This window comes from Amphiura filiformis, chromosome 3, assembly GCF_039555335.1.
Source record: "Amphiura filiformis chromosome 3, Afil_fr2py, whole genome shotgun sequence".
Classification (NCBI taxonomy): domain Eukaryota; kingdom Metazoa; phylum Echinodermata; class Ophiuroidea; order Amphilepidida; family Amphiuridae; genus Amphiura; species Amphiura filiformis.
This window is the reverse complement of record NC_092630.1, coordinates 79,356,695-79,645,052: the sequence shown is the minus strand read 5'-3', so window position 1 is coordinate 79,645,052 and position 288,358 is coordinate 79,356,695. Positions and strand designations below refer to the sequence as shown.

At 36.8% G+C, this 288,358-nt stretch overlaps 7 protein-coding genes across 9 annotated transcripts; 3 read left to right on the top strand and 4 right to left on the bottom strand.

Moving 5' to 3' along the window:
- Window positions 1–6,293: 6,293 nt before the first annotated feature.
- LOC140149218 (integrin beta-1-binding protein 1-like) lies at window positions 6,294–12,937 on the bottom strand. 2 transcript variants are annotated; one of them, XM_072171437.1, is made up of 7 exons: window positions 12,882–12,937; window positions 10,696–11,080; window positions 9,587–9,659; window positions 8,807–8,937; window positions 7,619–7,723; window positions 6,873–7,016; window positions 6,294–6,470 (listed from the first exon to the last, which is right to left on the bottom strand). In XM_072171437.1, exons 2-7 carry the CDS (start codon window positions 10,840–10,842, stop codon window positions 6,393–6,395), a joined length of 678 nt encoding a protein of 225 aa, XP_072027538.1. In that variant the 5' UTR covers window positions 10,843–11,080; window positions 12,882–12,937; the 3' UTR covers window positions 6,294–6,392. The 2 variants fall into 2 exon arrangements, with proteins under 2 accessions (XP_072027538.1, XP_072027540.1); XM_072171439.1 differs by having other exon boundaries at window positions 12,875–12,923.
- Window positions 12,938–15,262: 2,325 nt separating this feature from the next.
- LOC140149217 (alpha-aminoadipic semialdehyde synthase, mitochondrial-like) lies at window positions 15,263–34,089 on the bottom strand. The gene is made up of 10 exons (XM_072171436.1): window positions 33,658–34,089; window positions 27,524–27,700; window positions 26,967–27,122; window positions 25,774–25,920; window positions 24,635–24,713; window positions 23,713–23,843; window positions 18,657–18,985; window positions 18,015–18,126; window positions 17,246–17,305; window positions 15,263–16,625 (listed from the first exon to the last, which is right to left on the bottom strand). The coding sequence occupies exons 1-10, from the start codon at window positions 33,802–33,804 to the stop codon at window positions 16,548–16,550; spliced, it is 1,416 nt and encodes a 471-aa protein (XP_072027537.1). The 5' UTR covers window positions 33,805–34,089; the 3' UTR covers window positions 15,263–16,547.
- An 18,242-nt stretch (window positions 34,090–52,331) lies between these two features.
- Window positions 52,332–81,777, top strand: LOC140149216 (DNA mismatch repair protein Msh6-like). The gene is made up of 28 exons (XM_072171435.1): window positions 52,332–52,474; window positions 59,838–60,011; window positions 60,164–60,468; window positions 61,030–61,118; window positions 61,318–61,405; window positions 61,701–61,760; window positions 62,330–62,404; window positions 62,673–62,808; window positions 63,099–63,164; window positions 63,932–64,083; window positions 64,518–64,589; window positions 65,287–65,512; window positions 66,172–66,241; window positions 66,517–66,652; window positions 66,988–67,160; window positions 67,532–67,630; window positions 68,165–68,245; window positions 68,990–69,085; window positions 69,567–69,666; window positions 70,136–70,291; window positions 70,752–70,984; window positions 71,693–71,825; window positions 72,139–72,237; window positions 77,088–77,295; window positions 77,839–77,928; window positions 78,672–78,826; window positions 79,340–79,474; window positions 79,926–81,777. The coding sequence occupies exons 1-28, from the start codon at window positions 52,462–52,464 to the stop codon at window positions 80,055–80,057; spliced, it is 3,552 nt and encodes a 1,183-aa protein (XP_072027536.1). The 5' UTR covers window positions 52,332–52,461; the 3' UTR covers window positions 80,058–81,777.
- A 1,296-nt stretch (window positions 81,778–83,073) lies between these two features.
- LOC140149215 (hydroxymethylglutaryl-CoA lyase, mitochondrial-like) lies at window positions 83,074–97,825 on the bottom strand. The gene is made up of 8 exons (XM_072171434.1): window positions 97,639–97,825; window positions 91,337–91,405; window positions 90,156–90,263; window positions 89,683–89,837; window positions 88,282–88,435; window positions 87,504–87,692; window positions 86,990–87,115; window positions 83,074–86,514 (listed from the first exon to the last, which is right to left on the bottom strand). Exons 1-8 carry the CDS (start codon window positions 97,714–97,716, stop codon window positions 86,410–86,412), a joined length of 984 nt encoding a protein of 327 aa, XP_072027535.1. The 5' UTR covers window positions 97,717–97,825; the 3' UTR covers window positions 83,074–86,409.
- A 60-nt stretch (window positions 97,826–97,885) lies between these two features.
- Window positions 97,886–211,110, top strand: LOC140149214 (rho GTPase-activating protein 18-like). Of its 2 annotated transcripts, XM_072171432.1 has the most exons (19): window positions 97,886–98,050; window positions 113,627–113,788; window positions 115,137–115,517; window positions 127,490–127,555; window positions 128,772–129,007; window positions 151,149–151,305; window positions 170,183–170,286; window positions 173,707–173,778; window positions 183,693–183,861; window positions 184,471–184,562; window positions 188,487–188,564; window positions 195,127–195,286; window positions 196,024–196,106; window positions 196,616–196,828; window positions 201,219–201,290; window positions 203,784–203,840; window positions 204,379–204,593; window positions 205,199–205,287; window positions 206,493–211,110. In XM_072171432.1, exons 3-19 carry the CDS (start codon window positions 115,295–115,297, stop codon window positions 206,582–206,584), a joined length of 2,178 nt encoding a protein of 725 aa, XP_072027533.1. In that variant the 5' UTR covers window positions 97,886–98,050; window positions 113,627–113,788; window positions 115,137–115,294; the 3' UTR covers window positions 206,585–211,110. The 2 variants fall into 2 exon arrangements, with proteins under 2 accessions (XP_072027533.1, XP_072027534.1); XM_072171433.1 differs by lacking the exons at window positions 97,886–98,050; window positions 113,627–113,788 and adding an exon at window positions 113,871–113,948.
- Window positions 211,111–231,360: 20,250 nt separating this feature from the next.
- Window positions 231,361–241,592, bottom strand: LOC140149213 (uncharacterized). The gene is made up of 6 exons (XM_072171431.1): window positions 241,196–241,592; window positions 239,597–239,715; window positions 238,390–238,541; window positions 237,814–237,946; window positions 236,883–236,983; window positions 231,361–235,679 (listed from the first exon to the last, which is right to left on the bottom strand). The coding sequence occupies exons 1-6, from the start codon at window positions 241,555–241,557 to the stop codon at window positions 235,581–235,583; spliced, it is 966 nt and encodes a 321-aa protein (XP_072027532.1). The 5' UTR covers window positions 241,558–241,592; the 3' UTR covers window positions 231,361–235,580.
- A 2,757-nt stretch (window positions 241,593–244,349) lies between these two features.
- Window positions 244,350–287,361, top strand: LOC140149212 (E3 ubiquitin-protein ligase RNF19A-like). The gene is given in 11 exon segments (XM_072171429.1): window positions 244,350–244,442; window positions 253,176–253,976; window positions 253,979–254,252; window positions 254,621–254,811; window positions 260,861–261,005; window positions 262,437–262,599; window positions 263,211–263,319; window positions 275,899–276,060; window positions 277,316–277,529; window positions 279,135–279,262; window positions 280,526–287,361. Coding segments are annotated over 10 exon segments (2,418 nt in total). The 5' UTR covers window positions 244,350–244,442; window positions 253,176–253,618; the 3' UTR covers window positions 281,200–287,361.
- Window positions 287,362–288,358: the final 997 nt, after the last annotated feature.

Here is a 288,358-nt window from a genome sequence, read left to right as displayed (position 1 = left end):
TGACAACATTATCAAAGCTAAATTCATCACAAACATACAATAAAGTAAAGAACTAGGCAATTGACATGAGACTAATATCAATCATACGGTTACACAAAGTTTTGCTTTTTTGAATTTTTCCAAAAATACACCTTGAGAGTTGCCACTGCACATTTAATGATAATAAGCTACATATTTTTATGTAGTTTGACAAATATATAGAATAAGAAACATTATAACCAATGAATAAACAAAAAAACTAATGGTACTGATAGAACACCATTCAGTAAAGACTTAAGTACAAGACATATTTTTAAAACCTGGCCATGACATAACACAAGTATACCTTCTGTAAATAAGAGCAGTGATAATGGGTAGAGACAAGAGTCAAAGAGAGGCAAAATGAGATAGAGAACAGAGAAAGAGAGGAGAGAAAGGGTTAGTGCAGCATACACATACTGACATTGAGATACTGGGAAAAAGAAAAAGAAAATGAACAAAAAAGATGCATTAATAATCAAAGTAATTTACCATGTTAAATAACTACTATAATACACTACACAAAAGCATTACAAAAATTGAAAATATCTTCAATAACTTCACATTTTAAAACAATCACTACACTTGGTTAGAAGTATTAATCGCACACATACCAATATTCTGATCAATATTAATAACTATATAAATTAAGCAATCTGATAAGAAAAATATAATTCTATACAATAAATAATTAAAGCTATTAGTTCTTTAATGAGCACATCACTATAAATAATAATAAAAAGTAAACTGACGTTGCATTCACACTGAGTATTTACATATATGGCAATATTCACACATCACATAATCAATATAACTGCTATTCAATGATCAATACTACATGTTTTTGAAACAATTCAGCATTTTTTGTAAGCAAACAACCATAGGAATTTATCAATAAAGAACTATGGATGGAATCATTATATGTGACACGATCAAGGGGAATGAGTCGGATGTCGCTAATATTGAATTTGAGATATTGGCAAAGAAAGTGTTAAAATTCTTTTGTTTTATATTGTTTTCAGCGATTGATAAATTGACCTAACTTCGCAAAGAAAAGTCGTATCAACATGTGGTTTTCAGTTTCTCAAAGCTCAAAATGTCCTCTTTTTAGAAACAAATGTAAAACTCATTTTCGACCAAGGTCGACATGTGACTCATTCCCCTTGATCATGTCACATATGCACTGTATAGTTAGAGAACCACAAATTTAAAAGCAGCAAATTTATCTTTGACCCAAAGGCTTTTATGAGCAGTGGTTTGAAACCTTGCATAAAAGAAACCATAATCTGTTAGAATGGTTCAAATTGTGAAAAATTAACACCGCCAAAATATCCTACTATACAGTATAATGTAAAACAAAACTGATAAATAAACTATCCATGTGTAAATGTAAATATCAGTAAAAATCTAAGCTCAAAAGGTGAAACAAAAACAACCTATCCACAGGAATAATGAACTTGGCTTTAGTTGACACCTTTACCAATCATGAAGACAAAGGTTAAGGGGGTACTACACCCCTGACCAATTTTTTGCCTATTTTTGCATTTTTCTCAAAAATTATAGCGCATTGGTGACAAGTAAGATATGTATATTACAGGGGCAAGGACTACAACTACTGCACTGAAAATTCAGCAACTCAAGGCAAGCAGTTATTGATTTATTGATCAAATATTGGTTTTCCCTCATTTTTGACTGTAACTCCACAACGGTTGTCTGTGTTGAAATAACATTTCTAGTGCAGTAGTAGTAGTCCTTGCCCCTATAATATACATATCTTACTTGTCACCAATGTGCTATAATTTTTGAGAAAAATGCAAAAATGGGCACAAAATTGGGCAGGGGTGTAGTACCCCCTTAACACAATAATTAATCACACTAATTCCTTCACTTTTCCTGAATAATTTTAGTGATATGATTGGATCTAAAATATCTACTGGCCAAGTATACAACTATTAATAATAGAGAGTTTGCGGAAAGAAGTTACTTTAACTGGAACGGCAACTTCAGAAATATCGATTGGATTTCTTGCTCAAATTTACTCCAACGCTAACGTATGGTTGGTTACTGCAACAACAGCGTCTTGTCGCTAAACTCGGGACATGTGTATCAATGTGCGTTTAAAAGAAGGGCATGTGTAAGAGCTTGTAACCGAATACATCCAAATGTCTCTCTTTTGTTTAGTCAAGTGGTTATTAGTCCCACTTCAAGACAAAAGACTCTACCTTAAGAGCTTCGCTTGAGTAAACATGAATGAACTCGCGATACCACTCAACATGGATTATGTCGGGACCCAGCGTTAATCTCCTTATCATATTATTTTGAAACTAGCTAGGCCCTATGCGTTTCAATTAATATTCTTACGATAGTTATAGGCCTATATATATAATATTATTTAATAAAGGCTCGTCAGCTTTGTCAATTTCATATTCCAATTTACTTCGCAAAGCCTAATGAAATACATATTCTTTATTTCTTTCCCCTCCTTCTGAATCTCTCTCCCCCTTCCCCTCCTGCTTCCCCTTCCCTACATTCTCCTTATTTTCCCCTCCTTCTCCCCTCTATCTGTACTCGCTCTCTCAAACTTGACCCCCCTATAATTACCCACTCGCCCCCCTGTTTCCCCCTCCACAGTGATTTTGTCAGGGTTTTTCTGTTAGGGGCGTGGGCCGATTCTCAAAGGGAAACGTTTTTACAAAAATGGGCTTAAAATGGCAGAAAAGGACCTAAAAGCGTAAAATATCACGGCGGTCAGCATCCAAAAGGAAGGGTCAAGAAGGAAGACAAGGTGTCCCACGGGGGAGCCCCCCCCCCTTGGCTACCAGCAAAGCACTTCCCTGTCCACTTCCAATGCCCTCACTCTCCTCCTCCCTACCCCCTCTCTTACCAGGCACAACCTATGACATGTTATATATAAAAATGTTATGCACCTGCTTTACTCTTCCAGAAGTATCGTATACTGCTGGCTCAAGTAAAACCAGACCATTTTACGGAACTTAATCCCCTTGGCGTTGAAGTCAAGCTAAAAACTTGGTTCCATAAGCTGATTTGGTGTACGCCATGAGCACACACAAAATTATATATCAAGTGTGAAGTTTAGAACAAAAATTATTTTGATCTAATTCAATCAATAATTTTCAGCAACATGTCGCATGTTTTTTACCCAACCAAATTAGATTTCCAATAATTGGTCTATTAACTGGATAATACATAAGTGGTAATTATGTAGTCTATGGGGAAATAGACAAACTATTGTTCTAAATTATGACGTATTTCATCATAATTTACCGCACACTATAGATTCTCGCGTTAACTTTAACTTCAAGCGGCTTTAATGGCAGAGTGGTTTTGAATACATAATCCTCTATAATCCTCTAGACGTTAAAGTTAAAGTTAAAGTAACTTCATTCCGCAAGGTCTCTAATATGACATAAATGGTTAACTTCTTTCGCCATGCCAGCACATTCCCTTGCTTTTTTTTTAAGTATGGTTGTGTGCTGGTCAGGATTGTGTTTAAATGTCTTCTGTGTGTGTCTTGTATAATTGTAACACTTAGGGTTCTTTCACATAAGTATACACATTAAAGAGTTTTATTTTGAATCTGGAAAGTAAATCTTCTAAAAATTTATTTTTCTGAACAGGTTGTTTTTAACATTCCAAATGACTGTATCTAAGGTATGTTTACATCTCTAGTCTATACACAATTCAATGAATAAATCATATTAATTCTTAAAGTAATTCTTAAAATACAAACACAACATCATGAGATACAACACAACCAAATATGCTTGTTTCAAACATTTTGAACAACTCAAACTTTTATCTGACCAGATTTTTAACATGAGTAATGAAGAAAACTGACAACATATAAACATGACAATGACCATACAATCTACATATAACATGCTGCAGGAATTATTTCTACAGCTCTGGAAGACCCTAAATAAAACATTACTGTTCTCTGTTTGAACAGATAATATTAATAATTTCTTGTCGGTGAGAATACAATCAAATTATGATACAATTTTAAGTATTGAATACTATTGCGATTAAGGGTTACTAATATCCCTTTTTCATTTATCAACTACCACTCTTTATATTGTCATTGTCAGCAATCAGTCATAATGGATCAATTTTCTTACCTTAATATTACAATAAATTACTTTCATTTGGGGTACATGCTCATACTGTATCAGCCCATGTTACATACAACTTCAGAAAGCAAAATTAAAATTGCTAATTTAATGATAAAGAGAATCTAAACTTGTAAACAATCATCCCAATAATTTTGAACAAAATTGCTGAACTTTGAGGCATAGAAGTGAATGTTTATAACAATCCAACAGACTTAAGTACTTCATAATAATGTAAAGTAAGAAGAGAATATTATTTACATACAATGTACATATATATCTATTTAAATACAAATATTTTCTATACAAATTCTAGCTGAATAAGACAAATTTATTGTACAAACAATAACATTTTTTTCAGAATTGATTATCTTAGAGATAATCCAGAAGGTGAAGTGATGCTTACAAGGTGTTTACAATTTATAGTACTACATTGTATTGGGTTGTCTAACTTTTACATTCAAAGGAATTAGACTTAAACAAGTTCGGAATTGGAGTTATCCTGTGCATTACACTATGGTAAATATACCACATTGGTGCATCACACATGGACACCAAAATTCTGTACCTCCGATGTTTATCAGCAAAGCCTGAAATAGAGTGTCAACTTCCATCTTTAAGCTTGAGCATTAAAAAGGTTTGCGCAAGAAGTGCCGAGTGCATTTAATTGGCACAATGCATTACACAGAAAGCAAACAAGCTCGTACTATAAATCCAACTTTGCTAAGTGCATGGCAAAATTAGTGGAGGTACATTATTTCAATCTCCATGAGCAAGTTGCAAATGTGGTGGATTCCTCACTCTGTAATTTTGATCTCTTTTGTTCCATCACATTTCAATAAATCAAATCACTAGAATGATTTTGGTATCAAAGCTACCAATTTTGAAAATCTGAAACAAAAGTTAATTTGTGAGTTGAAATACAAACCTGCTACTAATATCAATGGCACATTTCTATGCACAACTTCAATAACGTTTGGGGAGTAATTTTCTTATATATTTTTCTTCTGATCGTGACCTGATTTCTCTGAAATGCTACACACTCGAAGTGCCCAATACAAATCCCAAAACTCACACAATGTTATGAGATCACGGATGTGTGATGGGTACTTAAGATAGGTTCAGATCTTTTCACAAATCAGCCAAAGGTATCTACATGCATACACTAGGCATTAAAAAAATTGTTTGATGGCGCAACCCAACCAGCCCTACTTTTTGCAAAAAAATCTGAAAGCTAGGCTCGTGAAAAAACACACAACTTTTTTTCTAAAATGTGCGCTTTAAAAAACTATTTCAGGAAAAAGCACCCAATATTAAACAAAATTGAGTGTTTTTCCTACAGTTGATTTTAAGTTGAAATAAGTCGTAATAGTGACAATTCACCCTTTGCATGGATCCGCCATCTTGCTACCACAACGAGGTTCTCCCTACAAACGCATGCACAAAATGTGCATTTTTGTTTCTTGCGCTTTTCTAGCAACGCTGAACGCGCCAGAAGGCTTTTTCAAAGCGTATGTGGCAATTAAAGCATGCATTTGACAGGGGTATGTGTGTACACTACGTAAGTACACACCTCAAGCACTTTACAGGTAGAGCCTCGTTTTGAGATGACCATGCGATCCGCAAATAAGTTGACTATATATTGTGTCCTAAAAAGGCATCAGAAGTGTGGAAGATTTTCTTTGTTTTTGTCTTAAACGGGAAAGGAACCTTGTTTAATTTTAACAAAAAAAATATTATATCAAGAATTAATACTGCCCTACCAAACACAACTTTTTGGTCCATTACACCAATCAAACAATTATTTATTTGCCTACAGGAAGACTAATACAGGATAATACGTAATTGTATTACGATGGGATATACGTTCACAGGATTCCTGTGTTATGAATAGTTGAATACACACATCACTAGGATAATTAGTACCTTGCTAACCTGTTATAAAAGCCACACTAAGTTATAAAAGCACTTGTGACAATTATAAGGCATCTAATGGGTTACTTACTATCCACACCTGCCAACATACTTTGATACTCATAGCTCCTCTACACCCTCCCCCACACACACCCATCCCATACACACACACCCTCCCCCCCACACACCCATCCCATACACACACCCCTACCCCCTCCCCACACTCCCCCATCCCACACACACACACACTTGTGTTAGATTTGTTCCATCTACTCTTGGATAGTCTAGTACTGCACTGATAATATGATGACATCTTCTCATCTCTGTTGATCACCCTGTCAATATTTCACTTTGACAAACTGCCATGAACATGGTCTCCAAAAATGAGCAGATATCTGTAGCTTGGTTCTAAAAAGAAAAAAAGATAAATTACTAATTACATTACTAATTACACCAGGTTCAATCATCGCACATACATTTTTAACACCCTATTGACATTTATCAACATATCTATCTGGATCAGGAAGGACCTAAATCTAAAATCCAGGATCTTTTCCTGCAGGGGGCTCAGAGGGGCTTTCAGAGTTATGTGGAGGGGGGGGGGGGGAGCCTTAATGGCTAAAATCGCCAAAATGACTGATATTACATGATTTTTAATGAAGTGCAGGGGGCTTCAGCACCCAAAGCCCCCACCCCCCTGGACACGCCACTGGGTTCACACTAGCCATAACAACAAAGCCAATGGTTCACTGACTAAACTGTCAGAAAAATTAAGTTTTTGCTTGGTTTTGACTGTATATATCTCCTTACCTTGTGTTCACATTGGAAGACCATACAATCATAGATATCTTCTCCTTCCTTTCCTAACTTGATTGCAACCAGAGAGCTGCCAGAACGATCTTCATAATGTATCAATCTCACTACCTCCACCAAACCATGCCGCCAACGAACAAGCTAAAAATGCCAATTGTGACAGAATTTTAAGCATGGTAATTTGTCATTTTTACATTCACTACAATATCAATGAATAAGAAAGTGAGAGAAAGTGCTGGTTTCTAAGATGCATGTAACTAGAAACACATAAATTATATCTATAATTCGGTTCACCTTAAATTCGGTAGTGACGTCAATGCCTTTTCGCGGTTGCACCGCAAGTGTGCCGACAAGCCGTCCCAGGGCCGTCGCTAGAGGGGGAGTATGGGGGGTGTGACACCCCCCAATACACAATTTTGTCGGCAAAACTTGACTGCTGTCGGCAAAACCATGTGACTGTCGGCAAATGTAGTCAAAGGTATGTGTGATTGTCGGCAAATTGTGAGAGCCATATAAAAGATTAATGTGTTACGAAATTGTGTTGTTGTAACGTAATAGACCTATTGTTAATGGTACACGTATAGTAGTTACTAGTTTAAAAAAATTATTTGAAAAAAATTTTGAAAAAATACGCACCTACGTCACTACCAAACTTGAGGTGAACCAAATTATATCAAGCCTTAAGATCATCATTGAGGTTAGGACACCATAATTTACTTGTTGATTTATTTCTTATAACCTACCCTAGAGTTGTCCGGTTCTATCTCTATTACTTTCACTCCACATTTAGACAAATTAAGAATCACAACATCTCTCTCCTTCTCTGCTTGACGAAACTTTCCCTTTGCCTGCGACAAAAAATAAGAGCACATTATGTAGATTCAAAATAGATGTAAAATAACGAATGCTTATATCATTTTAAAATCAGGGGCATACTGGAGCCACCACTCAGGCCAGGGAGTGCAACATTTCACAATCATCCTGCTTACCCGCTACTAAAATCCCTTTACTGGGACAAATGCCGGTGAAAATTTGTAATGTTAATGCTAACACGGGCCAAAATGAGGATAATTGTGGGCTAGGCCTAAACCCGGGGCCAAAGGAAGATGCATATTACAACTTTTAATCAACTTTGTCCAGCTATTTTGATCTAAGTGAGGCAAGTTGTTTTTAACCAAACATCTTGCTCCAACAGTATATTTATCTGAGACCATAATACCATAATAGATATTATGGTCTCAGATATTTATACTACTTTTTTGTTTTTTCCCGTAGTTAGTCTGATTATAGGAGACTCACTTGAAAGTGGTTTGTGTCCCTAGATGGGAACCTTCCAGGGACCAGACTGGCTATTTTGGTTTGTGTCACTAGATGGGAACCTTCCAGGGACCAGGCTGGCTATTTTGGTTTGTGTCACTAGATGGGAACCTTCCAGGGACCAGGCTGGCTATTTTGGTTTGTGTCACTAGATGGGAACCTTCCAGGGACCAGACTGGCTATTTTGGTTTGTGTCACTAGATGGGAACCTTCCAGGGACCAGGCTGGCTATTTTGGTTTGTGTCACTAGATGGGAACCTTCCAGGGACCAGACTGGCTATTTTGGTTTGTGTCACTAGATGGGAACCTTCCAGGGACCAGGCTGGCTATTTTGGTTTGTGTCACTAGATGGGAACCTTCCAGGGACCAGACTGGGTTTTGTGTCACTATGGGAATCCCCCAGAGACCAGGCTGGCTATTTTTTTCTGAGTAATTGTAGTTTGCTTGTTTTTACACTGTTATTTGCCTGGATTATCAATAAATCAAATTAAACGTCCTCTCCCTCCGTCAGTACACATCTGTTAAATATTAACATAATTATCACTTTAGTTTTATTTAAAGTTAAAAATCTGCTTTAAAGTTCCCTACGTTTTGTTCAAAGTTGTGTGACTTACCTGTGCATGGTCCAGGGCCTTCATCAAATCCAGATGGTTCTCTTGGAAGTGCTGAAGTCCCTGAGCCTTTTCCAGTATACCTACAAAGCGTACATAATAATCTGCTGCATGCTCCAGTGGAGATCGAATGGCTGAAATTGCAATTAAAAATAAATTTATTTGCCGCTCACTACTGTCTACTTAGTGATCAAATTTAATGATCAAATCTGATTACCATAGATTTACTCAGATAGTAGCCAAATGTTATAAAACTATGTGAATTGTTTTCTTTCCATCCATCTTGTTAAAAAAGCCAAATATTTCAGATCAGGATTGATACTATACCTCCTCTTTTAATCACTTGGATCCCAAAACCTGTCTTTTTGGAAAATTACCTTCATTAATTCTTTGCAAATTGACCAAATCCTGAATGGCATTATTATTATTATGATAACAATTATTTCCTTTAAGGCAGGTTCCCCCTTCTGATCTCTGGGGTCAAGAAGTAAATGTACATATTGTAGAGGCCATGGGATTTAAGTGTATCAAGTATTATATAGGGGTTATGATGAGGCTACTTTAGTTTTAAAGCTAGCTCTGTCACTTTCATGTTGGAGACAAAAAAACAAATCACATAAAGTTATTGTATGCAAGATCTGCATGCCAGTAAACAAATATTTTTGTGTGAATGTTTGGAAAGTTATTCAAAAATGAAAAAAAGTAAAAAGTGAGTGCATGTGTTGGCAGTTATTAAGGTCACCCAGATTGTGGGAAACACACACATTTGTTGCCCGGCCTTACCATGTTGCCTGAGATGTTCTTCATTCACCATTGCAGCAGAGGTACTTGCTGGGTTATCCAACCCTCTCTCGGTCTGAAAGTCACCATAAAAATAGTGAATATGCATGAATGTTATAATTTATTAGCATTAGCGTTGAAAAATGGAAAATTGAAGGTTGAAAATGATTTACGTGTTACACGTTTACCACAATTGCTAAATGTTTACCAGATCATGCGTGCGTTTAACGGTACATGCGTTTAACATTCCCATGCCTACTAAGCATTTGGCTTTATGGCACTGCTTTAACACAAATTAATGAAAATTTGATGCACAAAAATTTGACAAGCAAAAATGTAAAACCCCTTTTTTGCCTCAATTGTACCAAGTCATTGTTGCTCTACATGTACATACTCTTTTTGCCTTTTGATTTGCGTTGATTATTTTTTTTTTTATTTGAATCAAATTTTTTGATCTTTTTTTTATTCCAAGAACTGCTATACGGTACCCATGATAAAGTCAAAAGCGCCAGTTGAATTGCTAGACATATGGGCAATCCTATCAGGTAATTTGCGAAAAATCGTATCTACGTGGTGATTAAATCATAAAGTGGGCAGACAAATACTTGGCCATTTGCAGACTCACTCCTAACTTTTGGATCTAGATCTGTCCATGATTTGACTTACTCCATTGTATTTCCAATAAATAATATGCGGTACCTATAATTTCAGAACCGTTAATCAGAATTTGAATACTTGCATGTTTTGAGTACATGCTGGAATAAATCTGCCTTTCATTAAACAATTCAATTCAATTTTATTCTGGAGTTATCAACATATTACATATATGTTTTTATTATAATATTGTACAGAGAAATTCACATATTACACTTGCAATAATAAATATATGAATAATAATTACATGCATAGGAATAATAAGATTGCACATTGGTCAATGTGCATTGAAACTATACAACTCTTGTGAACGTACAGCACAAATAGCGGGAAAAATATTTAATGGCTAAATATTTTCACGGAACTCAAACCTGATTTGACAAAATTGCGAATTTAAAAAGTCTAATACGGTATTAAAAACGACTTATTTCCATTAGGGTCATACATGTAAGACTTACCCGGCTCTGACGATTTGAAGCGTTTCTAACTAGTGCCACAGATTCTGGACTCAGGGTTTCGCTGGTTGGTTGATTTGTCCGCCTCTTATCCTCGTCAGATTGACGAGTCTTCTTCTTGCGGAACATACGACAGCAACAACCACTCATTCAGTCTGCTGTCATGTGGTCTGGGATTCCTTACCAAACCAACACTGAATTCAGTACCAAGGTCACTATGTGTCCCAACATTAGAAGTTCAATATTAAGTTGAAGACTCTTCATGAGAGACATTGTCAACTTGCCAGTTAGCACTAAACACCTCATCCACTAATGGCTTACATCTTAATGACCAAATTTGACAATCATGATGTTCATATGTTCATGCAGCTTTTTGATGTTCCGGTACCTGGGTATAAAATAAATATTTTCAAAATTGTATGCATTACATATCATGTACATGATAGATGAGAAACAAAGACTGGAGCAATGTACTGTACACGGTCCGACTCAGCTCTGCATCTGTAAGTTTTATTGATTATATTTTAATAATATATCAATATTTCATTTACATTAGCTTGCACGAGTCACAAAATGGTGTCTTATCTCGCATGTTCTGCATGACATTTGTAACTGTCCTCAAACTAGCGCTGGTGTGTCTACGGCCTGGTAACGACACTAAGTAATTTTATGCTACTCTAATGCGGAAAGTGGTCTTGCGAACAGCTGGAGGTTACAATTAAACAATGGACACAACTTGTTTACGTACATGCATGGGGTGGATTGTACATGTTTTTGACATGTTCTGGCGTGAATAGTGTCCCTTTTCTTCATGAAAGATACTACCGATGATCAGTTCAGCTCATAATGAGTTCAGATGAAGTGACCAAGAGAATATAGGACTGGGAGCAAGTCTGCACTCTCTTGCTTGAACGTACGGTACGGTACACTAGTTCACCATGTACATTGTAAAATTGTGGCTCAAAATTCGGACTGCTCGTCATTAAGTTTACTGACTTCGGCATTTTGAAATTTGTTGACGTTTTAATGATCCCCGATTTTAGATCGATTGTTTTAGCTGTGTACGTGTATGATGCTTGTTGTGGGGACCAGCCAGAACCAGAAAAAAAACAATCGCTGATACTAGCGATGTGATGTGGGACTTACATATATAATAAAAGACAGCCTAAAGTAATTATATGTGCAACGCTTTTGGTGTTTTGGGAGACTGTGAAGGATCCCAAACAACGCGGCAGATCCTATTCTTGCTGTGTAACATTCCTTCAAAAATTCCCCAACCGGTAACGGTCACGTTGTCCAGAGACAACATATAAGTTCCTTGTACTAAACATACACAGTACCACGTACACCAATGAATGAATTTGTGCGTAATGTGTATGGTTGAAAAATTAAAGTAAACATTAAAATACATAAATATTAACAATCAACATAAGGCTAATGAAAGTCAATGTTATGTTTAGCGTCACCCGCCCGCGTTTGGATTTTCTGGCCGCGTTTGTGACGCCAAAATCCCAAAACAGTTCATTATTTTGTATTTTGTACACAATTAGTTTCCAGTGGGGACACAAGCACAAATGCCAATGATAAATCAACCTATTCCAACATAAAAAAGAACTAAAAACAAGATTCTGTTATCAAATTGAACTATAATTGGCCATTACCCCAAGGAGGGCTGGTTTGGGACCAATAATGTGGACAGTCATTTAACAATTTATGGCCTTTTAACTGGTAAGAAAGCTGGTATAAATACCTGGATGGTGAAAAATATTTTTAATACAAATGTGTTGGTTCATATGCCTTCAAAAAAGGCCTACTGTTGATTAGAGTTGTTTTAATAGAATATTGGAGGATATACATGTATATAGTGCGACAAGTGTTGATGAAGTGGCTGCTATTTTGTAATTAATGAAACGTTGCAAAATAATGAATAATGAATAATGAAAAAGTTGCCTCATTGTGGTTTGAAAAAAATGTTACGCTAAACATAACATTGACTTTCATTAGCCTAATAAGCTTATCAATATCATGCTTGCCTTATCGTAAGAAAATTGACTTGAATTTTCAGCCATTAGCCAACATGAACCACACAGTGTGTACAGTGTCAAATGAAGTACACTTTTTACCAGCACAGAGCACAATAAAAGTCTTCATACGCTATAAAATAGCATTAAAAAATGCTTACCACCTACCGAGTGATCCATGTAAACGCCCATACAAAATATTGTGACTACGAGCTACATGTACCAATCAATTATTTTGCGTAGCACGTCTCCCACTGGTCGGGCCCACCGAATAGCGCCCTCGAAAAACACCCAACAGTTAAAAGAAAAAGCTTCTTTTTTTTTTAAAGATGGGGGTACGGTGTGAAGCCCTGGTGATGTGGTAATTGGCGCTTAATATCACCCAGGCTTATACCCGGGGGCTTATAACACCGCCCGGTAACACCGCAAGAACCGGGGCAAGAACAGTCACAGTAGGTAGGTCAAACTATGCCTTTCTGAATGCTTTCTTGGATTGGGATAATTTGCCTTCTTACATTTATAGCCCAGGCGGCGGCGGTTGGTCAAGAGACGAATCTATTTCTGCTCAATGTAGGCCTACTTTTAAGTCTACCATGATCTGAAGAAGCACCTTGCTAGAAATGCCAGGGTGATCCTAGTTCGCAAGGCAAACTTAAAAAAACGGGCAAACAGACACATCATTTTAGGTCCTATCGGTATGACATTTTCGTTATTGGTGCAGAGCTACTACGGTATGGGTTCCCTGTAGGCCTACGGTGATCCATGAGTCTGCACCTGCTGATATTGTTTAACTACGGTCCCTCTTGTTTTTTGTTGTTTTGTTCGTTTCCTCGTTCTGGGCACCTGTTTGTTTTGTTTGTGGGACCCCCATTGAAATTAAGCCTTTGCGGGTCATCCTGACATCTCGACATTTATGTGCAATGTTGTTTCCTTGCTTGATTGATCTTGTTTTCTATTGTATCTTGTGATGACAGTCAATTTGTAAAACATGAAATGAAATCCTTGAGACAAGAATAGAATGGTTTTTCACAACTTTGAATTTTGATCAAGCAGCCTCGGCAAGAGTCAAGTTTGCTCATTTTCAAAGTTTAGCAATTGTCAGGTGTAGTGAGCATTACTATTAGTACGACTAAGTAAGATACTGTATAGGTGTATAGTTTCATATTTTGCAGTGACATATTAGGGGGGTATAATTTTCTTCGGAAGGGGGTCCCAAATATGTCAGTGACCGGAGTCAATTTTTTAATGACATCCATAGGCCTAAATAGTGGGCTAATTTTTTTTATGGAAAAGAAAAAAAACCCGATGCCCCCCCCCCCCCCTTCCACCTACATAGACTCAAGGCAAGTTATTCATTGCTGGAGCAAAGGTGTGGAGTGCACCAAAACTTAAGAGCGAAGAAAGTGTGTGGAGTGCATTCAAATTTCAACCATAAGAGTAGGCTAAAGAACTTCGCGCAGAGCGTACAAAAAATTGCATTACGAAAGCATTTTGATTAATTTTGAGTCAACAGCCTTTAATAATTCTATAACCCCCCTATTTCGGGTGTTAAAATTATACCCCCCATTTTTTGGTCTAAAATTCTCTGCCACCCACGTTTGGGACCCACCCTTTCCGAAGAAAAATGATAGCCCCTTAGTTTCATATTATTTGAAGTGAAAGTATATGTGCATTGGGATGGGTTCATTTGGCGAGAAACGCACAGAAATTTGCAATCTTACACCATTTTATACCAAAATAATACATAATAGGCCTATGCATAATTAAAACAGTAGGCCTACTAAGAACAAGAGACCTGATCAGTTTTAGTTTATATTTTCCTTTAAAAAATTAAAAAGGCCATTTTTTTTTCTTTTGATCAAGATTATTTTGGGTTTCTGGAAAACAAGTTTTGTGGACAAGAGGCCGTTTTCCATTGACCCCTGATATCATGTTCTGGTGTAAAACCAAGTTAAGTCTGTTTTTTTTTTCTTTTCCATTTTGTCCGTGAACATTTTTCTGGCATACTCCCCCCCACCTCCCCCCACTCCCATCCCATCCTGGCTATACTGATATCCGGTGTGATTGTTGTGATGGGCTATCTTCAGAAGATAACAAACCAGTACATAACTTGCTTGTGGAGGCAGGGTCAGCAGTACGGGCTCTGCTGTAAGCTCGCAAGCAGAGGATTGTAAGTTTGAGCCCTGGTGGTGCCATCATGTTGTGTTCTTGGGCAAATGTGCTTTACCTCACTTGTCTCTCTCCAGGGTAAAATGGGGAGCTGTTCTTTACCCAAGGTGAATTATGGAGCTATTATTGCCCATTGAACGCCACCCATAAAAGCTCATAAAGGCATGAGCATGCCTTGGGCATCAGTGGTGGCAGAAGCAATAACATGTATAGAGGTTCCGGCCGGGGGTTCAGGGGACGAGCATATTTCATTCCAGTTTTACTGGGACTTTATTTATATAGGGCCTAATTGAAGATCATAAAAATGCTTCTTTGTATTAAGAATAATTATATGCTGGAAGAGGCTTGCTTTTATTAGTTTTAATAGTGCCATTGATAGCACACTTATAATGTGCATCTTTATGATGCTATCTCCAGTACATATTTCAGAAATAGCTGTTATTTCATTTGCTATTTTGCAGTAGACACAAGACTTAAAACATGGAAACTACAATTTGATAGAAAAGTATTTTAATGACTGTGATTTTCAATACATAGGCCTAGGTACATAATCGTGAATAGCTGAATATATATTACACAGGAAACACATCTAGCCTACACATAATACTAGCTGAAGTTAATCTAAAAGTGAATATCTATACAGTGCATTGAAAGTAAAATAGAGGGAAATCTGTTAGATGTCCCTGGCAAATAAAAAAATAAAATGACATGCTGTGGACAATTTATTGATACATTATGTGAATATTAAGAAGAAATTGATTTGATTTGAAATTACTTGGTTGGTACTCTAGGTCGGTAAACATGAGGAAGATTTAATCTTTCCCTACATAAGTCCTTTTCAGAGGGCTGAGCTTTTGGAACTCTAGTGAGTGCTATCTTCAAAACTCTAGTGAGTGTCATCTTCACAACTCCCGAAAGCTCAGCCCTCTGAACTACTTCTCTAGGTAAAGATTAAATTTAGCTCAAGAAAATGATTTGTTGTGCAGCAGTGAGTCTCTTAATGATCACAAATCATGTGTTTGACCACATAACACGAGAGCGTTTAATCACAATAACCATCCCTTTCCTTATACAGGGTAGCCTATGAAGTTGTTGATAGTTTATAGTTTCATCATTTGAGAGAAACAATGGCATAGTGTAAGAGGCAAAGGGACAGCCACCCCCTGTAAGACGTTTATGCCTATTTTGTCCTTTTTCCTCTTTAAAACCCCCTCCGAAAAAAGTCCTGATGCAAATATAAACCATTAAGTGTTGTGATGCTGCCTCCTAATAGAATTTCATGCAAGTGATATCATAATTATATTTACTCAGCTCAATCACACAGCCTTATGACATAACTGAGATTTTCTCCACAAATTGACCCCATCAGATAAACCATAGATTTTCATTTATACATATTGCGGTTTAAAAAATTATCCTAAATTATCTATAGATTTTTATCATTTTTTACCCAGAGATGTGCATCTTTCAAATTGATCTCATCACAAAAGCTGCATATTTTCATTACACATTTTCATTATACATTGTAAAATTTTGCTAATAAAAACATGAAGATAAAAATATATTTTCATTATACATTGTGCTTTAAACATTTCTTTTAAATGTCCTATAGATGTTTCACACAAAGATGTGCAACTTTGAGATTTCAACCATTTTCTTGACGCTTTAGACTCCATTATCTGCCCGTAACTTGTGGATATACTCAAAGTCTGGTGTCAGCTTGCCATTGGATGCTATGATAGACTGTATGTAAAGAAAGTATTCAAAAATAAGAATATATTAAGTCTATAATAATATATTAATTACATTTTTTTACTTTGAGGAAACATGAGAACCAACGACAGACACATTTATGATGATCTTTCTGACCATAATTTGAAAACCCTTCAGAATGGCTAATGTATGGATAGTTAGCTGTGTGAGGCCAACCAGGTGTGTAGCAAGGTGAAAGAAATTGGGGTGGCCAAAGTTACGATCCCGGAAAGTGAAGTGAGCGATGCTGCTGCAAAAAAGTGAGGCTACCCACCCATGGGCATCTGGGGCCAACAGATTGTTTTGCCTGATATGTAAACTTGTATAAACACATGACAGTGGTAGCTCAATTCACTTATGTTACATGAAAGTTGCTGGTATGATATTATTAAATAAACACAATTTTCACCTTACAAAAAGTTGAAAAAGAGTTTGAAACTAGTCACAGGTGGGGGGGGGGGGCAAAATTACAGAAAATCCACTATTTTGGCCAATTTAGGAACATTTTCCCCCCATCCCCACAAAATAGTCACTTTCCCCCTTGCCCCAGAAAATATTCTGATGCCACCTGTACTGGTCACAACCCTCTATACTGAGAGAACATAACTTACCTTTTGCAAGCCTGGTTTGAACTGCCCTTCAACTAATGGGGTAGTTGCATCAGAAGTAGCCTGCAATGATGTAATCAAGGATAAAGTTATTTTCAGAATTATCCATTCACTGTTAGAATGGATGGGTATAGCTTTACCTAACCCTGGGTGCCATCATTTATGATGAACCCTTTTGGATAAAATATCACTCTTTCGTTGGGTGATACTATATGTTAGCTTATGCTTTGTAAACTTTACCCAACAATAAGGTATATTCAATGTTACCAAAGAAGAGTGATACTTACCCAAACTAAAGATTGTTCATGACACCCAGGATTGAGTTGGGTAAAGTGAAGTTTTACCCAACCATTCTAACTAACACTTGCTGATCATCATGTACCACTGTGAAGTAGGGTTCAGATTAACATGTTCATAAGTCAGCTAGTCAGGATATTAGTGTGAGGGAAAAGCCAAATTTTTGTCCCAGTTTGTCAAGTTTGTTTGTCCCATTTTTAGCCATTTTAAAGACACTTGACTCTTTGCCATCCCCATTTCCGATTTGCCTGTTATTATAGGTTGAACAAATAGTCTAGTACGAGGCGGGGTCTCCATGCAACCCTTTGATATAATTTTATAGTACTTGTTAATAAACTTCAATTCATGCACACAAACTTTATGCACTAGATGGCATAATTTGATATGTTTTTAACTGAAATTGAAGCATAACTCTATGGGTTATTTTGTGAGTCATCATACATAAGCAACATTAATAACCAAGCATACAACTTACCATTTCTGGAATCAATGGTGCTAATAGCTCTCCAAACAGATCAGTGGCTTCTGTTGGCAGCTGAGATGGCATATTGGCAACAGAACATACAAGGATTCCGTCACCATTGAATCTATAGCAAGAAAAAAAGTGGTATCAATTTAAAATTTAAAAAATGTGCAAGAATCTATAATGTCTTCATTCCATTCTGTGATGGTTCAAATAATAATAGCATTTCTCATAAACAATAATGATGACAGCTATGGTGATGGTAATAACAACAATAATGGAGACAAAATTGATGATATTCATGATGGAGATAACAGCACTGACGCTGAAAATTAAAACTAAGAGATCTTTACCCCCGGGGTTTACCATTCAGACAATACATATTCAGTATTGTCAAATAGGTCCACTTTTTGGGACAAAATGGTCACTGTTTTATTTGCATGATATAGCTCCGCATCTTTTACTTTACACAGTAATATTATTCATTGATTTGCATTCAGTGTATTGATACAGACACAGAAAACAATTACTTGGAAAATGATAGGCTTGTGAATAACTATATACAATGTACATTATACATATTGCATCATAGCATCAGAAATTTTTCATGAACACAAATGACAATTAGCTCATTTTCATAATATGCAAACTTACGTCATAGGGCTGAATTTGCCTGTATCCACATTATACAGATCAAATGGCTTCTCAATACTGGTGCTATCAGCTGATAATTCTATGGAACCACCTGGATCAGCTGTAATATCACTGATGGCAATCAGACGATGCTTTAGGCCTGTCGATGAATAATCTGGACGTTGACGCTTTGAAGCTGGCCCATCTGTTCCATTGGTTCCATTAGTGCCATTGGTTCCATTGTGATAATGAGAGCCAAAAAGTCGTTTGGTATCAGCCAAGGAAAGAGTGCGAGGCTGATCATATGTCCAGAGCACAGCATTTACAATGCAAGAAGTCCATGGGGCAAACTGTAAAATGAACATGGAAAGCCAAATGTTTGTATGCTTTCATTGCATGCAAGAGAAATTGTTTACTTATTACACATTACTTTATCGATGAGTATCTACCTGAGATGACTTCATCAATGAGTGCTATCTACCAAAGACGACTTCATCAATGAGTGTATCTACCTAAGCTGACTTCATCAATGAGTGCTATTTACTTAAAACAACTTCATCAATGAGTGCTATCTACCTAAGAGGACTTCATCAATGAGTGTTATCTACCTAAGACGAATTCATCAATGAGTGCTATTTATCTAAGCTGACTTCATCAATGAGTGTTATCTACCTAAGCTGACTTCATCAATGAGTTTTATCTACCTAAGACGACTTCATCGACAAGTGCTATCTACATAAGACGACTTCATCAACGAGTGCTATCTACCAAAGACGACTTCATCAATGAGTGTATCTACATAAGCTGACTTCATCATTGAGTGTTATCTACCAAAGACGACTTCATCAATGAGTGTTATCTACCTAAGACGACTTCATCAACAAGTGCTATCTACATAAGACGACTTCATCAACGAGTGCTATTTACCTAAGATGACTTCATCAATGAGTGTTATCTACTTAAGACGACTTCATCAGCAAGTGCTATTTACCTAAGATGACTTCATCAATGAGGGTTATCTACCTAAGCTGACTTCATCAATGAGTGTATCTACCTAAGACGAATTCATCAATGAGTGCTATTTATCTAAGATGACTTCATCAATGAGTGTTATCTACCTAAGCTGACTTCATCAATGAGTGTTATCTACCTAAGACGACTTCATCAACAAGTGCTATCTACATAAAGCGACTTCATCAACAGTGCTATTTACCTAAGATGACTTCATCAACGAGTGCTATTTACTTAAGACGACTTCATCAATGAGTGCTATCTACCTAAGATGACTTCATCAATGAGTGTTATCTACCCAAGACGAATTCATCAATGAGTGTTATCTACCTAAGACGACTTCATCAATGAGTGATATCTGCCTAAGACAACTTCATCAACAACTGCTATCTACATAAGACGACTTCATCAACAAGTGCTCTTTACCTAAGATGACTTCATCAATGAGTGTTATCTACCTAAGACGAATTCATCAACGAGTGCTATTTACCTAAGATGACTTCATCAATGAGTGTTATCTACCTAGGCTGACTTCATCAATGATTGTTATCTACCAAAGATGACTTCATCAATGAGTGCTATCTACCTAAGACGGCTTCATCAACGAGTGCTATCTACCTAAGACGACTTCATCAACGAGTGCTATTTACCTAAGATGACTTCGAATATGAGTGTTATCTAACAAAGCTGACTTCATCAATGAGCGTTATCTGCCAAAGACGACTTCATCAATGAGTGCTATTTACCTAAGATGACTTCATCAATGAGTGTTATCTACCAAAGACGACTTCATCAATGAGTGCTATTTACCTAAGATGACTTCATCAATGAGTGTTATCTACATAAGATGACTTCATCAATGAGTGCTATTTACCTAAGACGACTTCATCAACGAAGTGCTATCTACCTAAGACAACTTCATCAACGAGTGCAATTTACCTAAGATGACTTCATCAATGAGTGTTATCTACCTAAGCTGACTTCAACAATGAGTGCTATCTAACAAAGACGACTTCATCAATGAGAGCTATTTACCTATGATGAGGGTTCTCAGGTTTTTGCTGTTGGTGGAAAAAGCCGTGGTTTTAACAGCGGTTTTAACCACTTGGCAAAAACAGTTTTTGCCAGCAAAATGGCAAAAACTAAAAAAGTGATCAATAGTTCACTATATTCATATCAAAACAAATTATTAAAGTTACAATAATACTTTCCTGAGTGTAACAAGGCCAGATTTTGTTATAATAAGTAACATATTAAGAAATAAAATTCATGGGTTTTCATTGCTCACTAGACTGCAGTGAACTGAAATATGGCTTATCAAATTCAAAACTTTTTCATTTTAAAGACATGATGAGGCAACAAACATGTTGGATGATTCATGGAAAGCTTTCATCAATGAGTGCTTTTTATCAACGACTTCATCAATGAGTGCTATCTACCTAAGCTGACATTATCAATGAGTGCTATTTACTTAAGATGACTTCATCAATGAGTGTATCTACCTAAGCTGACTTCATCAATGAGTGCTATTTACATAAGATGACTTCATCAATTAGTGTTATCTACATAAATGACTTCAACAATAAGTGTTATCTAACAAAGAAGACTTCATCAACGAGTGCTATCTACCTAAGATGACTTCATCAATGAGTGCTATCTACCAAAGTCGACTTCATCAATGAGTGTATCTACCTAAGCTGACTTTATCAATGAGTGCTATCTACCAAAGACGACTTCATCAATGAGTGCTATCTACCTAAGATGACTTCATCAATTAGTGTTATCTACATAAGATGACTTCATCAATGAGTGCTATTTACCTAAGATGACTTCATCAATGAGTGTTATCTAACAAAGATGACTTCATCAATGAGTGCTATCTACCTAAGATGAATTCACCAATGAGTGCTATTTACCTAAGATGATTTCATCAATGAGTGTTATCTACCTAAGACAACTTCATCAATGAGTGCTATCTACCTAAGCTGACTTCATCAATGAGTGTTATCTACCTAAGATGACTTCATCAATGAGTTTTATCTACCTAAGACAGCTTCATCAACGAGTGATATCTACCTAAGATGACTTCATCAATGAGTGCTATCTACCAAAGACGACTTCATCAATGAGTGTATCTACATAAGCTGACTTCATCATTGAGTGTTATCTACCAAAGACGACTTCATCAATGAGTGCTATCTACCTAAGATGACTTCATTAATTAGTGTTATCTACATAAGATGACTTCATCAATGAGTGCTATTTACCTAAGATGAGTTCATCAATGAGTGTTATCTAACAAAGAAGACTTCATCAATGAGTGCTATATACCTAAGATGAATTCATCAATGAGTGCCATTTACCTAAGATGACTTCATCAATGAGTGTTATCTACCTAAGACAACTTCATCAACGAGTGCTATCTACCTAAGATGACTTCATCAATGAGTGCTATCTACCTAAGATGACTTCATCAATGAGTGCTATCTACCTAAGATGACTTCATCAATGACTCTTATCTACCTAAGCTGACTTCATCAATGAGTGTTATCTACCTACGATGACTTCATCAATGAGTTTTATCTACCTAAGACAGCTTCATCAACGAGTGATATCTACCTAAGATGACTTCATCAATGAGTGCTATCTACCAAAGACGACTTCATCAATGAGTGTATCTACATAAGCTGACTTCATCATTGAGTGTTATCTACCAAAGACGACTTCATCAATGAGTGCTATCTACCTAAGATGACTTCATTAATTAGTGTTATCTACATAAGATGACTTCATCAATGAGTGCTATTTACCTAAGATGAGTTCATCAATGAGTGTTATCTAACAAAGAAGACTTCATCAATGAGTGCTATATGCCTAAGATGAATTCATCAATGAGTGTTATCTACCTAAGACAACTTCATCAACGAGTGCTATCTACCTAAGATGACTTCATCAATGAGTGCTATATCTACCTAAGATGACTTCATCAATGAGTGTTATCTACATAAGCTGACTTCATCAATGAGTTTTATCTACCTAAGACAGCTTCAACAACGAGTGCTATCTACCTAAGATGACGTCATCAATGAGTGCTATCTACCAAAGACAACTTCATCAATGAGTGTATCTACCTAAGCTGACTTCATCAGTGAGTGTTATCTACCAAAGATGACTTCATCAATGAGTGTATCTACCTAAGCTGACTTCATCATTGAGTGTTATCTACCAAAGACGACTTCATCAATGAGTGCTTGCTATCTACCCCAGATGACTTCATCAATTAGTGTTATCTACATAAGATGATGACTTCATCAATGAGTGCTATTAACCTAAGATGACTTCATCAATGAGTGTTATCTAACAAAGATGACTTCATCAATGAGTGCTATCTACCTAAGATGAATTCTTCAATGAGTGCTATTTACCTAATATGACTTCATTAATGAGCGCTATCTACCTAAGACAACTTCATCAACGAGTGCTATTTACTACCTAAGATGACTTCATCAACGGGTGCTATCTACCTAAGACGACTTCATCAACGAGTGCTATTTACCTAAGATGACTTCATCAACGAGTGCTATTTACCTAAGATGACTTCATCAATGAGTGTTATCTACCTAAGACGACTTCATCAACAAGTACTATTTACCTAAGAAGACCTTATCAATGAGTGCTATCTACCTAAGATGACTTCATCAATGAGTACTATCTACCTAAGATGACTTCATCAATGAGTGTTATCTACCTAAGATGACTTCATCAATGAGTGCTATCTACCTAAGATGACTTCATCAATGAGTACTATCTACCTAAGATGACTTCATCAATGAGTACTATCTACCTAAGATGACTTCATTAATAAGTGCTATTAACCTAGGATAGACCTGAACATGTCCGTATAAGTGGACCATTTGTAAATTTGTCCTTCATTTTATTGTAAAAAATTTGACCTATTTTGTAATTTTTGCTTCAAAACAGGCTGACTTTTTTCAAACTAAAAGTGGACTTCTTTCTGGATTTTTGAAAAGGACAAAAACACTACTAAAGCAATGTCACATTTTACCTCCTCTGCAAATATAGAACGATATCTGTCTGGATGTGTACCGTATTCCTCCCTGCTGAAGCCTGGTTCACCTGATTTGCGAACCATGTGGTGCTGTCTGCGTAGAACAGTGGCATACACCTTACGCCTATCTGCAATGACAAGACAGAAAACAATTAATGGTTGCACTTTAGGTAGCTTTGAGCTATTTGACATAAGCTAAAATACACACAGATAGCTGGCAATATGTGAGCTAACATTCTTGATTGTACAACTTAATTTGGGTTTTAATTTCCAGTACTGTATCGTCATTCCAATAAGCACCCAGGGTGCTTTACAAAGCTATATCATTTTGGGTGGGCGCTTATTTTTTACCCGATTTACCTAATTTTTTTCGTAAGGGCTGTTTATTAGAGACAAATTTACCTACGATATAATAGGGTCCAGAGATGTTTAACTTTTCTTATTTCTCACAAACTTGAAATTGCTTACCGAGAGGAAGCTTTCATTCAGTTTTCTCTTGGACGTCTTCAGCCCCAATATTTGGCACATGGGGGCGCTGTTGGCTATTCTGAGCCACCGACACCAGAAGGGTCCAGAGATGTTCTAGTAGCTTTTTTGATACATTACAAGTTTACATAGGTCTTCAAATCCTCAAGTATTTCACTGTATTAATGTCTATCAGTCACCTCAACATTAATGGTACCCTTTAGCAAATTGAAATAGGCCTACCCTGGGTAGGTGCTTATTGGGATATGGGTTCTTATTGGAACAAATACAGTAATTGCAACTTAGGCCTATTTCTTAACGTTGTGAAATCCTCCACTTTGAAGACCCAATTAATGTCATAATTAACCATAAACTGCATATTTTTAGCTTATGACCTGTGTTGACCCCATCACCATGGCAACACTGAGACATATACATGTACAAACCACCATACCTCCATTCTGAGCAACAGCTTTAAACTTTGACGGCTCCACAAATTCAACAGGAAGATGGGACAGCACATATTGGGCACCCTGCATGGAGAAACATTCAAAACTTATTCTATTAGTAAAATAATGAATAAAAACTTGAAGTTAATAAGCAAAGTCTTGGTACTGTATATATTCACTTAGAAAGTATTAGTATCCCCACTTATATTGGTAAAATAGTCATCTTTATAACGTTTCTATAATACATCGGTATAATACCAGTGTTTTCATTGTTTTTTTAATTTGGATTGTGCTATTCTAGTTTAAATCTATACACCCCTATGGAAGACATGACCTTAATCTTTCACACAGGGGATGAAGGTTTCAAATTGAATCATACATTCAGGTAACTCCATTTGAAATTCACTCCCTGTGTGGAAGATTGAGGTGATGTCTTTTATAAGGGGTGTGTGGATTTCAACTGGAATAAGCCATTCTTTGTAAGTGAATATTGGATAACTTTGCGCTGCCTCACTCCTGCGTCTCTCTCTATCTCTATGGTGCTACTTGATTTGAGAATGAGAAATAGATGAGGCCAGGCAGATAATCTTCAATGCTATGTGGCTACATCTGCAAAATGCAAAAATACTGAAATTATTTGAGTGTAAGACTGTTTTAATATATCAAAATATATCAGACTTCAGTGACTTTTCCTTTTTTACACAAAATAAACAAGCTCTGGACAAAATGACACACAATACAGGTTGAATCAAAATGTCTTAGTACCCATCAGGCATGCAGTTGCATTATGGACAACATAGGATCCATCTCATTTGTAGGTTAATCTATCAATATTGGTCATGCCTCGTATGTTCTTCATCAAAACAAAGGGGTTGGTTTCAAAGCTGCGTAAAAAAGACCATTTATGCATATTTAAATAGATTTCTCTTTTCTGTTCAAACACTTTATGAAGTCTTGATTCAACTATGGAAAACACAGTTAGAAGTATAAGCCTACAGCTTTATTTCATAAGCTGCGTAATTCCTCAAAGGAATCTTTACACTAATCTAACTCATGAATATCTTACACCAAGGTATATCAAAAGATGTGAGTGACATTCTGAAGTTATATATGTAATGCAAAACTGCAATAAGATCCACTGTACCTTTGATACAGCTCCATCTCCAAGGAATACAAAAGTGATTGGTCCAAGCTGTTCATGAATCAATCCACTTGTAATCTCCTCACCAGCAGACTTGACAGCAGCGCAGGCTGATGCCAAAGTGGGGTAGCTGTGAGGTGCAGCTATGTGCTGAAACAAAATTGATCATGGAATAAATTCATTTAATTCTTTGAGATGCTATGAGGGAAAACCAGTCACAAATAATATCTGCTAATGATGTGTGCTAAGCTCCAGTGCTAAGCTGAGTCAATTTTGAAGTTATGAACTAACTTTACACATTTGTTTTACATTCCAAAGACACTTTTTTAAGGGATCGGATAGCAACATTTGCACCTTATTTGTTTGTGCATGGGACATGAGAGCACATCAGATAAAAATTGTAGGCCTTTTGGGGAAAAATGTATATCTTCAATACGAAAGGTCAAAATTTTCAAATGATGGATGACTTTTCCTCCCAGCTACATACCGTACACTTTAATTACATATCATTAGATTTATGTTTACTTCGAGGATTGTTAAATATCAAAAATATCAAAATATCAATTTTTGATAATTTGCCATAAAATATCATGAATTAAAAAAAAAATTATATCAACAGGACATTCCTCGTGTTGGCCATTGGTTAATTGCACACCAGACAGCTGACAAAAAATCCTTAAACTCAGGGTCTGTGGGAAAGATAGAATCTTTTGTTGACCAATCACCCATGCATAATAGCTGTAAGATTTGTTATGCCTGGTATAATTATTTGTAATAATTTTGAGCAATGGCTAATAGATAATTGGTCCCAAACCAATGCAGGTCTTTAACCTTTACAAGAATGTTATTTGCCACACAGCATGCAGCACTCACTAGTAACACTACATGTATTACTCTCCATGTACAACTAACTTTTTTCTTGAAGTATGGTGAATCCTGCACCTTTTGGCGATAAAATAGGTCTATGGTACAAATGTTTTTTGACATGAGGGGATGGGGTTGGAAAACATTTCTTATGCTTTTACATTTAAATCATGATGAATATCTAGCTGAACTCATTTCAGAATTAGACTGATCAAAAGGCTGAGAATGGTTCTGCCAAAATTGTCAAGGTATTAATTCCCAAAATGAACCTGATAAATGTAGATTTGAATATCGGTGCAAAATGTTGTTGTGGCATTTTTGTAAGAACTTACCATGAAAGGTGAATTGAAGCCAAGACCCAATAAGCGCAAACCCATTCCATGTAGGATATCAAGCATACCAGACAGCCCTGCAAATCGACCAAACACGGAATCCATTCTAGTGCCTTGGTAGTTACACATTGTCTCCCAATCCATTAGGCGAATGTTCTGTAATCAAAAAGCAAATAAAAGAGCAACTGTTCAGTAGGGCATTCAACTCAGGATCACAAGGTTATGGGTTCGAACCCTGTCAGGGCCAATGTGTTGCGTCATCGGGCAAGACACTTTATCTCGTTTGACCCACTCCACCTAGGTGTTAAATGAGGAGCTGTTAGTGGGTAGTCATATACTTGTGCAGTGCGACTGTTATTGTTGGCAATGTGATTGCTGTTATGCAAATGGCTATAATAATTTATTATAACGAACAAGCAGCTATATAATCATATAAAGTCCTGCAATTATTTATTTATTTATTTATTTTTATTTAAAGATGCTCACAGTGATAAAAATGAAGGTCTTTCAAACCCAGGTCTAAGATACAAATATCACAGCTGCCATTTTATACATACCCTTTTTAATATTGCATCCAGCATATCCATGTTATCTGGTTGTGCTTTGATAACATGAGCAAAGAATGAGTATGTCTTGTATGGGATGAGATCTTGAATGGGCACCTGCTTGATGCCAATGATGAGGGAAGCTTCTGACATATCATCCTCAAGTATGGCTCCTACTTTCTTGTATTCCTGTAAAAGTGTTATACAAACAATATAAAAAATAAGACCTTGTTTAGATTAGGGTAAATTGTAGAAAAATAAAAGTATCTATAGGCCTACCCTGCTTCATATTATCAGCGAAAATCCCATATGACAAAACTGTTTTCTTCATTAAAAAAAAAGCGCGGTGATACATAGTGAACAACGCCTAGACTTTGATCCACAAGCCTCAGCCCGAACCTCATCACACTTTACAGGTTTATTCCATAAACCATTAAACAACAATTCAGGGACTTTGCTGCTTCAAGAGCGCACACCTTAGACAATCCACAAATAACCGTCGCAACCAGGATCAGCTCCCCGAATTTCATACGGGTAACAACGAGACAAATTAGCAGCTAGTTCCTTTCAAGCTAAATCAAATTTTAGGCACCGCCAGAGTTCGAACCCGCAACCTCTCGCACCATAGTCGAACCCCTTATCAATTGAGCTAACTTGACAGTTCATTTGGCTATACCCAGCAAACACATAACCTTTGACAGAAATGTGTTTTACCAAAACGTTTTAATAACATGTCAGAAAACATTTTTGTTAACTTTCTGCAAACATTCTAACATAATGTTATTTATTGTGCTGACAGGATATTAAAAAAAATATTTGCCAACAAATATTTTACAATAACCTCTTGACAACGTTTTTAAAATGTACTTGTATTGTTTGGTCATATAAAATGTTTTATAAATATTTTGAACAAAAGCAAAAAACGTGTTTATAACACGTTTATAACATTTTAAACTTATCACATTTGTATTTGCTGGGTATTGGAATGAGATCTGCTTTAGATTTGATACCCACAAACCTTAGGGATACGTGACTCCGAGAACAGTGGTACCACATTCTCCAAGTGGTACACATAGACATTACTTTATTGTTGTCGTCAGTTGCTTATCTTTGAGTTTCGAGTCAAATTTTTGAGTCTCGAGTTTCGAGTCTCACATTTCGAGTTTTGAGTCTTAATATATCGAGTTTCGAGTCTCAGGTTTCGTGTGTCATATATCGAGTTTCAAGTGTCATATATCGAGTTTTGAGTCTATAAATTCAAGTTTCAAGTCTCAAATTTTGAGTTTCAAGTATCGAGTGTCAAATTTCGAGTCTCGAGTCTGAAGTTTCGAGTTTATAATATCGAGTTTCGAGTGAGTAAAACAAAAAAGAAGTATTTAAAAAAAGAAACTGACTCAAATAAAACGGCTTAAATGATAATAATAATATATAGGCCTTCTCTCTTGGATTTCATATGTCAACCACATTACTTCTTGCTCTTTGCCCAAAAATAGTACAAAATAGGGCATAAATTGCCAAGATTGGGCAATATTTTAGCAACAGTTATTAAACTAATTAAGAATAACAATATAGGCCTACGTCATTTTAAAGACAACGGACCTTTCATAATGGTCAATTGACATTCAAAACGCATTCATATTATTTTTGTGGCCAAAATACGTTTAAGTGAGCAAGAAAATAACTAATCATATTTTGCCCCCTTAGAGAGTTGTAATCAAAATTTAGACCCAATTTCGAGTTTCGTCATTACCATGATTACGGACCTTTTGTAAACATGGTAAAAGACATTATTAAAGATATCCCAAAGCCACTCATATTATTTCTTGGCCAATGCTATTGAAGTGACAGAGAGTTACAAAAATCGAGGCTAGAAATTTACACCCAATTTCGAGTCTCGTCACTTTTTAGAAAACGGACCTTTTGTAAAAGTTAAATGACATTCAAAAGTCACTCACTCATATTATTTCTTGGCCAAAATACTATTAAAAGTGGAGAGAAAAACGAAATAAATTTGCCCCCTACAGAGTTATAATCGAGACTCGAAATTTAGACCTATAAGTTCGAGTCTCGTCATTTTAAAGAAAACAGACCTTTTCTAATGGACAAATGACATTCAAAAGCCACTCATTATTTCTAGGCCAAAATACGATTAAACATGATTAAAGTGGGAGAGAAAAAGCTAAATAAATTTGCCCCCTAGAGAGTTATAATCGAGACTCAAAATTTATATGCTTTTAGCATAGATTCTATGCTTTTAGGCATCATCATTAAGTTTTAAACTAAAAGAAATAATTGTGAAAAAGTAATCAATATAATAATGACGCCAGGATGTCGTTTACATAAAAAGAAAAGTAATCCATGTAACAAATAACAGAAATATCCGTGTTTAAAGTTGAAATTAGTTCCATGGTTTAAATATCGCTATGCCTTTGATTTTGTACATGCAGATCGTTTTTAAACGCAAAAGCAAGAACTGAAATCGTTAATCATGTTGAAATTTAATTTGAAAAGATCTTCACATTTTTTACGTGCTTAGTGTTTATAAATTATCACCCCTATACCTTCACTGTACAAACCTTGGCCATTAAAGTTTTCAAGGGTTTATGTTGCTTGTGCTGGTTTTGCAGTGAGCTTGGAAAAACAGTGGCATAATCGACGAGAATTTAATCTGAGGTCCTGGGTTCGATTCCCGGGCGGGATCAATTTTAAATTTTTCTGCTTGTCTCCATTATTCTTTGCGACGGCGAACCAGGTGAAAAAAGTGTGTTTTAAATCAATGTTTGCACAGTATTTTTTTGTGCGGCATGAGAGCACATCAGACATATCGAATTGCATTCTGAATAGGCCCTACGAGGAATGTCCTGATATCAAATAATTTTGTGCAAATTTCATGTAAAATTATTAAAAATTGATATTTTTGATATTCAACAGTCCTCGAAGTAAACTTTATAAATCTAAAGATATGTACTTTTAACAAGTCTATACCTTAGCTGGAATGAAAAGCCGACCATCAGTTGAAAATTTTGACCTTTCGTATTGAAGATACTAATATACATAAAGTTTCCCAAAAGATCTAACATTTGTAAGTATTTTTGGGAAAATATATATCTTCAATACGAAAGGTCAAAATTTTCAAAATACGGACTTTTCATCAACTACATACACTAAGTAGGCCTTTACATATCATTAGATTTATAAAGGATTCTTAAATGTCAAAAAATCAATTTTGAATAATTTGCCATAAAATTTGTATTATATTGCGAATTTCAAAAAAATCAAAATGATTCAGAAAGGACATTCCTCGTATTCAGAATGCAATTCGATATATCTGATGTGCTCTCATGTCCCACAAAATATACAAACGTTGATATCCGATCCCTTTACAGCATGTATATTATTTTATAAACTTAGGTCTATCAGAATCATGGGCGTCAATCTTGGGCGGGGGGCGTGTCCCCCTCCGACTAATTTTGTGTTGCTTTTCAACCATTTTTGACCATTCAGGCCAAATCCACCTCCCACTTTTCACGATGGATTGATCAGCATATTGGGCTAAACTATATTGATCAGTAGTATACCACGCCGGATCTATAATGCAAAACCCAATACCGAAAAACGAAACGAGTGGGGACACGGGCCAGAGAGGGACAAAAGTTTGAAAGCGTTTTCTGGAGCTCAATATCTAAAACACTTTATTGTACCGGCCAGGAACTGGAACTGGCCGGTACTTATTAATTGGCTCAAGTTTGTTGTTGTTTCTAACTTTCTATAGATAGTGTATGAACAAAACAGAAAATATTGTCAAAAAATGATCGAGTTGTCAAGGCAAATAGAAATACCAAAATTGGTGTGTGAAGACAACAGATGTTTTGTGTTGATTTTGCAATATTAAGGTAAAATCAGTATAATATTTTAGGAACTTTCTTTCTAAATTGAAAATTTGGCAAATTCGCTGGTCCTCTTACCATGCACATTGACCTTATTAGAGTATAAAGCACAGGGGACAATATAATACTCAGTACAAGTTCCAATATCTGTGGTGTCAGTGTGTGGTCAATGGTCATAGTGCTTTTCAAGCAGGGTCGAGGTTATCTAGCAGCAATCTTGCTATAAGTTTATGAAACTGTTTTGATGTCATTACACATCTATTCCAGAAAACTTACACATGAAAATTAATTGGCAATTGGTGGGAGAGAATAATTGGCAGGACAATTGGTTCTACATTTAGGAGTTTCACAGGATAATAATTAGATGTTAGGATAGAAGAGGGTGTAATGTTATGCCCTTAATCAAAAGTCTGCTGCAAAAGCTATTTGCACTCACACATGATAAACAATTATCTTCTTTTGGATAAGTTGATTAACTTCATATATTTTGGTATAATAATGATGACATAAATCAGAAAAATGGAGCTCTAGTGCAGATGTAACGAATTATGTTCCTACGTATATCACTAGTCTTTACTTTAACCATGCTAACAAAATTAATACAATAGCTTTGGGTTTCAGTATGTGTAGGCCTATAATATATTTGTTGTTTATATAGTCCCAAAAAATTATTCTTGATATAGTGTTTAATATTCTGTGTGTTTAAATTTTCAAAACCAGATTGTTATGAATTAATCTATACTAAAAGATGCGAATGTTGTTTGCTTTTACAAATTTCATTTGTGCAATCACAATTATACTCATAGACAGTTTTGACGTAAGTGTGAAAGAAGAATACAAAACAGGGTGTAACATAAACTATTGGGAAAATTGCTAATGAATTAGCTTCCGAAATTCATAAGGATGTAGAAGGGATCACATCACATTTGGTACCAAATGATCACATTTGTGATGCGATCAAGCAAAATCAGTCGGAACTCGGAAATATTGATTTTGAGATGTAGCCATACAAAGGAAATATTTCCTTTTGTTTTCTTTTGTTTTGGAAACTCTTTAATTGCTCATATCTTTGGAACTGGTTGTTCAATTTCAATGGGGATTTCTGCAAAATGCAGCTCTGTAAATGCTTTTTACTATACGATAAGAAACTGAAAATTTTATATTTCCGAGTTCCGACTGATTTTGCTTGATCGCATCACATTTGGTGCCAAATGTTTGGAATTTATTTCATCTTATTTCAAATGTATCTAACAACGTAAAGACTGATTTTGAGAGAATAGCAACAAATGGAATTTGGCTCAAAATACAACCATAATCTTTACACTTAAAAATTATTTTTACTATATATTTATATTTTAAAACGAAATCTTATGTTACTCATTGTAATTCATCCTTTTGCCGGTACATCCCTTTTTAAAGGGATTTTTATTGTTCATAAGTTGGAAAAGCAAACCATTAAACCGAGGTGAAAAACCTCAAACCATTGTCCCTATTCATCATACCATGCACCCTGGGCATGCACCCCCTGACCCCATTCACTCCCGTTTTCCGTACCATGGCAAATTTGGATTGAACTGATACATTACTGTTTATATATTATAAGTCTTAAATAATAATAGGTTATTGTTATTTTTAGTAATTAAGTGTGTAATGAAGTTAACCTTATGTAAAAATGAAACAACTTAGCCTCAAATAATTTGCAAGTAGGCCTACGTGTACATCCGATGCGGACATCACCGTCCAATTTTAGGCCCGGTCGGATTTTTGGCGACTGAATAAATGCAATTGATTATGAGTCGCGGTCGGGCTTTGTTTTTGCTAATTGTCCTCATCAATTTATTTTGTTTCTCCTTTTTCTTCTCCTCCTTTTCCTTTCTTCATTTTCTTCAGCTGCAGCGAATATTGTTCGTATTGACGCAACTTCAGAAAAAATTATTGGCTTCTTACTCAAATTAATATCGTAAATGTGTAATGTGTAATTATGGAAATATACTGACTAGCCCCGGTCCCGGGACTAGCCCTATACACTGCGTTTTCTTGATCATCAAGATTAGATTCCTATAGTTAAAGAGCCCGGTAAAAAGCGAGAAATAAATAAATAAATAGCCTCAAAGTGTTTTAGTAAAATTGCTGAGCTTTTGATTCTAAAGGCGAAGAAAGGCTAGAAAATTGGTTTCAGAGTGATTTTCCCAACCACGACCATTTTGAAGCAGCATAAAATTTGATGGACAGACACACCTTATTTCTATTGGGACCTACCTTATCAGGATATGCTCGTCTTGCACTTGGTTGTACTATAACTTGAATACCAACATCCACCAGTCCTTTCACTTGTGTAGGATTTAATGGAGCTCGTCTCTCCCAAAGTGTTCCGTAATTCTCACGACGAATAGCTATCACCTTCATTTTCGATGTTTTCTCAGATCAGGGAAGTAAAACTAAATTGAAATGCAATCGCAATTAGGTAATAGCAGATACCTCTTCACTGTCAAGTTCCTCGGTAATTTTGAACGTGTATATGCCAAAAAGGACTACGCCAACTTATATTTCAATGGTCGTATTATGTATAGAGTTGAATTCATTCATTCGTCAAATACTTGGATGAAGTTCAATATAATATGCATGGTTGATTGTACAGGTCCACTCAGCATGCTCAGACAAAATAAAAGAGACGACGCGAATTTGCATTGATCATGCATCGATTTAGCTCTCGATGGCAGATAGCTTCAAACCATAGACTGTTCAAACTAAGAATTTAGCGATCTGAAAAAATATTGATTAAGGGATCTGGAATGAGCGTTTTGAGCGTTTCGACAGTATGATTTTTTTTTGGGACATGAGAGCACACAGACATATCGAATTGCATTCTGAATACGAAGAATGTCTTTCTGATATCAAATAATTTTCATTTTTAAATTCACGATATAATACAAATTTTATGACAAATTATTAAAATTTGACATTTTCACATTTTGATATATAACAGTCCTCGAAGTATTAAAATTTTATAAATCTATATTCTTAAAGTGTATATAGCTGGGAGGAAAAGCCGACGATCAATTGAAAATTATGACCTTTCATATTGAAGATATGGATTTTCCCCCAAAAGACCTATTTTTTTGTTTAGGGGAAAAAAAATCCATATTTTCAATACGAAAGGTCAAAATTGGCAATAGATCGTCGGCTTTTCATACATAAGCTCTTACATACACTTTAAGTACGGTACATATCATCAGATTTATAAAGTACTGTAAATATCACTAAATATCCATTTCTAATCATTTGCCACAAAATGTGTATTAATACATTGCGAATTTCAACAAATCTAAATTATTTGATATCAGAAGGACATTCTTCGTATTCAGAATGCAATTCGATATGTCTGATGTGCTCTATATGTCCCACAATAAATACTGTCCAAACGTTCATACCCCATCCCTTAAGTATTTTAACAATTGACCGTACATGTTGTACGCGTAAGTTCAGAATGCTTTTAGGCTTAACTTTGTCAGAATTCGATTTAGCATTGTTTCACGGTCATTGGTTTTGGTTCATTTGTCCTTGCTTCACGGTCATGGGTTTAGGACATGTAGGAACAATACACGGAATTTAGACATTTAATGATCCAGTGACCCGTGCGATATAGCTGAGTAAGCTGACCATCATACATGACCTTAACCTTTATTAATTTTTGTACAAATTAAAGGAGTAGGCCTATTTCATGATCCTAGCATCCTCCTTTTATGACACTTTTTCAGTAGATATGCACGAAAAAAGCTTATTCCCAACATTTCAGTTGATTCCGATTTTGCGCGGTTTTCGAGTTGTGCATGATGTGTATTACAGTGTTCCATCATGTCCATAGACAATGTGTTGTAATTTCGTTCTGGTATATGGGATTTCACGATATCTTTGCTGAACGAATTAATCTGCAAGAATTTTTTTTACATAAACATTAGCAAGAGGTTTCCAGTGATATCAAAATCTCAACCTTTTTTGAGAAAAATGGGTGGGATGAGGCTGTGGATCACGAAATGCCCTTTTAATATATGTATGGAATGGGATCACGAAATGCCCTTTTAATATATGTATGGAATGATTTAGATTTGTTAGGAATTTTCCAATGACACCATAACTGAAAAATTAAGAATTTAAAACCACAGAAAATTTCCATCATGTACTTTGTATTTGTATTGATTTGATATCGCCTATGAAAATAGTATCAAACTGTAAAAAACAAAACACAAACACGTGCTTAAAATGCCGTAGGCCTATACTATTCCATGCTGAAGTTAGCCTTTTTGGTCAAAATAGAAATAGAGCGTCTACTATATATATATACCCGGGTCCTTCAACTGGCACTGACCTATAGCAACAAGACGTTAATCGCCAAATCGTATACGTGCCTGTTTATAGAGATGCATGGTTGTTTTGGGGCCCCGTTTTTTCAGTCCCATGCATCCCGGGCCCCATGATGGAAATCATAAAAAACGACTGAGGACCCCCGGAAACGAGAACCTCAAGGCAACCATAATTCCTTACGGGGAATTTTGGCCTAACCCAGCCCCCCAAAAATAATAGTAAATCCGGCCCTGCAGATCATCATGTGGATTATCATCATGATCCGGCCCTGTGCGGGGTCATCAGCATAATCCAGCCTTGTGGATCATCATCATGATCCGGCCCTGTGGATCATCATCATGATCCGGCCCTGTGGATTATCATCACGATCCGGCCCTGTGGATCATCATCATCATGATCCGGCCCTGTGCGGGGTCATCAGCATAATCCAGCCTTGTGGATCATCATCATGATCCGGCCCTGTGGATCATCATCATGATCCGGCCCTGTGGATTATCATCACGATCCGGCCCTGTGGATCATCATCATCATGATCCAGCCATGTGCGGGGTCATCAGCATAATCCGGCCTTGTGGATCATCATCATGATCCGACCCTGTGAATCATCATCATAATCCGGCCCTGTGGATCATCATCATCATTATGATCCGACCCTGTGAATCCAAGGCCGGATTTACCATTGGGCCAGATGGGCCCGGGCCCAGGGCCCCCAAAATAGCTATGTGCATGTTCCGTTTTAGCTCTAAAACACCATATTGCAAAAATATTGCACCAGCCCATTATACCAAAATTCACCTTCATCTTGGACTAAAATGGTCTGAAATAGAAATTTTTCGCGCGCTTCGCGCGTAAAAATCCTGGGAAAATGAAACAAAATATGATTGTCACCATCTAAACCAAAACTTGGCCACTACACTGCAAAAATTGTGTCTTACTTGAGGACCCTATTTTAAGACGCGACTTTGAAGCCACTTTTTAGCCATGTCCTTATGCAAGTCATGTCTTGCATGAAGACATGGTTTGTGGAAAGACAGGACTTTGAGCTATGTCCTTATCCAAGACATGAGTAGCTACAAGACATCAACAAAGTATGTAGCTAGCCTTAAGTCGTGTCTTTATTATAGGAGCAGAATTGGACATCTTACTTCATGTCCTAGTTAAAGACACATTATTGAATAAGTGACTTCTAACAAGTCACAAATGCTTCGAGTCGTGACTTATCGCAATTTCCTATAAACTAGACATGACTCATATGCATAAAGTCATGACTAACCACAAGACATGTAGTTAATGGTTATGACATGGGACTTGCACAAAGACGCTAAATTAAGACATGTCTACTGAAGACATGTCTCCATGATAGACACAATTTTTGCAGTGTAGAGTACACATGCCTTCCTCACAATGTGTACTTTTCATTCTATGCTTGTCACTTTCTTTTGCTGTCTTTCTCATTTAATCTCTTGCAGTGCTAGTTACTAGTGCTTTACCTTGTAAAAGGGATGTTTTTATGCTCCCGAAACGTTGGTTGGTCAGTTGGTACTGTTTTAGTTTGCTTTTTTGCATTTATCTTTTGATCTGGTATAAATATTATAATATCAATAATTTATCAATATACAATTGACAGACTTTGGACTTGACTTGTATTTGCACCTGTTCCTTATCTGTATGATATGTTGGATAAATTCACTGTTTGGTTGCGGCGGGAGTTGCTGTGTGTTGAACAGAACTGTGGTAATATTGTCGGTTTTCAATTGTATATGAACATAATTATGATGAACTTGTGAAAATGTGTTGTAATCTTTAAATCGGTGACATATAAATACTAAAAATCAAGTGACAAAAGTAGTGACATTGAAATAAACACTTAAATAACCGAACGATGGCTCACCGCTCAGGAAACAAAAGGGGGAAACGTAATCAGAAGAAGAACCGCAAGAGCCATGGAAGTCACAGCATATCAGTAGATTATGATGAAGAGTTGGAAGAAGCTGCGTTTAGATTTTGTGAATGTTGCGAGTCGCATGCAGATCTGACAGCATTTTGTGGAACTTGTGAAGGGTTCATATGCGATGAATGTTTGGGGAAACATCAAGCCGAGAAGCGATACGAAAATCATCGTTGTAATGCTGTTGATAGTGTGACTGATGCAGCAAATATGGAAGGGAAAGGTTTGGCGATATGTCCTAAACACTACTTGGAACGACTCAATTTCTATTGTACTGACTGTTCACAGTTGGCATGTTATTACTGCACGATAACAGATCACGAGCCATCTCAGCATAATCTTCGCAATCTATCTGATGTTGCTGACGCCAAGAAGAGTGATTACTCTGAAAAGATGACGCAGATCACATCTCCGGTTCAGACGTTTCATACTGTTAACGATCGTATCAAGAGAGTCGAGTCTGATTTCCTCAAAGGAACTGGTGAAGTTAAAGACACGCTTGCAATCAAGAAGAACAGAATGACTGCCACACTCCGGGCCAAATGTCGCAATTTAGAATTGCGAATAGTCGCCTTAAAGAAAGCCCGTAGCAAAGCACTGATTCCGGCTGATGACGTCGAGGAAGACAGTGACAACTTACGCACTCATAGAGCCAAAATATTTCCAAGACTTATGATTCAAGTCAATGAGATGGAGTTTTGTTCTTTAAGAGTTGGCGTTACACATGGTCTAGAGAACATTTGCCTATCAACCAAACAGGAGACTAATATGGAAAAGAGACTCGAACAAATGTGCAGCAATAAACAAATATCTCAAGACGAATCTCGAAAGAAGCAAAAAGGCAAACGTTCCAAACGAAATAAGAACAAGAATACCAGCAGAAATGATTCACTTGCATTGTCAAGATACCCCAATCCCGCAGATTATATAACGTCAATACTACAGACTCATTGGCAAGATCATTTAACGATGGGAGAGCTCGGAGATGAAGAGGAAGGTCAGCTTCAGTATGCCAGATGTGTGACAATAACTCACAATGGTGACATTGTTGTCGCGGATGATATGAGACGACGAGTGTACATCTATGACACCACGGGTAAATACAAGACCATGTTTCATCCAGAACAAACTTTTGAGGGTCGACCAGCTTATGCTTGTAGTTTGGCGGTCACTGCTAATAACGAAGTCGTTGTGGCAGACTTGACTATTTATGTCAAGGTCTATACTTACCAAGGAGTTTTTCTGCACCATGTAAGTCTCTCAATGAAAAGATCCATGAACGTAAACATCTAAGGGATTCATAATAACTATGATGAGTACACCGCCCTGGTAATGTATGGTAAAAATGGGCTCTCCTTGGCTTCCCAAAAGTTCTTACTATTTATGCCTCCCCTCTTGACATATAACAAATGTTTGCCTTTTTGAATAGGGACAATTTGGGATGCTCATATTCTAAACCCATTTAAATGCGGGCACAACAATAATCACAATAAGTAAACATTAACTGCTTTGTACTTTTTTCCACACCTTTATTAAAAGCAATCCAAAGATAACTTGCCCTAAAAGTTCTCCTGGTGAAACATGATGTGGTGTATAAGAACCAAAATATAGACGAGTACTAATACTTAGACGCAACATGGTAAACTATCTAATAGTTTAATTAAATCATTGTTACCATTTTCAGATAATCCCATTTTCCAATCTGTATGAAGATAATACAAGCGGCATGCCAAGTTGTGTTGCGGTTGACCGGGATGACAACATCATAGTGGGTGACTTCAAACAACAAGTTGTCGTCATTGTGCAACAAGACCCTAGACCAGACGGAACGGTCCTTGCAATTATAGACACCTCGATTAGACCATGTTGCGTCGCCTTCAATCCCATCAAGAACCACATATTGGTGACCCAAGCATGCTCACATGACGGGAAAGTTGTGATCATCGATCGAAATCATGGAGGCAAGGAGAGTACGTTTGTTGATGGTAAGCATCTTCACACCTGAACACTCCCGAACAGAAAGAATGTCAGTTGAAGTCCCTGCTGTTGTGAGGAAAATAATGGCTAGACTATAGACTAGACTTCGTTAAAAGATAGCGTTAGTGTGATCGCTGGGTACCTGCCACAGGGCATGCTTTTCCACATAATAGGCCTACTCGACAAGTTGAAGTTGAACGCTTTAAACATTAAGTAAAAGCGTTATCCTATCCAGGGGTGGAAGTCGAGACGTTGGAATTAACTTGGCATCAAAAATATCAGATGATAAAGTTATGTTATTTTCTGCCAGTATAATCCTAGAGGCTAGATTTATCCCGTTAACATTTCACTTTTGACCTACTTTCAGGAAAGACGTTCGGCACACACAGTGTTTGCTGCAGCAACAACGGGGAAGTATTCGTAATGTTTGAGTGTCGTTCCAAACCTAGAACGGAATATTCAGTACACCAATATGACGTCAAAGGTCAACATGTAGGAGCCGTTGTCAAAGGTCTAGAGTATCCCGGTGGCATGCACATAACATCAGATGACACTCTAGCTATAGCTCATGGGAAGAATGTCAAATTGTATCGTCCAAATGGAGCACCTGAACTGAAGAGTTTGGAAAGTCCTGCAAATGATGCAGTAGATTCAACGACCAGAGAGGAGTCTCCAAACATTACTAATGAAGAAGTGGAATATCCTGTAGAGAATACAAGAGCTGTTACGGCGATCATCGAGGACGAGTCTTCAAAGGTCACGGGTGACAAGAAAACATCTGCAGGTAGCGACCAACAGGAAGTATCTGACCATGAAACTACTCGCAATAAGGACATTGCTATACATGGCGTGTTAACAGACAGCACTGATGGCGATGATAAAGATGTCTTCCTTCAAGGAACAAAAACATCAGGTGAAGGAAATAGACACCCCAAAGACACGGCAGTAAATCACAGTGATCACGCCGTTGAAGTACAAGGTCCCTCTTCTGATCCCAAAGCCGTTATCAGTGAAAATGGCGAAGGAGGAGGAGACAAAACAGGCAATAACGTCACGTTGACAAAAGAGGAAGTAAATGGTGGCCATTCCTCAACTACAATATCAAAGGACATGACAGACACGGACGACGCGGACAAAGAATCTCAGCCTGCCAACGATCTTGTCAACAATGAACACATGAAAGAACTCGTTCCTGATCCTGAAGAGATTGATAGCAGTGAACCCAATGGAACTGAAGCCAAAACAGACATCAGCGAAAATGACGAAGGAGTTGACAAACCAGGGGACAAGACCCTCACAGGTAACGACCGTGAAAATCCCGAAGATTTCTCCATTACTATATCAAAATCGAATGAAACCAACGAAGTTGAGGTGAACAAAGAATATCAGTCTTTCAATGATTCTGGCAGCAAGAACATTGCCTCTAAATCGGCAGAGATTAGTGATAATCAAGCCACGACAAATGAAGTAAATAACGTCAAGCGACCCTACGCAGACAATCTGAAAGCCGATGTTGGTGAAAACAGTAAGGACGTTGACAAAACAAACAACAATGACACAGCAACAACGGAGAGAGCAAGCAAGGACGCTAAACAAACTTCTATCGTTCCAAAAGATTTCTCATCCATTATATCAAAAGTAAATAAGATTGAGACAGACGAGGAAGAAAAATTCGAGCTTACCAATGACGTTGTCAATAATGATGAACAAATGAAGAACACCTCTCTTGAATCTGAACAAACTGGTGGCTATCAAACCAATGACACTCTAGAATCAACGAATACAGACAAAGATGAGTTGGGCAAGGACAAGTCTGCCAGTAACCTTATCAACGATACATCAGGTAGGATCATCATTCCTAATGCTGGAGAGGTCACTAATTATCACGCCGCTAGCACTGAAGTGAATAACGTTGAAGTTGTCTCTGAACAATTGGACTCTGCATGTAGGGACGTTGGTGCCAATTTCAAACGAGATGATAGTGAAATAAACGAAACAAATAACAACGGCACGACAACAGCGGAAGCAGGTGTTTATATCAGCAAAGAAAGCGCTACTTCGGAGTTAAGAGAGGAGGCATGTGCAGATAGATCACAAAACGATGATGAAATCCATCCTACACAACATGGTCTTTATCCGAACAAAGGTGTCACTTCTGAAGATGATGGTGGTCATCAAAATATTGCCGACATTGATAATGAGAAGATTACTGACTCTTGTGCATCAGATCTAAGCAGCAATGGCATTGGTGATCGGAACGAAGAAATAGTTCAAGAGATAATTATCACAGATACGGAGCCAGTTGAAGACACCGAGGACTCGCTAATACCGACGCCGATTTATCCAGTACATGATGGTTTTACTCTAACAGCAGCAGAGCCGTACGTTGCCAATCAAAAGCAATGTAAATCGCGCGATTTGCCGCTCAACGAAGAAAGCATTTTGAACGAAAGTTGCCATGGCTCGAAACTAGACTCCTGTGAATCAGTTAATTACTCAGATCACGATGCATCCGCACAAACAATAAGAGGCGAAGATAGCATGTCAACCGTTGCCGAAAATGGCGCAAGTACAGATGGATATAACAGCGATACTGCGGAGTCTAGTGACGACATCAACGACATTGTGAAGTTTAATGAAAATGACAACCCCAATGTAGTTGCACGCAAGCAAGATACTCCATCTGAATATGTCAAAGATCTACTGCAGAACGGCACGTGGGGTCCTATTGTCATTGCAGTATACGAGGAAGCACAGAATCAACTTAAAAAGCTACGTAACAGACCCGACACCGGTGCAGATGAAGATGGTACCCAAGGCGAGCTACCAAACGATGACACAGATGACTTTGAGCCAGGTAGTACAGGTGCATTTGTTGAGAGAATATACAGAGACCTACAGAATGCAAAGAAATAAGTGCAGGAACCCACGTTGGGGATGGTAGGCCTACTTTAAAAAAACAACAGTTTAGTTACGTCATCAGAAGTTATTGTGCAAAAATTAAGTTGAAAGTCCCGTGTCGTGCCTATAAAGAAATTTTGTGCAGAGATTTGAATTTGCACATGATTATCGAGATTAAAAATCTAAATTGTTATTTTCTTGTAGCTATAGCTATTGGGCGCACTTTTATAACATTCTAATAATGTGCGCTTGTCATTTCCTGGGTACACCTTTATTACAATCTATAGTAATTCGCGCTTTCCACTTCCTGTGTGTACTTTTATTACAAGATAGTAATGCCCGCTTTCCACTTCCTGTGTGTACTTTTATTACAAGATAGTAATGCGCGCTTTCCACTTCAGGGGAGTACTTTTATTACAAGATAGTAATGCGCGCTTTCCACTTCAGGGGAGTACTTTTATTACAAGATAGTAATGCGCGCTTTCCACTTTCTAGGTGTACTTTAATTACAAGATAGTAATGCGCGCTTTCCACTTCCTGTGTGTACTTTTATTACAAGATAGTAATTCGCGCTTTCCACTTCAGGGGAGTACTTTTATTACAAGATAGTAATGCGCGCTTTCCACTTCCTGGGTGTACTTTTATTACAAGATAGTAGGCCTAATGCGCGCTTTCCACTTCCTGGGTGTACTTTTATTACAAGATAGTAATGCGCGCTTTCCACTTCAGGGGAGTACTGTTATTACAAGATAGTAATTCGCGCTTTCCACTTCCTGGGTGTACTTTTATTACAAGACAGTAATTCGAGCTTTCCACTTCAGGGGAGTACTTTTATTACAAGATAGTAATTCGCGCTTTCCACTTCCTGGGTGTACTTTTATTACAAGATAGTAATACGCGCTTTCCACTTCAGGGGAGTACTTTTATTACAAGATAGTAATGCTCGCTTTCCACTTCCTGTGTGTACTTTTATTACAAGAGAGTAATGCGCGCTTTCCACTTCAGGGGAGTACTTTTATTACAAGATAGTAATGCGCGCTTTCCACTTCAGGGGAGTACTTTTATTACAAGATAGTAATGCGCGCTTTAATGCGCGCTTTCCACTTCAGGGGAGTACTTTTATTACAAGATAGTAATGCGCGCTTTCCACTTCCTGGGTGTACTTTTATTACAAGATAGTAGGCCTAATGCGCGCTTTCCACTTCCTGGGTGTACTTTTATTACAAGATAGTAATGCGCGCTTTCCACTTCAGGGGAGTACTGTTATTACAAGATAGTAATTCGCGCTTTCCACTTCCTGGGTGTACTTTTATTACAAGACAGTAATTCGAGCTTTCCACTTCAGGGAGTACTTTTATTACAAGATAGTAATTCGCGCTTTCCACTTCCTGGGTGTACTTTTATTACAAGATAGTAATACGCGCTTTCCACTTCAGGGGAGTACTTTTATTACAAGATAGTAATGCTCGCTTTCCACTTCCTGTGTGTACTTTTATTACAAGAGAGTAATGCGCGCTTTCCACTTCAGGGGAGTACTTTTATTACAAGATGGTAATGCGAGCTTTCCACTAGACTTGATCCACCAGTCCTTCAACTGCTTACGCACGGTCATCGGGTTGTGCTGTGAGTTTGTAAGTGCAGGTTTATTATACAATCTAGTAACTTGCGCTTTCCACCTCCTGGGTACACTTTTATTACGATCTTTTAATGTGCGCTTTCCACCTCCTGGGTGCACTTTTATTACAATATGGTAATGTGTGCTTTCCACCTCCCGGATACACTTTTGTTACAATCTTGTAATGTGCACTTTCCACCTCCTGGGTGCACTTTTATTACAATCTTGTAATGTGCGCTTTCCACCTCCTGGGTGCACTTTTATTACAATCTAGTAATGTGTGCTTTCCACCTCCTGGGTGCAGTTTTATTACAATCTAGTAACGTGCGCTTACCACCACCTGGGTGCACTTTTAATACAATCTAGTACGGTAAATAAATGTTGGTATTAAAATAAATGTTGGTATTTATACAGCGCCTTTCACATGTGAACATGTACCAAAGCGCTTTACATTTATTCCGCCGTCATTAGAATATGTCAGCTGCCATACAATGCCCAAGGCATGCTCATACCTTTGGGCGGCGCTCAATGGACAGTATTCATAACAGCTCCCCATTTCACACCTGGGTGGAGAGGAGTAATCGAGATAAAGTGCCTTACTCAAGGGCACAACACGATGGCGTCGCCGGGGCTCGAACCCGCAACCTTCCGATTATGAGTCCTAGCCCGTTCCGCTCGGCCAACGTGCTCCGTTAACGTGCGCAACCTGCTACGGTAACGTGCGCTTTCCACCTCCTGGATACACTTTTATTGCAATCTAGTAATGCGCGCTTTCCACCACCTGGGTGCACTTTTATTACAATCTTGTAATGTGCGCTTTCCACTTCCTGAGTGCACTTTTATTACAATCTAGTAACGTGCGCTTTCCACCACCTGGGTGCACTTTTATTACAATCTAGTACGGTAACGTGCGATTTCCACTTCCTGGATACACTTTTATTGCAATCTAGTAATGCGTGCTTTCCACTTCCTGGGTGCACTTTTATTACTAATCTTGTAATGTGCGCTTTCCACCTCCTGGTAAGCGATATCCACCTCCTGGTGCATTTTTATTACAATCTAGTAGTAGGCTCTAATGAGCGCTTTTAGGAGTGCTATTATATGAAGATTTATGCAATTCTTATGTTGTTAATTTTCATAGACTTCTACGATTTGGATAAAACAGGAATAACTTTTGATCCATTAAGACCAATTGAATATATGGACAAAATGATAAACATGGGAAGCAATTATGCTGATGGTACATTCGTACGTTGATTAAATACGATACGATCGCGTATTAAAAAACCTGGTGGATCATCTCTAAAAATGTTTTTGTGTATCGTTGTACACACACAGCCATATTATCATCTTTTATATAGGCCCTATATAGCTTTAATTTTCATTTATGTTATTATTGTAAAGATCTGTAACAGGATTAATTACCACAGCGATAGGTGAAAACAATTTTTGAATTTATTGCCCTGCATTAGACGCAACATAATATATATAAACTGCTACATATATCTAAATGAAACATTACATAATCTTATAAGGCCGGATTTATACCATTGGGCCAGATGGGCCCGGGCCCCACCATGTGGGAGGGGGGGGGGCAAAATTACCCACGCAGTGCATGTTCCTTTTCAGAAAAACACAATGTTTTGAACCAAAATATATGGCATCTTAGCTTTGCAGACCGACGTGCAAAATTCACAAAATATAAATATGCTCGTCTACCTCTATAATTTGTAATGCTTCTGTCACCACTGTCGATCCTCGACGGTGAGTTTGGGGGCCTCAAACTTTTGGCTGGCCCAAATGGTCCCCAAAAAGGTAAATCCGTCCCTGTATAGGCCTATATATATATATTTATGGGCCTCTACTCCTTGAAACAAATCAGTGAAGTTGAAGAGGCTACCCTCTTAAATAAATACGGACGCCTATTTATCATCGTCAACCAGCCTATCAAATTTAATAAGAAAACTGCTGTTTGAGTGCTATGATTGTGGTGATTGAGAATTGAAAATAAAATATTGTATGATACTGTTTGCAACTGCGTCTTTATTGTTTTAAAGTTGTCATGTCATTTTTGATAATAATATAATAATGAATAAAATAATATAAACCTAAAACGCAAACGATAATTCAAATCTACGGAAATTAAGAGCCTATTAATTAATAGCAACCGGGTATTAGATGTTTCTCTTTCCTCAACTTAAACAAACAAACAAACGAAATTAATGACCAATCGACCGACCACATGCACAGCAAGTGGTCGCACCTAGATTATATTGGGGGGGGGCATGGGGAATCAACAAATTTTGCACAGTGCCGCAAAAAGTGGAATTTTTTTGTAATTTGATGTTTGTGTGTCTTTTTGTCTTTTCGCCCCCCCCCCCCATAGTGCCGCCACTGTCACAGCTCAGCTTCAGAGCCAGACCGAGAAATGTGAATTACCCCAGGAATTACCCCCTCCCCAAATCCTCCATACGTCAATCCGTATTTGAACCCTCCGAGATCTGGTCACACCAAACTGATGATGCCAAAGAAATGTTACAATTAGCCTATGCTGTTTCCGTATGGCTTCCTGGCACTGGGGGTGAAAGGAGGTGAGGTTCACTGTCAAAAATTTGGTAATGCCTACGTGTTTCCAAATGAAGGCACTATCCTTGCATAAGAAATCGAACTTTTGGAATTGTTAAGAAAACTGTAGGCCCTATACCGTACAAGAACGCGTAAATAGGCCCTATGCAAATTTTCCCGGTCGCAACACGTACCGGTAGGGTAACTTGGGGCAAATTGGGACACAGGGTAATTTGGGACAGTGATTTCAGAAATACTTTTATGGTCACATTTTGCCCATTTTGCACCAAAAGAACTTTGACAATAATGTCTATTTATATTTCCAACCATTTAAAAGTACCATTGTTCATTAAACAGGAACTTCTGAGGGCCGTAAGCTTGACACATCAAAATAAATATTCCATTTTTTTGTCATGTCTAAGCAGAGGTCACGACTTGAGGCTAAATATCTGAATCGATGGCCCGAATTAGTGTTTCTCAAATTAAAAAATAACTTCTAAGCCACCTTTTTCAATTAAATAAGACAAAAATTGTTACTCTTTTCTTCGAAAATTATATGAAAAGATTTCTTTTAGAAATGTGCCAAATTGGGGTAAAATGGGACGCCATTGATTTACTGTGTGCTAACTCGCACTGTCCCATTTTGCCCCAACAAAAGAAATCGTTTAGTAAATCAATGGCGTCCCATTTTACCCCAGCTGTCCCATTTTACCCCAGCCTCTTTACAGCAACAATTTCGCAGTGGGGTAAAATGGGACGCCTTAAAGACTCCTTAATAAAATAATGAAGCCGGAGGCCGACGGGCACCATTTTTTGTGAAACGTTAGTCTACTAGACTCTTGGTGATGTACATTTTGTTTTGTAGTGGTCACTTGTCGCAAGTTGTCAGGTATTAGTATTATAGCCGAGTAAAATCTGGTGGGGCAAAATGAGACATTAGGTGGACCAATTTGCCCCACTTCCCCCTACGGTATCTAGCCCATAAAAAAGGTTGGCAAATTAGGATCCCAAAAATTTAGCATGTGCAAAAAGGACGGGGAGGGGGACAAAGGTTTTGGGCAGGCCGAGAGGGAGGGGAGCGATTTGGGGGGGGCTAGAGGGGGAGTTCTGGCGAGTCGTTTGAAATTTACCCCCCAGCCCCTTATGAAGTTTATGATGTTTTCAATATGTTTTAACGTAAGAAGCTCATGACACACACGTTTTGTGTTAACAGTTTTATAATTATGACCTTATTGTTGCCAAAAAAGGTGCGCACCTGCACCCCCGATCATCAGCGCTTTTATAGTCCCGGTCAGCGATCATTGCTTTTTAAACGGAATTTTTGTTTAAACCGGAAGTTGTTAAAAAGACGAAAACCCCGCGAAAGTTTGTGGCCGTGAGGCAAATCAACGAAACGAAAATGCCGAAACCAAACACGTTGTTTGCATATTTTGGGAAGCCCACACCTTCGAAAAAAGAAACAACATCACCAAAAGCAGCAGATGATGTCGGGAAAACAAAATCGGGCTCGCCAAAAGAAACTGCAAAGGAAAATGTGTCACCAAAAACCGAAGACGGTAAGCTTACAATTACATGTCACTCACGTCATGTGTGCGGAATTCGGCACGTCTCAAGTCGATAGTTGCAATGCCTTGATTGCTACCATTGCCTCTGCTGATTGACATTTGGATTATGGGAATGACTCCACCAGATGGAATTTCAGCTCACCATGATTATCTTGACTTTGTTCAATCATGTATTCATGAAATGAAATGTAAAATTGTTATTTTCAGGGGGGGAAGGGCAGTGCCCCCCCACTCAGCCCCAGTGGCAATGAACTGAATCCTGGTCTACCCCCCTAAACCCTCAAATTGCTCCGCTATCCGACCTAAAATGATAGCAAAGCACTCTAGCATCATGAGCATCGAAAGCGTATTCTATCTTACATAAAGTGAAATTCGAAGCTAGATAGGGAGAGTTCTCGAGTAAGGGGATGTCATTTTCTTCGGCAGGGGGGTCATGAATATGTCGGTGACCACAGTAAATTTTTTTATGACTCCCCTATTGCGGGCAAAATTTTGTTACGACCCCCATCTTTTGACCCCCCCTTCCGCCTACACAGACTCAAGACAAATTATTCATTGCCAGAACAAAGGCGAAGAGCACATCAAAACTTTAGAGTGAAGGAAGTGTGCGGAGTACATTAAAATTTGATCGTGCGCGTAAAGAAAGCGCGCAAAAATTGTGCATTATATAACGAAAGATTGTGCAGACATTATTGATTCAAATTTAAGGAATGGCACATGCAGCGCGCGAAAATTTTGAGTACCAGCCCTTAATAATTCTATAACCCTTAACCCCCTATTTTGGGTGTTAAAAAATTAAAAACAACAACTTATATTTGGTCTAAAATTCTATGACCCCCCAGTATATTCATGACCCCCCCTTCCGAAGTAAATGACAGCCCCCTAAAGAACAAAATGAGCAGCAACTCGAGTGTACATGAATAGATGCTTGCAGCTCTTAGTTAGTCTTGCTTTAGGTGTGCTTGCACAGCTGCTTTGAGTCTTAATTGAGCTGGTTGAGTCTTGATACATTGAATAATTGAATGGGGTTGGTGATTCCAGTTTATTGGGAAAGTAGGAATATTTGTAGGCAATCCTTAGCACAGGTGATGATTTGGTATGAATCAGGATGAGAGTGCCAAGATTGATGAAGGCTTGGTTTAACTTCATCAAAGGTGTTCCACCGGCAGGGTCAGGAGGTCCTGTCTGGCTTTGTGGAGAATACATAAAAGTCTATTGACGGTTCTTCTGTCTTGAAGCGTGTTTCCCGGGGGCACTCCCTATCTAAAGTGGCAGGGATGTGCCTCGGCCATGTTAAAAGTAGGGGGCATTCAGGTCAAATGTACAATTACAAAAATATGGGGTCATTCAGTATACAACCTGAATAAAAATGGGGTCATTCAGTATGACACTTTGAAAAAAGGATGGTCATTGCTAACAAATTGTAAAATGCAAGTCATTGGGTGGGCACACAAGATTCCCAAAAGAGTATCATTAAGTACACATTAATAAGCGCCAAACTGTGAAAAAACAACTTGGCCACCTTGGAAATGTGAGAAATCGCATTTTTATGGAGGAGAATACAAGTACAACTGTACCACCTAAATTTAGGAATTAAAAAGGGGGTCATTGATACTCAGGGTCTCAGATTCAACGAGAATCACTGAATCGATTCTTGTAATGATTCTCATAAAAAATTTGCGAGAATCAATTTATTTCATTGAATCATGCAGTAAGTGAAGCGACTCTGATGGTTTTTGATTCCTGCAAACTGGCACGAAATCTAAGCCCTGATACTAGCTGTTTTGTCATGTGTTCGTAGTGAAATGTGCAGCCCGTTTTTGGATCATTTCGATTTTGTTTAGATCTTTCTGATGAGGGTCCCATACCGAGCTTGAGTACTCATGATGTTTGTTTGATGGGTTTGGGACATGTGTACAGGTTTTTGCTTATGAAACCCAGAGATCTGCAGATGAGGTAATATTGTTTGTGTGAGTAGACATCAGGGTTGTAGCTACGCTGGGCGGTGGCGGGCGGACCCGCCCGGCACTCTTAATTTCCACCCGGCACTCAAGTTAGTTTTGAGCCCAAATACCCGGCACTCCAGTCTCAAAAGTTTCAAAATCAATGAACAATCATAATAAAAATTAGCAATTCTTATCAAAATTTCAGTTTTTTTACCATTTCATATAAATTTCACCCGGCACTAAAATTTGCCTAGCTATAACCCAGGTAGACATGATAAATTATTTGAAATGTTTACACCAAGGTATGGGTAGTTTTTACTTACTCCAGTATGTGTCCTCCAAGATTGTAATTAAATATTTCAGGATTTCTGACATGGGTGATGCTCATTGTGATACATTTTTTCACATTAAAATACAGCGGCCAATCCTCCTGCCACTGCAATAAGGAATCAAGATCCCTTTGAGCAGAGTCTTAGCCAGAAATCAGAAACCATCCGTCCAATCTATACAAAAAATATAAAACAACTTGTCTATACCCTTGGAAGGGTCACTGGGTTCAAATATGTCCAATTTTGGCCTTTACATGTCACTTTGAATCAGTCCCCAAGTTCATATAACCTTAAAATCATCTGTTTTAGAGCTATCACATCTGTAAAATCCATTAAATTTACCCGTCTAAAATTAGATTAGCCCGTCTTAAAGACAGGCAGACGTTTGGCTGGCTAAGACCTTGCTTTTGAGTGGTCAATGTTGTTGACGATTTGATGATACACGGCACAGTCATCAGCAAATAATCTGACATGGGAATTGATGTTAAGGGGCAGGTTGTTTATTAGGTCAAAAAGAGCAGGGGGCCAAGCACCGTGCCTTGAAGGATGCCAGATACTACTTCTGTCAAAGTTGAGTGTTCTCCACCGAAAACGACCCTCTGTTTTAGGAAATCAGAAATCCAAGTGAGGAGGTTATTTCTTATACCATAATTTTCAAGTTTCAAGAGGAGACGGTTGTGGTGGACGGTGTTGAAGGCTTTTGAAAAGTCCATGATTATCATGTCAGTTATTACAACAACAACAAGCTTCAAAAAAGCAGTGGTTCACTAACAAAACTGTCAATGAAAAAGGAAAGTTTCTTCTATCTTCTGAAGGTTTCTTCTTGACATATCAAAAACTCTTTAATTAGGATCATTCTTGGTTGATATAAAAAATGTGTTCATGTCATACTCTGTTAATGATTTAAAAATGGATACAAATTCAATGCATTTTGAAATCATTAATAGAGTATGACATGAACACAAATTATAACTTTGCAGTTTCTTTATTACATAAAATGATCCTAGCAATTAGCTCTTGGTTCAGTGACACTCCAAAACAAAAACTAAATAACTTTTATCAATTTTTTTTGGTTAAAGTATGTGCATCCGACGGATAAGATGCAGTGAATTTCTGTGCATCAGACGGCAAATCTGGGCATCACTGTTACTAACTCTTGATATTATTTGAATGTTGTCATTTTACAGTTGCATCTCAACAAGTAGGTGATATAGTGTGGGCCAAGCTTGAGGGCTATCCATGGTGGCCAAGTCTTGTATGTAATCATCCAGCAGAGAAAACTCATCTCAAGAAAACAGGAACCAGCAAAGCACAGACTCATGTGCAATTCTTTGATGACCCACCAAGTAGAGCTTGGGTTATGACAAAGTAAGCAAACAAGATTACTTTTGTGTGGATTTGATATAAGAGATTGAAGTAGTGGCCTAGTGCAAAATTATTACCTAACAGGCTGAACGAAGTAGATTGGCCAAGATTTGTTTATTTAAATAAAATTCTACTCTGCCATTGTATATTTTGAATTCATGATGTCAAAAAATGGGTTGGTCGAATATTTTATTTTGTAGGTTTAAATTATTTTGAATTCTTGCTGCATGGAATTTGAGTCTTCAGTCAGTAGACAATCTGTGATAGTGACATCTAGAGTCTTTATTTTTTTATCATTGAACAGAAATGTAGAGAAATACGCAGGAAAGGAGTCCAAAGACTTTCAACCAGGTGGACGTTTCTTCAGTCAGAAATCGGACATCAAAGCAGCAGTTGACAAGGCAGAAAACGCCTCTCACTGTCAGTGAAGGAGAGGTTGGGACTGGTCGTGTGCATAGCATCTGACAATGAAGAAGAGGATGAGGAAGACATGGATGTGCAAAGTAAGTTTGGTTAGATTCTATTGCTTGTTGGCTACTGCATTTAGATATGTGACCATCCACCACAAATAAGAGGCACATTCACCTCAAAATAAGCTTTACAATGATACATTACATACTCATGGATTGATTGAAAATGAGTAAAAAATAACAATTAATGCAAAACTGGGGAAATTGTTTGGACTCAGTACACGGTCGATCTTACCGTTTCGATGTTGATTAAGATACTTCTTGCATCGATCCCGAGATGCTGAAAAACCAATAGTCATTTTGTCCCACATAAATGAATAAATAACAAAAAAAAAAACCCGATCCCCCGGTGGACTCACCCAAAAGGTGACGTCACACCATCTGATCGTCCCTTATCCTCCTTGGTCTCCGACTGACACAGACGTGCCTATCGATTGTTCATAGCACTGTGTATCAATTTCTCGACCAAAGGCGAGATATACTGGTTGTAGTTTCACACCTTAGGTAAAACCAAACCGGTATTGTTCGGCTGAGGATAGTTTTGACGGCATTTTCTGGCGAAAAAGTGACAAAAACGATCCAAAACTTAGCTACATATCGTGCCTCCGTTTTATCACGGGACACACGAGCAATTCAAAATGGCCGCTTTCGTTGACGCCATTCATTTTGTTTCCCACGTAAAACAACCATTGCAGCCTGTAAGTTACAATAGATGTTTGTACATACACATTGTATTTCATGTACGGTAGGTTATTGTTGCTATGTTAGGGTGATTACTCTATCGTTATGTCTTCATTACCGTCCAATAAAGACGAGTTAATCAGATATTCATACGGTGGGGATTGGTAGGGACCCGTCTGACATTTTAGTAATAAAGTTAGCCAGTCCTTACTTTACCACTAACGTTAGCGACCAGCCTCCGTGCTCAGGTTTGCTTACTGGGCTTGAGTCGCGTGTTGGGGGGGTAGTGCCCCTCCCTTTCTCCTCGCTTCGCCTCGGCCCTGTCGGGCTTGCCCTTCCCTGGTGACGGAGCGGGACCCACACCCGCTCTGTTTCACCACAGGGAGTGCTCACGATCTTCTAGATGTCTTTCTTTTGCTTAGGACTCTCCGAGTTCCAGCTTGACGATTGGGATAGGCTCCGCCATCGCCATAAGACGAAGAAGAAATCTACCAAGGGCACTGGTAAGGTCGACACGGTGGATTCTGCTGTGACAGCCCCTATGGGTCATGGCAGGTCTGCTTAAGGGGCTCCGGTCCCCGGACAAGCAGGCGGTTCCTTCGGGACTGCTAAGGCCCAAAGGCTCAGCAGCCAGCGAAAAGCACTGACTATACGTCGGAGCAAAGTAGCAGGCAGCAGAGCGGTAACCACCAGCTTAAAACCCCAGCGGGTTTTGCAGCAGGAGGATACCAGTCGACACGGTAGATTCTGCTGTGACAGCCCCTATGGGTCATGGCAGGTCTGCTTAAGGGGCTCCGGTCCCGGACAAGCAGGCGGTTCCTTCGGGACTGCTAAGCGCGTCCAAAGGCTCAGCAGCCAGCGAAAGCACTGACTATACGCCGGAGCAAAGTAGCAGGCAGCAGAGCGGTAATCACCAGCGAAAACCCTAGCGGGTTTTGTAGCAGGAGGATACCAGTCCTCTAGCGAAAATCCTCACGGGTTTTTAGCAGGAGGACACCCGTCTGTTGCAGGCATATATACGGGCTCAAACAGCAACAGTAGTAGCCAGCGACGGGCAGCATGCAAGGGTACCCGGGCTTGCCTGGGTTGAACCCTAGCATGCATGGGTTCAGCAGAGACGATACGCTGCTAACGCTGTGGGTGTAGTCTTAGCAGAACCAACTGGGGTTGTCACTGCGGCAGCGTTCCATGGCGGGACCGCCGAGTGATACCCTGGGCCCTAGAATAGCTGCTGGCTGTCCACAGGGACTGGCTGGCGATTATTCAGGGGTTGGGCTCGCAGTCTCTCACGGGACAGCGACCCAGGTGCATTCGGTGGCAGCTACAAAGACGAGCCACGGCTTGACTTCAGTGGTAGCCGCTATGCACCCGCCCATAGCTGCCGTGAGTGGTCCGCCACACAGCGACCTTGGGCGAAGCTCTAGAGGGTACAGTAAGTAGCTTGAACAGCCTAGCTGATCAACAACCCACTTATGTCCTCGAGAGCCAGCGGAGCGTGGGTGATCCATTACCGTCAATGGGTCAATTACCCTCTCTTGATCGATCACTGTCAAATCAACAGGGCATAGCTCCATTGATTGACGCTGCCTATTCAGGTGGCGAGGTGATTGATCGGGGTTATGCACGCTCAGCTACCCGTGGTACTAGGCAAGCTCCCTCTAGCCAAGGGACAGCGGTATAGCGGGTACCCATACACGGCTTGATCCCCTTGCGGGGAACGCAGTGCGGCGTGGGTACAGTGGGACACAGCCGGGTGCCCTCACGGGCACCTACGCTGGAACCACGCATACAGCGGTACACAACCGGAACCCTCACGGGTACCCATGCTAGTACCAGCGCGGTACCACGCCAGCACACAGCTTGATCCCCAAACAGGGAACGCAGTGTGGCGAGGGTACAGCGGTCCACAGTTGGGAACCCTCACGGTACCCACGCTGATACCGCACCGGTACCGCAGCACCCGCCTTCGCCGCCACAGTCTCTGTGGCAACAAGGGGAGGCGGTGCTGGTACTGCAGTACCATGGGGTTACCCTGGTGGCGGATCCTTTCAGGGTCAGCTGCCGGCTGGGTATGCCCCGTGGTACCCGCCGCAGGGTGTTTCTTCCACGGCCTAGCACCGTGGCAAGTGTCGCCTAGCGATGGCCACGCAGTACCAACATCAGCTGTTGACCAGGCCAGCCGGCATGGGGCTAACCCAGATCTTGATCAGGGTAGGCCCGATGCTGCTAGCGCTTAGGACGACGGCTGCGAGAGCATGCGGACCCAGTGGTGCCATGGCGGATACCTCAGGGTCTTGCGGAGTACTCCCTCTTCTGCTGGCAGGTAGTCGGCGAGCCACACAGTGGTTATGCCTTCTTACCCGCTTTCAGATGCCCGTCCTCAGTTACCGTCATCATCGGAGCATGATACGGATACTGTGGGCGAGGAAAGGAGTCGGAAGCTGAGTCCGGTAGTGACATCACTACAATCTCCTTCCCCGCTGCCCCGCGAGGGAGCAACAGCACTGATCTTCCTCCGGACACCCCTAAGGGGGAGTCCATGGAGGAGGACCAGGGATCCTTTCAGTAGGATGCTCAGCTGCTGCTTCCTCACAGGGGACGCCTGCACTCTCATTCCCGCAAACCTCACGGGTAGATATCGTGAGGGCTGTCGAGCTCAGTAGAGCTATGACGCCGCGTGCTTGCACGCTTCCTCTGCGTGTAACGCGGAGGACCACGGACCTACCTGAGGGGATCCGAGAGGGACCCAGATGTCGTCAAGCGTATCACGCCAGACAACATCTGAGCTCTTCCATGAGGTGAGCCTATTAGCGGTGCTAACAGCTAGCCTCAACGAGAGCTCCATGGGCCTAGCCCATAGGGTGTCCACTCAGCGCCGGGGGGGAGGGGCCTGCCACTCCAATCGCTCAACGCGATGGAAAGGCAGGGTCCTTTTTCTCTTTGGATGCTTCTGCGCCACGGTGGAGGACCGTGCAAAGAAGCTACCAACGGGAGCACTCTGAAGAGGTCGGAAACTGCCCTTACCATGGGTAGGAGCTCCGACTTCAGCAGGCCGTGCACCACCAACAGTACCCGAGCCCACTACCTCTGCAGCACCCATTTCTGGGAGGCGCAAGGGTAGCACAGGAACAGCTGGCAAGCCCCGAAGAAGAGCAAGCGCTCTTCCAGGGAAGCTAGGCAGAGCATTCCTGGGGGCTCAGCGGTTTTTCCACAGGGGATCTCCCAGTGGACTCCACCGCTTATGGCTTTCACCCAGAGGTGGGAAACCATCTCTTTGAGCGCCTGGGTATGGTCAGTGGTGAGTGGGGGTTACAGACTGGCAACCCAGTCTCCCCACATTCGCCTGCACATTTCAGAGGTCCACAGTAGTGCCGCCAGACGGCCCCCAGCGTCGGGCACTACTGACAGGGATCACACAGCTTCTCACGAAGCGGGCGATTGTCCCGGTCTACCCCCCGTTCTACGGGTGATCTTGGAGCCATTGGCTCCAAGGAAGATCGGCGACGGAGCCCCATCCGGAACCGCAGGCTGTTGAACACGTTCTTCAGGCCCAAGAGGTACAGAATGGGGACTCTCGCCTCGGTGCTAGCCTGCCCCATCAGGGGCATGGGAACAGCATCGCTAGATCTCTCGGACGCCTATCTGCATATGCCAATCGCCTCTCAAGATCGGAGGCATCTGCGCTTCTAGGTACAGGATCAAAATTACCAGTTTTGATACCGGCCATCCGGCCTGTCCATCTCTCCCAGGGTGTTTAACACTCTTGGTCAGAGCGGTGGCAGCGTCCCTGAAGCACAGGGGTGTCAACATCAGTTGCTACCTGGACGTTTGGCTCATATACGGACGCACTCCACTGAAGACTACGGGTCTCATGGGGTTGATAGTCCGAGGGTGCGGACCCTGGATTTTTTTATCAGCTCAAAAAGTCCAGCGTGGTCCCGACGCAGACACCACTATTTGTAGGGGCCCAGATCACCCTCACGGAGGGGTTCGCGGTGCTCTCACCCGAGCGGGTGACGAACATGGTGCGGTGTGCCTGACTCTTGGCCGAGTCTCGGGCAAAACCCGCTGTGGCATGGATGAAGGTGGTAGGCCTAATGGCCAGTATGGTAGACCTCGTACTGTACTGCCGTTTCTACGTTAGGGCTTACCCAACTACACCTTCTAGCCTGCTTGCAGGCCCAGTCGTCACCCAATATCCTCGCGGTTCCGTTGTCGGAGATCGCGCGAGAGGAACTCTGGTGGTGGACCCATCAGCCCAATTTGACCCAGGGTGTCAGGTTTCCTGCACCCCGGTATGTCACGTAGTGACGACCATAGCGCCAAAACGGGGCTGGGGGTCCACATCCACGGAGACTCCGCCTCGGGCCTATGGGGGCCATAGAGACAGAGTTTCACGTCAGCCGCCCTCGCTTACGAGATAACACAACCGTGGTAGCCTACCCCAACAGACAAGGGGACTCCGGGCCACCACGATTGAGCCTGCATGCACGACACCTGATAGGGTGGTGCAAGTTCAGGCAGATTACGATGAGAGCGATACACATCGCGGGCGTCACCAGCATCCTCGCGCACAATCTGTCACGAGGAAGGGTGTCGGGACCAGCAGAATGGTCCCTTGCTCGCAGGTCGCTCAGACGATCTTCAAGGGATGTACCACCCCTCGAAAGATCTGTTCGCATCTCATCGCAATCATCCACTGCCGTGTACTGCTCAAGGGTCGCGGACCCCAAGCATTCACCGTGGACGCTCTGTCCATAGACTGGGGAGGGATGACAGCTTATGCAGTCCCTCCGATCTCACTACTCATGAGGGTGGTGGCCAAGATCGGGTGGAAAGACTGCATTGTCATTCTGCTAGCGGCAAGGCCGCTGGCACTCCCCGAGGTACCAGATCTACTCCGGATGCCCGGAGCGGAGGTACCCAGTCTATCACTAGAGCACCTGCAGTTAGCTGCATGGCCCTTACCAGGGAACACGCAGCGGAGGGATACTTTTCATCAGAAGCTGTTTTTCTCATCGCCGGGGCTAGACGGAAGTCTACCTCCGTACGTATAGCCAGAGTCTGGCTCCATACTACGCTTGGTGCAATGAGACAAATAGCTCTCCGCTAGAGCCTCTGTGCTGCTAGTTCCGGAGTTTCTGACAGAAAAGTTCCAAGCAAGACTTCAGCGGGCCACTGGGGCCAGCTATAAGTCAGCTGTCCTCTCCATTCACCGAGGTTTCGAGACGGGTCGACTATCATAGCCGATGGTTACCTTATTAGTCTACGCCCGACGGTATGTTCAACAGTGTCTACTAAAAAGGAAAGTGATCCTCCTAAGGGATCCCAACACAGTCTTAGATTACTTTAAGGGTCACCTTTTGACCTTCCGTCAAAAGCGACGCTTAAATACGTAACTCTCAAGATGGCTTTCCGGTTTGGCGTTGGCTTCGGGAAGGCGGTGCTGAGTTGCACACGGTCTCGAGGTTAGCTTCCGTGTTCACAAACACTGGAGCGACACTGTTTCGGGCGCTCTGTTCTCGTGACTCACTGAACGGCGCGGTGCATACCGACATTCGTCCCTCTCCAATCCCCAGGGTTGGGCAAGGTTCGGCTGAAGCCAAAGATAGGCTGGGGTGTCCGATAAGGCGCTGCAGCACTATTTCTTCCGAACACAAGCCTTGCGAGGACTCACGACCGCATTCATCACCCTTACAGAGCCTTTCGGTCCAGCCGCTGTCGCAATGGCTGGTCCAGGTGTTGGTGGGGTCCGGGATCGCGAAGGTTTCGCGCCCCACGACCCACTCGACACAAGCTATCTCATCATCTTGGGTATACCGCTCGGTTGTCCCTTGAGGAGATCTAGGCGGTGTCCCGAAGCCACCTTCGCCCTTCTCTCACGATACTTCCGTTTACGTTAGTAATCAGAGACGGGCGGAGGTTTACCGGGACATTGTTCGGGCGATCATAATACGGTGGTGTACGGGTACCAGGTTTTCAGACTATACAGAATACTCAGCATGGTAAGAACCAGTGTCGCTATTCTTAACCACCAAACTTATTAAGTAAGGAGGTTTATGTCTGTGATCGCTGGTTCTTACCATGGGGAAAATATTTTCTGACCTCGCGAAAACCATCGTTACCCGCTCCCGATCCCTGATCAGATGCTGACCAATCTTGTACCTCCATCCGTCGGTTACTTGCTAGATCGATCTTTCAGATGTTGATGCAAGAAGTATCTTAATCAACATCGAAACGGTAAGATCGACCGGTGTACTGAGTCTAGTCCCAAACAGAAATGTTTGGTAGACTCATAACCGTGCGATCTTACCTTTCCGATGTTGATTATCCCGACCCCGCCATCCCCTACAAGTTTGGTCCGAGTAGGGGATCCCAAGTCGGATAAGGGCGATCATATGGTGTGACGTCACCTTTTGGGTGAGTCCATTGTTGTTTGGGTTTTTTTTTTGTTATTTATTCATTTATGTGGGACAAAATGACTATTGGTTTTTCCGCATCTCGGGATCGATGCAAGAAGTATCTTAATCAACATCGGAAAGGTAAGATCGCACCGGTTATGAGTCTACCAAACATTTCTGTTTGGGACTATTTTCTATTGTTTTCTAAGATATTCAATTGACCATATCTCAGAACTAGTTCTTTCACATGTATATATCCATTGTGAAAGTGATATCCAATGAATTGTGTGCTGATGATGTGTTTATCTATGCAGATGGTGATGTTGGTAAATCAACCGAGAGCAAAGAAGATGATGAGGACAGTGATGATGATGTTGGAAGAAAAGCTGCGACACGAAAACCTCGTGCAGCATCTAGCAAAGCAGCTAGGATACAGCAAAAACGGAAAAAGAGGAAAATGACGCTAGACTCGGAAGGAGAAAGCTCAGGTAAGCAGATCATATTTGATGTTATTTACCTGTGTGTAGGATTGAAAGCTAGGGAGTCAGATGTTCCAAATTGTGACAAAAACACCAAAAAATTTGATTGCAATAATTCTGAATAAATTGGAATTATATCCTTATTACATTTCTATCTACAGAAGATGACTTCAAACCAGGGAGTGATGAATCTGATGATGCTGCAAGTAGTGGAGTGGATGAAGATGAAATATCAGAATCCTGCTCAGAATCAGACCCTGAAACACCTGTCAAGAACCGTAAGCGCAAACGACCTGCAGCTGCTAAGAACAATAACAATGATTCCAACAAGTCTGTGCGTAAGGTTCTACAACCTAGTCCTACCAATGATGATGATGTTCCAACCACGCCTGTAGTGAAGAAAGCATTCACGCCATCTGTTAGCTCCAATACTAAATCCAGACTTGCTGCTTTCTCAGCAGTTGAGGTATGATTAAGTACAAGTACATGTAGATGCCAGATGAATAATAAGAAATGTCATTTGCTAGCTTTAGATAAAAGATGTCACAACAATAGTAGAGAATTGTCTTCCTTCTTCAGCCTATTTCGCTGTACTGCAGGAGGAAGGCCCAGGGCGAGGTGTCTTCACCAATTTTCCACTTAACTCAGCTCAGCTCTTTGCCAAGCAATGAGCTGTTAGCTCTTCCTTCTATCCCCTGTTCTGTCTACCTTCTGATTAGGTTTCCTGGGGTCCAATCTGTTATTTGTGTGTCCACCTGTTATCATACCTCCTGGTTAGGTGTCCTCCATTTCTGTGATTTTATGGTCATTATAATATCCTGTACTGCCGATTTTGTTCTCAGATCAGTATTTGTTACTCTGCCATTCTTTGTAATTCCTATCATTATCTTTTCCGTCACTCTCTCTGTCACCCAGAGTATGTGTAGAAGTTGTGAAATAGAAAGTTTATTGTGTTAGCTAGGAAAATAGTGATTTCAAAAGATTTTCTTGATTAAAATTTTAATGAAACATATTTTACTTTTTCCAGTCCAGTCCAGTTCCAAGTGCTCCTACAGATCCGGAACAAGCCAGATTTCCCCATCAGAGGCTGGAATGGTTGCAAGATGGCAAACGAAAGTAAGTCAAATATGTCAGCTTGAAAAATCTTTGATAGGTGATTGTAGAATGTGTTTCTTCCATTATTGCTTTGGCATTTATTTTGGTGGGCATAGCTGTGATGTTTTGAAATGGGTTACAAGTTTCACCTTTTTCATAAAAAGTAATTTTGTGTTTGTATTATTTATTTATTTATATTTATATTTTCCTTTTCATATAGAGACAGAAAAGGTCGTCCACAAGATCACCCAGAGTATGATTGTCATACGCTGTATGTTCCCAAGTCATTCCTGGATAAATGTACTCCTGTAAGTATGATATTTGTTGGGCATATAACTACTTTGCTGATGTAGTATTTTGGAAATTGCCAATATGAAGTATTTAAGCTATTTCAGATCAAAATAAAGTGCATACAGTTGTTCATAGCCTTATGTCAGCCAATGTCAGCCTTATGTCAGCCAATGTCAAGCCAGGCAGTGTAGAAATGATGTAATGGGTTGGTAGAATGGAATTCAAGTGACTAGTCAATTGTTGTAGATTTGCTGTTTTTACGATGTTGTTATTATGAATAAAAGTAAATATTCTGCATAATTCTTATTACAGGCAAGTAGACAATGGTGGGAAATGAAGTCACAATATTTTGATTCAGTTCTATTCTTCAAGGTATGTACACCAGAGTGATATGTGTCTATAGTCAGTCAACTCAAAAGTACAAAGTAAATAGACCTCAGAAACTGGAGGTATGAGAATAATTATTTCAGTGCAATGTGTGTGTAAATGCTTCTTTGGTGTGCCAACTGCTGCACGATCTGTAATTGCCGAACGCACCACGCTCTTTATGCATTGCATTTTTAACACGCAGTGCATGTGACGCAAATCATCGACCCCCGATGCCACAGATTTACTTTGTACTTCTGAGTTGACGGACTATATTAACAATGCACAGAAAAGGGTTTTCACACAATGGTGCTGATTGGTTGAGGAATAATCAGAGTCCTAATGAGTGCTCTACTTAATTCATCATACATGAAGAGCAATCAATTACCAAGAATTCATAATTATTCACAATTCAGATTACAATCACTCCCATGACAGCTCTCTCCCTCAACGTGTAATGTATGTACATGTATAATTTTCCTGTAATGACCTGATATGTAGACAATGATTATAAGCATTTTTCTTATATTTGTAGCTAATTTTGTTGTATGTTTACATAATTTACATTTGATTAGATGGGCAAGTTCTATGAGTTGTACCACATGGATGCAGAAATTGCTGTTAAGGAGCTGGGTCTCATCTTTATGAAAGTAAGTTATCAAGTAAAACTGATAATGCATATTTAAAATAGAATTACTGTAGGTTTTTTCAGAGTTTTTATTATTTGCATAATTTTGTGGTTGTCATCCACCACTTTTGGTTTTGAAAAAAGATAGCATATTTGAAAGTGAGCAGATGAATATAATTATTTAAACGTGCATGTTCTTAAAATGTTCTATGTAAATTAAATACCTACTAATTAAGGGGATGAAGCAAGTTACTTGCATAAATTGAATACTGTTTTGTTCATGTGAACAGGGGGAAGTTGCACATTCTGGTTTCCCAGAAATCGCCTATGGTCGCTATAGCGATACATTGATCCAGAAAGGTTACAAGGTTGGCAGAATAGAGCAGACAGAAACCCCAGATATGATGCAAGATAGAGTCAGGAAAAGTGAGTAGCTAGGATAACTTTTTTTGTGAGTTATTCAAATAAATATTATATTATTATTATTGTCAGCAAGGTTAAAACATTTCTGAAACAATGAGACTTTCAGCATGCTAATATCAAATGGACAAAAACACCGAAAATGAAACAGCAGCGTTACTGGATGAGCTGGCTTCAAACATACGATAGAGCAGCTTGGTTTCAAATGGTTGCACACACATTGATTTCCTCTTACGGTGATATTCTGTTGATGATGTATAAGATAAATTCAAAATCTTGTTTGTATTTTGTTACAGTGGGAAGAAGCTCAACTAAATTTGACAAAGTTGTGAAGAGAGAAATGTGTCGCATATCAACCAAAGGTAACTACATTCATATTCATAATAGTTAATACAAGTGCTGTATTCATACATTAATGGTCTGGTTTACCTGTATCATTGATGACAAAAATTTGAGATCCCATGTAACACTGCATAATGAGCAAGAAGTGACTTTTAGAATTAGACCTTGTTCTAATCTATTTATATATGTTATCAATCACACATATTGGTGGTAAATATCCTGTTTTCAGTAATGATATGGATTACTTGTTTTATTGATTAAAACATAAGTGATATCATTTGACAACTAATGTTCATGAAGTAGGGGAAGAATTGACAGTAAATGTGTATGTTAAGAAGCTAGGTCTGGCTGTGGCGATTCACATTAATATAGGCTGACCAGTGTACTCTACCTCATGATTTATTTACTGCTGCATCTGTGAGTGAATGAATGAATGAACAAATGAATGAATGAAGGAAGGAAGGAATGAATGAATGATGGCAAATATATATGTGATGCGATCAAGCAAAATCAGTCGGCACTCGGAAATATCGATTTTGAGATATAGCCAAACAAAGGATATATTTTCTTTTGTTTTTTGTTTTGGAAACTCTTTAATTGCTCATATCTTTGGAACAGGTTGTTCAATTTTAATGGGGTTTTCTGCAAAATGCAGCTTTGTAAATGCCTCTTACTATCTTATAAGAAACTGACAATTTAATATTTCCAAGTTCCGACTGATTTTGCTTGATTGCATCACATATATAGGGCTTGTTTATACTTTGTTTGTCATGTTTATTTGTATCAGGTACAAGGACATACAGTTTTATTGATGGTGATACCTGTGAAGCACAAAGCAGTTATCTATTAGCCATAGCAGAGAGACCTTGTACAGATGGCTTACATGGGGATAGTATATATGGTGTGTGCTTTGTAGATACATCCATTGGCAAGTTTCATGTGAGTAAACATTCTCCATACTTTGAAGGAATGCTTGTATTTTGCTCGATAAGATTTTCTACATCGTGTAAATAGGAAATACATTTGTGTAAAATATTATTATGTTGCATGCAATAGTCACATTCAAAATGGCATGGTGCCTTAAATTCAAGTATAGGATGTCACATGTTTGCAATACAAGAAGGAGAGAAAACATCAGGAGCTTTACACTTCTGCCTAACATATGGCATTTTAAAGTGTGATCAGACTGGGAGAGGTTATCCTTACTCCTTACTGCTGAATATGCTGACCGTAAATGTAAAGGGCAATCAAATTTTATTCATCTAATATGATGCTTTCACAATCAGAAATACTTTTGAATGAATAATTAATAGACTCAACTGAAACAGATCAAAAACAGCTGTATAATCAAGAACCATATGTTTTGTCTGCAGCTAGGACAATTCCAAGATGACCGCCATTGTTCCAGATTCCGTACACTGATAGCTCACTACACACCAGCACAGGTAAGTCAGAAATATATTCACTCTTTAAATCTGTCAGTTATTGCTTGCTTCCAATATTTCCAAACAACAGATACAAATGTCATTTCATTGTCAAAATTCTTTAGGTTTTTTGTTGTAATATTTTAGTGAATGATAATCATATGATTGGACATGAGATTTGTCTAAGCTTTATGATAAACTAAATGGATTTAGGACATCAGCATGATCAGGCTTCAGTGCAAGAGGTCTTGAGGCCTGGTATGGTTGAGTTTAACTTAACCTGGTGTGGTTGGAAAACATTCTTGTGAAAATAATAGTGCAAACTTGAAATTCCCCTGGACAAGGAACTAGCAGCCTAGTTGTCTTGGTTTATACCTGTTTATTACTTGGCGAGCTGATCTTGGTTGCGATGGTTTCTAGGAGACTGAGCTGCGTTCCGGAATGTTGTTTATTGACCAGTGTGTCTTGGGCCACAGTGGTCAGTTTAAGTCTTGTGAAGTGTGTAGAAGCCTGTGGGTTGGCATTCTGCACTATAAATCAACAAATTTAAATTAATTTTAATTGCTTGACAATTCAACAGATGAAATTAATGATATTCAGTTATATTGTACAGTCAGCTAATGTGTGCATTAAAAAAACCCAAGTTGTGTGAACTTTGGATATATACTGTTATTTTTTTTATTAGACTTATTAGTCATCTAACATTTTCTTCATTTAGGTATTGTATGAGAAAGGCAAAATACTTGCCAAAACCCAGCAGATTCTCAATAACAGTCTACTCTCAGTCATCAAAGAGTCTCTTGCATCGGGATCAGAGTTCTGGGATGCAGGCAAGACTCTCAAGACTCTTGCAGAAAGCAGATACTTTGAGGATGAGGATGGAGAGACATCAGATGAGAACAGAGGACAATGGCCAGATGTTATCAAAGGAATGATCTCAGAAAGTAAGCTTCTTTTTTGTGTGGATATTCACCAAATGACACTTTCTTGTTAATTGGCTTGAAAAGTAGATCTTTGAACTACGATATCTGTATTGTCAAATCGAAGATGTCGGTTTTGATCTTAAAATTGTCTTTTGTCAAGTTGTGAAATAATTTTTTCTGAATTGAGTGAAACTGAAAGTATACCGTGTGTCATAAGTCTGTTCCTCCCCCCATAAGAAAACCATTTTAACATGCTTTAAATTAAACTTACACAATTAATTTGATGTTAATTTGTTACTGGTTATTGTTTTAGATTAATTAAAATGTCACTCAGCAATTTATTTGAAGTTGTTGTCTCGTTATGGTCGATAACCTCCGAAGGTATGCAAACCTCGATTATTGTTGTTTTTCTATTGAAATCAGAGGTTTGCAGACCTTTGAATCTGTCAATACATACAAAATTAGCTCTAAAAATCTAGAACAACGGCCGACATATTTTTTTCTTTGCAATGCGCCTTTGGATTCATTGCCGCTAGTAGCCCAAAGGCAAATAAACAGAGGGGGTACTTCCATATTGATGCTACGCTCCATGGGAAGTCGGAATATAGGCGGAACGGACTTTCGACACACGGTATAGAAGGCGACTCTTTTTTATGCATTTTTCTACAATTTCCTTACAGTGGATTCCCTTGGTTTGACAGCTAAAGATGGATGTGAGTTGGCTATTAGTGCTCTAGGTGCATGCACATGGTAAGCTTGTTTTCCTTTAAATCACTTAACAGTTCATACTCTTCATGCAATTTTGGTGTTTTTGAAGTGCAAGAAATCGTGTCCTGTTTAGATATGGAGGAACACTCTGGAACACAACCTGTGAGACAGTCAGCCAGTCACCAGTGTAGTTCCTAAACATTGCTTTGTTGCAAACAGGATAGTATTTTGACATCTACCAGCAAATATCCATCAACTCTATTTGGCTTCAATGTTTGGTTATTCTTTAAAATGTGTTTTATTTAATTATTTTGAAGGTATTTAAAGAAATGCTGTTTGGAACAAGAACTGCTATCCATGTGTAACTTTGAGGCCTACACACCAATTGACTCGATACTTGGCGCTGAAGTGAAGCCAACTGTTGCTGAATTTACATCAGGAAGACAACATATGGTAAGAGTGATTTTGTTGTTATGTACTTCCTGGTAATATTGAAGCTAGTATAGAATTTGTTTTAACAGCATTCACTGGAGATGTTTTTGGGCATCATAGTGAAGGGATGCACAAAATGAAATCATATGGGGATGGATGTCTTTGAACTGCTACAATTTGTGGGGTATGTTAAAAAATAGTGTAATAGGAAAAGATAGTCATTGTGCATCGTAAACTTACAGAACTACTCCATGAAAGAAGCTTGTTCTTGTCTAATAGTGTTCATTAAGCTTGTATAATTCAGCTTGATTTAATAATTAATAAACATCCTTGTTTGTTATTGCTATTGTTGTCAGGTCCTCGATGGAGTAACATTATTCAACTTGGATGTCCTTGAAAATAGCTCATCAGGAACTCTAGAGGGCACTCTACTAGAGCGACTAGATCAGTGTAGTACGCCATTTGGTAAACGGCTGTTTAAGCAATGGCTTTGTGCCCCTCTGTGTAATCCAAAGTCAATCAATGACAGGTATGTAAAAAAGTTATATGTAGGAATATTTTGTATTAACTTTGGTACTAAAACTCTCTTGTACTAGTGTCTAAATCTAACCCTGAAACAAAAAATACAAAGGGTATATATGCCAATCATTGGATAACAAGGTTTTGATTAAAGTCATTGGAGATTACAGGAAGTGATCTCTTGCACTAGCTCTCATAAATCATCTCCTAGATGTTATCTTAGTAGACTGTAAAACTGTCATTTATTTAAAGCTGATTTGAGTTCGGTAAATGTTAGTACTTGTGCATGCAGTTTGTATCCTGAGAATGGGAATGCAATTATCAGAAAACTATCATTAACATGTAAAAAAAAAAAATTAACATGTAAATGTCTGTTTACAGATTGGATGCTATTGAAGATTTGCTGGGTGTGCCCGACAAAATGTCAGAGGTCACAGAAATCTTGAAATCCTTGCCAGACCTGGAAAGATTGCTGAGCAAGTAAGATATTATTTAAGTAATGACTTCATTGTGAATTGTAGAAAGAAAGAAAATTGCAACTTCGGCAAAGAGAAGTGGCAAGACAGCACAAACAGACAGGGCAGTTACTTGTAAGCCATGACATAATGACTTGGTGCCAGTGAAGGCTTTCAATTTTAAATTATTGTATATAGGATGTAAAGTGAGGTATTTGCACAAACTTGAGTGATATCACATTTAAAATGTTTGTATATTTCCTTTCTATCAGCTTCCGGATTCACAATGCAATTTGTTACTGCATATCTGACGTAATATAATCAGATTCACTTAGGCCAAAGTTTGAATTTGAGAATGTCAAAATAATTTCTACATTACATTTAGATGTTAAAATAAATAGGATCAAAAACAACAAAAATTAAGAAAGGGAGTGTTTCTAAAACATAACTTCACAACTTTTTAACAATCACAGAATTTGGTATGAGTGGATTAGATCATGTCACATAATATTTTGTCATTTTGACAATCATAATTATTATGTAATGTTTTTTGTTACAGAATTCACACACTTGGTTCAGCCAGACGAAGTAAGGATCATCCAGATAGCAGAGCCATATTCTTTGAAGACACCACATACAGGTATGGAGTAACTAAAGAATAGATCTTTAGATCAAAATGTTACACAAGTGTAATGAAATGTTATACCTACCTACCTGCCCGCCCACCTGCCTGCCCTCCCGCCCGCCCTCCATCCCTCTTAGGGTCCTGTGGCCCATAAGGCTGCAAGTCTACTCCTCCAGCTGTCCCTGTCTCTAGCTATTGGCTTGGTTTTGTTCCATGACCTCTCCCTAGTTTCTCCTTTCTTTTTCCACTGTCCGCCTGCACGTTGTTTTAGGGCAACCAACTTTCTTTCTGTCTTCTGGAGCCTAGGAAATAAAATAAAAAAGGCATAAAATGTTCAAATGACCCAATTGAGGTAATCATGGACTCTTTTTCACCCGTTCTTATAGTACCGTATTTCGTGAAATAGTCGCCCTCCCTCAAATAAACGCCCCCACCACTTTTTTCAACCAAGATGTTTCAAAAATGCTGATATTTCCATGCTATCTTGTGTAGTAAGCTTACCAAGTTGCGCACATGGTCGATAATAGCGTCAATAATTGGCGAAAATCTGGATCAGAAACCCGGAAGTGAGCCAGAAGTCAGTGTTTCTAGTTCATAGTTCGTCATTTTAGCGTGTGTTTTCCTTTACCTAGTGATTTTAACGGGAATTATCATTCTAAAATTGACCTTGAATAAACGCCCCCCTTGGGAAAATGTAACGCCCCCGGGGGCGTTTATTTGACGAAATACGGTAGTTATTTTATTTGCATTGTATCACAGCAAGAGGAAGATAGTGGATTTCATCACAGCTTTGGATGGATTCAAGAGTGCTATGCTTATAACAGACCAACTCAAAGATGCAGCCCCACAATTCAAGTAAGTACTTACAATTTTGAATACATTATAAAGAAATTGAGACATTTTAACAGCTGCATTGCACACAATGAATGAATACTGCAACACTTGTGCAACTGTAACCTGGTTTCAGCCTTTGTCTAACATTTGCTCTGCTTTTATCAGATTTACATGTTGTAAGAATGAACCTGAGCAGTGAACTTTGCCAGTGAACTTTTGACAAGGATGATATGTAAAATCAAATCAGCAAATCAAAAGCATTCATTAGCATCACTGATACAAATTGAAAGCTGAGCGGTAAAAAGACGTATCTCCATTAGCTGCTGTGTGGATGTCCGGCTGTGATATCTATGAGGTCTCTTAATGGACAGTGCTACTGGGTACATATACTTAGATTTGTGCATGAGAGAACTTGTGTAATATCACAGGCAATCATACTCAAAACAGCTAATGGAGATGGGTCTTTCTGCCACTGAGCAATCAATGTTTTGTTATGTAACAGATCCAAGCTTCTTCGTCAATCAACCAGCCTCGCAAAGGAGGATGATAAGTCATCAAATGGCATGTTTCCTGACCTCCGTGAACCACTCAGATTCTTCAAAGTAAGTTTATCCATCACCACCTAAAAGAACAATGATACTCAAGAATTTCATTCATAGGAAGAATTGCAACACCAATGTTTGAACTGATTTTAATAATTAGCAGTATTGAATGTATTGAATTTCTCTTGATAATGCATATAATTTGTTACACATTTGTTTGCTATATTTTCAAGATTGGTACTTCAGAGTGGCAAACTCTTGTGTTCACCAATAATGTTTTACATTTCTTTGATTGAATCAATGAAGGATATTATTTACTTCCAATATCTCATCCTTGCCATTGTATACTACATCTGGAAATTGAATTAAGAATTTTTTCACATATTGTCCAAATTGACTAATTGTAATACAGAATTGCAATTTCTTGTTCGCCAAATCTAATTTTTGCTGGGCCAAAATCGCAACATATGGCCTCTTAGTATACATGGATCCTCTCTTAATTTTGTTCACTTTATTTTTTGTTTGACAGAGAGCGTTCAACCATGACAAAGCTCGCCAGATGGGAGCCATTATTCCAAGTCTAGGAGTCATCCCTGAATATGACAAAGCTCTGATTAGTATGAATGCAATCAATTCTCAGCTGGATAGGTTTCTGGAAAAACAACGTCAGCGATTAGGATGCCGGGTAAGGTCATTGCACTATTGAGATTCAATTTCATTCCCAATTTGGTTAACATATATTAACTGTTATGAGCAAGGAAGAATTAAATAGTCTTGACAATTCTTTTTTATGTTTATTGTTAATATTTTCAAATATATAGTAAAATTCAAATTTGGTTAATGGCCATAGCTTTTAGATCTTTGGGGAGTAAAAGCCCCAAAGGTGTACTCGCTGCTAGTGAATAAATCCATGTATCTTAGATGCTGCCAACATGCTTTTATAGTGTCTTTGGGTTTCTTCGACAATTTTGTGTCAATCTACTCATGTTTTAAAAAAACCTTAATTTGCATTTTAAACACAAATTATATGTGTGTGTGGATATGTTATGGCTAATTTATTCTTCAACTTGAACCTTTGTACAAAGGTTCTGACATGTGACTGGAAAGGGTAATAAACTATCCTATTTACATAATTATCTTTGTAGCGGATCAACTACTGGGGAACAGCCAAGAATCGATACCAATTGGAGATTCCAGAGGACGCTCTTAAAAACAAATCCCTGGATGACTATGAAGTGCAATCATCCAAGAAAGGCTTCAAGCGATTCTGGACGGCAGAGATCAAAGAGTATCTGGCAGACATGATTAGTGCTGAGGAAAGGCGAGATGCAGCTCTCAAAGACTCCATGAGGAGGGTGTTCCATGCATTTGATGAGTAGTAAGTGTTGAGAAGAAAATTTGTAAACACAAATTTCTAATCTGAAGAATGGCATTAACATACTGCATTCTCTCTAAATAACGCTCCGGGGGCATTGTTTCCCAAAGGGGGCGTTAATTAGAGGTCTTTTTTACAATGATAATTCTATTAAAAACATGGCTAGTTCTGTCTGGCAGTGCTTTGGTGCTCCACAAACAATAAGGAATTTCTACAAATACTTTCAACACTGTCGATAACAATGGCTGCACCCATGGATATCTTGAAATCGGTGATGGATGTTTGAAAAAAACAGGTACTGTATGGTATTTTGTCAGCATTAATGGAACAGTTTCTTTTCATTTATTTGAGGGGGCTTTAATTAGAGAGAATATGGTAATTTCAAAATTACATTTTATTTTTTAAAGAAATTTGTTCTTGAATTTTGATGATAAATATCTTTATGGCAAATATGTGTGTGCATTATGGTCATTATGGTTCATTTGTGGCTGGAGTTGGTTGGTGTCATAAATGATGGGTGCAAAGGATAGGGAGATGCACTCAACATATAATATAGTTGCATATATTTTCCATGTTTTAGGTTTTTAAAAGGAAACCTATAGCAAATTTGCTTATATAGAATCTCATAATATTGCAGTGAATCTAAAAGTTCCCAGCTGAACATTGCAGTGGAAAAATCTAAAATGTAGCTTATTTTATGACATGTTTCAGCTACAAAGAATGGGATGAAGCTATCCAGTGCTTATCTGTTCTAGATGTACTACTCAATCTAGCTCAATACAGTCAATGTGGAGAAGGAGATATGTGTAGGCCACAGATCATTACACCAACAGCAGGTGCCAAAGTAAGTTGCAAAGATTCATTTCACTCTAAAATTCCCTAAATAAGAGTAAACATTTTCAGCAAGACTATCGTAAGCTGAAATTAAAGTTTTCCATTGAAGGTAAATGTCAGATTTTGTTGTACAAGACCAGACAACAAAACATGACATATAATTTAATTATATCTGCCGTAATGAAATTATTCAAAGGGGAAAATTTTTCCATATTTTGATATGTGATTGTTTGATGAATGTAAGATTCAGAATAGCAGTAACATCATGTTGCCTTGTGCAATACATTTTGAATATAACAAGTTTTATTTGGTATCTTTTACAGCCTTTGATTGCCATTCAAAATGGCCGCCATCCATGTATTGCTAGAACATTTGCAGGAGGTGATTTCATTCCAAATGACACCTATGTAGGAACTGCTGAGGTAAGCAGAAATTCAAAAGAACATTACTTTTGACATTTGATTATAATTGTGTATTTAAACTTTTCTGTTTCTATTTTTGTTTCCTGTACCATTTTGGGTTCTTATTTTGTAAAAAAACTAGTATTGATAAAGAATTGAAAAACTTATCAGATATTAAACTCATGAGTGAGCTGCCTTTTCGTATATCTCTAGGATGCTTCTTACTTCCGATTTGACATCTTAAACAGTGATGTAAAGTTCAATTACAAAAGGTAGCCATATATACATATCAAGGATCTTAGCACTAGCATGACAACATGTCTACAGAAGAAAAAAAAACATTCTGGAACTCTTGCTTAATTTGGAAGGACTTATTAACATTTAAGAGGGACCCCACCTAACTATCATACATGGTTGGCCAAGGTCAAAAAATGTTTATGGTGTTGGTCGAAAGGGCTTTGGGTGTAGATTGTAAAAATCCACTTTGCTCGCTCATATGTTACCCGTTGCCATGGTAACGACCCGAAATGTATTTTAGGTGATTTTAGCTCATTTCAGGCTGAAAATGCTGAAATTTGCCTAATAAAGAATGGGCCATAGCTCCATTATTCGAGAAGATAGACAAAATTTGATTAGATCCTTACAATGGACCATCTTTCTACTTTCCAACAAAAAATAAAAATTATTCATGTGGTGTTCGGTTGTATCTTTTTTTGACCTGGCAACACTTAAAGTTTTGCCATTTTGAAAAAGTGACAATTTTGACCTATTTTTGAGGTGCAAAAAAACTATTGGCCATGACTCCCAGAATATTGTAATTGTGGTTGTGAACAAACCAGACCATGCCCCATTCAAAATTGATATAAATTGCTTGGGGTTTATATCAGTAAAGCGTAGTGTTGCCAGAAAATAACACATTTGTTGAAAAGGGCTAAATTTGACTGGGAGTGTTTTTCCCCAGTATTTAAGTAATACTGAACATATTTATTATGTTTGTGCATCATGTTATCTCACAATTGAATGTTTTGGATTTAGATATTAAATATTAAACAAACTCAATTTCTATTTTGATATTTAAAGTGTTGCCAGTATTCAAAAACTGCATTTTAAGGTATTTTAGTCAAATGACTAGTAATTGGCACATATTTAAAAGTCTAAAAACAAATGATAAAAGTATAATCACTTGGATTATACTTCTGAATATTGATGTAGCAGGCCTTTCAACTCATTCAACAATAAGCTATGGCAACTGCAGGTGTTGCCATAAAATAAGCAAATTTAGTACTTTCTTTCTACAGACTACATTGTTATACCCTGATTTTTGGGAATTTGAGAATTCAATTCTAAACAAAGTGTATTATGTTTTAATGTACTATATACACGACCTGTGTTAACAGAAAAAAGACACACTTCTGAGCTCTTCTGCATTGCAAACATTACAAATAATATGAATTTGTCTGCCCTATTTCTCCTAACAAGAGTTATTTAACATGCTCATGATCGGGGTGAATTTTGGTGGAAAACACCTGTGAAAACGTGCTCCTTGCGCCGTTTCTTTTCTTTTCTTTCTTTTTCCTTTTCTTTCTTGCTCTCTCACTTCTCTTTAATTTTTTTTCTTTCATTTTTGTCAGGGGGGCACTCTTCTCCCTGTCCCCACCCTTAGCTACGCTACTGCAAACAGAACAAAATGTTGACCCCGTTTTTTAGTCGGTGCATAACCACATAGCTTTATTTTTGATGCCTCTATTGAACAAAGAATTGTCCAAAGGTGAAAAGCATCAAAATTGCCCAATCATGGATTTGCATCATTCGACTTTACGCTGTATTTTATTGGCTCTCTATATATTTATGTTTAAATAATGTGAGTATATTTGGTTGAAACACAGCACATGCTATATAAACATTTCCCAATAAATTTTAAACACTTCTTTTAAACACTTCTTTTCTCTTAAATGAAAAACAAAACGGTAGAAACATTTCAACTTTGAAGAAAAACAAGTTCAAATGAACATTAGGAAACATACATTGTATATTAAAAGGAATAAACCAATAATCTGAAAACATCAAAACACCGTAGTGCGGATGGCGCTGGCATGCATATATATTGAGAAAATATTGAAGATAAAATAAGCAAGAAACTGCAGCCTAAAATTAATGCTAAATCGAACCATTGAAATATAGGCCTATTGAAAATCTAACTGGCAAAATCATGCAACAAAGAAGAAAACAAAGGAATTAAATTGCGAATATCATGAACATAAGAGAAAATAAGAGTAACATGATTATCAATGTATCATTGCCCTCTATCCCACCTTTGTCCAGCTGATACAGTAGCGTAACCAGGATATGTTCAGAGGGAGGGGAGCATATTGGGGGGGAGCATATGGGGAAAATAATATTAATTTCTTCAAAAGAGTCACAACCGTTTCCAGTAATCAGGGACTTAAATTAATTATAGCAGTCACTTAATACTCCTAATTAGTCCGAGCATGGAAGAAGCTATGCGGTTAATGCATTTCTTCAATGTAGCGTATGTTTGAAGTAATAAAACTGGAATAAAAATAGTGTAATTTAAAAATGAAAAAATAATTCTCTGTAATTCTTACAATTATCCTAGAATATATAAAAGTGTACTTGACATGCTTTGTACCAGGGACGTAGCAAGCGGGGGGACATGGTGGACGAAATCCATAGGCCCCGGGGGTTCAAGGGCCCCAAGCAAAAGATAAAATGAAATAAGCACAGATTAAGTAGCTGCTAAAAGGCAGGGCCGAATTTACCTTGGTCTGGCTAAAATTTGGAGTCCCCAAACACACCGTGAGGAAGGCATGTGCTGCACGCAAGAGGTCAGTTTGGGTTACAAATTGGGTGCCTTCTATAAAATCGACGCGACAGTAGTGGCAGAAGCATTGCAAATTAGAGGAAGATAAGCATATTTTGTTCCGATCTTACTAGAACATTTCTTGCTGTGAAATTAATTTTTTAATTTCGGACCATTTTAGACCAAAATGAAGGTGAAATTTGCTATGTGAAGCTATTATGATATGCGCGAAGTGGGCAAAATGTTGCCATATTTTGGTCCCAAACATGCTGTTGTGGGCTAAGGAGAAGAAACACAGGGCAATTTTTGGGACCCCTCTGGCCCAATGGTAAATATGGCCCTGCTAACATGTCGTCCCTAACATGCATGCTATATTTAGTTAGTAAAATAATTTTGACACGCCCTATATGTTCTATTCATTTGTAATACACATGAAATCTATGGAATTGACTTGAATACAATAAACAATGCAATAATAAGATTTCAAGTGGTAGATTTAACTGTCACTATTTCTGCTGGGAATTTGGCCACTCAAGAATAGCATTTCACTCAGTCTACGGTAAAATTTGGCACACCCTGTAAAATAAGCAATCATTTTAGTAGTTTCATGTCATATGAAATCATTCTGTTTTCAGACTAGTATACCGTATGCAGCTTATGTTCGCTTTTTACACACCCTGTAATATAGTGATTGTACAGATAAGTAATTGACATAAATGTTGTAGTTTTAGAAAGGGCAAACTGTGTACTTTCTTTTAAAAAAACCAACGAATTATAGTTACTAGCAAATGATGAGATTGGCATAATACTATTCAACTTCTTGTGTGAAATTACTTTGTTACAACCTATATTACCTATCGATCACCCTGTATAATTATTCAAATGCTAACTAATGTAATGGCCATCTTTGAAGCATAAGATGTCCAGAAATGTATGGGTTTGCATACTTTTCTTGAACTACATTTGAGATATAACCAAAAAGGTGCAAAAGGAGGTGATTTCAACCAAATTTTCAAATGTGCTCCAATGGGGTACCAACTTAAAAATGTGACCAAATTTGATTATTTTATGGCAACACTGCAGTTGCCATAGCTTATTGTTGAATGACGTAAGGCCTGCTACGTCAATATTCAAACGTATAGTCCAAGTGCTTATACTTTATCATTTGGTTTTAGACTTTTAAATATGTGCCAATTACTACATGTAGTTATTTGACTAAAATACCTCTAAACACAGTTTTTGAATACTGGCAACACTTTAAATATCAAAATAGAAATTGAATTTGTTTAATATTTAACATCTTGATCAAAACCATTAAATTGATAGATAACATGATGCACAAGCATAAAAAATATGTTTAGTATTACTTAAATACAGGGGAAAAACACTCCATGTCAAATTTAGCATTTTTTAATAAATGTGTTATTTTCTGGCAACACTCCGCTTTACTAATATATTCCCCCAAGCCATTTATATCAATTTTGAATGGGGCATGGTCTGGTTTGTTCACAACCACAATTACAATATTCTGGGAGTCATGGCCAATAGTTTTTTTGCACCTCAAAAAATAGGTCAAAATTGCCACTTTTTCAAAATGGCAAAACTTTAAGTGTTGCCAGGTCAAAAAGAGATACAATCGAACACCTCATGAATAATTTTTATTTTTTGTTGGAAAGTAGAAAGATGGTCCATTGTAAGGATCTAATCAAATTTTTTCTATCTTCTCGAATAATGGAGCTATGGCCCGTTCTTTATTAGGCAAATTTCAGCATTTTCAGCCTGAAATGAGCTAAAATCACCTAAAATACATCTCGGGTCGTTACCATGGCAACGGGTAACATATGAGCGAGCAAAGTGGATTTTACAATCTACACCCAAAGCCCTTTCGACCAACACCATAAAAAAATTTTGACCTTGGCCAACCATGTATGATAGTTAGGTGGGGTCCCTCTTAACTACTTATGGGCCATGAAAAATGCATAATGAAACTTTAATCCAAATCCTATTGTATTGGTTTTAACTGAGGTTTATTTGCCATCTTATCTTACAGGAAGACAGTGATAGTGAACATAACAGCGATGGTTCATGCGTGCTAGTAACAGGTCCCAATATGGGTGGTAAATCTACCTTGATGAGACAAGTAGGTCTCATCGTTGTCATGGCACAGCTTGGTTGCTATGTACCAGCTGAGATGTGTAAACTAACACCTGTTGATAGAGTATTCACAAGGCTGGGTGCAAGGGATAACATACTCTCAGGTAAGATTGGTATCAACTTTTTATTTATTAGAAGTTAAACAACAACAACAAAAATAAAGGATTCTGCTAGATACATCAGATTTGTTTTCTGTCATGAAGGCTCACAACTGTTGACACAATGTGACACAAATCTCTTGTCGACATCAACAGCCACTTTATAAGTATCATAGCTCAGTTTGAATTTGCAATCTTGATATGACCAAAACCTGGCGTCCTACACTACTAAGGCTGTATACATATAGCTCAAGAAGTGAACTGTATATTGTTGTTATTTCAAACTTGTATGCACTTTTTTCCCACCAAATACATATCAATTTCAACTTTATTCAGCCTGTAACAGGCAAGCAGATAACATTATCGCTTGATTATAGAATGGTGTACTTGCCTTTGCGTAATGCTTGACTGACATGCGCTTTTGTGAATTTACACAAATATAAAATGTGACTTTATTGATGTGCGCAATTATGAAAACTGCTTAATTTTTGTCACTTAAGGTAATGTTACCAGTGAATATTTCTATTTGTATTATTTTCATTACCTCAGGAGAGAGTACATTTTATGTGGAGCTGAGTGAGACATCCAGTATCCTTCAACATGCAACTCAACATTCTCTGGTACTCATGGATGAACTAGGTAAGCATAATGATAGCTTGATTTTCTTGAGTATCTATGCAGAACAGGGTTGCAAGATCATGCATTCAAATAATTGATGTGACAGTTTGAGCTGAGAGTACTAAATTAGAGAGGTGCTACTTCGATCACAAAAGTGAGGACAGTGTGAGCTCGGGACCTTGTGTAAAAGCAGAGACAGTCTGTCGTGCGCAGACTTGTCTCGACCCAAGGGGGAGTTGCAAAAGGTGACTATTAGCCATATATGTTGATGATATGACCATAGTTAGAGAATGCACCAATGATTGGCAGCGATGTATGTGGGTCATTGGGTGGAGCCATTATGCCCATATTAGGCTGTTGTTATGCAGACGTCATGCTCTGCGAACAGTACAAAAAGGTGACCGTAGAAAGTTTATTACGTGAAGGGCAGTGCACAGAGTGCAACTGTCTAACGACCCTGACTGACCTGCACTGTTTGTCACATAGACAGACCGTGACCAGGGTCGACGCGTACAAAGCAGGGGATGCAACTGTTACACAGATCTTGTCCTCAGAAGCGGTATAGGCAATTTGTACAGATACCGCTAGCCTAGTTTGAGGTGGGGTCTGGTAATGGTTGACTTATTTATTGTTCTTTGTCTAAAAGGTGTAAAAGATTTCAGAAATGAACAATTTGGGAGAGTACTGTTTGCTTCCTTGAAAATGGCAAGCTTTTAAAGTAATGAATGCATTGCTAAGTAACTTGTCCCATTGCTTTATTACAGGAAGAGGTACAGCCACCTATGATGGCACAGCCATAGCCAGTGCCGTTGTCAAGGAGCTATCTGAGACCATCCAGTGTAGAACCTTGTTCTCAACTCACTATCATTCACTAGTGGAGGAGTTTAGCCATGATAACAATGTCAGACTGGGTCACATGGTAAGAGAAACCGTTAGGGGTTTTCTTTCTACTTTTAATTTAAATACAAATATTTTTGACTAACAGAACAAAAATCAAATGTAATAGTTCAGATCCGAGAAGCACCTGAAGGTCATAGAAGTGCCTCAAAGTCACTACTTCATTGACTCAATTTAGGTGTGCAACTTCATGCGCTTGAGTTATTAAATATCTTTATCTGTTTGAAGAGAAAAAATATTAAGATTATGTATGTAGCTCAGGTATAATAAAGTGAAAGACATAAGTAGGAGAAGTGTTGCCCATAATTTCTGGACTTGTTGAGCTTTCTGGACCATCACCACAACTACTGGCCCAAGTCAAAAAATTGTTAGTGAGGGAATTTTGTGATTCTGGCCATACTGCATTCTGCTGCAAATGCAAATAAATACTGATCTGTTAATAGCTATATTGAATAGTACCAAACTGAAATTTGATTCTGTAATTTTAAATTTTATCCATTTTTACTTTCTTGCTGCTACTCTTATTACTTTGTAGGCCTGTATGGTAGAGAATGAGAATGAAGAAGACCCAAGCCAGGAGACTATTACATTCCTCTATAAGTTTGTAGGAGGAGCATGTCCTAAGAGCTATGGCTTCAATGCTGCCAGACTAGCTGATATACCAGATGATGTAAGATGGGTTTTATATTCTTTTAATGTTAAGAAGGTTGATACTATTTATTCTCTCTTCACCATGTTAAGATGATATAATTTTTGGATTTGGTAGTTAAAGACAGATCAAATTGTGAATACTCTCAATCATCTGGGAATCGTAAACGAGAGATTAAATTCAATCCAGTCAACCAGAATATGAACATACCTTGGAGCAAGTAATGTTACAGTCAGTACCACTGACCTTCAGCTGGGTTGTGATGTTAAACACCTTGATTCCTCGTAACATTCGGTTGGTGTATGAAGATAGGTCAAGGTCCTGATTGCATATTTAGAATATAAATAATATTTAATTTTCAACTAATCTTTAAAGTACCTAAAAACTAGTTTTTGAAAATTTAGTCCATCAATCATAGACTTATCGAATTATACCATAGTAACAAGCTTCCTCATTGATTTGCATATACCAGGTGATTGTGGTTGCAAGGAAGAAGGCACGTCAGTTTGAAGAGAGTGCTGATAGACTCAAGATGTTTAAGATGCTTCACAGGATGACCAAAGATACTGCAATAGAGCAACTGAGAAAGACACTGAAATTGTAACAGCTATGGCTATGTCCCTGACACCATCAGAGGCTGACTAGGGGAATATTACATTTCACTCTGATCAGAGATATAATCTTAGCTGGCATTTGACAAGTGCCTGTCATTTTCAGCAAAACTGCGTATCCAAAATTTGAACGTGAATACATGAACCAGACCTCTGTACCTGCTTGGGGTTCGGTCAGTACAAATAGCTATTGCTTGCTTGATTGGTCTTGTTTAGAGTTTACAGGTCTTGGACAAGCATTATTTTTGGAATTTAGCATCTGTCAGAGGAGCAAACTGCCCGTCTAAAATGATGGGCAGACAGTTGGCTGGCTAAGACCTGAGATTATAACATCAATCTATGACAACAATGCAGGTTCTTCCATGATATATCACTGTATACCATGTGTCAATTCATCAATCATCATGTGTAAAAATCATAACAAGAGTTAAATTTCATGGTGATTTTATAAAATATCAAAAATTGTATGAGTCCTTGGTTGTGTGTTCACTCCTTCATGTATAAGTGCATTTCCAAAACAGCACAAAAATTTAATCCACACTAGTTTGAGTGGGCATACTTCTTTACAGGTTTGATTAAGAACATTGAAGAACATTGACATTCATATGAGAGTGCTAAGAATTGTGTTAGTCTGAGTTTTAAACCTCATTTTTGTAAAACAAATTTCAAATTGTCCAGATTTAAATGATTTTGTGAAAGTGGGTGTGATTTGGGAAGTTGCAGATTCAGTAATATGCGGTGCCGATTTGATGTGAAAGTTTTACTCGCCCAAAGTGAGTGGTTATCAACTTGTGCAATGTTGATGTAGCAACTTCTCAAACTAATTTTCATCACAAATTATTTAAATTTCAGTGTTATTAATCAGGTAAAGAATTCTAACCACTCAAACAAGTTTGTGGAGCTTTTGGAATAGCACCTATTGTAAATATTTTCTACATTTCAACAGTATTCATATATTTTTGTATAAGCAGCTACTGCCTTTTAGTATTTAGCAATATAACTGCATTCAAACATGGACATTTCTGCACCAGTACTTAGATTTTTTGATAGAGCATGTCCTTTTTGGCATTTTCAACTCATTATGTGGTTGTTTAATGCGAGTTAACAAAACTTATCCAAGAAGCATATTTTTAGCAACTAAGATGTCCTTCACAAGACTGATTTATGCCACAATTCACAATGTAACTTCTATTCTGTAAACAGGAAGAAAATCATTCTCTTAATTTTGAAGAATGCAAATGTGCATCATCTAAAGAATCCAAATTTGTTTCTCAAATCAGTTTGGACAACTTTTTACTGGATTCATCATAATTAAGTGCTTAAAAACAAGTTGAATAAATAGTGAATCTGGAACAGTTTCAATACTTGTATAAATACAGGGAAATGTGATGCCTTGGGTAAGGATTTAAATGTGCAGGATAAAGCAATTAGCATTCATGAATATGTAAGGAGATGGCTACAAAGAAAGCAGAGACTTATTTGTGAGTGTATGTGGGCTATTTGTGGTACCATAATTAATAAATGCCTCATGCCCCTGGGGAGATTGTCACTACTAAATAGATATGTCAATTACATTGACTGTTTGTAAGGAATTTTGAAATACCTTTTAGTCTTCTTAAACAGGTTCTGCCAAATAGATATTCTGGGGTTAAACTGTTTAAGTACAGTATCTGAGAAGCAATGCAGTTTGCAATTCTCGCTATTCGCAATAAGGGCGCCGCCAGCGGTTTGCGATGTAATCGTGATGTATCGTGATGTATCATGGGAAAAGTCGACATCAAGTCCAGCGCATAATCTGAATATTACCATGCTATTACATAGGAACACGTGACAATATTTTTTAGTTTGTCAAAATAAAGGTGTTACACGCGAATCGATACTCAATAATACTTAATAATGTGATTTGAAATGTGCACAATTTTTTTTTTTTTTTTTTCGTGTAATAGCGTTATATTGACAAACTAAAAAATATTGTCACGTGTTCCTATGTAATAGCATGGTAATATTCAGACATGCGCGGACTTGATGTCGACCTTTTCCCATGATACATCACGATACATCACGATTACATCGCAAACCGCTGGCGGCGCCCTTATTGCGAATAGCGAGAATTAGATAAGTTATGTTAAAATAACTTCCCCTGATTTGACCTCTGATACATGTTCATTAACTACATCAACTTTTAAAACACAACAGTGTGTCTGACAAGAGTAACAGTGCCATATGTTGGAATTGTGTACCGTAATAGATTATTAACTTCATTCATAACCATCAATTTAATACATAGGCCTATCTATCAAATATACCGATGGGTACATAACAACAAAGACTGATGGATTGTATCATCTTAAAATTAACTTGTATGAAACTTGTTTAAAAATCAATTCCTGTTGAATAACTGGATGATGGAGAAATGGCAGAACAAATTCATACTTCAAATTGTGCCACCAAATATGGGTACAATTATTCCAATTTGTAAAAATTGTATTACTTATTCAGCCCAGCCCTTATGTTGAAAGCATATACGCTTATTGGTGGTGGGATCATGTATGTAGAATAGTTGAACATATATATGAAAATGTACTATAACAGCTTTGTTAGTTTCCCAAAATGTAAAAACAAAGTGGTTTGTCAGTAAATATGGTTTATTAAGGGCAAAATATTTACTCAGTACAGAATTCATGTTCAAATAAAAGAAACCACAATTTGTAAATGTTCCAACAACTTGTATTCAGATAAACTTATCATGTATCTTATCAGTCATTGTAAGAGTAAAAACAACTCTTCATTTCTCAGTGCCAAATAAAGTTTATCAACGAATGATAAATTGCAAGACTAGTTGAGTGATTTATGAAGTTGGTTTGTTTAAAAGTTCATCTGCTTTAGTCAAGTTTTTAATTTTTTCTACACATTTACTGGAAAACTGGAAACTAACATGTTAGCTTTAACTTGCATATATACATGGTTTTATTTCTTAAAGAAAGCCTTCAGCAATCACAACATTATGGCTCATATTACGAGAGATTTATTTTAAACAAAACCAAACTAAAACTCGCTATTGGTTTCGCTCATCATGGTCGGTAGGCATCATCAGAATGATAGTTGCACTTCCGGTTGGATGTATCCTGACTGAAAAGGGTGTATTATCAGCCAGGAGAGGATCATAATGTGTCTAAGGAAGTGGGCCCCTCGTCTCTGTTCATGACATCTCCTTATCCAAATGGATTCTTTGATTCTTGTGTTTGCATCGTACTACCTACAAAGGATTTTAGCATTGTCCCAGTTGATAACATGATTTTGCTGGACCGCATGGTCTACATTTGCCGACTCTGCTCACTCGCCGATTGCTTGTGGGTTTGATGTGTTTTGGTCTTAGAGACCCTGGCAGTTTCTTTTTGCTGTTCACTAAGTTTTGTTTCAAATTTGCAGCCCGTTTCACTGAGTATTTACAGTTAGTGCATGGGATCTCATATACACAATCAGTGGTGCTGAGAGGATCAATTTTATCTTTAGGATAGACTAGCATTTTACGGAGAGTGGTATTCGGTTTAATAGCTGAAGCTATGCCGTGTGTTTGGAAGATTCTGTTGGCTTTCTCTGTAAGTCCCTCTATGTAGGGGATCACAACAAGTCCCTTAGTCTGATTTTTACTGTCTTTCTTGGTGTTATGCTTGCTCTGTTTTTTCACCATTTTTGCTTTAACTTGCTTGAAAGTCTAACCTGGGTAACCACTTCCTTAGTCACATGTATGATCCTCTCCTGTTACACCCTCTTCTGTTGGGATACGTCTAACCAGAGTAAGGATCTACAACCATCATTCTGATTATGCCTACTGATCATGATGGCAAAAGCGTCAATAGTGAGTGTGATTTGGTTTAAAAGAAATGTTTCGTAACATTTACCAACAAACCTGATGAATCTTATTTAGTGATTATGCCAAGGAGACACTTTTGGGCAGGTTATCTATTTTGACAGATCTTAAAAATAGAGATATTTTGCTCCACAATGCCGTTTTCCGCAATGAAATCGGACATTCCTGAGCGAAGATATTAAGTTCTTAAGTTGTGGTATTATAAAATTGAGATATCGGCCTTAAAAATATTATTGACAATGTTGAGATTAGGAATTACCTAGAAAAATGTCTCCCAAAATATAAGATGCCTGTTATATTCCGGTCTGAAACTATCAGATAATATTTTAAACATTAATAACATCACAAATTCGCAACAAACCCAAATTGTGAAAATATCTCCCCCGGGCAGATTTTTGCCTATTTCTCCATTTACGATCCTGCCCAAAAGTGTCTCCTTTTAACATGACACGTCACATATGTTAGTAAAATAATTATCAAGCACAAATATGGTTTTATTTAAAACTCACACATTGACCATAAAAACACAACATTTAAAATTCCTGCGCCAATATTATCTAGGGCAATGATGTCATGGTTATGTGCTCAACTGTCGCCAGCCTTCATTGAATTACTGGGACGTCATTGCACCAGACAATTTTGGCACCCGGGAATTTTGAATATCGTGTGTTGATACACGGACGTTTTACTTAAAACCATGTGATTCGTGCTTGATAATAATTTTCTTACCATATAAGGCATGTTGCGATTGCCGGAGACCTCCTTTAATTTTCCAAGGGACAGTTGGCAGTCATTGGCTGGGGGGGGGGGGAGGCAAACAAATAAACATGCCAGTAAATCTCTGAGGACCACGATTAAAGCTATCTGGAATGGTTTTGACCCGAAATATACCACTTTAAATATTTGAGGGGAACAAGTTTCAAATGGTGGTACAAACTCTGAGCCAGAAACCGATGTGAGCGACTTATTTGGGTACGGGCACCATAATACTGACATCTAAAATGAGCAAACCAAATATTTACAATACTGTAATACTTTTCACATTTACTTGTGGTCTGAGAACTACTTCTAAGTCACAAATTACAAAACTTACTGGAGGATTATATATGGCAATTTTTAACATTAAAAACATCTTCAATAATACTAATTTGTTTAACCAAAGCTACTAAGCCAAGCTGATATAACCTGCTGCCACAGACAATGGTGCCAACTGACTCTTGACAAACTGGGTTCATACAAAATAATAAAACAGGTTCATTCCACTCAATTTTTCTGTCTATTACAAGTTTACCTGTACATCTGCAATCCATATAATGAACAGAATGTTGGGTTAAGAAATTTAAGTATTCTTTTACCAGTTCACATGATTAATCATTTTGAATGAGTTTTGGAAGTACCAAAAGAGTTATACATGACATTTTGTCATGAAATAGAATTTCCTCATAATTTTTACCACACATGCATATTGGTACATAATTATTTGATAATTTTTGTGAGATCGACATACCACGCAAGAAGAATAGTTCCTCCCCAGGTCTTTAATTTGAAAGAATATGGGACACTCCACCCGACTTCTCTTTTTTTTTAAACAGTTATGTGACCTGAGTAGGATTTAATTTTTCCCTAGAGAAGTCCTTTTCAGAGGGCTGAGCTTTCAGAGTTCCGAAAGCTCAGCCCTCTGAAAGGATTTCTCTTGGGAAAGATTAAATTTTACTCGGGTTTACCAAACCCAGAGTAATTTCAAATAGTTACCCGATTCATTTTAAAATTGAAACAAGTACTAATGTCCACCACATAACAGTGACTTGATTTGAGACTTCTATTTGAGGCTCTGCAATTCATTTACAGATAGTGATGGAAAAACTATTAGAAAATTAAAAACTGTTTTGCAAAATCCCACACATTTGACTGTAAAACCAGGACTGTGAAGCAGTTTATTAACATAGATTGTTATTGCTACAGCTTGAATATAATAATAATCATGATAATAAAAATATATATACTAAGTGATCTGCCCATATCATGTCTAGGTCCATAGTATACTGTCCAACGTCCCCTGATGACCCCTATAGGTTAGCATTGGAACAATAACCACAATTTCAATGGAAATTGCAGCATAATGGGACCAGTACAAATGCTGTTGCAGGGTAAATAATTCATTTTATCTCAAACATTGGTAAAATCAAATCTGATATTGCACATAGGAACAAAACACCATCAAGTTTCGGTGGCTGAACATACTTCAAGTCTGTTGGTTAATCTTCTTGTGCATCACACTTTATAATGGCACCAAACATGACATCATACCAGACAGGTTTGTGAGTCTTATCATCAAGATGGCCAGCCGCTCTTCCATGCCATCAGGTATAGATGTAGTTGATTTCATCAAAATTAAAATAAATTAATTCATCAGATATTTGACACCTTGGCATGGAAACCTGTTTGTTTCAGACATTTACATCAAAATGATAGTCTCATAATTTGCTACTCATAGCCTTTGCTACCCTTGACATTGTTGGTCTTCCTAAGGCTTTTGATATGAAGTCACCTGCTGCTATTAGTTTCTGAAGATTCACTCCCTGTGTGGTGAAAAAAGAAAAATGGTAGCGATCAATTTTGGTTAATGATGTAAATTTAATAGTCAAATTTAAAAGAATCATATGGGAAAAATTAGCTTAAGGTGGTATTACACCCCCTGATAAATTTTGTGACTAATTTTGCATTTTTCTCAAAAGATAATTGCACACTGGTAACAAAAGTTATGTATATTATAGGGGCAAGGAATCCAGTTACTTCACTGAAATTTCAGTGATTCAAGACAAGTGGTTCATTATATATTCTTATCATAAATAATGTACCGCTTGTCTTGAGTCACTGAATTTCCATTGTAGTAACTGGATTCCTTGCCCCTATAATATAGGCCCTACATAACTTTTGTTACCAGTGTGTTATTATTTGTTGAGAAAAATGCAAAAATAGACACAAGTGTTATCAAGGGGTGTAGTACCACCTTAAATAAGTGCCTTACAATTTCACACAGGCAATGGTACTTACTGTTTGAATCCCTAATCCATCAAGCATGTAAACAACGTCTTCAGTAGCAACATTTCCAGTGGCACCCTTAGCGTATGGACAGCCCCCTAAACCTGCTACAGATGAATCAACTACACTAACTCCCATCTGGAAGGAAACAGATATATTGTGCTATATTAGGTCTCCGCTAAGTTGCAAATAGTGGTTCAGTTTTGGACATCCTTTCCCTGGCAGAGGAACTTCTGTGAATGCAGTGGCAAAATGCCATCAAATTTACTAATTAAGAATGAAAAAGGAATCATCTTGGCTCACACAAGGGGAGTCACACCAGTGTTGGGTTTTGTTGGACTTGGGATGTCAATTTCCTTCATAACTACCCCTATCTGAAAGAAAACCTAACGATGGTGTCTATTTTGCATGCTAGATTTTTATATTTGACAACAAAGCGTGTTCCAATACTATTTATACTTCCATTTAAAAGACACATTTGGATGCTATATTTGATTCAAACATGCATAAAATAAACAATTGTTACCTGTAATGCTGCATAGATATTAGCCAATGCTTGTCCATATGTATCATGGCAATGTACAGCTACTTTGTCTATAGGGATTTCCTGTGTAACCAGTCTTATAACCTCTTGCATAGCTGATGGTGTCCCTACTCCAATGGTATCACCTAGTGAGATCTCATAGCAACCCATCTCATACATCTTCTTAGCAACCTGTTCCAAAGGAAATAAACAATATATTTAATTCAATTTAGATGGATGCCTCTGCCCACATGTGACAACCTTGTCATTGCACACTATTTTCAAATAACCATTGAATACAATTGACAAAATCTTATCTAATTGCCAGTGCACTTTATAAACAATTGATAAGTGCAATGCTAGTCTTCAATGGCTTGATAAAACCAATAGCCAAGCTTTTGCTCAATGGTACACACTGCACTCTCAACTTGGATGCATAACATTGTTCCATTCTACTTTTGGTCCCTGTATGTGACAGTCCAATATGACATATTTCTCACAGTAACAGGTGCATCTCTACATGTATGTCTTGTGTTCTTCTTCTGTCATGTCCTTACACTAAACTCTGTCCACCCATCTCTGGGCCATCTGGTGTTAATAATGGCGCAACAGCATCCCGTTGTGTCAGATTGGGGCTAACACTGGGGGCTTGCGATATCCAACCTGGATGAAAGATTCCCACTTCAGTAGGCATATTACATATGAAAACTCAACCAGATCATTTTCCACACAAAGTCTTTATCCCCCTCTTAAACTTAAACTTTTAAATCTATTGACATACCTCAGCCACTTTGTTTGGATCTATTTTGCCTTCATAAGGACATCCTATCACACATGACACATAAGCTCTCACTGGTATATTGGCTTCTTTGGCAGCATTCACAAGACTCTGACCTCTCTCTAAACTCTCTGCTATGGAACAATTAGTGTTTTTCCTGAATAAATTGGCAAAGCATCATTCAAAATTATTCACCAGATATGCTCACATGTTTGTGAGTAAGACCAACATTTAACTATGTTTACATATAGTGCTGACCAGTTTCTTAAAATCATATGTGTAAACCCATTTCTTCGCTAGTATTTATTTAATTGAGGTTTGCCAGTCTTTGACGATAAGGGCTCTTTTTGAAATTCCCTAAATTGGCAAAGCATCATTCAAAATTATTCACCAGATATGTTCACATGTTTGTGAGTAAGACCAACATTTAACTATGTTTACATATAGTGCTGACCAGTTTCTTAAAATCATATGTGTAAACCCATTTCTTTGCTAGTATTTATTTAATTGAGGTTTGCCAGTCTTTGACGATAAGGGCTCTTTTTGAAATTCCCTTACACAGGAAGGTGTGCGCCATCCTGCAGCTTTCCTGTGCTAGCCTTCTTTTGTTAAAATCCTGTGTGATTATAACACTGCAATTAGCCATGTCACTGACTTAAATTAGGAGCGCGCTTTCCTGACCGAGCTTTCCTAAGGCGCGAGCTTAGCGAGGGGAATCCTGCCTTCTTTCTGTGTGAAAGCGTGGTAGGGTATTTCAATATGAGCCCTAAGAGTAGCATGACAATTAATACAAAGTACACTCACTGACTAAGTTTCTATCACTAAGAATAACTCACATTTTGATGGTATTTTAAATCTGTATCGATCACCTCAGTTAAGTGATCTCTGAGTCAAGTTGTAATTTAAACTGATGAGGAGAAGAATATCTCTCCATATACATACACTAATGGAACAATGACATCACATTAGATAATCAATGTTATCCAATTGAAAACTTCTTGAGTGAGTGTGATTGGTACTAACTTTCCAAACCAATCACAAGCTTCCAAGTAGGTTTAGATATATTAACTTTAGACCAATCACAGGACTGGTATGATTCAGATCACCAACAAAGTAGGCGGTGTCCCTTGAGCTTATCTGAATCTTGGAAAAGGGGTGGTTTGGCTAATATAGGAGAACTAATCAATAATAATCTGACATTCCATTGTCAAACCATGTTCAAATGGACTACCCAAAATTCTGCTCTGGCTACACTGGTGTAGACTGACCCAAACCTTACATTACTAAATGTGCCTAAATAAATTAACAGAAAATTGAAATCTACACAAAATAATAAAAGTTAACCTCTTGTCTACTTCTGTCTGGAATGTTTATGTGTATTATTGATGATGTTCTATTACATACCTACTGAATGCTTCTGATGCTGCAATAAACATGGCTACCTCCTTGGCCCCTGCCTCAATTGCTGCGTCAAAGCCTTTTAAATTTGGAGTAAGGACAGGATAATTCACACCTGGGTATCTCTTAATCTGTGTCATTATTTCACGATGATCTGCCAACTGAGAAAAAAATATTGATAAGGAATTGCTGGTTACAAATATTTGCTCTCAAATCATGTTTTCTTTTAACGTTGATGCTATTACAGTCAGAACAATTATACTTGATCACCTTCAAAATATGAACCACGCAAAGCGAGGCATATGCACCACAACATTATAACTACAAAATAGCTATTTAGAACAGGAGAAAAGCTTAAAAGGAAACTATATAATCGTAACTCTGTGAATATTGTGGCAATGAATCAAAAGACCACCCTCCAAAGCCCATGGATACAAATGCTACATTTCTATGGCCCTGCAGGTGGTGTTTGAACTAACCTGTGGTATCCATTTGGGTGACACAAAACTAGTTGCTTCTACTACTTGAAGACCGGTGTCAGATAATCTGTTGATCAGCTCTACTTTGACATCTGTGGGTACAGGACTCTGTGAACACACATAAACCAATATCAAGAGTTTTAAAATATAAAACATTATTTCATTGTAATATTAGGACTGAGGCACTAATTAGGTTAAACATTGATGAATGGTACTTCAGTTTCAACTTGCATAAAATCAACTTACATAATAAAGTCTAAAGAATTTAGGTACACAAAGCTCATGATTACCATATTTGTTTTAATTTCCACACTTTTATTTTGCAATTGGGAGAGAAGTCAAGAAAGTCTGCTTTCATCCTATACCTTGATTACAGACATTGTTCATAATGCATTTTATGCTATTTATGATATTGGAGTTATTTCTAAAACTCAAGATGGATCCCTATGTGATCTATCTTGAGATATCTGCGGTTGGGTGCATGCGTGCCCACTATATGTACATAGTGTTTTCCATTTTCTCAGTTGTGTGAGTCCACGACTGAGTGTTTACAACACATAGGGATCTATCTTGAGTTTTGGAAATAACTCTAATACTGCAACTTCGCTATTGCATCTGGAACCACCAGACTTCATCAGGCAACTGGGTCAGCTGGATTGGTCATGTGATAGACTGCTAGTTATCATCTTGATGGCCTGGTCCCATCAGTGGCGTAGATTTCTTTTCGCCATTGGGGGGGATGGGGTTAGAAAAAAATTCTTGAAAAATTTAGCACTTTTAAGGTTGAAATGGCCAAATATGGGGTTAATTTGATTGGAAACCCATATACAGGCGTCAACATTGGGGGGGATGATTGTATGGATCATCCCCCTGGCAAAATAACAACTTTCTTGTTGTCAACTGAATGTCCTGTATCCTTTAATGGAGGTACACAGCGGAGTTTTGCGCTTCGTTAGTGCTGGGTTTTCTATCAAGTTCTGATTGACCAATTTAGGTTACTTAGCTGTCTATCACTAGACTTATCCAGCAGGTCAGTTACCTGATGGAGTCTGGTGGTTCCAGATGCAATGTAGCAAAGTTGAAAATTAATTTCCAAAACTACTGGATGACTAAGAGCATTCACTCATCAGGGATCTATCTTATTTACAGTACGGTCAGTACCGTACTTTAAAAATTCATACCTTTTCATTCTGCAAGCCGTCACGTGGTCCAACCTCAACTATCTTCACAAAACTTGGCAGACCCTTTTGCTATAAATGTTGCAAGAAACAAACATACATTATGAGTGTGATACATGTGAGAATACATGCTACAATCAAGTCTGTCTGTATGCAAGTGAGTGCAAGTGGGCAAAATTTCAAGGGGTCTTTCGGTGAAAGATTTGGTGCCCCCACCCAAAAAGGAGTCATTGTGAGAAGCTTGCCCCTAAATTGGGGGTCATTGGGTGAGACTGGGACATTTGTGGGCAGTGCTGAAAAATAAAAATGTCAACATTGCTTTGAATTTCCATTGCTGTCATGCCTGTCATGGTATTAGGCCAATGTAATTAAATTATTAGTTTCCTAGCACCCGCCCGCGTCACCTTTTCAATTTGACCAAAACTTTCATTATTTTCATAAAAAAAGTCAATTATCTGAAAATTGAGATGGAAATAATAAAAGTTGAAACTCTCAAAATGTCCTGCTGATCATAATCAGCAGTTTTTCTTAGTTGTAGGGGTAGAGTATGTGGTAAATAATGGAAATTTAAGGATTACCTCATCATGTTTCTAGTGATTACTTTTGACAATAATGAAATTTTCCAAAATAATTAATAATGAAATCATGACCTCATATTTCACTGAAAAAAATGTGATGGGAAACTTATCATTGCATTTCATTAGGCCATCTGCAATGGATTCTGAGTTTCCTGTTGGGATGTTTAAAAATTTGATGAGGGAGAATTCATTATTTGGTGTCAATTCATTGTCTTCCAAATGATAAATATGACCGGTACTATTGAGCAAATAAAACAAATTCATCTTCCAGGGTGTACATTTCAAGTTTATTACTTCTTGAATACAGCACATTCATGTGTTTTACTCCCATTCAGTCATGGGTTTTACTAACATTGTACAAGTCTAGGTCGTTTGATAGACTCGGTGCTCATACTGCAATCTCTTCAAAAGTAAGGTATTTCGGTACGACGTATTTTTGCCTGTACGAGAGACTAAAGTTAGTCTCAATTGCCAGTCGTATGTTTTAAGAAATGAAGAAAGACGTGCTGATTTTTGCGTATTTTACAAATAATAAATTACTTTTAAATAATGAATTATTTGACCCCGCAGTCAAATCTGACCCGGCCGGCAACAGGAAATTCAGAATTAATTGCAGATGACCTTTAGCCTTACCCTTACCAAACATTCTGGTTAATTTACCCTGAATCTAAACATAAATTATTCTAATACCAATAAATTAACCAGAATATCAGTTTCTGGTTAACAAATTAACCAGAATATTAATTCTGGTTATTTAATAAACAGAAATCATAACCTGATTGAACAGATTCATCAGGATCGGTATAGTAAACTGGTTAACAACGTTCTTTGTATCTGATCCCGAATGTTCACTTACTTGTGTACGTTTCAACAACAGCTGTTGTCTTTATCAACACTTGATGGGTAGTGACTGCTATTGGCAACCGACGCTAGAAGTAGTTCCAGCGTTGATCTTGGAGTTGCCAGTCTGTTTTCCTTCAAGGGATTTTCTTGATCCCTGAGTCAGGAACTCATCAAAAATGTGAGAGAGTTGGTACTGTCCTTCATCTCTGTTCATGGTGGTGCCCCTCCGCTTTCTTATTTCTATAGCCTCCTTTATCCAGTGAGTGTATCTATTTTGCTCTGTGCCGATGACCTCAGCTTCCCCCCATCCTATGACATGATTCTTGTCGACGACATGATCAGTAATGGCTGACTTGTGTGTTGTTGTTAACGATTCCTTTCTCCCTGCTCTGGTGGTTACCGTTTTACTCACTTTCTCCGCCTCGCTTTTATGTTCTTCAAGTCTTGTGCCAAACTTTCTGCCAGTTTCCCCTATGTAGGACAATTCGCAGTTCATACAGGGAATCTTATATACTGCATCAGTGGTGTTATTTGGTTCGCGTTTGTCTTTTGGGTGTACCAGTTGTTTTCTGAGCGTGTTGTGCGGCTTCATCGCAGTAGAAATGTTGTAATTTTTCATAACTCTAGATACTCTTTCTGTGACACCCTTTACATAAGGAAGTACAACCATGCCTTTACTCTTGGTTTTATCATCAGTCTTTTCATCAGTCTGATTTCATTTCCGGTTAATATTTCTGGCTAATATTCTGTTTAATAATTCTAGCTAAAATGCTGGCTAATTTTTTCTGTATAAATCTTTCTGGCTAAAATTTCAGCCCTAACATTTCTGGCTAATCTCATTTAAATATTTCGGCCCTTTTTCAGGTTAGAATCAGGCCTGATTTCATTTCTGGTTAATATTTCTGGCTAATATTTCTGTTTAATAATTCTGGCTTATTATTTCTGGTTAAATTTTTCTGGCTAAAATTCCAGGCCTGACATTAACATTTCTGGCTAATCTCATTTAAATATTTCGGCCCTTTTTCAGGTTAGAATCAGGCCTGAATTCAGTCATTATTTCAGGCCTGATTTCTAGCTGAATTCAGGTTTAATTCAGGCCTGACACTTTGGTTTGCCTTACTGGTTGTTATTGAGGATAGACTATCCTGAGTGAGGCGCTTTTGTGCAGTCACCATATCAATGATCAGAATAATATAATGCTATATGACCATCGAGCTAAGGAGCTGTGCAATAATTATGATCCCAGGGGAGGGTAAAATTTGGGAGGGGGGGGCAAGAAATTTTTGGCGTGCTGAAAGGGGGTGAACAAATAAACGATCTGCAAACGCTTAGGAAAACAGTACAGAAACACTTATGCAAATTTTCCAGCTCGCTGCGCTTGCAACAAATATATTATTCTAGACCATTTAAGCATAGACCCTGGAAGATACAGGATCTATGATTTAAGGTTTGAAAATTGGGATCTCAAAAATTTGGCATGTGGCTTATTCCATGAAGTTGGGACACATTACAAATTGGGAGAATTTTATAGTATAAATGCAGTTTAATATTTCTTATATGAACCTTTTCTCCTCAGTTGATATTTTCTAAATAGATATGAAGTTTAACTTTCATGTAAAAGTTACTTGAAAATTGTACCTATTATATTTTTATTTTTACGGGCCATTAAGTGATTGGTGTCCAGCACTTTTTAGGGCAAAAAACGTGACATAGAAAAAGCAAGTATGCGGAATAAAAATAATTTCAATTGTAACATCAAACAGTCACAGTTTTACATAATATTACATGAATTAATGTTGGTAGTAACTAAAAAGTACATTTAAACAAAACAGAAACCAGTCAATTAAAATTTATGGGATGTAAAAAATGAGCTTCCCGATGCTACATGCGGTGTCCAGAAAAATAAGTGTAGCATCGGTATAACAGCTCACCCACAGCACATACATGTATCATTCAAATCAATTTGTTTTGTGTTTTTATTGATGTAAACGTGTTTATAGGAAATTTGACCAGCATTTGTGCCTAAGCTCTCAGTCGTTTTAAAATTTCATGAGAAAATGTCACTGTGGTGTCCACGTGTAGCATCGGGAGATTTCAAACCATTATACTTGCTTACAGCAAGGTCAGTACACATACTGACATGAATGGACTTATTTTAAGATGTGACTGGGTAGGGGTTTTCAAGGGAACTTGATTTGAGGAGCTGCTATTTTACCAAAGAGTAAATATTTTGAAAAAATGGTGCGGTGTCCATGTAGCATCGGGATGTAGCATCGTGATCAAAGTATAGCAGTGGGAAGCAAACAGTTAAAATTTATGTAATTTCTTCTTATATTTTGAAACTAGATGACAAACAACTAAACATATTAACTTTTGAGGGCAGGCAAACATTGTAAAATATTTATGTGTTCAATACAAATTTTTATGCACTATCAGACACGGTGTCCACGTAGCATCGGTACACAGTTTTGTCAGTTTTATGTATTCACCAGTTTTTTAGGTATCCTTGTTTTATTTTTTCTACAACTTTTAATGTCCGTAGGCCCAAATATAATTTTTAAATAACTTTACCACAAAGTATGATTACTTCTTGTGCAAAACTCACAATCCTACCGATTCTACAGGACACGGTGTCCAAGAAGCATCGGTAGAATTATGTTGAATTTTTGCAACAAAGGCAAGTTTTTTTTACTTCTAGTTTCAAAATAAACTACCAGCTGTGAATCTAATACTTTCTGAACCATCCTAGGTATAGCTGCAAATATATTCCTTGTGAATTTTAGATACAAAAAGAAATCAAACATAATTTTGAATAGATTTACCTGTCATCCTTCATTTTTGATGCCTCATAACTTTTGTTTCTGATTTAAGATAATGTAATTGGTAATATTATGCGAATTTGCCATGGTAGGACATCATAACAAAGTATTTTATTAAGACATGTTATGGACAGTATGTTTAAAATAGAGAGAGCTAGTATAAAATGGTGTCCATGTAGCATCGAGATATTTGCCTCGACTACTGAACAACAAAGCACTTCCACAGAAATTCTGTACTTTCCAATGTAAAAAGATCACTTTTTTGTTGAAGTATGATAGTTGAAGTAACTAAAACACACATTACATTTAGAATTAAGTCATTTTGAAATTTTGACCCTTATGTCACACTTTGTGCCCCAACTTCATGGAGTTAGCCACGTTCAAAGGGGGGGCAAAGGTTTTTAGTGGGCGAGAGGGGGGTTGGCAGGCTGTTGAAAATTTTACCGGGGAGCTCATAATTTAATATTGCACAGCCCTAAGACCTACTATATTCCTAGTCCGAATAATCAGACCCAGAACAAAATATTAATTTCTGATATGATCGTGTTCTGGTCTGAACTGTTTCCATATGAAATCTTGATGCTAAATTGGACAAAAGAAGCACATGGTCCTACTTCACAGTTTTTTAATCCCCTATTCATGTTGCGTGAATCACTCTATTGTGGACCATCCTTTTGATACTTGAGTATTTGGACAAGCGGAACAGTTTTGACAGGCCCTTTGTCTACCTCTATGTTTGTAAACAAATGAGGAGGTCGAAATTGTCCTCCTCTGCGAATACGAAAGGCAGCGTAATAGTACGGCACTACTATAGTCCATCAACTGACAGAAGTACGAAGTAAATAGACCTCAGAAACTGGAGGTATGAGATTAATTATTTTAGTGCCGGTGCTGCTTTTTGGCACGCCAACTGCTGCACGATTTGTACACTCCCAACCGAACGCATCACGCTCTAAATTCTAATTATGCATCACGTTTTTTAACATGCAGTGCATGTGACCGTTGTGACGCAAAGCATCAACCCCTGACAGATTTGGTTTGTACTTCTAGGTTGAAGCAGTATAGTATTAGTATAGGTATGCTAGGTTAATTCAAATTTGCCATCAAACTGCATCATTTTACATATCAAATTAAAGCCCTTGAGTAAACAAAGCCAAAACTGAAAACGCTTTTTTCATAGCACTTTCCGTAGCAAAGTTACATCTTGTCAAAGATTGACTTTCATCAAACAATGTCAAAAAGATTCAGCTAGCAAAATTCCCCAAAAGCGGCATTTCGGGGTGTTTCTAGATCTTTTGTCTCATTATGATAGCAGGTTTTTTAATGGAACTGCTATCAAAATCCTCTAAAATTCCATGAGCGAGTGTCTTATCACCATAAAAAATCATATATTTGGGTCAAGTGAAGTATAGAAAACATATTTATGTAGGTTTCCTTCTTGCCAGTTGTTTTAAATTTCTATGTAAAAATGCATTGACATTTTCGGCGAATTTGGCTGACTAGCAAATGTTTGCCTGGCATACCTAATTAGTAGCTCGATGCTGTGACTAACAGTACACAAATATTGACTGCTATGAGGGGCATGGTTAAAATTATAGCCTCGGCTATGCCTCGGGCCATAGTCATGGTTTTGAGATCACCGCGGGCCTATAATTTAAACCATGCCCCGAATAAAAAGCAGTCAATATTTGTTTTATATACCAAATCTTAAGATTCTTGTCATCTGTATGGTTAAAAGCATCGATTTTGGGAAGAGAAATTAATAGTTTCAATGCGAAAGGCACATATCATTACAATCTGCGATTTCCGCGTAATTATAGCGCGCGCAAATATTAACGCGTGCGTAATATCATTTTACGCTGGGAACAACGCACCGCGAGAACTATGCCCGGGGACCGGGAATAGTTACTTTTGCGGGCATAGTCAAAACTATGCCCGCTCTTTTAACCAATCAGATGGCGGGAATCTTTATATGAGGTATATAATACTGACTATCTAGACTATGACATGTCAAGTCTTCCGAATTTTGACACATTTTAAGCTTACTTCAATTTTTACAACTTACTGGTATGTTAACCGTTGATTTACTACGGTGTAAAAGCCGCATTGTTCTAAGTAGGAAATTCTTCGATAAAAACGCCATTGTTGAATATATATGCGTCTGAATAACGAATTTTATTGTGATTTATTTCCCAGTCTCATCACTCCCATCCATATCTCGTAAATCACCGCCTGGCAAGAAAATTATAAAACAGCGCCGCCTATTGAAGTGTTTTTGCCATTGTTTATTGTGGAGCCAGCTGATGAACACATTGGATTGGTGTGGTTCCTCACCCAATGTGTGAAGTGCTGTGTGTATTCAAGATTTTAAGCTTCCTTGTTGGAAAACGTATCGAGGATTACACAGGAAGTGGAAGGATCTTTTTGTAAATCTGCACGTTGTACACAACACAAGTCGAATTGACGAGTATCTTTAGGTGAGTTTCAGTTTGTATTTCTATCACTTCCAATAATTTTTACATGCATGCCATTTGTCATTGAATTTGTGTGTGACTTTGTTGTCTGTGCACTGGCCACTGTCTATATGACCTTGAGACTTTGAGTTGAAGTGCACATGTAAAACTGTTCTTGTTGTGTTGAGAGTGTGATCAGGTGATACCGAACTGTGTCTGAAATAAGGAAAAATGGTTGTCTTGTGACTGGGGACAACCTATGATGAAAACAAGTATAGATTCCGCTTGTCCTTAAAATTTAAAATATTTCAGTTGTCCCCAAAATGTGTCTTGATTTTTGGTGCAAAAAGGCAAATTTGTTTGATGTTTTTTTGCTCTGGAAAATCCACAGCTACAAATTAGGAAAGCTGTGCTGGAATGCTGACTATCATATGAAAATTTTAACCTCAAGTATTGAAGATACTTAACGGCCTACATAAAGTTTCCCAAAATCCTAAGATTTTGAGGTCTTGCCGTTTTGAGAAACTTCATATACCAGGGGCCTACAAATTAAAAATCTGATATATATGTATACCGGTGGCATATAATGAAAGACCGAAATAAAAATACTAAGTGGCGTCTGACGTCAGGGCAAAGGCGCGTCGTGATTGGTTGCCGACCTGCGTACTGCATCTTTATGTCTAGCACCCCAAATGAAAAATATTAATTGTTGACCCAAATCGTTTTTGCCCAGAGCGCTCAAGAATCTAAAAAGTGGGGAGGGGGTGGAGATCAAACATTTCCACTCCCAGTTCAATTTTGTTTTTTAAATCACGATTTAAATAGATAGCGATCAGCTGACAGGATCAGGAAGCAAATTTGTTTAAAATGGTTTGACACACAACATTCTAACATTTATCTAAGGGATCATTGTGTTGTTGTTGTTGTTTTATTACCATAGAAACAATAACAACAAACTGGATTAAAGCATCCTGAATGCCTTTATTTGGAAGGCTGTGCTGGTGGATCACATGTAAAATAAACATAACTTTTACCGAGTCCAGATACATGTAGTCATGTAGACCCAACCAACCAATCAGCGGGTCAATCAGGAAGGAAGTTTTGAATAACATTTGCCACTCTCTCATGTTAACTTGGTACCCGGTAATATTGGTAACTTGGTAATATTGGTCCTTTTGATTCAGAAATACTTTCCCATGCATTGATTCAAACCATCATGTGAATCTTTTGTTTGGGTTTCAAGTTTATATAGCACAGTTCCCAGTGGCATTGCATCATTAGGGGCACAGGTGGCATGTGCCCCCCCAATTGTTTGCAAAATTGAGAAAATCCCATAGGAAAATTCCCCAAAATGGCTTGTGCCCCCCAATCAGACCTGGTGCCCCCCAAGCATGGTTGGTGCCCCCCAATCGGATGACCCACGCTATGCCACTGACAGTTCCAATTTTTCATGTAGACCAGACCAGGGAATTTCCAATGTCCCTTTTGTGGAATGCTACTAGAACACTTGTTACCTTCAAGTTCAAATCATGTCCCATTATATTCCTGGATAATCTTACTCCTCCATGTTTTAAAGGGAGCACTCGCCTCGATGAGAGCAACATAATTCAGAACCCATTGCATTTTGAATACATTTCTTCTGCAGAACAGTGCAGACCTACATGTAGTATTTTAAATCCCAACAGGGTTGTGAGGGACAGTCAATAAGTTTGTAGAACAAGCTTGTACTTGAAAGAGTAGGCCTACTATCCAAATTCTTCCTATCTCACTCTTGAACATGGTCACTGCATACATTAATGCACCCATCACAAGTTTCCTTGAAACCTTTAAAATTGCTCCATGAGCCATTTTTCAGTGAAGGCTCACCAGCATTGATCACTAGCAAACCTGATAAATTATGAAGTTAGGACTTAAAATTCTAAAATAGGTTTCTCTAACTTGAGGCCATGCCTGGACTGCAATATGGTTGCTTAAGTTTAAAAATGACTGAGTGATGATCTTCTTTGGGGTGGGGGATCCAGGTACTTCCACTGAATGGACTCATAATTTCAGTGACTTTATGTGTTATCACCTTCAACCAAATATAGATGAAACTTGTCTTGCTTGGTCCTCATTCTAAGTGTATAGAAGGTGTGGACCTGATTATGTCAACTAGTATCAATCTTGTGTGTGAAGATTCTGGGACCCCCATCTAGACTAGAAGACACCCTGGAATACCCAAATGTTAATGGATTTGTGTTGAAAACACATTCATCAGAGTTAAATCATATTTTGTGGCTATCTCATCTTCCTTAAGCTTGTTTGGGTCTTGATTCATTATCAATGCCATTGTACCAGCACGTATATCATTAGTGGTGATGTCAGCAAGTCTTTTGGACCTTGGATTAGTCAGTAGCGGTGCATGAAAGCACACCGACCACCGACACCGAAAAATAGACACCGGCGGACTCCGGTGCACCGTTTGTGTGTGTGTGCAGCGCGTGACTCCTTTGTCTCCTAATTATTGAGCGAGTATTAGGCCTATACCATACAACGTAGCACTAGTACGGTGTCTACCATCGTGAGTACAACCGGTTGGTTGCACTAAACGTCACCGTTCACCAATTAATGAAGCTTAAATTTTGATAGTTGAAGTTCCTAACTTCCTATTTCGTTTTAAATATTACTTAGGTCTAAATATATTAAATCCATGCAATTTTCAACCCCCGTTATATCAAACTTACATTACAAGTTAAATGAATAAATTCATTGTGCGATGCAAACCGATCTAGCAAACCCAGACTCGCATGTTTTGATACATTGAATGTATGGGATGATGGGAATCGATCGTTACAGGTAAACAAGCATGCATTACGGTCGGCGACTTTTGAACTTTGGTACCAAGTAACAAGCGGTGTTTCAGAGGTTGTTTGCGGTCGTCTGTAAGTAAGAACTCGCGCTTGCATTACAAAAAAATCGGTTATTACAAAGGCTACCGAATGTTCATTTTCGGTGGCTGGAACACAATCAAAATTGCCGGTGTATACGGTGGGTAAGCTTTTGTAACACCGGCGGTGTCGGTGCTTAAAAGCCACCGGTGTTCTACGGTGCACCGGTGTACCGCTACTGCCTACCTTGGATGATCTTTAAGGATGCTCATTCCATCCTTGAACTCTAAGAACCATTTTGTTGCTGTTGAATATCAAGGACTTCATCACCATTTACAGCAACTGTACATTGTTAAATTTCATTTGAGTTTTCACAACCATCAGAAGAAATTTCCATGATGACCCTGTGTTCACGTCTGGTAGTACCTGTGAATTCAAGGAGGTAGGCTTCTGCAGAGTGTCCTGCCCATATATACAGTGATGCAATGTAAAGTGGTGCGACAAAGTAGCATACCTTGTTCTACGAACTTTTTGACCGCCCCTAGTATCTAGCTTTTCCCAGGATATACCAGTGACCCTTTACTTCTTGTGCAAACCAAATTGTGGGTTATTGCTCAGTAAATTTCCTGTCAATGACAGAACGAAGACCATGTTACAAATGCTACAAAAGTAAATGTTTGATATTGGATTGAAAAATATGCTGACAATTTCACTTGCAACATTAAAAAAACCAGAAATACTTAATATTTGCAGTTTGATAATTTATGCACATAGGCCTACTGCAAATATTTTCAAAGTTGATGATTCAAATTACAATCAGCATGATCAGCTTGCAAAATCAGTTCATAAGGTTTTAGTTTGTTTTTGAATGACTAGATGGTCATGATGGTGGAGTACCTCTAAAGCTGAATTTAAAAGTGATTCTCTCGCATGCTCAGTGTTTACTTATACATTTCCAGAGCGTCAAGTCGATCAATCAATTTAAATCGCTGAGGCAAAAACGATGTCGCTTTTGCAAGTTGAAGAAATCTCAACTTTCCAGTGATATCGCTTGACACGTGAATGCGTCAACCAATCATATACAACCAACTGGATCTATTATATTGCTAATTAATTTACCTTTCTTGATTATTAACTTTTGGTGATGAATTATTTCAAAACAATAATTATTGACAGCAACTGATGTTTTAAAAATGTATTTTGTGGCATTTAGAATATTTAATTGTCGTCTGCAATCGCTATCGCCGTAATAAGTATCAATGCAAAAGTGACGAGCAATGCATCGCAAAATTAGGCGATTGCCCATCGCAATCGCTCGGAGATCGAGTATAAATTCAGCTTTACACAGTAAATTGCACAGTAGTCCACTAATATGTTCATGTTGGTTTGATGATTTTGGCATTATTGATTGGAAGATTTAATTTCTTCTATGATCACCAATTAAAATCCTATTATATTATATATCACAGGCCCCTGATATGACTTTCTTGATTATTTTATATAGGCCTACTATGTTATTACAAAATAGAAGCAATAAAATAATAATTATTTGTAGCTTTCAAATAGCTCACAAATCATTCAAAGGGTCAGAATAGGTTTCAGTTACTATATTATCAATTTCATAGGAGAGGATCAAAGTTCAAGTTCAGAAGGCGTTAATTACTTTATACTGAGCTGCTGAGGACAAATTTGTCCTGTGCTCACACAATAGTAAAACAACTTAATTACAAGGTGAGGAAAAAGCATTGCCAGTATTGTATTTGTTGTAGCAGTCAATAAGAGAAGATATCGCTAGTATTCATGATCCTTTGCGGTTGCCGCGGTCGACTTGCTAAAACCTTGCTAAAACCACGTGATATCACGTGATACGTTGTTATCGGGTATCGATTGATCAGTTGCCTCTCTCAGCAGTTGTTTACCTTGTGTTTACTATGCAATGACCGTGGACCTAACGGGATCGCAATTAGAAAACATCATGCTCGAGAACCATGAAATGTTTTCATTATTCAGTAGAAAACGACATACCAATAAATATTCCAGGGTATGTCAAGTCCAACTGTTGCACAATAAAGCAATATGGTCATTCTGAAGTTTAAATTTAGTCCATGAACCTGTCGAATTCCACTACCGTAGCGCGCAGCATACATACATTCATATCAACGGAAGTTCCACAGAAGTCGCATTTTCACGATATTCGGGCACAATTCCAAGATATTTATGGACATTTGCATAAGTTCACGATATTCGGGCATGTATGCAGTCCGTAATTTCACGATATTCGGGCACACAGAACCCTTCTCGGACACGATATATCACATCACATGCAATCATAATTCATATCTCACTCAGTCAGAATACTGACTATATTAGGGACCTACTTGAAAAATCCCAATTGTAAATCTAAATGGTTATTTATGCACATGTAAACAAATGAACAATCTTTGACTTTTGGATATGGTATCAAAACATATGAATCCACGCCACGGCCAATTGTCTTATCCCTGGTCCCATCAACTTTTGAGGTGTGGTATTAATGCGGATGTCAATTGCAATCCCTCCCCTAGTTTAATAGGGGTCCACCGCTCGGTCCGACACGCCGTTAGTCCGACAACACAAATTCCCTATACTTAGAGGTGCGTCAGTCCGAAATTGAAAAGCATGGCGCTAGTCCGAAAATAAAAACCACTGCAACAGTCCGCCACGCTGCTAGTCCAAATCTGAAAGCAGTTTTCAGTCCGACACACTGTTAGTCCAAATCCAAAATACACTGCGCTAGTCCAAATTTGGAAAACACTTCTTCAGTCCAACACTGCGGTAGTCCGAAACTGAAAACCATGGCGCTAGTCCGAAACTGAAAACTACTAATGTTCGGACTAGCGCAGTGTTTTTCAAATTAGGACTAGCGCAACGGTTTTCAGTTTCGGACTAGCGCAGTGTCGGACTGAAGGAGTGTTTTCCAGATTCGGACTAGCGCAGTGTTTTTCATTTTCGGACTAGCGGCGGTCGGACTGGCAGAGTATTTTAGATTCGGACTAGCGGCGCGGTCGGACTGGTGCAGTGCATTTCAGATTCGGATTAGGGCGGTCGGACTAGTGGAGTGTCGGACTAGCGTTGTGTCGGACTAACGCCCTGTACTCGTTTAATAGTACCTGGGCCAAGTGATGTAACACAGTCACAGGGCTGTCAACTTGTTAGAATTGCGGGGACATGGTCACCCGGTCAGTCCGAAACACCGTCAATCCAAAACCTCAAAAAGACGTCTTATTTTTAAAAAGGCGACTTAATTCTAAAAAGGCGACTTAATTTAAAAAGACGTCTTATTTTTTAAAAAGGCACATTTTCAATATAAATGGCTATTTTTTACAAACATTTCTCGTTCTAAAAATAAGTCGTCTTTTTAAATAAAAAGTCACCTTTTTTACTGAAATGGCGACTTTAAAAAAAACAGTTGCCTTTTTCTGAAATAACGTCTTAAAAAAGTTCCTTTTTTTCTGAAATGACATTTAAAAAAAAATGAAAAGTCACCTTTTCATGAAATGACGTTCGGACTGACAGGGGTTCGGATTGCGTGTTCGGACTGACGGGAGACCCCAGAATTGCTTGGTATGAGCCACTTTTGACTGAGACAGTTGGGCGCCCTGTGTAACAACTCCATGTGCCCCAAAAAGTCTTAGCTAGTCACAGGTCTGAGGGGGCATGGATTGCAATTGACAGCCACATAATAAACATCAAACTTTTTTGGCAACCCATCCTAGCATGTGATGGGACATATACATAGGGAGCAAGACATTTTGAATGTTATCAGTTTTCCTCTGAAGCTTGCCTTAAAAATATTTACCCCTTTCCCAACATGATAAGTCACCCACTCAGGTTACACATATAGCATCACCCCTGTCCTTGTTTGACAACAAATAGGTTACTCAATACAACACAACAGTGGCATAGCTGGGGTGGGGCACAAGCTGCCCCTGTGACCCCCCATGCTGACCACCTAATATTTAGGCTTTTTCTGTACTTCTTTGACCATTTTCTTCAAATTTCCCTATGAAAGTTGCCTTGTCCCCGTCCCTCTGAAAAAGTTTAAGCAATGCTACAAATGTACTGCAACACACTGAAAGATACGAGTGCTTCCACACTTTATATTTAATTTCTATTTTATTTTTAATGTACATGATTTTTTATGCACTACAGTAAAATGAATATTGTGTTAAAATGGAAAAATGAACAATTCAGTACCATATTCAACATGTTTAGAAAAATACTCATGTGAAACATTATTGTCGCATTTTTGTTAAACCATTTTTTTTCATTTTCAGCCAATTTGACAAGTTGACCTCATATGAACTTTGACCTCATATGTGACCTTCAACAACATGAGGGTTCCCATAGTGCAGCTATGACTCAAGTTTGATATAAAATTCGATTGACCGAGTTTTAAAATATAGGACAAGACATAGTTGAGTCCAATATTTTAAAACTCATAGCGAGACCAATAAGTATTGGGCGTAAAGCATCCAATTTTATCATTATTATGTGTTGGTTCCAATATTTCCACACACTTGGATTAAACAAAACATAATAATGGTTGCAATAGTATTTGAACTGTTCATATGTGCACATCCATATCAAAACGATGTACTTGTCGGCTGCTACATGTGTCTCATTTCAAATAATAGGAATAAATACCAGACTCATCTCAAGTGGAGGTCAATTCAAATCATCCCCAAGTCACATGGTTAAAAAGGAAGCCCCGCCAGAGCATTTCTTCTGGGGTGAACCAAACCTGCCTGGTTATCAAATTAATCAGTGACAATGTTATCTCTGAATTTGATAGATGCTAATTGATGTGTTAATGTTATTACATCAATTAGCATCTGTCTGATTCAGAGATAACCTTGTCACTGATTAATTTGATAACCAGACAGGTTTGGTTCACCCCAGAAGAACTGCTCTGGCAGGGCTTCCTATTTAAGGAATGTTTACTGTATTCCTTAACCATGTGACTTGGGATGATTTGAAGTGCCCTCCACTTGTGTTGAGTCTGACATGTAACAGCTGACAAGTGCATCATGTAAAGCAGCGAGAGTCTAATGGAAGTTAATGTCCATGTATACGGGAGCGATTTTCAGTTGTGCAGTCTTTGGGAAGACTGCATCTGTTATGATACGATGATACTTTTGAATTCGATAGTATTTTGGGGAGAGTGGATTAGGATTTCTGGTATTATCATTGGTGCTACGTTGATGGAGTTGAGGTAGTTCGCAAGCTGAAGGCGTAAAACTGGATATCCATTCTCCGGTTTACCGTTTTCCATGTGATGACGGTCTGAAGCCTCGGGCCGTTTCATGGTTTGGCAATCACCTGTGTATACAGCAAAAAAAACAAAAAACAATTTAGTTAATTATAAGTATGAAAATCAAATTGCAGCACTAATTTTATACAGTCTGAACAGTTGTGGCGGCATCAGATATTTTTGCCGGAGGGGGCATATGGGGGGACTGAGAGGAGATCTCCGACTGGGGATTACCCCCCCGGCATGCACTGCATCGCCACTGTTGAACACACAATCCCATCACATGAACAGGCAATAAATGAATTTTGTATTTGAATGATGATTTTTTGCCCTGTTTTGTATACACATAAATTTTTAACTTCCGGCTGAAAACACGAAGTTCCAAAGGAAATTCATCAGGTGGATTATTTGTGTTTAATTTGGACAACCAATTTACATGTAGAACTTTGTTGTTGTTGGGCTCTGTCAAGTCAACATATTACAAAGGAAAAAACAATCATGTTGTTTACCCTTCCTACATGATGCAGTACATTACACCAGATTGGAAATTTAGGATTTCACTACATTCATAACATTCCTAATTTGCATGCACCACTCGGGGTGTCATCTCATCTCAGCTCCTATAAGAGTTTTTTTTGTCAGAATTAAAAACCAACCCACAACTATTTATTCGGAAAATATTCTTTGAAGAAGAAATAATTACAACAATGGACATGAAAATACAAAGCCAACAATTAGATCACAAGCATGAAGTATGCTACGTGCAGCAATGCTACAGCTGATTTTGTCATGATGAATGATGACATAATGCACGAATATCATTCTTTGCCGGTATCCGGGAAGACATCTCATCTCAGAAACAATAAAGGATGTACTGCAAAACATCAGAATAAAAAACCAAACCACCAAGTCAAGTATTTATTCGGAAAAAAGAAGGAAATAAAATTCATATTGCGATCGACACGGCATGTGAAAATGCAATATCCACATTCTTTACGTACACACACTGACACAGTACATGCGAATGCATGCAACCAAACACAGCCAAAGAAACTCTCTCTGACCCGCGTAACCGGGCTCAAACCAAGTAACAATCGAATACTTATGTACACAAAGACTCATACTTACCAATATAGCCCAAAACATGCGATCAAACTTGATATTTTCCCAATTTCATAGCAGATTCTGTCATTCTGATCCAGAGGAAATGTCACACTCGCTGTCCACTCGCCACTCGTGAGTTTCGTGACCTCGGGTTTGTTTACAACTTGGTAGCTAGATATCGATTGATCGCTGCATTGTATACATTTGGCTGATCCCCGTTTTATTCAGCAAATTTTGCGAAATTTGGACAACTTTCATTGACTGTTTTGCTGTCTAAACCTGAATCGTTAGTGAAAAAAAATGAGCATGGACACGAAGGGGAACCACTATGAACCAGGGATCGTCTTGATTTCACTAACGATTCAGGTTTAATGCCTATATTTGAGTTCAAAGATGGGGAGTTTCAGACGGGAACACACGCAAGAGAATAGGGTGTAATTTGAAACGCTTGCGAACACGGAGGAATTCAGAGCGAGTTCTGCTGTATGCAGGGATACTAGCGATATCTTCTCTTGCAGTCAATGACCAGATAACCTTTAGATTCAAGTATGGACAATTACTTTTCCTAATATAGCCTGAAGGCCAAGACTTCATGCTGTAATATCTCTCATCAGCTTTGTGGTTTAACTCTCAGATTTGCAAGACAAAACTTGTAGACCTATACTACAATTTCAAATGTTTATTTTATTCACACATAGTGCACTATTCAAGTACAATCCCACCCATCCTGGGAAATGTGGGCCACTGGTGGGGATCGTATTGGATTGGGAGCTATTGGGGTGTGTAGCGTTTTAAACATTGTCTACTTTCCCGACCCTGCATCCTGGGGAGGGGCAGTGGTAGAAACAACAGGATAGTGGGGCATATTTATAATGCACATATCGATCCACAAGTGTAAGGGCTCGGAGAATAAACTTTAAATGTAATGAGTCTGAAAATTGCAAATCCCTTTGCAAATACAAGCCCCGGTCCCCGCACTCCGCGCATCCGTGGGTATTCATGCTCGTCGAAAATTTCGCGAAATAAGGGGTGTTTTCAGATGAATAAAACGCGATTCGCGAAACACACAAAAAAGGGTGTTTTTTCAAACCACATGTTCGCGAAATTGAAAAAAGGGTATTTTCATCGAGCAGCCTATACGCGTTTCTGCCAGAAAAGGGTATATTAGAAATATCGTTCGCGTTTTAGCGAAAATAGGGGTATTGTCGAAGGGCAAATAATTCGCGAAATCGCTAAAAAAAGGGGTGTTTTTCCCCTAAAAACTTCGCGAAATGAGATGCAAAAGGGGGTGTTTTTAAAGTTCACCGACAAGCATGAATACCCGCGGATGCACGGAGTGCGGGGACCGGGTACAAGCCCCATCATCTTCCCTGCATTGTACAGGAAGTATTGGGAGTTGTGATCCCGGTTGTGATACATTTCATGTAATCTAATTTTTAAATGAGTTTGAAAAATCAATTTGACAGCTCAACAACACACAGTATGCAAGATATTTTGTTTTCTTTGTTTACAGGTCACCATACCAAAAGGTTGTACATGTAAATGATAAGAGTGTCTAGCTTAAAACCAGTGTAGTTTTAAAGTATGGCCAACATTTAGAGACATATTTTACTTGATGTCTGTCTTCATAGTCTATGATGGCATCACATATCAATGGTTTTTACAATCTCAGGATTTTATTGACATCATTTTATAGCCTCTCGGATGAAGACAGACTGATATCAAATAACGCTATCAGCTGATTCTCGTAATCCAATGTTGTCATCTGATGAGTAAATATTGATCATTGTGATCAATCAATGTCTCTAGTCATTGAATTCAGATCATTGTTATTATTTCCATATTGTAATGTATGTAAGCCTTGTGGTAGGCTTTGTTTTGAACCAGTCCTTTTATTTGCATGGTGAGACAATAATGCCTTCAATTGAAGGTAAAATATAGCAGATATGTGATCATGACTCTTGCCTAACTTAAAGGCCCATTCAGTGATTTGCTCATTGGGAGCTATTGGGAGGATTGTAAAGATTATCAAAATTCAGGTTTTGGCACCTTTGTTTCTGTCATAGATATGCTAACATAGCCTGATACTATTACTAGTGATAAAGTAGAAGATATTTTACACAAATGTGTATTTTTTCACGGCAGTGAAATGATGCCACTTTAACCCACATCTCATATGCACAGTTTATCCCTTACATATCCTGTGTCATGAATAGGTATTAGCCCACCAGCCCTGTGGTTACGAGTCTAGGAAATAATTCCTAATATCTCATACCCTAGTTTGTATGCCTTTATCTAATCTTGCCACACATGACAACTTACTAATTAGCCCTAACCCGGCTAAGAGTCTGTCCAGGAGTAGGAATTTTTAGCCTTTTTAGAAACATGTTTGTAATTGGCTTATAGCCATCACATGCTGACAATACACATAACTGATTGGTTAATCAAAACTAGCAGGGTCATGGCCAGGCCTGATTACAAAGTAAATATATCATTCTGTATAGAAAACTGTGCAGTTAGCAATTTACTTCAGAAAATTACTACATTGCACAAAACTAAGTCCATTATCTATACTCTAAAGTTAATTGAATGTTAGCTATAAATGTTTATTGACTCTTGTAATAACCCATGTGTAGGCCTATAAACCTGTATAATATTGGTGTTCATACATATCCCTGACCTGATAAAAGCTAGCAAGAGCAAGCTGTGTAATTAGTTTGTTTACTTGTGATAAGATACAATTTTCTTCGTAGTTATAGCCAAATTTGTTTCCTATAGGTGACTTAATAAAAATTCCTTTAAAAAGGAATGGGTGCCCAATGTGAGCTTGGTCGTGATGTGGTAAATTTCATGGTGTTTAGATTTGGTACTATTATCTCTTGCAAACCCGGTGACACCTCATTATAGAAATCAGACCTGTCGATAGGTTGTAAGAGGGGATAGCCTTTTCCAGGCACGAATTGGGTCATATATAAAGAAAGTTTTGCTACTTTGCAACGCATAATAAAACCTAAATGCAAAAGCGAGATCCTGTAGGTGGCTCCCGAGGTGGCTTAAAAAACTAAATGCAAAATGAGGTTTTTAACAAATATTGTTTTTCAGAGTCACGCAGGTATCATTATTAAGCCTCATATCACTTATTTATTGTCGAATAAGTGCATAGTAGGTTAGATATGAATATTGAATGTTAGACCAAAGTAGCTCTCAAAGTACATGTACTATACACCTGATCCGTGAACTTGTCTTTTTTAAAGACAGATTCTTGTTTCTACTTAAAAGTAGATAAATTAGCTATTTGAAGGGGGTTCAATTGTCAATACTGCTGTTTCTTTGTTTCTTGCCAAATTTTTCATTTCAAAAATACCTAATGACAATTTGAATGACTTATCCTTCACTTTTAGGCAATTTATAAACAATTTTAATTTTGTTACACTTATGCTGGGATCTCTGAATGGGCCTTTAATACAAGAACTATAGTCAAAACAACAGCCAAACAACTTTGGTATCGTACAAATGTACATACAGTTCTCCCCACCATAATGTCATGAGAAAATGTGTTGTTGTTTCACTTTTTATCTTCCTCACCAAGCACACTGTTCATGTTTCAAGACCTTTGTTGCAAGCTTTGTGTGTGCGGTGTTCAGAATTATTGCTGGTTTGGTTTATTTTGGGGCCTAGATTGGATGAATGCAAAGAAAGTTTTTGTTTATAAATTACGTGTTTGTTTATGGTTATTGTTTATCTCATAGCTGAATTAAATATATAGTTGCACAGCTGTAGGGTTTGTCTATGTTGACAATGTAGCCATCAACAATATGTACAGGTACCATATTCATTCCATTAACCGCCCAGGGCTCTTTACGAAGTCATTTTGGATGGGTGCCTATTTTATATTGTTTGTATAATTCCTGCAAAATGGCCCAGAATATGGATTTTACAATGTATGTGTAGATGGTTCTGTGTTTGATTTTCGTGTAGTTGCATGGATCCTGCATAATAGAGGATCATGTGTAGGCCTATAAGTAAAGTCACTGGGTGGGGGCATGGGTGGTTACAGAACTTAAAAATCCATGTCTATATGATAAAATGGGTCTTGTTTAGTATGCTCATAGACAGAATTGATTGACTGGATGACTAGTTGATTGATAGATCAAGCAATCGATTGGTCAGTGGGTCAGTCAGTGGATCAATCGATCATCAATTAATTAATTAATTAATCAATCAATCAATCAATCAATCATCAATTAATTAATCAATCAATTAATCAATCAATCAATCACTTGATCGGTCAATTGAACATTTGGTTGATTAATCAATCAATATTAGATTTGTTAGTATGATTTTCAACCTGTTGAGTAAATACTTGTAAAGAACCTTTTCAGATATACTTTCCCCAATTTAGACCATTTTTTGCATATGAAAACATTTAAAGAAAATTGGACCCTTTGATGATGATAGTCATTGCAATTAGGCATAACGCATATGGTTATTATTATTGGACATTGGTGTGTAATTTTCATGTAATGTTCTCGCATTTTTTAAAATAAACAAATGTAGCCAGCAATACCATACTACTCAATTCCATGTGTCAACATCACCGGAACAGACTACTGTACCATCCTCGATGATAAAAACAGATTTCCGTACCTAACCATATTGAGAACACATCATAACCAAATTTGAACACATTAAAGGGTTACCCAGTATAATCCAATGCAGTCCAATGCTGAAATACTGAAGTGATTTTCAGCCTGTCATAAACTGTTGAACCAGTTTTGAACCAGAAATTCAGAATAGTACATGTGTGACTCAAGGGTTTAATTTACAGTCCAGTGATTTGCAAAGGGAAATTTTCTGTTAAACAATAATTTCTGGTCCACAGGCTTGATGGGTATTTGCAAAACTCTTTTGTGCTCTATTGTTTCACGCCTGTTAACTTTAACCCATGGATAAAAAATGTGTTACAGTGAAATATTAGAATCTCACCCACATTTTACCATAGTCAATTTAAGCCTTGGTAATGATGATTTAATCTATTGGCCAGCAGGTTGAATGAATGAATATTCTTCCAAGCTTCTAATTAGTCCAAAATCAATTATCCTGTCAAGTACCTTTAATATGCATTTAATATGCAATTTGCTATTGACCTGCAATTCAGTTTTCAATATTTTTTAGTGTTAATGGTAATTTTGTCATTTAAAATGTGCATAATGTTATTAGGATAGTGTCTATTTCTTCTGAAGCTGCAGTTTTATTATAATATTATTTAAGCTATACTATGATCAGCTCTTAATAGGCAGGAATTATTCGTTTTTTGTTACTGCGCGAGTCAATAAAGTTCTAACTTACGCACACGTAAATTCACAAAAGCATGCGTCTTCACGCAAAACGCAAAGCGCAGTTCGCATAACTGCTGCGCCCAGCTGTGTGTACGCCGTTCTTTCATACACTCTTATATCAAAGCAGCCAATCAGAAAAGCTGTTAGAAAAGTACTGAAACATGCATTGATTGTGTATATTGTGCACTCCGCTGACTACGCCAAGAGTGTTTCAGCTGCGTTCAAGCGTCGCGCAGGATTGATTCATTTTTCGGGCGGGTTGATGCATTTAGATTTGGTTCTGTTTTCCAACATTTTTAGTGATAATTTGTTATATAAAAATTAAAAATCATGTGTTTTTTTTTTCTTCTCATGTATGAAATAGATTAATAAACTTGTATTACTTATTGCTCGAGAAATTAGACAAAATAATGCACTTGTGCTGATGTTGATGCGTCTAATGCACTCCCCTTCGGGCTCGTGCATTAGACGATCAACATCAGCACGAAAGTGCATTATTTTGTCTAATTTCTCGAGCAATAAGTAATACGCGTTCATTAACCTATAAATATCAATCCACGATGTTATGAGTCCCCGTCTTTAAGAGCTGATCAGAGTATACAATGAAGCAAGTCCGTATTCAGCCTAATTCTGGAATATACCCTTCAGGACTGAGTTGCATTGTCTCAACTTTTAACCCTAATTCTAATCTACACAGTACGCAGGGTATACCAGCATTCTGCTCAATGTATTTTCTTAAAATAGTTTTCCTACTCCTGTTGGTCAACTCAAGATATGTGTATGTGTATTATGTCCAAATTTTACCTTAACTCTAATGCGCTTTCTGCTTTTTGGTGAATACAAAGGAAAGAAGGAATATGATCTAGAGAGAAGATGAACAAAGAAGTTGTTTTGTTTTGCTGGGATTTGAATCCGAGACCAAGGTTGATGACTGGTAGCCATGGGTGTTTCGCTGTGAATTATGATCATAATAAATTATTAGTTTTTTTTTTCACAGATCTGGAGTTGCTGTGCCATTTTCCACATACATAGTGTAAATAAGACATCTTTGGTGACTGGAAGGAAGTTTGGCTACCAGTGATATCTGTTGATAGACACAGTCATGTTGAGAACCAGTTGGTTGTGAACCACAAAGAACAGGATGCTTATAAAGGAAAAGGTAACCCACTTAACTGCTTGGCCTGGATTCATTGCACTCGGATATTTTTTGCCATTTGGTATCATAGCAAATAGAAGTTGAGTGCATTTCATATGTATTGTTTCATTGACAACAAATGGTACAAAATGTACTTAATGAGGATCCGGGATGAGGATGACAGGTAAATTGGAATATAATTTTTGTTGAAATATGAATGTATTAAACTGGGAGTTGACCAGGAGAGTTGAATTTCTCATCATCTCATGGATTTAATATTTGTTGCACATCATGCTCAATGCTTGATATTTAATTTGACATCACTCACTGGAGATGAGGATGGAGCAGACAAATATATATCATGTGTGCCACCTGGGAATTGGAAATGCTAAATATTGCCTCGTTTTATCAACATACACAAAGAAGACATGAAAATGTGATTATATCTTTGGGTGGCTTGTGGAAGATAAGCTTAGGAAGTTACTACTATTAGTTTTGCACATGTTGGAATCGCTCCGATGCTTATTTCTGATGACTGGGTGATTTCTCTAAACTTTTGTACTCTTATAGCTAGAAAGATAGCTATGTATTCCGGAAGAAACTGAATAATTAGGCCTATGTACATGAGTAGGCACTATGCAGTTCAGAGGTGTGTGAAAAATTGACTTTATTGTGACAAATGCTTACCAAATCACTGAACCAGAAATGAGACAATTCATGTTATCTGAGTGGGAGTCAGTGTGAAAACAGATTAGACTTCTATAATCCAATATTATTTGGGGTATAAACCTTTTATGGAATCTTTTATACATTTTCATGTTGATTGTGTATATTCTTTTCAAAAAATAAAATTGTGTTGATTTAATTTACAATTATCACAATTAAAGGTCAGTGACCCAATCAACAGCCTCAACCCCCATTTCATTTCTTCATCAAAATTTAGATTTAGGTATCAGAAGAAAGCTCATATAATTGTCTCATTATCCCAGTAAAATTAAACACCCAAAATATTTTTCATTTAAATGGTGTGAACAAAAACTTAGTGATTTTTGGTAACCACACCAGAACAATCCTATATCAATACGACTAAAAATTGGGAAACATATTGTTTTAATGGTAGGCCTCAATCCATAGATATAGTGTATCTATGCTCAATCTAAGGTAGAAAACTGAACATGAAAAATCGGACCACGCCTCTTTAATATAAACTCATCAAACATAAGATGGCTGTGCACCAGACTGTACAATTACGCATCATTATTCCATATGCTTCGATTCAATTTAAATAGTCATTTCGTAGTAATACTCCTCTGTATTAATATTATAATAAGAAATATTGTTTTATCTTCTGTTTTATGTTCTTATTTTACAGATGTGAAATTATCTTGCAACTGTTTTGATATTGGCTGCTAATCATCCCAATAGAGGTGGCTAAAATTTGTTTGTTGTCAGTAGCAGAAGTCCTTACTGTGGTAAGCAGCCAGGGGAGGCCAGTCAGGTGGTGGGAGTGGTGTGTGGATACAACCTGAGATGGATCAACCTGGCGATAGAACAGGCAAAAGTGGTACTGACTTTGAGGCTTATTTTGATGAGTTAGAGGAGATACATAAGTCATCATCAAGAGTAAAGCGTAGTCATAGCAATGGTACCAATGGTAGCACCAATGGCAGCACCAATGGCAGTACTGATGGCAGCCTTCATGGAGCTGAGGGTTTGTCTGGGAGTGAGGAGGAACTATTGAAAACACCAGAAGGTAATATATTGAATTGAACAGAATTAGTTGGCGGGAAAACAACTTTTCTTTTCATCTTCTTCCTTCCTTCCTTCCTTCCTTTTTTCCTTCCTTCCTTCCTTCCTTCTTCCATTACACTTAGGCAAAAAGTAGAGAGGGAGTCGGAGTTAATTTAAAAGATTGCAAAACAATACAAGTATGCCTTAACTAATACTTCTAGAATATACAAAACTGTACAGCAAGAATTGACTGCAAGACCATGGATCCCATGTGATCTGATTGCATAATCATGCCAAACTATATACATACGAAACTGTTGACCCGGCGACGGTCACACATATGGCTTGCTATACCCGTTCATCTGGTTGGCACCCGGGATGGTGGGTCAATTCCCGGGCTGGGAAAACAACATTTTTCTTCATCTTCATTCTTCCTTCCTTCCTTCCTTCCACTTAAATGCAAAAAGCAGGGAGGGAGTTCGGGTTAATGAGGGTTATTCCTTTCATCAGGAATTTGCAATTCTAGCTATGCTTTTATTTGACATTTGTCAGCTGCTGTCCTGATGATAAACCTTTTTTTTTACTCTCAATTAAGGAAATTGATGACTCCATATTTTCCATTATGCAAAATACACTATACATCAACAAAGAAAGTACAAATATCTTAATTTAAAATCATGTATGTGAATTAGCTAATGAAATGATCAATAACTACCAAATGTTGAAATGATTGGGTTGCTTACTGTTGTATAAAATGAATACTCTTGGGGGGGGCATTAATTGAGCGAAATTATTCTGTTAGAGACCATTCACTCTCTGTTAAAACAGGCTATAAGATGTTTTGAAACTAGATAAAATGGTCATGGTTCCTGAAATGACTGATATTGTTCAATATTACTGCAACTCTCATGCACAATTGAATGAACTTAATTTCTTCTGCATCAGTGAAATTGTATGTTTCAGTTTCATGCAAAAGCGCTGCATTCCCATAATAGGCAGCTTAAAATTAGGAAAATTATTCCTACACAGTTTATTGTCTGTAGTTGTTGAGAGTCTATACAAGTATTAAACTGCTTATCTCAGGAAGTGTGAAAGGTAAAGGTTGGGCAAAAGTTCACCAGATCCAACAGATTTGTGGCATTGAGTGTAGGTTATATAGGTGTTTATGGATTCTATTATGAAACAAATGAAGCTATCCCAAATTACATAAAGTATTTCACTGGTGAAAGTCCAGTGACTGGTGAATGCAATGGAGCTAGAAATCTTTCTTTATTGAGTGTGAAACAGCTTCAATGACAAGCACTGCTTTCCAAGTAGGCCCCTGCACAAAGTTCATACATAAACATTACAAATATTTAAATTTTAAACAAAATTATACAAAAAAACAAAATTTGATCAACCAACTTTAAATACAACAATAACAGTAACAATAACATCAGCAACAACAACAACAGCATCTCCAACAAACGTTATATGATAATAATGAAAATTGCTTAAAACAGATATCTAAGTATTGTACATAGTAGGAAATGCTGTTGTGTCATAGGGGTAAGGGAGGGGCCAATCAAAGTGAAAATTGATCGGTGCCCCCCCCCATCATGGAATGATTCATGCTACGTCACTGGTGGTGGGTGAAATTGATCATAGATAGTTTACATGTAGATTGATGGAGAGAGACTTAGAGGGCCTGTATAAAATAGGTTTATAGTTTTAAGATAGTGTTGCAATTCAAGTTGCCTCTAATCTTTAAGGTTTTATCTGATGAGAACTTTATTATAATATTCAGAGAGTTGTCAAATACCCATGCAGTACTCAGCTATGTTCAGAATTATATACATGTATATACTGTCAGCCAGCTGGCTTTAAAGTTTGAAAGGTAATAGTGATTACTTTGGTATATTTCATATTTAGTCAATTTTGGGGAAGTTGAATACTTTTAGGTATATCCAGCAGGGGTGTGATTTGTCTGGATTTTTCCAGATTTTCCAGATTTTTTGTAGAAAAAATTTATGCAATTTCATTGATTTGCAGCCTGTTTTAGTGTATTTTTGCCCGATTTCACACTTTTTCGGGATTTTTTTACTATTTTCTGGATATTTCACAAGCTTTGAATCATACCCCTGATCCAGGGAAGATGAGAATTTTCATCATCTCTGGTATATTCTCATCTTCCCTGGTATCTTAAAACCAGGGATATGAAATTATTCTTGGTATTACATGGGCTATTCCAGTTGAAATCCCACACACACAGGGGGTGTAGATTTCAAATTTTGAAATTCATACTCCTTGAGTGAAATATTAAGGTTATGTCTAAACAGTCTTCCAAAGGGGGTATATATATTTCAACTGGAATGGCCAGGTTTGATACCTTTCAGCCCGGCCTTTCAGATGACACACCACATAATAAACTCCTCAAAAAAAGTTTGGAAACTTACCAAAACGGTTTTATATCAGAAAAATTTGAAATCTATTTCCATATTATTTCATATCAATACAAGCGTTGTTCTTTCCTGTCAAAAATGACACCAAATTTGTGACCATAACTTATTTTATTGTTGAGTAACTGTCTTTGAAAGACAAGGAGGTCTCAAACAAAATGTGCCAAATCTGTCATTGTCTGCGCCATTTGCATCAGTAAACATGAATAAGGAATACCACACTGTTTCATTAAAAACGGTTTTTGTACTGTCAGTCTCACGTACCGGTCTTCTGCAGCCGTTGTTTTTCTTGGATGGCCACTTCTGGGTCTGTCTTTGACATCTCCGGTCTGACGAAACTTGACTTTTAGCTTGGAGATCATACTGCAGGAAAATCCAAATGTTGCCGTGATTCTGAGGTATGCCTGCCTCAAGCTGACCAATAGCGCGAACCTTATCCAGGTCTGGTAATCGAACCATGTTTGCTTAGAAATATTTTGCAAATGACCACTATGAAGAAGTGACCAGCAAGATAGGTTGACTTGCGTTGATCTGTTTGAATCCGCAAGTAGTAGAACTGCTAATCCCATCCTAGCACTTTTCATTCAACATGATGTACTGCAAACAACTTTTCATTCATTCTTTTATTCATGCATTAAACCACTCGTTCATTCATTCAGAGCAATAAGATGAGCGCAGATAATGGTCAATTTCGCACATTTTCTTTGAGACCTCTCTGTCTTTCAAAGCAAGTTACTCAGCCGTGAAATAAGCTATCGTCACAAATGAGGTATCATTGTTGACAGAAAAGAACAATGTTTTCGCTGGTATGAAACAATATGCAGATAGATTTCAAAATGTTCTGATATATAACGGTTTTTGAAAGTTTCCAAACTTTTTTTGAGGAGTTTAGTATGAATGTTCCAATATCTGTGATGAGACAATATATCCTGTGTCATAAGTGTTGACCATGAAATACTTGATGTCCAAATCACCCACCCAATACAACACACTTGGTTGATTTTCCTTGAAAGCTTCTTAGTGGTTTATCAGCTTCCTGGAAACCTTGTTGGGATGTCCAAGCTTTATATATTGAGTCCAACAAGTAGTCGTGACCTGTTTTTCCTGATTTACCAGACCATCTACTCAGACTCTGATCCCTCAAGAAAGATTAACCGGGAAAGTCCACTAACTGCTCCGCCTGAAGAAAATATGTGGTGGAATGATTTTAGGTGATCTACTGACAAAAAAGGTCCTACTGGTTGGACTACCTTATTGCAGGAAATCCTTTCTCAAACCACACTTGGATATAATGAATTAAGATAATTATGGCTAAAATGGTGACCAGAGTACTACTAGACCTGCATGATGACCAAATTTAACAGAAAATATGAGGGCTTACAATAGAAGAATTACTAAAGGTAGCATTACAACGAGGGTAGAAGGCTATTACACCAATTAGGGGCTGTGCAATAAAGGGGAACAAGAAGTTTTTGGTCGAAAGGGAGGGGAAGCAATTAGTAAGAAAAGTCACTTTGCTTAAAAAGTATTCATTATTTTTCTGATTTATTTGACACTTTCAATCTTTTTTCACCTCTGGTAAGGTAGTCTTTTGTGTATAAATACCTCCTGCAAACAGTGCATAGTGTTATGCATGTAGTACTTGTATTTACCTGTCATTTTGTTGCCTTGGATGTTTTGTTGGTTACTATGGTTTGTTACCATTAAAAATAAAAAACCCATATGAAAACAATTAATGTTAAAAAATAATGAATAATGAAAGAAGCACTCTGGCAAAGCAAAACTCACAATTACTTTTACAACTTTCACTAGCCTTGTAAACAAATATAGAATAGTGAACTGCCAATGTCAGACATGTATGTCAATAAAGACCATTTATGTGTCTGTGGTTAGCTTTGTGAAAATACAACTTTAGAATGAAACTTTGGACTTCCAAAGTATTGACACGGAACCGGAACACCAGATACAAGTTAGCAACACTATTGAAACATAACTGTATGAATATAACTACTACCATGGTATCATTCAGCGAACAAGTACTGAAGCTCTTACTTCTGATCATTTGCTTGTAATATTTGTTGAATTTTGACAGTTTTGTTGAAATTTTACATTAAGGTTACACAATAGCAAAGTTACTGCCTTAAGTTGTAGATGTTGTCAAATACTGATTACGTTTATACATTGTGCAGTGAATGAAATCAGTCTAGGGTGGAAAATCTATAGAATTTGCATGAATGGAAAATTATCTGCCTTCCATGAGTGCACTCCTTTTGAACTACTAGTACTACATGTACATGTGTAGTACCAAGAGTACTGCAAAGTATTGTTTTTGTGACCAAAATTTGCCATGATGATGTTGATGTTGGCTCAGAAGCCACATTTTCAGCATGAAATTTACAGAAATTAATAAAATTCTTTAATTTGTGCCTATTTATTTTGGAAAATAAAATATTTCTTGCATGAACTTTTGTTTTTCAATTTGCAAAATTTTCCCACATATAAACATTTCATACTTAACTTTTCTTTAGTCAAAAGATAAAAAAAACATTTTTTTATTATAAATGATCATGGTTGGAAAGTCAGACTTGCCTATTTATTTTGGAAAATAAAATATTTCTTGCATGAACTTTTGTTTTTCAATTTGCAAAATTTTCCCATATATAAACATTTCATACTTAACTTTTCTTTAGTCAAAAGATAAAAAAAAACTTTTTTATTATAAATGATCATGGTTGGAAAGTCAGACTTGCATGAACTCAGCCTGTACTGTATTGTCAAAATAATAATAATATAAGATCTCAAATACGGTTAACGGTTCAAGATACTAGAGTACAGGTTGATGCACTCGCTGACCGTCCTTACGTCATACTGCCCTTTGTTACCATGACAATTCAGCTCAGTTAACTGTATCTGACAGACCAATCAACCAAACAAAAACAACAAAAAGTTAAAAATCAAAAGGTAAAAAGTTGATTACCCTCAGCAGGTAGTGTATGTGTAGAAGAGTAATTAGATAAGATGGACTTGGGAAAAGTACTATGACATATCTTTTTAATGAAATTATGAAAAAGTTTGTTTATTATGACATGGCTAATCACCCTTCCTTTGAGCCATTATTTTATTTTGAAGTAAAGGGCTGTCATATGAAGGTAATACTAATATGAATTGTTCTATCCATTCTATGGAAGGTAGGTTCTTGCCCATGAGGATCCAAGATAAGTGTAGTGGTATCGGTAGTGCAAGAAGCGCAAGCAGCCTGTGCGTACAGAAAAGGAAGCTAGCACATAAACGCTAACAAGTTGAGTGCTTTGTGTACCTTCAAAATTATTGTTCTGAAATTACAACACGCTCAGAAGGCACAGAACGTTCCAATATATGTGTTCCATCTATGTAATGTAGTACTGCTTTTGCACCCTGTTTTAATCTATCCTTGTAGAACAGATAATAAAAATTCCTATAAAAGGAAAGGCTCCCCACTTACATAAAAACGGGTTTTGTGAGGGGTGGATAAAAAGGTTATGTTATACGCATTGTCTTGAATATCATGGCAGCATAATGTTTGTATTTTGGTTGGAGTGGGTGTTTTTGTGTGTCAAGCATCAAGTAGCACAAGATTTTTAAATTTCATTATTGAATCATTTTATTTGGGATGGTATAAGATTATCTTTTACATTCTTTTGGAAAAAAATATAAGCCACTTGCTTCTGTTTCGCATGCTCGGCCATGTGTGTACTTCATGCTAAAAGAATTGACTGCTGTAACAGTGTATAAATACACAATAATGGTATGTTTTACAGACATTTATTGAAAAGGCATTTAATTCATTTGAAAGTTGTTTGCCTCTGTCATTATAGTTGAGGATAATTAATTATTGTTAATTGAAATAGCTTCATTCAAGTTGAGGTGAGCAAGTGCTATACAAATGGCTGTGTAATTGTAATGTGTGGGTGCATGTCCTATGGAATTGATTCAATATTCATTACAGTTAAAAGACAACAACAATTTCTTATCAATAAGTTGCTTCTGCTTTATTTGCACACTATAAATAGCATGTTATTTCCAATTGCAAATTCAAGGTTGAATAATGTGTCTGTGAAAATAGCTAGTGAACCATGATGAGTGGCAATCCGCCGGACAATATGAAAAATACTGTACAAAATGTTTAATATTTTGAAGCATTTTAAAGGTAAAGGTTGTTGATCTTTTAAAATAAGTTTTGTCAATTCTTTTATTCAAACTTGCTCTGTTGTCTTAAAAATGCAATAAATTTGGCTGAATCCAATTTGGTGACTTTTTGGCATATTTATGTATTATTTACACAGGTCCTAACTTACACCTAGTTGGATTCAATCAAATTCATTGTGTTTTTAAGACAAGTTTAGGACATAATGATGACTTTAATTCCCATAGAACACCTCAGGCATGGAAACTATTTCCATGCCTCAGGTAAGCGGCTAAGGTATAAGTGAGTTTTCTTTAATTTGACTTCATACTATAGTTTGACTTAATATGATCAGAAAACTTACCTGATAGTTGTTACTATGTTGTAATATTTGGCAAAGAATAACCAAATTAAAATTTGAGCAAAATTGTATAAGGTTTAAAAGAGATATTTGGCATTCAATGGCATGCTCATATAATTTCATGCCATTAACAGGTGAATTAAAAAACAAACCAACAATAATAACTAACTGGAATTTTTATCAATTTTACAGTATATTGTGTCACGACAGGCTTCTCAACTAACTGAAGTGAAACCCCATTTCAGTAAAGAATGTCACTGTCCATGAGAGCAGATCGACTAATGGGTGGGGTCCTCTCCAGGGTCCGTGGGCAGTGCCCCCAGAAGCTCATTGATTTCAGTAGTTTTAGTGGCCCAGTTGGGCTATTTTGGTACAGATTTTATATCCAATTTACATAGTGGAATAGGACAATAAATTCAGATAAAAACATCATGTAATTTATTTGTTTCATGTACTTTCATGCCAACATTTTTTAAAAGTCAGCTTCTGTCAGTGCGTCACTAGCAATGATGCAGTCCCGGGGGGTCACTCCCATTGTGGCCTGTACACCATCCGCGATAATCAACTTTTGAAAAGCACCCTAAACAAGGATTTAACCCTTGGCTAAAACAATACCCTAAACAGGGATTTTATTCCTTGCATCAAATTTCATACCCGAAATTTCATTTCCGCGTATTTAGCAATTGCAATTTTGCTACCCTTTTTTCCAATATTTCATGTTTTTGACACCCTAAACGTGTTACGCGCGTATCGTGCCTACCCACGAAAAACTACCCTTTTTACGCGTTTTCATTATCGCGGATGGTGTACAGGCCCCAATGGGAGTGACCCCCGGGATGCAGTGCATCACAATGGTGTACATATTCTGAAATTGGAAATGAATAGATAATATAGATAGATATTCATTGACACCAGCTTCTTATGTGAAGTACTTCTGCTGAGTGAGATAGCAAGAAGAATATATGAGTGAAGCTGAAGCTCCTTGATTGTAACTGATTGGATAATATCATCAGTCACGGTCAAGGTTATGGCTACGAATGAATCTTAATTATTCTTGATGCAAGTATACGCTAGTTTGACATATAATTGCAATTATTTGTGCATTAGTAATTAGCAAAATGGAAAGATGATATCATTTTATATTAAGGTTTTTTATGCAATGTAGATAGTATTTATATTAACTTCTTGCCTAGCTGTGACTGCATTTCTTTAAAAGCATTAGACCATTTATTACATATAGGCTTTGACATCATAATACAAAAATACAATTGAAGTGCTACATACCTAAATGTGACAAATTCTGCATCACTGATTTATTGTATTGTGTGCCACAAAAAGGAGAGGCATAACAATTACACACCACATTTGTGGTGTGTGCAAGCAAAATTAGTCTGAAGTCGGGCACAGGGTCTTAGCTAGAAATTGAGAGTTGCCCGTCATTTGAATAAAATTGCCTGTCCTAATTTGACCTTTAAAACATTTACCAGACGTCTATAGCCCATTGGGGGTTCAATGAGTTCAAATATGTGTTGATATTGGCTTGTTCTACAAATTGGGTCTTCTAAAAAGGTCAATTAGCTTCTCAAAACATACAATTTATAATATAGCATCTGTCAAAGGCATTAATTTTGCCCGTCCCAGGAGCAAACTCCCCGTCTAAAATGACGGCCAGACGGGTGGCTAGCTAAGACCCTGGTCGGGCATATTTCATTTTAATAAATAATAATAATAATGAATGGTTCTTTTAAGGCGCAAAATCTTCCGTGGAACTCAGAGCGCACAAACACATGAAAAAGACAAACAAACAAAGAAGCAATTTTCAGTTTGCTATATGTGATTGCATCAATCATTTGTATAGCTACATTTTACAGAAAACCCCATTGAAATTGAACATTTAGTTCCAAAGATATGAACAGTTGAAGTGTTTCCAAAACAATAGACAACAAAGGAAATTATTTTCTTTGTTTGGCTATAATCTGAAAATCTATATTTCCGACTTGTGACTGATTTTGCTTGATCACATCACATTTTAGTTATATACCCACAACTTGAGTCACAATATGCCTTCATGAAATCATGTATGTAGTGATGATAAACCTCAAATACATATGCAGTGCAGTGACCCTTTGAAGATTTTCTACTCCAGCCGCATAGATGCATAGTGCAGAAAATTTGAAAAAACACAACAACTAAATTTGAATTTTGCAAACTTGTGTTTTGCAATTAAATCTGAAGATTGGGATTACCTGACACCCAAATGTTGCCCCCAGATCCCGGCTCCAGTTTCTTGGCATGACCAACCAGAGGGTCTGTGATCCGACTAGCTTTCTCCTTTTACCCCTGGGTAGAGAGAGGCAAGTGAGGTAAAGCGCCTTGCCCAAGTGCACAACACAAAGGCACTGCCAGGGCTCGAACTTGTAACCTCTGATTGCGAGGTAGAGCTCGTACCGCTGTGCCACCATGACCTCACAGTGTAGTTAATGGAATCTCATTTTTAACTTCCAGGTCATTAAAAAACAACAAACAAACAAACAATACCACTATTGTGCACCCCTAAAAAAATAAACAAATCAACAAATCCTGGCTATGGTTTGTTAATTTTAAATAAGTATGTTGGCATATTTGCATCCAGGCATGACTGACAATTAACAATTGTTGTTATTATTTGACTAAAGCTCATAGATTAATTTTGACCCAATCAAAATTTTATCATAAAATAGGTTTAACCTTTAGCTACCTTTTTTTGTTAGTATTGTAGGAAATCAATCATTCCTTTTCATTTCATATGGCCGAGGAATTTCATATGCAAAGATTTAGAGGAATAATTTGTACATGCATGAATCTTACTGCATACAGAATACAGATGCATGATAAAAATGGACACAATATTGGAAACAATGGCAACTGACTGACATGGCTTGAAATTTTCGAATGGAGGACAATACTGGGGACAAAAATTCTCTTGGTTTTGTTCATTTCCCCCCCAAACCTCTCGAAGATATTCCCGCACTATATGCTATCTAGTAGTAGGACCATGCAAATCTATTCACTGCTGAGAGGGCAGCGCTTTTGAATCTGTCACGAGCCAATCAAGGCTCACTTCTGTCAAGGGCAGCCAGAGTTTGCCTAAACATATTTTGTACATTAATTGATTTCTTTAAAATCCATACATTTGTTTGGACTGCTATCAAAGATTTTGTTGGTTTATTTATTGATTTGTTCTGCTTGAAAACTGATTTTTGTATGGAAGTCTTGAATATGGTACACTATTGGTTCGGAAATATGCATGCTAACATACTGCTCAGTAGGTAGAACTAGAGAAGATGGTAGGACAAAGTGTATTTTTGACAGTGGATGTGCATCATTTATTTAGTGACCACTGGTTTTTTACAGTTTAACTTTTAAGTTTTTGAAATGTGAAATTTGTGTAAAATAACACAAATTTCACATGATTTTGAAAACTGTACCCTTGTAAATTTCTTGCTCATGGCATTTTTTCAGTCCTATTTTCCTTTTGTGCAACCATCAAGTTTCCTACATTTAATTTTGATTATACTTAGTGTTTGCCCTGTTCTGCTCTCTTGTTGTTTGTTTGTTTGTTTGTTAATTTCAGGCAAATTACTCAATCTGAACAGCTAATAATAGCATGCTGGTCTGTATAATTTGAGAGAAAAGAAAGAAACAGACTTGAAGAATAAAAATTCCTTTAAAAAAGGAATGGGACGCCCAATGGGAGCTTTGATGCGATGTGCTGAAATCCGGGAGGAGGTGACGTAGGGCTGTTAAGATCCCTTTTTTCACCATCGCTGTCACCCAAAGACCCCATATTTTTCCTTTAGATCTGTCACCCAAAGACCTAGACCCATATATTTGCATCTGAACAGCAACAGGCCTTGTCTATCACTTATTTTGAAATAACAAAGCCATTTGAAGTCATTTAGAACTAAAATTTGTTGAGGTTTCTTTAGGCTCTCACACAAAGACCCCATTAAAAAATGTCATGTTCTTACCCAACCCCAACCTCCCATAAGGCCCAAAGAGCAAGAAAAAGAAAGGCCACTTCTAACAAATTTTGCCCACATTTTTCTCATGCATCAATCATTAATTTTCACTGTAAAACAGTACTTGAATGACCATCTGCTGGTTAAACCATATTAGAAACAGAATGAATGCCTTCATAGTTGTGTTTATGAGGAGCATGAGACATGGCTAATTATTAACAGACTCAAGGTGTTTGTATGTAGGTCTCCTTTCCATTCAATGTTTTAAACAACAAAACAATAGAGTGTAGTTGACTTTGAACTTGTGTTGTATAAAGGCTGTATATAATTGACAGGTGCAGACATCATTAAGTCTTTTTGTGTAAAATCCTATAGAATTAGGCACAAAGACCATATTTCATTTTCAGATGTAAAAAACAAATTAGGCACAGCTGTGCATACACAGAAAATGACACATGAATTGGGTAAAATTAAATGTACAAAGTATTTTTTTTAGTTTAGGTCATATATTGTAATATTTCCTTTAAAAAACATCAAGAAATTTCCTATTTTTACACATGGAATCAGAATATATAAAAAAACCAATCATGATGTTTGGTGTTTTAAAAAAACATCCCCCTCCCTTAAAAAAACTCCATCCAAAACAAACAAACAAACAGACAAAAACAGTATTCAATCCAGTGCAGTGAACAAATTGTTACTAAATTGAATATACACAATGCAATTTAAAACAACATTGTTCTGAATACTTTAATAATAGCAGGATGAGTATAATAATTATTTGCAATTGAATCTGAATATAATTTACAATTTTGGTATCACAGCATACAAAGTTAACTGGTATAGTATTACCACAGATCCTGGAAATTCCCAGGATCTCTAAACGCTCACCCAAAATGACATTGTTAAGCGCCCTTGGCAGTTAATGGAATGAATACGGTAATAGAAAAAAGCATTTGGAACAATGATACTGTGACTAGAGAGCGAATGTTAATGTGAGTTTTCCCTTTTCTTTGCTTTCTACCCTAACAGAAGGAGAAATTGAGATCAAGTGGTTGGAGAATGCAGGACTTGGCAGCTTGGCAAGTACTCTACAAGGTATGCTAAGTAAAGTATTCATAGGCCAATAAAATAGCTCAAAGTTTGCTACATGGATACATAGGCCAAATCAACAGCTCAAAGTTTGCTACATGGATATTCATTGACCAATCTCGTTTCTCTTGAGACTTTTACAAATACTTGAAACCCTATGTAAGATATTTCTAGAGTTAAGTTTTCATAGCACAGTGAGTGGGCTGTTGGGAGGATAAACATTCACCTCTCAGTAAATACTGGATTGTGTACAAAGAACTTAAAAGCAAACATTAGAGTCATTCACTTCGAATACCAAATAATGGTGCATTGGGTTTTCATACACATTACATTTATTGACTTGTATTATGAGTGTTAACATCAATGTTAGTTCACTACCAGTTGTTAGAGCATGAGTTTTTGTAACATTTTTTCCAAGAATAAACCAATTATGACATTTACGACCAGTCTACCGAGTCAAGTGTATTTTTAAATGAACAATGTGACATGCATAATATACCCTCTCACTTGTAGCAATTTGGAATTATGCTAAATAATCTTCAAACAAAAACATGTAACCCTTTGTTATGCTAATAACAACAAAACTAATATGATAATAGATACTTTTATTACTTTTTTTAGGTTACAAAACATTGAAGGTGTTTTCTTTTGTTCATTTCATAAGACACCTTGATATATAGTGTGAAGTATGAATAAGGGTAATATCAGAGGAAAGTCCAATCAGACCCAGTCCACACTTGTATTTTTTCGTCATCGTGTCATAATTTCCCGATTATGACAGGATTATAATAAATGAATGATGAGAGTGTTCACATCACCTCGTCATCGTGCCGTATTGACATGGTTATACACACACCACATCAATTACGAAGTCCATCAAGAGTAAACGTAATTTTCATCAGCAATTACAAAAGGATCATGCTATGAACTGGCCCAATGATAGAAATTTTCATTACTCGTGAATGATGGCATGTGTGTGGTATGCCGACGAAATTGAGCGGACACACAATACTAATTTCGTATTCATAATCAACAGGAAAATCACGCCTGTGTGGACTGGGTCATAATTACATTTCAGATTTCACAAGAAATTTTTATCATCAATTCTTGTTGATTTCACTCCGCCACTTTAAACATTAACTCTCTGTATCTTATTTCCTATCTTTTGCTTCCTCTTTGTTTTGTTTGTTGTTTCATTTTGCCATATTATTTGCATGAAAAGATGGCCAAGAATTAGAGGATGCACAGATCAAAGATGCAACACATACACTGACCAAATCACAGGCAGCTGCTGTCAAGAAGAGGATTGCAAAACTCAATGATACCTTAAGAAAGAAGAGGACTGAAGGTAGTTATGATGTCAGCAGCCAAAATGGTCCTAAGAGACAAAGTAGAGTGCCCGATGTCAGGGATATCTTTCCACCAAATACTACAGACACTGATCATGCTGATGGGCAAGTAAGTTACATATGAAATACTCCAGGGGCGTGTTTCACAAAGCCTTACAATCTATCTTATGATTGATTTACCACACAAATAAACCCCATTAAATCAATTATAAGGTCAATCATAAGTCTTTGTGAAATGGGCCCCTGATTAGAAATTGAATGGACATACAAGATATCAAACTATACTTTATTTCATCTTGAGTTTGGTAGTGACGCCAGTGCTTATGTGTGGTTGCGTTACAAGCATGTAGTCAAACCGTATGTGTATGAGTGTGTATACGCTCTGCGATTTGTTACTGCATGCAAGCCAGCGAAATGTGCTCTTATGTCACCTCCAAACTCAAGGTGAAAAAAAGTGACAAGTGGCTGGCTCTGTTGTAAAACGTCCGGAATCTCGGTGCTTCATACTAATAGTACAGGCTATATGAAAATGATTGGTACCCAACAGTTTCCACTGATTATTTAAAACAAGATTGCCGTATCAAAATATAAATGGTCATAAATTATCAATTGTGGCCATTTCAAGAGGATCCAATGTTACATGTGGCAGAAGCAGGGTTTTCAATAAACATTAGAATTGATGGGTACCAATCATTCTGATACAGCCTGTATAGAACAGATTAGTTGATTCAATTTCTGGAAGGCAGTAGGCTATCTTGACATGTATATGGACAATGAAGTTGCAGAAAAAGGAAGACTGGAGGGAAGTTCCTGATATCTCTTGTATATTATGAGCATAGATTGGATTTAGATGATCTATGCTATGAGTTCATTGGCCTAGTGTAAATGGGGATTAAGCAGCTTAGCGAATAAAGCTGTATAATCCTTCAACAGAAGATTTCTGTGCTACGCTAATTTGTGCAGTTTTACATGAAGGATAAACCAGATTTTGCATAGGTCCCTAAAATAGATGCAAGTGGGAAAAGTATTGGTAGGTAAAAGCTTGTACAAGCTTGTATAGTTTCACATAATATTGGATACTGAAGGTATGCATTGACTAAACTAGAACACATTTCTATGAAGTGTGTTGCGTCTATTTGTGAACGTCATCAAACTACCCTAATAGTTATTAGATTAAATATTAAAAAACATCAATAAGATCCCCTATCTGCCTTGGATATAAATCTGTGGTCATAGTGTCTGATCACTGATACAATTATTGATTGATTGCCACTGGGCGTGTAGATCGAAAGCTTAATGACATTTGTCCGCATTAGTTAATCAGATAATAATTGCTATCTTATGGATTCAATTATTGACAGGATATTTGCATAGATGTGATTTATTATTTACAGACCTACCTGGAAAATACTCAGATTTCCAGTAAACCATGGAAACAACTGATTGAGTCACTCACTGTACATCCTTGATGTGTCTTAAGTTCAAGTTGGTGAAGTGGAACCAAAAATAAGACTGCAAAAAGCCCAATGTCTAATTCTATGGAAAAATTGCCATAATAGATTGGTCGCCATGGTGACGGAAAGAGAGTGCTTCAAACATTTTGTATTGAGTAAACATCACATCATGATCAATAATTTGTGACTTATGGTTCATGTGATGCGTAAATTGCATTTATTTATTTATTGTATTTATTTATTCTTTCTTGATTTTGGATAGCTCTTTCAATACATATATTCTGTTCTCCCAAGAGATCCAGATAACTGTTACATACAAAATGTTAACAAAATAAGTAAACAATGAATTCATAATTATTAGAAAAATATTTACAAACGAATGTGTATTAGTAAAACCTCTGTGTATTTTTAACAAATCAACATATGATGGCTGAATCCATATGCTACTGGTCAGTGAACTCTGTTGAAAGATATGTGGCCTTTAACTATAGGATACATTCAAAAGTGGCTGAGAAAAAAATTCAAATTGATGGTATTATCTGCACTAAACCATGAAATTATTGTCTATATTTAGTCAGTGTATGGTTTGCAAAGTCAACAAGTTAGGAAATAGCCCTATTTATGATGCGCATAAAAACGTTACTTTTTAGGTTTTTAGGTTAAGCCTATTTCATTTATAAGGGAACAAGCTGTGAGGACAAATCATATTATTAATGAACATATTTTTGTGAAAATAAAGAAGATATTAACAAACCAATAACAACTGCACACAAATTCATTATTCAATAAAAATGGAGCTAATGTTTAAAAAGATGATTCTCTCTAATGTATGCTGATTTGACCATGACTAACTACTTGAGATTTTCAGGTATAAGTGTGAAAAAAAGAAAAAGATACATAACAAAATGCATGCTATATCTTAATTTCATTATTAAACTTAACAAAAATAAAGAACTAAAACCAAAACAAAAGCATAACACACAGTACTTGGCCTAACTTAACAGAGCAAACAAAATTATTGCTTTCCTCCTTGGTATGTCTATTGAACAGGAAACCAAATTAACAAAACAAAACAAATAAAAATATCGCTTTGGTTAGCTCATAACAGTGGAAATAAATATTGGTCTTTAAAGTATTAATGAAATGCATCATTGAAATGCATTCACCATGTGTTTCCCCTCATTCACTGGTGCTGGAATAATTTTGCATATACAGCATTAATGATATTTGTCTGTTGTTAGTTTTACATACATATGTGGCTGGTATGTCTATAGAAGGTTAGTCAATTAAATGAGTGAGACATTACATCATAATTACATAATAGTTTTATTTTATTTTATATACATCATGTAATATTTTGTATGATGTTGCTGAAACTGATAAATGAGAGTGCTCAAAACCAGTTATTTCTGAGTAGTCATAAACACAGAGATTGTACATAACATTCAGGACAGAACATAAAGGAATATTTACATCATTTGATTTGATCAGAAATTTATTGACAAGAATTTAGGTCAAATTAATTCTTGAAAGGCATACATTTTGAAATCAGGATGTATAAATTGACATATCACAATTTTGTATAAATCTGTGACTTTGTAACAGTAAAATTATGTCCAAGGCCTGGCTCTATTCCAAGGATCAGTGAATGTAAATTTCTCACTACTCATATTCATTTAGCAAGAATTTCATGACCTTACTGATATAAAAAAAACTACATGAAGTAATAAATTCACCCAAGCATGGGTGATAATAATTACTTGAGATAAACATTTCTGCTTGTCAGACCACATCACGGGAATGTTGACCTGTCACACAATGCTGAATAAGTTAGTGCGAAGACAATACAAAGCCCCACAATAAATGAATTTTCACATAGAGTATGTCAAGTTTAGGTCTAAATCGTTTAAACCATGGCAAAACATTTTGGTGAACATGTCAGTACTGCTTATTAGCACTTCTTTTTTTCCAGACATAGTACAATTAATTGATCAAGGGTAACTTGGCTACTAAAATAGCTCTGAGTAGCTGGGCAATCTATAGAGTACTAATTGTCATTATAAAGACCATTAGTGAAGTCCTTGAGAATGGCCTGTGAAATTGCAGAGAGCTGGCTATAGAGGGCAGCATGCATGTTTCATACAAATTTTGTTTCAAGGGGTGTCCTTTATGGTGTCTTTAAAGGGACTAAGTTGTTGTACTTTTAAAATATGCAACTTACAGGTACAGTTCAAATGAAATATGACTTGTTATAATGTCTGACACCAAACTATATGTTCATCAAGAGGTACCATCGCTTGTAATTAAAATGATCAGTTTAAGTTTTAATCCCCATTCCATACAATATCTTATTAAAAGAATTAATTTATAGATGTGCAGAAATGTAAATGTTTAGGTGTGGATTCTCCTTCATCAGTGGCTGTTATTATTCAGTTGTTCCTGAACAAAAGCCGTAACATGTTAGCTCCTCGGAAATTATAATTAGCCATAGGAACTTATTACAAAGCAGGATGCCAATTTCTTGACAAAACTTCCCTCCAGTATCCCTTTTAATAATCTTATGTGATGAATTCAGATCTATTATTGTAGACCATTTCTTCTAATTGGTTCAAGAAAATACCCAAATCTATAATTATTTGAATGTAATTGCTCAATCAATGTTAATGTTTCCAATTTTGTTTTGCTGGCAGCTAGCTCAATGTTTTGTCTCATGATCTGTGTTGATTGGCACCTTGGATGGAACATGGATACACATTTATCTAATTGGTGCTAAACTAAAGACCCTGGGTACTATCATGACATTGCTCTGGCGCCCTCTACCTGTTAAATGCCCTCTTATATACTACATTTTTGTAACAAATTATTGTGCTTGTAATTTTTAGTATACTGACTGCCCTCTATTGAGCTGAAGCAGTATTAACTTGATGCTATTATGGTACGTAGAGAACCATCTATTTTGAGACTGGCATGGCAGTTACAATCACACTGCTTCAGATACTTGTTTCTGCCCTCATGAGGCCACATCAATTGTCTGACATATTCCATAAAATAAAGCCTATTCATGCAGTACCTTAAAATTTGTATGTAAGCATGTGTGCACATATGCTTATGCACAGTAGAATATCTTCCACAGGGGAGTATGAATTTCAAATGAAAGTTACACATTAGCAGCTCCATTTGAAACTCACTCTCCCCTAGGTGAAGATTCAGGTTGAATCTTTCGCATAGGGTGATGAAATTCAAATGGAGCTGCCTAATGCACTTATTCCATTTAAAATTCATACTCGCCCTGTGACAGATATTTCCAAATTCTTCCACAGGGGTAGTGTGGAATTTAAATGGAATAGCCCAATGGGTGTTATGCTGAGAAGATAAATTGGTCCAGTTGAATGTGAAGAGTTGTGAAACCCTTTGAAAATTATACTGTGAAGTGTAAGAAAAAGAGATTGAGGTTTGGCATTGCTCCAGGATGATATTTATCTCTTTTCATACCTGAACTCCAAACGTAATTTGCTATTATTTTGTATTAGTGTGGAGTAATTACGTGGCGTTTTTGTGTGTGTAATAATGCTAGCTATGGGCATGTATTTATAAGCAATAACTGTCATGGTGTGATGTGACTGGTCCTGCATTTGCATTCTGATTGATTATTGTTTTGGTCATAATACTGGATCAAGTGAGGAAATTGACTTGACTTTTCCCGTCTGCATGTTTGTAACCAAGTCAGTTTGAATGTAATTGATATGTCCGAAATAGGTTCAAGCTATTCAGGGTCTTATGAACCTATGTCTAGATTTGGACATAACATCCAGAACAAAAATGTTTTGAATTGTTGAAAGATATTTCATCCTCATTGGCAAATGAAACAAAGAACAGGGAATACAGATTAAGACTATGCTTTGATTTGTCTCATTTTGTTTGTTTGACAATTGTTATTACTTTTGGAAAGTTGACTTATGATCACTAATAGCTCTAGGCATTTCGATCACTGGCCATGTTTACACTAGGCTAGTATTCCATATGAGGAGAGTTTCAAAGTGCAAGAAGTATATTACCTATGTATTTATCATGAAGGAGGTTATAATGTTACCCTTTGTCCTAACCAAGATATGAATGTACAAAACATAGTTTCTCTAGAAAGTATGAAAGAGACATGGCCCAAGATGTGAGTTTGCTGTAAAACTGTGGTCTGTGTGTCAATTACATCAGACCACATCTGCACATGATTTAGATTTCTCGCTAAAACCTTTGGCAGTTGACACTTTTTTTTGATCGGTTGATTGAATCTTGTCATGAAATATTCACAGGGCTCACATGTTGGCAAGTATAAAGGGACCTTGCTGAGAATGGTAATTTTTCTCAAAAAATCAGCATGTAATGTTTGAAATTCCGACAAATAAATGAAATGCTGTTTCTCATTATTAATCTGTAAACTTGCCACACTGATACATTCAGTCAGAAGATATCAGGCAAACAATTGATGTTTTTCAGAACTATTCCCAAATCTGGTGTGTTCAGTTAGAAGATTTTCAAAGTATAATCAATGTGCCATGTTGCATGGACTTTGTGACAAGATGTTGCAAGACGTTTTCAGGATGTTACATCATATGTTATTAGTTTAATCCATGCTATCATTTTCTTTTTGTGGCAAGTGATCTCACATCAAATTAAACTTGCATGTCTCATAAGCAAACAGGTTGCTGCAACCTGTTCACACAGTTTGTCTTGTACTTTATGCCCTGGTCATTGGATTCACTACTCGGGGTATTCCATTTAAAATCTGTGCTACCCCTGTAGTAGATTTAAGAAAAGTTTTCCACAGAGGGAGTAGCATAAAGATTTGCTTATGGGCTCCTTTGACATAACTGGAATTTAAGGCACAAACTAAAACTGTCCTCTCATAAAAATCCCACCAGCAAATATGGGCACAGACCCTTAATTCTTGCTGGGATTTTCAGAGGAGTGATCTCTCTATTTGTGTGTGAAACTTATGCAAAGGCAAAGGAGCCCATGTGCACAATTAGACAAATCATTACAGTATATGGTTTTACCTATATCTTCCACAACAGGAGTAAGTATTTCAAATGGAAGATACCCAATTTTCTATTCTATTTGTAGCCCATACGGTCTATGTTGAGGACTTTCGCTAAATCTTCCACAACTGGAGTGTGAGTTTCAAATGGAATAGCCCCATACTTACACTCTTTTTCCCTTGAGTTTGGTCATATTAATGTCAGTGCTATTACACAGTAGCTCAGCATGCGTGCTGACAAATTGTCCTGTATGCTCTGTGGGGTTAGACTAGGGTGTGTGATTTCATTCTGTGACTAGCGAAATACCGTAAAATTCCATCTACAAGCATATGCCTCCAAACGAGGTTTTTTTGACACAAGAGACAAGAGGCAGACACTCTCAACAAAAACGTTATTTGGAGTTTGAACAACTATATTACTGATAAAGGCGGCTGTACAAACATGTATATTTGTAAGACCAATCTATTGCAATGTTTTTGAGAAGGGTATTGGCCTTTCATATCTTTCGTTAAAAAAAACCCTCGTTTAGAGGCATATATGCTTCCAGACGGAATTCTACGGTATGCACCTACACCACCTCCAAACTTGAGATGAAACAGCCATATCCTTCATGATATTGAGATTGTTAACCACTTTGCATTCTGTGTGTGTTTGAAGCCATTCTTGTACAAAGCAAAACAACAACAAACAAATGAATAAACAAGCAAACAATCACAGAGGTTTCAAAACCTAGGGGTGAACATGCTTTAGAAATGTAAATTTTGGAAGCCGCAATAGTCAGGTTGTCTCTTATTCATTGATGTGCTCTTTGTAACAAGTGCCATCAGGGCATCATGGTGAATCAAACTCACTACGACACAAAGCTCAAAGTTTGCAGAATGACAGCATATGAAAGATCTGCTCAAACGTTGGCTCAATGCACTCTTTCTAATAGTGCAACTTGTCACGCATTGATACAGCCATTACCTGTAGACAAGACACAATATAGAATCTTAAAATAGATAATTATGCATTTTACCTCATTTAACTACCCGATTAGATGGCAACCCCCAGGGGCATTTGTACTGTTTTTACCGTAAGGTTAAAATACATGAAGGAAGTTCTTCAGACTGGTATGTTACTGCAGGTAAATGAGGCAATCCATATGGGTCACTCTGAATCTAAACCGATTTGGATTCAATTGGACTTGTCTTTACCAATGAACCCCCATGCCAAGTTGAGAACGGATTCAGATTCAATTATATTTGAGGTTTTTCCCAATCCAGAAGTGCAGTGACAATCCCATGAATTTACTTTTTATCCAGTTCAAAATACTTTCAATGCAGATCTGTACAGCACAGATAAAACTGGATTCAGTGCTTCCTTTGGAGACAAGTGAAATGTACAGGTGCATAACTCCACCCATCTACTAACATGGAAGTTGAGCAACATAGCCACCTCTATAAATACCCCTTGTCAAGACAATGTAGTGAGTTGCCAGATTCTTGTGTGCCAATAATGCACTATTAATGTTCATATTGAACTATGTAGTGCGCACCACTTTGCAATGCCATATTCATTTTAGTTTCGTTCATCTTCACATTTATTGTCATTCTTTCTTTGATCATCACAAAACTTTTGATTTCTGATATCTACATCTGATTTCTATTATGCAAAGCATACAGCTTTACAATATCACATTCATATCTGAACAAATTTCAACTCTCTCCTATAACAATTGGGCTGCAATATCAGAGCTACTATCTAGAGTTTACATTGAGCATTAAGTAGAAAAAATGGCAAATGTTTGAAGCAAAGTTTGGCAACTTGTTTCAGGTGTGGTAAGACATAGATGGCTTGTGGCACATGGGATAACAGACTGTAGGTTCTACTCAATTGATCTACAATTATTGCTCCATTGGGTACAAGGTTGTTGTTATCCAATGTAAGTCCCATATGAATTGAGTGGTATTGTTTTATGGATAAAAAGAGGAAAGTACCCCCAATTTAATGAGTGCTTTGATAATAGACAGGAAAGGGGGTAAAGACATAGGAAATCACTTGGCACAAATACTTGGCTTCTTACCAACTACCAAAACATTACAGTGTAGGCTATCATAGGCTGTTATCACCTTGTTATGTGCAAGTTGTGCAAGAAAAATCAAAAGTAGCAGTCACATTTTTTTTGTACAAATAAGGATTCATTAAGTAGCGAAAGACCCATTCAGCAATTCACTGAACTAGAACTTCCTAAATTCACTGAAATTCTGATTTGTGTATTTTTTGAACAAACATAGAGGTGCTACTGATGTGGACACATGGCAACCATGAAAGCTATCTGATAAAGACAAAAGCCAAGACGAGTTTTGTTTTCATCTTGGACAAAAGCAGACATGAAAATGAAAGATTTTTATTATAACACTGTAAGGCTGCAGAATTTGGCATGGTACAGCACTAGCAGTAGACATTGGTAGACCCCAAAGATAGCAATTAACACTTTCAGAGTATGTAATTTTCATGTTTTATGCAATAGAATGGAAAGATATGGTGCATAAAGTAGAAATCGTGAATTTTGCTGCTGGGTGTGTGATTGCCGGGTATGAATCTTGGTGGCGCAATATTTAAACAACTTTGTTTATCAACATCATGGCAGGGTTTGTGCATTTTGAAGCGGGCTTTACAATCTTTACTTTTCTTTTATAGCAATTGGGCCTTATCAACAATGTAGGTCTTGTGGTTCTTGAGTTAAGGTCCGTTCATACTATGCCGCAATTGCGATGCGATGCAATGCGTTGCTGCACTGCCTCATACCGCAGATTACTGCACTGCGGTATCGCAATAAAGTTAAATACATTTTAACTTGGAAATGCGATGAGTTGTGTTGAGTTGCGGCAAAAGTATATAAATCGTCATCGATATATCGGTATCGCAAAGCAACGCATCGCAAATGCGGTGGTAGTATGAAAGGACCTTTATGATGCAAAGAGTGTCAAAACAAAACATAACAACACATCTCAAGAACCACAATACATTACGCAATTTTTGAAAGTGTATTTTACACATCCCAAAATTTTTCATTAAACAATAAAAATAGATTTTTTGGAGTTGAATGACCATGACTACTCCGACACCCCTTAAAAAAAAAAAAAAAAAAAAAGACAGGTGAGGGCTTCGTTGGACGGTTTATTGAATAAGACAAGCCATTGTGGTGTGAGAAGTGTGTGCTGTTGGTGATGATATCACAAGGAGGAAGTTATTACTTAACACACAATTAAATCTCATAGTTTGGAAAGCTATTGATTTGTACCATGGCTACTGGTGAAGTAATATGTCAACTGATTTAAATAAAACAGATTTTAAGACAGACAATCGGACAGTGGATGGGGCAGTGAGTTGTGGACTAATTTGTTTTTATCCGTTCCTTTGCTATTGGAATTTGCTTGTGGACTTTCGAATTCACAGAAATAACGAAAACATTTTGTACTAACCATAATGCCACTGGATAGCACAAAGTGACCGCAAGCCTGTGTATCCCACATGATTCAATTGTGCAGTCCTCTGAGACTATATTATACACACAAAATTGCTACCCAGGCAGGGTTAACATTCATGACATGCTATCTCCGGTCTTGTCCCTGGGACCTGAGGGGTCGGTGGTTCAAAACCAGGGCGGAGAAGACAATTTTTCTCTTCATCTTCTTCCTTTCTTCCTTCTCTCCTTCCCCTTACGCAAAAGGGGGTTGGGGTTAAATGTCCACATTGTAGTTACCCTAGTCTAGGGGTTCAACTCAATCCTAGGTTGAACTAGGTCAGTGCAATGACCATACTGGTGTGGAAGTGACCCTTTTTCTCAGAATCTTATCATTAGGGAAAGATTTTAAATCTTATCCTTATTAAATAAATTAAAGCTAAATCTCACTTTCTCAAGTCGGGATTAACTGATATTGTTATCGTGACATATTGTTTTGGTTCTCACATAGAAATCTGTCAATAGTGAAGGATGTTATGAACAAACTGGAGTAAGAATGCAAAGAAGGGAAGTATTACTTGGTTGTAAGGAGCCCGGGACTTCCTATTTCCTATTTGTCTCACAATTATTACCCCAATTATTACAACTAACTCACAAATCTAACCCCTTCCTAACCAGTAATAATGTATTGTTATTCCAATATAATTAATAAGCTTTAGTCATGTAGGGAGACAGAGAGGCATCGGGGTAGGCACGTGCCAATTTCCCAATTTAATCGATTAGTTTGTGGTATTTGGAAATTCAAATTTGGTGCAAGACTGGATTGTTTTGTAAGCTTTTAGGATTAACACGTGTGATAGACTTATAGCGTATGAGGTTAATGAGGGTCATGATATCTGTGGTAATCATCAACTTTTTTAGAACCATGTGAAGCATGGTCATACCAACTTGAGACATTGTGGACATCCATATGCAAAAATTAATCTATATTGATCATCATGTTGGTCGTACACCCTCAATGTATCACCAGTTTCACACAGAGGGTTGAAAATATAACTATGCAAGTTGTTTTTCCTTTATTATTGCTTAGCATTACAAAAGAGAAACTTGAAAAGTAGGTGAATTATCAAGAATCATTTTCATATTTTTTGTAAATGAACCCTTTGAATTCTACATGGATTAATATGCTTCAGGTACCAAGACTACAGAAGGCTATACACAGGTTTACCCACAGTGACTACACATAGTCTCTGTCACTTTCAAAATTCTACAAAGGTCAGTTATATGGTAGATATCATGATTGTGCAGAAGACTATGCTCAGGTATACCCATAGTGATTAAAAGTTTCATGCTAATAGGCCTGTTGCCTGAAGTCAAGGTGGGGTTGGAGCCCTCTGGTACCAGAAACCACTAATATCCTATCATTGCCGGCTACCCGGCCATACAACCTGCTGTAGGTATGGAGTACTCAGAAATGTCTATATCATATGGCAATGTTAGATTGTATAAAAGCAGCACTGTCACTGATGAAAGATGTTTTGTTATAGAATGGAATAGATAGGTCTTGTGCGAATCAGAGGGATGTTTTTTCCTGTTCAATATGTCCTTGTGTTAATTATCTGATATCTAGAATAGCGGTGATTAAATTAAGAGTGTGATACCTGTGAACTAGATTGGGGAATAGCTCACCTATTGTTTTGTAAAAAATAAAGATTCCTGATAGGATCTTATGGAGTACATGTTGGCTGTGACTAAATTGACAATAGTTAGTGGTCATTTTCCTGTACGGTCTTGCATTCGTGAACTTAATACGGATTATACCTTGACCCATTAGCCGGTGACAACTTATATTTGTCCAATGATATATGTGGTCAGTTAAAAAACTTATTTTATTTCAAAAATAAGTGAAAAGGAGTGTAATTCTAAGTATAAACATAGTGTCGTTAGTGTAAATGACTTTTTATAATACAGCTGAATTGATGCCAAGATATAAGGGTAATTAAATAATGAGGTATAACCTCTGCATAACAGGTGCAAATGTCACTATGATGTTGTCAAGATTTCAACTGAAAGCTGTGAAGGATCCAGACATTAGTCTACATAATATAAGATAGTAAATGATGGAAATGACGATTGATTTGCCAGTAATTTGGCCACCATTCCTGGCACCTCTGTGACAGTTCGTGCTAATTTAGCTAAATATATTGTCAATTCCTTTTCCTACCAATTGATACATATCACATGAGCTAAGACATGGACAGGATGACGTTCAAATTCCCATATTTCTGATAAATTTTTTTTAATGACTTTTGGTATGCCTTTCATAGTGGAACTCAACTTGCCGTATACTCAGGCTTGTATTGCCACACACCCTTCATAACTCGGCAAGAGGTCTGCTTTGTAAAAAATAGCAAATTGGACCAAAAATGTAAAAATGTTAGATAAATATACCCCAAACCAAGAAAGTTCTGTGAAATTTGTCAAAAACATAGTTTCCAAACATCAATTGATCCGAGGGGTAAATGTCTGCTTTTGGCCAGAATGAAGATTTCTCCTGAAAAGGAATGCATTTGGATAATCCACACCCCACAAAAATCTGGCTACGGCCCTGTGTATACTCATCTAAACCCAAAGCAAGATTTTGTAGACTTTTGTGCTGATCTCATTTGGGTTATAAGACAGTTGAAGAAACTTTTTTGTGCAGTTAGCAAGTTGAAGTTCAAAGCACATTCTAATTTTACTCACAACATTTGATACTGGGAAAATTGGGTAATTTCTTCAATTGCCTTTTGTGAAATTTGGTGTAAAAACCTTTATGTGCTCCATTTTGAATGAGCAAAATGGAAATTATGTTCAAAATGAATCAAGCACCCAGCCAACAAAATATATCACAGGGTGATTCAGTGCGTCACATGGGTGTATGCATGCGCAGTGGATATATCATATGGTATTATAGTTATACTAGTGTTTATGATTCAAATATATTCAAAATGTTATTTATTTTTGCCATATTGTTGATAAGGCCTAATTGCTATAAAAGAAAAGCAAAGATTGATTTTGTATGCAATGCAATGTTGATTCACAAACAAATACAAGCTATGACATTCACAAATTATCAGTATTTTAATAATTTGTGGAACAGGAAATGGATAGACATTTAACTCTTTCTGAATTGTGTTATGGGCTTACTCAGAGTTCAAGGATGACACACACAAGGCTATCCACATATCATCTCAATATCTGCATCAATCCAGACTGCCAAACTTGATACACTGTAGGCTATGTATTAGGTATGGTGCCTAGCATGTGTATCATGTGCCAATGTGTAGGTCTAAAGTTTGTTTGGATTATTATTGGTTCTTGAGTTAAGGCCAATAATATCCACATGAAAGTTTTGGATGTTTTGCCCCTTCCAAGAAAAATAATGCACATGGAGTGGAAATGACACCAGTGTCAAGCCTTGGGATCTCCTTTATAGAACTCATACCATTCTTCTTGTGTGTCAGCTTTATTTGTCTCAATATTTGAGTGCAAACAATCACCGCTAGGTCATGCTTCCCTCTGACGTGGAAAATATGCCCTCTTTGATTGTCAAGCATGGGGTCCAAATGGTCTTATCCTTGATCCCCGGTATTTTGTTTCAGTGGAAAAAAAAGGATTGTTAGTGTCTTGGAAATCATGGACATTGCATACAGTGCTCAGCATAAAATTGTCAAAGTGCTGTTGTGTGCAAGATATGAATAAGTGGGGAAACAATCTGGGGTTCACTTTCTTCAACATCCCCATAATGCTTCATGTTAACATGGCGGAGTTCACTTATACTCAAAGATGTTTTACGTTAGTAAAACAAGATGAGCTTATCTGTATACCGCTGCGTGGCCGCAAACGTAACTGTCTCGGCTGAAACATGCATGTAAATGAATCAAAAAGGTACGGCAAGACTTTTTCGCATCACGTACGTCAAAGTTCACTTTCCAATTATGCAATCTGTAGTTAGGATAACGAAAATGACTGGTAAGCAAGTCTACTAAATTACCTCAAAATCTGAAGGAAAAAAAGGCGGACAAATCGTCGGACCTTTCCTGAATTAATACATCATATTTAGCCATTGTCAACATGGGGTTATCGCCAACAATATTTTCCTTATATAAAAAACTAACACCTCCGCTATATGGTATTTCATGATATAACATTAATGGAAAGAAAAGTGCAAATGTTTTTCGTGTTTCTAATCGGACGAGTAACAAGCTCTATGACGTCATGATGTAAACAACGTCCGGGTCATTAATAATTAATTAGGTAAACCCAAATCTAGGGAAATCTCCAAAAGTATGCTAATTAGAAGTTCAACGAATCAGAATACGATCCGCTACCTCCAAAATTATGCAAATGAGTTGAAAGAGGTTACGTGAACATGTACAATGGATCGTCTCTTGTGTATAGGGGACCTCTGTGCTTATACTCCACTATAATTCATTGGATCTAACAGAACCAAGATTGATCTGGATCCAAAAGTGTCATATTTAAAGAGACAGGTATGGAATACAAACTATTGGATTGAAGTCACTCAGTGTGTTCTCAATTATGATTAAGACTTAGTATCAAATGTGCAAAGGAAGTTATTGAGGATTGTGGTGATAGTGTGTGGTTTAACCTATTTCATGGTGCAATGCGAAATGGATTTATTTGTATCGCTAGGTATTTCAAAGTTGACACTTTGTTTACTTTCTAAAGGTGTCATGCACTGTCTGTAGGATACAGGTGTAATTGGTCTTTATTTATTCAGATATTGACAATAAAATATGGGGTACAAGGAAAAAGTAGCAAAAGAAAAAGTGTCATAATCGTAACTGCTATCAAAGAGTTGGGGGAAATATCGAAAAAGTTGTACCTTGTTCATTCAGATGTCATTATTTCATGAATCTTGGACATAAACAATTGGCTTCTTGTTAATAGATTGCATTGCACTAAAAAAAGCACCACACCTCAATTTTTTCCCCAAAATTCTTGAGTTAAATTTTTCTGAAATAATGTGCTTAAATTTGACCAATTTTGGTGCTTTGTAGATTATTACGAATCTCTAAATGTTATCTGTATGAACTTCATTGATGCACAATTGCACATCAGTTTAAATTAGGGATGCATTGCAGGGTGTAGCTATTCATCTATTGCTTAAAACTGGTAAAAACCAAAATCACCCAACATTTTAGTTTTAGCTTGTTCCCCTCAAGAATCAGAAATTGGGGTATACTTAAAAAGATTTTTGTTGCAACTATGATATCATGGATGAAACTGTTACTTTCATGGTGTAACATACCAATAAGTATTTTTAAAAGTTTCAATCATGGACACCATTGGTGTTACATAGATGGAAGTGACTATTGACTGTATTAAGCTATGGAGGAAATGCCTACCTTCCCCTGTGTGTCATCTTGTGATTCCCAACCCGACGATAAACCACAGGGATTGATTGGTTACTGCTACTAATAAAATACTCTCATCCCTAGTGCCAAAAGACAAATATCCATACCTTACCTATGTAATGTGTGGAACTTTGGTTTGAAGGATGATTGTTAAATTTAGTGTAATTGTCACTGGGCTAAGTGATTTTGTGTGATAAGATATTACAGATAATGAGTGAACTTAGCCTGGAAGAAAGAGGTTGTAGCTTACTTTATGGTGTGGCACCCAATTGCTGGTTTAAGCTACAGGCAAGCAAGCGGCTCATGCATACGGTATTTCTATTCTGTCCTATACTTCTACACGCTGGAGTTGCTAAGCTTTTGGTTTAGTCACATATAATTGGTTGAACTTAGTGGATGTATGGGAAGCACATGCAGTTAGAGTTATGAGGAGTTCAAAACAGAGCAGAATGGTCTGAGATTGAAATATTTGTACTGGATATTGCTTTTGTTGGATCCATAAAAACTTATTTGTTATCAAGTGATGTGTTATTGCAATGTTATCGGTGATTATGTGATCTAGATATATTGGTTGGAATCATTCTGCGTAGCCAAAATTTGATGACAGTATTTGATGGTTTGGCAGTCATGTTGCCAGCAAGGATTTTGATGATCTTCAACGTCTTGGATTTATGAAATTTGATGATGATTGTGTGATTAACAAGAATATCAAGAATATCATTTTTTCTATTTCTATATCTATGTGGCTGGAGTATACATTTTGGAACTAACCTACTTTCAAGAAGCCTTAACATTTCATCTTAACTATTTTTTGCCTTAAAACAAAGTGACGTGACAAAGCGCCACCATGTTTTCGTGGTCGTGCTTGTGCTGCTCATGTGTGATTAATCTTTCACCTTGTAACTGCCCTCAGTGTGAGAAAAATAAAAAAGTGAGTATGTTATAAATCTTTTGGGAGTAACTGTAGAATGTTATCTGTAAACTGAATCTAAGCTTTAAAAACATTATAACACGAAAACTACATCCTAAACCTATTCTAAATTCTAACCATAATTCTTAAACACTTGAGAATATTCCTGCAATCTTATTGGTTCTTACCTGTGTGATATAAGACGATATCACACGGGTCAGCGTGTGTGCATCGACGCGATACGCGTACTCGCTTTTTGAACCAATCGGAGGCGCATAGCAACAACGGGACTGATCGATTTTAAGCCCTCCTTGCAAAATGTAGGATTTAATTTGATTAAAATTTGTAATACTTATGATATTTTTATTTGAACTGAAGTGTTTAAGAATTAGAATAAAGGTATTGTTTTTAGCCGCTGTTGTGCCTCTATCGTCTCATATAACACGGGCGACATCACTATTTTTAGCGTAAAACAACTCGGCTTCAGCTCATTGTTTTACTTAAAAATAATGATGTTGCCCGTGTTATATGAGACAATAGATGCACTCTGGTGCCTAAAAACAATACCTTTATTCTCTAAATCTAAACTGTCACAAGGCTTAATGCTATTGTAATCATATGCATGTTTAGTCTTACTATATATCAGTCAATGCTGTTTTAGCATTAAGCTGATATAATAATATTTTAACAGAAGATAACCAATTCCACTCTTAGCCTTATTATTATCAAAAGGTATATGCAGTGATTGTCTCTGTAAAATACTTTACCTAACTGCTGCACAAATTGATCAATTAGTATCAATAGATCAGTTTGATCATATAGCTAATGCTTTTGCCCATCACTAATGCTTTTTGCCTATAAACCTTGCAAATAGTATCTCTTGATAATTTTAATGCCTATTCCTAATATCCACAATGTTTAAAAGTTTGGTTTCTGAATAAGACAGCCTTCTGCACTGGAGAATACATTGACTTTCCAATTTGTGATTTGTACATTTGTGACTTGTCATGTCAAAAGGAGACACTTTTGGGCAGGTTATCAATTTTGAGGTTTAGTATCTTAAATATAGGGACATTTTGCTCCACAACACCGTTTTTCCAATGAAATCGGACATTCCTAAGCGAAGATATTGAGTTTGTAAGTTATGGTATTATAAAATTGGAAATTGAGATATCGGCCATTAAATATATTATTGACAATGTTGGAATTACCCTGGGAGTAGGAATTACCCTGACAAATGTCTCAAAAATACAAGATGGCAGTTATATTCCGGTCTGAAACTATCAGACAATATTTTTAACATTAATAACATCACAAATTCGCAACAAACACAAATTGTGAAAAAAAATCACCCCCGGGCAGATTTTTGACTATTTCTCCATTTACGATCCTGCCCAAAAGTGTCTCCTTTTGATATGCCATCTGTATAATTTGTTGCATGAATTGTGATTTGGATCATGTCATTGTGGTCCATATATTGGTGACATTTTGAGATGCAGATTTTAACCAGATCTGATTTTGTCTAAAAGTTAACAGAAGACTTTCACAAAAAGGAAATTTGGAGCATAGGAGTACCTCACTCACTTAGAGCTTACTTGCTTGTACAGATTGAAATCCTACAGATCTTGTTGGTGTTGCCATATACACGGCTAGAATGTTGAGTGATTGGGGCTCTATGAAGATCATGTATATGATGACCAGCTATAAATACTACACACATATTTCATAAATGAGATCTTACCAAAATAAAGGGATTGGATGATGTGAAAATTGATATTATGATGCAGTCAAATTCAGCTTGAAGTTGCTCAGTTTTGTTTGTTTTATGGACATTCTCTAGCTATATGTCAGATGCTATACTGATTTAGTTTTGATGTGGGTTTCAACCAAATTTAGTAGTAGTATTTTAAGCCATAAATTGATTAGTTAGAAAAATCAAAATAGAATAAGGTGCCATCCAACTCATTTTGCTTGGTTGAAATAATAGGATGATAACTTAATAATAGAGGTTGTGCATGAAATCACCCTGTTTGTGCAGTCCATTCAATCAAATGTTGTCATCAACCTATTTGATCGTAGTGCATTTCTTATGTGTGTGAGACTAACTGTTGCGGTAGATTGCAATCATGCTTTTGTTTAATGCATTTGAGCAGGCCGCCATATTTACGGTATGATACGTCATATGCACAATCTCTATAGTCATGATCAAGTATTGAAGTTGAAATTGAACTTTTCTGTAGTTGAATTCTTTGATGTTGGTTGATGCCTACACCTGTCAGTATCTTTCTACAGGGAAGTGTAGTAGGAAACCTAGGAATGTATCATATATGTAACAGGAATATACATCACTAGATGGGTTGCATTGCATCTGGTGACATTGATAGTTTATTGATTGAAAAAGTGAATAATCTTCCTTTGAAACGGGCCATTTTGATTGACACTCTAATCATTTTCTTTTTAGCCTTAAACAATCTTTTCATTTTCTCTGTTTCTTGTTCTATTTAGGATATCCAGTTGGGCTTAGAATTTATCAAAAGATATTTCCTGTCAGAGGGACATGTCAGTTTTTCCCCAAATCAATGAATCACAAATATTTCAAAACTGTAACCATTGTCTGAGAGTGAGCACAGAGGCATAGCCCAACCATTGAAGATACACACAGAAAGTTAAAATCATTTTGAGGCTAGTGCAATGTATAAATGTAACAGGTCTAGTTTAATGGGTTTTGTATATAAAATGGAAGCAATTGAGTGGCAAATTGCGCTGATATCACCCTGTTTGTATGCTTGTAAAATGTATGTGTTCTTCATTGAGTTTACTCTACTTAGGTCTCAAACATTAGAAATAAAATATAGGAATTGTTTTGTTGACTACATACTATCATGTCATAGAAGATGTCACTATAGCCAACATTCATTTCTCTGTTGTAGCTCATATTTAGAAGCAAGTCTTTGTATATTTTTCTCTGTGGAAGAACTTGACCATAGGAGCATTGACCGATGACCAATTAGATCTAATAAGAGGTTTTTATAATGGGAGGCATCAAATTAGATAGAGATGATGATAAGTAATAGGAAAATGGTGGTTGACCTCAATCTTGAACGCATCTACATCATAATTCCTTGTTCATTGCTTAGGAAGTAGTTTTAACGTTTTCCTGAGAATTAGTGGCCTGAATTGGTATCTGAGGTGCCAAATCTAACTAATTGTGACATTTGATTTCCTCACACTGCTTTGGTTAATAAGAGGAGATCGGTTTATGAGTTTATAAAATAATAACCATTTGTCTTCTTCCCTAGCAACATGAATAACCAACTGTTGCCTTCTCATTAGTTGATGACCTTGTTATTGTTATGTTATCACAATTTTTAGTTAATTGAGATTGTCATATCATAATCAGTCGCTTTTATTTGGTAATTGAGCTTGTCATATAATAAGTATTAGTTTTTATTTGGAAGGAGTATAAAGCAGACAGAAACAGAGACAGACATACAAGAAGACGGGCAAAGAGAGACATACGACAGACACATAGATTAAAAGAGACAAAGACAGACACATAGATTAAAAGAGATTGCAGGGCAAACAGAAAGAATGGAAAGAAAAATATTTTTCTGTCATTACGAGCTGACTCAGAGCTCATTATTAGAAATGGGATACGCTTCAGAGGTAATTGCTTTATGGGTCGTATAGGACATATATGTGAACATACTTTTTGCCATGATGTGAACCCTTATCAAACTTGCTGCATTATCATCAAATGACGTAAAGGCTATAATTTGTGCATGTGATATTAATAAGATCTCTGGAGTGTAATCAAAGTTTACTAGACCCGGTGGAAATACTTCACATTTATCAGATCAAATATTTCAAAAATATGGGATAGGTAGTGACAAGTTTTAGGCATATTTGCATGGAATTTCATCTCAATTGTGATCTTTTATGAAAGACAATTTTAGATTATGATAATGCTTTCGAATGAGAGTACCCCATAACATAAGGACTTGGGTTATGTTTACAATTAGAGTAATGGTCAGAATTAGGGGTAGCTATACGATTTAAAGAGTAATGCTGGTTTCATACTTTCCTGACGGTTGCCGCTTTGCCGCTCTGAAGATGATTTTACTTCACTGCACAGTCGCACCAGAAACGCTAGCGATGACCAGCGGCAAGCTGATATATCGATTACTCCACCACTTTATCGCGGGGGCAGCACCGCTGGGAGTTGAATTCAAATCAACTTGGAGCAGAGCCGCTCTGACTTATGAGAACAAAATACGATTGCTGAGCGGCAAGAGTTGCTTTCAGAGTCATGCCTCTGCCGCTCAGCAGTATGCCGCTCCACTTGCATACAAGTGCAAACGGTATGATGAAGCATCACTGCTCAGCAGCAAGCGGCAGAAAGTATGAAACTAGCATAAGGGTCAGAATTGAAATTGTGCTATTCTTATGAGGGTCTCTTACTTTTCAATTGCTGCAAACAAAGAAACAAAACAATGTAACACCAGTATTCAATACCATCTTTACTCTAAGAACGTAAACTCAAATGTCCTTGTACACATGTAAGAAACATTCAACTGTTTAGAATCCTTACATACAGAATGAAGCATTTTTGGAAAAAGAGGAAAACAAAGTTGCTAAATTGAGCATATAGAACCCAGATGATATATACCATTTAATTCATATCAACTTGACATTTGTGTTCAATTTTGAGTCTGAAATTGAATCGGGATAGAGAAGGAAAAGTTGATTAAGCATAGCACTTAACCCAAATAGAAAACTTGATTGGACTTGCAGTGATCCACTCAAAGACTAGAGCAGGCCGACCAAGAGAATTGCATTTCACTTTCCTGTTGAGGACAGTGTAACCCTTTCTCTAGCCTAGCTTTGACAAAACAAACCGTGAATAAAAGATTCCTTCCTCTGTCTCGGCACTAGGGATGTAACAGATTATGAACGCTGCTAGAAAATTGACCGTGTTACAGGCCCGCCGCGCACTTGCTTGTCAAGAGATGTGCCACATTATTGCATTGTGAAAACATAGTTTGTCTTATCTTGGCGTTGCCTCATTTAGACTTACACTTGAATCATTATGTGTGCATGTTTGGGTTCCAGCAAATTTAATGAAGTTTCAAAAGCTTCATTATATAGTATCTTCATCTTTCCAAATAAAAGATTTCTATATGAAGATATATTTTAAAGCTTGCCGAATAAGTTGGAAAGTCTGAACTTCAACATCTCAGAATGTGTGTGTTCCATATAAGTAATCATTTAATTTGATGTATATTTATGTTAAAGATGTAAATTTTCTGATATGGTTAGGTTTTGTCATATTATGAATTAGGTATTCCTATCATAACCTTGTGTCAATGGAAATGGAAAGTATTTGGAACTATCATGTCAATGTCAAAACCGAGTGATTCCCCTGTCTCTAGGACATAATAGGTCTATACTTCATAGAAAGGTGCAATATAACCAAGGCTTTAGTACAGTATAATACTAGATAGGAGTTATGTACTTTTGAATGAAGTTATATACTTTTGAATGATATGGCAGTTAGCTGCCATTGTTGAATTACACTGTACACAAGTGATGAGGTAATGCACTTTGAGAGATTCGTAAACACGCAAAATACTGAATATTATAGTCAAAAGCAAAGTGCTTTGACCAGTTTAATCCTAAACCCTTCCCAAAATCACACCCAGTAGCTGTACAACTTAAATGATTTTAACATTTAAGATTTAACACAAAATCATGTGGAACAAAAGAGATAAAATATTATGTAAAACAAAGAAATGAGAAATTCTTCACCTAACTTGACTCAATGTGAATGTCAAGAAGAAAATGCATTGTAGATGTGTATGGAATCACATACAACATTGTTTGAAAACCAGAAACAGTTTCAATTAACCATTACAAGCTGTGTAATCAGATCATGTGTTTCAATAATAACATCTCCTTTGATGTGATTTGGTTTCATTTCAGAATGCTAGTATCCATATGAGTGAGAATGTATTACTATCGCCGCCCAAGAGACCTACCGGAAGACATCGAAAGAGTAGAACACTACCGGATGCCTTATCAAGTGACAAAGCATTACATAAATACAGAGAATCCAGTGGTATTGCTGATCTCAACACAGGTATGGTAACAGGTGCAACAGCTTTACAGAGACATTTAGTTTTTAATATGATGTGTGTGTAATGCATCTGATACTGGTAACAGCATCAGTAAAAGAGAATTAACACACATATACTTTGTGAAAACTAAATGTCTCAATCATTAAGTACTGCTATGGATAACATTGCTTGATTCAACAGTTGATAAACATGGAGTGAAAGGTCTGGAACTTTTGATGGAAAAATACTGAAGCTTGAAGAGCATATATACTGTTGTATGTTTCACACAACAACATACCATACCACTATTTACATAGATGATATGTCATTATGTGATACAGACAATGATATATATTGTACCATGACATTCATTATTCATTAAGGTAGGTGGTTTTCCTGAATCGCAATGGCTCTCCATAGGTTTATGTCCTGCATCGCCATCTTGAAATCTTCTACCTTGCCTTGAAACCTGTGTCATTCTTGAGGATGTCAACGTCCGAGCTGGTCTCACAGGCTTCTTTCTCCCATGTTACTAGTTTGGATGCTGGCATTTCACTCTTAAAGCAATATCCTGCATATCTTGTTCTTCTCTCCCTTATCACAGATATTTGGGAGATCACCATATAATATCACATGACAATGATAGTGTATGATTGGGTGAAGATGTATCTATGTATACCGTTAATTTCAATTTATAACATAGGTGACAAATTTGTTGAAATGGTCTAAGATCTTATAGTCTTGTGGGTCACAATTTTACACTGAGGACATTGAGTCATTAGGTTACTGAGTTCTTACATATTGAACATTTTTAAGGTTTATTGGTCTTTTGAGAGAATAGGTCCATATTTAAAATTGATATGTGCTATCTATTACACTTACACTAAGGAACACATGGTTTAAGTGAGACCGAATGACAGTATTGACTCCTTAATAAATTGCCAAAGAATTTGTCATGAATATCATCTTATATTTCCGCTACATTTCCTCTGGATACATATCTTTGACTGACTTGATTGCAAGGAATATTAAAGTGCATGCTATATGTCTCCTTTAATTTGCCCAAAACATCTTAGTATTGTTTGGATAGGATCAGGTAATAGATATATATGACTTATTCTGTCAGTGTGTCTCATGAAGATGATACATGTATTTCCTAGAGTATTCCCATTAATATCAACACATGTCTAAGCTCTTATATGATGCTGGCGACAGGAGACGTAGGCTACTATTGAGTCACAATTAGGCATCACTCAACGAGGATGAGTTCAATAGCATATTTTGTCTGCAACCAAGATTGTTTGAAGGGGCTTGTTAAGAGATACCTCCCATTAGGTTTCAATTGACTCAACCATCAGACAAGACTTAAGGATTGCAAGGTGGAATCTTGTTGAGAGAGAAATGAAGCAAATCATTGCACACAGTGCTGAGATGTTGATGCATCTAATGATTGTGTCCCATAGGGGCATGTGTATTGGAAAAGCATCAACTTTCAGTGCATGTGCCATTTAACAAGCGATATGCAGCTAGCTTTTAAAACGAATTAATACACAGCAAAGAAAACTAGCCATGTTTACTAGTTTTATGAAATATTTTCATTAGCAAATGCCTTAAAACACAAACAGTACAATTAGACCTGTCAATACACTCGGCATATTGTTCTACCATCTTTTGTGATTTGCTTCTTCATTATAGGGCTAGGATTGCATTAATACAGAACAAAGAAAGAAATTACTAGTTCTAAGCCTTATCTTCAATGGCTAATTTTGTGCAGCTATTAGGGAAAGCTTTTTGAGATATGTGATTTATTTTTAGTTTTGATTTTGATCTTGTTAGAATAGGAAATTGGATGGAAGTGGTATTTCACACATTTGCAGAGGTTGCATATTGATAATTGTATTTTAAGTTTCACCAGGAAATGTGCATCTTGACACAAATATTTACCAATTTCTTCAAAGACTCTTCATTTTACAGCAAATGGCTCATTTGGTTTAACATAACTACTCAACATACTGCATCAATAATAGCACTAGAGAATATGAACAAAGAAGTCACTTGGGACCCCAGGATTCGAACCTCGGACCCCTCACATGGCAAGCAGAAAATCACCAACTGGTAGCCATTGGGGATCCATGGGTATATACAACTTCCTATTGCATCATGGCATCACATGGGATGCATTCAAGCGCAGTGGTTTTCCTAGTTAAGTGGGGTTAGGGTTATTATATAGGATTATTATATAGGATATGTGAAAGTTTTAATGAAATACCATTATACTATACCTGTATCAGTTAGTATGAGGTTACTTGGATCAATTGTGCATTGACAGTGATTATTTTAAAATAATTTGGCACAATTCTCTTTAGTTTAGTTACTGGTGTGGTGTTAATTAATATGTTCCTTCAAGCAACTTAGTACCTCATATGATACTTATAATGCTGCGGTGAGAAGTTGTCAAACTTGACTCATGATTTTATTGGCTGACATACCACAAGATGCATAATGTTTAAATTATGTATCTTGTAGTATTAAATTTAAAAATCATATGGCCTGGCAGAGTCTATTGGGCTAATCCATTTTTTAAAGTCCACACTCCCCATGTGGAAGATTTTGGATATATCTTCCATAGATAAACTCTTGATGACTGAAACCAGTGGAATGTTTTGTGTTTTTACTGCATACATATAATTATGCTTACTTGCGTAGTTGCTACGCCTACTGCGCCTTCCGCATTTTAAAGAAACAATTTGCACACTTCATTACATGTGTATATGCTGCGCCTATTGCGTTTTTCGCTAAACATGCGTGCATTTGTTTTTCGCATTTCAAAATTGCGAGCATGCGTGTATGAAAAGAAATAATTGCATGCGTAGTTGCTGCGCCCACCGCGTTTTTCGCTAAACATGCGTGCGTATATACTGTGTCATTCGCTTTTAAACATGCGCGCTGTCATACTTTTCTAGTGAAGACGCGTACGCTTTCAACACTGTGAATTTATTTGTTTTGTTTTGGAGTTACAGTTCAGTGTTCAGCTATTTATCTGATGATCGCCGTTTTAGGCGTGAAACTCCGAGTAATAAATCATGCTGTTATAACATAATTACGCTGTTTTATGTATTTTATTATAAGCTCTAATATCTAATAGTATCGAGCACTATCTTCAGCTGTTTTGATTAACTATATATTATAATTATGCCTATATATATTATTTCAAAAATAACCAGTAACAGTAATATAACAAATAAAATCATTATAACTACAAGAAGAAATACATTATGCAATAATTAATCAAAAATGAAAAACAACATTTTGTGATGGGAAACCAATGATGCACTGCTGCTTACTGCTTATACAGGTGGTTTTACCTAGCCAAGACAGCCAGCTCTCCATATCCTTCTGTTCTGCATTGCAGTTTTCAGGTCAGTCCAGTGTCCTGATTGAGTGCATCTGCATGTGTTAAAAAAAGGCTTGGTGCGTCTTTTTACTTTTAGCTGGATGATATTAAACACGACATCAGTCTATCACATTTTCAGACAAGTGTCCAGGTTCCGGTGGCTTTGCAATTTTATGCTGTCATTTTGCTAGATATTGGTCAAACTGACAATTGAACAAACTCTGTTTTGAAATTTTTTGTACTGTCATTCTGAATGAAATGTCTACTCTCAGCTTGATGATATTAAACAATCTAGCAGTCTCTCTCATTGTCATTTAGGTGTTGTGTCTGTGGCACTTGACATACAATTTGTATACCATGCCACTGTAATATGTTAAATACAAGAGTCAATATACGTAAATAGTCAAAATTGTCAAAGTGGAAGCTGTGTGAAATTGGTCAAGTCATATCAATCAGATGATATCTGGAAAGAATCTATTTTGGAAATAATTGTTTATCACTCAATGCAAGATGTCTACATCTCAAATCAGTGATATCAAATATGTCAGGAGTCTATGACAATGTCAGACAAGTGCCCTTCTGACGTTTGGCCTGTGATTTGTATTCCGACAGAATCTGGTCAAGCAATTATTTCCAATGTGTGTCTGTTAAAAAAATAGGGTCAAATCATATTTGAAAGGCCTTCCTGAAAGAATTTGGTCAAGCTATACTTGGTCAAAGCAGCTGTTGTAAACTTTGGCCAAGTGAAATCCTGACATCTCAGACCTTGTACTCTTGTCAGATTTCATTTTAGGGCACTGCAATTATGAATTTTTTAGATTATAGATTGAGTACAAGATATTTATAACTGACAGTTAGAGTTTGTTGTGTGCTGGTCTGCTTTGTAGTTAAACTTATATAGTGTGTCTCAAGTTCTAAGTAATGCCATGTTGGATTTTGCAGTGCGTTTATGCAGTTGCATCGCCAGTTAATGGACAAATCGCCGTTCAACGCATATGTATATGCCCTGCGGGATTAGGTTAGTGCTCACGATTCGAATCTGCCATTGCAAAATGAGACAAAACAGACTGTAGACATAGATAGACCAGTGTGATATCATGATTCATTGTCTATTAAATTAGACAGTTGTTACAATCCTCAAGGTATTCTATAATTACACACTTGTAATTGAACCCTAACACATTCTTTCCATCTGAAAATGGTGTCATTTATTTTGATCAGATAGAAATTGTCTAACTTGGATTACATATATTAACTCATGGTCGATTGTTTACTAGATATAATAAAAAGTAAGATTAAAGCTTATATTTAGTTAAATGCAATTCACTGGTCTGTGGCTTCATTGGGGTTAGAAATAGACTGGAGTCTTTAATATCACTGGAAAGACCATTTTTGGTTGAAAATTTTGGTACCAAAATCATTTTCACCAAAAAAGATTGAGCAGCGTTGCCCTGAGCCTTTGATTTATTCTGTGAATTGATTGTGAGCATGTGTGGATGTGGAGGGAAGCTAATCTGTCATCAGACAGGAGAAGCGGACAAGTCTATTCCTACTAATTAATGTGATAACCCAAGGCTCTCTCATCAGGTCACATGAAGCTAGGCTAAACCACACTCATGGTTTACATCATGTCATATCCAGGGTATTATATTGATATCATCAAAGATAACATCAATTCACAAATGTAAAGGTGCTGTATTTCTCTGTTTGTTTTCCTGTCAAGTCACTTTGCTTCTGAGTGAAATCAAGTAATCTGTTACATTGGTGTTAGTTTTGGATTCCAGAAACAAAATGTTCTGTTTTTCAAAATCATAGGATGGTTTTACTATACATAGTCGAGATCTAATGTGTTCAAAAGTTCCAAGTTCCCTCCTAAAAATGGACCTTGGGGTGCAACTTTCAAAACTGTATCTTTTCTTATGTAATTATGACCAAACGCAAGGATGTGAGACATTGTAAATTGGACCAGGTGCATAAAACAAAATAAGCTGCTTATAGCATTTGTGTTTTATTAGGGGACCACTTAAATCTTGTGAACCCTTCCTGGAATAAACTGTGTCACCTGAGTATCGGGTGTCTTCTAATGGTTGCTAATTTAGAAGAAAATTGCGGTTCCTTGCCGTGAATTTGGGGGTATTTCCTCGGACGTCTCTGCAGGCAATTTTTGCCTCAAGGAAGGGAGCTATATAGACACGAGAGAAAACAAGAAGACTTCCTTTTATCTTATAACAACTGAACTAGCCTCATGAACTATTTGCCTACTCTTATGTCACTATTCAGATCTAAATTTGAAGTTGATGATGACATTGTTTTAGCAAGGATCTGTAATTAATCTGAAGCCGACTAATTAGTCTAATAAAGTAGATTAATTACATTATGATAACAGATTATGTATCATAATTCCCTCTTCAGAAAAACTGAGTGTGACCAGAAGAAAGCCCACATCTGAAAACTTTGTAGACATTGTAATTTAGAGCAAAATTTGTTGTTAAATATTGGTTCGTTTGTACAGAAAAATATTGTTGTATATATTTGTACTCTTAAAACACAGCAAATTTGCTGTTAAAGTTTGTATAACACACAATTTCAAGACTCAAATCAAAAGGATTTGACGACTGATTTACTGGCATAAGCTTCCTGTGGGTTATGGGTGGGATAGAGAGGGAGTATATATTTGTATATGAAGGAAACTAAATACTACACAAATAAAAATCCCTTTAAAAGGGAATACCCAGGCCGTACGGAGGTCACATGACTGCACAACCCCCCCCCCTGGACTGCCCACCTTGGCTCCACATAGCTGCAAAGAGGTAGGCAGTATATGCAGTAAGCCTATATAAAACACATGTCTTCTGATTAGTCAAGAAGGTGGTGATTCAACCAAAGAACTAGTACTCCACAACTGAGCTATGATTGCTGAAGGCCACGAGTGGAATAAGTGACTTGTACCAGCCCAGAGTGAGACATGGCCAAAAGGACCACTCTACAAGGACAAAACTCTAGCCAAAACCTGTTTTTCATCACAGGAGTGGAATATTAAGTTACTTGTACCATACATGGCAAAAGAAAGCACTCTACAAGGACAAACCTTTAGCCAACCTGTTATTTATTATACCATGATTATACTACATTCTTGTTGTTGACAATCTACTGAACTCATGTTACTCTACATCCATTTATTATAGCTGCTCTGTGTTAGATTTTCAATTACAAATGTTTACAAACATACTGAGGTCATGGTTGTTTCCTAAAAGTACACACCAACATGAAGTAATCTATGTTTACAAACCTACTGAGGTCATGGTTATGTCCTATGTTATGTCTGGACATGGTCTGCAGTAGGACCACTCTCTGGGTGGGTCTGTTTATTTTAAAGTTATGTACTAAAGGGTGTGACAAGTGATCTCCCATGTGACTCGTTATGTCTGGAGTGAAACATGGGAGTGATACATGGGTTTTGACTCCACTCACCAGGAGTGGTACTAGGCAGTAAAATCACCAAGTATGGTACAAGTATATGAACTACCTGTATGCTACTACTAGTACTAGCCATACTGGTACTACATGTAGCCCTCTGACTGCAGTCAGAGAACATCAATCCCCATTATGCCAATATGTTTGTATATAAATGTATATGAATGCATGTGGTGTTACTATGCTATAGAACATTTCGCTCAGAGGTCACAGCTATGATATCAATTTAAAGTAAATGATTTGGTACATGAAGAACAATCAAAACTAATTATGAACTTGAGGCGGCCAGATTTAGTGACCTTCTCTGTCAAACATTGCACAGATTCTCATGTTGAGTATCTGTGATTTTTGTGAGTGAGAATGTTTCACTGGCAAATGCTTAATCAATGCTTAATTATTTTGATAAAAGTAGGCCTATATCAAACAGTCTAAGTGGAATAACTTGCATGATGGGAGCATGAGGATTTTTACAATTAATTTTAAAAGTGTCCGATTATAATAGCAGACTTTAATAGTAGTAGTTTAATGGTTCCTTCTAATTCAGTCTGTGATGAGAACAACAATGCAATTCAAATCATAGATGTTTAAGAAGTGTGACCTCAGACCAGCCAGCCAGCTAGCCAAGTTCATGAATTAGTGGCCATGGCCATTCACCGTCAACTTTCATATTGCAACATCATCCCTATATGTCAAAAAATAACTTCATAGGCTACAGAACAGCTGTACGAATAATTGTCATGGGGACTTGAATGAGGTTAATATTCCACCCATTCCTTGGGTAAAGTCAAGCACTACTAAATATAGTTTTATGAATTTTGTCATGGGGAGTGAGGTTAGTTTTTAGTAGCCTGCAGATCCATTAGATACTCTGCATTATCCTGTAAAATAATTTTAATGAGGACGAAGCAAATGCATTTGGCTACTTCGTTTCAAAGTAGCCAATTTGGGTTCAAAGGACAAGGTCTAAACTGAATGTAATATCACCAGGCTGAAGCCTGGGTGAAAAAATGGGCTAATCCAGTTGAAATCCATACACCCCCCAATGGAAGACATGACTTTAATCTTCCACTTAGGGAATGGGACCCTGCATGGGTGACTCAATTTGAAATCTACACCCCCTGTGTGGGACATTAAGGTCATGTCTTCCATAGGGGGTATAAAGATTTGAACTGGAATAGCCCAATATGACCTAAAATGTAGTGTGTTAAGTGAGAAACAACAGACACAGGTAGTATAAGCCAAGGCATATGGATAACGATAAGCCTGCTTGCCTGCCTGCAGGTTTTCAATATAATGAAATTTCCCAAACAAGAAAGATAATCATCAAATTTGATTGCCTGAAATTATTTATAACTCATAATTAATTAATAGGAGTGGCTCATTTATGGCAGTATTTTAAGAGCACTAGATGACTTATGCCAGCTTTAATATCTCAGTAATTTGTAGAATACAATGCCAGGAATACGGGATGTGTCTGATGGCTGTTGTAAACTATCAGTAGGAGATAAGTGTTAATGACAGATCCAAGATTTATAAATATTTAGGAAGTCGTATAGTCCAGGAAGAAAGAAATGATTGTAATTAAATAGATAATGCAGTATTAAGGAAGAGATATCGTATTTGGTAACACCCAGATTGATCTTCTTGGATTTCATTTGATTTTGTAATGATATCAGGGTTTTTATTAGAGAATCATTGAGAGTTTAAAAGTATGAGTCTGTCTTCTCAGCAGTACTGACGTGATTCAACTTTACCCTTAGTGTAAGGTGGATAGTATCAATTAATAAGCTTAGTGTCAGCTTCCCTTCTGTACACGGTATCACTGTAGGGTTTATCTACAATAACATGTATAATTTGAACTTTCAAACACAGTTTATAAATTTCTGATTTTCACAATTAACATTGATGAAGCTTGATCAGGGAGTAGGGCTAACACTTGCCAGTTTTAAGAAAGCGATTCAGCTCCAGATAAATTAAATTAGTAGCCGCGTCCATCCACTTAGCAGCAAAAAGGAAAAAAAACCCAGAGAATGTGACACGAGTAACTTATGTAATCACATTGTTTAGAGGTATCCATATGTCTGTTGTGTATTGACATCAGCTTTGAAGAAACTGAACTAATTTTACCATTTGTGATGTTGTAAACAATCAGCCAATTCTGATAAATTTGTTCTAAACAACAAGTTGCTCAAGTTCTATTCCTTGTCCTGTTTGTGACAGATATCTGGTATTATTGAATCATCTCACTGATATGGATGTATGGTTTATATAAGTATGGATTATGTGATTTACTGTGGTTTACATTAGCACTTCCAGACATTGAAGATGTGCCAAAACATATTAATGTAACCAGTGGATGGGATTGCATAAACATCCTAAAATCAATTTATTAATGCTTTAGAGTTGTAGGTATGCAATGATGATGATCGAGCGCATAGAAGAGGTGAAATTTCCACTCCTTCTACAAGATCCATGATCAAGGGACCAATCCTCTTCATTATATGTGGACAAATCTTAAGACATCAGGAAAAGATGAGTGGACCAGTTTATCTACCAACAGTAGCTTCTCAATAGCTATTGTAATACTTGCCATGCAGTTATATATCATCTTGTACACATTCACTCAATGTAGGCATCATATGTAACTGACTGCGGTTACTTCCATAGTTTGAATTGTGTTTTGTTAGTTTGTGACAGTCAATGACAGAAATTTGTGTCACTAAGATACAGGCAAACAAAATTTATTTTCAAAATTGGCTGCCTCTTGTGACTTGATTAGACCAGATTTTGTCACACTTGATTTGTTCTTTATTGCAGCATTGACTCAACTGGGTACATTATTGGGAGTGAGTCCTCTCTGACAGATGGGGTCTGTATGTGACAAATGACATATGTACAATAATGTGCCAGCTGACATGTATCTCTGAATATTCATACTTATTGCTGTTTATTTATGCCCATATTTGTAGTTTATTGATCCTGTGACTCATATGAATATTCATCACTCAGTGTTCTCATTGTGTTGTAATAGGATGCATTAGTCAGGACATAATATGTGGCATAGATCTAGTAGCTGAATTCTACTTATATCTGTTACAGTTTGGGGACTGGTACTGACTTTGAATGTTGATATGACTTCTAGTTGCACTGAAGCTATGAATGTCCAGTATATTTCAGCATGGTCTGCTTCATGTTTAAACCTTATTTCCCTGTCTTGCCAAATTGTCATATTTGTTTTATATTGTAGTCGGTCACTGAGACACTTGAGAACGGAAGTGATTGTGACTATAGTCCATTTGGCTTCATACAGACAGTAGCGTCTGCGTGTGGTACAAACGTGAGCAAAGGCAGTGTATCTGTAGGGCACAGTTGTTTCGCACCGCATTGCGCACTACAGATATATTTGATGTGTGGACACTACTGTCTTGAGGAAGCGAGATGGCCTATAGTAAAGATTTACCACCAATCCACTGTAGTTCTGTGTGTTGCAGTTGTTGATTGCGAGACCAGAAATCGCAAGTACACTGGCTTGATCCCCCACTGTTTCTGATAGTTTTGCTTGCAAATTATCGAAATGTATCAGTTAATCCCAGCTTTGTCTTTTATATTTGTTCAAAATCATGACAGTTCAAATAATTTGAGCTTAAGTTGTATGTACTGCCAAGATCACAAATGAAATTGCCATATTTTCTTATGGGCCATTTTAAAATGAGTGTGATGACTTTGTCGCACAATAAGCGGATTATGCCAGGCCTATTATCCACTTACCTGTAACCGAAGCGAAGCGAGGACTAAACTCTTGTTGATGACATGCAAAATTACTTGTGGCTCCAGTGCAAATCACAGTCCAATTCACACTTTTTCTCTGACTGATTATGTCATTATTTCCCCTTCCTCTAGTTGTCAATCTCAATTGACTTTATAGATTAGCTGATAGCCAGCTTTGTAATATGAGCATGCAGGACATGGAAGATGTCAGAGGGACATAGATATCTAATATTATAGAGCATCTACTCCACAGGTCATAGAAATCAGTGATGTACTATTTTTATACAAGAGGAACCATCAGCAGATTTTATGTGTGGCTTAGGAAGCTGTTGATGAATAGCAACATTGTGTTCATGTATGAAGCAGTTGGTACCTACAATTAAGGGCATTTATAGCTAATCTGTTTTTAATGACCTAGTGTATCTGGCAATGCTGGCTACCCTGTTCACTATCATATCAGTTTGGTTAAGGTATACAGTCTATACTGGCTTTCAGAATAGAAAGGCACTCACTTGTTCTGATTGATGCAAGTGCTCTGTTATTGAGTGTTATATGCAGAGCTTTGTGTTCCTTTCTTGAGCACCGCTCTGCACCAACGTGACCAATGCTTTTACGCGTAATTGGCTAATCAGATTATCGGTCTGTTGTTATTTTTGTCAGACAATTGAATTAGCCAATCAGAACCCCACTTTCATGATTATGTTATGAGAATGTGAACAAGTGTTGTTCTTCTCTGTGTGCCTTCTCAGAACATAGCTCATACTACCATAATTATCAAGTGCTATAGTGATGCATATGTGACTCTAATCAGTTCAAGCTAATATTTTTTTGGTCCCTTGTTTTTATTCAATTTCAATTGAGTAATGTGACCCAATCCATATGTCTCCAATGTTGTTTGTAATACTTTGCATTCATGTATGAGTCAAATGTAAATTGATGAGATCTGTCTCCCGTGCATCTGTTCACAAATGGGATATTCCAGTTGAAATTCACACCCCTATTATGGAAGACACAACCTTAGTCTCCCACATAGGGGGTGTAGATTTCAAATGGAGTTGCCCATTCAGGTAACCCAATTTGAAATTCATACTCCCTGTGTGGAAGATAAATTTGATGTCTTCCATAGGGGATGTATTGATTTCAACTGGAATAGCCATTGAACAAATCTAGTGAGAGAATTAACCAAGTTTGTCATTTTGTTTCCATGCAGATGGAAATGACCTTATAGACATTGTGACCACACTTTTCATTGGCTTGGCCCCAGTGACACCCTGGAACTGTCTAATTTCCTTAGTTGACACAGTGCTAGCTATTATGAGGAGGGTCAAGTGTCTTCAGTACCAGTGCATGAATGGTTTCTATTGGTCATTGGAATGATTATTTGAAATAAACTGTTTTTTCCGAAAACCATGACAAATGAATGTTATAATAAAAATTTAAGCTCAAAATGAAAGTTGATGGAAAGGCTTTTATCTATAACTTGACCAAAGATACCACTCAAAAACAGCAGAACCATATGATCTACTGGATGGGTTGGGTGGCACATAATACTGGTCTCAATCAAATTACCAGGGCTACCCAACATTCCCTTATAAGCAGGTCTGCTAGTTTAAGGACATTTATAAGAGATAGAAATTGAATCTATTTTGAACTCTTGCTTGAAATGGTAAACAGCAAATATGTTAACACTGGAATAACTTAGTTCTGTATTATCTTGAGATATACAGATTTCTGTAAGTTATTTTTTTTACTGTAACAACTTTGACTATATGATTGCTTGATAAGGTAAAGTTCAGCAAGCAAATACCTAGATTTTGTTGTCATTTTCATTAGATCTTGACACACAGCAAGAATATAGGCCTATACAGGCTGCATTAATTGCTGCAAACAGTGAAGCTCGTCGTTCTGTTAGAGACTCCATGAATACACACATACATACTATCTTGTGTACCAGGTATTTCATGGTGGTGATACATTGCACTGGTAATAAATGGAGAGCAACAAAGAACACCTAGATTCCTATGTAGCAGGTATCCTGTCTAATTTCAAGCCAAATTAATTTTGTTGAAGACACATTAACTTGGTAATTGAATCATTTATTGAATTGAGTTTGAGACATAGGGTGGGGACATGAAACATGAGGCGCACACCTGTCACATCTACCTGCTGCATGAGTCCCTCAGGGTGTGTGTGGTCTATTTTCAAGCAGCCAACTTTGGCTGCTTCTTTATCTTCACAGGTGGATAAAGAATGTCAGTGTTTTACAAAATGAAGGGGGTATCCTGTTCTGTTTTGCTGCTGCAAATATGAGAGGTTTTTATTGGAAAGAAAGATTGTTCACATGCAAATTCAATTGCAATGATTTATTTTAGGTAAGGTTTTCATAATAATTTTGGTAATGGGGGTAATATCCCCTTGCCCTGCATCCAGGGGTACCTGAGAGCACCAGAAGTTATAACCCATTTTGAAGACTTCTGGTGTTACAGCATCAATTTTGAGTTATGTCAACTCAAAATTTGTACCTTCCCCTTAGCCCAGCCCATCTAATTCTCAGGGGCCCTGTCAATATGAGGTGTATAGGTTAAAGAAGCAAATAATTCCCAACTAAAATTGAAGTAGCAGACACACGTACAGAGACTATTTTTGCTTTGTAATAATTGAGTGCAACCTAGAATAGCATCCTACAGGTGGGTGGGTGGTGCTTAACTTGAATGGAGGTGGACAGCTAGACTAGACAACCGTACTGCAAACAGGAATCACCAAATTTACTCAAACTTTTCTTTTTGATCATGACAGAATCTAGGAAACACAGGTGTGTTGAATTTGACAACTAGTGGCTATGTCCCAAATTCTTAATGGAATAAAACCCTTTGTCATGGCAATGTAATGCTCTGGTTTGTTAGATTCTACAAAGGGTTTATGTTTTTAGTGTCAGTATGATTTTAGAAACATGTATGTTGTAGAATTTCTTGGATTGTATAATTTATTTTGAAAGTTATATGCAATTGTAAGATTGTAACAGCAATGACTATCTGGTACAACTGCTCTAGTTTAATACCCATGTGTTACAGGTAACAGGGGCTCTACAACCTGTCTTGATTACACTCATTGTTAAGGAGGATCCAATCCAGTGCAGTAAAGAATTGTAGTGTAGAGTATTCATCCAGTTAAGTAGTTCAAAACTTTATTTTTGAAATTAAAACTTATTAAGTATAAATTCTCTTGCAACTCTTTTCACTGGCTCAAATTTGAAGTGAGTTGCATCATATCCAATATGATTTTAAAAAAGACAACAACATAAGAGTGTATTATTAGCAATTATTGTGATATATCTGGTCTTATATAAAGCCAAGTCTAATTTTTGCAGTTTTCCTTTAATATTCATAGGCAATATTACTACCTGACCCACATAGCCAATGTTATCTCTGTATAACACAACAGATGTCATTGAATTTGACTATAAATAAGCAAACCATTTCCACCTGTAAGAGAACAAATCTGTCTCACTCATCTACCAACCTGCTCAATTCTGTTGATGTCATAGAGGAATGCTAAATTTAGTTAAGACTAAGGCGTGGTTACAAAGAAGACCTGATTTTGCGACAAGATTATCTCATTTTAGCAGTAGACAACCGTCCCATCATGTTAGCATCAGGTCTGGGGTTTCTATGAAAATGCTAAAAGGGCTACTCGGAATGGGGCAGGAGAAACCAAGGAAACACAACGCAATATGGCAGTAGGATGTCCAGATATCCTTCCCATAAGCCTCTGTTTATGTCTTGTACCCACCCGTACTGCTAGCAAACACAAAGTAACCCAACCTTTCAAGCTTGTCCAATATACTCCCAAGTCGGTATTTGTGAAGTGTTTCCCTTGCATGTGAATTGTGTGATTTGTATTTGTTAGTTATAATCCATGGTCCATATTTCATAGGAAGAACTTGATTTAAAGTCTTAAGCTTTCGTGTAAATAGCTCTAATCTTGGGTGGACTTTTGAGTGGGTATAATTATAAGACAGGAAAACAAATCTGTGTTTTTTAAAAAGAAGGAAATGTTCTATGTACCTACAATTGAGCTTGACAGGTAGAAAACTGCATTGCTCATTTTCAGGTAAGGTTATGTACGACATACAGCAAAACCTCATTCCAGCTTGGTGTGGGAAACATTAAATTTCAAATTTGGTAAGAGTGTTCAGCACTTGTTTTTTAAAAGTGTTGGCTTTGAGAAAAAGCGTTAATGAAAATGGAAAGAGTAAATTGTTAGGTGTTGCTGAACAAAAACAACAGCTGAACAAAACATGGTTTATGGAGTTAGAAATCTAAATTTCCTCAAGATGTGGCTTTCATTTGTCAGGAATCTGTGGATAAATAGATTACAGAACTGGCACATAAAGCTGGACCCTTCAAATCTGCAGTCAAGGCACTAAGTAGATTTGCGTTCACAATATCTTTTCAATATCAGTGAGTTCTATGTAGGATTTCATGATATAGAGGATAATTATAGCAAAGAATTAAAAGAACTTGTTTTTATACCATCTTTAAGAAAATGGAACTAGCTTTATATTTTCCTGAACAAAACACTTCCTGCTGATTGTCCCATATGGGCAGCTGATCTGGGCTGCAATGGTTAGTCTGGATGTAGACTGATTAGATGTACCTGCATAGAGTTGCATCCCTGAATGATGGTGTGTCTTGGGCCAAGGTGATCATAATTGATTTTTTGTAAAGTGCAATGGTCTTATGTAATTGTGCTATATAAATATGTGGCTTTATTTGAATAGCATAGGATTGCTTATGATGCAGTCATTGGAGTAGAGATTGGCTTTTGGGAACCAAAATTACCAACTCAATCACTGAAGCTGGATGGATCGAGGCCTAGGCCTATTACCTGAAGGAATCAAAATCAAGTACGATGAATCCTTGGAGGCTTTAAAGTAACCAAAACCTGACTTTAAAATAATGGTCATACACAGTGACGATATTAATCCTGAACTTGAAAGCTTATGTATAAACCCTCAAATATCATCCTTTGCTAATACACTACAGCAGCAAAGTGCAAATGTGAGTCATTGATGAAGCATCATATTACTATATGAATTTGTAACATGTAATATGATACATAAAGGAAACCTTGAATTAATAATCCTTTTGATCTTCAAATGCGTCAAGGCAACCCCTACATAGTGCTTAAAGTTCTCACTCGAAATAGGTGCCGAATTTTGAAAACAATTGTGGCACTCTTCCCACTTCACTTCCATTTGAGCCACTTATTTCAAGACCTCTTGACTCAGTTTATTTTACACCACTATGAGCATTTAGTCCACTTTTATTATTAAAATCACAAAGTTTCTGTGATTTTATGACCAGTGAAATTAATTTGATGACATAGTCCCAACATCAACAGAGCGTTATGGTCATTTATCATCAAGTTAACGTTATTAAGGGAGAGTGATTTGTGGCCCGGACTTCCGAGCTGGGCTCATCTAGCATTTCCTGTGTGAGTGAAAAGACTCGCAATGATTTTTTAGTGAATATCTGCGGTGATTTGTACAAGTTTGTACAAAGCTCAAGTTGATTTGTGTAAAAAGTGATTAGGTGTTAATGGCATTTTTGTGATCCTGTACAGTTTTGAATAGGATATCCATGATTTCCTTACTCAAACCAAATGCAGTCCAGCTAGGTGCCATTACTTGTACTTTTCTCTCGATTTGGTTCCGTATTGGTCAGAACTGGAAAGCAGAAAGGGTTCACTTAAGCTTGCACAAATCTTAATTTGATATAGCTTTTATTTTAATTTCCTTGATTTTCTTGTTCAATAAATTTGCTGTATCACACTTAGGGTTGGGCATGATTGTAATTTTATTATGATATTTTGTACCTGAAAATGCAGTGGGCTATATAATACACTGTATCCTCTATTTGCGTCGATAAAAAATTACATGTATGATTTTGACAGATTAGGGATTGAAAGTGATTAAGGTATTTATAAGCTTAATGGGGCATGTACAATTGACAATATTTTTAATTTTTGGGCTGCACATAAGAATGATGTTATCGTAAGTCATATTTTATATTGATATTGTCAAAAAATTGTTGTTTAGTAGCAATTTCTTTTGATATGCCTCTGTTCATCCATCTGGTTCTCTGCCATCTACATGTATGTCTGTCCACATAGTGCTATCTTGCCTGTTCTCACCGCATACAGGTGCTTGAATGTCCCTTGACATCCATAGGTGCCATTCACACAAAAACACATGTGTGAACAAACATCTCCCCTCCCCAAAAGCGCATACACCCCTCTTGTAGACACATGTGGAGTTTCCTACTGTGGAGTATTAATGCAGAACGCATCTGTACATTATTGACTGACTGTGGAGGTATTCAGGCCACAAAATGGGTAGCCTCTCAATGGCTCAAAGACACTGTTTCCAAAGGCTCCACAGTTGTGTATGCATGCAATTATGGTAGAATGGAGATGTCTATTTTTCAAGTCTGGAATGTATTTGAGGTGTATTTAAGGATCTGACAAAGCCCTTATAATAATGCAATTAGTTGGAGCTTGTTCTGTGTACTTCCCCAACAAGCCATTTATAGTAGCCTGTAGACAATATAGGTGGTGTGTTGTTAGGGAATGGTTAGTGTCTGTATGGTGTGGCAGGATGCTGTGTCATACTATAGGCTTAATTGTGGGTCAGATGACCCACAGCTAGGTAGGCATATTAGACCCATAGCCAGGTAGGTATACTATAGAATTCCATCGCTATATGCCTCTAAACAAGGTTTTTATTTGACGAAAGAGATGAATGGCAGACACCTTGCACAAAAACATTACAATCGATTGGTCTTATAATAATTCATGTTTGTACAGCCGCCTGTATCCTTAACATGATTGCTCAAAACTCCAAATAATGTTTTTGGCCTGTATTTAGCCTCCTTTGTCAAAAAAACCCTCATTTAGTGAACATTTGTACATTGTGCTGGATCAGCAGTTAAGGCGTTTGATGTTGAAAGTTACTTCATCTTTATTTTGTCTTAGTTATTTTTTTTTCAAACTTTGATTTGGTACCAACATTTAAAAATTGATTTTTTAGGAATAAAGATCGGTGTTACATCTCAAGAGATTGCTTTATAATAATATATTTGAATATTCTGATGACCTTTTTACCCCATTTAAGCATTGTTTGGATGTGAGCAACTGCAGGTGAATCTGGTCATATTATACCAAAATTGTTTAAACAGTATCATTAAAACGGGTACAGTGGTTTGGTGTGAAGATGTCATAATTGTTGCTATTGTATGCAAATTGTGCAATGTAAATCATAATGCACCTATTACCAACATTAAATAGCACATGTCATCCCAGAAAGTTTTCATTATCACATAGGAAGTGTCTCTTACCATAGGTAGGTATTGATTTCATATAGACACATGAATATCATCAACACTACTGGAAACATTATGTGTGATGTCTACTTAGGATACCATAAATAGCAGCTACATCCAATGCATTCCACATTGGACATCAGGATGATATATGTGACCTGCTACCACAAAATGAGTGTAAAGGCGCAAGTTGGTTTGATTTGAGACATCCTGGCTGCTGAGTTGACATTCTTTGTTTGCCGTACACCTGTACAAGTATGTCCTCTATGAATGTCCCATTGTACCCCATATTCACAAAGGACATACAGACATACTATTGGCTTGAACACCAATGCAACCGCCAGGATGTTTAGAAACTACCAACTTGCGACTTCATGCCTTGAATTGGAGTTGTTGGTTTGTAGCAGGGTTATACCTTTATTTGTTGACACTAGTGAATAGGGCAGCCAACCAGTAAATGTTACCTCCTTATAATATCAGTCAGCCATGCATACATTTTGTAATTGTACCAATCTAACAGCAAGGTTATAGCCATTTGCTGTCAGGCTTCAAGCTGATGCTTAAGTATATCCCTGGCTTGGTGTATCAATTATATCTATTCTGTCAGTACTTTAGTTTGCATAACATGCAACTCTGAGGTAAAGTTGATCACTCATTCCTTCCTTTGGCTTGTACAGGCTCATCATGGTTAAGATAAAGTACAAATTGATCATGGTTGATATACAGGAAGATACAGGAAAGATCCTAATAATTGGAAACAGATTGTGTACATCAAGATCAATACAACAGGTTATGATCATATCAAATATCATCGGGCTTGACTAATGCGTCGCACCTGACAATAAACTCATGATGTCTGTTCTTATTTCAATCTCTTTTCAGGAATTAAAGTACTGAGCTTCACACACACAGAACCTATTGAGGTACCTAGTGTCAAGAAGGGTGAACATGATGAATTCCTCAGGACACAGTCAGATTCAACATTAGTAAGTCATTGAAACAGGTTCATCCGGTTTAGTAATAATGAAATAAACAAGTTTTTAATTTGTCAAAACCAGTAAAAGAAACTTACAATTTTCTTGTTGACAGTTTCAGTGGTTCACTGACGAAACTGTCAGCAAGAAAATTGTTAAATCATGCTACTGGTTTTAACAAATTAAAAACTTGGTTTATTTAATTACTAAGTCGTATATTATAGGAATTTAAGTACTGAGCTTCACACCCCAGAGCCCATTGAGGTGAACATGTTGAATTCCTCAGGACACAGTCAGATTCAACATTAGTAAGTCATATATTATAGGAATTAAAATAATGAGCTTCACACACACAGAGCTCATTGATGTGCCCAGTGTCAAGAAGGGTGAACATGATGAATTCCTCAGGACACAGTCAGATTCAACATTAGTAAGTCATATAATTATAGGAATTAAAGTACTGAGCTTCACATGCACAGCCCATTGAGGAGCCTAGTGTCAAGAAGGGTGAACACGATGAATTCCTCAGGACACAGTCAGATTCGACATTAGTAAGTCATATAATTATAGGAATTAAAGTACTGAGCTTCACATGCACAGCCCATTGAGGAGCCTAGTGTCAAGAAGGGTGAACACGATGAATTCCTCAGGACACAGTCAGACTCAACATTAGTAAGTCATATATTATAGGAATTAAAATAATGAGCTTCACACACACAGAGCTCATTGATGTGCCCAGTGTCAAGAAGGGTGAACATGATGAATTCCTCAGGACACAGTCAGATTCAACATTAGTAAGTCATATAATTATAGGAATTAAAGTACTGAGCTTCACATGCACAGCCCATTGAGGAGCCTAGTGTCAAGAAGGGTGAACACGATGAATTCCTCAGGACACAGTCAGATTCAACATTAGTAAGTCATATAATTATAGGAATTAAAGTACTGAGCTTCACATGCACAGCCCATTGAGGAGCCTAGTGTCAAGAAGGGTGAACACGATGAATTCCTCAGGACACAGTCAGACTCAACATTAGTAAGTCATATATTATAGGAATTAAAATAATGAGCTTCACACACACAGAGCTCATTGATGTGCCCAGTGTCAAGAAGGGTGAACATGATGAATTCCTCAGGACACAGTCAGATTCAACATTAGTAAGTCATATAATTATAGGAATTAAAGTACTGAGCTTCACATGCACAGCCCATTGAGGAGCCTAGTGTCAAGAAGGGTGAACACGATGAATTCCTCAGGACACAGTCAGATTCAACATTAGTAAGTCATATAATTATAGGAATTAAAGTACTGAGCTTCACACACACAGCCCATTGAGGAGCCTAGTGTCAAGAAGGGTGAACATGATGAATTCCTCAAGACACAGTCAGATTCAACATTAGTAAGTCATATATTATAGGAATTAAAGTACTGAGCTTCACACGCACAGCCCATTGAGGAGCCTAGTGTCAAGAATGGTGAACACGATGAATTCCTCAAGACACAGTCAGATTCAACATTAGTAAGTCATATAATTATAGGAATTAAAGTACTGAGCTTCACATGCACAGCCCATTGAGGAGCCTAGTGTCAAGAAGGGTGAACACGATGAATTCCTCAGGACACAGTCAGATTCAACATTAGTAAGTCATATAATTATAGGAATTAAAGTACTGAGCTTCACATGCACAGCCCATTGAGGAGCCTAGTGTCAAGAAGGTTGAACACGATGAATTCCTCAAGACACAGTCAGATTCAACATTAGTAAGTCATATAATTATAGGAATTAAAGTACTGAGCTTCACATGCACAGCCCATTGAGGAGCCTAGTGTCAAGAAGGTTGAACACGATGAATTCCTCAGGACACAGTCAGATTCAACATTAGTAAGTCATATAATTATAGGAATTAAAGTACTGAGCTTCACATGCACAGCCCATTGAGGAGCCTAGTGTCAAGAAGGTTGAACACGATGAATTCCTCAGGACACAGTCAGATTCAACATTAGTAAGTCATATAATTATAGGAATTAAAGTACTGAGCTTCACATGCACAGCCCATTGAGGAGCCTAGTGTCAAGAATGGTGAACACGATGAATTCCTCAAGACACAGTCAGATTCAACATTAGTAAGTCATATAATTATAGGAATTAAAGTACTGAGCTTCACATGCACAGCCCATTGAGGAGCCTAGTGTCAAGAAGGGTGAACATGATGAATTCCTCAGGACACAGTCAGACTCAACATTAGTAAGTCATATAATTATAGGAATTAAAGTACTGAGCTTCACATGCACAGCCCATTGAGGAGCCTAGTGTCAAGAATGGTGAACACGATGAATTCCTCAAGACACAGTCAGATTCAACATTAGTAAGTCATATAATTATAGGAATTAAAGTACTGAGCTTCACATGCACAGCCCATTGAGGAGCCTAGTGTCAAGAAGGGTGAACACGATGAATTCCTCAGGACACAGTCAGATTCAACATTAGTAAGTTCATATAATTATAGGAATTAAAGTACTGAGCTTCACATGCACAGCCCATTGAGGAGCCTAGTGTCAAGAATGGTGAACACGATGAATTCCTCAAGACACAGTCAGATTCAACATTAGTAAGTCATATAATTATAGGAATTAAAGTACTGAGCTTCACATGCACAGCCCATTGAGGAGCCTAGTGTCAAGAAGGGTGAACACGATGAATTCTCAGGACACAGTCAGACTCAACATTAGTAAGTCATATAATTATAGGAATTAAAGTACTGAGCTTCACATGCACAGCCCATTGAGGAGCCTAGTGTCAAGAATGGTGAACACGATGAATTCCTCAGGACACAGTCAGATTCAACATTAGTAAGTCATATAATTATAGGAATTAAAGTACTGAGCTTCACATGCACAGCCCATTGAGGAGCCTAGTGTCAAGAATGGTGAACACGATGAATTCCTCAAGACACAGTCAGATTCAACATTAGTAAATCATATTATGATGTCAGCATTGATCCCTCAATGTGATTGTGGATTTCCTCTGGTTCATCTAAAGTTTACCTGTATACTGTTAAATACAACTGTGAATCACTAAGCTTAGTATCTGCAGAGATCTTGTCCTAACCACATAGTGTAGTCACTAAGCCAGTGTACAGATTATACATTTGTATGCATGTGAACATACATATGTATGGGGGGGGGGGTATTTGTGAAGAAGTGAGGTCTAGCCTGATGTGCTTCTCCAAATCTGAAGAACTTATTTAATTTCAGTTGCATGCTTCTCTTCTCAGGCTTCTCTTTCATATGCAAATAATGGATATGTACTTAAATTTGGGGTGTGGTAGTGATTTCAACTTATATGGGTTTATCCTTTTAGAATTGTTTATCCATCTCTGACTCAATAACAAAGCATCACTTGTGTATATATGTTTTATTTTGCTAACCAGGACCTTCATGCAGTAGAAGAGACAATAGTAAGACAAGAGGATCTCCTTAAGAGTCTGTCCGCTACATTACCTGTGAGTATATAAGCTTTCTCAGAGGAGAATTGGCAGCATTCCCACAATGCACCATTGGTAGAAGCTTTTGATGCCAAATGTGTGTACATTATATTTTATTGGGCACTGTTTAATCTTGTATTTCTTGGAGCAATTCCAACTTAATACCTTGTGGGATTTCTGCATTTGATCCTCTGAGATTTTGCTATATGGGTGTGGCTCACTCTAATCTGGATTAACCTGTAGGCCTATAGGTGAACCTGGTTCTGATATTACCATAGAGTGTACATGCACACCCTGCACTGTGCCTTAAAAGTGTGATCTTGCAACCAATCCAAATGAACCGGGTTCTAAATTCATGAAACCACCTATGTCTTTGAAGACAATATGATCCATGATTTCTGTTGAGTTACACATGTATATGAGCAGTGAATGGAATTTTGTTATAAAAGGTATTTGTTAATTAATTTGAATAGCAGTCAGATCAATCAACATTTAATGATTTTAAATAGATCATTGAAAGTGTTTTAAACATGAGATACCACCTCAAGGCTTTAGTATTAGGCATATGTTATTTTGGGATGGGCATGGGTTTAGGGTTGAATTATGATCAAGGATAGGACTGGTAGAAGGATAAGGTCTGATTAAAGAAACGCTTATGATGAGATTAGCATTAGGGAAGGCTTTGCCCTCAGTATATTACAGTTACAGTATAATAAGTCTGGGCATAATCAACATATAAATCTTGTTTGTGGTTGATATTATGACAACTTGATATCGAGTTGAGATTTGCAAATCATACAGCTTGTGGGCAGACTATTCATGCGGTCACTTATTAAGATATTATCTCATTAAGTCTTAGTACCCACAGTATCTTTTTATAGACAAAATTTTGGTAAAAACCAGACTTTATGTTGTATTTCCACTTATGACCTTTTCAACCTTTGTGGTGTGTTTTAATAAGGGACTGGACAATCCAACTTTGTATACAAATTACCCAGTGTCCTTCCTCATTTATGTGGACATCCTTTCGTGCTAGTCAAGTCTACGTCAAGTATATGCAGTGTTTGGGTATCATTGATAAATTGTGATTGTGGCTAGAACTGTGGTCAACTTTTACTTAATTGCTTGATGAAATCTGATATTGTCCAGAAATTTACTTTAAAATACACCAACTTGCCTTGAAATTTGCTCTAGTGTGTTGGCCTGCATTGGGGCAGAAATGATGGACCTCATGCATTTATTGAAGTTCCAAAATTGAACAATAATTTGCATCTGGATGAATTGGAGGTACACTATTTCCCTTTCACAAGCAAGCATGGCGGAGTGGGCACTCTCCTAGTCTGAACTCTTTGGTAGTTACTTAACTACAAGATTTGTGTATGTAATGCACAGATAATATGATTGCTATAGCCAACATACTAGTGTTATAAGAATGAAGTCACATTCCCCAAGCTGTGACCACAAACTGACATCAATATTCTTGATTTATGTTTCCTGATTGCTTCAAGATGTTTGAATCTATGGAGGGATTTCAGTCCTAAAATAATTCCATACTATAAACAAAGAAGAACCTCTTGGGTCCTCTATGCTATTCACTGTCCTTCCTTTCACCTGAAGGTATATGTATTATAGGCTGCTTACTTGGATTCCCAACCTGTCCTGGTGCATGACAGACAGGGTCAGTCTCTATCACAGGCCTTGTATTATAGGCTGCTTGCCTGGCTGGCCAACCTGTCCTGTGCATGATAGACACGGTCAGTCTCTATCACAGGCCTTGTATTAAAGGCTGCCTGCCTGGCCTACCAACTTGTCCTGATGCATTACAGACCAGGTCAGTCTATGCCATATACCTTTCCAACTCATTGCTTAATGTGCTGTATGTCTATCTCAGTTGACAATCTTAGTCATAGAATTGATAGTCAAATGTACATCACATGTTTAGCATAACTTAGCTTGTGTGCAGATTCATCCGCTAACTTGCCAATTTATACTCTGGCTTGATCATCACCCTTGCAGATGTTTCTTTGACCATCGTTTTTCAAGGCTTACACTATGGTTTCTCATCAAGTGTTGTAAGATCTATCATACTGATAATGCATGACAGGACCGAGAATACCTGTGCATTATGTTTTGTTCAGTAACATAGCCCCAGATGATTTGACAAAGTTAAAATATATTACAATATCTTAAAAAAGAAAGTTCATTTGAATGGTTTTATTTGAATAAAAGCATTTGATTCAAAGTTGATTTCTACATCTTATTGGAGAGAGAGTTCATATCTGATGAGGTTTCATCATAAAGGACTTAATTGCTACAATTAATTGTGTAGAGCTGCTTTCATTTCGGGAACCCTTGTGAAGACTTAATTGATTCATGAACAATATCATGCCATGGTCATCTACATCACAAGGTAGAGATAATATCTTAGATTGGAAGCATCCTCTTGAAGAAACTGACCATAATGATGATAACTCGCAGAGACAGGAAAATCTATCTACCTGACTGTCAGAGTAACTCAGCATCAACTAGGTTACCATTCTGATGACCTGATTGGGTATGCTTGGATTCAATATCAATTATATTTACTAATCTGTTATGACGGCTATTGGATGGGCATGGGTACGATCAGTTAGGATTTGCTACTAGGATAACGCATGTCAAGGGTATAATGGTTTCAAAATTTTGATATCTTGATATTATCAAACGTATTGCCCTATATAGATTATTTGGGAGGGATTGGTAAGATAATTTGATGATGTAACTGTAGCAAATTTGCCTTGATATCTAATTGCCCAGATGTTTATATCAGATTATAGATAATTTGAGTCTTAAGATATATTTGATTATAGTAACCATAGTATTATAGAAGAAAAACCCACATTGTGGTTGAATGTAAACAAATCAAAATAAGAGGGACAATCTATGAAAATGTCACCCTTTTCCAATTCAAGCCGAAAATAAGGGCCACACTTCTGAAAGACAGTGACAATTGTCTGGTCTTAAGTAGACTGATTATGCCTGATGGCTGGTGGCTCTAAAACATTAATAGATCTGCCACTGAATAGGAATCAATTAAATTTCATGATGATCATTGTGTGTGTCAGCAACCTTGACCGATTATTTTCTCCTGTTAATACGAAAAGAGAAATTCTGTCCCTTGTCAAACATATGAGTTAGGAATGAAGGGATATCAAGATAGTCTTGATTGGTGTGTCACCAATTACCAAGCAATTGTACTGTATTTCTGCTTGATAATTTATAAAGGTTTTCCTTAAATTAAGTAGGATAGGTCAAGTATGTCATGCAGCGCACTTGTCGTTGTGGTTAGCTCTGTATTTCCTGGTCATAATGACCATATGGAAAGTTATGTTAATAGAAATCAGTCATAAATGGCATAGTTTGTGCTTGTTGATTTGAAGCAGTAAATTGCAATATCTGATGGATTGTCATAGAGAATACTTTATATCTAAATTTGTACTGCACTATTGTTAGTAAAAAGACACACACCCACACCTCCACCAAACACACCTGCATAATCATACACATGAACAGGCACCCTCTCCCCCACACAAAGCTCATAACAATATCAGTTATTAGGTGTGCCCATTTTGTTAAAGAAACAACCTTTTATGGATTAATTAGAAAGAGTTTCTTTCTTCCATATCTGTGCAAAGGCTATGACTTTGAGGAAAAAAACCCAGATCAGGCTTGCGCATATTCCACAATCTTTCCATGCACAGTTGATATAGATTTCTTTCTATCTGATGGAAGTTCATGAGATGTATGTTGATATATCACTGACGTATTTGCGAGTCCTCCCATCCTGTCGTGACCACTATATGCATGCTATGGGAAAGTGACCTGTCTTCAGCTAGTGCTATCTCCGTTATCCCTGGTCATTTCAGGATCTTACTTTGCACCTGTGGTGATGTCATATATAGAACACCTGTATACATCCAGATGAGAGAAGAGATCAATGGAAGTGTGTGCAAAGTGTGGTTGATTGCATCAATATAAGGTCACAAGTGTGCCTTAGTTTTTGTGCTTTATAGGAGCCCTAGTTGGATTTTAAGGTAAAAGTCAGCGCTATTTGAACAGAAGGATGAAAACATTAGTAAGGACTTCCTCAATGTTGACCAAAACCTCCTTGGGAATACTATACTGTATGCAGATCTAATATCCTAAAAAACCTTAATTTATACATGTAACCACAAAGTTTAAACCACATTCAACAACTCTTCCTATACCTTTGTACAGGAGCCAATCGTTGTTAAACCGTGATGAACCCACACTTTTACTGTAGCGTATACGCGAACGCGAGCGAGACTACGCGTTACGCGAGAGCGTAAAATTCGTCATGCCTGGAACCTTTGTGCGTATGCCAGCTTACAAGTTGAATTCAGTATTTTTCAGATAGCGGCTAAACATTGCCGTTTAATTCTATAGTTTTATTGCTGATATCAAAAGAGAAATCATCAAAGTTTTTGTAAGGCTGAGTGGCAATGATTAACTGACATTCCTCGTAAAATAATCGTGAATTATACGATATTTAGCTTCTTTTCGTTGTTGAAAGGATTCAATCATGTTTCACCGTTGTTCATCACCGTTTAACAACTGCGTCCGGCAGCGTCTGCGTGGTAAACCACGCAGACGACGCGCCGCATCGTTGTTAAACGGTGATGAACAACGGTGAAACATGATTGAATCCCTAATTGTACAGTATCTCACTTTAATGTGCTCAATAGATTTTCACTTTAATATATTGTCCCTCAACTTGTCCACTATTAGCTATATTCCAGTAGTGTGCAGTCAACCTTGCAACCAACCAGCTAGGCGATTGAGATTGTGACACTGGTAGTCATTTATGGAGTGTTGATGTACATATCCTGTTTAGTAGATTCAGGGAACAGCTTCTTTCTGTTAAGATGAACATCTGTAAGGCATTGGTCCTATCCAGAAGGCAGAAGCCTTCCATTACAAAGCATTGGTCCTATCCAGTAGACAGAGGCCTTCCATTACCAGGTATTGATCCTATCCAGTAGACAGAGGCCTTCCAAACCCTGGTATTGGTCCTATCCAGTGGGCAGACGCCATCCATTACCAAGCATTGGTCCTATCCAGTGGGTAGGCGCCTTCCAATGCCAAGGCTTAGGTTTGTCATAACAATTATAGCAACATATGTCTGCTTAATTGCCAAAGTTAATCATGCCCTTGATGCATGTCCAGTCTAGTGAGCCCTGTGGAAATCTGTACCTAGATTTACAAAGACAAAACATGATAGATGATGGGTGGTCTTAGTTCAGTGATGAGTGGTCAAGATGAGCAAGCCCTGTGGAAATTCTGTACTTAGTATCAAAACAAACCATGATATAATGACTGATGGTCAGTGATGAATGGTCAAGACTAGCCTATAGAAATGCCATATATCCTGCTGCTAGATAATCTTCCTCAAGAGATTCTAGGAAGACTTTATACTGCCAGACTTCATGTCAGAGCAGGGATTCATGACATGTTGAAAGATGGGTGATCTATTAACTGCATCAATTTGTGATTGCTTTTCTTCTATCTATTGATCATATTCCCATCCCACCAACCCCACCCACCCCATCCCAACCTCACACAACACATATACATCACGCATACACACTAACACACACCGCACACACATACCAATTAATGTACGTGCTGTGGGAACCAGCAGGACATTCTGAATTGATTGTTTTGTTTACCAAGTTAGTGAAACCAATTGGTTTACAAACAAAACAATGAAGTTTTGATATTATACACCAAAAGGAAACTAGTGATATCGGTTCAACAACCTTGAGCAGTAGACTGACCTTGTCTATCTAGGCATTGAGATACCACAAGATTTCTATTTATAGGTCAAGCTAATGGCCCAAGATAGAAAGTAGCTAGAAATAAAAGCAACACCTAGTGCATTGCATAAAAATATACAGAGTTGAATACCTGCATGTGTTAGTAGTGAAAGGTTGTTAACATGGCCAGTTGCATCACATAGTGCTTTATCAGGTACAGATTTGATGCCAGCAAGCACAGTCAATATCAAGATATGACCGCAGCTATGTTATAATCATTCACATCAAACAAATAATTTTAATGGTACTTTGAAGCAAATTGAATAATTTATAATTAGAGAATGAAGGTATTGGTTTTAGCCACTGGAGTGCATCTATCGTCTCATTATAACAGGGCGACATCATTATTTTAAGTAAAAACAACAAGGCGAAGCCGAGTTGTTTTACGCCAAAAATAATGATGTCGTATATGTTATATGAGACGATAGATGCACCACAGCAGCTAAAAACAATACCTTTATTCTCATTCTTAAACAGTTCAATTCAAATAGAAATATCGTAAGTATTACCAATTTTAATCAAATTAAATCCTACATTTTACAAGGAACTACCTACGGCTTAAAATCGATCAGTCCCATTGTTGCTATATGCCTCTGATTGGTTCAAATAGCGAGTACGCGTATCGCGTTGATGCACACACGCTGACCCGTGTGATATCGTGTCATATCACACAGGTAAGAACCAATCAGATTGCAGGATTGTTCTAAAGTGTTTAAGAATGTGTAATTCAACAATGTCCAAGCCTCACAATTGTTCATGGCAACAGCCATCTCAATGTCATTTCAAATTTTGGCCTGAACTTTAACTTTTGAATAACCACAGACAACCCTTCCTTTTCTTCCTTGCCCCTCAATAAGGTTGCTCCCAACCTGTCAATCTCTTTACACAATTCTATAAGGATGTATGCCCTATGTCACCCCTATGCTGAGTGTTCAACAATTAACATGATTGTGTCAATTCAATGACCTTAGAAAGTGCCTCCCACGCTAACATTTGTGTCAAAACGCTTTTTTGTAATATGATTGCCTTTAGTAAAGTGCTAGACTGTTTTCAGGCAAGGAGGAAAGACAAATAGTTAACAAATTACAAGTAAAAATGAATGAAGGAATGAAAAAAATTAATATGAGAAAGCAAGGAAGCAAGTCAAGTATGTAAAATTAATTTTGTCTCATTTGTACTCATTAAGTGTGCTGAGGCCATGTAACTACTGACAAACTCAAAAAAGTAGAAACTATGAAGAAATCAGTATTATTGGGACTGCTGTTATTACAATAAACCAGCATTAAATACTTTATTATTGAAAGAAAGTAGGAATAACTAAAGGGGGGGGGGGTGGCCGGGGGGGATGGATCTATGAAGCCCATAAATATTCCTAGCAGTGAAAAGGCTTCATAATCTTCTGATTTGTTCGATAAAAAACAGGTCTATTAGAGTCAAATAATATGGCAAACACACTGCAAGTAACCTTTTTTGTATACAAACAAACCACAAATCACATGTATGTAAATTTCGATAAATCTTGTTTTTTAATCTAATCCCTTGCAACTTGCCTCTTAACCACAAATCATAATAGTAACGATAATCGACACGTTTCTATTATACTAACGGTGTGCTTTGTCGTACTAGTCTACAGCAGGCATAGCTGACGCATAATCATCATCATGATCTGCCATACTGTTGTTTATACTGTAATTGATTTCCTGAATCCAGGGTATTTAATTGTGGTCATTTCCTTACCACAGACGTTGATGAACATTACAGATAAAGACAGGTATAATCACTTGTTTGTCTTATAGCAATTATTTAATGATACTAGAAGTGACAAACAGATAGTAGATGCATGGATAATAGGTGTGAAAAACATGCTTAAGTACGATGGACCAGTTTGATGTTTTTACTAAGATGAAAAAATACTAAAGTAAAGAAAAATGGAGCGTGAGAGAGCAAATCTGAGTCCTGATTACCAGATTACGATTTAGCATAATTGTATCATGATGATCAAAATGACCTGCCTTGTACTGTAGCTAAATATAATCCAAGAACTTTGTGTATTTGTCACGTTCTCAAAATGGACTTGGACAAAATGGCATCAGGTGTTGATAGTTATTGCTGAGTCATGCATTAAGGGACATCATATCCACTCTAATTATGCATGAATGTTACTCCCTTATTTTGACATTAATTGGGGGTTTGGTTTCAAGACTAGTAGGCTCCTTGGAAGGGAGCAATTCAATTTAATTAAGATGATTATTTTGATCTATCAAAATAACAACCTAAATCATGAGCTAAGTCTCCTTGAACATTTATAGATCATGTGTATAACAAATTGCTTCCGTTCGTGTACTGAACCTATACTCTTAAAAACCTAAATTAATTTGCAAAAGTAAAAACTATGAAGCAAATAACAGAATTGAGAAGATTTTAGTCAAACAGAAGTTTTCCCCTTTAGATAAGCACATTACAATAACTAGAAAAAGCAAAACAACATGATTTAGATGTTGACGGGACTGAGAAAATAGTCCAGTTCTATCATCATAAACTGAAATGTCTGATTGTCCTTTGATCATGTTGCATATCAAAAATTAGGTTAAATACAATTGACCATGTATTTTGGTTGTATACCAAGACATTGAGCTCATAATTGTACAGATTCTATAGTTAATCATTGGAACATGTCCACCCAACAGTCAAGTGTTTGGCAATAACCCGGCCTTCAGGAAATTGCTTTTCTTTCAGCAATCCATTCTTGCCATATTACTCTATCAACCATAAAATTTGAAAGTAACTAGACATGGTAGGATCAAAAGTCTTAGTAAACAAAGATTTTAATGGCATTAGGGAAAGTAAAGTGCAAAGACTTGTGTTTTGTTCTTGGTGTTTGTCTCAATGGAGCCAAGATGTAGGTACAGTAGAGGATTTGATTAATTTGCTGAGCTTCCGTCCATGGATGAATTCAACAATCGTATCCATTGCTGCCAGCAAGTTTCTATTGATTTGGACATTTGTCAGAGTATGATTCATATCATTCTCAAGAAAATATTTATCTTGATATAAGAATTCATGTTGGTTTCATGTTTGCTAGATCTGGACATCAGTTTTTACAGTATATACATGTATTTTCACAACAGTGTGGCAATTCGTCTGTTGTATCAGTATTATTATTGGCATCCATGCCTTACAAGATATGATCTATTGTCATTATATAAAACAAACAGTAACTTATCACAACACAAGCAAGTCCAGTACTCATTTTTTCACCAAATTACATGTTTTTGGTCATAATTAGGACAAATTTATTTTTGTGTGCAATCCAATGGTCACATACAGATAAGTGTGCATCATACATACAAGGCTTAGGAATAAATGCACCAAAGAAATCTTATCATCCCAAATATCTTTTCATGTGGAATGAATTATTTTGATGGATGTCAGTTTCCTTGAATTCAATTATGTGCGTAGGGGTAAGACTTACTGTGTTATATCCACACCTAGCATGCGGAGATATTCACAATGATTGGATCATCATAAAAGTGCACACTTTTTGCAAATTCATCTCTTCTGGGCATTATCCAAATGTCAAATTGGAATAGAAATAAAACCAAAAATGTGCAATTGTAATGTGTGGTACCGCTTTTTATGACTCCATTTGAGTTTATTTATTATGGAATAATGTGCCAGTAAATATTGTTAATGTGTCATGAACAACGGAAAGTCCAATCATAATATGGTTGTTGTGTAGACCAGATGTCGCTGAGTGGCAGAAATGAGGAATATCTGGGCATAACTCCAGAATGCACTTATAACCATGTGCCTTAGAGGAATAGAGTCAAGGATTAGGGTTAGGATTATGATTAGTGATAGGGCTAGAATTAACAAGTCAAAATCTGGAATTTGTTAAAGTAATCGTTCAAATGAATTTCTGTCAAGTATGTAAGTGATATGCTGAGTACCAAAGTATTAATTGTGGTCCATATAGAGAATAGCCAATTTGAGAGTAATATATTGTGCACTTTGTGTTATAACTTTCCTTTTGATTGTTTGTATCTTTCTTTGCAGAATATTACCATTGCCCGAGACAAGCTTGGCGTTACCCCTGTACATTTCTTATCAACCAAAGATATTGGCCGAGTACGGCAAATAGGTCTTATTGAGCTGACTGCTGTCTTTGACAGACTCAATCTCTCATATACCTCACTCAGGAAATCCAGTCGCAAGAAGTTCAAAGGTAACATGTCAAAGGTCATTAGCATTATTTTGATGGACCAAATGTCTCATATAAATCAATTAAAAACTGAGTCCAAAAGACAGTAATAAAGGTATAGATAGATTGCAAATAGGCAATAAATGTCATCCTTCCGAATGAGATGTCACACATTAAAGCAGACAAGAATGGTGATGTATAATTTTTTCCAAGGTTCCTTTTCAGCGTTAACCATCGCGTATACGCGCGCAACGTCAAGCGTGTGCATTGGACCTTGTGCAAAATAATACGCGCTGGACGGCTAACAGTACGCTTAATTTGTAAAAGGAAATCTGAATAACAGAATAGTAAGGACACTAGTGCTATGTATTATAGAACTAAGCTGATGATGAATCTTGCATAAATATGTGCATTAAGTAATGTTAAACAACAAAAAATCTTTTGACCATATTAGAAGGTAAAGGTTATTGCTGTTTAGTAGAGTTTCAATCTCTTACTTGCGTCTTATTGCCTTAGGAATATAGTTGTCAAGATTTGTAAATGAAGCAGAAAAGAACAGGAAACAACATATTAGGGGAATTTGTCAAATCCATATCAAATAATAAATCTCTTTTATTTTCAATCATTTTGCAGATGAAGGCATCTTTGGTGTCCCACTTTCAACAGTTGTGGAACATGACAGACAGTTCAAGAGTGACACAGATGTACCGCTATTCTTACAAAAGGTAAAAAGAAAATCTGGATTTGGTGGAAGAAGCATCTTACTTCATTACTCTATATGTTATAATTGATATCTCCTTTCCTTAGCCAGTACTCTTAAATTATTGGCAAAAGCTTAGAGCATGGCCCTGAGAAAAACACGGGTTTGCTGTCACATGAAATGTTCATTCCCCTCCCCTTTGTTCATTATTATATTTGACTTTTGTGTATATGTCAATTCAATCAAATTCAAATTAAGTCTCCGAGTGGATCAACTTGTGCGATATGCGTCTAAATATAGCTTACATGACCCTTTGCAGGTCAAAATGATTATGTGGGCAAATTTGCATCAATCATTTCATTTGATTCCATATGTTTCTAGTAGTATACAGGAGACACTGTAATGTGATATGTCTTGGGTATCAAATCAGTTGCAATGCCATCTATTGCCAGAATGGAAATGCATAACACATTGCACATTACTGGTATTGGGGTTAAACAAAGACCATGTCAATCTTATAGCAATTGCAATAATTGCAACATTCGATATGAATGGCTATAAAGGAAATGGCTTAACACATTGCATGTTATGTATAGAGAGTAAACATTCACCAGGTAACTCTTATATACTTTGTTCAGCTCATAAAAGGCAAGACTCCTAATATTGTGGATCGATGTAGAATGCTGTACACACATTTGGGTGCAGCAGCTACGTGAACTGCACTTTGCACATTGCTTGACTGACATGCTTTTTGTCAATGTGTAAATTCACTTTTTCGGTAAATTCCGTAAGCCTTTGTACTTGGACCCCTGATGTTGTCACGCTGATGCCCATGTCAAATAGCATTGTTACTGCGCACCTCACAGTGGAGAAATGTGCAGTAACGATGTTCACAATCACTAACCATGTACCCACATCTGCAAGACATCAGGTGAAGATATCAGGAGTCCAAGCGCAAAGGCTTATGGAATTGATTGTAAAGGTCAATTAGGACTTGATTGATGCGTGCAGTAACAAAAAACAAATAATTTTTGCCTGTTATGAGTTGAACAAAGTTTAACATGATTACTGTCACTCAAATCTCGTAATAGGCGAGACTTGTAACATCATGGATTGATATAGAATGGCATACACACATTTGGGCGTAGTATCTGCGTAAAGTGTGCTTTGTGTATTGCGTGACTTACATGCTTTGACGTGAGTGTATGTGAGTGTAATTTGGGATTGATGCTTGCAGTAACAAAAGACAAATTGCCTGTTATTAGTTGAACGAAGTATAATATGGTTCACTCAAATCTTACAGAAATAAATTGCAACAATACAAATGCTCAAGACAATAGGTGACTTAACTCATAACACATTACTTGGTCAGTAGGACACCAGTGATTGACATCACTTGGCCTATTTTCTATCCACCTTCTAACTTATTTGTATGTTGAGAATATAGGTTAGATAGGGAGGGGATTGAGACTGGTTGGCCTGTTTAATGCATCCAGTCATTTGAAAGTCCATAGAAATAAAAACTCGCCAAGATAAACAAGTGAAGTTCTTTCAAAAAATCACAGAATGCAATTTGTGAGAATGCAAAATATCTGTAAACACCTTATACATCTGCTTATAAAAATTAATAAAAGTCCATCAATATTTGTCTGGTTCTTCATGCAATACTTGTGCAATTGTTGCAGAATCTGTTGCAAATAGTCTGTATTTAGTCCTGAAGCACATTGACTTTTATGCATTAAAGTTATATAACATATATATCTGTTTTCTGACTCACAATAGCTTTCAGGGATGTCTATGCTATTTGTATAGTAATTACATACACAACATGCACCTGTTTCCTACAAATGACATTGAACACTGTAACATTCATACAGTTGAATAGAAAATGAAAGATTAAGATTCTAATATCATGTTTCAAGCTCACTGCCTACTGATCATTTATACAAGCAACATGTAGCACTCACTCTTTGAATAGTCATGGATTCCATCATTCATGGAGATTTTTTTGACAATGCACATTAGCTTACACAGGATGTCACTTTTTTTTATGAGATATTGAGTTTATTACGCTTATGTTACACACATTTCCCCTTCTGCCACTGAGTCCACTGCTAATGAACTATACTATTCACATGAAAAGATATGGACAATTTTGTCAAAAAAGTTGAATGTGAACATTTCCTTTCACCTGTAACCTGCATTGAGCTACATCAATCATCAGTTTACAGCTACATGAATGACATGACAACTTTGAGATCTAATGGGGGACATATCACAAGGTCTAACAAGCTAACCTTAATATTAACAGCCTTGTTAAGGTGCCTGCAATTAGATTCAAGTACACACCTAACACAAGGTGTGAATACCATCACTCAACTCTATCTTGTGATCTTCCCGTAAGTTTTGTGAAATCCGTAAATGATGGATGCTGATAACGAGGACAAATCAGCACTCTTTATTAGATCTTCCCTTGTTAAATTCATTTCTTTCTTCTCCTTGTTCACTCTCTCACTCATGATCATGTATTGGCAAGGTATAACATGACTGTATGTGGTGTGCAAATTCCAATAAAGGCCTTAAGATATGTGTGTTAAGATATAGATGTTAGATTTAAGCTTATGATTAGGAAAAGAGACAGATGAATTACAATCAGGATTCAGAGTTGGGTTTATTATATAGTTAGTAGCTCTTGATATGAATTTGCTCACATGCAAAATAGTACTATACATGCATACATACACCGTTTAAGGATTAGTGTACAATTTAGGTTAGATTTGATTTTTTTTTTTTTTTTTTTTTTTAAAGTTTATTTTTTCGGTTTGAGTGTCCTGGACCTAGACCTAGATGCTAGGATCACTCATGGATGACCTTTTTTTAGGTCAACCATGAATGATCCTAGCATCGAGGTCAGGTCCAGGGACACTCAAAACCGAAAAAACACTTAAAAAAAAATGTTTTTTTTTTTTTTTTACAATTTCTGAAATTTTTGAAAAATGGGGTGGGATTATACTCGAACGTGGGACTATACTCAGACGAATACGGTACTTTTATATCTTTTACACATCTTTCAAACATTGAAGCTTAAATTATTCACAAATTTACAAGTTCAGCATTTTGTAACAGGCTTGTATGTCTGAAAAGATTAGCAATTTAACAAATTAAAGTTACAAGTATCAACAAGGGAAGAGGCATGCAAATTGTACACTGGAACATAGAAACACATAAACATTCCAACTAGCACACAAGATCAAAAGATACTTAACTGCATTTCTTAATAGAAGTATAGATTTTAACATTAGTTTGATGATATTGTGGCAATGCTAAAACTCTTTTACATTCAAAACGTAGCAATTTTAAAACTATTTTGTATTCCTAACTTACTAATGCAATACCTCTGTGTCATTATCTGCTATTTTGTCAGTCATTGACGAATGCTAAACTGGCACAGCTAATCGTATGATCAGACAGGGGGACTCCAATGTTCTATCAACTGTAATCCATAGATTTAGCCATGTATCTCTCAATGTATCATCTCAGTCAGTGGTCACTTGAACTTTTAATACATCAGTCTCTAACAATCACTCATCACCCAATTGATGGATGCCACAACATTATATTAGGGCTCATCTTTTAACTTTATTGCTCATTGGCCCACATTGAACCAGTTGCTATGGTTCTCAACTTGCCCATGATTATATTTAGTAAATATTTTTGCCAAGTGAAATGTCTTTGAATTTATGTTTAATTAGTGTATTCAGGTAAAGATATGAGCTCACAAAGCTGAAAGTTACAACTAAACACCTGTTCAAATATGTTACTGTGGGCAACCCTCAAATAAGGCATCAAGTTTGTCATTGGCATTTGGATCCATTATGATAACGGAATGTGCCATTGTAGTTTTCATTATGTCATTTACCAACAAAATATTATTATATAATCTTTTCAGATGGTATCCTACTTAGAAGAAAATGGTTTAAAAGAAGAAGGTGTGCTAAGAGTTCCTGGATCATCAGCAAGAGTCAAGGTAAAATTACTCATTGATATTGTTTTTGTCTTGACCCCCTGAGCACTACTAACATTGCCTCTGAGTGATTGGTCAATTACTAGTATATGATATCATTACTTTAATCACCAATTAGAATGGAGCTTTGTAAATAATTCACCCCAATGTTTTTGCATGGTGAAATTATTTTAATAATGTTGACGATTGGTCCAATTGATAATGAAAACTTCTTTTTGGCCAATCAGCATGTAGTTCTCATGGGGTTAAGTTTGTTTGTTGATTGTTTTTACTAAAGTTATATAGCTTCAGTGGCAAGCATTGCTTTCCAAGCAGGCCATCAAAGTTACATAGTATAAAGGAACAAGATAATTAATGTTACTTGGAGTGCAAAGAATGCACAGAGTAAAATCAAGCATAGACATGGAAGTTTAACATGTACCATATTCATAATAAGTCTTAAGCATAATGATATTTGAAGGAAGAACATCAAAACCACAAATCAGGAATTTAAAACTAGTTAATAGGGTTTAGAATATTATTCATTCTATGCCTGAATTAGTGCCTTTGTTTTAAATTGAGCTGTTGAAACAAAGTTCTGTATGGTGAGTACACCAACAATGTGAACAACTTTCTTTCTTTTGGACATGCAGTTCTGTCTATCCGTCTCTCTGTCTACCTTCTGTCTGTCTGTGAAACACCTGTTTTTGTTGCTTTACATTTCAATGTCAAATCTCAAATCAATTATGTTAGACTTCTTATGACAGATAGCAGAGTATAACCATTTCCTTAATAGCCATTGGTCAAGGATATATTCATATATGGATAGGTGTGCAAAGTATCGTCAGTGAAGTTGGAAGTGTGTGGCATAATTCTGATATGATCTGGACATTGTCAAGATAGAATGTCCTGTCTGGTCAGTAAGGTGACATGTCTGTGTTGGATTCATTGGTTTCTTGATTAGGGTTGTACCCTGGGATTGTGTAACCATTTTGTTAGAATGTGTGTAAAAGGCAATAATTGGAAGATACAGGAAAAGTTGTAAAACATTCTAAAAGAAACATTCTTAAGGGTACTTGCCCATGAATTTCATTCAGGGGCGTGTTTGAAAAACGGCACAGCGTATTAGTAAAAGGAATAAAAATACTAAAATTTACACCAGGGTTCGAACCACTGCCGATATGGATGCTGAACAGTAAACGATGCCACAGTGCCACGGCGGTACCTGTGGTTAATGTCTGACGAGTTTCAAAGATATACATATCAACACGTTTCTAGTGTATTGAAAAGCAGATTTTGGTAGGAATACAGTCATAGTAAGACATTGGACTCTACTTATCTGTTTGTTTTTTCATTTAATACAAATTAATTTTAATGAATTGAACTGGTATGACTCTTAGGACTCGTAATAAACGACGATTAATTTTCTAATAAATATAATAAAAACGCTGGGTCATGCAAGACGTCCTGGTAATTTATGTCAAAACCAGGGGAGCGACAACACACCCCTACGTGTATAAGCCTACTTGCGCGATCGATACTCAATGATCCAGACAATAGCATTTGAATATACCGCCCTTATGCATGCATCTGCTTGACATGCCTGGTACCATAATAGCTTCCAATAGCCTACCCCACAGTAAATAGCTCTCTTCAATTCCTCGCTGTGCCAATTATACTTGTCATGTCCGTAATTTCTAGGCATATTTTGTTAAAAAATGATAGGAAGGGACTGTTTTCAGCCAAAATATTGGCTGTCACCAGATCGCACTCATTATTTATTCAAAATATCATATTTTAATGAATTCAGATGCGAAATCCGAAAAGGGATTGACAGGTCAAAATTCTCACACTAGAAATATTGTGAAATAAAATCAAATCAAATTTAGGCTCCGCAAACAACGTCCAATTATTCCCATTGGTGTTTGCTACTTGTGTATATAATAGATTATGATTTGGGGCTAATTTGAGAAGAGTTATGGCCTCGAATTTCAAAATACACCGAGTGACGTTTTTTGATTATAAACCTCGTCAATTCAAGACTCTGTAAAAACAAATCAAGAATTTTCTGGGATAATTGCAACTTAAGTATATGAAAGTTATGATCTAAGCTACCAGATGCATCATTAATTTCCTGACTATGATATTTAGTTGTGGGAAAAGATTACTTAATATTTGTGTGGGATTATTTCCCGCCAAAAATTTCAACCAAAAAGAGCATGTAGCCTTAATGGGGTCAGTTATTAGGCCCATTTTTCTGTATGGCAGCATAGCATAGATAGGGGAGAAATGAATCCTGTATGAATTTATGGAAACTATTTCAATTGTAAATCTGTGCATTTGACCTTTTGATACTTTGACCCATCAACAACGTCAAGATCACTGAACCAGTTTCTGTGGTCAGTCCGTGGGAAATCAAATTTACTCTACGCGGGGACATTGAGGTCAATGTTAATCCCTAAGTTAATTGGTCATGAGATCTCCATCTCCTCTGTTGTGGGGTGTGGGTGATAATTAACCAGTTATAATTGGCTGTCTACGTGCAGGTAAAGCAAGCTAGTTCCCTATCAAGGTACAAATCCAAACTAGGCTTCCTTCCCCTTTTGTCCCATACGTGTTTACAGGACCACACTAGGATTAGCTGCATTATCAGCCTGGAATAGCACCCATTAAGATGTATAGAAATTATGTTTGAAACTAGGTCATATCACTTACCATGAATTGAGAAGTGTTAATGTGATATATGATTGATGAGTGGAATTGTTTTCAAAAAGGTAGACACTGTGTGCTATAGGCTCTGAAAGTTTTATATCTACTGCATGACTAATCTACACCAAGGATTATATGAAAACAATTATATGTCTAGCTGTAAATGTGCTGGTCTATAAACAACAAATATTGATCATCACCCCTATTTAATACAATACAACCAAGCATTTATATATTGCCCTATTTTATACAATACAACCCAGCATTTATATATTGCCCTATTTAATACAATACAACCAAGCATTTATATATTGCCCTATTTAATACAATACAACCAAGCATTTATATATTGCCCTATTTTATACAATACAACCCAGCATTTATATATTGCCCTATTTAATACAATACAACCAAGCATTTATATATTGCCCTATTTTATACAATACAACCAAGCATTTATATATTGCCCTATTTTATACAATACAACCAAGCATTTATATATTGCCCTATTTTATACAATACAACCAAGCATTTATATATTGCCTTATTTTATACAATACAACCCAGCATTTATATATTGCCCTATTTTATACAATACAACCAAGCATTTATATATTGCCCTTTTTTATACAATACAACCAAGCATTTATATATTGCCCTCCAAGGACCACAGTGCTTTCCAAAAGAACACATCGACTGCTCAGTGTCAAAGAATACATAATAGTAAAGTAATATCATTAAATTTCATAGTTTTGTGAAAGTCTCTTAAGTTTGTAGAGCCTATTGAGAACCACTCAAATGTGTTCATCATTTTAGTTTCAGAAAACACAGGTCCTGCAGAGTAAGAACTAGGAAACTAAGTTATTTAGACTTGCACGTAGGATATGGATGGGTTTTATATTAGGATTAGGATGATGTATTTAGACAATTGGATATCAGGATTGGTATTTGTGTTTAGGTAAGTTATTGAAGGTGAGGTTGGTGTAAGGATTTGGGGTTGAGTGTGAAAAAAATGAATGGCTATTTTTAAGAAGCTCTATTTCCATAAACAGCATACTTTTTTTTGAAATCACATTAAGTTTGATACCATAGTCCATTCAAAGTCTGAGCTAAGATTCATTAATATTCCTCACACTTTTTAAGCAAATGTCAAGAATGACAGAGTCCAATATCAGTATCCATGCTGCTATTCCTCGCAAAGTTAAATAAAGTAATGTTATTTCAGGCAGTAAGTAGTATAAATAAAGAGGCATCACATTGTGGGAAGATAATTGATATGATTAGCTGTCGTTATGTTGATGTGCAGCCCATGCACTATCTTCCTTCAACAGATCACTCTCAGATCAACTTTGACGCTCATCAACATCTGATGCAAACTAAAGTTGACACTTTTCCTTCCTCTTGAAGGATGTAGAATCCACTTCCACTTTGGGATCTTAATTAGTGTTCCTTAATTAGGCCTCTTTGGGTAAACTAGCACATTGCTGGTTTTGTTTTCCCTTTTGCCAATGCCTTAGTTGCAATTCTGATTGTGTTGGGTAAATCTATTATCATTGGTTGGCAGTAAGCAGAGTAGCCTGGATGTAACATTAAAAGATGCTTGCCAGTCTTATTCCTGTATGTCAAGAATTACTTGCAGATTATAATATAGTAACAGGGTTGGGCCGACATTAAGAGTGATGAATCCTATGATAGGAAAACTAAAACCAAACACTGCACTGTGTCTGCTGATGAGTGCTGATTCTGACACAGGACTTGATTAAACCTTATATGCTGATGTTGCTTGGTGACATGCTCAATGGGATTGACTGCATGTTCAGTAAAATGTACCGATATATGAGTTCACATATCCTTACATTGTCATCACACTCATTAGTCATTGACGATTACTATTACGCGGACAGTTTATATTTGTAAATTTTTAAAAAGTGGTGAATATCTTGATTGAAATTTGATGGGTTTTAATGTATCAAAAGACAGCAATATATAACATGTGAATGGTAGTTTACAGCAGTTAACTGTCACCTCTTATAAAGTGCAAAGGGAAGGTATACTGTTACTGTAATTTGGACAGCTGTAGTAAAGCTAATGATTATGAGAAATGATTTTAACACAACCCTCCATATATACATTAATGATAACCAGTAAAACAGCCAATGTTAGTGAGAACTTTATTGTATACGCTGACATATTATTGGAGAGAATTCTTTAAATTGTCTGTGTCTGTAGATGTCCATGTTTTTAGTAACTGTGTTTTTACACTAGTAATTAAGCTGATGATGTTAGTGAAAACTTGATAGTATAATTATGTGAACATATAATTGGGGAGAGTTCTTCAAACTTACTCTCCCATTTATTGGTGATATTGGTTACATGGAAATATTGCAAGGTTGAAGGCATGGGTTTCTTTCCGTATATGGATGAAGGAATATTGAAACATATATGAATGAAATACATTTTTGTTTGCTTCTGTTTATTTTGCCTTTTAATTTGTGTTTTTACAGTGGTATATTTTGACTTGGATGTTTCTAGAAGCTCTTCTCATTTCTGTTTTAAGTAAAAAATGAATACGATATCCAATGTTTTCATGAGTGTAGGGTGTGTACCTTGTCCCATATCAGCTAAAATATATCTCATCAATAGACTTCTCTAGGCTCTTCTGGAAGCTGTCTTGAATGCACCACATAACATAACCTCTCTTGTCGATCCCGGGATGAATCCAAGTCCTAATAATTTCCTTCTGCACTGTGAGGTAAATCCTATTACCATGGCAACCAAAATACTTGTTAGCTTGCGGACATCACTTGCTGGAAATTGAATCAAAATACAGTGCAAGTCTATGAGTGTCATAGGATAGGCCTGGTTTCTGTTGGCCAGAGGCTGAAGAGGTTTGTATGTCCCACTGGGAGGGAGCCTGGGAGTTGGGTCATTTAATGTCAATTGATTTCCTTTCATCAACTTCAACTGATTTTATGTCTTTTAAATGGCCATATTGAATTTGATGTGTAAAGTATCTGGATTTTTTGTTTAACATCAATTTCCACTTGTAGCTTGGTTGAAGCTGATGCTCAATCGCTTTTGCAAAAAAGCAAATCACATGCATGATAAGTGTGCAAAAGCGGTGTGGTTTTCTCACACAGAGCATGTGTGCGATTATAAATTCAGCTTTAGCCTTATAAGGCATACAAGTAATAAGTGAACTTTGTAAGGGGTATTTACTATCACTTGGGTTTCTTTGGGAGATACTTACATGCAAATACATGCATCACAAGTTCGCACATACACATATATTACAAGAAAATCATTAATACACAGTCATTTCAGTGTTCTTGACATTGGTTCATGCACATACATTTATAGTGAACTATTTGGGTTATAATTGTGGCTTGAACTGACCCCTTTGAAAGAAAATGGGCATTTAGTTCTTTAGCTCGTCTCAGGTCTTGTATCTTGTGAATTTATACTAATGTACTGTACTTGTCAGGATTTTGTGGCTTGGATATAAAAGTTTCCCATAAATCTGATTTTCTAGTCCAGATCATAGCAATCTCTAATGAGACATAGTTATTTATGATTTATAGTATGGTACTATACTTGACTGAGTAATTGGCTTGTCAGTTGTACTCCAAACAAATTGACGAGATAGCTTGTATTTATTTTCCTTTTGACATAAATCTATAAAAAAAGTTGTTTGTCGGATATGATGTATTACGAGGTTACGTTTTATGTCATTATGTACCTGATTTATGAGTAAATGCCCAAGACAGTTATTGTTCTCTATTATAGTTACTACAGGTCAAGTAATTATAACCATATCCTAAACATTTACAGGAAATCATTGATGTAATTGTGATTTTATTTTGCTTCTGTTTTACAGCAACTACGTGATGAAGCAGAAAGTAGATTCTACGATGGTAAATTTCGGTTTGATGACTTGAGAGTCAATGATGTTGTAGGCTTGTTAAAGCAGTGGATGAGGGACTTACCGACACCATTGTTAACATTAGATTATGTCAATGCTTTTGCAGCTGTTGAGAGTAAGTATTAAGATGGATGATTGTTTTTTATTTGTTTGTTTGTTTATGTGTTTGTTTATTGCATTTCTAAGGAGCTCCCAGGAGGAAACAATATCAAGTTAAACAATAGAAATATTATTGCGAGAAATAAGAGCATTCCAAAAAACAAACAATTTACAAAATCTAATCCTTCTGTGTCACAAATGAGCTGTTTATTGAAAGAGAAATTGTGATTGAGTAGTGCAATGAATGCAATTAACCATGCTGACTGAAGAGATAATAATTACCTTCCACTATAGTTTCTTGTCATAGTGCCTACTAATCTACCATGATATGATAAAACATGAATGTTTCACCATAAACAACCTATACATTAGATATTTCATGAAATTAGACATTCCCAAAATGATGATATCCTTTCAGAGTAAGCTTACTGTGACAATAATTATTCTTAACGGAAATGGTTCTGGAAGCAACATTTATCCAAACATATGTTACTATTTAAGCTTTATGTTGCATTTGAAATGCACATATTCCTTCACCAAAGTTTTTGTAGAAATTAGATTAAATATTGCATAATCTGTGGATAATTTCTTATTAGTGAATTGTAAAACTTAATATTGAAGTGGATTGAGAGATTATATCTAGATTTTGATTAAGCCATCCGTGATGTATGTATAACAGTGATGCTATTGACAGTATGTAGTATATAGCTTGTCAACATTATTCATTTACTTTGATAATTACATTTCCACCAGAAATCAAAGACAGACGGAAACAACTGCAGTGCCTCAATCTCCTTGTACTAGTACTACCCGATGTTCACCGTGCCACACTCAAAGTAAGAATACACATTTATTTGCTGCAATTCTTATTCTTTCAGTTTAGATTAGTCATCCAGTAGTTGAAAATTTGACCTTATAATACATTAATGAAATTTAATTGTACCATCAGAAAATTCTGAGGTAAGAATTAATTCCTTGTGTTTGGATCAAACGTTTAAATCATAATCATCAAAATTTAATTGTATTTGAAAAATTACTCTGTATGAAATAAAATGTGTGTTGGATGATTACTGATTAAGTGGTGCATATCAGCCACTTGTGAGGGCATCACCATATTTTAATGTAACTCTCTCTTGGTCAGATGGCGCATAATTGCGCTGCTGTGGTCTTCACAAGAGTATGCCATTTACTGTGTCACAAATGTTCCAATTTAAAAATAACTATGTAAAGGACCATCCTTTTCATTAGCTTTCCCTTTTAGCAAGTCAAACTTGTTACTTTTCCACTTCTTCAATATTAAGGATTTTCATCACTGACATGGTTTTATCTGTATTTTTATTAACAGCTAGTCCTCAAATTCCTTGGGAAAATAGTAGACAATGAGTCTGACAACAAGATGTCATTAAATAATGTGGCTATGATCATGGCACCCAATCTCTTCTCCGTCCAAACATCAAGAAAGAAGACAACGACGTTGAATTACAGCGAGTTACACATAGCAGCGGGCACATGTAATATCATGAGGATGCTAATTAAATATCATCAAATCTTATGGGTGGTAAGTTATACTACACTTTGATTCACCTCAAGTTTGGTGGTGACATCAGTGCTTTTTATAGTGGAAACTTGTTAACACAAATTTTGTTAACACAAAGTTCGGATAACACAAAGTGATTTTAAAGTCCCAAGTTTATTTATTTATATACATTAAAAAAGCTCATAACATGAACTCCTATAGCATAGACTAAAATCATCAGCCTGAGTGTGTGCTGACAAGCCCTTGTATGCATTGTAGGATTGGGTTAAAATGCACAATTTGATGCTACTACCAGCAAATTATACACTTACGTTACTACCAAACTTGAGGTGTAACAAATTATACCATACTCTTCTGTATCGTGAATTGAAAGGCAAAGTTAAATTTAGATGGTGTATGGTGCTAAACATTCATCTGTACTTTGGTCTAGAACTGCTTGCATATTTAATGGCTGAAGAAAGCAGTTTCTGGTTACGTTCTGTGAATCAAAGAAAATGTTATCAGCAAAAGTAACAGCTAATTAATGGTGGAAATTAGAGTCACGCGGTAGCTTGACCAGCAAGTTTTAAAAAAAACGACTGATAAAGAAGAATAAACAGATGCACCGCGAGACTATATTTACACGGAACAAAACGCTATTGTTCTATGATAATTTTCGCTGGGTACAACATATATCTAAAACCATGCTAAATCGTATTTACTGTCCAAAGTGTCATATTTTAATAACTCTTTATTTCAAAAAGTTACACGAATCTTACAGTCAATCCGATTGTTTGATAATAAACAAACATTCTTGCTTTATTTCACGCGGTATTTCATAGCCAAAATTAGTGGCAAATCATAGATAATCATACTGATATCCACAATCTTTCGACACTGCTACAGCCATACATGGCTGTCACTGTGTCGCACTAATTTTCAGATTCACTTTCAAATATACCCAGGCATTTTCCTGGATACCCTACATACAAATTCTGGACCCCATCCGCCAAAAAATCAAGTTTTTCACAATTCTTTTATTCTTTCCGGACCACAGCATATATTCATATTAATAAATACTCCACTTTCACACATCGTAATAACGGGACGTCCCGTGGCGAAGTGGTTAAGGCCATGGACTTCTAATCCATTTATGAATTTTTGCTCAAGTTCGAAACTTCCCACCACTTTTTTTTTAATGTTTTATTAATCAATTTATTGTCGTAAATCAAGAATAACACCATTTCGAACATCCATTGCTATTGTGATATTATTATTTTTTCATCAAACAAACATGTTTGATTTTTTATTCACATTTAGGCCTAGGCCTTGGGCCTACTTTCACCATCCAGATGCTATCACCATGCCTGACTATCATGGCATCTTCGTCATTTAAAACACCGAAATTGATTTATTATTTATTTATCAGTGGCTCTGTTCACAGCTCAGACTGAAATTATATTTGATATAAATATTATAAATGAAAATCACAAACCGCGAAAGATCGCCAACAACTGCCGCTGAATATTGATATCCAACTAGATTTCCCCACAGGGCTAAAGGGCAGGACTTAATTAGGGGAATTAAAATCACAAACCGCGAAAGATCGCCTACAACCGCCGCTTAATAGGGGTATCCAACTAGATTATTTTAGGGCTACAAAGAACTACAAACCATGAAATTTGGATATCCAACCAGATTGCCCGCAGGCATATCGATTATATGGATATCCAACAAATTAAGTCCACAAACCGCGAAAGATCGCCAACAACTGCCGCTCAATATTGATATCCAAGTAGATTGCCCCGCAGGGCTATAAAGAACCACAAACCGCGAAATTTGGATATGGTACTATTGCCCCACAGGGCTTCAAAGAACCACAAACCACTAAATATGGATATCCAACAAGCTTAAACTACAAATTAGCTCCCGATAGAGAGCAGGACTTGATGAGGGAAATTAAAACCACAAAACACGAAAAGATTACAAAGAACCACAAACCGCGAAGACTAGATTGCCCGCGAGGCCTATCGATTATAAAGAATCACAAACCACGAAAGACGGACATCCAACAAGCTTAGACTGTAAACTAGCTCCCGATAGAGGGCAGGGCTTGATGAGGAAATTAAAACCACAAACCACGATATTCAACTCTATTGCCCGCTGGGCTACAAAGAGCCACAAACCCCGAAATTGGGATATCCAATTAGATTGCCCGCAGAGCCTATCGATTATTCGATTATAAAGAACCACAAACCGCGAAAGATCAATAACAACTGCCGCTTAATATTGATACCAACTAGATTGCCCCGCAGGGCTATAAAGAACCACAAACCGCGAAATTTGGATATGCAACTAGATTGCCCCACAGGGCTACAAATATCCACAAACCACGCAAGATGGATATTCAACAAGCTTAAACTATAAATTAGCTCCCGATAGAGTACAGGGCTTGATGAAAACCACAAACCACTTAAAGATCGCCGACAACCGCCGCTTAATAGGAATATTCAACTAGGTTGCCCGAAGGCTACAAAGAACCACAAACCGCGAAATTCGGATAGCCAAGTAGATTACCAAGAGGGCTACAAAGAACCACCAACATTAAAACACGATTATCTGGGGCATTTAGACGCTTCCGTAGTATAGGCTTAAATATATGCGCATTTACCAGTTCCGACATGAAGTAGGCCTAAATCGGATTTACTCTATGTGTGTCTCTCTGGCATTGTCAACATTGGGTGTGTGTTGTTCATATTTACATTTTATTTACATATTTACGTAGCCTTGAATAATTAAAGTATATTAAAATGTTTATTGATCATTGTGTACGCCTCTGAACATTACAGTCACGCGTGACGAGCAAGTTTTAAAAATAAACGACTGATAAAGTTTTGTTTAATTATTTATTGTCATTAATCAAGAATGGCAACTTCAAACATCCATTTTTCGTTTTATTCGTTTTATGGTGCACTTCATAACCTGACTTTCCAAGCTTGGAGCTGCTTGGCTACATTCATAAAAAGAAAAGAAATCTACCAAAAAACGTTGACAACGTAAAGAAATCAGCAAGTTTAAAAAAACCCACCTCGGCTCACTTTTTGAAACTTGGTCCCATTTGAACACCAACAGCAAATCAGTGTTTTTATTTTATTTCAACAGAATACAGCGTTGCCAACAAGATTACAAACAAGCCTACTTGTTATTCGTTTAATTCAATCATTAATCATGATATTATAAAACAAAACACAAAAAGATATTGGCTTATCATGCAAGAACAAGATAATAACCGTTCAGGTCGTTCCAGAAAGCTTACAAATTAATATCGCATCTGCACATTAAAGATACATAACACTTCTGGAAATGTTTTAAATTGATGTAAATATGATAAAGTTTAAATCAGTACCTTTTACAAATGGGACCAAGTTTCAAAAAGTGAGCGAGGTGGGTTTTTTAAACTTGCTGATTTCTTTACGTTGTCAACGTTTTTTGGTAGATAATGTCATACTTGAAGTTGAGGAAAGGATAGAAATGTGGATCAATATTGTGATAAAATGAGTGTAGCAAAATAATTAATGATGTTAATTCTTAGTACTCACTACAAGAAATGTTTCTTACTGAGTTCCTCTAATCTGTGTTAATTCTTAGTACTCACTACAAGAAATGTTTCTTACTGAGTTCCTCTAATCTGTGTTAATTCTTAGTACTCACTACAAGAAATGTTTCTTACTGAGTTCCTCTAATCTGTGTTAATTCTTAGTACTCACTACAAGAAATGTTTCTTACTGAGTTCCTCTAATCTGTGTTAATTCTTAGTACTCACTACAAGAAATGTTTCTTACTGAGTTCCTCTAATCTGTGTTAATTCTTAGTACTCACTACAAGAAATGTTTCTTACTGAGTTCCTCTAATCTGTGTTAATTCTTAGTACTCACTACAAGAAATGTTTCTTACTGAGTTCCTCTAATCTGTGTTAATTCTTAGTACTCACTACAAGAAATGTTTCTTACTGAGTTCCTCTAATCTGTGTTAATTCTTAGTACTCACTACAAGAAATGTTTCTTACTGAGTTCCTCTAATCTGTGTTAATTCTTAGTACTCACTACAAGAAATGTTTCTTACTGAGTTCCTCTAATCTGTGTTAATTCTTAGTACTCACTACAAGAAATGTTTCTTACTGAGTTCCTCTAATCTGTGTTAATTCTTAGTACTCACTACAAGAAATGTTTCTTACTGAGTTCCTCTAATCTGTGTTAATTCTTAGTACTCACTACAAGAAATGTTTCTTACTGAGTTCCTCTAATCTGTGTTAATTCTTAGTACTCACTACAAGAAATGTTTCTTACTGAGTTCCTCTAATCTGTGTTAATTCTTAGTACTCACTACAAGAAATGTTTCTTACTGAGTTCCTCTAATCTGTTTTTTTTTACAGGTGCCATTCAAAATGCTAGAACAAGTGCGTGGAATATATAAAATGGAAAACAGAAAGGCAAGGGACAAGTCTGTAAGTATATATGCAATGTGTGGACGATGTTATGTAAGAGATGAACGCAGATTACAAATTAACATAGAGTTGGAAAGATTGGTTTTAAAAAAGTTTTAGATGTAAAGATAACAGCATAGAGATAGACATTGAGAGACATCTTCATAATATAATTAGTCAACCCACCTATACAGGAATTCATCATTTAAATGTTGTCAAATTTGAAAATGATTTACAACTTTAGGAAGGAACTCTGTTATTTATTTGTGTGAAGAGATTGACAGCAGCTTGTTCTTTGAAATTGAGTTATGCCCATTGCATTGGAAGTAGCTGCCTCTTGTTGAGTTATCAGGATTGATCCTTTGATATAGGGAGTCAGAGAGAAAAAGGAAAAAAGAGGAGAGATGCTGTCAGTGAGAGATTGAGAAAGAGAGAGATAGAGGGGAGGGCAGAATAAAGAGAGGAACAGACTAGAAGAGAGCAATTGAGAGAGAAAGAGGGCAATTTAGGTTGGAGGTGGTTGGAGGTAGAACAGGACATGTATGTTTTAGTTTATTTCACCAAGGTCAAAAAATACAAGATTATGTGGTATGGAGGCCAAAGGGAACAAAGCTTGAATGTATTTGACCCCTTGCAAAGTTATATGAAATTAAATAATTAAAGAGACAGAAGAACATGCTGCAGACGTATGTGTGATATGTCGAGAATCATTGGGCAAGAATTATAAACTGAAGTAAAAATGGGACTCACTCTAAAACATATCATTGTCAGAAAGCAGCTATTCAACTCGACACCAATTATTTCATATACACATTATTTGGTTGGAGTAGACTAGATTTCAAATAAATGTTGACCTCTGTCCATTTCCTACTTCCTCACTGAGGGCCGGCACCAGAGCTAAATGTAAACACATGCAATGTATTGATACAAGATCACATCATTAGCACTTGGTATGCACTGCTATCTATCTTGTGTATTTGACACAAGCAATCCATTGATGTGTGTAATTAGCCTATAAATAACTGGCACTGATTTGGAGATGATCACATACTTGGTATGAGCTAAAGACATGCAACCTAAACATGCCGTAGTTGCCATGAGCTAACCTGTATAACATTAGGAAGTTTTGGTAGTTTTAATTAGAGTTGCTGTCAATGGATATGGGAGTTTTCAATGTGACTCCCCATATGTTTGTTTATTTGACCCGGTCTCTTCCATGAATTATGCCAACAAGTTGTAGGTGTTGTCGTAAGAGGAGACATTAATTGCTATGCTAATAACACTTCAATTTATTACTGCTTTACCCATTGCTTGAGTTAAAGTCATGAACTGTAGTTGGCACTTTGATTACGTGAGCAATTATACATACACCCACACACCCCTCCCCACCCTCACACCTGCATATGCATACGTACGTGTGTACGTACGTACACACCTACAAATACACCCACTGACATACATGGAAAGAATTACAAAATTAAATAGTTCACCATAATTCTACTTGCAATGTAAACATGATTAAAATTTACAGTGGAAATTTCAATTGAATGAACCCAGCCTGACATAGCGTGACGATTTTTTGCGTACACTGCGTGATATATATCAGTGTGTGCGACTGTGCGTGCTTAACGCGGAAGTGAATCCAACCATGCCAACGCACTTGTGATTGGTTAGTATTGTATCCAAGGTCGTGCATTCACGTTGTAGTTTGAAATATGTGAAATACGATCATGGTTGGATCAAATACAGCTGTTGAAAGCTGTGTTCATTCAATTGAAATTCCTGGTATAGTTCCCTAAGTTAGTTAGCTAGTTAGAAGAGTGCAACCAATTTAAAAGTACAAAGCAGGTGAAAACAAAGTCAAACCTTTTTTAAGTTGTTGACATACTTTTCAAATTGGTCTTCAGGAAGTGTGACTACAACCAATAATTATTACTTCTTGTTGAATTATAAGGAGGTCAAGTTAAGCTTCGGAGGTGGAAAACAAAGCACTGAAAAACAAGTAATAAACTTAAATAAGCAATGCTCACAAAAAGGGAACTTGTAGTTAAGTTCTGTTGAGTGTGAATTCATAGTAATTCTGTTTGTCCGCTAAAACTTTGTGAATTTGTCCCCAAGATCAAATGTGTTTCTAGTACTACTTCACTGGACCAAGTTAGTACCCTGCCACAAATAACATCCCCCTATTCCCTGTGGTGTGAAGCCTCTCCTTCCATAATAATAATGATAAAATATGCAATTTATATTTTACACAACCACAAGAAATACAATTCTAAAATTACAATAAATCATTAAGCTACGATAAAGATAGCACTATTTAGCAAAATGTAAAATGGTAAAATAACAAGGTACAAAACACAACAGTTCAAGCTTATACTGTGTAGTTTGTCAGGAGTCCAAATCTGAGTCAAGTCAAAAGAAAAAAAATGAGTTGTACAGATTTCTATATTTTGTTGTAGTATCTTTCATTGTAATATCATCTTGACATTTTGCTATTTTTCAATTTTAATGTAGGTTGTTGGAAGCATATTCAGAAAGGGAAGCAAAGACAAGAAACTTGGACAAGTGGAGGTAAGATGATTTCTCTTTTTAGCTTTGATAGAACATAATTATAAGAAATGATCTCAAAGTTGAAGGGTCAAATAAAATGTGTGTCAGCAGAGAATAATTGTTGTTATAAAAGTTTCAATTTTTAACTTCAATTTTTGTAAAATTTCAAGCATTATGATCCTATTTGCAATAAATACAGATTGCAGACTATTTTAACATTATTTTCTTGGGTACCACACTGTAATTACCCAGGTATAGTCTTATCACATTGCTAACTGAATAGTTATTAGATATGGGTGGTATCATACCTGAATCTCCAACTGAACTTGAAACTCTCAGGTGACAAAATAATGATAGTTTTGAAGTAAACATGGTGAGAGGGATCAGGAAGTGGTCAGAGGGATCAGGACAAAATATGCCTTTCTGCATCAAATATCGAAATATTTGGAGCGATTTTGGAAACATATGATTTCAATGGTAGGCTTCAATGAAAGATAGTCCACCCACCTTTAGATTATTGCTAACAATGTTATTTATATATATGTGACTTGATACACAGGCTGAGGCACTAGGTGGAGTGATCCGTGTTATGATGCCAGATGAGAGGGTGTGGAACACAGTGCAATTAAGTGAGAAGACAGTAGCAGGAGATATTGTACAGAGATTTACACAATACACCAAGGCTCCTAGTGCAACATCATCATCAGAGGCAACATCATTCAAACGTAGCAGTATTAAAAGAAGAAGCAGGAGAAAAACATTCCCTAGTGACAAGTAAGTTGCTTGCATTAACCCTATGAGAACTACCTGCCAATTGGCCAAAAAGAAGTTTTCATTATCAAATGTACCAACCAGCAACATTGTTAGAATAATTTCACCACACAAAAAAATTGGGGTGAATTAGTTGCAAAGCTCCATTCTGATTGGTGATTAAAATGAAGATATCATGTAATTGACCAATCAGAGGAAATGTTAGATCAGCAGGTAGTGCTCAGGGGGTTAAGGAGTCTAGTAAAATGAGTTGATCTATTGGCTTATTTAGCATTCAAATCCTTACATTTCCTTTGATTTTACTCCCAAAATATATTTGCTAACTTGTTCATGAGTAGTCATATTTTGTATAGATTTGTCACAAAAATGACTAATGAAAAGTCATTAACCTCATTCATGTCCATCACTTTTCATGTTTTCACCATTTAAAGTTTTAAAACCAAGTTATACTTTTTAACTATGTTTTGGAAAGAATTGATCAGATAATAATGGACTAAGAGCCCATTTCAATAGCACTCACACGATGTGAAATGAAATCAAACAAGACTATAATGTGTTGCTTTGATTAAATCATAATAATTCAATTTTGATCCATTGTATTTTTCCAGGGGTGGCGATGGCGAGGTAGCTGGATTGATGATTAATATTGTGTCTACAAAATCTAGATTCTACCTGTATGAATTAAACGGTAACATAGGTAAGTTGTGTTGAAATGCAAACTAATTGTCTCAGTACTTCATTTGATTATGCACTGCATGATTATTGCAGAAGAAGTTATATTCTCAGAGACATGCTGGTATATTGTGACCAGATTCAAGGGCATTGGGGAGTGTGGTGTATTGACAGGGAAAATCTGAATTTATTTGACAATTTCTATGGTTTAACACAGATTTATATGGTAAATTTAGAATTGGGTGAGTGAGTCACGAGAATTAATGCATCATTCTTCAGAGGTGACATGAGCTATTAGTACTGGCACACCTGTCAATTTGGAGAAAAATAATTGATCTTGTGGTGGTTTTGTGTAACAAATGTGTCATTAAACACTGTATACTCTCAGTCATCTGGGAAAGGTCGAAATTGTGATCAATTAAATCTGGTCAACCAGAAAAACCCACTTTTTGGTCAGATAGAAACACCGTCGGATGTTGTAGCCAAAATCATTGGCCTTCAGCTGGGTGGATGATCTAAGGTTGTCCGAGGTCAATCAGTGAAGGAGTTTCTTCATGACCCGATCCCAACCATGTGATGGATTAACTCTAACGCCTCCACTCCTATTAAATGACGATTATTCGACTCGTACCCACACTCGCCGATTGACTTCGGATGACCCTAGGTCATCCATCCAGCTGAAGGCCAAAGGTTTTGGCAGCAATGTCGGTGTTTCTATATAACCAAAAAGTGATTTTTCTGGTTGACCAGATTCAATTACTGTATTTCGTCAAATAGTCGCCCCCTCAAATAAACGCCCCCACCACTTTTTTCAACCAAGATGTTTCAAAAATGCCGATATTTCCATGCTATCTTGTGTAGTAAGCTTACCAAGTTGCGCACATGGTCCATAATAGCGTCAATAATTGGCGAAAATCTGGATCAGAAACCCGGAAGTGAGCCAGAAGTCAGTGTTTCTAGTTCATAGTTCGTCATTTTAGCGTGTGTTTTTAGTTTACCTAATGATTTTAACGGGAATTATCGTTCTAAAATTGACCTTGAATAAACCCCCCTTGGGAAAATGTAACGCTCGGGGCGTTTATTTGACTAAATACGGTAATCACAATGTGTCATCGAAATGTTCATGCAATGTCCTAAAACTGTAGTTTTCCTCTTTGTTTCTTTTGTCTTCTCTTTCCATTTATAATGTCCGTTATTGTAAATTTGTACTCATTTTTCCTTCTTTCACAGGTGAGAGATGCTTAGATCCTGATACTAATATGCTTGCCTTAGCTAGAGTCAACCCTAATGGTGAATGGGCAATCCGTGCAAGAACAAAATGAACTATGACCCCTTGGAAGAAAACATAGTCATGCAACTATGACATGATGAAAACCAAACAAGTTGGCAGATCCATGTAGAAGGAATGAATGCAGATATCTAGTGGGTGTGAACATTACACATCATTGGATTAGTTGAAAGGACATGAGCAGGCAGTTCAAATAAGAATCAAGTGAACTGTGACCCTTGACCCACAAAGTTTCAATATCCAAAGAAGACTAGGTCAAGAATCAAGTGAACTGTGACCTATGACCCACAAAGTCTCATTATCCAGAAAAAATTAGGTCAAGAATCATGTGAATGATAAGATACTGTGTATTGGAGTGTAACAATACATTTGTGGTATTGCCTGTGTTAGTACTTCAATTACATGAACATGAAACTACTGTGCATCATACTGTGATTACTACAGTGTATCAAAACTCATACAGTTTGGGTTTAACCAGTTTTAGTTACTTCAATCAAATGAACATCATCAGTCAATTATTGCAGTCTACCTATACTTACCCATTTTGGGTACAACTAATGTTATTACTTCACTCATGATTTTTGTTATGTTACTATAACATGGGTGATATCAGTTACGCTGAAAACTTTAACATTTAGCAATCCAGATGTCATTTCTGAAGATTTAAGTACATTAATGTGTCAAAGTGTGCATTATAGACTTGAGTTCAGTTTCCTTAATGTAATAGTTGTAGCATCTTAGACCCTGTTAGTATGAATGATGCAATTAAAGATATATTTTATTTACCTTTTGTCTGTTTGGAAAAATAGAAAATCTTGCAGAATTTATATGATCAATTAACTTTGAGCTGTTACTTGACTACATTGACACTTGCAATGCCTTTTGTACTCAAGAAGTGATTATTTTTACATTTGTTTTGCTGCTACATCTCATGAAGAACCTTCCAGAATCAAACACATAAATATTAGCCAATATCCTCAAATATCCTGCAACAATGACAATGTCCGTACTGTCTTTGATCTTATAATGGGTATTTATATTTTAATCAAACTATGGAATAATGGAATCATCTCGTCTTTCTCCAGACCTGTGCCTTTTCAAAATCAACTCTAATCTATTTTTATTTTCAAGGACCAAAGTCTAATCATGGTCTGTGTAATTTATGTAGTGTCTTATTGACCTGACCTTTAAAGGTTAAAGGTTACAAAAGCATATCATATAAACATTCCATATGAACTGGAGTGCATTAAGAGTGCTTATTTTTGATACAAACTACTTCTTAGTGTGTGACAATTATAGATTTGTCATCATGTATTAATTAGCTATTATAGTTTGATCAGCTTGAAATCGGCCGGAATTGTTAGGCTTTTACCACTATGCCAAAAAAATAGCCTCACATTAAGAGTGATATAGTTGACCTGTCTGATCTATTTTGTGTGTGTTAAATGAAGTAGGGAGAGTATAGGACTTTGAATTAATAATTTGTGATACTTCTGGCGAGATGTCACAAGGCAAATCTCGAAATAAAGTATATTGATATTAATCTGTAATGTTATAAGGCCTGACGATTACAAGCTGATCAAACTATCGACAACCTGCTGATGTAAATGTGTAATACAATATTGAATTGTATTACTGTTTGAAATTTAAAATAGGAAAATAAATGGACTATTTTTGTAATGTAACTTTGATGTATATGGAATCATTGAAGAAGCTCAACTACTATATTAGTTTTTGCAATATATAATCAGATGTTCAGGTCATAAGTGGTGCAACCCTTTTACTCTGACTAGTTAGCTAAGGACGAATTTAGTCAGAAATTCTCAAATTTGTTTGTGTCAAGGCATTTTGTAATGTAGACTCTTCCAAATACACTGTGTGCTACTTGTCCATGCACAAAACTATCGCAAAATGTATTCAATCTGACACAATACAGCAAACACATTTTTGTTTTTCTTCCGATATGAATATTTTCATATAATTGTCATAATTACAAAAAGCAAATTACAAAATAAATTTAACTCGTCTTCAGAACCAACCCCCAGTTGTATGATGTAGAGATATTTACATTTCATTCTAATTAGGCAAATTTGAGAATCTGTTTGATACCTTAGTTATTTTTACTATATGTGACACAATCTGGTCCATTGGGGGCAAAGGCAGCAAATTTGAACTTGAGATAAAGGGTCAAAATATGGAAGAAAAAACAATAAATTACATAAGAAAATAGATGTTACAAAATTTCAGAATTTTAAAACCAAGTATGCTACTGCTAGACCTTGGTGTTTTCAGTTTATGATAGCCTAATGTTTATAGAAGGTGATTATAGTAACTAAATTTCAAAAATGCCTCCTTTGGCCCCCATGGACCAGATCGTGTCACATATGCTATTTCTGATATACTGATAAAGTGGAAATTTGTGATTTTTTGTTCCAAAAGCTACTATGATATAACAAGGTGTAAATGTGTTACTTTTGTTCATAAATCAGTGTAATAAAGCTGTAATTAAATTGTTCAATCGTAAAAATTCATCATGTGACAGTTTCCACTTATACAGTAGTTAATGTTTACCTTTAGAAGTCTTACCCAAATCTGAACAAAAGTAATTAAAACTATTGTTCTCAATTTTGATTCATCCATCCAGAATGCATTGAAAGTTTAGGATTTGTTTGCACTAAGATGCATAAGAACAGAGTATCAAAACAAACTACAAAAGCTAGCGTGGGAACATTCAGGAAATCTGCAGCACGCACATAAATATGCAATGTAAATACAATCACATAATATGATCAATTTTTATATAATCATGTAACATGATCATGTCCTGTTTCTACTGTATATCATGTCTTGTTTCTACAGCATACCATGTCTTGTTTCTACAACATATCACAAATGTCAATATTTAGCATGCAGCTGAATTATATTAGCATAAGTGAATTATACTTAATTAAATCTTGCGGCTTTCTCAGCAGCCGACATTTTAATTTTATGCTGTCATCTCATAGGTTATTACACATATCAATTATAAATTGTATGTATAGTCCTGTCTGGTTACACACCTGTTATATAGAGTGTTAATTACCGGATCATTTATTACTTCAAGGTACCCTACAGACTTTTTATTTGACGTATAATATTGTATGTAACATATCTACGTTATTTAATCTATTCCCATTCTATTTCCAGTAATGTTTAAGTTCTAACGAATGTTTGATGATGTAAAATCAATAATATATTTCTACCAGGTATTATACGTAACATAATATCGATTTTATGTCATCAAACATTCGTTAGATCTTACACATTACTGGAAATAGAATGGGACTAGATTAAATAACATAGATATGTTACATCAAATATTATACGTTGAATACTTGGAGTCTGTAACGGCCCTAAATATACTATCCACCTTATTCATTCTTATAAAAGCTGTAAGAGAGTTAAGTGTTCTACTTAAATTAATTGTTATTCGTAACTGCATGCTGGATGTTATGTAATCCTTTGTACACAGTTGATATAATCTTTCAATAAGGATGTGTGCTAACAGAGTTGCATAAAATACTAAGTAATTTGACCAATACTGCACATTGTACGCTGGTCTCACATATATCAAGATGAAATAGGAACACAAAACATAGTAATTCAAAAATATAGTTGTGATTAGTGAATACGGTATATGCTGTTTTTTACTTGTACAATTATGTAATTTATGAGATCAAGCAAAATGAGATGAATGCTAGAATCATCGACATAAATAAATGCAATTTCTTTTTGGTGGCGATTTCAATTACATTTGGAATGTTATAAATGTCTGTCTTATAAATAAATGACTCAATGTTGATGGCGATTTCAACATGATGTATTAGTTATAATTTGAAAGTAAATGATCAATCATTTTAGTTTGTTTTCTAAACCCTTGACAAGTGAAACTGATACTATGTCATTGTCAATGTGAACAGTGTTGCTGCTCATGCTCCACCAGTTCAACACATCCACAATGATGTAGTCTTGTCTCTTTTCTGAGAATTACCCAAATTTGAATATGGTTAACATCAAACTCATTTTGCTTTATCACATGACAAGTGAGTCACATGATCAAAATTCCAAGATGATTTAGATGATGGAGTTACATGATCAACTATCACATGATCAAAATTTCCAAAATGTAATTAGATAATGTCACCAATGTAGGGTCTAGTATTTCATGCTGGCGTGAAGTGAACCCTACAAGTTGGAGATTAGATAAATGCTCAAATATTACAGTTTTATGTAATAGATATTGTATATTTTTTATAAATTGTTAACTAGTCATATATGGCTGATCAATAAATGTTTCATATGCACACATTTGGTAATCAGTAATGTGGCGATAGTTACAGGTAGTTACTTCAGTGTCAATAATAATGAAATTGCTTTGAAGGGACTTTGTTTTGAAAAGGAATGAAATGGCTGGTACATTTTGAGATAAGTCTCCATATGTGACCATTTGGTTTACATCAACATAATTTATTATCCTCAGAATGGTTATGTGGAACATGGTTAATAAATTGGTAAAGAACAGTTTATCTAGTAAGAAAATCATTTCTATTAACCAGTTGCTAGGTCCAAAATATGAACAAAATATGTAAAATGTTAAAGACAATACCAAAATGAGTAGGTGTATGTATTATAGAATGCATGTTTCATACAGAATTGTTTGAACAATATATGTTTTTCATGTTGTAGTGTGCTGTATACTTACATGTACCATTACTACAGCAGTGTATTATAGTGTCTATATTCATGTATATTGTTAATATTATATATTGTACAGTACCATTCTGATCTTGAGTGAATTGCATCCTTGTTAATCAACTCATCCTGTTGCTTAAATGTTGATTGTCAATTGCAATTTTTGTGCAGAAATTGATGTAATTAATGTATTTATAATGAGCATGTTGACTTGTATTGTCTTTGTATTTATAATGTATAACTCTGTATGCTCTCTGAGAAACGTTCAACTTATGAATAATTTAATCTTGTCAACCAAAAAAACTTGTATGACCCTAGGTCATTGACCCAGCTGAACACCAAAGGTTTTGGTTACCAGTTGGTGCTTCCATCTAACCAAAAAGTTAGTTTTTCTGGTTGGTCAGATTAAATCATTCATAACTTATATAATGTATAACATGAGGTCAGTGGAGGTGTAGTTAAGTATATCTCAAGGCATCTCATTATTTTTATTTTTATCCTATATATTGTTTGTAATACGACTCATGCAAAGAAAAGATTTTTACACCAGCATTGTGCTACAGAAAATATTGAAACTGAATTCCATAGTAATAATCTAAACAGATGCTTCATTGTAATGTCAGGATATGTTGGTACTTGTGATAGAAATTTTTCTTGTGTTAACCCCGTGAGCACTACCTGCCGATCTAACATTGCCTCTGATTGGCCAATTATGTGATATCTTTTTGCATGGTGAAATTATTCTAACAATGTTGCTGATTGGTCCAATCGATAATGAAAACTTCTTTTTGGCCAATCGGCAGGTAGTTCTCACAGGGTTAAGCTGAATCTACACTCTGCCGTTGAACGACAAGCAATTGGTTTGTGACCAATGAGATAGAGTGCTTTTTGATGCGTTAGGAAAAGTGCTCTATCATTGGGATAGAAACTAATCACTCTCTGCTCTACAATGGAGTGTAAAATCATCTTACAGGTTGTCATGGAAATCAGAATACAAAATCAGTGGACTAGTCAGCCTACAAGATATAATAAGCCAACGAAGTGTGCCAAATTAACATTGACATGTGGTGATGTCAGGAATCTTGCTAAAACCAGTGCATATTCTCAAAATTTGGACTTGACATCATTATCATGTTACTGGGAGCAATCAAATACAATTAATTGCACTCTTCTTGGGCCATTATGGTGTATATCAAATCAATATTACTGACAAGTGACTGATTTCTAGGATTGTTCACATTGTAAGATTCCAGATTTAGTAACAAGGTCCAATTTACCAACCTTTATGATCTATCATCTTCACTTCTGCGCACAACCCATAAATGGGAATATTCCCTTCCCAAGATGCCATGTCATAAGCGTTTATAAAGTAATCGTAGTATGTTTCCCTTACCCAACATATCCAAGATGGCCACCATGGGATTGTGCCGACAGAGTATATTTATGCGCTGTGAGCAAGCAGTGGGATTGCTGTGAATGAAGGAAGTGATCTGAAACCTACAACTTTTGTGTGCAATTATACTTAGTATGGGTTTTTGGTTATTATGTCTTATACTCCTGAAGTTTATTATTAAGCTCTTCAAGGAATGAGTGTAACATATCCCTATAATCTGTCCACTTTGAAGTACAAAGTAAAGTACGCAGTAAATCACAGTTTCTGTGTGCTGTAATGGCAAAGGGAATTAACACATTGCTATGCGCACACAAATGCACAAGCGTCTTAATACACGATGTACGATGCACTTACACAAAATGTGCGTACCTTACTTCGTAATTCAAAGTGAACAAACTGTAGACAAGAGAGCAACACTCATGCAATAATAAGATGTATATATATATGGAGCTCTCTCTATATTATACAGTGTCTGTGGATGTTTACATGTGAACAAAATGGTGCATACAACTACCTTCAAAGAATATGTGCTTGTATAATAATCACTTCACGACACATTGTGTATTTTTTTAAAGATATCAAGTAAAATGAACAACTTTCTGCTGCTGTGCAGTTTGTTTCTTTTATTTTACCCACTTATCTTCAATCAGCATCAGTTATAGGTAGTTTTGCCTTTCAAATGTTTTGTTTTCCATCTTGGTGCTGTTGTCTATATGAAATGGCGCCCTATGTATGTATGTTAAAGTATAAACTCACACATCATAGGTCTGTGACACATACACACACCATGTAGTGTGGTTGTGACTCTGGTTATGCACATTTAAGTGTGGTTACTTGATTGGCAGATATTTAAGATGCTGGAATTCCTTTCGCCTTTGTGGTTACGTTCAGCTAATTATTCAAAATCACTTGTGATTTCATTTTGAATGCTTAGATGAACATAAGTACTAAGGCTTAAGGAATTACAAGTTTTCTGTTGTCCTGAACTCTGCAAGTGAGATACTGATTAATTCAGTGAAATGCATTTTGTGTTATTAGTGACTTAGAGAGGGCAGCATACAGGGTTGGTTGACGGTACCATGTGATCACTGTTCTCTAATTCAAGTGAATTCATGCAAGACATGATTTTCATGAACAGAAGAAAATCACCATAGTTAACATAAAATTATTGGACTTGCAAAACAAAATTTACCAATAGTCTTGAAGGAGAAGAGAAAAGTTATCCATCACTATATAGAGTTCAGAATGATATAAAACAACCAATTATATATACTACCTACTTCATTGATGCTGATCATTGTAGTAATCATCTCTGTAGAGCTTTATCTTGGGTTGCTTCCAGAACAAACATAAAATTGAGTGTAAAAAATAAACAAACATACTTGCCAGGGAATCAACTCTCTTTGTCATTTGATTATCAATGTATGAATAATATTGTGATTATATGTCTCAATAAATGATATTTTTATTGTCCAATGTTATAAAATCTTGAACTTGTTGTGAATTGGTTTGATTTTTCTTGACTGATTTCTGATTTATAGTTGTTCATGCAGTGGAATATAGGGGCATGTAGAGCAAACATTGAATTGAAACTTGCCGAAAACAGTTGGCGTCTGTTTGATCTCTTTGTGTTCCCAATCAGATGATTTGCACTGTGCTTCTGATCTTTGCTCAAGGAGCTGATGTGACTTTCATGATTCTTATTATTTTTAAATTATAAGATTATGCACACTTCATACAAATTCCAGCCTAATATAAACTGTCCTTATATCCAACTCCTGGAGTTTTACCGACTAATGCAGCTTTGTATAGTAAAAGAAAGATAACATCGCCCCTGTAGTGATCCAGGGTGCACAACTTATAAGTTCCCCCCTAAATACTTTTTAAAATAAATCTAACAATATTTGACGAAAAGCAAACTTGTAAAAAGACGTGTAGTCTTATTTGCTTTACACTTATGGAACAAATTATAGCGTCACACGTCATTGCGTTTCAGTCACAATGGTTCATTATGTAAAAAGAGACCGCTTTTAAACTGTGTTAAAAGTTGCATTTGAGTCCATAGGAGTCAACTCTCAAACAATACTGCAGGCCAGGCCTGTTCATGTGTTTGGCTGACTGCTATGGGCTCAGGTGCAACTTTTCAAACGGCCTCTTTTCTTACATAATTAACCATTGTGACTGAACACAATGATGTGTGACGCTATAAATTGGTCCACAGGGGGGTAAGGGTAAAACAAATAGGGCTATACATATCTATTTACATTCTTACATTGCGTACAATATTTTTCGACTTATTTTAAAAAGTATTAGGGGGAACTTGAAAGTTGTGCACCCTGAATTAAGGAGTGCAGACGCAGGCAGTTTACATGTCATCAGTAGATTTAGGCAAAAAAAAAAGGGTTGTCTCTCAAACGTGCACGGTTAAGTAAACTGGGCTCAAAAAGAAAATTTTTTAACAACGCCATATCTTAAAATTCTTTCCATCATAATGAACCAGAATTACACACAGGATTACTTCAATACTCTACTCTAGGTAAAATGTAAGGGGTTGAACCTGTGTCCACATGCCGGAGCACCCAACTCTTTCAATTCTGTAGATTCACAATACGATGCGTCTTCAGTGGTTGCTGGTGAGAGGCCAAAATATGCAGTGCATTATGGGAACATGTCGACATCCAAAACCCGCGCAATGCAAGTACTACACAGGAACTTGTCATAGTTTGTTTAAATGTCAATATAATGATATTACACACATACACACATGAAAACAGCAATTGCAGTATGTCTATTTTGTATCTATTGATTTTATTATTATCACACTCTGGTGAAAATCCAATGGTGGCTAGAACGGCGATGTTGACCCGGAAGTAAAATATTGGACTGGCAGCGCATCATATTGCAAATTGTAAGACTTGGGTCAGACTCCTCCATATAATGTTGATGTGGGGATCACAAAAGAGAAAACTCACACAAATATTAAGATATCAGAGACAAAAGTTCAATTTGGTACAAATTTATTCACAAAGATTATAAAAGAGAAACTTTACAATAGTACTGTCAATAGAATGTTTTATGCAACAATTGAGCTACAGCACCAATGGTGCTCTTGTTTACACATACACTGATATTTACCTCAAGTACTCAAAAACTAAATGCACATATTGACCATGTGCAATACACGCACATGAACCTGGGAGTGCATTTTCAAAATCTGATCTAACTGATGGACTATACTCTGATCAGCTCGTAATAGGCGGGACTCATAACATTGTGGATTGATATAGAATGCGTGCGCAGATGTGCACTTTTGTGAATTTACGCGGGCGTAAGTTGGGATTTTATTGATACGCGCAGTAACAACTGAATAGTTCTCGCCTATTACGAGCTGATCACAGTACCAGTTGAAAATCAGGTTTTATCTCTCTCTCTCTGTGTCAGGTGGCGCTGTGTAGCGCTGCTGTGGTCTTCACAAGAGTACACCATCTCACTCGATCTGATGCCAAGTGCGTTGCAGATTTTATCAGATAAAGAGAATAACAATATATTGTTTATAATTTGTAGAATTTTACAAACTTTTTCACACAAGCAATTGAAAATTGATACTGTTTATTCTTAAACACTTGAGAATGTTCCTGCAATCTTATTGGTTCTTACCCGTGTGATATGACATGATATCACACGGGTCGGGGTGTGTGCATCGACGCGATACACATACTCGCAATTTGAACCAATCTGAGGCGCATAGCAACAACGGGACTGATCGATTTTAAGCCCTAGGTATAATTCCTTGCAAAATGTAGGATTTACTTTGATTAAAATTTGTAATACTTATCATATTTTTACTTGAAATGAAGTGTTTAAGAATGAGAATAAAGGTCTTGTTTTTAGCCACTGTCGTGCATCTATAGTCTCATAGAACACGGGCGACACATTATTTGTGGCGTAAAACAACTCGGCGATGATGTCGCCTGTGTTATATGAGACGATAGATGCGGCTAAAAACAATACCTTTATTCTCTAATTTACTTCAGCTTGGTGTAAGTTACATGTATGATTCTTTTAAGTATTATAGAAAGATGGGCATCTACATCTGGTGTTGGAGACAGATCATGAGTGTGTTAAATTATAGTGGCTGTATACAGAAAGATTATACTGCAATATCCATTGATTTGACACTACTTATATGTTAAATACCGTAGAACCTCGTCTACAAGCATATAGAGTGCTTTTGATGAAAGTTAAATGAATCCAGGCGCCATCCATCGACAAAATTATAACATTATGGAGTTTGAGCAAATAAATTACTCATACAAGCTTATACAAACAACTACTATCGTAAGACCAATCTATTGTATTGGCATATTTACGAATCTTTCGTATTAATTTAGGTCTAATCAAAAACACTCTATATGCTTGTAGACAAGGTTTTACGGTAACAGATAAGATAGCTCACTATAACCATGATCTTTGTGTCAACCGATGAAGAATATTAATTATTGACGAGTATCATGCATGTGAAAGGATGGGAAGCTTTGGAGAATGAGTGGAGAGGACATCTTTCCATATTAAAGGAAAGGAGTAAAATCCAAGTATAGCAATCGCAATACATGTCAGAAATTACCATATAAAGTCCCATTTGATTGAAAATTCAGTCCAGTATTTTTCTCATAATTTTCCAATTGTTTCTACAGGTGGATGATTCAAAATCAAATTAACAAACCAATTCTATTCTTAAAACATTGTTTTGTTTTGTATTGTTCATTTCAGGTTCACCTTGTCTACTTCAACATTTAAATACAACTTTGAAATCACCAGTATCATCCTGGCTCCTGGCAGTGCTGGTACATGTATCTTGCACCAAACATTTAACAACAATGAACTTGTCTAAAGCAATGACACTATGACCGTCAGTTAGAGCAATGTCTTTTTATCATATGTATTCCATGTAGTCAACTATTTCACCCACTGGTTGATCACATTTTTGATCCATTTAAAATATGTTGGATTTTCAAATCAATTAGGTTATTACACAAATTGGACCAGACAACTTTCACTGCATCTATGCATGCATCCAGGTAATTATAGATGTTGAATTTGTTGACAACACACAACAGAAACCACTGAATGATGTCATTTCAGAGAAACTTGCTTTTGGATTTCTTTTTATCTATTCTAATTTGTGTGATCAATTATATCTGCTTCATGGTCTGCTGGAAATAGTTCCCTGCACTCTTAAAAGTTTTAGTCAAAAAAACTTGACCAGAAATAGAATAAATCTCACATGATTTTCTAGTCAAATTTGATAGGTTTTGTTTGTGTCAAATTTAACTAGAATATTGTTTGACTGTTCTGTGACACAATATAAACAAGTCACAAAGATATTTGATTTCGGTGTCAAACTTTTAGAATCAATCCTTTTATTTGACACAGGTATAGAAAGCAAAATAAAAAGGAGAGTTTCAAATCAGTATAGGAATTGTCTGGCAGAGATCACATCCCAGACAGTGAAATCATCATTGAACTGCTTGACATGAGCAGGGCATTCAACACCTCAAAAGATCACCTAACTGAAGATGAAATCCATGTTGTGCAGATACGATCTTACGCCCCGTTCGCCCATCTTTTTGGGGTTCTCCAAGTTAAAGAGGAATCAAGGTAGTCTCGGATTGGAGTTTGATAAAGAAGGTTGACAATAAAATAAACTCTCAATTATATCTCAAGTGAGTGTCTCATCATTCGAACTAATTCGTCCCCTGTGGCATCCCCCAGCATAAAACGCCACATATGGTGAAGAATCCGGGTAGACTAGGATGGCTACCAGCAGCTTCTGACCACCAGTGTTCACTGGACACCCAAATCAAGATGTCAACGATTGGATAGACAGCTTCGAAAGGTATGCAAATTTGGCAAATTGGAATGAAAATAGAAAGTTTGCCAGACTGAAAAATATGATACAAGAACAGGCTGCATAGTGGCTTCGAAAATTGGATGGTGAAGTGGTAAACAACTATGACGTGCTAAAAGAACAAATGTTAGAGAAATACGGAATCACAGCAGCAGCTAGATTTCAGTTGAGGCAAAGTTTCATGCCACAATGTCATGAAACTACATGTACTTATCAAATTTGTCAATAGAACGATAGAACATTCTACTTGTGAAGCAAAAACAATCAACATAGGCATACTGGAAGGTGACAGCCTCGGCCCCAGATTGTTCATATTCTACCAGGGAGCAGCCCTAACACAGCTAAAGACCATACTTATGAAAACTCCAACGACATCAGCAGAAGGAACAGCCATCTCAGCTTTCAACAAACTGTGTAACATTTCAAAAATAATGAAATCACACTGTCAAAGAAAATGCAAATCTTTGATGTCTACCTATTTAGCAGCAGTATATTCTTATACAACAGCAAACTCTGGACATTGACAGAAACAATTGAGGAAAAACTGTTCCAAAGAACAATGAGTTGCCAAGTTTTCAACATTTGATGAACTCAACTGATAAGAAAAAAAAAAAGCTCAATATGAAAAATAAAATCAACCAAATAGAGCCAAAAAAAAAAAAAAAAAAAAAAAAAAAGAGATTACAATAGCAAATATTGCAAGAGTAATTGGTGATCTAGGGTGACTTTTTTGTCACTAAAGTGGGACCCCAGCACGAACAGATCACAGGAAAGGGAGAGAAATACATCCAATCATCATCACTACTGTTATTATTATTATTATTGTTCTTGATACCATTATCATTATTATCACCTTCATTCATAATTATTAAAATCATTATCGGTTTATAGTGAAAACCAATTTCATTATGTGCAGTCAATTATATTTTTACACGGCTATATGGATCTGCTGGCGCAGTAGTCAACCAACCAGGACTACAACAATTACCACTGCCCCAACTAAACATTATCAATGTCAACAGAGCTCAGAACTTGCAGCGAGAGTGTCATCTGGCATACCTAAATCAGATGCAACAAATCCCTCAAATAAATCAGGCTATCCTCAATACTTCCTACATGATTCAGACATGCATGAACCAGATGTATGTATTCCACTACAGAAGATAGGAAACCAGAGAAAGAGAAGGCAAAATTGGACATAGAGAAGCAAAAGAAGACAGACGAAAGACAAGGGCAAAGAGAAGATGCCAGGTCCTAACAGGCTGTCACTATTAATTATGCATGTGCGATTTCATCATATAGCGCTAGTGATTATAAAAAACTTGACAGTCTCCAAATTCAAATGGCAAGGACTATTCTTAAAGCCCCAAGAAACACCCCAGCAGAAGCACTTATTGGTGATTTAGGTTGGGAAGATTTTAAAAGTATGCATGATAAGGTAAAAATTAAGTATCTCTCAAGATTGCTTTCAATGGACTTCCATATATGGCCAAAGTTAATTATCAACGTTCTTCTTATTATGTCTGAAAACTTACATCCGATTTCTTGGAAATGGCTTAACTCAGTAAGGAGAAATGATATTGGTATGAGTCATATAATGGGTTCAAATAGTCATTAATAAGTAATAGTTTATCTAAGTCTTTCAATCATATTCATAATCAATACCGTGTGAAAAATTGGTATGAATCGGCATGTCGTAAATCTTCTTTGAAGGAATATGTTCAATTCAAAAAGACTCCTCACATAGAAAACTATTTTTCCCAGATTTTTATGGGATTGGCTGTACTTGGGGAAGAGGGCTTTGAACTGGTGCATAGGGAAATCAAAGAAAGGAAAAGAAACACACATCAGAGTGGCTTAAAATATATGAAAACTGTTGAGGCGCCATTTGATTTCTGTCCACCCAGAAATCACCCAACTTTACATTAGACCAGACGAGTAAATATTCGCTGACAGTGAGAGTGTCATCTGGCATACCTAAATCAGATGCAAGAAATCCCTCAAATAAATCAGGCTATCCTCAATACTTCCCACATGATTCAGACATGCATGAACCAGATGTATGGTATTCCATTAATCATTATCATTATTATTATTGTTATTATATACCATTATCATTATTATCACCATCGTTCATCATTATTATAATCATCATCAGTTTTTAGTGAAAACCAATTTCATTATGTGCAGTCAATTATATTTATAATGACTGTTTTAAAGTGTATAGAGAAGAATTTGCGGCAGAAGAGACAGCTACCACAACTCTGAAAATGCACCTGGTCGAGGATCATGCAATGGACCAACTAGCAAGATATGCAGTGGGATTGGCTGTACTTGGGGAAGAGGGCTTTGAACTGGTGCATAGGGAAATCAAAGAAAGGAAAAGAAACACACATCAGAGTGGCTTAAAATATATGAAAACTGTTATGAGGCGCCATTTGATTTCTGTCCACCCCAACTTTACATTAGACCAGACGAGTAAATATTCGCTGACAGCGAGAGTGTCATCTGGCATACCTAAATCAGATGCAAGAAATTCCTCAAATTAATCAGGCTATCCTCAATACTTCCCACATGATTCAGACATGCATGAACCAGATGTATGGTATTCCACTACAGGTATAGTATTATGCTGTAATGCATTTAATTTTATGATTTATCTTGTATGAATCACGGACCTGCCAACATCAACAGATTACTGGTGCACCATACATGGCAACAACAGCCACCAGAACAGAGGACACAATCAGAAAGAATGCAATGTCATCACAAAACATTTTACAAGCATTACATGCAGACAGCAAAAAACCCCACTAAATCTGGGTCGGTCAGGCCAGTAGAGCAGATGTCATTTTTGTCGTTGCCCTAGCATGAGATTTAAAAAGATTTAAAGACTAGCCTTCTGTAACATTATCCCGGGACTGGACTTCAGGCCGGAGTTTTAAAAGCTGATGAGGCTAAGGGCTATCGCCAACATGCGGTACATGGCATTGACAGCAACAGGAATGGAGCGGATAAGGAATAGTTTTGTGTCCTCTCTTGCCATGGATGAGGCACACACAATTTTCATTCAAGCCGATAGAGTGAACATTTCATATAAGGTGGTCACACAGTGCAGGTTGCAGGTGGGAAGAATTCTTTGAAGGATATTTTTAGGCCCTATGTTGAAATGATAAATGATTCTGATGTAATTTGTCCGAAGGTCATTGTGTACTGTAATGTTCTTATGTTGTATCATCTGTGTATATATACTTTCATCATTGTGTGTCTAATGTCCGTTTACCGTTGTCACCTGTTGCCATGTTCCACAACAAGATTGCTGATGTTAATAAGTTTCATGTTTTGTCTCTATTCCCAAGTCTGACAGTGTACAAATGTATGCACGGTGGCCTTTGGTTTTGGTATTAATACCTGATGTTCTGCAACTTTGGTGCACTACAATGCCCTTGAGGAGTTTGTACAAGAAAGAGGAAGAGATGGGAGTTTGCTGAATCCATTTTATATCAAAGTAATGCTTTGAAATGTGATGGAACTGGTATGCTGATTGTAATAATACCAGGAAGCAATCTAGAGGATCAAGGACATTTATGCACTAAGAAGTGGTTGCAATTTGCATTTAAAAATCATATTATCATCACATCAATGATCATCATCATCATCTTTAATACTGTCATTATTAATTGTTACTGTCATTATCATTATTAATTGTTATTGTCTGAGTTTTTCTTTGAAATTTACACACGACTCAAAAGCAATCTGTCCCGGGATTCTGTCCCGGATATTCAGCTTGCACCTGATAAGATTTGTGTCCTGCAATATAATACTTTTTCTTCTGATATTTTTTCTCTTATTTTCTTTTCACTAAAGTTATTATATTTAGATGCTCGAATCAGTATTAAGGAACCAGCAAACCATGAATAGAAAGCTTGATGAAGTACAGGGGGATGTACAAGATATTAAGCGTCTGTTGCTGCGTCCCTTTGAAATAGAGAATAGTAGATTAAAAGTAAATCCTAAAAATCATTTTTACTAATTGCTTATTATTGAAAAATAGGCCTATTATTATCATTATCATTATTATCACCATCGCTCATCATTATTATAATCATCATCAGTTTTAGTGAAAACCAATTTCATTATGTGCAGTCAATTATATTTATAACAACTTTTTTAAAGTGTACAGAGAAGAATTTGCAGCAGAAGAGACAGCTACCACAACTCTGAAAATGCATCTGAAAATAAACGTCACGGTATTAAAAGCTGCGTTCATTCAATCGGAATTCTTACTATAAGTTGACTCAAAAGCAATCTGTTCCGGGATTCTGTCCGGGATACACAGCTTGCCCCTGAAAAGATTTGTGCCCTGCAATATAATACTTTTTCTTCTAATATTTTTTCTCTTATTTTCTTTTCACTAAAATTATTATATTTAGATGCTCGAATCAGTATTAAGAAACCAACAAACCATGAAAAGAAAGATTGATGAACTTCAGGGGGACGTACAAGATGTTAAGCAGCTGTTGCTGCGCCCCTTCGAAGTAGATAATAGTGGATTAAAAGTAAGTCCTCAATATCAGTTTTACTAATTGCTTATTATTGAAAAATAGGCCAAAGTGTGGGGGAAAAGTTCCCATTTTGATGTTTGATTGTCTCTCTTGCAGATGTCACATGCAAGGAGGTAAATATCAGCAAATTAAGTGGACATCTGCTCATCCATTAACGGGTCGGGTCATTTGAAATTGATCTTCAAAAAGTTTTTTGATATGTTTATTAATTCCTCAAAGAGTAAAATTCAAAGTTTAACAAATAACAGTTAAAATGAAAGCCATTATTGGGGACTAATTGTTGTATCACTATGAAAGGCCTGACACTAATATAAACATTTGTTTCGGTGACCCAAGAAATACATCCAATCATCATCACTACTGTTATTATTATTATTATTATTACCATTATCATTATTATCACCATCGTTCATCATTATTATAATCATCATCAGTTTTTAGTGAAAACCAATTTCATTATGTGCAGTCAATTATATTTATAACAACTTTTTTAAAAGTGTATAGAGAAGAATTTGCGGCAGAAGAGACAGCTACCACAACTCTGAAAATGCACCTGGTCGAGAATCATGCAATGGACCAACTAGCAAGATATGCAGCGGGATTAGCTGTACTTGGGTAAGAGGGCTTTCAACTGGTGCATAGGGAAGTCAAAGAAAGGAAAAGAAACACACATCAGGTTGGCCTACAAACTATGAAAACTGTTATGAGGCACCATTTGATTTCTGTGCACCCAGAAATCACCCAACTTTACATTAGACCAGACGAGTAAATATTCGCTGATAAGGAATAGTGTTGTGTCCTCTCTTGCCATGGATGAGGCACACACAATTTTCATTCAAGCCGATAGAGTGAACATTTCATATAAGGTGGTCACACTTGCAGGTAGTTGAGAGTTTTTTGGAGGATATTTTTAGGCCATACGTTGAAATGATAAATGATTCTGATGTGATTTGTCCGAAGATCATTGTGAACTACAATGCCTTTGAGGAGTTTGTACATGAAAGAGGAAAAGATGGGGAGTTTGCTGAATCCATTTTATATCAAAGTAATGCATAGAAGTGTCATGGAACTGGTACGCTGATTGTAATAATGCCAGGAAGCAAACTAGAGGATCAAGGACATTCAAAGAAGTGGTTGCAATTTGCATTTAAAAATCATATCATCATCATCATCATCTTTAATACTGTCATTATTAATTGTTACTGTCATTATCATTATTAATTGTTATTGTCGGAGTTTATCTTTGAAATTTACACACATAAATAAACAATATTTCACTCAAGAACAAATATGTCAATAGATGGATAAGACAAGAAGTTGTGTCAAATATAACCCCCTCCTCCTACAAATCTTGCATGACACTGAGTTGACTCAAAAGCAATCTGTTCCGGGATTCTGTCCCAGATATTCAGCTTGCACCTGATAAGATTTGTGTCCTGCAATATAATACTTTTTCTTCTGATATTTTTTCTCTTATTTTCTTTTGACTAAAATTATTATATTTAGATGCTGGAATCGGTTATAAGAAACCAACAACGCATGGATAGAAAGCTGGATGAAGTACAGGGGGATGTGCGTGATATAAAGCGTCTGTTGCTGCGCCCCTTTGAAATAGATAATAGTAGATTAAAAGTAAGTCCTAAAAATCATTTTTACTACCGGTAATTGCTTATTATTGAAAAATAGGCCTATTATTATCATTATCATTATTATAACCATCGTTCATCATTATTATAATCATCATCAGTTTTTAGTGAAAACCAATTTCATTATGTGCAGTCAATTATATTTATAACGACTGTTTTAAAGTGTGTAGAGAAGAATTTGCGGCAGAAGAGACAGCTACCACAACTCTGAAAATGCATTTGGTCAAGGATCATGCAATGGACCAACTAGCAATATATGCAATGGGATTGTCTGTACTTGGGGAAGAGGGCTTTAAACTGGTGCATAGAGAAGTCAAAGAAAGGAAAAGAAACACACGTCAGGTTGGCCTACAATATATGAAAACTGTTATGAGGTGGCATTTGATTTCTGTGCACCCAGAAATCACCCAACTTTACATTAGACCAGACGAGTAAATATTCGCTGATAAGGAATAGTTTTGTGTCCTCTCTTGCCATGGATGAGGCACACACAATTTTCATTCAAGCTGATAGAGTGAACATTTCATATAAGGTGGTCACACTTGCAGGTTGCAGGCGGAAGAATTCTTTGGAGGATATTTTAGGCCATATGTTGAAATGATAAATGATTCTGATGTAATGTTGTATCATCTGTGTATATGTACTTTCATCATATTATGTCTAATGCCGGTTTACTGTTGTCACCTGTTGCCATGTTCCACAACAAGATTGCAGATGTTAATAAGTCTCATGTTTTGTCTCTATTCCCTTAAGTCTGACAGTGTTGTACATATTGTTGTATGCACAGTGGCCTTTGGTTTTGGTATTAATACCTGATGTTCTGCAACTTTGGTGCACTACAATGCCCTTGAGGAGTTTGAACAAGAAGGAGGAAGAGATGGGTGAGTTTATTATTACCATTATCATTATTATCACCATCATTTATCATTATTATAATTACTATCAGTTTATAGTGAAAACCAATTTCATTATGTGCAGTCAATTATATTTTTACATAGCTATATGGATCTGCTGGCGCAGTAGTCAACCAACCAGGACTACAACAATTACCACTGCCCCAACCAAACATTATCAATGTCAATAGAGCTCAGAACTTTCCATTACCAATGCCAGGTCCAAACAGGCTATCACTGCATGAATTGCAGCGAGAATGTCATCTGGCATACCTAAACCAGATATAACAAATTCCCAAAATCAAATGTCAACAGAGCTCAGAACTTTCCATTACCAATGCCAGGTCCTAACAGGCTTTCACTGCATGAATTGCAGCGAGAATGTCATTTGGCATACCTAAACCAGATATAACAAATTCCCAAAATCAAATGTCAACAGAGCTCAGAACTTTCCATTACCAATGCCAGGTCCTAACAGGCTATCACTGCATGAATTGCAGCCAGAATGTCATCTGGCATACCTAAACCAGATATAACAAATTCCCAAAATCAAATGTCAACAGAGCTCAGAACTTTCCATTACCAATGCCAGGTCCTAACAGGCTGTCACTGCATGAATTGCAGCGAGAATGTCATCTGGCATACCTAAACCAGATATAACAAATTCCCAAAATCAAATGTCAACAGAGCTCAGAACTTTCCATTACCAATGCCAGGTCCAAACAGGCTATCACTGCATGAATTGCAGCGAGAATGTCATCTGGCATACCTAAACCAGATATAACAAATTCCCAAAATCAAATGTCAACAGAGCTCAGAACTTTCCATTACCAATGCCAGGTCCTAACAGGCTATCACTGCATGAATTGCAGCGAGAATGTCATCTGGCATACCTAAACCAGATATAACAAATTCCCAAAATCAAATGTCAACAGAGCTCAGAACTTTCCATTACCAATGCCAGGTCCAAACAGGCTGTCACTGCATGACTTGCAGCGAGAATGTCATCTGGCATACCTAAACCAGATATAACAAATTCCCAAAATCATATGTCAACAGAGCTCAGAACTTTCCATTACCAATGCCAGGTCCAAACAGGCTGTCACTGCATGACTTTCAATCTAAAACCAATTCTGCCGATTACCGTGATGAAATGAACGGAAAGGTTTTCACAGAATGGTTCGAGGAGCAACTCTTGCCAAACATATCACAGAATAGCATTATAATCATGGATAATGCTCCATACCATAGCATGATCTTAGACAAAATTCCAACTTTAACAAACAGGACTAAAAAAGCTGATATGCGAGAATGGCTATCCAAAAATGATATTTCATACGATGATAACATGATTAAAGCAGAGCTACATCTCCTGATACAACAAAACAAACCAAGGATGCAATCCTATGTCATTGATACGATAGCCAATGCTCATGGTCATACTGTGGTTAGGCTCCCGCCGTATCATTGCGAACTGAACGCTATAGAGTTAATTTGGGCTCAATCACATGGTCATGTTGCCAAACATAACTCAACATTCAAACTTGCTGATATCAGAAAGCTTTTGGAGGATGCAATTGAATCCGTATCACCACAGAACTGGGCAAATGCTGATAGGCACGTCAGAGAACTTGAAGAAAAAATGTATGAAGCTGAGATCAAAATTGACACTGAACTATCACATGAACAGCTGGCCTCCTTCAGGTTTTATTTGGATGATGACAGCGATGATGATTCTGACTCTGATGATCCAGACTCTGAATACGATGAGACCAGAGTCTTAGCCAGAAATCAGAAACCACCCGTCCAAGCAGATACCAAAATTTGACCCTCAAATATAAAACAACTTGTCTATACCCATGGAAGGGTCACTGGGGTCAAATATGTCCTGATTTGGCCTTTACATGTCACTCTGAATTAGTCTCAAGTTCATATAACCTTAAAATCATCTGTTTTAGAGCTATCACATCTGTAAAATCCATTAAATCCACCCGTCTAAAATTAGATTAGCCCGTCTTAAAGACGGGTGGACGCATGGCTGGCTAAGACCTTGGATGAGACAGAGGAATGGATGGATGTTTCTGACATGCCCAAGTTTCCACAGTGGACGACCTTGGAGACTTCAAGCAACAAGTTTATTTTCAAGAAATGTGGCTTGCAGAGCGAAGTGTAACAGTCTGATCGACAGGCCATGCAGTTTGTTATCGTTCATCAGTTTCATGTGCTCATGATGCCATGCTTGCTCGGTAAGTCATGTAAATAAATTCCGAAATAACTCAAGCATTAAATTTAGGTAAAATGTCCCGGGTTGCTGTAACAGTTTGAAGAATAATTTCGATGTTGAAACTTTTACAATGCGATAATTGGCGTGTGTACATGCACCATAACAACACAACACAACACACGTACGTACGAGTTTGTATGTGTGATGTCAACTTCGGTAATTCTACCCAATCACGAGTGAGTTGGATTTACTTCCGCGTTACGCTGGCGTACATCGCTTAGTGTACGCAAAATAAACGTCACGGTATTAAAAGCTGCGTTCATTCAATCGGAATTCTTACTATAAGTTGACTCAAAAGCAATCTGTTCTGGGATTCTGTCCGGGATATACAGCTTGCCCCTGAAAAGATTTGTGCCCTGCAATATAATACTTTTTCTTCTAATATTTTTTCTCTTATTTTCTTTTCACTAAAATTATTATATTTAGATGCTCGAATCAGTATTAAGAAACCAACAAACCATGAAAAGAAAGATTGATGAACATCAGGGGGACGTACAAGATGTTAAGCGGCTGTTGCTACGCCCCTTTGAAGTAGATAATAGTAGATTAAAAGTAAATCCTAAAAATCATTTTTACTAATTGCTTATTATTGAAAAATAGGCCTATTATTATCATTATCATTATTATCACCATCGTTCATCATTATTATAATCATCATCAGTTTTTAGTGAAAACCAATTTCATTATGTGCAGTCAATTATATTTATAACAACTTTTTTAAAGTGTACAGAGAAGAATTTGCAGCAGAAGAGACAGCTACCACAACTCTGAAAATGCATCTGGTCAAGGATCATGCAATGGACCAACTAGCGAGATATGCAGTGGGATTGGCTGTACTTAGGGAAGAGGGCTTTGAACTGGTGCATAGGGAAGTCAAAGAAAGGAAAAGAAACACACATCAGAGTGGCTTAAAATATATGAAAACTGTTGAATTGCAGGGGGACGTACAAGATGTTAAGCGTCTGTTGCTGCGCCCTTTGAAGTTGATAACAGTAGATTAAAAGTAAGTCCTAAAAATCATTTTTACTAATTGCTTAAAAAATAGGCCTGATAGTGTTGTATGTATTGTTGTGTGCACAGTGGCCTTTGGTCTTGGTATCAATATACCAGATGTTCGTAAAGTGATCAACTTTGGTGCCCCTCATGCCCTTGAGGAGTTTGTTCAAGAAAGTGGTAGAGCTGGGAGGGATTGCAAGTTTGCTGAATCCATTTATATCACAGCAATGCTTTGAAATGTCGTGGAACTGATGATAACATGTTGAGCTACTGTGAGCGCAATATATCATGCAGGCGTAAATTTCTTACACAATATTTCAGATCGACCAATGCTGATGAGACTAAGGGCTATCGCCAACATGCTGTACATGGCATTGACAGCAACGGGAACGGAGGGGATAAGGAATAGTGTTGTGTCCTCAAAAAATACGTACAATTGTTCGAACAATAACTTGACCTGGTCAAAAAGTTGCCCTTCATATTCATCTTGAATTTACACTCACCATGGCCTAGGTACACCTGATTGGTAAGGAAGTCATAGTAGCTTCTCTGGACTTTGATGCAACTAAATATTGAATTCTGTTATGCATATGTCAATTCTTTGGGGGATCTCATACACATCTTGTGAAATATTTATTTCTTTTCTTGATTAATGCTGTTTTAATCATTTATGTGTAATAATTTGGTTGCAATTTTTTGATGTTTTATATTTTATTATTGTAAAAAATGACTGCAATTTGGCTGGTAGGCCACAATGTTATTTTTAATAAAATTGAATTCAATTGAATTGATCCGTTAATATATAAAAAAAAAATGGAATAGAATTATTTGAAAGAAACTATTTTAAATATGTGATCATTCATTTACTCAACAGGGTATCACTACGGCAGCATCTAACAGTCTCAAGTCAATATTAGCCTCTACAATCATATCACTTTGGAAAACGGCCTTTTGGAATGGGAACCCAGTACAAGAAACCACAGGCTGGTCATGGAAGAAATCTTAAATCAACGCTGCCATCAATATTACAAGGCTCTGATTAGCACCAGATGGTCAACAAAGAGGACTCATTTGCATATTTTGCAAATGGCGAGGTTATTGTTGTTTCTTTTTATTTTGCAGTTGGTCATAATTTGGGTACTACTACATACGCATCTTGTGCAATATTTAATCCTTTTCTTAATTAATGCTGTTTTAATCATTTATGTGTAATAATTTGGTTGCAATTTTTTGATGTTTTATATTTTATTATTGTAAAAAATGACTGCAATTTGGCTGGTATGCCACGATGTTATTTTTAGTAAAATTGAATTGAATTGAATTGATCTGTTAATATATTTTAAAAATTGGAATAGTATTATTTGGAAGAAACTATTTTCAATATTACTCAACAGGGTATCACTACGGCAGCATCTAACAGTCTCAAGTCAATATTAGCCTCTACAATCATATCACTTTGGAAAACGGCCTTTTGGAATGGGAATCCAGTACAAGAAACCACAGGCTGGTCATGGAAGAAATACTACATCAACGCTGCCATCAGTATAAGGCTGTGATAAGCACTGACGACAAAATGATCAACAAGGACGACTCGTTCGCATATTTTGCAAATGGCGAGGTGAATATGTTGTTTCTTTTCATTTTGCAGTTTGTCATAATTTGTATACCACTACCAGTAATGTCAATCTTGGTTTATAACACAATTGAATATTAAATTCATATTACATATGTTTTGTAATTGTAAATGATATATGGTTAATAATTTTTTCTCCCTCAGGTGCACTATGCTAAATTACACTTAGGGATGGAATTCACCTGTAGTTTTGATATTTTGCTTGCTACCTTGGTTTAATTATTTGCTATGATTTTATTTATTTTTATAACACAATTGAATATTAAATTTATATTACATATGTTTTGTAATTGTAAATGATATATGGTTAATAATTTTTTCTCCCTCAGGTGCACTATTCTAAATTACACTTAGGGATGGAATTCACCTGTAGTTTTGATATTTTGCTTGCTACCTTGGTTTAATTATTTGCTATGATTTTATTTATTTTTATAACACAATTGAATATTAAATTTATATTACATATGTTTTGTAATTGTAAATGAAATGGTTAATAATTTTTTCTCCCTCAGGTGCACTATTCTAAATTACACTTAGGGATAGAATTCACCTGTAGTTTTGATATTTTGCTTGCTACCTTGGTTTAATTATTTGCTATGATTTTATTTATTTTTATAACACAATTGAATATTAAATTCATATTACATATGTTTTGTAATTGTAAATGAAATGGTTAATAATTTTTTCTCCCTCAGGTGCACTATTCTAAATTACACTTAGGGATAGAATTCACCTGTAGTTTTGATATTTTGCTTGCTACCTTGGTTTAATTATTTGCTATGATTTTATTTATTTTTATAACACAATTGAATATTAAATTTATATTACATATGTTTTGTAATTGTAAATGATATGGTTAATATTTTTTTCTCCCTCAGGTGCACTATGCTAAATTACACTTAGGGATAGAATTCACTACCGGGACAACCCTCATAGAGCACAGACATTGGATTGTCTGTCAAGAATAGAGCAGATGCGAGGAGGAATTTGATAGAGTGGAGAGGCAATATAGGTGTAGGGCATACACAATCAAAGAAGATATCAAAATTATCCCGTCTAGATTTATTAACACCAAACAGGTCTTTATTCCTATTGCCAATGAATCAAATGGAATTCACCACCAATCCTATATCAGTATCTTTTTCTTCCTAATCTTTAATTCAGGGCTTATAATAAAATGGATATAATCCACATTAACAACTATCACCAATTAATTTCAGCAGAGAAGCTAATAAGTGCTTCCATTTATTTTCTATTATAGCTTTGGTATTTCAATATTATTTGTTCAAATAGCTTCATATTTACTTATTTTAACTTAATTTTTGAATTTCTAATTTCGTTAATCATTCCATTATTCTTCTTAATAAATATTTTGTGTGTAAATCCAGAAAAGGAACTTTTAATTTTGATTGCTAAATTGTATATCCCAAAAATGTCACACTGGATTGAACCAGTTTGCCAGTCATCATCAATACCAGCATCAGCAGTAGATATCTACTCCATCAATACCAGCATCAGCAGTAGATATCTACTCCATCAATACCAGCATCAGCAGACAGGAGATAGTTAACTCTCTACGACAGTGAAACTTACTGTATGGAAATTGCCATTTTCCAAGATCAATGATTTCCAACACATTATATCTTACCTTAGCAGGAAAAAATGAGAAATGTTATCTCATTCTGTTTCATAGGATTCTTCACAATAACAGCATGAGAAAGTCCCATAAAAACCTTACCAAATATGATTCCACAATAGAGAATCACATTCTCTATCCACAGCCTTGTGATACTTTACCATACCCTAAATGACGACTACTTGGAACACATCTCTAGATCAACTTATGGTGTGATAAGTGCATATAAAATTGATACACAAAAAATACAAATATATGCAAATGTAAAATTTCCCAAATTTTATGACCCATGAAAAGTTTCTCAAGATTTTCTGACAGTTTCCACACCTTTGCTATCCTATTCAAATCCTATACATAAAATAAAAAATTGAAATTCAGAATGACAGCTTAGCCTACAGATGTGATATTTAATGCTTTAAAATGTGCACCAAAATTGCAAGTCTGTGAATTAGTAAAAGCTCTTACCAAAACACTGCAAAACAAGGGTTTCAACCATTTTGTTCACAAACAATTTTAATTTTGAAAACAAATATTTCTGGCATCGGGAGTAGTCATGGTAGTGTACTCACAAACACTTGAAAGTGACTTGTGTTTCTAGTTAATCAGTATAAAGGTTTCAATAAAGCATCTATAAAAACTCTAAATTATCTGAAAAATCAACCTATTTGATATTGTTCTAGACCATGATAAATAATGAAGTTTGAATTGTAACTACTCATGTGGCATCCTTTGGAAGTATAAACAATAGTTGTGATCAACAGGCACTGTTTGACTTTGCTCCAAGAGCATAAATAGCAGAGGTAATCAATACCTGGGGTATAATAGATGAGACTTGTATGAATTATTTGAAATTGTTCCTGGAATAGAGCTAATATTATAAAATACTGTGATCAGTATATGATAGATCAGGGTGCACAACATAGTCCACAGGCCTGATGACACACTGTATGATTCAATGGGTTATCAAGAAGAAGTTTTTCAAATATCAAATTCAATAGCATACAATATATATCGTTATTATTTATATCAGGCTTTTGAGAGATACAATAAAACTGTATATTGTACAATATTTGCAAAATACCTGGATGCAATACAATATTTGTTTTTAATATTGTACGCGAAACGCGTACGCGTCGCGCGTTACCATGGTGACAGCACCAACACACGTCATGATACAACAGCACAACAATACAGACACCGTAACGGCTCACAGGAGATTTCGTACTGTGTAAACAAGTAAAATCACAAACTTAATTCGAGGCAATTCTGGATGATGATAACCTTAGGAAATATAATCCACATCTACAAATAAACCTATATATAATTATTCTGAAATTTTCTTTGGTGAGTAAAGAGCAGAAAACAAGAAGGTCAAGAGATAAGCTTTAGTATAAACATTACAATACACATTGGTTAAACCCGGTGGTTAGGTAAGCTTAAATTTTCATTTTACTGCATAGCAAAAGCCTGATTTAAATAATAATAATAATAATATTGAATGGCTTATTTTTGTGTGATACAAGAATATATTGCACTCGATAGAAAAATATTCTTGTATCACACTCAAAGCCATTCAATATTATATAATTACATTTACATACCCTGATTACAACTGCATTAACATGATTCACTTTAGTAAACATTCTATTGCAAAATATACATAATATGTACAAAATGTCACATGAAATATTGCAAATTTTAGAGTTGTCAGCAAGTGGACAGTCTTACTCGATCTGGATTTTTACAGTTTTTCCATATTATTTCTTACATCACATTCCAAAATATACAAGTACAAAAAGTTCACATTAAGTATTGTTCATTAGATATTGCAAATTTTTCAATTGTCAGCATCTGGGCAGTCTCTCTTGTTAGACAAGATTTTTTTTTACAGTTTTTCATATTATTACTTATATCACTCTTTATATCAAAAGCTACATTTCCAACTATGACAAAAATAGAACCACTTTACCTCATTTAAACACCAATTGAAACATTACATCAATAATTATATGTGATACAAGCAACCAAAGTGAGTAAGATGTTATAATTATACCATTATTTTCCTATTTAGTTCAAGATTTACACATAGCATAATATACACCTGCCCATAGTGGTTGATTGCATCACATACAATGTATACATACAGGTGTCTCATCCACATTAAAACTATGACCCATTTTGACCTTGTGGTCAATTTGTTCCTTTTTAGATCTGCCATTCTTTTGGTTTACTCCCTTAGTTATAGCATGTTATCACATTTTGTAATAATAAGGCAGATGTACCTACCTGGTAAGGATATGGCCTAAACCAGGGCCTAAACTTTTCATTCAACTTTGTATGTTCTATGAACAAATATTTTTAGATAAAATATACTTACTTTTTACTAATTTTACAATTTTAATTCCATATAATATGGAAGAGTTAAGTACCTTGTTTGTATGCTTACAGAATTAATGTTGATTCTAGAACACTTCAAAGTATTTCAGAAACAACAGAATTCAGTTTGGATATGATTGGAAGCAGATTGGTGAGCTTGCATTGCGTGCTAATGAATATATCCCATCATGCCATATTATTAGACATGCGCCACCACAGCAGTGCACATATCGTTTCGACCAGGGTTGCCAAACCCACGATTTGGTAGCCCAATTGGGCGACTTTTGACGATTTTTCCCGCAACTTCCTGTCCCATAGAAACCAATGGTTAAGAAAAAATTTGGGCGACTTTTCAACATGGGCTCCCGCGACTTCCGATAGTTTCATGCCCCATAGAAACCAATGGTAAAGAGAAAAATTGGGCGACTTTTCAATTATTTGACCACGAGTCGGGCTGAAATCTTTTGGCAACCCTGGTTTTGACAGGGCTGCAAATTTGTCAAGAATCATACAATTGATTCTCACAACAATTCTCCTCAACTTCCTATATTCATGCCTATTCCACATGCATGCAGCAAGTTAAATTCTTTCTTGCGCAATGGGTAATTTGTGAGAACCAAGTTTGATTCACACAAAGTTTGATGGAATTGTACCCATGTTTGAAGAAGAAGGACCAGCTTTAAATTTGAATGGTACTAATTATTGATCAGGCCCAGGTGTCAATCAACCTGCCATTCCATTAGCAGGTGCAATTTAATGCTACATGAGTAGGGCTTCTATGCTCAATCTGACATTTGATTTGTACCCAGAACAATAATTACATGATCCATGTATACATATCAACATATTATACTCAGACTTGCTAATACAGTGAGTGTATCCTTTCTATACTCTCAGATATTACCTGCACTGAATGACAATTCAAACAGTATAAGCCACCATTACCATCTCATGGGTGTAGTGATGAGGTCAGCAAGCAGCAGGGGTCATAAATTTCACTTTGTAGATGCATACATCATCTTCTCTGATCTCTAGTACCTGGTCACTGAGTCCACATGAAAAATATATCTGTTGAATATGACACACAAATCATTGTGATCAAATGAGGCAAAATAATAGTGCATTTAGATGGAGTAAATTGTAGCTTGATTGTGTGAGAGCTTGGATTTCAACTGCAAAAGAGAAGCAACTTTTGATGTAACTGGATAAAATTTGGCTAAATATGTTTTATTTATTTAATTAATTATTTATCCACTGCAGTGACTGCACACATAGTTTCAGTATCATGTTCACAAATTAATTTGTCGGTCTGCATTCACACCAAAAAATGTCAGTATCTCAATGGCTGAAAAAATTGCTCTGTGTTGTGCAGTTGTTCTTAAAAAGTGCATGTTTATAGTACTTCAAAATCACACTTTTGATGCTATGGGCCCTTTGTACACATCTTGCTACTGAAACAAGGTTCTCCATGCAAACACATGCATAAAGGGCATTTTTGTTCTGCATGCTTCTCTTGCACATATTTAAGTAATGCACCAGAATGTTTTCCCAAGTCGTACCTGGTAATTAATGCATGTGTGTATCAAGCCTGGAAATAAGCGGGCAGAGGGAGCAAATTTGCCATTGTTGAGCCACCTATTGCTCCTGGTTCTTGTAAAATTTGCATGAAGCAGGAGCAATTTATTTTAGAAAATTGCTCCTGGTTCCAGTTTTGCACTTGATGCAGTAGTGCTGGTATGCTATTGTATATGCAGAAAATGATTTACTATTTGAAAATTGCTCCTGTTTCTTCAAATATTGCTCCTGGTGCTTGTAAAATCCAAGTGCACCAAGAGCAATGTTCAAAAACAAATTGCTCCTGGTCCAGTCTGCTTACTTCCAGGCTTGGTGTGTATGAAAGGTATACAGATAAAGCACCATGCACTTTGTAAGTACAACCTCGTTTTGAGGCGACCGTGCAAATGGTGAATATAATGCCATGCATATTTCAAAATCAAAACTCGGCACTTTAAAAATGTAAATCAGGATGGTGTAGTGCTGTGGTCGACATGCCTTATGTCGACGTCGGCATGTATCCCGACATGTCGACATCAAAAAAATTCTAAAAAAAAAAAAAAAAAAAAAAAAAAAAAAAAATTTTTAATTTTCAAAAAAAATTTTTGGCCAGAAAAGCAAGTTATAGGCCCAAAATTACTTGTTATTCAAGGTTGGAAACCAGAGAAATACTGCTACTAAAAAAAAGTAGAAAAAATTTGATGTGGGTAAACTTACCAAAGATGTTCTGGTGGTACCACTAGGGCAGTTCCTCTTGTCTCCTCTCTCCATCCTTAGAACTGTTTCCTCACCTTCTTTGGTCATCACTGGTTTCTCTCCTACAATAGGTACGGACAACATGACATTATAGGTATCTTAAATATTTCTTGGTCTAATACTTGGCATGCTTGTCCAGATAATTTAAGCATGCATCTTACACTATATACATGTTTAGAGAAGTCCTTTTCAGAGGGCTGAGCTTTCGGAACTCTAGCGAGTGCCATCTTCGGAGCGAAGATGCGTCCATGTACTACATGTACATTAACACAATATCTCAGTTCCACCTTGGCCAATCTGATTACACTCTGCATCTAAGAATGCAAAGAGCAAGATATGGCTCCAAATTATATAACTGTCACACAGTGACCAAACCAGTGAGCCTCAACAATTTATCAGTAAAGGGCAAAATCATGCAATTTTTATCTTTGCATATATGGCCATTTCCCTATTGGTTTGTGAGCCTTGTAAATGTGTCAGGCATATTGTAAAAAACAAGACCCACATATTCTGGTTGAAATCCATACATCCCCTATGGAAGACATGACTGTAATCTCCAACAAAGGGAGTGTCAATTTCCAATGAGGCTACCAGATTGGGTAACACCATTTGAAATTCATACTATTGGTAAATTATGTTTACAAGTCCAATCAATTAGTTAGTCAGTCATTCAATCACACAAACATAATTTACCAATAGTATGATTCCTAACAGTCCTGATGAACTTATTCAAGGCATTTGAAATTCACACTCCCTATGTGGGAGATTAAGGTCACATCTGTCATGGGGGTATGGATTTCATATGGAATAGCCCATTTGGCTTTCATTTTACAAGGAAACTTGAATAGAGAATTATACCTACAAGGGCTGATATATAGCCCCTGATACTTACCTAGCTGAAATGTGTGTCTATTTTGATACTGGGATACACTCTTGAATGGACAAACTGTGTATTGGGTGATACCTTCTTTGCGCTCAAAACATGTTTGGCTAAGACGATAAAATTCACCATGCTCACCATATTTCTGAAAATCAATCAATCAAGCAATTAGTTAGTCAGTCATTCAATCACACAAAATAACACTTGAAGAGATTAGTGCACAGTTGCAGCAATTACACGGACTACTGTTTTCTATTTTCTTATATCTTGTTATCTAAAGAGTGAAGGGTGAGTAACAAGAGGACAGTAATTGAACCAAGAGTATGTGAATAAGAGTATATAGGAGAAAGGCTATGGAGAATGAGAGAAAATATTAAGAGATAGCTAAGAGTGATTGAATAAATGAGATAAGGGTGAAACATAATGTATTGATATCATCATAATCATTTAGCCATGTTTGCTAGCCAGATATTACGGGAGCACAATAAATGGACACATAGATGGTCAGAGTCTAGAGAGGGGAGAGACAAAAGAAGAAAACAGACAGACAGAGAGCAGGAGGGAGAGACACAGAGATGTCTCACCTACCCCATTCTGATGATTGATGCCAGCTTGTATGTACTGCTGTTTGAGTTTGGCACCCGTCTTCTGTATATAAGCTTCTTGTTCTTGACGTTTGATAAGATCTCCACAGGTGTCAATACAAGGTGCTGTATTGAAATCACGAGTTGCTGGATGACCTGTATGATAGCAAACAATGCACAGCTTTAATATATTTCTCTCTTAATCTGTTTCCTCTGTCTGTCTCTTTTTCATCCTCTCTGCTAATAGTCATTTTGTCTTATTACCTGCCGTCTGTCTCTCAAATGTATCTCTTTCTCCCCCTCTCTGTCAGCCTCAACTTCATAAAATGTTACAAACATCTCGCTTTCGATCGACCACTCAATTGATTGATTGACCATTTATCAAACAGACAACTACATGTGTGTGACACACTGGAACTAGGGAGCAAGTTTGAATCAGAAAAAACAAAATGTAATAGAAAAATTATGTACTAATTCTTTTCTTTGAGATCAGCTGAAGTATGGACCTAAGAGGTAATTAGGGCATAACAGAGATTTCATCAAGCTTGAGCAGAATCAACTGGCTGCAAGCCTGATGATGGAAAGCAGTACAATTCAAGAGACATAAATAAAATCCCCATAGATTAAAAGAGAAACAGATGACACCCCAACAGGCAAAGTCCCAATACTTTGTATGCAATGAGAATCCTCACATATGAAGGCTGATCGTTATCGCCCCAATCTAACAAATTACACACAGTGTTGCATGCTTTTGCGCTTACACAAAAGATATCAAGACTGCACTTTCAAAAATACACATATAAAAACACAGAGCGGGCGTATCATTTTCATCTCCTGCACGTCATGGAATAATCAACAGTTCTTAACTGATGATGCTGGACTTTACCTGTTAGGGTACCATCTGTGTGTTTTTAACCTGTAGATCCCCCATATTACAGATGAACTATGGCTGACAAGAATGTGTCATACTTTGTATGTGCAACAGAATACAAAATCCGTCATTCATCATGTTGTGTGCAGTAGTTTGTTCAGGATTTCAAATGTGTGGAGGCAGGGTCTGGCTCTCAATTTCCCCCACTGACTTCACACATTATATCTCAGAATTATCTCTAACCTTTGCCCTCATTTAGGCAATGGCTAGTAATGGATTCCGTACCCCCCTCACTGACTTTACAAATCATTCTCATAAAACGTCTAAATCTCTGACTTACCTCTGACCTTTGCTCTACTTATGTCCTCATTCCATTCATCACTGGCATCACAGCAATCACATATGCCATCATTCACTCTGCTGGAAGGAATGTACTTCTCTTCTGTTTCACAGTAAAATCTGCAGTGTGAAGATAGAAAGACACAATCAATCACCAATCCGAACCCTCTAGTCTCAGGTGAGCAAATTTTATGATTTGAGTAACATTTTTATCTTCTTCACCATCTATAGAACTAGATTTTATAAATTCAATTTAGGAGCTGTACATTAAACCATGTTCAATGTACAATTGACATTGTGTGTGGAGGGGGTAAAAAGTACAGATATAAAAGGTGAGGATTATTGCTTAAATGGTTTCAGGTTACACTTTCAGGGGAAAATATGGCCGATATCAACTTTACCACATTCAAGTTTGTCTTGTGGGTGACTGTGTAAATGGTTTGTAGATTTTAAGATTCTCAATAGGGGACTGACAAAACCCAAAATTTCCAGTTGAGGAAATGTTCTGAGAGGGGGAGGGTGGCCAAGGTATCCCCCTGGAAGTCAGAACACTTTACGAAAAATAACTCAAAAGTAACCATTTGTGAGGTGATCACAGTTTTTTTTAATCCACCTGGAATTATTGTAGGGGGAAGGCCTGAACGGTATTTAAGCCCACACACCCGAATTATTGGGAGGGAAGCTGAGCCCACACTAAAGTTTTATTCAGATTTCCTTTGACAGCTTAACCATTGCGTATACGTGCGCGACGTCAAGCGTGTGCATTGGACCTTGTGCAAATAATATGCGCTGGACGGCTAGCAGTACGCTTAATTTGTAAAAGGAAATCTGAATAAAACTTAGCTACAGGTCTGGTTTCTAAGCCTATGCATAAACCTGGACAGTGATGGATAACTGCAATGTACATATATAGATAGGCCAAGTATTTATAAACAATTCATAACCTCATTAATAAACGCGATGCGTGCGATCCAATCATATTTTATTATTTATGTAAAACGCGAACGCAAATCGAGGTCATTAATATCTCACAATTGACCGCAAAATGCGTAATTGTTCCAATGTCGCACACAATTGACTTCTGCGTGCTGCGGTATTGTGCGTCCAACAAACTCTTGCTGCAGCTGGCTGCCGTATTTGGATTGCGGCGCTACCATATTTGCACAGATTGTGATACGCACTTTTGTTATTGGTCGTTCTGTTTTAGCCTGATCGATTTTTGGCAAGGGAAGATGTAAAAATCATCTATTTTTATAAACATTTGAGCAAAATTTTGTGTTATTTTGTAAGGTGAAGAGATTAAAGTGACGGTTATGAATGAGGTTAATAACTGCGCATCGGTTATTTGGAGGGCATTGTGAAAAATCTAAACATTTTGCTTTGGACCTCGGAATATCCCTCGGGGCTACGCCCTCGGGATATTCCTCGGTTCCAAAGGCAAAATGTTTAGATTTTCACAATGCCCTCCAAATAACCGGCGCGCAGTTATTAACCTCTAAGTAACACAGTTCAAAATTGGCAAAGTGCAAACAATAATTAATCACACAAAATGTCTATTTTTACAGTAAACCACCCAAATCCAAAGTACATATAAGTTTACCTTCCATTTGGGCAAGCATCTGTGGCCGGTTCATCCGAGCCATCTGACAAGCAATCACAAAAATCATCATTGACTCTTGAGAACTGAATGGAGACAGACTTATCTAAGCAAACAAAGTGTCCTAATGCATCTGGCTTGTACAATGCTTCATCCGAAGAACTCACTCCAAGCACAGCCGATTTGACTTTTTTCTTCACTGCATAAATTTTATTTCCATGTTCATTTCTTGTTTTTTTAGTACCATGATTAATAAATTTGTAACTAAGCATTTGGAACAGCATAAATATTAAGGCCACTATGATGACAATGAAAACATATGTCAGAATACGACGGCGTCTACACAATCGTCCAAATCTTGCCATTTTAAGTATCTCACATCATCAGATCGCATTTGATTGACTCCCTTGTAAAACCTGTGGATGAAACATACACAATTGATTTAAATCGACACAAATTAATGAAGATTTTGTTCTGGGGCTGAATTATTCAAACTAGAAACGGATCTAGAATACTTGAAATTGATCAAAAATATCCCAAAACAGCCTCAAAATAACTGAAAAATAGTAACTTTTATTCTGGTTTAAGTCTAAGGGCATGTTGGAGAATGATCATTCAACTCCAAAAAAAGAAACAATCAATTTTCATTGTCTAGATTAGGGGATTAATGAAAAGTTATACCTTGGAAGATTTGAATGGGTATGGAATGTAAACAGTGATGCCAACACCATGCCTTGGGTGCATAATTGGGCTACTTGGCGTTTATTTGCTGCTACAGTGCCCTGCTGATTTGCCTAAAATTGGGCTACCGTACTTTGCAAGAGTCAAGTTGTAGCAGTAATATGACTTAATTTCTTATAAATTTTTAGGTTTTTTAAGTCACTGAAGCTCCAAATTGTAATGTTTTGTGACCGTTTATTTTATACAATAAACAGAATTTATATGGTACCCTGTATGAACATTTTTAAAAGCATTGGAAGTTAAACAAGTCAAGTGCTTTTCTGCCCAAGCCCAAGTGGGTGAAGTACATTCTAAATCACCCAAATTTGCCAAAAATGTCAACGTTGTCTTACATGTACGCTTCTCTACGTGCACATGCGCGGCTATCTGCGTACAACAGCTTACTACGCACAGCCACGCACGCAAAGAGTCTGTTCCAATCCATGATGTACATGAATTAAATATATTTTGACAGCTATATCCACCATGACCACGGTCCACATCGACACGATCACTGACGATATAGTCAAAACAACAAATTCTCGATCATGAAAGGATATACCTCCTGCGTCAGCGTACTTTTCATAGAATAACACGATCGTGCGACCTGCATGACCGAACCTTGTCCTTGAACTTGCCAAGCAACGACCGTGTGATTGGTCAGTTCTAGTAAAAAGCTGTGTTTGCGCCGTAAGCGCCGGTCTTTACGTCGTAGTACGCTCGACGCAAATACCTGCGCATACCCAAGTTGGCTCTCATGATCGAGAATTAATTATTTTGGTTATTACTGCATGACTGTGTATGTGTAGCTATCACAGTATCACTAGTATCAGTTGTCAATCATGGCATGCTATAGTTAGAACCTTTCGAACACAAGTCTTGAGTCTCGTCTGCTGACTCCTGATGTAAAGCTTTACACTGACAGTTGCAGTCACAGTCAGTGACAGTGTGAGTGTCACTGTCAGTGTCAATGACAATGTCAGACTGTCAGTGAGTGAGTGTGAACAAGAATTCCACTGGCACTGGCATGCATTGCCGGCAATGCGCCAATGCCAATTTTATGAATTTGAACTTCATTTTTAAACAGCAAATGTACTTCGCATTGGTAAGACCACACCTTGAGTTTGCTTGCGCTGTATGGGACCCCCATAATGTGTCCGACATCCAACGAATTGAGGCAATACAGCGCAGGGCAGCTCGGTTTGTATCCAACAATTACCGGAGAACCGAGGGTACGGTCACTGGTATCCTTCAAAATCTAGAGTGGCCTTCCCTTGAGCAGCGAAGAAGACAACATAGATTAACAACAATGTATAAAATTCAAAATGGTGAAATTGCAATACCTATTCCTGAATATGTTCAAGCACAGACACTTAAAACTCGTCAATACCATCCCCAAAGGTTTAGAGTTATGACACCTCACATAAACACCTACAAATATAGTTTCTTCCCCGGACAATCATAGAATGGAGCGCCCTACCTCCTTCCGTGTATATTGCCAAATCAGTTGACTGCTTCAAGAGTTGTATTAATAATATGTAATTTAATGTATTTTTTCTTCAGTTTTGTATATAGCCATGTTGTATTCAACTGGCGCCTTTGATCACCTCAACTAGATATTGCTTTCATGCAACTTTGTTGAGTATTTATGTAGATGTAGATTTGACTTGTGCATGAAAAAGAAATAACTAAAATTCATACCAAGAACCGACAAGACACAAGAATGATCTAAACCATATTATTTACGCCCTGGAGTCCGTACCAGTTTTTCATTTGACTACAATTACTACATCACCCCTAAAATAAACCGCTCCAGAAGAGGCCACAGCAACCAATTTCAAATAAACCAGACCAGGACCGACGCATATTCAAACTCATTTTTCCAAAGAACCGTCAAGGAATGGAACTCTCTCCCACCTACAACAATCAACCAACCTTCCATAGCTACCTTCAAGAATTCCCTGACAAGTGACTGTGTTCGACCACGCCTCAAAAACTAGCCCGCTCTCATCACACCTCCAGTTTAAACTCCCCAGGAGTATTTAGGAGGTCTACCAATCCAAGATCCAAGATCCAAGCAATCGTGTGTCTTGGCAGACAGTAAATTTCAACCCATGGGCGCAGACATTTTGAATAAATTAACTATCGGCAAAAATCGGAAATGATCGAATTTAGGTCAAATTTACCTCGATGCATATCATTACTTTTATATTTACATTATTTGACACAAGTATCTATGAAATACTTATTTTCTGTTACAAAATTAATTTTAAAGATATTTTTAGAATATATTTGCTGCATATACATAACAATTTATTTTAAAAGATATTTGAATTGATACTTTTTTTTGTAATAAATTTACTTTGACCCTTGACACTTCGAATTCCAGTGACGTAATACGTTATTATCGCGATGTATTTCGCGAATGCTAATCCGATGATCAGATGATACAGCGGAAAAATACTGAATCAAATTTGATCGTTGTAGCCTTTCAATGGGAATTTGTTTCAGCTTTTATTGTCTAGAAAAGGTAGGTTCAAAGATATGAATCTGTGATCTCTTAAACTGTAATAAATGGAGTGATATTATGGTATAAATCAATGTTACGAACTTCCGTACTAATTACACGATTAAAAATCATTCATTCATTTTCATGCATGCATATTTGTATCAATGACAATGAATGGTATGGTGTGAATCATTCACTGAATGGCTATGTGTGAATGAATACATTTTTGATACCGGTCCACTGGCACTTTTCATGGTAAAAATGCAGTGAATGGCGATCCTGACTTTTAGACAGGTTATATTTATGCTCTGTAAGGTTTATATTTATAATAATTGCTAATTTAAATTTATCAAATTAAACTTTCTCATCAAAAAAGAACAGGTTAACTTGCAATGCTTGTTTTAAATTAATTTCAACTCACGTACATGAAGTACGAGTACTACAAACTTTGATAAACAAACATACCTGTCGTGTAGGTCAAGCTTTATTTTGTTCCAAAACAGGGGGCATAAGCGGGGGGTATGTGTGGCTCACGCATGCAATAGGTGACCCGGGCCATCCGGGTACTTATTTTACATGACGCTACAGTGGCAGTGCCTACACATGTTTACGCTTTTCAACCCACAATAGACCGTGGAGCAGTGCGACTAGTTGAAGACTTGTAACAGAGGCTGATTCAGTTTGTTGACATTTTGTTTTGACCTCGAATCAAGCATATTTCGGGCCGATTTCGGTAAAATAAGGGTTAAATACTTGGCGAAAATTGCATTTTATGTGAAGCTGAACACATGAACATGTAGTTACTTTATTTTTGTTGTTGGCTGGAGGCGCCATGTCGAGAAGTTATAGAAATGGTAGTATTTTGGCCGATTTGAAAAGGGACAAACCACAGAAAACTATAAATTTGACTTCTGAATCGGATTTGTTGTCAACGGAGGTCAACGGCTTGTGACGTCACTCCGGGTCACCTATACAAAGGTATTGCCGGCGATTTGCCGCGTGGTAACGCGAGTCCCTCTCGCAACTATTTAATTACATGATTAAGTACGGTAATGGTTGTTTTTTACTCTGTTCAAAACGTGATATTATACATATTTTCTATAAACTTTGCCAATGTATGGACCAAAGTCAGATTTTGTGCACATAATTTTAGGCCTTTTTATCAAAATGTATATTTTGGACAATTGTACAGCTATTATTTCTACCCTAGGCTACATGTATGACGTTTGAAAGTTTCTTTTTATCAAAGTGGCTGGTCCAAATATTTAAGTGCAATATTTTGTTATGTTATTTATTAATTACTGTTTTATTAAATTAAATTCTTTAGTGCATCTGTGTGTGTGTGGGGTGTGTATATGGAGGGCTGATAGTTCGGGTGTGAGTGATAAAGGTGTTTGTGTATGTAAGGTGTGTGTGGAGAAGATGTAGGGGTATGTGAGCTGTGTGACTGAGATTTTGCCTCAACAAGTGCAATTAATTTCTCTGAGTAATTTTATGGTGTTTTCATGTATATTTTATATGTTTATGTCTTTTAATGTAAACATTGCAAATGTATTATTTCATGTAATTTGGCCTACGGGCCACAAATTTGAAATAAATTTAATCTGAATCTGAAAAGTGTCCGCAAAAAACTGGTCATCGCTAGCATCTTTGATGAAGAAAAATTAGAATATTCATGCCGGGACAGGCCAAAAACCTTACCTCAATCGTACAATCCACCCGATGCATGTCATAAACAAGCATCGGGTGGTTGTGTTTCCAATTCAAGCCCTCTTGTATTTGGTGTTCCACAGGGTTCTGTGATTGGGCCAATGATGTTTGTTATTTATACCTTGCCAGTGGGGGACATAATTCGTAAACATAATGTCTCATTTCATATATATGCAGACGATACTCAATTGTATGTTTCCTTTTGTCCTAACATCCCGGGTGCTGCTGAGAAGGCGTTACAAACTCTTGAAGCCTGTATTCACGAACTGCAAAACTGGATGAATATAAATAAACTCAAACTGAACAGTGACAAAACAGAATTTTTCATTGCTGGATCCCATTATCGCCTTCAAAAGCTTCCGAATCTTGAACTCAAAGTTGGCCAAAGCATTATAAAACCATCTCCAAATGTGCGTAACCTCGGGGTGATTTTTGACAGTCATATGTCTATGACAAAACAGGTGAACTCCATCGTTTCCTCTGTCAACCTCCAGCCGCAACATCAGAAGAATACAGCATCATTTGGATACGGACACTAAACATCATGTTGTCCGGGCCCTTATACTTTCGCGTTTGGACTATGGTAACAGCCTTCTCTATGGACTCAAGTCTCAAGATCTTCGCCGCCTTCAATCCCTTCAACACAAAGCATCCAAGCTAATTTTCTCCGTCCCTAGACGTACTGATCCAAAACCTCTCATGAACAATCTTCATTGGCTTCCGATTAGCAACCGCATCCAATTCAAACTCTGTCTTCTGATTTATAAGTGCCTGACTGAATCTGCTCCGCGATACCTCATCGATTCAATTAGTCTTAAGCCAACACCGTCCAGTGGCCCTGTTACAAGATCTGCCCTGGACAGAACTCTCCTAAACATTCCCATGTGCAAGTTAACCTGTGGTGATAAGTCATTTACAGCTGCTGGACCGTCCATCTGGAACAGCCTGCCACGGAACGCACGGGAAGCTTCTTCTCTCACACAATTCAAAAAGCTGCTGAAAACTCACTTGTACAATTTTTAGTATTTTTCATTTTGTCTTTACATTGACTTTTCTTGTTTTCCACTGGCTGGTTATTGTTTGTTGTTGGTAATGTAGTTTTGTGCGTTTAGATCAATTTTTTGCATAAGCGCCTTAAATCACCTTTATGTATGTATGTATGTAAGCCATAATTTATATTCATTGTTGTAGTGACAGAATGTCTCTGTGTATTGTCCTTGCAGCTGCAAGATGAGTTGTCAAGCTGAATTTATACTCGATCGCTGAAACACCACCAGGAAATCACCTGCACGTGGTTGTTAAGAACTGAGCATTCTCTTGGTCGGGCTGATGTCACAAAGGGGAAATGGCCTTGTAAAACCAGTGTGCGCATACATGTGCAGTTCCCCTTTCTCGAGCTGGTTGCTATGCGCGCGCTTGTGCAAAGGGGACGAAGGGGACAATGTTCCCGGATGTCCGACAAGGTGAATGCTGACTGGTCCAAGTAGTTTTTTTAAACCAATCAGGTTCTAAGACTTACTTCGCTTTTCGTGGTCGGATACCCATGAAGGCCGTCACGTTCATTGATTGGCTTCGCCTTCACGATCGCGATAAATGATTTTTATACAACCAATGAACCAATCACAAAACGGGTTATGGCGCCTGTCATAAATTTTGCACACATCATTTCCTGGTGCAAAAACGAGCGAGTGGTATAATAAAGTCAGCGTCACACCTGTGATTTATGAAGCCAATCATCTTCTCTGATGAAGCATCTGACGTTTCTGTCTCTGTGTGAAATTTGCGATTCTCAGCAACGGGATTCCATGAAATTTACAATAAATGTATGTTATTCTGCAGGATCGGTAATAATTAATTTATGTTTTATGTTATGAATAGTGCAAGTTGAAGTTAGTGAGTTTGTGGTTTCGTAAGTTATGTACAAGAGTGTTCTCAGGAAGCTAATAAACCATCCTCAAAGTATATCGACTGTATACGGTATCGGAGTTTGGCGAATAGCAGGACATATCACACATGAAGTGTGATGTGTCCAGACAGGATATAACGTGATATGTACACCAAATACAGCCCCCGAAATGGTCTACTTTTATAGCCAAAATAACAAATTCTCGATCATGAGAGGATGTACCTTCTGCGTCAGCGTACTTTTCATAGAATAACACGATCGCACGACCTGCATGACCGAACATTGACCTTGCCAAGCAACGACTGTGTGATTGGTCAATTCTCAAGCTGTGTTTGCGCCGTAAGCGCGCCGCCGGTCTGTGCGTAGTACGCTCGACGCAAATAACTGTGCGTACCCAAGTTGGCTCTCATGATCGAGAATTTAATATTTTGGCTATAGCACACCTCAACTCCGAAGCAGTTTAGTCATTGTTAAAAATGCGATCCCCAGCCCTTTGCTTACCTTTGGACGAATTTGTAGCAGTCTCCGTGTCGAAGAATGCCCGGTACAAACATAGAAATGGCCATATTCAGGGAAGTAGCTATAATCAAATTTCTTGGCCAAACTGGAACACTGTGAACGCTAGTGGCTCCGCGATAAACACACACGAATAGCGCTGTACAGAAGAAGTATTATACACGCGCCTTACACTGCGTACACGCTTTGTACACTACATGGGCGTAACGCACACGTTCCAGTTTGGCCAAGAAATACTTACTTTGATTACGGTATAGGATATTTTTGGTGCTGGGGGGCATTTGATGAAAATCTTGCATATCAAATTCGGCAATTTTTGCTAAAATGGACCAAATTCTTGACCAAGTCAATAAAATGGTGTAATTTTGGCTTCTGAGTGGTGGGCTCCAGAGCTAAAATTGCAGCTGAGTGGTGGGCTCCAAACCTGAGTGGTGGGCTCTGCCGCCCACCACCGCCCACTGTTAGCTACAACCCTGGCCATATTGCTTCAGTCCCGTTAATATTTCTTCCATACTCCAATGGTTCCAACTGAGTTCCAATGAGGGCAACACGATGATAGTCTCCTACACAACCAGATTGTGTCGGCCTGACACTCCTCGATCCTAACAAACCTGTGAGCCACATACAGTCTGGCAGCTGGCCTCGAGACCAATTTTATACACATGCGATGACGTATAAGCCAATTGTAAGCCTTAGCTTGTTTTGCCGTTTAGCTGCACTGCTCATGCGTCATGCCGGTCAGCGGCAAGCAACATGAAAGGATGAAACCAGCATGAGAGCTGCCATTTTGACATGTGCATTCTGCTCGTGAGAAAAATTACTTTTTGTTGACGTTTATCAAACAAAATTTTCAATATAATGAAAGACAGAGATAAAAAGAATTTATCGCGTCTGACGTCATCTGTCAATCAAACTCGAGCACATTTTATTTACAAGTGTCGTGATGATGACTTGCTGAACGTGGCGGTATTAGCGGGTGCCTTATTGTTGATTTTGCACCTTCAAACATACAAACCATCTCAAAAGTTAGGTCTTTATAGTAGGAAACTTTCTTTCGCGAAGGCACCGTGTCAACAATGCCTAGAAAAGTTGCTTTTTGCCTTGTAAAAGTACGTAATTTTTCGCCATTTTCTGCTATTCCTTTTCTCCGATTGGCACCAGATTAATCGGCCTTCTTCTTAAGGTCCGTTCATATTACCACCGCATTTGCGATGCGTTGGTTTGCGATGCGGTGCGTTGTCACACTGCATCGTACTGCAAACTATACTTTGATCAGCTCGTAATAGATGGGAAATGTTAGGCCGAAAAGTAGACCCACGTTAAGGGGGTACTACACCCCTGGCCAATTTTGTGCCTATTTTTGCATTTTTCTCAAAAATTATACGGCATTGGTGACAAGTAAGATATGTATATTATAGGGGCAAGGACTTCAACTATTGCACTGAAAATTCAGCAACTCAAGGCAAGTAGATTTATTGATCAAATATTGGTTTCCCTCATTTTTGACTGTAACTCCACAACTGCTGTCTGTGCTGAAATAAAATTTCCAGTGCAGTAGTTTTAGTCCTTCCCCCTATAATATACATATCTTACTTGTCATCAATGCTCTATAGTTTTTGAGAAAAATGCAAAAATAGGCACAAAATTGGCCAGGGGTGTAGCCCCCTTTAAGAGTGCTATTAGTTGACCTGTCTGTCTATATTTTGTGTGTTAAAGAAAGTAGGCAAAGTATAAGACTTGGATTAATAATTTGTGATGCTTTTGCGAGATGTCACAAGGCAATTTTCAAAATAAAATATTTTGATATTAATCCGCGATGTTATAAGGGCCGCCGATTACGAGCTGATGAAAGTATACTGCATTGCGATATCGTTTGCGAGGTACCTTCATAAAATCAGCATCACTTCCGTTTTGCATCAAGCTCAATCGTCAAAAATAGATGAATTTTGGAACAAAATATTTAAAAGCTTGTTCGACGGAATAAAATGTATGCTTGTAGTACAGTTGAAAACAAGTTGAAAAAGTTCAGCGATCTTTTCTTTTAGACCACCCACCCACATGTGGAGGGAGCGTAACCAAACTGGCTGCGTAAGAGATTAACTCTGAGGCCGCACTCGCCATCCTAATCCAAATAGTGCGAGATATTTTGAGTGATAGCCTACCAAAACCCATCTCAAATTATGCCGTTCTGACCACCATGTCCATTTCAGATACGCTACACCGTGTCGACAGTCTCTTTAATTATTTTTTCCCTGAAATGAATCGCGTCCTAATACTCCATTGGTGAGCGACGGGTGATTGGTATTTCACCAATTGATAAGATAGCTCACCTTTCCGAACGCAAGAAAAGGAGTCCTATCTGATTGGCTAGAAACTGATCGCTAGATCGCTCAGTGATGAGTGTACAAACTCATATGTAGAGATGTATTCAATTCCATTTAAATCAATATTCTATTATTGATGATGCAGATAAAGAAAGTTGTATTATAGTTGTTCACTGTGCTGTATTGTATTATAGACTTGTGATTTAATATTCTATAGCCAGTGCTACAGCACTGTGGTCTGAGCTGAATGGGCTACATGTATGCTTGTTCTTTTCATAATAATTAATTATATTCTCAAACAGTTGAATATACATTATTATCGTATGATTTAAAAACATGTGTGTTTAAAGAAAACAGCAATCGTAACTTACATGTAGTTAATTGAAATTCTAGTGAGTTAATTGAAAACAAAACCTGGGTTTTACCTGACAACAAATCGAATTTTCTTGTAATGGCAACATCACAGGGGTTATTTTTAGGTCAAAAATAGCCAAAATAGCACAAAAATATGATTTTTGCCATGTTTTAAATATTTTGGACTTGTGCTGTGACATTTTACAATAGAAATGAAATTTCTACTCAATTTATTTTTAAAGTTACAGCTATTTTAAAAAGGCATTTCGTGATCCACAGCATCATCCCCCACTTTTCTCAAAAAAAGTTGAGATTTTTATATCACTTGAAACCTCTGGTTGTGTATGGGCATGATCCGCATGAAACTTGGTATTTAAAGCTAAATTTTTGGAAGGTCATTTCGAGGTCACCAGGGGGTCATCTAAGGTCAAATTAGTAAAAACTGTCGGATGGGCATGAAACTTGGTGGAAGGTCATTTCGGGGTCACCTGAGGTACAAGTTTACTGACCGCCCAACCACAGGGGGATCACATGGTTCGAGAACCGCCTATTTTTTGGTTTGCAAATTTTAAATGTTCAGATATATGATGCGAGCATAGCAAGCAGGAAATTTTTCATATTTGATGTTTCTGTAGTGTTTTTCCTAAGCTGTTTTCCTAACCTGAGATGAAAATTTATTTTTAAAATCATTTTGTGTGAAAGCAACAAAGCATGATTATTTTTTGTACATGTACATGCATGGTACGTACATACAAGTTTGCGTTTGACCAGATAAGCATGTCACATGTAACGTAACACGTTTTGCTCTCAATTTATGGCACAAGACCTCAAAAGATATGTTAAATTGAACCAAAATGTTTGTCATGTCATCATTCTGTGAGCAGTGCGTGCATACCCTGAATGAACTCACCCCCAGACAACACACACCAGAGGGAAAGTATATCTGGTCCAGTCAGGTCCACACAAGGGAAACACCAAGAAATAACAACAACTTGATGTAAATACCTGAACCTGTACTATGTAGTGTAAATCCTGATTGGGGGTTTTCAATATTTTCATTTTGATAGGGAGGTACATGTGTGTGCCCCTATGACACTACTGGTGGACATGTATGTTAGGCCAAATAAAAAAAATAACATGTTTCACGTCCCCTCCCGCTTCCTTTTTTGAGATTTCTTCAATTATATTTTTATTTTTTGAAATTCAGTCATAACTTTTCTAAAAATATGTCTAGGAAGTAGAGATGCTTTCTATAGCCTTGCTGATAATCAAGAAACACTTTTGGAAGGTTTTGTGATAATTAGAGGGGGCCTATCTCTCAGAACAACAAATAAAAAGAGGCCGCCTCCTTTTTTAGGCATTATTGTGTGCGCTAAAACAGCTCTAATTATGGGTATTTACACCGATTTTGCGATAAAAAGTAAAAAACCAGGACGTGAAACATGTTTTTTATTTTACTTGGCCTTATTGAATTTGTTTGATTTGTGAAATGTTATTGTTAATTGAGTGGGTTTTTTTATCACTGCTTTCCAAGCAGGCTCACATGCATGTACATGTACATGTAATAAAATGTTATTTTCAACAATATAGGCTTATATAATATAATAGAAACTTGCAGTGTAATAATGAAATATTTGCAGTAAAATTCATACTTGAAAACAGAGCTGACAGTGTTTGTTTGTATCATGTATACAATGTACATGGTAGTATGTGTTTTATGTAACATGGTAGTATGTGTCGTAGAGTTAAATATGGGTATTTTTAGGACACCAAGGAAAATATTTTTCAAGTATTTTCTAACAGTAATACGATGTTCAAAGCCCTGTGTAGAAAGTGTGTGTAAAGGTGAAGGATCCATGGCACTACAGGTGTGATATCAGCTCATCTTTTGTGTAATACAGATGCTTAATTCACACTGAACATTATTTTTATTTTTTATTTCAGATTTGGTGATAAGAATACCCTTGTGGGCGATTAATGATGACAGCATAGGGATTCTACCACGTCAATTGCTCCATCTACCCAAAGAGCACACCTACACTTTGATGTGTTGCCATGGCAACCAGAGTGTCATGAACATGGAGGTAAATGTGGATGAGTATACAAGTGTAGTCTGCTGGCAAGTAATTGGTGGATTGTTCTTGGAATACCAAGTCATTGAGAATTGCAATTGAACTTGATTTCTTCCCTCATACATTCATGTATAACTGCACGTATTGTTGATCTGCTTTTTGTGTCGTGAAGAAGACGTGTGTTTTGAAATTGCATTGAAGGAAATACAGGTTGTGATTATACAATCATTACAGAATTACTTCTAGGTGATACATAGTAACATTGTGACAAATATTAACTTATTCTTGTGAGAAGTAACATAAACATCATTTTTCATGAAAAGCCGCTCCGAGTCTGATCTCAAGTCGCGGACTATTTGGGATAGTGTGCTGTTTAGCGCCGCCAACATGAAAGGGACTGAAGGTGACACGAGGTCGGTTCATTCAACCGCCTCGCAAACTACCACCGATTCTGTGAAAAGGAAGCGCCACACTGGATCAATCTTTCCTCGCTTCTGGCAGAATAAGTCCAAGGCACGTAAAGGAAGTACCGGCTCTGATCATAGTGGGAGCATCAATTCCATGACGCCACCGCCCAAGTCGGGACGCCGTGTGAGCGCAACCCGTAGCCCTGGTGCTTCGTCACATCTAAGTAGCGCTTCCAGGCGAAGTGCCGGAAATACCACCGAATGTCCCTTTGCCTTATGGAAAGACCAAAAGATCAGTTTCCTGAAATCATGACCTGCGAGCATCGCTCATGCCGCGAGTGCCTTAGACAGTACCTGAAAATTGAGATTACAGAGAGTCGAGTAAATATTGCGTGCCCTGAATGCGCGGAACCTCTTCATCCCAACGACATCAAGATGGTACTTCAGGATGATGCTTTGATGAGTAAATATGAGGAGTTTACTCTGCGTCGACTGTTGATGGTGGATCCAGATTGTAGATGGTGTCCTGCCCCTGATTGTGGGTGAGTAATGCCTTGATAGTGTCTCTATGTGCATGGTGTGATGTAATGTTCTTGTAACTGGTCAGTATGATTTGCCTGAAGTTGGAAGTTTTCAGATAGACAAAAGTGAATTTTTGTTAAACCATCAAACTTCACACATATACATCTCCAATATCAATGTTATTCAGTAAAATTCACATGCTACTCTCCTGTGTGGTATATCCATGTAGCAGTTGAAGAACTTTTTAGAACTCTTTTGATAATTACTTGAAATTTGTGATATGTGTATATTCAAAATATTTTTAAGTTGTACCAATCCTGATGTCATTTGCATGGGTACAAATTTTGTTTGTTGTCAGTGAATGTTTTTTCTTTCTACCCATCCATAGATTTGCTGTGCTAGCCAATGGGTGTGCAAGTTGCCCCCAGCTGTTTTGCCAACGTCACGGATGCGGCACCAGCTTTTGCTACCACTGCAAGCAAATTTGGCATCCTAACCAAACATGTGATGCGGCAAGACAACAGAGGTCCGGTATTTTGCGCAAGAATTCACTCTCATACAGCCAAGGATCGGCATCACGTAAGTAATAGCTCATCAGAGTTGTGTTACCTGGTACTATAGTACATTGTGCATGCAAGTGTCCTATGTTATCAAGTGAAGAATACTTGGCCTAGACTTTAGGTAAAGAAATTTGGGACAATGAACACTTCATTTATACTCTATTGTTTCTTTGTAAATTGCATTGTTTTTCATAATTTCCAGTAATGTGTTGAAAATAGGTTGTGGTTCCTGAATACAATTTACCAATATCTTAATAAAATTCCAAAAATTTACCATGGCATACGTACGGTATAAGAACTCAAATACTTTCTTAAAAGTTAGCCTTTGAGTGATCTAATGATTCCTAGTGACGCTTCCAGTATCATCATTGTCTAACCATTGTAAGATTGGATATTATGCTATTTAGCTTATTTATGCATGTACCTGGTATTTAAAATAAACAGTGACTGGATTTAATTCTAAATGCTTTTAACTAAGAAGTTGCAAGGCAAAATTATGCAAATATAAATGACCAGTCAACATTTTCACTAACTGTAAATAAATATTTTTAGAAAAATACAAAGAAATTAATAAAAATGGCTTACAAAAATGGTATAAAACCAATTAAAATCACTCAGATTTGCTTCTGACAAAGAAATATGTGATCAAATGTTACAAGCGTTGCCTTGCATTTTAAAATTATTTGACACCATGTACTGAGCATGTCCTAACTTCCAGAAATTAACTTTGGAATCATTTGAAACGGGTTATAATACTTGTTAAAAAGGAAAATTTCCTCGCTCATACCCAATATTTTGTTTAGAAAGTGCATTTTCACAAACATTTTTTTTTCTGGTCAAATGCAAGTACATGTATGTACCAAGATATTTGAAGGCCCAAGTAGGTCAAATAGTATGCACATGAAGGGCTCTAAATACACAGGTGCTAATAGCAATTCCACCATCATGAAAATACACATGACATGTGTGTTGGGGTGTGCGTGCATGTGCATTTATTTGAATATTTGTACAAAGGAGCTGTTTGTAGGAATTGTAGTTGGCTGGGATTTGTTGATGAAAAAATGACGATATGTGTATGCCAGACATACACTGCCTGCTGTTTTCATGTGAACTTTTTCAAGTGTTTGAAACGCAACCAGTTTAGAAATGTATTTTCTAATGCTGCAGCTGAATTTCCATTTGTATAAATTATTTCCTGAACTGAATGTCTTTTTTTGGATTGCCCCCCTCCCATTCCCAACTGGAGAAATTGTGTGGACTTCCTAGTAAATTTGTGTTCTTTGTGTGTATTGCAGCTGTTGTTTAGCCCTTTGAGGTACAGCATCAAAGTTGCAAGAGGGATAATATGAGTCCAGCAAGGGTGAACAAAAATATTGCACTGACATGTGTGATTGCATTTTGTAATGCAATGCAAAGTAACCGGAGGGTAGAGGCCAACGAACGCAATTCTAGTCTTTGTAGAGTCGCATTTCAGTGTGCTGTAATGCCAGCAAAAATGTGATAACCATAAATGCATTCAAGTGTTCTATTTTTTGTTTCTTGGCTCCCTAAATAGCTTACTATACATTTTGATCAGTTTTTAGTAGACTATGCTTAAAAATCTGCCACATATAGATCTTTGCAGACTTTCCAAAAGTGAAGTGCTATGAGTACTAAATTCTAAAAGATAAAATTCTTTTTTGGTACTTAATTGTGACACTTATAAATACTAAACAAAGATTTTCTTTTGTTCACAAACTGACATTCATCTTTTTTCAAATTGTCATTAAAAAGTAAAAATTATAAAGTATATTCAAAAATTAAAACAAATTTCCATAAGACATCTGGACAAACTAGTATAGATTTGAAATCTGGTCCATTATTTGTCAATAATTATTAGTCATACTATACTACTAGAACTTAAAAATAATGGCTGTTTCATTTAGTCCTTTTTATGGTGTATGGTATGTAATATCTGGAGCGAACCAGTTGTAAGATCAGTTTCCATATATTTGAAGTATTTTTCCTTAAAGAGCATGTAATATGTTTGAAAAGCCCCTCCCTTATTATAAATGGTCTGTTTAAAGTAAACGTCACAACCTCTGTAAATTCACTAAGCATTGCTAAGTAGTAAGCAACACTCGAATGATTCACAACTTGAGCATATCAATTTATGTACGTGCAAACTAGTCAAAAGCATTAACCAGCCCATCCTATTTGTGTTGTGAAGCTACAAATTGTACATGTTCACATTCCCGTACATGAAAATATGAACTTCACAAGTCACAAGGAATTTAGGCAAATTTACATGCTAGCATAATTATATTTCTTTGTAAGGTCATTAATTACGAATTTAACACAGCAAAAATTATGATTATTTCCAAATTGCAAGAATTAAGTGCTGTAAAAATACTGTACTTGGCAGTACAGGTGTGTATACAAACTTCATCATTGTACACTTTCAGTTGTATGTGGATATTCATAATTATGTCCATGAACGAATATGATACACTAAATGAAAGAACTGTTGACCTTGAACGTGCGTCAAAAACCCAGAAGTTTCCTGGTTCACTTAGAGTTTGAGTGTATATATTTCATGTCTTCAATACACACCATAGTCATATCGCCAGAGGAAGGAGAAAGGGACATGAGCTGATATGTTTAATTGGCAATTAATTAGTCATTAATATCATCAACATTGGATTTTTTTTTTCACAATTAATTTATAAAATTCTTCAGAAATCTTGAAATACATGAGATTATTTGCAATGTTTCTTGCATCACTCTCTAAAATATACATATTTGTACATACAAAAATGTAAATTGCATTTAGTGATGGGGTGCTCCAGGAATTCAGGCTTCAAATCTGTCTTGTCAAGTGACACACCAATAATGACACTTCATATTCAAAATATAACAAGACAGCTATGTTCATGTGATGATATCGTCATCATGAAATGCTTTACTAAGGTGTTAACTGCTTGAAGCAAACTTAGCCAATTCATTATCTATCCTAAATTCTAGTCGTCTCACAATATACATTTTTTATTGTAAATTGACAACAAGTAGTGAAGCAGATTTGGCAAAAAAAAAAAAGAAGGTTTGTCTCAAAGCTCACGAGAAATTTAAAAACATATTTATGCGAGATGCGATTTTTTTTTTTTTTTTTTATTCCTGACATTTTTTCATGGTATTGTGAGAAAAAAGTCTGATTTTCGCCGATTTTTCTGGAAAAACTTTAAAAAATTTTTTTTGAAATAAAAAAAAATTTCCGCATTTATTTTTTGTCAAATCATGGGATTTTAAAAACGCGCGCGCAAGCTTTGGGACGAACTTTTTTTTTTTGGCCTTTGCAAATTATAGGAGACAAGTAGAAAAAGTGATCTCGCCAGGGATTCAAACCCAGGACCTCAGGTTAATGAGACCTGTGCCTTAACTACTTGGCCATGGGAGCTTCATGATTAGGCAGGATGAAATTTGAAAGTAAGAGCAGTGCATGCAACAATCACTTTTCTACTTGTCTCCTTTATTATTTGTGATGGGGAACCTGATGAAATATTCTCCTTGATCATGCCAAATGTGGTGTTTTCCAAGTGAAGACATTGATTGATTGATTGATTTTATTTGGTTCCATAATACAAAATACATAGATAGGCCTATATTATATAACAAGATTAAAATACATTACATATATAACACTTAAAAATTAAAAGATATACAATGTGAAGATAAAAATACACTAGGAACCGGGATAACCCATAAAGCCAGTGTTTTGTAGTCAAATGAGATCTCTAAAGTATTACATAAAATTTACAACATAATAGTGTGTAAAAGTTCAAAATGTCACATTTTTACGTCTGCAAGGCAAAGGATATCCTAAAACTGTTCAAATTTCCTGGTAACCTACAGTATTTGTTTAAGCATAACTGTACTTTGTAAGTTTGCTAAGGTGACTTACCTATGCTCACATTGCTTTACGTGCATTTTTATGTGGGCTTGCGAGTATTAAATCTGTGGGATGTGTTTTAAAGGTTCCCATGTTGCATGGAGCTACTTGTACAATGTAGTTGGGTGTAACCATAATACTATTAGATTTTGTACAGAAAAAATGCATCAATAGCGCTTAAATCATAAATGTATCCTGTTGCTGGGTCAAAAGGCACTATGTCATTGTATGTAAAATTTGTATGTGTATCAATATGAACAGCCACAAAATTTCATCCATTCGCTCCGAGATAAAAAAAAAACTTACTCCATTTCACCTCGAGATTGAGGACAGTGATGAACCCAGTTGTACCATACACGTACGTGACAATCCACTCTGTTATACATACTGTGTGTTTTTTAAGCATGAAATTTGTTATATTCATGATATGAACAAAAGCATTTGGTGGTTACCTCCTCGGAAGTTGTACGCAGTATGTTTCTATGGGCAACTGTGAGACACATTATTTGCTTCTACATGTAGTACATGTAGTATCCAAACCATTCTATACCATTTTTCACCCTGATGTTGTGATGTCAGTGTGTATTTCATTAAGTTCAATTCAGTTCAGTTCAGTTCAGTTGTGTGTGTTACAATCGAGTGAATATCTGATAGACACTTGACCATCCACAAGATCAGGAAAGACTCGGGGAAAGATGTGAACAAACAGAAGAGCCATCCCATGACCAGTCTTAAAATATTTGTGTCATGAAATACAAATGTAGCTGATATCTTTTATTGTAGAGATTTGGGTCTACTATTACATGTACAATGTGTATTCAACAATGTGTGAAAACATTGTATTTACTGTAATTCCCTCCCTTCACTTTGTCCGTACAAGCAGCAATATTTTACCCAACAGCCACTAGCGCTGTACAACCACTACACATACTACATTTAAAGATTTCCATCATTTCACTCGTTCACTCATGTTAAGTCTGCCATGCATGTATATGATAACAGCTATTTTAAGGTTCAAAATGTTGACTTATCTGTATTAAAGTGGTTGTGATGAGTTAGATCATTTTAATACCCAACCAGGAAGTGTGTATCCAGTCTATAAGACTTTGACACAGAAAATATTACCGATTTGAAAATGTATCATTATAATATATATTTATCATGGATTTCCATTTTGATGGGAGAGAGTTAGTGAATTGTGGCAAAAGAAAAAACCCATTTTTGGTAAAGAAAAGTGTGCAGTAAATTCTACATGTCCATAATCTTTAGTATATGTAGATTTATGAGAACAAAGCCTTAATTAGTGCACAACATGAACATGACAGATTACCTATCATTTCCCTCTGACTCTGAAAGGAACATGTGGCGGCTAAAAAGTAAAGTAATAAATAGGTCTGCGTAAATACAGGGATTTATAACATGACTTATCCAGCAAGTGATTCTCAAGATGCTGTTGTGAACTAGTGAATCGCAAGTTAACTCTACATAACTCAATGAGGTGAACTGGATAAGACCGTATGGGAATATGTGTCGGATATTAGAATGCGGGAGGAAAACCTAAGTATTTGGTGGGGGGTCCTGTGAGGACGGTCATGGGTACAATGTAGGCAACCCACTTACGGCACTGTGGGGAATCAAACCTGGGCCACAGTATTGAGTGGCGAGTGCTATGACCACAACTCCAACCTGTCGTCCTGATTGGCCAGGTGTATAGAAATTTGTAAATTTCCCTATTTTTTGTTATGGAAAAAATAAGCACTTAGGCGACGAAAAAGGAAAACCCTGTTCTACGGGCCCGACCGACCCAGAATTTGAACAAATTGGGAAAAAAAATTTCCTGTACAAATGAATGCCGACCCAAATTTCGGGAATTTCAGGAACAATTTTTTTTTTGTATTTTCTCAAATTGCAAATTATTTACAGATTTTGGTTATTTTTTGGGTCATTTCCGTAGAACAGGGTTTTTTTTCGTCGCCTTATGGAAGAAGAAAACCCTTTTACCCTTTGAAAAACATGTAAAATTATGGAAACTTAAATACAATTTAAGAGCTTGAAAATAAGGAAATGAAAAAATTAGCCATTTTTTTACCCATTTGATTGGCTTTTTTGCTCATTAAGTTTTTGTTTGTTTCTTTCTTTGCAGCCGACCAGATCAAACCATGTCCACGATGCACTGCTCTTATTATCAAGATGGACGACGGTTCCTGCAACCATATGACCTGCGCTGTATGTGGAGCAGAATTCTGCTGGTTATGTATGAAGGAAATATCTGATCTACATTACCTAAGGTACTCATTGAAAAACAAAATACAGCAAACAACCAAAATCATTGGCATTGGTTTTTATAACACAAGTATTCCATTTTTGATTTGTGTGTGACGTTTCACTTGTTGTGTCATTGACATGTAAGATGATCTTTTACTGCTTCCCTTTTTATTTGTTTTGTGTGTCATTGGCAATATCATGTATTTGATCAGATTTAATGAGTAGGATTAGGAAGGAAGTGAAAATTTGTTTAGAAGAAGAATGAAGAATTCAAAATGAAATCTATATCGAAACTCCTATTTTTCATAGGATTTATGCATAATTGGTGTTACTAAAGATTTCTAAGTTTTTGGAAGTTAGGTACCCAATGTTCTTACATTCATTCAATCATTCATTCATTGATTGGTTTTCACTCATCGTATAAGAATTGGTATAAAATCATAGTCATAATATATTAGCTTGTGTTGTCAAATTGAAACAGTTTTTTGTGATCATTATGATACTTCACACCCATGTAAGTTTTGAGGTGAAGGTCATTCATACAAATCCTGATGCATGCATTGATTGTGTGTGATGTCATAGATCCTGTGCTGTCTGATTCATTCATTGGTTGTTTTGCTTATTATGCAATGATCAAAGGTCGGCTTGATTGATAAAGATGCGTTGGTTGTACATGCCAACAAACTTAGTCAAATGCTGATGAACTTTTTCAGTCAAAATATATCTGTTGCTGTTAGACTTTAAAAGTCAGTGAACTTTTTTGAATCAAACTTTTGGGTGATGTAATCTTGTAATGTTTGATGAACTCTTGCAATTGTGTGAGTTTGGTATATATTTTGCTTTGATTTATGTTGCATCACCTTTTTATTTATCAACCTATTAGTGCCCCTTTCCCCTGTGAACTTTCCTATGTAGCACATTTTAAATAAGAATAAAATATGGTACAAATGATACTGGCATCACAGCAAACTCATCTTGGCATACCTGTGACTTTTGTTCTATGGATAATTATTTCTATTCCCAAATTACATTGTTTTGTATGAAATATGTCCAGCATGACTTCAAAAATATGGTAATCACCCTTCAGATGGCTTCCGAAGCGTATAGTGTGCTTATTAGGCTAATGGAAATGTATTTTGTTTGAAATAAATTGTGCTACAACTATCGCTTAAAGTAAGGACTTCCATGACAATAAAATGTAGGCTATGGGGTGTGGCCTGAGAAGACCTTAAACTGAACATTTTGATCCCGTACTGTATATTATCTCAATGCTGATATATTGAAAGATAACATGTGAATTTAGTAGAATAAGTGAATAACTCATAAGAAGAGTTACACCTGACCAAAACTGGACTTTTCAGACGGTCGCACCAGTTTAATGAAACTTTGTTTGATTTTGTATCCTAGTTGAATTTCTACATTATTAATATTCTTCATCTTTTGCTTCTTCTTAGTCCATCTGGATGTACATTTTGGGGCAAGAAGCCGTGGAGTCGAAAGAAGAAGATTCTATGGCAGCTGGGCACCCTAGTAGGTGCACCGGTTGGTATAGCACTCATAGCAGGCATTGCAGTACCAGCTATTATCATTGGTATACCAGTGTATGTAGGTAGGAAGGTACGTATCAAGATCTACATAACTTCATCTAGGCTTACATATACCTGTAAAAATATAAAGCATGTTTATGCCATGTCCTGGATTCACTCTACCCCAAATGTTGATCACTTGAACTCAGATATTTTGGATCCCTTTAGGCAGGGGTAGCGCTAGAATAAAGTGCTCCAGAGTCCGCAGGGACCCCAGAACTTGCAGAAAATCTGAAAGTAGGGGGTCCGTAGTAGAGTTTGGTGAGTCAAGAGTTGCACAAATGCAGCATAATTAGTATGTCTGTGGTAGTGATAGATTGAAAAGCTGGGGGTCTGCAGGAACCCCTGACCTTGCAGAAAATTTAAAAATAGGGGGTCCGAACTGTATTTTGGTGAGTCCGGGACCCCAAAAAGCAGCTTAGCGTTACCCCTGCCTTTAGGGACTCCAAAGCTTTTAGAGGCTAGTGGTATGTATCTCTGTCAGTCTATAGGGAAGAATATAATGAAATAAAGGCTACTGTCTTAACCTAACTGTGAACACTCGGTATGAAGCCACTCCAGAGTTAATTACAAATAACCTTATAAGCAAAAACACAAGGTGATTCTAACCGAACAATAAAATGTGTTGTTGCCATAATACAGGTTCATGCAAAGTACGTAATCAGTTCTAGACATAGACGCAACCTGGCAATAGCTGGCAGCGTGTCATTGTCCATCCTAGTATCACCAATTATAGCCGCCTTAACCGTGGGTAAGTAACTACTCCTCCCTTGATCAGACTATCAATATACTATAAAAGCAGACATTTTTGTGCTGCATTTATTTGTGGACTTTTCATGTTTCAAGCTGCTACTGCGAAAATGACAACAAGCATATATAGTCTGTTTGTTGTTGTATTGAAATTTAGAATCACAAAATTAAAAATAATGGAAACAGATCATATTTGGCAATGCACAAAAATTAATCGCACAAAAATCTCCACTTGTACAGTTAATTAATTAATTAATTGTTGTTGTTGTTAGTGTACATTGTAATTGTAAGGTTGTTTTATGCAACATTTATGTTTGTTTTCTTGGTGTTTTGTTGTCATTGTTGTTGTTTTGTATAGTAAATTGGCCACTTAAAATAAAAACATGTGATATCTCCCCCTGTATGCAAAGTTTAAGGCCACAATTAATTGCAACTCAACAGGTACATTTGCACTATACATTTCTCATTTGGGTGCTGCAATTCTAACAAACACCTTTAATGAAAAACTTCAAGAAAGTAATGTGAAGAAACAACTTTGTTTTGCATGTCTGCCTCTTGTTTACGTCAGGAATTCCCAATACCAAATAAACATGTGAAACCCCAGATAAACACTTGAAACCCCAAATAAACATGTGAAATATGAAACCCCAAATAAACAACATGTGTAACGACATCATTACATGTCAACTAAACACATATACAATTCCTCTACATTCAAATCACTTTCTACAGCCATATGAATTGGGATGTTACCAGTTGGATGTTGCAAATGTATTCACAGCACATTGAAATGTTATAAAACATTGGAACAACTGAAGATAATTACTACTATTCACAGAATCTCACAACTTGTGTGCCTCCCTTGGAACAGGTTAAGACTGTGTAACACACAGGGCACCCCACCCAGAACCACCTGCCTATGGTTAGGATTATAAGCTGATAAAAACATTTTACATTTTACCCCTTGAATATGTTTGGACTCTTACTTGCCCCTGCAGATCACACAGATGTGGTTGTTATTATAACATTGTACTGCACGGGCCATTTGACTAATATGCTGCAAAAGCACACAGCCGTATCACAATGTGCATTAATTTAGTTATTATTTATTTATTGACATATTTATTTGTTATAAATAAACCAAATCTCTATTCTTCAATTCCTAAATACAGATCCTAAATCTTTATTATGAAATAATAACAAGTCAAAGCTAACTAATAAATAGATCCTCAATAAGAATAGCATTTGGATTTTTGGTTATACAGTTATTATATTCATATACCAGGACTAAACATTAGCAGATGCATAATCTCAGTCCTGACTGTAATCTACACCATAAGAATGAAATCACTTTTCACTGGAAAACAAATGGAAAGTACATTTACCACCATTTCAAATCCGCCTGAATAGCATGGTTGATTTCCAGAGAAGAGCAAGGAGAGTGCATCATAAAAATGCTCATAAAATTTCATCCAGTGCAGCGAGCGAGAGAGCGAGTCACATGGATGTACGTGTGATGCTAATACTACGACAGCATGGTTGCAGTTGTCTTTGATTATTTACAAAATGTGGGGGTGTTTCACAGGTTTCCTCTATTGATTGATTCAGTGAAACCTGTAGCAAATCTGATATAAGATACATGTGTGTGTTATGAGGTTGTGATTGCTTGCCTGGGAAGGCATTCCTTCTATCCAGTGCAATGATACAAATAAATCCTAATACCTGTTGCCAATATAATGAGCCAATTATTCTGATCATTATTTATAAAGAATGAAATGGTTGTTGTCAGGATTCTCATTGCTGCAGCAGTTTGCACACAAATCTGATCTACATTTGCACTTTGGCTGATTCTGATTATTAGTGAAAAAAGATAAATTTATCTACAGGGTAATGGTTAAAGCCAAAAACCTTTTTCTTTCCTCTTTATTTTTGTAAACTTTTTTTTCCCTATTTTTAAATAGGTTAAGCCTGGCTCATTCTTGTTTTAAAAAACAAGAATGAGCCAGGCTTAACCCACTTAATTTTTTGACTCGATCAAGTTGCTCATTGTCTTACCTAAGTATGTGAAGCAGGTGGATTTTATATGCACACACACTCATCTTGCTAAGTTAGTACAAGTAAATATCTTGGCAATTTTCCTGGGAATTGAGCGTGTACTGATTTCTGTGAAGCAATCATGAATGCTGCATTGGTCCTCCTTGGTGAAACTTCATACATGTACCTGCTCACATTAACCAGGACGAAGCACAGCATATTTTTCAATTGTAGTTGAAAATATTTTCCAATATAAAATTTTAGATAAATTTTTAATTTATATTTATAAATATTAATTTTGGCTGAACTATTTTCACAAACATGAAAAAAATTGTACCACCTCAATGTAGATTAGAGCTCATCAGCCAGCTTGGGGTTTTATTGTGCTATCAATCAAGCTCACTGTCATGCATCTGGTTGTGACTTCTGCAAAATAATTCTAAGCATGCAGTTTTTAATTTATCAATTGATTGAAGAACTATAAATGTCAGCATTGTACTAAAATGCAGGATTGGCCACCCACATACTGAAACTGAACATTTGTCATTTGATATTTCATAGATTGATACATGAAAAATTAATGCTATAGTTTGTTTTAGAGCTAGGGCAGTTCCATGAGTGTTGCGTGATTTGCTGGCATGGCTGCTCCATGGCCTACACCATTGCAATTGCTTAGTGGCTCTGAGAATCTTGTCACATCATTGCTGTCCAGTGCTTGTAGTTTGTTCTTGAAAGAAGCAAACAAAGATGTCTACTCCTCCTCTGCTTGTAATCTGTGTAGTCCTTTGTATCTGTAGTATCTATTACCATGTAAAGTGCAAGTAGTGAACCATAGATCCTGCCAAGTATAATTGGAACATTGCAAAATTCCTTTACATATTTGAAATATGACCCCATATTGGAAGCACTGCTACAGTTTGTGATTCACAAAGTGTGGAATATAACTCTGTCTCTGGGTATTAGAGTATTATGAATATTGGAATGCCGTTAGGAATCTTATGCAGTCAGTATTGACTGAGCAATGCAATACCTGATTCAGAAGGTGTACTCTGCATCTGGGTATGAGAGTATTCTTATGGAATAGGAATGTCATCTGTTGGGAATCAGTGTGTGCATCCAAGATAGACTGAGCAATGCAATACAGGACTCTGCGTCTGGGTATGAGAGTATTCGTACGGAATAGTTGCATGCCATCTGTTGGGAATCAGTGTGTGCATCCAAGATTGACTGAGCAATGCAATTGCAATGATTGTAACTCAACAAAGCTGTAATGAGGAATTACTAATTGCTTTATTTGCTTGAGTTGATTGACATAAGCACACTGTGTAATAAATGACAACCTTATGTATCGGCTTATTTATATTTGCTTGCATATATTTGTTGTGGATTATCTTGTAATATTGATTAACCCGGGATAGATTACTTGTGCAGATTTAAACAAAAGTCTAGGCACGGATGTATACACATAGGCAAACATGTCCAGGCATTTGATGGAATATTGGTTGCACCAAATGAAAATATAACATCAATTTAATAAAAATACAAATATTATCCAAGGGGTTTGTTGTCGTATTGTTTTACTGTTTGGTATTAAAAACATATATCAAAATTTCTGAAAATTTGAGACTTGTGTTTTGCAAATTATCCATTTTGTCATATTTGCCAATACAGTGTGGGCCAAAAACAACTTTACCCAGTTTCAGAGGGTGGTTGCCCGAATTGTAGAAGAGCTATTCATAATATTCTTACATATTCTAAATGTATATATTTCTTAAAGTATATGATGAAAAAATGAAAGCAAGCGAAGCTAAATTAACAAAATTGTGCTAGTTTTCGTCCGAGGTCAAAAATCACTTTGTCCACACGTAATTCAATGGTATGTGTCTGATTGCTAAGAGTACGGCATACATATGCGTTAGGCATCTTACTATAATTTGCCTTATGTTGCGTGTATGCGTGTATGTATGTATGTGTGTATGTGGGTAAAAGGCTCCGTCAGTTTTGATCCCAGCCTCGCCAAATTCGCACGGGGGATGCAGAAAAATACGGGTAGTGTCGTAAGCTACCTTCGGTCGAAATCGGAGGTCGAAGGTCAAAGGTCAAATTTTAAACTTGGTCCGATTGGGCTGTAATTCATACAGGAGATCAAGGAAAATACGGGGAGTTTTCTAAGCTACCTTCGGTCGAAATCGGAGGTCGAAGGTCAAAGGTCATATTTTAAACTTGGTCCGATTGGGCTGTAATTCATATGGGAGATCAAGGAAAATATGGGGAGTGTCCTACACTACCTTCTGTCGAAATCGGAGGTCGAAGGTCAAAGGTCAAATTTTAAACTTGGTCCGATTAGGCTGTAATTCATACGGGAGATCAAGTAAAATATGGGGAGTGTCCTACCCTACCTTCGGTCGAAATCGGAGGTCGAAGGTCAAAGGTCAAATTTTAAACTTGGTCCGATTGGGCTGTAATTCATATGGGAGATCAAGGAAAATATGGGGAGTGTCCTACACTACCTTGATTAAATCGAGGTCGAAGGTCAAAGGTCAATTTTAAACTTGGTCCAATTGGGCTGTAATTTATAGGCCTACGAGAGATCAAGGAAAATATGGGGAGTGTCCTACGCTACTTTCGGTCGAATGCGGGGATCACATTTGGTTGCGATCGGTAAAGGATTGGGCTCAAAATCCGCGAAAATGTGCATTTTCAAAAGTCAGTGACCATGGTATAAACAATATTGCACTTGCTGCCTGTGTTCTATAAATAGCTCTGTTGCATTCTGATTCATGTACTTGAACTTGGTAAAATCTATATTAAGCCAATGTCTTCCACTGTGGGTTTTGAAGGGTAAAAGGCTCCGTAGCATACGGCCATACGGGTATACCTCTAGTCTTACTATAATTTGCCTAATGTTGTATGCGTGTATGTATGTGTGTGTGTCAAAGGCTCCCTCAGTTTTCATCCGAGCCTCGCCAAATTCGCTGGGGATGCAGAAAAATACTGGGGAGTGTCGTAAGCTACCTTCGGTCGAAATCGGAGGTCGAAGGTCAAAGGTCAAATTTTATACTTGGTCCGATTGGGCTGTAACTCGGTGGGTGGAATCCTTGATGCTAGGGAAATGCGGAGGTCCAATTTGGTTGAAATCGGTAATGAATTAGGCTCAAAATCGTGAAAATGTGGATCTTTGTTAAAATCCTAAATCCACAGTGCCACCCTGTGTGCACTGTCTGTTCATCTATAAATAGCTCTGATGCATTCTGTACAAGTATATACTCGCTCTATACAGTGTTTATATTAACCCTTTAAGTAAGAAAGGGAGTAGTCAGTAAAATAAATACATGCATACATTAATTAAATTAATTCATGTCATCCAAGGTCAAAAGGTCATCCTGGGTCAAAGGTCATATGGGGTCAGCGGGTGAAACAGCCATCAAAGGTCATCAAACAGAGGTCAAAATTCATGTGGGTTCATGCTATGTTGCTGTTATGCATACGGGCACAATGAGCTTAATAAGCATTTACGCATACGGGTATATAACTCTAGTACATGTAATTGGTAAACACGTTTGACTTGTCTTTGAAAAGTGATGATTGTTTTACATGCATGAGATAAATACAATCGATTTTAACCCCCATTTACTTGTCATATACTCGAACTTCACTCCTGTCATTGACCAACAATTAGCATAAAAATTACACAATTACAAAGGTTTTATCTGGCGCATTTTTTGAATTTTAAATAGGCCTTCGTGCATTTTGTGACTGTGTGGCTTATTTCTTAATAGGTTTGCAAGGTGTCAAGATAAGGCAATTCACAACACAAGAGATGACTTTTATGGCAGAGGTATACTTAATTAAGAACAGAAAGCTTTTTGGTAGTGCGCGTCAATTTCGGATTCGTTTCCCGAACGTAAGATCCCGAACGTAACTCTGCATACAAACAACTTTCACAACCTCGGAATTGTGATGAATAGATGCGAAGCACGGAGCGGACGTCCAAAAACTTGTCGTTTCCCGGAGCGGTTCAAAGGGAACTTGCAGCTAACCCCAGAGTCAGTTATCGCGCAACAATTTGCGAACATACCACTTAACGCCGCAATAAGTTCAATAACTTCAAACTTTCTTGTAGATAACATTTTGTAATGACAAAAAAATCAGGTCTGAGGTTACAATTGCTTTGCGCATATTTGATGAGAATTGTGTTTATCTTTGCAGCGTGAAAGGTGCATATCATGACGAAATATCATAGCTTGAGATTTAAATTGTTCATGTTTGATTTATTTGATTGTGTTATATAAAATTGCTGAACAAATTTGTGCGTATATACTGAGTGGTTCATATTCTTTATCGAACTCGCCATAACAAGTGATGCGACGCGACAGCTAGTAGGCCTTCGCGTGGACAAAGTTAATTTTGACTCTTTGATTTAAAACTAGCGTCACATTTTTAATTTAATACATTTTTGGATAGTTTTTTCACCAAATACTCTAAAGAAGATGTTCTTTACGAATATGTGAAAACAATTTGCAGCAGATTTTTCAATTTTGAGATATGAACCTTTTAAATTGGGTAAAGTTGTTTTTGGCCCACACTGTACATTGTATAACATACACAGTAGAGTTGCAGCTGTCCCATCTTAATGTCTTCATAATGTACATGTTGGTTACATGTAAAGGTTGGATAAATTGCATCCAGGTGCTAGTGAATTCTGTGATTTCAGATTAGTTTCTCATGATTTTGCCATATTTTGCTGGTAGGTGTTTGTCGTGAGTGTATGAAGTCTTGTAAATCAATGTGTTTCGGGAGATATAACACTAGTACCAGGTTGATTGGCAGCAATTTATTGATACAATATGGTTCAAATTATGTGTATTTAATCACAAATTTATGAAAAGATTTTGGCAATGCTATGGTGGTTTGTAGCATTTTGTATTTTGATGAAATCTCAATCAACAAATAGAATTCCTAAGTTACTAAATTAAGCACTGTTTGTAGACCCCATTGATGAGTTCATCACTTTGAATAGAATTCAAGTAGCTAAATTGGGCTATCTGCTATGTTATGTCTCTCAAATTGACCCCACAACTTTTCAAGTCAACTCTTAAACATGGAAGAACTCTTGGACAAAATGTGAAATAATGACTATTGTGAGTTTCAAGAAATGGTTAAAGTGTGGAAGGACACTCATCAAGCCAAATCAGTCAGTGAAAGTAGAATAAACTTTCACAACCATTTAATTTAAATCTGAGAGAATAAAAAAGAAATTTGAAACAAACAGGGACCAATGAAATATCAATTTTATGAGTGGGATCATGTGTTATTAAATTTGAATATTGCCAACCCAAGTGACCAAATAAGGTCAACAACCTTGCACATACATGATCAGGAATCAGGATGTTGTTCAACGGTGAATTGCTTAATGTCATCCTGTGCGTAGATGTTGTGTATCCCAACTCATCATCAACACATGCAAGTTTCTAGGAGGGAAGCTCATTAAGTACTACACATTAAAACTTCCAACACCCAACATCACTTTGTGTTGAACTTAGGACTTTATGATGAGGTTATCTATTTTGGATTGATTATGGATCTTTGAATGGCTAACTAGGACTAGGATTTACATGAAGTGTAAATTTTGAGTAGGGCTAGAGTATGAATTTAAGCATTGCGTATGTGATTATGTAGAGACATGTACAGCTAACACTTGTTATGTTTCTTATTTCAGTATAGGTACTTGGAGCCAGTATATTTTGTGTCTACCAATGAAATAGTTAACATTGCCCAGAAACTCGTACATAAGTGCTAGAATATGCTTTGTTGTTGTAGATGTTGCGCAAGCATAATGATCAGGTTTATCAATTTTGTGATTCAGTCAACTGGAAATGAGTTTAATGTCACCAGTATTGATTGCGAGTCATTAGCAAAAAAGAAAAAGAAAAAAGTTCTTAAATTGTTTTCATTTAAATTGTTTTCAGCAATTGCTATATTGCCTATAATATGGTAACCAGAAGTTCAGTTTTCACATGCTTCAAAGTGAAGCGTTTGTGAAGGTTTTGTTTACTTAAAATAAGGTGTGTATCTCGGTGTACTACAGACATAATTGACCTGACACTAGAGTTTTGAATAGAAAGCTTTGATATGTTTTCTTTTTCAGTTGAGTGAATAGTCTAAAATGTGTGGAACTCCCACACACTTTGTAGACTTAATGGAACCAATATTTTGTTACAAATGAAACCAATAGCACCTGATATAATATAATAAAATGGCGACATTGCATTGGATATTTTCTGCAGGGCAATATAAGATTCCTCCCCTATCCTCATGGATTCAAATCCTATGTGCAACTGTGTGGCATAGATTTGTGGAGTTCAATGCAGCCATGTATATTTAGATGAATATGAGGAATAAGGCAATCAATTTAATTTCCCTTAGCTGTACAGAATAGTATTACTTTATCTCTCAATCTTGCTCAGCTTTTCTGTGTACATTATGCATAAGGAATGAAATAGTTCCTGTTTCGATTGAGCTCAAGGAAAACAACATATCCCGTGTATCAAGACCAATGTGCTGTCAATGTCAGTCAATAGAGAGTGTGTGTGTTTGTACACAGAGGCCTACACAGACGTTTTAGTCAACAACATACTAGGGATTCCAAGTAATATAAATATATTGTTATATTTTGAATAGTTTTTTGCATGACGGTCACAATTTTTTAATAAAATAGTTGTTCATATGTACATATAATATGTATCACAGTGCCCTCAAATATCTGCACAGTCTGTAATTTTGAGTACGCTCAAAATACAAACTGTTGCACATGTCTAGTCTACATGTAGGTAGGTACGTGGCTTCTCAGTCTTTACTTCCAACATGATTAGTTGACAACATTGTGTCTCATTCTTCCCTTCCCTCCTTAGACCAGACAATATCACACCCACTCTCACCAGTTTCCTAGGCAATCTATTTATACTAATAATTTACCACCAAAAAATATCCTTAATACTCAATATGGAAACAGTTGTACATTTATAACGAAATCAGATAGAAGTGCAGTAGGAATGTATATATAGCATTTTATAGCATTACAGCAGCTCTAAAACAATTTATGTAGCGTGGATTTGCGCATTAAATATTAGTAGCATTTTTCATGAAATATTAGCATTTTTTATTGTACTGTACCACATTAAAAAAATCAATGGTATTATTAATTAGTTGTGATTTTTTTTACAGCTATCACCATGAGTACATACTCAGAATATTAGCCCATTTTTAATATTGATTTACTTATAGTCATGTATAAAAATGTAGACGTGACGCGAAAGTGTAATGCACTACATAAATACATGACATGACCATGGCACATAGCCATTTGTGATGTGTTCACAGATAATACCTATTAATATACTAGGAATAATCCTTAAATAACTTCCTGACATGGTCTTTTAATCTGTTCCAAAAGAAATCCTAAACGTTACAAATATTGCCAGCATATAGTCAGCTGATTTTCATTCAAAACAATATTCAGACTTTTAAAATAAACATTGATGTCTAGTTCTGTATTCACAACAATTAGTGAAAGTTTTTATTGTAGAGTGAAATACATGAGACATGTCCATAGTGTACTGATCACAATAGCAGAAACTGACTGCATGATAATACCATTGTAAATGTACAGGAATGCTATAAAATCTTAAGTGTTAAAACCTTTCACAGAATGGCAAGATTTGAATTTAAGGTCTGCAACAGCAGCAGTAAGTGGTAAACAAACCATGCTTTTTTTCTACAAACATTTTATGGAGTGCATAACTATGCATGCAATATCATGAAATAAAATCAACACCTGTTCGGCAAGTAGTAAACAAACCGTTCAAACTTATTGTGGACTGCATATTAAACCATTATATTTAATATCATGAAACAAATTCAATAGGGGATCATACTGGCTGATCATAATGTAACTTTTGTTACAATTTGTGGTAGGCAACATCTGCAGTTTTGGTTTTTATTGTCTCATTGTGATGTGAAGTCAGTTTCGATTGATAATACATATTGCAACCCATGGATGCATGCACATATCAAGTGGGCATGAAAGTAGCTCCGTGATTGATTCCTGCGTTAAAATACCACGCTTTGGTTCTTTGAAAGCTGTTAAATGTGAAGTCTGACACGTTTTGATCGATGGTAAATAGCTAAAGCATAATGGTGGGATGTATTGTCAAATAAGCCTGCATGAAAGTAGCTCGTTATTGATTTCTATTTTCACGTAAGGCAACAGGCTCAGTTTTTGAACTGTTAAAATTATGCTGTTCTCTGAATGGTATGAAGTTATGCATATTGTATATACATATTGTTACAAGTCATAGTTCTGCACTTGGAAGCAGCATTTAAAATATACTGTCAACAAAGGAAATCTAATAAACATGCGACTTATGTGGGCAAGGTGAAGAGCCTGCCTGGGATATTTTTAAGTTGTAGCCATACTTGTATTTGAAGTGTTATATGGAATTAGCCCAGTGAGTCATAATTAGGAAAATGTTACAATTTCTTGTCAGCTTTTTTCTCAGAGTCAACAGAAATCACCTGACCTAAACACCTCAAAAGAAATAAGTCCCCCTCTGAACATGTCGTCATAACATCGTAAGGTTTCATTTTGTACCAACAAAACTAACTTTGAAATAATTATATGACTGTTTACTAAGTGCTGTGTGAAAATGAGAGATTTCCATGACTTCAGGGCTGAATGAGCCTAAATTGAAGGCAAAAACTGTCCCTTTCAAAAGTCACAAATTAGGCCTATGCTTGTCACAAAAGTTGATTCATGGCTTGTTACTAATGGAAAACCCCATGTGTTTGAGTGCAGTTTAAAATCCTCACCAAGTGAACATTTACTGTAATGTGTATCGATTCTTGATCATTCAGCCATGCAAATCCCCTTGGTGCAGAGTTCAGCACAGTGAGTTGTAAGATGGTCAGTTCCATTCCTTGTCCCAATACGCCTTGCAGTTAACAAGCATATAGGCCTACTTTGTGACTTTTGGAAAGGGCACTTTTTGTCTTCAATTCAGGCTCATTCAGCCCTGAAGTCATGGAAATCTCTCATTTTCACACAGCACTTAGTAAACAGTCATATAATTATTTCAAAGTTAGTTTTGTTGGTACAAAACGAAACCTTACGATGTTATGACGACATGTTCAGAGGGGGACTTATTTCTTTTGAGGTGTTTACTATGATTTTTCAATGGACTTGTATTCAATCATTGAAAATAAACACACAAGTCATCAACGATTTTGATTTAAATATAAGATAGTGGTTCTTAATGTTGTTGCTAAAAACCAGACGATGGTGGACTACATTATTCACTGTGGCAACAGCCAATATCGTAAACAAAACAGACAATATGACGGCAACACTGCCTGGACATTGGACGCCCCGTGCTGAGTTGTGTTTTTAGCTCTATTGGCAAAAAAAAAAAAAAAAAATGCACAAAATATATTTCTCAGTGAATGTATAAATTTTCACATAAAAATAAATATTTTTGGATTCAAAATAAATGTGAAAAAAAAAAAAAAAATTATAGCCGGGAGTGAGCGGGAGTCGATCTCGTGACCCTATGCACCGCAGGCGAGACCCGTTACCATTAGACCAAGCGAACCGTGATACACAATGGGGGAAATTTTAGGTATATATCATAAACATACCGTGCGTTATTCATACAAAACATTCAAAAAACAGAACTTACAACGAGGTTCACTGGCTAACATCAACGGATTTAGACTGATAAAATAGTGCTTAATAACATACGTACAGTTTTGGAATAATTTGAGACATTTTTGTGTTTACGTGTAAAACCAATGACAACGTCAAAATTCAGCCAATCTTGGCCGGCCCCCCCTGCTAAAAACATTGTTATTCAACAACACTTCACATATTTGTCTGAATAATTTCAGAGTAAACTTCCATCATCATTATCATCATCAACGGTACGATACTGGTGAATGACTAATTACCTTTACTTCTTCCGGACACTAACAGTGTAACTGTGTTCCTTGTTGTCCAAATTGTAATTTTTGTTGTTGTTGGTTTTGTTTGTTTGTTTGTATGTTTGTTTGTTTTTGTATGTATTATGTAGTATAAAGAAATTTGTGTGTTGAAAAGACATTGATAAAAATGATTGTGGATTTGATTACTATTTTCATACATGTGTGACATGATAAGGTGAATGAGTCTAATATTGTTACTGTTGGTTGAGTTGTGGCAAAACCAGCAAACACATTCTTTTGTTTTATAAAGTTAGCGAATCACTCAACTTTGTAACCAGAAGGCCTATTTTAGTGCGGTAGGACCATACTTTAGACTGAAAATAGTCCACATTAGACTCATTCGCATTGTGAAACATATAATAGACAACAAATAACACATTTACATTAATATTGAGATTGGATGAAACATGATAACATGCATTCCCATTGTTGCCTACAACATGGTACACATGACAGGTTAGAATATAAACATGCATGTTATCATTCATGATATTTATCTGTTGTTCTGTAGGTATAGGTGTACCCATCATGTTGGCTTATGTGTACGGTGTGGTACCAGTATCGTTGTGTCGAAGTGGTGGATGCGGTGTCACTACCAGCAACAGTGGCGGGGTTAGAATTGAGTTTGACGATGACAATGAAATCACAGTAGGCGTGACAGGTCAGCAGTCAGGTAGGTGCACATACTTGGTAATAGTGTAATGTAATGAGTAGCTTGGTAAACTCATATTTTGGCCACATCCATTCCTTCCCCCGTTTATAGCCACCACTTTGTGGTGCACATTATGCAATAATTCCTAAAAAATCATACAATGTTGGACCAATTTCAAGATAAATGAGTAAGCATAATCAAATAAACATACTGTAATCTGTAAGTTGGAACAATATTTAAGCATACAGTTACATCACTAACTAATATTCTGTCAATAGCAGTTGTGTACCAGTGTATAAAACAAATTGACATTAGGTTGGAAGATGTCTTTATATTTATTCACATGTTTAAAACTGAAAAATTCATAGTATAGCTAACGAGCCTGCGTGTGGGACACTTAGTAAGAGTGAAGTGTTTCTGAATGATGAGATTAAATATTGATCAAAATACTCATGCTGATATAGATGTAGTGTGATATTTTAAGGTCACATATTATCTGTACGATCATTGCTATAGTTTTCACCTGTTAATGCTGCCGATGTAATTCCATGTGTTAAGGGGGTACTACACCCCTGCCCAATTTTGTGCCTATTTGTGCATTTTTCTCAAAACTTATAGCGCATTGGTGACAAGTAAGATATGTATATTATAGGGGCAAGGAATATAACTACTGCACTGGAAATTTTATTTCAGTACAGACAACAGCTGTGGAGTTACAGTCAAAAATGAGGGAAAACCAATATTTGATCAATAAATCAATAACTACTTACCTTGAGTTGCTGAATTTTCAGTGCAGTAGTTGTAGTCCTTGCCCCTGTAATATACATATCTTACTTGTCACCAATGCGCTATAATATTTGAGAAAATTGCAAAAATAGGCACAAAATTGGCCAGGGGTGTAGTACCCCCTTAAGAGTGACATTGAATTATGCATTCATGAAATGCAAGTTTTGAATGTTATCAATTGCATTTATTATTTGCAGACATTTATTTTTAAAGTTATTATCATTTTACCCATCTCCTTTACACGTCCTCAATTCTATCTCGAGTTCACAAGTGTAAAAAAGTCACAAGTGAATAGTATTGGGAAAAAATGTAAATGTAGGGCCTGTGTAGTTTGGTGGGCCCATTCTTCATTTAACTTTCATTCTTTCTTAGAACTTTCTTTGTGTTTTTCTTTTGTTGCTTTTTCCAATTGTTTTGAACATGATAACTGGTGCACATTTTCTATACACCCTTATGCTTGATGCAATCACATTGTTTTCTCTTTGATCAGATGCCAACCCTGATGTGAACAGTGCAGTTGTCAATGCAAGCATCGGAGAAGCTAGCATGAACAGAGAAAGCACAAGTCACCTAGAAGTAGCTGGTGTACTCTCTGATGATACCGTTAGTGATAACGCCAGCACACGAGCTATCGCCGGTGCAAGTCTAACAGGCAGTTTGTCTGGCAGTGGAGGAGTAGGACCTATGAATCTAAATCAACACAAGTGAGTTTCCAGTTCTGTGTAGGGGCCCAAACAATATTTGCAGCATGGAATCCAGTGACATAATTTGTCCTTTACTGTTTACTTTAATTTTCTCTATGCCGTTAAGATTTTTGAACTAATTACAGAATACATTTCACACCTTGTGTTTTAGGGTTTAGGTTTAGTTATAGTTTTAAGGTACAGAGGGTATTATATAAAATTATTCCTGGGATTTTTCCCAATGCAATTCACAAATTTCGACAAAATGTTTCGACAAAATCAACTCTTCCTATCCTAGTTTTCTATTGTTTTGATCAGCCATGTTTAGAAAAATGACTCTTGTATGAATTATACATAATTGACGTTTCAGATTTAAAATAAATTTGTCATAATGCTCTTGAACTCCTCAAAATTACACCAAATGTGGCTATAATTGGCCATAGTCCTTTGCTATATATCAGCACATGTCCGCTCAAAGAAATTATAGTTTTCCCTGCAATTCTGTGCGATTTGCTACTTTTACCACAGTTTTCCCCACTGCTGATATGTGACCAATAATTATAAGGAAAACAAATCATATCTGGTCACTGGACATTTTGCATTGGTTTGTAACCACAAGAGCAACATGTGAAAATGAGCACTGAGTGGGTACAACTGGCAATTTGGTTACTTCTAGTGGAAAAAAAGCCCACACAAGGACAGTACAAAAATATATGAGTATTTGCGTAGGTTAATAGCGCACATTTCACTGGTTGTTTACTTTAGTCGAAAAGAGGCCAAACTACTTACACCTACATGTAATTGATGATGTCATGTTATATTGGCCTAGGTGCAGTAATACATATACGCAATTGAGGGTTTTAGTATGAAAAATGTGTTTAATACCATCCTCCATTTTATGAACAAGATTAAAAACTGCCATTATACTCATAATTTAATTAATTAAAGCTGAAATTACATGTGATTCATGGAATCAGTTACATGATTGATTTCAAGGTTTTCCAAATGATTATAAATCCTGTAAGAATCTTCGTATCATTTGCCTAATAGCCAATTACTGATACTATGATCAACTTGTAATAAGGACTCATAACATCATAAACTATGAATTTAATTTGGGACTTTATTGACGGGCGCAGTATTTAAAACCAAGAAATTCTCATGTGTATCCTGCTAGGATCGAAAGCTCAGGCCCCTAAAACTTTGAAATGTTTTAAAATTGTGAAAGATTGTGGTTTTATCACAGCAATACCTAGTTTTTTGTATCATTGTCATACATACAGAGCAGACGAGTTACGTCATGACTTATGACTCTAAGTATGCAACACACACACTTACACCCCCATCAGGTTTAGGTTTATATGTTGTACCACAAGTTGCTTACAAGTTGTGTAAAGTGTAAAAACATTAATAATGCAAAACAGACAAATTCAGATTTAGATTTGTTAAAAGCAATTTGCAGCTATAGCTGAATTACATGGCAAATACAGTTGAAATTTATCAAAAATACACTGAATAAAATAAAATTCAAGAAACACTTTAAAAAAGTGTCATCATAGTCATCAAATAGTAATTTTTATACGTCAATTTTTAATGATCCAACAATTGTGATGTTTGTCTTTATAGAATGGATATTCATGCTGAAATGATGGGAGGTAGCAAACGATGCAGCTTCAGTAGTGAGAGTGCCTCTCTTAGTCTGGGAGACAATATCAGTGCAGCTGCTGCAGTGGGCACTATACAAGAAGATGGAGGTAGGTGCATACATTCCTCTATCCAGTGACCAATTGGAACATTACCCCTGTATTGGATGACCAACCTATGATCAAAGACGGAATTTCACTTATCCATCAATCAAAATCCGGCACGAGTTTTTTGCGAGTGTCGTGATGATTGAGTTTCAGAACTTATTATGGTAAATTTTGCACCTTCAAGTATACAAACAGTCTCAAAAGTTAAGTCTTAGAAAAAGGAAACTTTATTTCTTGAAGGTACCATGTCAACAGTACCTAGAAAAGTTGCTTTTTGACTTATAAAAAGTACTAAAGTACTGTAATTTTTTGCCATTTTCTGGGATTCCTTTTTTCTGATTGGCACCAGAGGAATGATTCTGCCTTCCTTTTACCCGCATACTAGCCTTTTTAATTTTGTCTTTGATTATAATACACTGGTATTTACATGCTGATTAACCCTAACCACAGAATTAGAGAAGGAGAACCGGGACTCCCTATACCGCCACATACAATCGCCCGTCAGCTATGGGGAGAAAATTGGGGTATTCGGGTCCTTGCCGACGGCACGTGGAGACGAACGAAAACAATTCTGCGTCTTGGTACTCGCGTGCAGGTCGCATCAAGTGTGTCTCTCAAATGCGCCCATCATCCATGTCGCGCTTGCATGACAACGAATGCCTCGAGCGCATTCCGAGGGAAACCGTATACCCCCAATTTTTGCTCCATGCCTGTATCAAGATGGCGGTCGAGTCCTGGTTCTCTGGTTTTAATTCTGTGACCCTAACCCAACTAGGTCTCACTAAAGCTCACTATTAAAACCACTCGGCGTGCATGCATTCCACGGGACTTGATGACGCAATCAGACCAAGTCATATATACCCAGGGAATCGTTGGCTGGGCCAAAACGTCACCTGTGTGGCTACATGCTGGGGATCTTCATGCTGCATGCGAGGGGTCCGAGGTTGAATCCGGGGTGCCAAGTGACTTTTCTCTTCATCTTCTCTCCTTTTTCGTTTCTTCTTTCCCTTCCGATAGCAAAAAAACCACGGGTAGGGTTAGGGTTAAGAAAGTTCGCACTAAACATAGGTTTGTGTATATCGTAATGTACTGTGGAGTACTTCGAATGGAGTAACTTCTTCGGCAATTACAGTAAGAAACATCTCTATTTCATTTTGAAAGCAACATGTGTATTTTTTTTTTCTGTTTCTCTTTTCTGTGTGTATGTCTGAGCAATGTCATAGCAATTTACTTCATCGTGTTTCATTATTTGTTTAATTTGTGTAGATACCAGTAGTCTCACATCTCGACGCACCCCACTGGAAGTACATGTAGATATTGAGAAACCAGTGAAATCCAGGCACAACAGTGGGAGTAGCAGTGGTACAGAGCACAGCCAGCAAACTGCAGTGGCCAGCATCAAACAACAGTCCTCCCTGTCACACCCAATCTTGGATCATAATGAAGATATATGGGAATTAAAAAGTAGCTTGGGAGGGGGTGTAGTAAGAAAATGCAAAGGGGGTAAGACGCGCAGACACAGCGGTAAGAAGAACAGTGTTAAAATAAGCGATCGCATATCTGAAGCACCATCCTACCTACAAGATAACATTAGTATCAATGATTCTATTAATGATTCAATTAACTCGGAACTTAGCGCTGCAGCACCAGACGATAGCGAGTGCCCTTCTGAATGTAGCTCAACCTCAAACTACGAGGGCGTTGTTCAGTCACAAACTAATGTAAATGATTCCAAATGGAAAAGCATTGGTGATCCCTCAGATGGTCTAACCTGTACCTCTTCCCAAAGCTGTCAGATTGCGGCGTGTAACACGGCAACATGTCTAACTGAAGTAGAAAACGATCGTCCCTTAAGTCATTTTAGTTCGCGCATCAGCAGAGGGCGTTCTGCCAGTACGAGCAGTATACCAACAGGTCGCGTTATGTCCACAGATCTGTAGATGGTAGCAAACCAAAGATACAAAATAATGCAACTTTTCCAAAGTGAAACATGTGGCTGATTATTTTACACTTTGTAATTTATAATTAAGTTATATGCTCTCAAATGGCCTTGTTGTGTACTCCACACTTACAACCATTCTCCCACTGTATCTTTACATGTGTGTATAATAAAACTGCTTCAGGTTTATTGGTGAACTATTATACTCGGAAATGAATTATACCAATATTATTATAATCTATAATGAAGAGTTTGTAGACCACCATCGCATCATTAGACAGTGATATATTCAAGCTAGCAGATTTCATATTACAGCTTGATCCATAATCCATAATGCTCTTTACGCCTTAATCAACACGCTGATACCTACTGCATCTGTCATGCAAGCTTATTGCCAGTATAGTAGCCAATAGGGAGAACAGTGACATTGATTGGTTACCCCAGGCTAAATAAGAAAAAATAATTTTTCTAATTGAGGGTCCCACTACAATGTTGATGCTAAAATTATTTGTTCACTGTTTATACATGACCTAATGTCACTTTAGATCACTTCCTGGGGGAAGCTATAAACAGAATAACCAATGAGCTTAGTCCTTTCTTGGTAATGGAGAATGTATGGTGAATCTCATTGACCAAAAGTCTGCCACTGGACACTGGTGCAACATAACTAGAAAGCTTGAAGATAGCCAAAACCACTGGCTGTTTGGTCCTACTAGTTATAATCCTCACTAAAATATTATTACAGTTCATGTTTGCAATGTATTTATGACATAATAGTTTGTCTTGTCGTAAGTTGAGAGTAACACCATGTTGAATTTCATAGCAGCAGATTTAAATCACGCAATGCTAAACCTAACTCATTTGAATCTGCCACGGCGAAATCCAACATGGCGTTACTCTCAACTTGTGAAGAGGCAAATCTGGTTACTACCCCATAATTAATGAAATAACATTGAGGAGCAAATGAAATATATTCACCCCCAAAGTGATCACACTGTCACTCTATCGCAATGCACCATAGTAAACTTCCTACAGTGCATGCTTGTATTGCCTAGTGCATGTAGTGGGTTGTGCTGATATACACACTGACCACAACGTGGCCAAACCTTTATAATAATTGATCAACCTTGAAGACCCCAATTATCGTTTGATTTCTGGCTTGTGCCAATAAATGCCAAAGATACACCATGTTGGCTCTCATTGTGAGTGTGAGGGCGCATTTACCTGTTATGTTTAGGTGTAATCATACCCACAAGTTGAATTATTATTGTATTTACACATGTTGGTTCATATATCCTTACAGAGTAGGAACACATACACTTTAATATCTTTATTTGTATTCACCTATTACTGAAGAAACCAAAAAAGTTGACGTGGTTGTAAGTGGTACTATATTCCATATATTTTAACAGGAGCAAGAAAGGTGATTTGGTAATCTTGGCATGGATCATAATTTAGCAGGAGGGTGTTCTGCTTATAGTATCCAAGTGTTGCAACTATCATAAATATGTTTTCTATTGATTCTTAATTTCATATGAAGCAGGTGTTTGTCCTGGGATGTATTTTAGTAACATTTACAACACATAGTAAGTCATAACCCCATCGTAAACCCTTGGTATCTCTTCCATAGGATTTTCAAGTTCTGATGGGTTTGGATGGGCTTGCGATGGATAAAGGACTAATGGCTGTTGTAAATGTTAGTGAAATCAACCCCAATCGTGCTTTCATTGCATAAGGCATACTTTGCACTGTTTTGTACCTCCTGTAATATTGCATTACATAGTATGTGCGCATTTTATTAATCATCGGTAAGTAAACATTTGTATGACAACCAATGTGATGTTTTTTAAATAAGTACAATTTTGTAAGTTAGAGAATCTGTTGCAGTTAAAATGTCAATAATCTGGCGATAGTTGTTTTATGTTGATATTGCAAATGGATTGAATGATGCAACTGGCATGTTGTGTTGCCATTGATGTAAGTAACATATTGGTTTCCACCTGTAGGAGATGCTGTGGGTGAATGAATGTGACCCATTATATTTTGGTTGTGTGATTTGTGTGCTTTACCTTTATTAGTTTTCATAGACAAATTTAAGTATATAAGATGTCACATGCAAATCATGGATTACAAACTTGTCAAAGTGTTTCCAAGAAAATTCCTTAAAGGCGTACATTGGAATAACAGATGTGGAAATTGGAGTATAAACTGACCAGTAGATACAAGTTGTAGTCCTACTGTATATGGCATATTGGATGGCCTAGGGGAAAGTTAACCCATATTTGCAAGACTATCCTTGCCTTCAAGGTGAAACAAACCTACTCATTTTACCCTCTGGCCATGGGCTGGCCTGGTATCAGATCTTACCCAGGGAAAGATGACATTCCAATGTATGCCTTTAAGTGTCTTCATATATGGGTTCTCACTTCACAAAGATTGTAGCATTTTGTAATCATTAGGATAATAATATGACATTAATTACAGAGATATTGTCAAGGGTGTGCAATTAAGATATTGGGGACCTCATGTGTTTGATAGCGATAATGCACCTGTAAAAGCTCAAACAATTTACTCTTGCTATATTTAATTCTCAGACAAAGTTGTATGTGCTTAGCAATAGCATTGTGTCAATGTGTGTAGAAGCTCTGACCTTAGTGACTGGCTGTTTAGTAACAACATTGCATAGCATGATTGGTTAATTATTTTCAAGTTGTGCACAGTTCATATAAAGTCATAAACATGTGGGATGCACACATTGCTTTCAAATGTACATATCGTGTCGGAGAATTAAATATAGGAGCGGTAGATTCAAGTGAAGTTTCTTAAATGTGTTGATATGCTTCTATGAGGTATTATGAAGAGTGAGGGATTGACATATTGGAAGCTACAGGTGCTTGTTTTAAATGTGTTTGATAGTGACAATGCACCTTTAAAATTTCAACAATTTAGATCCCAGTGAAGTCAATTCATAGATCTGTTAATATGCTGCTTGTGTGTTCACTATGACTGACTGGCCCCTAGCCATTGAAGTGAAGTGAAGGTACATGAGGGTTTGTCACTCATGGCCTGAATGCAAACCTCTTCAGGCTACCTTGTATTGTATTTAGATTTACAATGAATTTTACATTTGGTAACTTCCGAGTGAAAACACTAAATCCTATTTTTTGAATGGCAGAATGTAGTCATGTGGTTTTCTGTGTAACAGATGATGCATTTGTCAGTTCTCTGTTGCGATATTCAATTCAATGCTACTGTAGCATAACCGCTACAATTTTTGACTTAAACAATAATTAGCTTATTCTGGGGCTTAGTTCTTTTTGCTTTAGCAGAAAATGCTGCGACAAAATTCACTCACTGACCATGGGTATTTGATGTGGTTTTTTTTTAGTTTGGTAATTTACTCAGAACAGGCAACCCATGTACATAAACTTGCAAAGTCATGTGGTTTTTAATATGCTGGATAGTGCACAAGTCTATTATATGCCCCATGTATTGGCCCAGAGTGAGCACATTTTGGTTAAACTTTGCATATTTTATCTCGGTTATTTTGCTGTATCTGGATTCCAAGAGTTTTGTGTAGATAGCCCCATTAGGATACTGCACAAAACACTCCTGTATGAAGGTAGCAGTTTCAGAAATATGAAATAAAGTGAGTTTATTTATGTTGCCGATTCTTTTAATGACATCTTATGGCAGCCATATGGAAACTAATTATTGTAGAGCAGGGCCCACACCAACATCCAATTATTTTATGATTTCAAGAAATGTTTGATATAACAAATTCTGTACGATCATAGGTGTTATTAATTATTCACATATATAGAAAATTTCATTTAATTTTTTATTTCAGTGTTAGGTCCAAAAAGGTAACTGTTTTGTTCCAACCAATATCATTAGATTGGTGATGCCCCTGTCCTGCAGTAGAACATATTCCATGGTTTCCAATAGATTGAAAAAGAAGCAAGCAACAAAATAAAGATAATTTTATAACTTTTTATTTCACCTTGGATGATCTTAAAATGTGTGCATTTAATATAGAAAGTAGTATAGTAGATAAGATGGAAATGCAATGGGTTATTCTAGTTGTGAAATCCATACACCCCTTATAAAAGGCATGATCTTAATCGACCATACAGATGGTGCAGAATCCAAATGGAGCCACTCGTTCATCAGGTAACCCCATTTGAAATTCACACTCCCTGTCTGGGGATTAAGGTCATCCATAGGGGTGCATAGATATCAACTGGAATAATCCAATTAGTGAAAACCATTGGATAATACATATATTTTGAAATTTACTATCAACTGAGGTTATGAATGAGTTGATGTTTGTTTGGCATGAAATATCAAGTATGTCAGTGATGGATGTTGTGAGCAGTTGAATCTTAATCATGATGTTTTGCATTGAAAAAGTTAAAAATTGGAATTAAATCTTATGGGGTCAAAGGTCAATGTCACTAATTGTAAGTGTGAAGCCTGGATTAATGATTTGATATATTGGGAAGTAAAAGAGTTTGTCCTTAAATTACTTCTGCACAGACAGAAAAGCATGTTTGTGACCTTTGAATTCACAAAATCCAGTGCCCTATTGTGATTAACATTGATATCAACATACCAAGTCGCAGCTGGCTGTGATTTACCGTCCAATTATCATTGTAAAAGTAACATTGAAGCATTCATGAGGTGTCAATTTGAAATAGAGTTTGAGATTGGGCCATTCCAGTTGACATTCATACACTCTATGGAAGATTTATGTCCTGATCTTCCACACACGGAGTGAGAATTTCAATCTGAATGGTTGAGTCCATTTGAAATCTACACCCCCTGTGTGGGAGATTAATGCCATGTCTTCCAAATGGGGTGTATGGACTTCAGCTGGATTAGCTCATTTCGCCTCAACAGTTTGCCATAATCTTATACATAGAGTGGACATATTATGAATGATTTACTCATTTTTGAGTTGTTTATTCATATGAGATGTGATAAAAAAAAATGGCAAAAACAAACCCTTTTGTAATAAAAAATATATATATATTATAAAGTATATTATGTAAATACATCTGTCATGTGTAAATATGTTTATTGGTATGTTTACTGTAAATGTTTGTGTAGTATGTACAAAATAGATATTGATTTATAGCCCTTTTGGCAGGAAAATCATGCATTTTGTCTATCCACGGGTAGCCCAATTTGAAATGTTTTCCTTTTTTCCTTTTGTTTAATGTTTTTTTTCTTTAGTTTGGTTTTTATTATTATATAAATTAGGTAAGTTTCAATTTATTATTATTTGATTTCACATAAGCCAGTTTTTTTATTTGATATATCTAGTTGAAGTCTTTGATATCAGGTTCTTAATAAGCCCATGTACACTACTGCCTTTCTAACATTGCCTTTGATTGGTTAATAACATAGTATGCTCATCTGAGTGGCCAATCAAAATTGAGCTTTTTGATCTCTTACTAGTCTTACCACATCTCTGATTGGCTCAATACATGATTTATTCGCTCTTGGTAACCAATCAAAATAGTTTTTAAAGGCCAGTTAAAATTGGCAGGTAGTGCCCATGGGATTAAGTTCACATGGAAGGGACTTATGTACATTGATATTTTCATATTCTTGTGATACACATTTCATAAGTGTTTAGTTTTACAGAATTGAAACCATAAGACATGCTGTACTGATATAAGACAAATATGTGTAATCAAGGATTGATTGTTAGCTCAAATAAACTATATTTACCGTTTTATTTTAGTTTGGAAAATGATAAAGATGTATTATTATTTTTAATGACAAGTTCAGGAAAATATTGTGATTGAGTTTGCGAGTTTTATAAGAAAGATGCGATCCAGAGTAAGTGTTGTTTATTTGTCATCATTTATTTGTGCCCATAAAAATCAAAGGACTTGATTTCTGAGATTGATGCACTTTTAGATAAGAAAAATTCAATTTTTAATTGTGTAATTATTGATTGATTCCTATTTTTGGTGTTTTTTACAAATGCTTCCTGTCTGGATTTCTATTCTGTTACACAGTTCAATGCACTGTAAAATTGTTTATATATTTTGCCAATTGTGTCTGTATATTTATCGCTTTGTATGGTGATTATTATATCTGTGTGGTTGCCTGGCCTAGAAATAATAAAGCTTTCTTTTCAAAAATTTAACCAGCAATTTGTCTTGTTGTATTTTGTTATGTTTTGAGTATGTGTTAGGAGGTTCCCAGTCATTATCAGATCAGATTTACTGTTAGTTTGTCCCTACAATAAAGGTTTTAAGGGCTCAGTCACCCACCTTTGTAGTGGTTTTTGTGGGATCTGAGATTTCATTATGAATACAAGAAATGTCCTGATATCAGTCAAGTAATTTGGATTTTTGTGAAATTTGTGACATAATACAAATTTTATGGCAAATTATTAAAAACTAGGCGGTTACCCGTATTTGGCGGTTCTCGGCTGTCGCGATTACCTGGCTGATGGTGACTGTACCCACCAAGTTTTATGTCCATAGGACAGTTTTTACTAATTTGACTTCAGATGACCCCTTGTGACTTCGAAATGACCTTCCAAAATTTGGCTCTAAATGTTGACTGTACCCACCACGTTTCATGCCCATACAACAGTTTTTAGTAATTTGACCTTGGATGACCCCAAAATTACCGTCCAAAAATTTGACTCTAAAAGTTGACTGTACCCACCAAGTTTCATGCCCATACGACGTTTTTTACTATTTTGACCTCAGATGACCCCAAAATGACCGTCCAAAAATTTGACTCTAAAAGTTGACTGTACCCACCAAGTTTCATGCCCATATGACAGTTTTTACTAATTTGACCTCAGATGACCCCCGGATGACCTCGGGTGATCATCGCCCACTTACCGAAACAAACTTGTTCCGTCTGAGGTCCAGATGCACCCACCCACCAAGTTTGAAGAACACGCGACCCCTAGTCTCCGAGAAAATAGACGGAAAACAGTTTTTACTATTTGACCTCAGATGACCCCTGGGTGACCTTGACCCACTAAGCAATATAAACTTGTTCCGTCTTGGGTCAAGATGCACCTACCCACCAAGTTGCATGCCCATATGACAGTTTTTACTAATCTGACCCCTAGATGACCTCTGGTGACCTTGACCCACTAACCAATACAAACTTGTTCTGGC

Bases quoted from the DNA above. Each gene is read 5' to 3' on its own strand.
- LOC140149214 (XM_072171432.1), top strand. From the start codon at position 115,295: ATGGATCAACCTGGCGATAGAACAGGCAAAAGTGGTACTGACTTTGAG. The intron at 129,008-151,148 runs GTAAGTTACATA...GTTTCATTTCAG, and splicing joins CTGATCATGCTGATGGGCAA to AATGCTAGTATCCATATGAG. The intron at 195,287-196,023 runs GTAAGTATTAAG...CATTTCCACCAG, and splicing joins TGCTTTTGCAGCTGTTGAGA to AAATCAAAGACAGACGGAAA.
- LOC140149217 (XM_072171436.1), bottom strand. From the start codon at position 33,804: ATGAAGGTGATAGCTATTCGTCGTGAGAATTACGGAACACTTTGGGAG. The intron at 18,127-18,656 runs GTAAGTTTGCAT...TTCTTGCTATAG, and splicing joins GGCAAATTCAGCCCTATGAC to ATTCAATGGTGACGGAATCC. The intron at 17,306-18,014 runs GTAAGTTGTATG...ACATCATTGCAG, and splicing joins CACCATTGATTCCAGAAATG to GCTACTTCTGATGCAACTAC.
- LOC140149218 (XM_072171437.1), bottom strand. From the start codon at position 10,842: ATGAGTGGTTGTTGCTGTCGTATGTTCCGCAAGAAGAAGACTCGTCAA. The intron at 8,938-9,586 runs GTAAGGCCGGGC...TTGCAATTTCAG, and splicing joins AGAACATCTCAGGCAACATG to CCATTCGATCTCCACTGGAG. The intron at 7,017-7,618 runs GTAGGTTATAAG...TGGCATTTTTAG, and splicing joins TAGAACCGGACAACTCTAGG to CTTGTTCGTTGGCGGCATGG.
- LOC140149213 (XM_072171431.1), bottom strand. From the start codon at position 241,557: ATGGCAAGATTTGGACGATTGTGTAGACGCCGTCGTATTCTGACATAT. The intron at 238,542-239,596 runs GTAAGTCAGAGA...GCTATCATACAG, and splicing joins AAGTAGAGCAAAGGTCAGAG to GTCATCCAGCAACTCGTGAT. The intron at 237,947-238,389 runs GTAGGTGAGACA...ATTGATTTTCAG, and splicing joins GCATCAATCATCAGAATGGG to AAATATGGTGAGCATGGTGA.
- LOC140149215 (XM_072171434.1), bottom strand. From the start codon at position 97,716: ATGGCGTTTTTATCGAAGAATTTCCTACTTAGAACAATGCGGCTTTTA. The intron at 91,406-97,638 runs GTAAGTTGTAAA...CAACATTTATAG, and splicing joins AATCAACGGTTAACATACCA to CAAAAGGGTCTGCCAAGTTT. The intron at 87,116-87,503 runs GTAACAATTGTT...GTTTCCTTCCAG, and splicing joins ATATCTATGCAGCATTACAG to ATGGGAGTTAGTGTAGTTGA.
- LOC140149216 (XM_072171435.1), top strand. The intron at 61,406-61,700 runs GTAAGTATGATA...TTCTTATTACAG, and splicing joins TCCTGGATAAATGTACTCCT to GCAAGTAGACAATGGTGGGA. The intron at 67,631-68,164 runs GTAAGATATTAT...TTTTTGTTACAG, and splicing joins CTGGAAAGATTGCTGAGCAA to AATTCACACACTTGGTTCAG.